This window comes from Harpia harpyja, chromosome 4 (genome assembly GCF_026419915.1).
Source record: "Harpia harpyja isolate bHarHar1 chromosome 4, bHarHar1 primary haplotype, whole genome shotgun sequence".
Taxonomy (NCBI): domain Eukaryota; kingdom Metazoa; phylum Chordata; class Aves; order Accipitriformes; family Accipitridae; genus Harpia; species Harpia harpyja.
This window is the reverse complement of record NC_068943.1, coordinates 46854198-47130753: the sequence shown is the minus strand read 5'-3', so window position 1 is coordinate 47130753 and position 276556 is coordinate 46854198. Positions and strand designations below refer to the sequence as shown.

The window sequence follows — 276556 nt, the reverse complement described above, 5'->3', positions numbered from 1 at the left end:
ATGGAACTCAGGATGTTTACTATTATTTATCCTTTGTATTTTCACGGTGCCAAGAGGCCCTTGTGCAAGGTACCGTACACATACGAGAAGGCACACTTCCCCCCAAACCCATAAAAGTAAAAAAAAAAAGAGACTATAGATATATTATGACCAGATGAGATCTCACCCCCAAAAGTTATATATAACTGTACAGCAATTTAATTCCAGACCTGACTGACAAATTTCATGACCCAGTTTATATTCTCAAGCTGTCCCTCCCCCTTGTGTGGCTCCTTTTGGGTGGTGGGGGAGGCATATCTGGAGGAAAACAAGCGCTTTCCCTTCAGATCTCCCTGGGTAACGTTCACACGGATGCAATTGTTTGCGAGCAGCATCGATGATGCAGAAGTACAAACCGTGACATTTCAGAATATCAAACGGGGAGCAGAGGGGAGTTGTTGAGATCAGGCTCCGCTCTGATCTAACTTACATCTCTCCAGTTTAAAATCTTAATTGAAATGCTACTTGAAAGCCCCCTGCTCTCTTCCAAATGCAAGGATGGGAGATAAACCCGAGCATTCGCCTAGAATGCCAAAGGAAATGGAAAGAAAACCAATGCGCTGTTTTTTCTGAAAATATCATTTTCTGAAAACAAAAACATATGTTTCTGCTCCCCCTGCTTTGCCTGCAGCACTGCCTGTTGCTGGCAGCGGTATGGATGTGTTCCTTCTCTGGAGGGAGACAGGAGGGAGAGGAAAATCACCTACCGACCAAGGTGTGAGCCGCGAGCATCAGCTCCAGACATGTCAGCCGGGCAGCAGCACTGCCATCCGTTCTTTAACTGCTGTCTCCCTCTTGGATTTGGGAATAGGGAGGGGAAGAAGAAAGAGGGGAAGAAGAAAGAGGGGAAGAAGAAAGAGGGGAAGAAGAAAGAGGGGAAGAAGAAAGAGGGGAAGAAGAAAGAGGGGAAGAAGAAAGAGGGGAAGAAGAAAGAGGGGAAGAAGAAAGAGGGGAAGAAGAAAGAGGGGAAGAAGAAAGAGGGGAAGAAGAAAGAGGGGAAGAAGAAAGAGGGGAAGAAGAAAGAGGGGAAGAAGAAAGAGGGGAAGAAGAAAGAGGGGAAGAAGAAAGAGGGGAAGAAGAAAGAGGGGAAGAAGAAAGAGGGGAAGAAGAAAGAGGGGAAGAAGAAAGAGGGGAAGAAGAAAGAGGGGAAGAAGAAAGAGGGGAAGAAGAAAGAGGGGAAGAAGAAAGAGGGGAAGAAGAAAGAGGGGAAGAAGAAAGAGGGGAAGAAGAAAGAGGGGAAGAAGAAAGAGGGGAAGAAGAAAGAGGGGAAGAAGAAAGAGGGGAAGAAGAAAGAGGGGAAGAAGAAAGAGGGGAAGAAGAAAGAGGGGAAGAAGAAAGAGGGGAAGAAGAAAGAGGGGAAGAAGAAAGAGGGGAAGAAGAAAGAGGGGAAGAAGAAAGAGGGGAAGAAGAAAGAGGGGAAGAAGAAAGAGGGGAAGAAGAAAGAGGGGAAGAAGAAAGAGGGGAAGAAGAAAGAGGGGAAGAAGAAAGAGGGGAAGAAGAAAGAGGGGAAGAAGAAAGAGGGGAAGAAGAAAGAGGGGAAGAAGGGAGACTGCCATGTGTGTGAAAAGCTAGGATTTGAACCCCTGCAGCACTGCTTGCCGTGATGGTGCATCATGATATCCCGATCCACAAACACAAAGGATTGGTCCAAGCACCCCAGCTATCCTGTAGTGGGCTCACCGCTCCTGTACACCACGTGGTATTTTGTCCCGCTCCCTCTAGAGCTTCTAAAACAAGTTTAAACAAAAGAAACCAAACGCAGAAAGAGGGTTTCGAGGATCCACCAGCCTCTAGCAAATGTAAACATAGAGCATATATATTTTTAATAAGGAGCGATCCCGTATCGTGCTGCTCAGCCTCACAGCAAACAGAGGCAGCAATTTGCTGAGCCCCTCTGAATGCCACTCACTCCGCTCTCCTCTGATCCATCACACAGCTCATCTCAGGAGAGCAGAGACTGAAGGTAAGTATTGATTTTGGGGAGCATGAAGCTTCCAGGACTCATTTTCCATGTGCATCTGGGAATCACAGTGAAGTCGGGGTGTGCATTCGCCAGGGGTATTTATACCAAGGCGTGGGTGACGGGCAGCCCCAGCTTCACCCCTGAATCGCTCACTCCGCTCGGAGACATGCAGCCGCTCCAGCTGCCCCCGGGATCGGCTCCCTGAGTGCCTGCGTTGTGCCCCAGGCTCTTCCCTCTGCCTACGCCAGCTTTCTCCAAACCCTGCAGCTTAGCCAGGCAGCTATTTTACATGGGAGAGAGGGGGAGAAAACCCAAACCGGCCAGAAACCGATTAGCTGGTAATTACATTTTGCAACATCTGCTACTTGCTACCATTTGTTTTATTATTTCTATTTTAAAAATTGGAATACACTGAATTTTTGCTCTCTGGAACCGCTGAACTGCCTTGAAAAATGTGATGAGCTCCTGCTCGACAGTGGCAGCAGAGCAAGTGCGGTAGGAGACACTGCGGCATGTAGGTACTGTGTCAAAGACCGCTCCGAAGCAACTCCAGCCTGGCAGCTAGTTATTTAGTTATTTTGGGCACAGCAGAAAACCAGTTTGTTCGTTTAGGAACAACGGAGCTTAAAAACAAACAAGGTGTTAGAAGGAGGGAACTAAAAAGCAGGGCTTTCATCTGAAGGATGTGGCGCAGCTTTGATAGGGTTTGGAGAAAAGCTCTTTTTTCAGGGGGATAATAATTATTTTTTTTGGCTTTGAGAAGTCCGGTTGGTTGGATCTTCACAGGCTTTCGGTGCTCCCCTCCCCACCTCCTTGCATTTCTACTTCAAAGCCAAAGGGAAGAAGTCCCAAATAGCATCATTTTGTTGATCAAAACCCTGCGCTAAATGCTGGCCCAGATGAAGAAACCAGATAGGAGCTTTTCATTATCGCCAGATGAAAACAACACCTCACTTAGCCTCAGCAAGCAGAAGATGGCTACAGCGGGCTTCTCCCCTACCCAAGCAGCTATATTTTATAAACAAAGGAGCTGCACGCACATCTCCGGCTGTACGTGTAGTCAGAGAAAACCAGATTATCTTGCTCTGGGCACCGGCATTTAGAAGAAAATGGTTTTCTTTCATCTGTCCAAATAAACCTCTTCCCAACACTCGTGAGTCTGATTGCTGCCAATTTCCACTGCAGAAATGCAGCTGTTTGGAGGGGAAGGCATTAGTAACTAAAAGATACTCATAACATTTCAAGCGAAGCACTTTTTTTCCTGTTTTTCCCCATCCCACCTCAGGCTGTGTGTCTTTCAGCATTTTGTTATCTGTTCTTTGAAAAAAAAAAAAAAAAAAAAAATCCCCTTTTGAGCTCCATCCTTTGGAGTCCCCTGCCCCGATATGAAGGCGTTTCTGCTTAGAGGGATGAGCCCCCTTTGCAGCTGGGGCACTATATATACATGTATATATAGCAGAGAACTTAAAACGTCCCCCCCTCAGGTCTACGCAGAGCCACAATCTTTCAGGGCGCGTACTGGTGCCAGGCTACAACCATTTTCCACTCATCCTTATGTGCCTGAATATTGCCACACATATGTTATGAAAAATTACCCGCTGCTTGGAGAGCTCAGCGATACAATAAGCTCCACATCAACATTAATGAACCCCTGTCTCTCCTGCGAGAGAAAGCTAATGTAATAACAGTGTTATATTCGGCAAACAAATGCTTGAGACAATTTTTTTTTAAGCACCAGACAGTAAACAGGACCTAAAATATCCTCATGAATTACAAGAGTCTAAAATCCTCTACTGAGAAATTAATTTAATAGCAGTAAATACTGGAGCAATTTCCCCCATGTGAAATGCCACCACAACGTTCAGTTAAAAAGGTTCATTTAAACGGCACGTGGGCACTTGCATGGGGATGGAAATATATTTCATCACATAATGGTATTTTGGCTGCACAGGAGAGGAAAAGCCTTTGTCCCTCCTGTGCTGGTGCCGGGGCAAGGGATGTGCCTTCCCCTGTGGAAGGAGCAGTGTCAAGAAAAGGGAGAGAAAGCTGTCAGGGAATTGGAAGGAGGAAAAAACCAAAACCCTAAAAAAAAAAAAAAAATTGGGAACAAACTGCAGGTTTAGGGAATTTCCTAAGATTTATCCTCCCTGGCCGCAAAATGGACATTGCTGCTCAGCCCCAACTTTCGTCCAGCTGCAGAAGAAGGGGAACGCGGCACTAGGGCTGGTAATTCCCATTGATTTTTTGCATAAGGTTTCATACCCTGGAGGGGCCTCGTCTCCAAAAAGTGACATCTGCCGAGATCACCAATCGGTGCCGGCATTCTCTGCCTGTAATGAGATCTGGGAGACGATGGAGGAGCTGGTGTGCCGGCCTTCAGGGAGGAAAGGGTCTTTGAAAAGAATTATGTTAATCAGAGTAGCCTTCTCCCCGCATCTGTTCGGCTGTTATTCTGGGCAAAATTAATAGGTCTAAGGAAAGATCCGATCATAATGACAATCTGGTCTGCGCAGCGGGAGATTTTATAAAGGAGTTGAACTGTGGCTCATCGAAAACACTTAAAGTAATTAGTTACAGGGCTACTTGCTTTCTTCCCTTTTTAATAGTAATAATGGTTATTAATGTTTACAAATTACAGAGGCTCATTGGAAATGAAAAGATGGCTGGAGCAGTTACCCAGGGAAAGCGGGCACTCCAAAATTCAGCATCCACGCTCCCTTGGAAACAGGTTTTCTCTCCCCCAGCTCAAGCAGCCACTGGAAACAGCCTCTTCCAGCAAGGCTGTGGACACATCGAGATCGAGTGCTTGCAGATATGAATTGGTTCCGAGTCTAAAACAGTGGTCTGGCATCCAGGAGCAATGGTGCAGCCACTGCCTTGCAGGTGGACGCCGTGGTCTCACCCACACACAACACCCAGGAAAGGTGAGGAGAGAACTGCTCTGTTGATAAATATGTAGGAGAAGCCCAAATCAACCTGAACTTTAGGAAAGAAGAAAGATAATTAAAATATAAATAGACATGTTTGTTTCAAAGATTTATGGCAAGCACTAGACTCAGCCTGAAGATTAATCAGGGAAGTATAATTATGTCTTTGCACAAAAAAATTATCAAAACCCCTCCCCCAAAAGTGGGGGAAGGAGGCAGCCGACGCTGCCAAACCATGCGTGAGGCCGAAGGTTGGAGGAAAGCCACCCGCTGTGGGGATGCTGCTGTGCGAGGACTGGGTCATGCAGGGGCTTGGCGGGCTTTGATCGGCTCCGCAGGTTTCACAGCACCTTCCCTCCTTTCCCCTGGAAACACTTAATTTCACCCCAAAACCTGCCCACTTTTATTCTTGGATTTTGCTGGCACACTACATGGCATGCAGAGACAATGGGGAGCAGCTGGGGTTGTGTCCCCTTCCCTTGCCCACCAGCCCTGGGTCCCCATCTCGGATGGTGAGGGGGAAAACTCGTCTGGAATCATTTTCACTGGGCACCTGGTGCAGAAAATGAGGGGAGGAGTGGCTGGGGCGCTTGGGAGGCTGCACTGCCAATCGGTGCCTCGCTATCCGGTAATAAAACCCTCACAGCTTCTCCCAAAAGGAAAAGCTGCAGATTCCCCTGCTTGAATCAGTCCAGGAACGGACAAAGACTTTCTTCCCGTTTCTTTTTAATTAACCTCTTTCTGTTCCCAAGAGAAAAAACCCATTTTATCCTTGTACATTTGACACTATTCTAATTTCATCGTTTGCTGAAAATAGCCTGGACGTATCCCAATAAAGGAAATATCGCAGCTGAAGCTGGTGGGACTGCCTGGTGTCAAAGCAGCTCATGGCTCCCCATTACAAGCCCATTTCCCATCACTTAACGACATCGCCAAGCAAACTGTCTGGGCTGAGATGGGACACAGGAGGGCCAAGTTCAGCTTAAGAAAAGCACTTGCATTTGCAGAGTGCTCAATTTTGCCACATTTCTGCGGCATGGGGCTACGGCAATGCATGTTTATGGTACAACGCATATATTTAAAGTCATTTTTTCCCCCCCTGCGCGTCCAGTCTGAAGCCTGTGACAGCAGCTTGGGGAGGATTTGAACCCAAACGCAGATGACACTAGTTGAGGAGCAGGGCTTGGTTTCTTGCCCTTTGTTTATGTACGGTTCGGCAGCACCACAAATAACAACTGCTGAGGAGTGCTTTGCCATAGCTGTTCCGCGTGGAGCCGAGACAGATCTTCACCACGCTTGGCTGCCTGTTGTGAGCCCATCCTTTCCCCTCTGTGTGGGGTTTTGGGGGCAAAGCTTGCTGAGCAGGGACTGCTCTCCATCCCTGCAGCCTCCATCCTGGCCAGGAACTCCTGACCAGCGCTGCAAGCCACTGACACCGTATTCGGGCAGCGTGTTCCAGCCCCACGAGCGATGGGCTGGGTGAGACTGCACAGGGTGATTTCCCCTGCATGCCTCTGCACCGCATCACCTGCTGACCCCTGAGGATGCATGTTTTCCTTACTGAATCCCAGCCTAGTACAGCAGCACAGACACCTGGCTGGGGACCTGAACTGCTGTAACACCAAATAGTAAATAATCAACAGCAGCTAGGCACCTTGGCCATTCATTAAAAAAAGGCAATGCCCTGAAATCAACATGCCATCCAAACAACTGCACTTTTCACCTCCGCACATACACGCCATCCTAAGTCAGCTTTCCTCCCCAAATATCCCCCCACCACCAGTGGGTCCCCTCCAGCCCTGGCTCCTCTTGCATCTCACCTCCTGGCTGCATAATTCCGAGTCAGAAGCATTTCTGCAGCCTTTCGGACCCAGGTTAGAGCAACTTGGTAAGAAAGATGTTAACAAGGGGGTCGGGAGAGGTCAGGTAAGCAGAGCGGCTGGCGCGTTGCCATGGAGTTTGTCGAATTAGACACTGAACATGGGGAAGCGGTTAAATGAGCTGACCCTGGTGAGCCCTGCTGCGCCTGCCTGGAGGGGGGGGACACGCTGGGAAACTAATGTGCCAGGATTTCCTTGCTTCCCTGTCCCCCCCTCACATGTCCAAAGCCATTTCTGAGGATGCAAGGCATTATCCCAGCAAGGAGCCGCTTTCTCCACTCTTCTCCTTTTCTTGTAGCTCCTGAAGACTCTCCAAGGACATTTCAAGGCATAATTATGGTGCTAAATATTATTGCCTGAGCTCGTATGACCAGCTCATCATCCTGGGGGTGCTGCTCAGTGAAGCTTCTCCATAACCCCATTATAACTCAGGACTCTCAGGACAGAGGGGAGGAGGTGGGAGGTGGATGTAGCACCATCAGCCTGACGTTCCTCCCGAGAAAGGGATCAAGCAGCCAGGCCAACACAAGAGATTGATTTGCGGGGAACCGTGCACGCGCATGTGTGTGTGTGTCAAACCATGTGTGACGAGCTCAAAGATTTGTTTGATATCTCTTTCCACGCAAGGTCAAGCTGTACTCTGCAACTGCTGACTCAGGCGGTTGGGGTGCTGCGGAGCTCTCCTCCCCGGCTCTCGAGAGCATGGGATGCTGTCCCAGCACACCTGTTATCACGCCCAGTGACCAAAGACATGAAATTTCCCTCCCTGCCACTTCCAGTTGGGCACCACCACCCCAGCTGCATCCCACCAGCTGGGTGCCTTAGCAGTAACAGCACAGGACATACCCGCTTTGACAGGCACGCCTCTTCACCAAACCTTTCAGTGCTTCCTCCCCCTCCATCATTTATTCATGCAGCAGCGTTTGCTCAGAGTTGGGGAAGTTTTCCGTACGGAGCCCTTCGGAATAAGACATCAGAGAGCTGTTTGCCAACTGGAAACATAAAAGGAGGAAATACTGCGCAAGCTGCAAACATCTTTACAGCCTCAAAGTCATTCCCTGTTAGCGGTTCCCTACACCGAGACTGTCTCACTGCCCCGGGCTGTGCACAGGAGAGTCTCGCCCCACAGGTCTCTTATTTACCGGCAGGTCCAAGGCCCCGAGGGAGCTCTCCATCACAAGGCAGAGCACGTTCTCTGCTCATCGCGTGTGCCACCCGGGAGATGGGTCTCTGCTCTTCGCATTATTTACTCTTTATAGACAAAGCTGTGACCCTGGACTCCTTTTTAAAGCTTATCCATCATGTACTCCTCTCCTCTCCCGCTCATCGTCAAGATGAGAGGAGGACAGCGTGTGGGGAGGGAGGCAGGATTTATTCTGCAGCCTCAGTGCCGGGGACAGAGCCAGCGGTGGGGAATCCCTCCCTGACCTTCCTGGTGGAGGGATGGCTGACCCTGCCTGGAAGCATCACGTCCTGCAGAGCCCATTTGACATTCACCGAGCCAGACTGGCGGGAGAACACCCACCCACACCCGTCTCCGCAAAATTCAGGAGATGAGCAAACAGAAAGCAAGGAATAGTGGAAATTTTTGCATGGGAAGCAAAAAGAACAAGCTGTCATCTTGTACCGAGCTAAGCCAGAAAGCCCTGAGTATGGCACATTGAGTGCTTTATCTAGTGTATCTGGGGAGAGGACAGGTAAAATAACTGAATTCAGGGACGAGGACATGATTCCTATGGCTTCGGAGAGCTGAGACTACCAATATGAGAGGTCAGAGTGCTTTTCATGAATCAGACTAGTGATGCCAGATCCTTTCCTCTCAGCTGGAAAAGGAGGACTGAGAAAGCATTTTTCCCCTTTCTTTAAATGACTCTCCATCTCCAAGACAGCCCATGTCATCCCTGGGCATTTAGCAATCGTGCTGCACCTCAGCAGCCTGATGAGAAACCAGAGGCACCCTCCAGCCTCTGGCACAGCAGGACCTGACTGGCCTGTGGCCCCTGCCTGCCAAAACCCACAAGGGGCTGCTGTCAAAAAGAGGGGGAGCTGTGGTGCTCCCCCTCCTCTCCGGTTGCCTCTGTGGTGCCAGTGACTGTCCGTGATGGAGCATCACTATAGATACACACACACACATACTGGCCGTATGATGGCCAGGCTCGACACCAAAGGCAGAGGAAAGGCAGTTCCCCCTCCGTCCACATCCTACACTGGGACACAAGCACACGGGATGGCAAGTGAAGATGCACGGCCACTGGTCCTGCCGCAGGCAGCCATGCTGCCGGCACATCTGGGCAAAGGCATTGGCATCGCCTTGCTGTAGCCCAGCATTAACTTTCAGACGTGCTAATCTATTGTCACCTTCTCTTCTTTCATCTCCAAGCAAACCTCAGAGCCACTATGTCTTTGCAAAGAAAGGAACAGAAACGTTCCAGGCTACCAAGGCAGATTTCTGCTTTGTTTGGTTTCTTCTTCTCTGTGCGCAAGGATGTTGGAAAACAAAGTTAGATATAAAATCCCCCAAATTATTTGAAGAAGAAAAAGGCCTCAGTGCATGCCAGGCAGGCTTTAGGGAAGCGGGGGGGGGGGGGGGGGGGGGGGGGGGAGAGCCAGCCAAAAAGCTACTGCTGAGCATATTAAAGAATGGTTTTATCAAGTGGAACAGACAAGACATGTATATAATGCATAAGTAGTGTTTGCTGCTTCTCCAAACAACTCATAGATCACCAGGACACAAGCTCCTAGGAAGAGCAAAAAGAAAAGAGAGAGGAATGCATGATAGCATCAGAAGAGATGTGTCTGCTGCCAAGAAACACAAAAAGCCTTATCGAAGCCTGGGATCTGGATGGGCTCGGCATTGCCTGTGGACTTTGGGAACAACCAAAGGGACCCTGCATACCAGACCTGAGAAGCAAAGCCCTGCACTCATCCGAGCTCTCTCCCACCTACCAGCGTGGTTGTCCCCAGTCCCAGCCAGCGCTTTTTAATATGCGGTGCCATAGGCAGCACTGACCCCAGACAGTGAACAGGACCTGATAGTTTGGCATTAATCTGCCAAAAGAGTGACCTTCAACCGCTAAAGACGACATGTTTTTAAAAACTCATAAGCGTAAGGAAGGTTCATTTGCTTTCTCATTTAGCATATTAAAAGGGTATTATTGCTACAAACAAGAAATCTAAATGAGCCCCCAGTTGCAGCTTTGGATAATGCTGTAGACTAAAGGTGCAAGGTAATGATTAACACATGGCATATAAACCATTTATTGTTCGTAAACAAGGTAAGACACGCTTTCTCTTACGATAAGTGATGGAAGGTCCATGATGAAGCTGCATGGAGACAAAGAAGCAGAAAGCATTGGGAACACACACAGGTCTGGTGGGCTGTGGTGGCTCTGAATAGGGTCCCCCTCCTTCCCGCGCTCCAGCTGTTCCAGAGGAGAAGCTGCTGTTTGCAGCCGCGGCAGCTCAGAGTACCCCCCAGACCCACTCCGCATATATTGGCAGCCCTGAAAGGCCATCCTGCTCCTTCTACCTTTACCAGGGTCTTCTTTCTTCCTTGCAGATTTGCAAAACCCTCTTTGCTGGAAAGTCCGAGTTGCGCCATATTCACGTCTCACCTCCTAAATAGGTTTGTCAGCCCTGCTATGGCCATGATAGCTCCTGACTCCCATGCCCCACGTTTTGGAGAGCATGAAAACAGCTCAGGACAAAAACCCTCAAGCCAGCTTAGAGCTGTGGCCCTTTCCCATGCGCTGTTCTTGCGACAGAGAAGGGGAAAAAGGAAATGGAAAAGGTCTCACCTATACGACCTGGCAGGGAAATGAGATTGTTATTATTTGTGGGTTTAGATAGCTGTTTGCAGACCTCCTGGGCTTTCTAAGCACCTCTGATGAGAGGTGACTGGAGACATGAGGTCCCCTCAGAGGTGGCTCTCCCTGACTCGTGCTGCTCTGAAACATGCTGGCGCCACTGTCTCCTCTCCCTGCTTGAATGCAAGGACACTGTGGGAAGCAGAGCCTTGGAAAGCTCCTGCCACGGGGAAATCAGTCACTTTAATTACCCCCTTGCACTGTATTTATCTCCATGAAAGGTCCCTTGCTCCTTTGTCACTGACTGGCAGGGTTAGCAAAAAGAAGCACGAATGATCTATATGTTTGCTTATTTATTTCAACACCACCATCACAGAAAACAGAGCCTCCCCACCCTAAGCTTTTCCTACGGCTCATGAGCTTACAGACTGCTCAGACCCGACAGACAGGGGACATGAGGAGGGAAAGTGGAGCAAAAGGGTGTGCGCTCTGGTTTCCAGGCTGCTACAGGGCTCCTGCCTGGCCGTTAGCTTCAGCGTTCACAGGGCAGGGACAAGAGGCAAGGAGGCTGCTCGTGCATTGGGCACATCACTGCCCAATTTTTGTCGTTCCTTGGAAGGTGTCTGGACATGTGTCCCACGCGTGGTGGCTTGGGAAGGTGAGGGGGACAGCCCAGCTCAGACAGCTGCACATCTTCAGCAGTGGGCACTATGCACTGGGTACCAACGAGGGCTCCATGTGCTGAAACCCATCCATCAGCTGCATTTTTGTTGTATTTTTTGCAGTAAGAACCAGTTGCCACTGGTATGTAGCCCCCAGCGCAATCCACCAACCCATGGCAGATGCAGGAGGGTGTTCTGCTGAACGCCACAAGTCAGGGGCTGTACAATAATGTGTCAGAGGAGCTAATCCAAGTGGACCTTCAGAGATGCTAGTGATGCAGGGAGAAAGGATACCTTCTCCTCCCACTTTGGGGGCACAGGGACCTCGCTGGTGCTTGTGGGGGAGTGAGGCTCCTCCCTTGCTGCGCCACTGGGCAAAGGCAACCGGAGATGTGGTTACAGCTCTTCTCATGGAGAAGAGGCAGCAAGAGCCCTCGGAACAGCCTGGGGAGCTGCTCCGGGAGCCCAGCTGGGAGGGAAGGCGAGGATGGTAGCAGATCTGGCAACCGGCACCAGGGCAAGCACTCTCCCCACTTTGCAGGGCAGAGAGGGAGCAAAAAGGAGCTACGTGCAGAGAAATCAGGCAAGGAGAGGCAGAGAGAGGGCAGGGAGGGCAGTGTGGCTCTTTCCCCATCCCTGGAGTGCCACTGTCTGTAGCAGCCCCGGCAGCTGAGAAGCACTTTCTGCTGTGACAGGGTTTTTTCTGTGATTGACCCCAATTACAGGAGTCAGCCCACACGGGCTGAGCGCGTCACTCGTGTCAGCCGGGCAGCTGCTCGGCGCCTGAAAACTCAGCTACCCAAATACATACAAAATGAAGGGCACTACCACCGGCTGGAGCCAGGGGTAAGGGCAGCCAGCACAGCAGCGGATGCCGACTGTAGTGAACATCCCCGGGAGAGCCCGGTACGTGCAGAGAGCAGTGCGCATCGCCTGTGGGGACCCCGCGCACACCCCAACGCTGCCCCACCTGCCCAGGCTTGCCAGGCGCCAGGAGCTGCCTGCAATGCCTATCTGTTTAAAGCTTTTTCATTACGTCAATGCAGTTTGATCATTTGCATGGTAACATCTCAAAAGCAGAAAATAAGAAAGTAAGTCTTCAGGGGAATAAAGACCCTGCACCCAGCAGCATGGTCAAATCCAGCTGCCCGACGCCCACCGCAACCTGGTTTGCACCGTGCATTGCAAGGGACCTCGGAAATAGCCACCACACACATGCACGCACAGGGAAAAACCAGCCCTGCTTCCCCGTTTTTGGCTGTTGCCAGAAGCGCCCCGGGCCAGGCTGGGTCAGGAGCAAGGTGCCTGCAGAGAACCTGCAGCCTCTCCTGTGCGGTGCACAGCCAGGGCCACATCTGCCTGCTCCTTGCCAGAGCTGCATGGTGCAAGAAGTAGGCAGAGGGATCAATTGCTTTAGTCCTTTCGGGTTTTCAATGCACCCGAGTCATTTAGGAGCACAGGTTACACGAGATCAGTGAACGCGTTCCCCAGAGACCTTGCTTATAAACACAGAAGGGTTGTTTGTGTGCAAACAGTTTCAAGACCACCAAAACGTGCCTCTCCAAACCAACACCTGAAGCAGCCACCAGCCTGGACAATACTTATAAGCAATGCTAAACCAGCTGCTCTGTCTCAAAGTGTAACACTGTAGTATGCCAAACCCAGCAAGTTAATCTGTTTTCCCTAACGGCTAAGTGCAATAACAAGGCAGTCTGTGTAGGGCAAACGGCTCAATAAACATCTAGGGGTAAATAAGCTTTCCCAGCTTCCACCCCGGTGCTTCTCAGCAGTGACCTTGCCTTTGACAGACATAGAGCACATCATAAACCACAGAGACATGGAAAACTGAACAATACCTGCACAACCAACTTCTGCAATGCCATAGGACTTACCTGCACATCTAGCTGGAGCGAGAGCTCCTGGACATGGGGAGACAGGCAAAAACCATCTCAGCTCTACATCCAACATCTTCTCTACCTTATTTCTGCTACAGTCACTCCTGGAGCTTCTAAGCAAGGTCAACAATAGACAGTGCCAGGGGCTGCGTGCACGTGGACTAAAGGCATGCACCAAATAACCAAGAAAATAACATTCCTGCTGCATAAATAGAGAAATAAAGACCAAGAGACTCACCCAGGGTCCCAGAAGAAAGCTCTAGAAGAGCACCGCATTGCACCTAGCTCTGGTGAGTTAGGTTGCTCTCTACTGCCGGGACATAAGTAACTTCACCTGCCTCTGAGTAAGGCAGCCTTATCACTCACCTTGTTAGCTGCACCTCATTACTCACCTGTGAGTACCTACGAGGGCCCTGTTGCCTTCCCCACAATGGTCCGGGAGTTAACATAACTTCAGCATCTGCATCTCCCTCGTCCCGCTCACGTCTCCCAGTTGGTAATACTTCTCTGTCTCACACTGCTCCACCTGCATTTTCTGTAAAACAGAAACTGTGCTCTGCTAAAAGACATACTTTTGTTTTTATTTCATTCTGCTGTTATTAGTACCCGATTTGATTCCATTTGTTCCATTTTACAGCTTGTCTCCTGCAATTGCCTGGCTTGAGAAACAGTTTTATCTGAGCAGGTGAGGCAGATTATAAATAACTTTTGTACTGCACCTTGTATTTTAAGCAAATTTGAGACTTTCCTGATTAGGTGCCTTCCACTGGAGAACCTTGTTCAGTCGGATAATTGCAACCTCCATTCTTTATCCTCCCCTTTTGTTCTCTTCCCCCCTTGGCAAGGCTGCAATCTTGCACGAGAACATCAGCGGACAAAACCCTTGAAAATAACTCTCCAGAAGAAATCTAATTTACTTTTTAATCTGGGTCGGAAATTTGCCAGCAAAATTTCCACCAACAAGCAGAGCCATTTATTGCTACTTATCGTGCCGGCTGGATCCTCACTCCTGATTTGGGTAATGCAGCAGGGACAGTGGAGCGTGCGTGTGTGCAAAGAGATGAAGAGAGAAATCTTTTGATATGTTATTTATTTGATACAATCTTCCCCCGATAAGATCAGTAAGCAGAGGACAAAGTGGCGACCTTATCCATTTCAACTGCTTATATTATGAAATACCAAGCATATATATATAGTTTCATTTCACTGATTTTCTTTGCTGGGTTCTTTTTTATTTATTTATATATAGACACACGCACCCATGCATATGTATATAACATTCCTGCTGGGGAAAGAGCTTATTACAGTGGTTTCCTCATGGATGAGGAGGATTTGATTGCATTTGTGACTCAAGGATCCTCTTTCCAGTGACAGATACGGGAAAACGTTGCTCGCTGAAGCCATTACAGGGTTTGTTTAACGACGTGGCTAATGAGTGTCCACCACAAAGGCTGCGAATATGTTCCACAAATCATCTTTTGGGGTGAAGCGGCGAGAAGGCAAGCATATGCCAGAATATGTAATGCCCCTGGTTTGCAGTTAAATCGTTAGACTGAAGTTTGTGAGACCTGGAGCGATGCTGGCTCTGCTGTCAAATTTCTTTTATCGAATTAGACAAGTAGCATTAATGCCCTGCACTCCTACTCCTGCTCTGTACACCAAAATAATCCTTTCCCCCCCCTTTTTCCTTACAGCCTGGTGTAATCCGACTGCAGGGACTGGGGGGCTTTGCTGGGCGGGCTGTCCTTTCCCAGCCGTCTCTCCGCGTGCTGCCAGCTGCCACCCCCTCTCAGCCTGGGGATTGCCCTGGCTTACGGCTTTTCTTAATTAGGTGGAATCCCTGGCTGAGCCTGGCTCAGCCGCTGAAGTTTCTGCATAAAAGTTTCTGTCTCTCACTTTTCCTTCTCAGAATGATGCCTCCTGTGGGAAGTGTAAATACAGAAAGATGACAACATGTGCATTAGCGCTCGTTAGAATGTCATCATTATATCCTGCAAAGTGTCTGCTGAAGGGATCCCTAAAGGACACTTAGAGATGGAGCAGCTGCTCCGGATTTGTTCCAGCTCACATCTCGAAGAAAATGACATTGAGATAAATACGGCGTCATGAGCATCTTTGGAGCAGAGCAGGTGAAAAAGAGAGGGGGTGATTGCCTTTGGTCGCAGGTCCAAGGCGGGACCTCAGCAAGCTCCCAGCCTGCCTGCCCTCTGCCTTTGTAATGCTCCTTACCCACTGCAACATGCGCAATGGTACCAGTGGGGCCACACAGCAGAACGCTGCGATGGAGAGATGCATGCCTCAGCTGCCCCTCATCCAGCCAGCTCTGATGCTGGTGGCAGTTTCACTGCAGCAGGTGGAGGTTAGTATGGATTCTTTGGGGGAAAAAAACCCCAAACCAACACCCAAACATCTAGAAGATAACATACATGTGACCAAACTCTCAGATGTACTTTAAGCCAGATGATTGTCATCTGGTGTACAGCAGAACAATCGCACATATCACTTCAGTGGAGCAAGCAGATTTTTACAACAAAAACTTTCACACCACCAGATCCCAGGATGGTACCACTTTCTAACCTGCCTTTGTCCGTATGATGCCAGGAGAGAGGGGAATTCAGGAACGGTTACATGTCTGCATGACAATCTCCCCCTCCGCCTGTTTGCATTCAGAGAGAAAGCCTTAAAATCAAAACGCAAACAGTTCGAAGGGCACTCACAGCAGAAAAGAGAGAGGTTAAGGACTGTGACTGACCATGAGAAGACCCAGAGTCTTACATTACCTGGAGACCTTGCATGCTTTCCCTGTATCATTGCCCAGCAAATAAAGAAAAAAAAAGTATTATCTTCAATTTTCCCATCTCCTAAGAGCCCCTATCATGTCAAGTAGCAAAGTCACAAAGCAGAGTTTCTCTATTTGACAGTAACAAAGAGATCATTTTCTGGGGGCAGTGTTACTGTGGCTGGCGGGGGGAGAGGCACCCCCTCTTTCACAGCTGGCTGAGAGCCTTTTCCACTGCCAGACAATACCGAGACACCCGGAGAGCCGGGAGAGATCAAGTCACACAAGAAGCATCCTCACTCAGCTAACCATCAGGAACTGTTCCTTGTTTTCTGCTGGTATTGAAACAATGCTCCAGCTATTCAGAGGGGTTGCATACGGGCCACAGAAATGAGAAACAGAGCGCCAGGGTCCCCACAGCAGCAGATGATCCTACTGTCCTTTTTTTAGAAAAAACTAATGCCGATCCTGAACACGTGGTGCTATTCCAGTTGGTTGAATTATCTCCCAAGCCTCCAGATTTTTTTTGCTATCCGTACGAAGAGGAAACCCAATTCTTTGCTGCTTCTTCAAAATTGCCACACGGAGGTGTTGGACATAGATGAAGCAGCCAATGTGTTTCCTGCCACAGGTGGCTGCATTTCAGGAATAGCTTCATTGGGTTTCTGTAGGAGCTGCACTTTATTTTCGATTTTTAATTGCAAAATATCAACGTGAGGTTGCCATATGACAGGATCTATTAAGATTGCAAAGTGCCCAGGAAAGTCCTTTGGCTGAATGAGAAGCCGGCACGTTGACTTCCACCGTCATTTACTGCTGGAGCCTGGAAACCACATCCTACATCCTGTACGACTGCGTTCGGATTCGGCACTTTCTCACCTGCAAAATCTTTTGCTGGCAGATCCTATTAGCAATATGCCTGCTTTTGGGACATTTGTTTCTCAAAATAGCATTTTGAGATTTTTGGTTTTGAGAAGTTTTGTTTCCTGCTGCTTCACCTTGTGCTGGAAGAGAGGCTCCCCCAAACAGAAAGAAATTGGCTGGGAGCGGAGGACGGCTCTCACAAGTGGCGTTTGCAGAGGCGGAGGGAGGGATGACAAGGGCTGCCAGGAGCCGGTGTGGGGACAGTGCCAAGCAACTGCAGCGACAATGGATTTGCTGTGAAATTGCATCGCTCTGGGAGAAGGCAAAGGGCGAGAGCCAGCTGAAAATTTTTCAGAAAACCAGAAAATTTCCATTTGATCAAAACACAAACACTCAGAAACACATCAGTTCAGATTCTGCTTTGGAGAAGCAAAGGAGTGGGGACCAATGCACGTTGCCGGTGCCGGCACAGGATGCTTGGGGGTTGTGCTCTTGGACCAGGACCCTCGGGTGCTACCACAACACAGATACCTGCAGCAGCTGCAAACGCTTCCTCCACATGTGGCACGCCAGAGCAGTACCAGCCGTCCAGGAGGAAGGGCTCGGGGCTTGCTCCACTGGTATCAGCATTTCATCCATCCCTGAGACAAGCTGGAAGCCGTGAAGACCTCAGTCTTTCTCGATTATAGACTGCACCCTTCAAATCCAGGCTGTGGGTAGCCCCCTTCATTGCTAAAAGAGCTAAGTTCACAGGGAAAATATTTTATATATACATAAGTATGTGTATTATATATTACATATGCTACATATATATCTATTTTTATTTACATGTGTATATATATACACACACCTATAGTAACACCTCATCCAGCAAAGATGGATTTATCATAACTAGCACCAGCATTTCCTTACAAATGAATGACATCTCATTCGGCTGTTCAGGAACCAGAGAAATTCAACATGATTTCACGACCCTCAAAGTGTGAAGGGGTAAAAAGGTCCCCTGCCTTTGGCACAATTTTAGTACGGACAGGCGTTGGGAGTAATGCCCCCACACTGAAACGTGTCTTTGTTCTGAGCTGGAAATCAGACGCTTCAAAATTTGCTGTGGAAAAACTTCCCCTTCCAACAGGCGCCTGCCAGTGATCAAAACATGGAGCTTCCCAGCTGACACCCATCATTTAACAAATTTCAAGTGAAAAGTCTATTTCAGAATGAAATACTGCCACGCCGCAACCCAGCAGCACTGAAACATTTCAATACTGCTGTAACACTTCTTCTTCCTCTCTTGTTTTTTGCTTAATGTGAAACGATCAAAGAAACGGAGGAATGCAGCGAGTGCCAGAGGGGCTCAGACCTGAGGTCCATGTCCATCTACTCCAGCACACTGTCTCCAAGGGTGGCCAGCATCAGCTACTTCAGAGACAGACAGGGAAGCCGTCCATGCGAGAGGCACAGCTGATGCTGCCAGCGGCAGGAGGGCTGTCGTAAGGGTACCGCGAGCCGTACCGTGAGATGAAGGACGCAACTCCAGGCAAAGCTGTCTGACAGCTAAAAGAGCAGAGGAGCTGGCTGGCAGAGCGCTGACAATCAGGCTGGAGAGCAGGAGTCAGGCGAGGGGGCGATGAAACTGTTCGATAGGGCAGGAATACCTGCAAACGCTGCAGTTGAGGTTTACCTCCTGAGGTTTTTTGCGCAGATCGATGGAGGACCAGGTTAGCTCATGCAGGGACAGGGGTGGAGATGATACGAATGCCAAGCCCCATCATTATTAGCAGCAAGACCCACATTTCTAACCCCTTGAGCCATAGGACGTCATAGACATGTCAGATGCATTGCTATTATCGTTATGTCTGTTGTACTGGGGCTGCCTTTGTTCAGGCAACCTGAGGGCTCCCTCCTCTCTGCAGTGTCTCCCCACCATGTCTGCATGGTCCGGCATCTCGCCAAAGCAGTCAGGCAGGACCGCAGGAGGGATATCCAAAAAAGATGTGCCATATCCAAGGAATCACCAGTCAGCTTGACTTAAAGTATGACTTGGTGAAGATGCAAGAACACTCTGTACGGACAGCTATTTTGCTGGAAACTAGCCTCGTTTAGGTTTTCTTTAACGATTAGGAACTAGTTTGAGCTAAAAGCGCAGAAATGAGGGTAGATGAAAGGTGTAATCTGCTGTGGTTTATGCCATCCCTATGCTGGGTTATGAGCACGCCCACTGTTACTTACAGCACAGCTGACAAACAGCGACTTGTTAAGCTGCGGTAACTGGCTGATACATCTGAGACTTAAAAGCATAAACAGAGATTCACACCAGCTTGCCTGAACCAAACGCAATTCCCCATACAGGCGAGGCCTCGTTTTCCGTGGTCTTTGCCTTTATGTAATGCTGACAAACCGGATCTCCCTCCACGGGGGGTAGCTGTGCAGTGACTGGCACCTGCTTGCTCCTACCTTAAATGACTGTGCCAGCAAAAGGAGAATCCACCAAAAATCCTTCCAGCACCCAAACCAGTGCATTGTTCTTTTTTAATGTGCACATTTGAGTCAGTGCCTGTGACCTCACCTCTACAAAGCAGAATTGCCACCTCCCCAAATAGCTGTAATTTCTTTTTAGTTCAATTATTTCTGCACCATACTGTTTGCAACAGCTGAAGCCAACAGTGCTGTTCAGCATATTATGTACTCTGTGTCAATGCAGCATGAAATATTAAGACTACAATAGGTCTGAAGTCACAGAATCATAATCCTTTAATAGCTTGCTTCATTTTTTGCTGCTGGAAGATGGCAGAATATTTCTATTTTTAAACAAATGGCATTCATTCTAATGAAGCCAGGGCTCATCTAGATACAATTGCAGCTGCAGACCTTTTTTTCCACTGTGGCTTCGAAACTCAGAGTTCATTTAGGGGGGAGCTGCTGACAACTTTTGATAGCATTTAACTATGGTGATAAACCTGTGTTTATCTATTTGTTTACAAATGACCAGTTTACTTGCAGGAAAAATATTTTCTTCTGCATTTTTCCAAACCGCTGCATTGACCAGACTGAAGACTGAAAACAGACGCATCTCCAACTCCCAATTCTCAGCATTTCTCTGCAGTGCCTTGGACCGCAGCATGTGTTGAAGCAGGAGAAGATGCTACTTCATCTCCAGGAGAAGCTATGGGAGGCGTGCAGGGCAGCAGCTCCTGCTGCCACATCTGCCCCACAGGCATGCCGGGCTCCTGCTTTCCCTAGCTTCTGGGGGGACCCGTGGTAGCGTTTTGCATCTCACACCAAGAATCGCCCTGGGCCGGAGCTCGTGTAAAAACAGAGGTTGAGAGGAGTGAGAATGGTGTAGTTTCCCAGGGAGAGTCCCACTCCCTGCATCCCCATTAAATCCCTTTTTACGGACAGCCATTTGGTGGCTCAACAGATGCACATTTTTTTCTTTATAAAGAGGAGACTTTTTTTTAATGCTTTCTTGCAAATTTGCATATCCTTCCTCCTCTCCTTCCATGGTTAAGCTCCTGAAATATAATAAATAGTTCACTTCCAAATCTAGATTCATTAAAGGATGCCCAGGAGGGAGAAATAATAAGGTGTCACTTTACGGCCCAAATAAAACACAGAAAGATACAGCCTATAATGTATATTTCAGGCTTTAGGTTGAGATAATTCATACATCACTCCCAGTTACGAAAAAAAGAGGGTGCTGTGTCAGCACATTGGCTGAAAAAATATCTTCTTGTAATATATTATGCCTTTTGGTCATGTAACCCGGTTACCCTATGCTGCCGCAAGTGGGAAACAAGGCAGTCCAGAGCAGCAGTCACCTCTGCTCGGTAAAGAGCTGGGATGTTCCCCTCCTTCCCTCCCTCCCGTGCGGTGCAAAGGAAAAGAGAAAGCAGAGAAACACTATTTTTCTGCCGTGTTTTCTGCCCGAAGGCATAGTTTTTTGCTAAGGCTGCAGAGCTGAGTGGCAGCAGGGCTGCGCGGGACGGGCGAGCGCCCGTGACAGGCTGCAGAGCACTCATTTATCATAAGAGCGATTTCCCTACTAATAAAGTGACCTTGTGTAAATAGCTCAACTTTTCACAGCTATCACATCATTAGGATAGGACACACGTTGATAGATAGAGACCACACAGACTGCTGATCCAGGATGAACTGCCGCAGCCAGGGAGTTATTTTTGACGGGGCTGAAGCACTCCATCATTTCACAACAGAAGGTGCTGGTGAGCAATACGCCTGGGGACACGATCATTTGTGCCCGCTGTCGATGCCGCGGGGGAGCCTGGGCTCCCTTCCTTTGTCCTCTCCACTAGCCGACGCTCTGCCCAAAGCAGTCGACGTCTCCATGTCACTGCCGCCTCAGCAAGTCAAGACCCGTGGCAGAAATCGCATCTGCTGGAGACCTGCTGGGCTGTCCAGGACGCCACACGATGAGGGCCCACGGGGGTCTGGTGGAAGCAAATGAGATCTTTGCATGAGTTTCAAAGGGTCTCCTTGGGCGCTAGCCGCAAAGCCTCCTGCCTTTCTTAAGACTTGCCATAGACATCGCTGTGGCTGAACTTCAAATCAACGAGCCCCAGAGCAGCAGGACACATCGCAGGACCCAAGGGAACAGCACGGTGCTTCCACCTTGCCTCTCCTCCTGGCATGGCTGCAGGACTGGCCACTGCCACTTCTCTATGCAATCTGTCCTCCCGTTGCTCTACAACGCTCAGATCATTCCCACAGTTTTGCAAGTGAGCAAATGAGATGCGTGGGGTGGGAAGGGACAGGGGAGAGGGATGATCTGCAGAGTTACACTGCAAGGAAAACACTGGTGGTGAGATTTTTTGTTGTTATTATTACTCTCCCATGTATACTCCTGGCTAATCCAGTAATCTGTTATTTATGTGTAGCCTAATTAAGGTTGTGAGTAGCTTGATCTTTGTTTACTTAAGTATATAGCAGAAGATTGCCAAGATGAAATAAAATTATCTCCAGGCAGGCAGGCAGGCAGGGCTGGCTGTGCGCGCTCAGAAGGATGGCTGCGGGGCTGGGGAGCTGCCCTCCTGCCTTTTCGGATGGAGATCACGTAGGCTATTGCATCAAACACCCTGTTGCCAATTCAAGCTTATCTAATAAAGATTCAGATAAACCAGACCAAACAAAACCCAGTGAAGTCTGAAACCAGCTAATGGGATGTGATTAGCGCTTGTCAGCCTCCGCTTTTACCTGCTACCTGCAGGACCTCAGCACCCATCCAGCCTTGCTTAGTGGCTGGGGCTGCACACATAACAAAATGCACAAGGGGTGGGGGAGACAACAACATGGTTTTAAATCACATTCCTATAAAATAAACCTACAGCTGGACCAACAGCCCCACTGAAATCACGGCACAGACGTCCGTGACTCCACTTTTTCCGCGGCCGAGCGGTGAGATCAGCCGCCACTCTCCTTTTCACCAGCTTCACTCCCGTGCCAACTCCGGGCGAGCTGCTCCGGGCTTGCGCCAGACATTCTGAGCAACACAGGGGGGCTGGATCCAGCGCCTGCGCCCGGCTCCCACTTTCACCCCTCGGGATTGATCTGTTTGGGCCAGCCCATGAATCATGACTTCCGTGAGTTATTGCAAGGAAGTCGATGGGACTATCCGCGTGAGTAACTGCGCTCCAACAAGAACGAGGGGTTTGCAAGCTGCCTCTCGTGATTTACACCATCACAAAGGAAATAGATGAAGTATCCAGTGGTGTCGATTCCCATTGACTCAGCTACTCTATCTTAGAGGGGACCATGGATAATATCGCCTTTTCTGAGCTTCATGGATGAAATATGCTCATAACATTGCATACGTTATGATTTTTATACTTAACAAACTAGATAGCTTCCTCTCCTCCCATCAAACCTACGGTGCGAGCAGATCCCACAAGCTGAGCTAGCTAACGAGACTATTACATTCGCAATGTGTGCTGCCACCCTACATCTTTCAAACGCTCGCCAAATGGATCTGTTTGGACCCATTTTAAATATAAATATTGCTAGGTTCTGTGTTAAATGTGTATGCAATGCGTTTTATGAAACCTTTAACAAATTCTGTGCAGAAGAATATGTTTTCCCATATGGGCTGCTTAAAGAAAGGCAGATGTGATGCAATCCAAATCCCTCATATGCTTCTCCTCCTTCTCCCTTTCCCTTTGGCAAACTAGCTCAGGCAAAGACAAATATTGTATCAAAGAGTTGTGGAAATAAACACGAATATAGCTCAAGGGCGTAAGTAAGTTTCTGGAATATTTTCTCTGTGCAATGAATAGGTGACTTTGCGGGGGGAGCACGAGTACCCAAAATCTGCCCGAGGAAGCTAATTTTATTGTGTAGACGGTGCTCTGGGAACCACGGAGCGGGAGCCATGTTAAGCAACATTAGTCAGGATACTCTTAATAGGTTGCCGAGAAGGACAATGAAACCCAAGTTGGAAGTTCAAGGGAGAGCACAGAACGCTGAGCTGAGGCAAGCCGGGGTGAGCCAGGAACCGGGGGACAGGGCTTGCTCCAAGGCAGAGGGAAAGAGGCGAGAGCCACGTCTCTGTCTCAGGCGCTAAGGCGGGTGCGAGGGGCCCGTTGGCCACCTCTCAAAGGGACTGAAACGTCTGGAGGCGGCACCGCTCATCCCGGACCCCGCTTGTGTGAAGGATGCGCCAAGGCAATTGTCTGCCTTATCATAAATTCTGCAGATGCAGGAACTCTACAGTCTGTGAAGCGCGCGCTATATGGGAACTACTCATCTTGTGCTGAGAGCGATATAAAAACAGATGGCAAAGATTGCACCCAGAGATAAATCAACGGCGCTTCCGCCACTGCATCTGTGGACGTGCCTGATACAGCAGGGCTGCCCAGCACCCGATTCCCTCGGGGGATGAGCGGACGGGGTCCCTGTGGCTGAACCCGCAGCTGGAAAACACCGAGCCAAAAGCAGGAGGCAAAACACGAGCACCCAAGCAGTATTTCACTACAAGACGTATGTTCTTACAAGAAGAAAATGGAATAAATATATCGTTCTTCTGCCAGGTTCCTCAGTTCATGAAAAAATCCACAAACATTAAACCAGATGTTGTGTTTTATCGCTTGACTCAGATCATTATGACTTTATTTCTGATGGGCCCGGAATAAACGAAACGCAGTTATAAAGGTTATTTAACTATTAAAACAACTATTAATTAAAGTTTGCCATGTCTTGGGGGCTCTGAGGACAAGAAGCAGCTAGGTAAATGTCAGTTATTATTTCATAAGTCATTGTTATTGAAATATGTGGCACATGAGCTGCATTCCCAGAAGGAGCTGGGATCTAGCTGGCCCCCGCTATAAATATTTTGCCTGGTGTTTGCAAGGTGGAAGAAAGGTGGGAAGGTGATCTAGTGTCAGAGCTGATACCGCCAGGGACCGAGGGCTCAGTTAGCAGAGGAAGAGGAGCAGCCGCAGGGTGGGCGTCCAGCAGACCCCAGCTCCCCTGCTGAAGGGCTCTCCAGGAAAGGGGGACACTCGGAGGCTTGCAGACTCCTGGTCCCTGTCCTGCGATGACCACCTACGTGGATGTGACGGGCAGCTGCAATGATCATCGTTGCGTCCGAGCTGCACACCGGTGCAAGTATTTAGCATTTTGGTCTGCCCTTACCTAGCTGCTTGCTCTCACTCTCTAGGCCGGCTCCTACCTCGTCCCAGTGCAGGGACGCTGTGGATCGGGGCTATCTCATGTTTTCTGCCTACGAAGCAACAGCCGTGAGACCGGACATGGGCTGGAGCCCCGGGAGGGTGAAAGAAGGCAATAAATTGTAAAATAGTAACAGCTCTGAGCTCATCCAGGATTTCCAGAAATTGCTCTAATGCCAATAATTAACAGAAATAATGCTGAATAAGCCTCCCATGTGTCAGAGCTCGAGGAGTAAAGGACTTCACTGAGCTGGAACCCAGGAGAAAGAAATATGGAGCTGCTCTTGCATGTTATTCTGCAATTAGGGCTTGCTGCAGCTTTGTCCCCGTCCCCTGCGTGACGGAGTGCACCCATTTTCCCTCCGGTGATACGAATTGAGGGGAACAGCCACCTCCCAAGTAGTCCCTGCTTTATAGATATAAACAAAAATAAAACAGTAACTTGATTCTTTTAAGCATGAGGGGGGGAAAGAAGGGAGAGAGAAATGAATATGAAACAGAGAGCCCAAGCATTAAATCAGGGGATGAAATGCCTGCCAATGTTTTTTTAAAAACAAACCAAGGAAATGAAAGGGCTGCAAGCAACCACCATACCGAGACAATAATCGCTAATCAAGTCAAAGTTTCACTCTAATCAGTTCAGTTGTTAAGGGGAAAAAATAGAGCAATGCTGGGCTTGGAGAATTACCATTCATTACTGTCTCCTGCCTGAGGATTTCATCAGCAGAGCTGAGCCGCTGGGCTTGGAGGAGCCCTGCTCAACCGGGCTGGACCTTCCCAGACCTCCTCCCACCGTGCTGGGCTCGGGACGAGGTCCTGGAAGGAAGCTGTGACCACCAAGGGACATTTCCAACCAGGAGGAGATGACCAGGTGTTGCCACTAAAAACTGAGGGGTCTTGCCTGGCTTTGCCAATGCCTCGGTGAGGGGCCAGACCTTGGCTGCCACATGCTGGGCTGTGCAGAAGAATGAGGGGTGTAGGTGCCATGGCTTTCCCAATCGCTGCCTGACCCAACCTTTGAAAAATCCCATTTAAGGTCTTCTCTGGAGTAAATTCACATTGATTTAATAAGGGATGCGGATGCTTTCACTGCTGAATCCCACAATCTTGGGAATTCAAGTAGCTGTTTTGAGAGATCAGCTGGAAACTTGCAAAGACCAGCTTGCACTTTCTTTGTTTTCAAATGGCCATGACCAGCACAGATGGGCACAGGAAAGGGCTCTGACAAACAGAAAGACTTTTTTTCCTACAACAGAGAGGAGCATAGGCCGAGGGAGAAGACGTGAATACCAGTGGCAAAGATGCAGGCTCCCGGCTCGCTCCGAACACCAGCCAAGCGCTGTGCAGGCAGCGAGGGCATGCTTTTCAAAACCACTTTGGCAGTGTGACTGCCTCTGTGGAAGGCAAGGCAAGCTTTGTCATCAGTTCGAAGGGAAGGAAAGCTAATCCAGCAGAGAGTGCTTTTCAACATCCTAATCCTGTCCTGTCCCATGAGCAACGTCCCAACAATTATCTTCGTGGCACAGACGGTGATGGGGCAGGGAGACTTGCCTGCACCAGAAGGGGAATAATTTTCAGAGCTGTAATTTCAACATACATAGTTTCAACCCTCAGCCCCGTGCTTGGAGCAGCATCTGTGCTGTGCTCAACTGCAAAACTGCTAAGTGCGAGGCTCTCTTCGAAGCAGCACCCTCAGCTCTACTGCCAACTTACTGCATGTCCCTAGAGCAAGTCACCCAGTGTCCCTGGGTCTCTGGGTCCCTCTTTGCAGCCTGGGGTACCAGGGACCAGATACTGCAAAACATGATTACTGCAAGGCAGGGAAAAAGTAAATCGCACAGACCGTGCTGGGAACTGGAGCATTAGGCCTGCTGCAGAGTGGCCAATGGGCTGGGGAAGCACGTTAAATTTCAGCTAGCCCCCGAGCAGGTTTGCCCTGCCTCTAGCTGCCAGCAGGTCCTCGCGTGTGCACACACGGAAGTTCACCCCTTTCCTTTCCCACCCACCCCCAAGATGAAACAGTCCATCTGGGAAGGCGGAGGACAGGTTTTTTAGATGTGGCTTGATTTATAAGAAAGAAAAGAAATTATTATACTCTCAGTGATTTACCTTCCCTATGTTTTACAACCGGAATAAATCGCAATGCTGAATGTTGCTCTGGAGTTATTAGTTATCAGGGGGAGCAGCAGTGCCATGAATCTTGCCAGCTGGTAACTCATTCCCGTGGCACGTTGCAGAGACACTGTGCCGGAGGTTTAATTGGGGGCACGGTGCCTTGTTGGGGGAGGAAGGGGCAATGTCACAGGTTGGGAGCGTCAAGGGAATTGGAGGGTACAGCAGGCAGACTGAGACTTTGTTCACCTGTTGCAATTCTCTAGTTTGCCAGTCTCCTTTCTAGCTTTCTCTCCCCACTTCTCAACACCAGAATTGAGATTCCAGGCTGCAAAGTTTGCAGTCAGGCAAAACGTGATGACCCAGGGCTAGGTTTTGTAACTTACTGAACCAACACCAGAGGAAAGAACGAACCTGGCCTAAAGAGGAGCCTTGTACCAGAAGATGTCCTGGAATTGCCACATTATCCAGCAGCCTCTGGAGTGTTTTTTCACCTACCCTACTGAGCACATTAGCTAGAGGAAGGCAGGCGTTGAGGAAGCCAAAGCCAGTTCCAAGCAGCCCACGCCCCAGTTCAACACCCCCCCAACATTACAGCCACCCTCCAGCCTGCGATGCGCAGTCACAAGCCTCCTGCTTGTTCCAGCATCCTGGCTGCAACAACCGCCACCCGCCAGCTGCTTTAGCAGCACAATGCACCAAGTCTTGAAATGGATATTTATGAAATCAGGGAAACTTCTTCTGGAGTCCCGTAAGCACGAGGTTAGCATTTTAGCCTGATGAACAAAGGTTCATATCCTTCATGCAATTTATCTTAAGCAGAGACTCTCAACACCGGGCAGAAAAAAACCACAAAAGCTTTTGTAACAAAGGTGCTGGGGAGTGCAGCAGACTGAACTGTGAGCCCAGGAAGGTATCTTCTCATCTGTTTTTCTATGAATTCTGCCAAGTACTTTGAAATCAGTAATAACTCGTTGCAGAGAATTTCACAGAGCGATTATATCTTATTCAGAAAAGTATTACTATCCTTTTTTATTTCTCCTGCATCTTTTTTGAGGTGTCTCAGTCAGAACTCAACACACATTTCTGGGTGACAATGAGCTGTTGCATTAAAACATTCTATTTCCAGGGTTAGGTTTTTTCCCTGCCATATGCTTTAGAGAGTGCTATATTTCCTGGCTTTTTGGATTATTGGTACAGGGGTTTCCTTTAACATAGATGTATCTAAGCTTCCTGAGCTGATAGGTTTAACTCAGAACACAGAAATGCATGCAAATAGCTCAGGTAATTGCAATCTCTGTTCATCATTTTGCATTGGGCAAACCAAACGTCATCTCCAAGCCAGGTCCTTCTTCACCAGGCTTTGGTAGACACCCTCAAAATTTCTGTATCTTCTTTAAAGTTGCCTATTCTAAGCAGCCGTGTGTCATCTGCCAATTTTGTTCCTTCACAGCTTATTGCTTTCCTAGATCATTAATGACTGTATGGCGTAGTCCTGGATCTGGTACAAATCCCAGAGGCACGCTACCCTTAATTGTCTCCAGCCACAATTTATCTACTATTCTCTTTGATGCCACAGCCAGCAAAGCAGCAATAAAAGCAGTGTCCCAACAGAGAGCCCTTCCTCCAAGCTCGCAGGGAGCTGCAAAAACAATGCAAAGGCAAAGAGCTGCATTCCCGACAAAACCCTTCAGCGAGACAGATGAGCGGCTGCTTTCAGAGAGCTCAGCAGAAGGAGGCAGGACTTTAAAAGACAAGAAATAACACGAAGAGTCAAAGGCTGCTATGAAGCGATGGTGGTGGCATCGGTACCCCAACTTCAGGGGGGCAGACCAGGCTCAGCAAATGCAGCTGGGGTTTGATGCTGGAGGTGGATGGGCAGTTGAAAGCTGCAGCCTGTGCCCCTGTTAGCGAGGGTGAAGAAAGGGAGGGAGGCGAGGACTGGTGATAGCAGCAGGACAACTGGCACAACAAGGTCAAGGGATCTAGCCTGCGCACAAAACCCCAGGAGGAAAGCTCTGCAGATGGACGAGATGAGCGAGAGACATCAGAGAGCTAACTGAAGAGCCCATAAAAAACAGAGAACTGTGCACAAATATTCCCTGACTTCCCAAGGTTTTGCTTTTTTGCTTGCGGTCTGCAGACCAGAGTAAAAGTTCTCTGATAAAGTGATAATTTCCAGCCTAGAATTGGCTTACCAAGTTCTCCGTCTCAGTGCTGGAGCAGCTGCGCACAGAGCATGGCGTCCTCTGCCAGTTAGCCCCTTGCCATCGCTGCTGGCTCTGCAGACCCTTTCCAAGCCATCATCAGCCCCGAATGGTGTGTTTAATTGTGCTGACCGGTCGCACGACATCGCTCTTCTTTCTTGACTGGTTCTGCAAAAAACGAGATTCAGTTTCCAATGTGGTTAATGCCAGACTACATTTTTATACAGATTTTTAATGGCTTTTCCATAGTGTGGCCTTCAGCACAAGCTGGAGCTCCTGCTTGCAAAGGCAGCAGGAGCAGGGGTCCCTGGGCAGCCGCAGGCTGGGAGACGGCAAGGAAGGAGCCCTCTCATTCCTTGAGCTAAGGGACTTTCAAGGTTTCCCTCATAAATCCTTTCTTAGAAGTTCCCTATAAGCACAACTTTGCCAGATGGGTCTTTAGCCCAGGGGAGACTCTTTTTGTGAAAACAGAATGGAGGTGGGGGTGGGGGTGGGAGAAATTCCTTTCACCTCCATTTTTGGCTTTGGCAAAACCAGCAGCGAGCAATATGGTGCAATGATTATTTATTTTTTTTAAACCTTGTTTTCTGGCAGGAGTAATACCTTGTGTCTCTTGCTCTAGTTTGGATTATTGACCTGCTCTGTGCCTGCTGCCCAGCGCAGGTGACATGACAGCTCTGGAGGAATTGCTGTCTCGGTTAGAAATGCTTTGGCAAAACCCTAGTGTCTCCTTTCCTCATGGGCTGAGTTTTGCCTGCAGAATAAAGCATGTTCAGCACAGGAAGGCCTGCAGAGCTTCTCTAGAACAGCAGAGAGAAAACCAGTCAGAGAGTAAGAAAACAGAGGAGAGATTAGGATATGCTCTGGGATAAAATGAAGGCAACTGGCTTGGGACAGCACCAGAGACAGCCGGTACCCATCCAGCGACCCCATCCTCCACTGTGCCCACTCCACCTGCCTTGGAGAAGAACCAGTTACCAGTCCCTTCTCTGCTGGGGTACATCCCGACCTCCGGGGAGTGAGGCCGTCCTTGGCCACGTTCATCTTCGGCACCAGCATTTCTGCGGCAGCTCAGATGTGGTGTTGTCCCTCCTGGCTCCAAACCTTGCCTGCTGCAGACACCCCTCCATCACTGCAGAGGGCACGTTGCGACAGACGATATGGGTGCGCGGCGCAGCCAGAGGTTACGATGTCAAGACTGCATGTGCTGCAGGTATCTTCACTAGCAATTGAATTGGGAGCTGAAAGTCACCGGAGGAGGGAGTAATTAATGCAAATCCCCAGGGCTGGATCAATGCAGATACCGAGGCTTTTACAGTCACCCCAGAAGGTAAAAGCACTTACTGGCTTGCTTATTTCAAGAGTTCATGCCAGAGAAAAGATCCTGAAATGCTATAAATACCTCCTGAGATGCTGGAGAGGCAAACGATGCTGTCAGCGCGACACGGAAAAGCCTGCAACAGGAATTGAGACCTGCAGAGCCTCTGCTCAGGGACGGGGGACAGGTTTTCTCTGCATTTGTTTTGGTCTAGATTAAAAAAACCAACCAAACAAAACCAACCAAACAAATGTGTTTCTTCAGAACCAAGCGTACTGTCACTTTCTGTTAGATCCAGGCTATAGGCTACTGAGCTAAAATGAATCTCATGAAGAGCTTGTGGTGAATGGCTGGAGCTGTCGCCCAGGCCGGGTACAGAAGGAGGATGCATGTCTGTCCTAAGAAGGTGATGGATACGGACGCAAGACCCAGCTGAGGACCGTTTAAGGGCCATAAAGCAGCCAGCGGTGCAGCTGACCTTGGAACTGGGACGTGCAGGACAGATCAGCGCGTGCGACAGGAGGCAATTTTAGAGCCACAGCAAAGCAGTGAGAAGGAAGAAGTCCTGTAGGCAAGGACATATTTGATTTCTATTATTATTATTATCGCTTACTAAAGGCAAACAATAGGCAAATGCAGCAAAGAGATGAAAGCACAGGGAAGAGGCAGGTTTCCCAAAACAAGGGTTCCTTGCGCGGCAGGGACCAATGCAATGCCCATTTGCTATCTTCGTGCCTCTGGCTTTGCAAAGCTCTGCTATCAGTTCATAGCCTTCCTCCCCTCTTGATGTACCGCACCCGCAGAAACCATTGCACGTGAGGTGCCACTGAACTCGAGTGGTGACTCACACATAACGATTGGGAAAAAAACCCTTTTTTTTTTCCTTTTGAGTGATGATTACTGTCAAGAGAGTGACTCAGAAGTGACAGGCCAGCTTGTGTGCCTATTGTCTTTTGATACCTTCCAGGCTAAGAGTGTCCGGTTCACACATCAGAGAACAGAAAGATTTTCCAAAAACCAACACGCGTTAGTGGAGGTCTGGAAAATCAAGTTGCTTTCTGTACTTTTTTCCACATCGTCACCAGGAGGAAGAGTTATACTGACAGTAGCTGGCCTGTCTTGATCTGACAACGTCCGCTAACCTCAATAATACCAGGGTGGAGAAATAGTTTGAGTTGCACAGCAATGTTAGCTATGGCAGCGAGGCACGATGAGTGGTAAAATCTCTCACCAGCATCATTGATGTGGTTGGAATAGGGGCAAGCTTTCAAGCACAAGATGGTCTTGCGTACCCAAAAGTCTGTCTGTTTTTTCCTGTAATTTCATCCACTAGACAACCTTAGCTTTTCCTACATGTTCCTAAACTTGCCTGTACTTACTTTCCGAGTCCATCGTGGTTACAGCAACATGACTGCTCTTCCCCCAGCAGCAGTGCAGACAGGTCTGCTCTTGGCCATCCTGCAGGTCAGGGTGTCTCCTTGGGACTGAGCTTTGCATCCACACAGATGCTGGAGCGGGTCAAGGCAGGTGCTGGGACGTGCACACCAGTTGCTGGTTAATGGGGCTGCCAAAAGAAGATGGTCCCTGCAGCTCACCTTGAGGATCTCCTCTAGGTGCAGGGAGGGAGATCATGGTGCTCTCCGAGGAGATCAGCACTTCGCCATCTGCTCAGGAGGAGACTGTGCATCCGCCTGAAAGCCTACCATGTTCCTCTTCTCTCAAAGTCAAGTGTGTTTAATTAAGGCAATCCAATTCAGGCTAGGACTGGTCAAGTTCTCCCCAAAGGTGCACAACAGTTACCAATGTTTTCATGAGATTTAAACTCATAACACAATAGCCAAAAACAAAGCAAGCTTCGTACGTGCCGTTACGGCTACCTTTTTTGCATACAATTGAATAAATTACCTTTTGTTATGAAACATTAATCCTCTTTGCTAAATGGAATAATTCCCACCTCGGATGCAGTGCAAAGGCTGGAGCGCCCTCAGAGCAGACCCGGGGGCATCCTCTCGTGCAGCGCAATTACCGAAGGATCAGGGGAGCTCGTGCGGCCTGGGAGGAGAGCATGGACCTCGCGGGAAGGTCAAGATGTTCCCTGGTGCATCCTCACCTAGGGCGGACAGAGTGATTACAGGGGGGCATAGATCAACCTTCAGAGGAAACAGAGACAGGAGAGCGAGAGGGCAAGTCTACGTGGAAAGCCATTTATCGCTGCTGATCACTATTAGTGTTACCAGAGTACCGAGAGCCGCTGGCCTAAGGGCCCCCCAGCGCCATGCACCACAAGAGGAGGTCTCTGCTCTGCAGAGCTCACGGTTCAGGTAGGTGACACATGCAAAGGAAGAGCCATTCCATCGCTGCACGGGGGCTGGAGCGCAGCGACGAGCCTGTGGTGCGGGCAGGGTCCACCGATCCCAGCTAAGCACCTTAGCCTCAGCCACCCTTCTCCGGGAGCGGAGCGTTTCTTCTTCCTGTGTAATTACACATTGGAGTTAATAATTACCCATCTAGAGAGGAGGTTTTCCCGTGTCTCCCTTTCCCTGGCATTTACAGGTTTGCTCTCCCCTAACACAAACCCACACACACCAGGGTCCGGCGCCGGAGCCGAGTGGGATCCATCAGAAGGCAAACTCTGCAAATCTCTGTGCGAAGCGACAGCTCCTGACAAAATGAAAGCAAGTCTCTGTTCAGATCTGCACTTAAAACAATCCAGAGGGCCATTAGTATTCATCCCGCGTGATCCAGATGGAGTAATAGCGGATCTACGAATAAAATTAAAATCAGAGAGCCAATGCTGCCTTGCACTTAGGAAGATGCTGCAGAGTGAAAGCCACATTACAGTTGGTAATGCCCAATGCTTCAGCAGGGGCTGGGCCCTCTACCCAGTTCCTTTGAACAGCCCTTTGTTTTAGGAATGTGCCTCTGCTTGCCGCCTTTCAAGGCAAGCAGCAAGTTTGGCTTGAATCCGAGCCTGCCAGGGCATCACACGGCTTAACAACTCACAGCAAATGGCGAATCTGTGATTTTTAAGGTATAACTGAGTTTTTAGGAGCTGGCTGCGGTGCAGGGATGGGTTGGCTGCTCACGGCACTGTGCCGTGCCATGCAGACAGAGTGGCAGCCTGGCAGACTGTGCCGTGCCAGAGTGGTCTAAGGGGCTCCAGGACAAGGGGGTGAGGAGCACTTTCCGAGGAAGATGCCTTCCTCAACTTGCACCTCTCGGTGAAGCTCCAGGGGCTTCCTCAAGCCTCCCCCTTCGTGCAGCAGCATGCACGAAACCCAGCTGCCCAGCTCTACCAAGCGGAGGAAGGGATGCTCCTCCTGATGCTTGCAGACTGCAGAGAAGGGCAGGGCTACAGCAAGTCCAGCAGCCTGCAGAGAGCGTGCAGGGCGTAAGAGAAATCCTCTTTGAGCAGCAAGTGGGTGAAATCTATAATGTTTTTAACCAGGCTGCAAGTTTCAGACTATAGTTCATTAATTCAAAGAGATAGAATTGATATCCCTCCCCTTCCCATCAATGGAGTCGAAGGGTCTCTCCATGTCTCCTAATGTGGCCATCGTATTCCGATAGCTCCGACTGCCTCTGCAGAACTGGATCATTGCTTCCTCCAGGGACTCCTTGGAGATGCCTGTAACCAAACTGCCTAAACTGCCACACGCAAACCCTATAGGCACCTGAGCGTTACTCCTGTGGCCGTTCCATCTCCCTGCCTGACAGCTCGCAGCCATACCAGCCTGTCTGCTGAGGAAACGGATCGGGGAGGAAAGTGCTGTGCAAGGAGTCTCCGCTTTGATTTTAACGACACGGGGGCTGTGTGATTCAAAACACCGTTTTTTGCCAAGAGTCCCTGAGCACTATTATTCATGGTTGCTTATGAAACCCCTCATTAGCTCAAGAAGCTAATTGTTATTGTTGAAAAAATGAGCAGTGAATCTTCGGGCCTGGCGCTCTGCCACCCCAGGAACCCGGGCTTATTTACTGCAAGGCATGGCGTCCTTTTCTTCTGCAGTCAGAAAAACACTCCCCAACAAACCCACGTTTCTCCCCCCCCCCCCCCACTACCAACCATTTTTCCTTTTTTCTTGCCTAATTTCGATACACAGGAACATGTAGGGTTGCTAGTGGATGCAAACCAGTACTTTGTGACTCATTTCAGATAAACTCTTCTGGACAGTGGCAAAATTACCTCTAAAGTGCCAATGCTGGGGACAAAAACCGTCCTACATCAGAGCTTCTTGCCCATCCACGAGAGCGACTTAGGGTGGATCTCTCTTACCTTCCCCTATCAGCTAAGCCATCAGCCTGAAGAAGGTGGCATCACTCTGGGGTCAGAAGCGGCAGCCAGCATGACCACCGGTTAATAAATAGTACCTCCCATCTGGCTACTGGGAGAAAGGAGGCTTCGGTCAGGAGGAAATTATTTTGCAGGTATTGTTTTGCTAACAATAGCAATTCCTGCTTCTGAGAATGCTATTTTGCTTAACACCACCTTTCTGCAGAGTGGCGACATGATGGAGTAATAGCCCTGGGATCAGTACGAAGGGGTCTGGCTGGTGACAAGAAAAACAGACAGCTGTATCCATCAGAAAAGAAAAAGAAAATACGTGCAAGGAAAACAAGTGCTCTGCATAAGAATCCCTCGACAACATGAGGTTTTAATCTTCAGGATTAAATGGTGTTTTGATTCCTTACTGCACAATAAACATATTTGCAGGGGAAAAGGTGCCTATTTTCTTCTCTGGAAAGAGAAAAGGTAGCTGGGCCTAAGCAATGCATTGCTTATTTGAAATAAAACAAAAGCATGTTTCGAAAAGTTATCTGGCAGAGGAGAAATCAAACACAAATCTCGCAATCCAGTGCAGAGTGCGACTGGCCAGAGCACCCCTCCCCTGGTTATCTGTCCCATATCTGCTTTCTGCTCAGGTGAGGGACAGTGGAGATCGCTCAGCGGCTGCACAAATACCGAAAAATTAACTACTGATAAAAAAGTGGCAAGCCCAGCACAGGCAGCTTGCCCCGCACAGGGGATGGAGGGGCTGATCTTGCCCAAAGGACAGTGCCAGCTCTGCCCCTCCAGGCCCCCCCAGCTGCCGCTGGCAACCCCTGCCTGTCACCAGCCTGAAGCCTAAAATTGTCCAGCGACCCGAGAAATCTAATTATTCGTTAACATTTTTCTGGGTTTGTTTCCGTTTTACAGAGAGGGCCGTTGTGTGCTGGGCACAAAGTGTTTATGCTGATGAATTATTCAAGTTCTGTAAAACTAGACATCATTATTCTCATGTGAGATAAAGGAGCGCTTGCCCATATACATGGATGTAGATATAATACCGGCTTTAAAAAGAATTACAGTTCTTGGTATTCTCCTCCCTAAAAGAAAAACCCAAGACACAATGCTTTTTTCTATTTTCTTTTTTTTAAAGCAAACACCAAGCCCTGCCAAGCACGCTCATAATAAGACGCCACTGTGCCCCGCATAGTCAGCCGATAGTAACTAACCCCTCATCCACCCGCATCGCTCATCAGCAACCCTCCATAACAAACCAGCGTGAGCAACCACAGAGAGAAACGCAACCCTATGGAAGCTACGGAGGAGCTGCCTAAGGCTTTCTGGCTGCTTCTAGCTCTTTCACTGGGCTCTATGCTGATGCTTTATATCCCTCCTCGTTCACGAGCCAGCCCACAAGCAGCAGCAGCTCACCTGCAGGTCTGCAGCAGCCTTAGCAACCTGACAAACGAGCAGTAGGCATCTGCAGCACCACGAGCAGACCCCCTGGGATAACAAAGCAGCAGAGCATGGCTGCAGCCCTCCGCAACCCTACAAAAACAAGCCGATACATGCCGTCGCAGTGGCACCGGCGATGTCGATCCAGCAAACCGCAGCTGACAGCACAGTACCCAGAGCACCACATCAAAGCAAAGCTGCATGGCAGCGGGGACCACGGCACCCACCCAACGCCCCCCCTGCTCGCAGCCTCCCACTCGAACCTCTCAATAAGCCAGGCTGCCTGTCAGAGGGCTAAGCTTCATTACAAAAAAAAAAAAAAGAAAAAACAAAATACTTCTAGAAGAGCACGGTAAATGAGAGCATAAGGGAAAGAGCTTATTTTAAAAAATGGTAAGAAATCCTTCAGCTGCTGTCCTTTTCCCCTCTCCTCAGGGGTGATGGAGGGGGCCTGTGTTCTTATTGATCTGACCTGCGACACCCCTAGCAGAGCTTGTTAAAAAAACAGAAAGAGAAAAACAATGTTTAGCAACACAACATCTTGTTAACTTTGTAAGTCGGGGGAGCCTTCCCGCTTCTCAGCAATCATTCGGGCATCGCCTGCTTAAATAGAGCCAAACAGTATTGCTCTTAATAGGGTTATTAATAACTGTCACATTCCAAGAAGGTGAAATAATGTGCTTGCTTTCTTTCATAGATTAAAATAAACCTGCAGGGATTGTCCGAGTCCTCCTACCCCCACCCTTTGTATCCCAAAGCCAGCGCAGAGGAAGGGCAAAGTGAGCGCACCATCGACCTGACGGTCATTTGGGATGGCCAAGCCCAATTGCCTTCACCAGAACCTGCCTTTCCAGAAGAGACAGGACTCGCTCTCTGACAACAAATACTGTATAACGATGCCTCCATTTTTGCTCTAAAAAAATGTATTTGCTGCTTTGTTGTAGTCATGCTTTTAGACCTAAATATAACTAAAAGCCAGAGAGAGGAGAGTGTGTTTAAGAGACTGTTCAGCTGCAGGCAAAAAAATCTCAGTCCCTATGTGTTAATTTAAAGTTTGAGGTTCTTACACGGATGCTGCTGAGACAGACATAGCTATGAGTAAATATGTCAAAATAATCTATCAAGTGGAAAGCCAGTCCCTGAGCTGTTCGACAGAAGAGGTAAATTACACAAAGATTATTACTAGATTTCCAAAATGTATTCCAAAAAGAGAGACAGGAAAGAAAAGGACAAGGTTTGGGGGTCCTTATTAATGCTTAGACAGCTCCCATCCCTTTCTTGCTTTACAATATGTTCGGAAACAGTCGTTACTAACTGAGGTTCCCAACCTTTCTCACACCTTTTTAGTGCTCCAGATTATATCGGAGCCCTGCCTTGCTTTCCTCTCCTTCCCTGCTGCTGCTACCAGAGGAGTATGGACTGCGGTGTGTCTACATCTTCGAAGCCGAGCGGAGACAAGTACGGACACGGTGCCACGCACGCCATAGGGGATGCAATCCTGTCCTTGCTGAGAAAAAGAGAGAAAAAGCGAGTGACCCTTTCTGTCTGAGCACTGGGATTCTTCCGTGAGCAGAAAGCAGCAGGGAGCTCATTAGACACTGTTTCCCCAGTCTTAATCATTATTGCTGTCACTTAGTCCTGCGGTACAACCAAGAGGCTGCAAAGCATGCAGGAGCCCTATTGCGCTGGGTGCTGCACCCAGCTGAAGGGCTGGGAAGCTACTGAGCGGGCCACAGGGCTGGTCCCCTTCCCCTCCGAGCATCTCTGAACACCCACGAGCGTCTGCCTGCTGGTCTGGCCCCTGGGCTTCAACTGGAAGGATGCTGCAAAGCTCGATCAAGTTGTGCTGGGAAGCCTGGATAAAAGCTACCCCCTCTGCTAGAGGACTCTTAGGCACTTCCTAGTAGAAGTGCTAAATTAATCCATTTAATAAAAGAAAAACCCTGCCTTAAAGAAAAAAAACAAAATAAAAAAATCTATCTGAATAGTATTCCCTTTGAGGCTTACCAGTGCTTCATTTTCCATCACAAAAATAACGTACTGTAAAAGACTGATTAGTCAACCGATAATTGAGTTCTTAAATGTCAAAAACAATATAGTATGAATATTCAGCAGATCATGCCACTGAAACTTACCTGTTCAATCAACAATGACTAACAGTTTCTATCCCCATTGTTCTTTTCCAGAAATTATGTTAATTTGACTTTTCTGAGGTGACGAACAAGGCTCTCTTAAAACATACCATCTTGCAGGTTAATGTGTAATGGGCTGCTTGAAAGAAAACTGTTTGGAAGTCGTGCCTGACTTCCATCCCTTTGCATTAGCTTCATCTCGCAGTTCAGGTAGAGGGCCAATTGAATCAAAGTTGCGTCAAAGCAGACATAGTTAATATTTTGCCTTCTGAGAAGGAGAAAACCCAGCGTGTAGATTGAAAAAAAAGTGATGTTTTCATGCTGCTTGAGGTTTAGTGCAGCCCAAGAGTCAAGGTCATGGCCCATTTCAGACATAATTTAACTTAACAGGGGAAAACACAGGCCACATTTAATCAAGGTATCCATCTCCAGGTTTTAGAGGGATGTGGGGTGTTATCGGAGCAGCCCAAACAATTGGCCGCTCGCTCTCCACGTTGGTACCGTTTCTACTCGCCACAATAGTCTAGATCCTCCTGAATACCCATTCGTGTAGCCAGAGGGGGTTAGCACCCCGGCCAGCATGTGAGCAAGGCTGGAAAGCAGCAGTGGCTGTGCCTGGCCATGGGTCTCCACCCCAATAAAACCTTTGGTCACTTTGGTCGCTCTGGCGCTTTCCCTTTATAAAGTCACAGGCGTAGCTGGGTCTGGCTGTGCATTTTCCCGCAGCGCACCGGGGAGATGAGCAACCCAGGCCTGTGCTTTGGACACCGGCACCCAATACGCAATCTCTCGAGAAAACAAGGCCCTCAGAAGCCTGCAAATAAACCCGAACACCTAGGGCACCGTGCTTAAAACAAAGAGCAAGCCCTGTCTCGAGGCAGCTCTTCGTTAGGGCCTCCCGAGGACGTCTGGTGATGTTCCATGCGCCCTTTGTGCATCGCTTCGTTGGCTCCCCTCGAGCCCTTGCCAGGGCAGGGGGGGTCATTGCTTCCCTGTCTGGCAGCTCTGCCTGGTGAATTCGTTGTTCTCTCAAGATGCCCTTCACAGAGGGAAAAGCGTGAGCCTGGTGCGCTGAACTTCTGTCACAGTTTCCCCACTTCTTGTTTGCAGGCAAGAGTACAGAAACACTTTGGCATTATCCGGAGATAATCGGGTGACCAGATGAACCTCCTCCTTGCCATTTACCTCCGTGGTTTCACTTTATGTTGTTCCACTGTTCCAAATCTGAACATATTTACCTTCATCTTGCCCTCTTCAGGTTTTCTGTGCCATTTAGCTTCAGAGAACTTACGTTGTAGGAAGGAGCCTTTCTGGGAATAGCGGAGGAGCCTTGGGGTCGTGCCATAGGGCACTATTAAATAAAAGCACCTTCTCTGTCGTCGTAATCGTGATGGAACGGCTCGGGAGGAAAACAAGCTGCGAGCACCAAATCTCCCAAGGCTTCTCCAAAGCAAGAGCAGATACATCACAGCCTGGAATGCAATGTCTCAGTGTTTGTTTGGGACCATTTGTTGTGCCGAGCCCCTGCAGGCTGTCACTGCTGCTGGGGATCATTCGCATTGCTCTCGGCGGCCACTGGCAGAAACCCGGCACCCAGACCCTGCTCCGGCACAGCGAACGACCGCACGTTAAAGACTGAAGGATTACGTCTTCCTAAGTGTGTTTTTAATTAACGCACAGATGTGTCATCCTAAAAGGGAGCTCAGAAGCCTGGCTCTCAGTTACCCAAAACCAGATTTATGGGCTCTATGTGAAGTGGTTAGCAAAGATATTTAAAAACAATCAGGCTCTCAGAGAGGCAGATTCAAGCAGCCCAGAGTGCTCTCATTATGCTGGAGAATGGGAAAATAAACCCATTAGGCTCACCAGACAACTAGGTTATTTGTACTATTTTTTTAAATGATTAGTTTCTTTAATAATGCCTTCTGCCTGCAGTGGGAGAAACTCTCTGGCGCGCTTTCACGCCCCGAGTTACTGATGGATGACACTCCCATGTGACCAGCCAAACCCGATTTTAATGTTTCATGATGCTATTGAAATGAATAAAAAGGCAATTATCGTTATCCTCCAGCAAAGCCTCAGATGCTGCTGAGCGCGAAGGGGCACAGGTTCTTTTGTCCAGGACCATCACGCTCGACTCATCCCCAGCACCTGAGCCCAGGCTCAGGCTCCCTTGTAACCTGTGCCACGCAAGCAGAAGGTGAGAAAGCCCTTGAGCCAGGCCAGCTGGGAGGGAGCGGGTGAGCACCCTCTCCTCTCCTCTCCTCTCCTCTCCTCTCCTCTCCTCTCCTCTCCTCTCCTCTCCTCTCCTCTCCTCTCCTCTCCTCTCCTCTCCTCTCCTCTCCTCTCCTCTCCTCTCCTCTCCTCTCCTCTCCTCTCCTCTCCTCTCCTCTCCTCTCCTCTCCTCTCCTCTCCTCTCCTCTCCTCTCCTCTCCTCTCCTCTCCTCTCCTCTCCTCTCCTCTCCTCTCCTCTCCTCTCCTCTCCTCTCCTCAGTGCTCTCCAAGTGCTCTCCCGTCGCCTCCCTTTAGCAAACCAGGACTCAATTTGCAGCATGCAATGCACCACAAAATGATTTTTCCTTTGCAAGGCAGAGTTTTCTTCAAAGATGACGACTTACTATACATGAGGCAACTTCCAAAACTTCAACCTTTTAGGAAAAATAGAAAACTGGAAGTTTTGAGCATTTTTTTCCCCCTCAGTTCTTGCTATCCCTTACCTAAGTCACTCGGGTGTGTTTGAGGCTGAACCTCCCATGCATGATACGTTCGGAAGGCTTAGGAGAGAAGAACATCCCGCAGCTGAAGCACAGGTGGCTGCATCTGGTTTGGGCCCACTCTATCCCTCCCAAACTTCTCCTCGTGGACCCCAACCTTGGTCTTGGTCCGCAAGGCAACTGTCATCACCTAACGGGACACCACGTCGTGCCAGACCTGTTTATTGACTTCTCCATGGTCTGGACTGATTTCAGGAGCTGTGACTGCATACGATATATCAAAGACCTCCTCAGCAGCTTGCTCTGATGGGAGCCAGAAACTAGGGGTGGTATTGGGGGGGAGTCTTCCTTTTTAATGCCATGATTTAAGAAAAAAAAAAAAAAAGCCATCTGTAGAAATAGAATATAAAGGACTCTGTTATAACAGCAGTAATATTCCAACTAAGAGAAGCCAGAAATTCAGGTAAATTTCTTTCACTCTGCAGGTTTGCCACCTTGCACAAAATTCTCCATATTGTCATGGATATCACCCTGTCACTCATGTATTTCCTGCACGTCTCGGGGCGGGGGGGGGGGGGGGGGGGGGGGGCGAAGAAAAAAAGGAAGGACTTTTTTCTTCCGTGCCAGGGTGAGAGAAGGTGACCTCTCCCACATGCACTGAGTTAATCACCATCGTGGCTTTCCTTTGCTGCCTGGACTGGTATCCGTAATTATACTAACATATTTTTCACGAGTACAATGGGAGAGAGTTTCGGAGGAACAGAGCTCCAACGGGGAAAAATTAACCACCTTACTTCTGTCGGGATATAATGGTTGTTTATTCCTCCTGGCGGCACCGTAATTCTCAGCAGAATTGCTGGCAGAACAAGAGTAATATATGGTGCAAGCAATGGACGGCGGGATCTGGCCCACACATACTAGCTATTAAGTTAATTCCTTTTCCATCCTTACCCAGGCTCCAGAATGACAGCCAGATATTTTAGCAGGCATCCAGCCAGCAGGAGAAGCAGGAGTTTGGCTGGTTTGTGCCCCGAATATTCCTGCGCCCTCGCTCCCGTGCCTCTGGGAACACCTGTCAGTCACAGGCACGTCTCATTGCAAACACAGGCGGGACTTTGCTCTTCTAACAGGCACCCAAAGGGATCCCCGCAGTCTGGACATTCACACGACCTAAAAAATAGAAACTAACTGTATCTACAGACAGCTCCATGGCCATTTCCATGGGTCGCCTGTGCAAAAAGGAGCCGGACGTTTTGCGGACCCTGTGAACTCCACCACTTGCACGGGCGCCACCTGCTCCTTGCATTATTTTGGAGTGAAACTGTCTAAAACCAACTGGGTAGCGATCACGTGTCCCTAAGAAGTTCCAAACGCTCATCCCTGAAACATATTTCAATTACCGAGGCAATTGAAATTTTAATTAGTAACACCACGGAAGAGTTTCTGACTCAGTCGGCTGTGTAAAAAACATCCAAACCACCCAAAAATGAGACCCTTCATCGCTCCAACAGGTACCACCTTAAAAACTTCTGTCCTTTCCCAGCTTTTTAAAAAGCCTATTCAAGACACACTGGTGCCTAAGCCTGGCGCAAAGAGCAAGTCCATCACTAATGACTTTGATTTTCCCTTATGCAAAGCTGCTGAGCAAAGGCTGACAAGCTTGAGTGTGGGGGCTAGACCTCCAGGCTTGTGCAGCCCCGGGTGCCGGGGCAAAATACCCCCCAGCCTTAGAAACCTTCCTCTTGGGAGGATTAAAAACGGCCATCCCTGTTTATAACGGGAGGCGAAGGGAGGAGCATCCCATCTCACCGACACCGTGTCTGCAATCACAGCTCTTTTTCGCCTGCTTTGATTTTTCCTGACTTATTTCTTTTGCCCGGATGTGTCATTGATCGCCTCGCCCCGGGTCCCTTTCCTTGCTCCCTACTGACAGGCTGGGGGCCAGGTGCTTGTTTTTGCCTTCCGCGGGTCTGCACACTGCCGCGTTCCTACTACAGGAAGCAGAAAACTAGTTTAACATCTCATTTATTTCGCAGATGAGAAAGTAATTCCCTGCTGAATGATTGTCCTGAACCAACAATTCAGAAAGCAGGAATTTACAGTGCCTGCCAGAGCCAGGAGTGCATTACTGTAGTGCTGTTATATAAAGGAGCTGAAATATGTTTTTTTCCCTCCTGTTAGCCTGAAGAGAAAAGCCATTAAATATGATTAAGGTTAAGAGATTGCTAAAATTACAAACAGCCGCCATTCAATTATTTTCCTCTACAAAATGCAACACAGATTGGAGTTATTTCTCTGAAATGTGTTTTTAGAAAATAACATAACACAACTAATGTGGTTTGATGTAGCAAATCAGGTTTCAGATACTCCTCGTAACGCAAAACTAAAAGGTTCATAATTTAACTTAAAGTTCGTAACTTCAAGTCATCAGGTGCCTCCTGCATAAAAAAAAGTGTGGGGGGGTGGGGTGTAGTGTGTGGAAATCAATCCCACCCCAACTAATATTCTGTGGAGTCGTCTAAAGCCAGAGAGTCAATCAGTTTTATCACCCATTAAAGCAAAAGACAGAAAAATGCAACAACTTGGCATAACAGTCACACAATTTTTATGGAGAGTAAATCTCTCCAAGAGTTTCTATAATTTTTAATGCGACCTAAGGTGGGGGCGAGGGCTGCATCTGGGCTCGGAGCCTTCTGCCAAAGCACAAGCCGTTCATAGAGAGAGCTGGTGGGCTGGCAACGTGGCACGCAGGTTGCGGTCACGGGGAGCATCAGCTGCCCGTTCCTCGCCATGCCCTGTAGTTAATGCAACAGCAGGCTTGTGGCGCCCTGAACAAGCTATGCTAAAATGTATTTTCTGTCAGCATCGTACAAGGAGCTGAAATAATTGGAAAGTCAGAAAAAAATCTGGATGGGGATATATTAACGGCTAGAGACTGGTGGTTATTACGGTTAATAAAATATGAGGAATTGCATTATTCTGCTGAAAGCAACACAAACCTTGCGGGGTCCCCAGAGGCCGGCTCTGGAGCTCTTTCCGTCAGCAAACTCAGAGCGAGCTTGGCACGGAGGCCAGTCGCATACGGCAGGAGGCAAAGCAGGAGGCGGCAGGGCTTGCCGGGCACTCAAGCTGCGCTGGCTGCATTGCCGGCCCCGTCCCGGCAGCAGGAGAACCATCCTGCTGACCTGGCAGCATTCAGGCCTGGGGATTTCATGCATCAGGAGATTCATTACCTTATAGATGCTAATTATTCACCTGCCAGCATTTGGGCGCCTGCAGGATTCACGGATTCCCACCACGGTTCTCATGAGACCCCAAAGAGCGAGCACGACGCCCATAAAACCCATTTATTTCTGCTTGTCACAATTTACACACGAGGTCCCTTTGTAGCAGGTTGCAAAGGGTTAACGCATGAGAAATAGATCATTTGATGAGTAATTGCATGATTAGGACCCAACAGATCGATAATTTCTTATAACCATATACATAATTCATTCTGCTAATGTGCTTATAATCATCTTACACGCACCCACCTGTATCTCGCAACAGCTATTCATTGCTTTATCAACCCTACATAAACCAAAGCATGACAGAGAAAACAAACATAAAGGACGCTTTCGAATCCATGCCAGGGCTTAGCTGAGCAAACACGTTTACTAAGAGAAACCAGAAAACTCATTAAAAATATTGGACCTCAACGTATTGCCCTTATGAGGATGTTAGCAACGAGCAATCGACAGCTTCTCCAGCTAGGCAGCAGCTCAGCATCCCACTTCTTGCGGCAAACCCAAACCCAAACCTTCTCCATCTTCTTGGCAAGCCCTGGGGGTGTTCAGGACAGCTCTTTCCTGTCTAATTCCCCCCACCGCAAAACAAGCCTTCTGGGAATGCCAGCTCCCATCTACATTTGCAGTCCCTGTTTAGACAAGACCCCCATGAGGTCCATGCAAAGCGTGAAAATTAGCTCTGCCCGCTCTGTACGCAGGGTTTTAGCTGTGCGAGGGACTGAGAGCGCATTAAACGCAGGTGCTGTATAAGTCCCATTCATCATGAAGATGAGCACGAGAGATAGGTCCAGCGCTACTGGACCCGGTTCTGCTGCATCTATTGTCCCCCTGCAGTTGTCCCCTTCTCCCTGCAATGCTCCCTACATTAAAACGTCTGAGAGATTAGTAATTTTATCCTGAATCAAGGAATTACTGATGGCCAGTGAGATACATCTCCCGCTAGTAAAGATAATACCATTTCTTGTAAAGCACACAAATCATGCTGCCATAATCGGAGCAGTTGGGCTTCCTATAGCTGCTGCTACGTAAACCAGGGCTGTGTATCTAATCCCCCTGTGTATCTGAGCACCGATAGCATTTCCACAGTGGAAGGCTTTGGGGCAGTGCCTGGGTTTTGCTGCGATACTGGTGTTTGCATGGTGCCAGCTAGATCAGCTGGGACATCCCAGTTACAGACTGGGAATTTCCAGTATTCAAGACCAGCAACTTCTTCCCTCCCTTGCCTGCATCACCCTTGCACCCAGCTCCATTCAGACCAGTCTGAAAACACCCTTTGTCTCCCCTCCCTGTTGCTTGCTACCTAAACAGCTATTCAATGCACATGAAATAGTAGATAACTCTTTATCTGACAGGTAATTAGCTGCAGAAAGAAAAAGCAAATTAAAAACAGAGACCACATTAATAACAATGCACAAGCATATATTTGTCTGGAGATGCACAATGAATTACTTTAATTTACAGAAAAAGCCTGGTTTATCTGCGAATGGGAAAAGATACATCTTCATTTCTGCTCTCGTTTGTGAATTTTATCAGCAGCTGGGGAGCAAGGCGAGGCTTCAGCCGCCCCCAGCCCCTCCTATCCCAGTCCCCAGTTTTGCCAGAAAGCGTCGTATCCACTGGTAGATGTTGACATCGTTTGTCTGTACCCACGCTAATACTTCTGACGATAGTCGGAAAGGAAAAGAGTGGGTGCATCCTGACAACTCTTGCTATTTTGGGGAGGAAAAGACAAAAAGCAGCAGACAATGTATAACCTTTGGCTGGCACTGTGACCCCTGGCCAGGTTGCTGGTGGGAAGGGGATGCTGCAAGAGGAGAGCAGATGGGGGTTGAAGTGCCCACTGCAACTCTGCCTGCCTCGTAACCGTTGTGACAAAACCCAGGGGTAAGAGCCATGCAAAGCAAGTGCTGTTACTCCAAACTAACTGTACAAACTTTCTGGGGCAAGCTGTATTATGAAAAAGGGCAAAAGAAGATTTTTAAAAAAAAAAAAAAAAAAGCATCATTGAGCCCTGGCACAGCAGAATTGCAGACAAAGCCACAGGCTGGACTTTTCCTGGGGCAAGTGACTCCTCCTCACTCAGGTGGCAGAAACAAGGTAGGAGCGTAGGTGAGCATTGCAATTTCCTTCAAGGCTCATTGCTTTTGACTTTAATATTTAATGTTGAATTTCAATTACATGACCAGTAATATTCACTTAATTAAAAGTACCATCCTAGCCTGGTGGACTACAGCTGGAAGGAAGTAGAGTAAAAAGAAGGATTAAGCATCACTTTTATGAGAAAGGAGCCTTGCCTGCCCATGTCCCAGTGCCTTCCTCGGTCCCAGGATGCTGAGACAGTGCTGGGGTCACTTGTCCCAGGCAGGGCGCCCCAAATCTCAGTGGGGGTGATATAACTCAAGGAGGTGGGCATTCAGAGCGCACCGGTATAATCTGGCTGTTGCTCTTCTATCCCTCACGCACAGGAGCTGCTCCTGGCAGTTGTTTTTGCTCACTGCAGTGTTGTCTCAGGCAGTATCATGTTCTTGGGCCAGTGACTTTTTCTTTTTTTATCCTTTCTAAGGGGGAGAAAAAAGCAGCTGGAATAACAGAGCTCCCCTTTGGCCACGGCCTATACCGCAACAGACAGGAATACCACGGCACGCATCGCTTTACGAACCTGCTCCAAGCAAGGAAACCAGAGTGGATGTAAATCTCAAGGATGACAACAAGGACCTGAAGTACAAGTACCAGGCTGCTACCAGTGCCAGCCTGCCTTCACAAGAAGGGCTGTCCTACAGCAACACGAAGGTCTCCATTTCTGAATACTCAAGGCCATTTGAACCCAGACAGTGAAAGTCAGCAGCTAATAAAAACTCAGGGACCTCATTAAGCCAGCGCTAACTGTGGCATGCAGCAAGCTGCCTGCCGTTTGCAGCATCCTGCAAAAAAGGAAAACACAGGATTCCAGAAAAGGAACTACCCACAAAAGAAAGGAGAACCCAAAAGAGGAGCCAAGTTGCCCCATGGCAATAGCGGGGCCCCAGAGGAGGGTCGGGATGCAAAGGCAGAGGGCTGGGCATGGGACCTTCAAAGCCTTTTTGCCCCAGGGTGCGTGGCTGGCACGCAGCACCCCACCCCCTCCAGCTTTTGATTGCTTAAGCGTCTCGTTGCAAAGTGTTTATATCTTTTGCATGAATGTTTAATCAGATACCCTAGCACTCTTCCCAGCAGCTTTCCCCTGGGAAGCAGCCAGAACCAGAGTTGACAGCTCCCGCCTGCTTTAATGGGAAGGATTTTCTGGAAGGGAGAAAACAATTTGCCCCCAATGAGGAGCCATCAGCCGCAGCCGGGACTGCAAAACACAGAGTGGGAGACGGGAGCAGAGGGCAGGGAGGAGGGAAGCACTGCGGATGGAGACCCACTGTACCAGGTCTGCTCCAAGCCTGCACCCCCATGCCTCCGGCCGCCTCTCGTCCCAGGATGGGTACCGCTTCACCGGAGGGAGGGAGGGAGGGATGGACGCCATGAAACAGAGCAACAGATGTCCCCTCAGCGATCAGGAGGGAGGTGTGAATTAACACCCTGCAGGGCAGGGCTGGGGGACAACTATCCCAGGGAAGGCATGTGAGGTCCCGGGGCAGAGGCAAGCAGCAGCGCAGCATCTCTCTGAGTTCTCCTCCTCCCGCTTACCCCGGGGCCTTCCTGGCTTACGGGAAAAACCATTACCGTAGGATTAGGCTTCCATCTGATTCCCATCAAAGGCTCTGGTCACCATGTATTTGCTTAATGCTAGACCTTTCAGGTGCCATCAAATTTAACATGGCTTGACAGATTCGGGATTAAACGCAAAAGCCAGACAAATCCATACTTTCATAGGAGGCCCCAGCGGATGCAACGGGACAGGCAGGATTAGGAAAAGAAAAAGAAAAAAGGGAAGAAGAGAGAGACAGAGATGCACACGAAATCTGGCTGCTTCTGCTCGCACCAGGAGTTTGTTGCCTCAGCCGGAGCAGAGCCCCTGAGCCGGCGGCTCTGCCTGCTCTCCTCTGTGCTCTGTGGGGACAGGGGTCCCCCCTCCCGTCTCCTCCCAGCTGGGATGCTTCTTGCTGTTCTAACTGGCCAGATCCCCACTTTCTCCATCTTATTCTCTCCTTCGGTGCCCTGGGCGAGGTGGATGCTGGCTGTGCCCACAGCGTCTCCCAGCCAGCACGCCGGCTAAGGCAGCGCCTTGCACAGGAACGGTTCTGTCTCCACGTGTACAGCTGGAAACAAAAATAATTAGCAGGCCTCGTCAGCTGCTTAGCCTTGCAGCAGCAGCTGGGGAATGCCAGGGTATAAGGCTTGAGTTTTGACTCCGAGTTTATAAAACACTATCCTGCCTTAGCTGAACAGAAGCTCAAAACAAGCATGTCTGATTGAATTGCGGGTTTAATGTTTAATGGGGGGCCAAACTAGATAATCAGATAGTCCCTTCTGCCTTAAAATTATATGTATAACTGTGGAAAATGGTAACAGGAGATATTCACTCCCTGGTTTTACTTTTGTGGAAACCTCCCAAAGAGAAATGTTCCCCTGCGGTGCCAGCAATCAAGCATCCCGGCCAGGGGTGAAGCAGCAAGAGCTTGCGGGGACATGGGCTGTACCCCAATGCCAGCCGCACCACGCTGCCCTCACCAAAATCCAGGGTGGGATGAATACACACCGGTCTAGGGGTCAGCACTGAGTCTGCAAAGTCTTTCCTCTAAGGCAGGGTAGGTTTATTTCTTTCCATTGCAGTAATGGTTACGGAAGGCAGGCTTGGGCAAGGAGTTCAGTACAACAAGGAGATAAGAATCTTATTTACTAGCCCAGGAGAACCTGAGATGTTTCTAAAATACCATTAGAAAAGAAAAAATGTACTTTATCACTAAATGAAACTTTCTTGAGATTTTATACAAACAAAATTTTGGAATTAACAGTTCTGCTTCTATCTTAGCTTTTTATCTCACACCGTTCATGGGACCATCAAAACAAATGACAGGAGTTTTGTTTGGAAACTGCTGAAGATGGACATCCAGGTCCAAAACTTTTTTTAAATTTTGAAATAAGAGACATAAAGAAACAGAGTATTCATTCTGGCAAACTGAAGGAAACATCAGTACAGCAAATCCTGATTTAGTCATAGAGTCCTAAAAATAAATTGAATCAACATGAGCCTTACACCGTTCTGCCAGCACCGGTGGCCATCGTCCCTGCTCGCCACGGCAGCGCTGTCACCCCGTTCAGGGCTCGGGGGGGCCAGTCGACCTGCTCCGCAAGGCTGGCTCTGAGCACAGCTCCCTTCCTTGCAGTCCTGGGAGGTGCGTTGCCAGCTCTGCCCCGAATTAAAGCACCACGCCGCTCCTCCGGTGGAGCTGGGACTAAGACTGCAGTACATTAGTGAAGCCGTGCCAGTTTTGCCATGTATCTGGATTATTCATGCAAATCCCCAAAATGATTTTGCAGCGTAAGCGAGGGTCCCAGTGCCGCAAGGCAGCCTGCTCTTGGCTACTTGGCAGCTCTTCCCATGCCTGGTGCTTTCTGTATTGTAAGAAACCCCCTTTGGGGGGAAGGAAAAACTCAGCTGTCTTTCATTATTTGCAACCGGCTGCTCACATTTTTGGCTCCAGCGGTGGCGGCTGTTAGTCGGTTTTTCTGCGCCACTTGCTTTGCCCTCCTGTCGTTCAGCGCCTTGCTTGGAAGCAGCAACTCCCCCCGGTTGCTTTGGCAAGTGCTGGAAGCGCCCAGATGCTGTTTCCAGCCTCCGAGAGGTCCGTCCTGCCCTGGTCACCCTAAGCCCCCGAGGCAGCAGGTGAAGCAGCCACCAATTTTCCTTGGGACAGGAGCCCTCCTGACACCTCCATCCCAGTGGCAAGGCCTCTGCAGAGCCGCGCCGCCCGCGCCAGCCCACAGCCTCGCCAGACCTCAACCGTCCCTGAAATAATTTATCTGGAGTTGTAAACAAGCATGTCCATTCTGGGAGCAAATGGGAGTGATGGCCAGCCACTGATAGTAATTTCCAGTAATTAAATGTGAATTAATTGATTTACTGAGTGATGCACTTGCTTTATATATGGTGGTTTTATTAAGTAACTAAGGTTTACTAAGTAATTTCCAAGGCATATTTATTAGCACTGCATAAATCTGAGTAAACACGTTATTTTTAATTGGGGGAATAATTTAAAATTATCTTGTATTCAAGAGAATATCCAGCCAGGGCTGTGGCTTAGGAGACTTTGCCCCTCCCTGCCTGGCACCCTGGGCTGTACCACGTCCCGTTTTAGATATCCCAGGCAGTGGTATCTCATCTCCCCTTGGCTTACCAACTTCTGGACTGTGAACCGTCCCTAACACCAAGTCTCCACTCAGATTTATTTCCCACCAGGACATCCTTTGGTCGGCACAAGGACCATTCCCATGGCTTATCCCGCTCCGCAACAAGCACTGGCACCAACACCTCTGGCAGAGGAGCCATCCTCCTCCATCCCCCATGTCACCCGCACTCCTCCTCACCTCCCCAGCTCACACAGAAAGACTCCAAAGGAATTTTTTTCTGGGTCTCACGATTAAAAAATTGGCTCTGAAATGCTTTATGCATGCATCTGTTATGCTAAAAAAAACATCCTTCCTAACCATGCCCACCTGCTGTCTTTTTCAATTTTAAGTATTTCTAAGTAGCAATCAAATCAGTATAATTTGTTCTTTATCTCAGAAAAACCATTGTGAAAGAAAAATGTGACCATTATGTTACATCAGGGAAAAATACAAGCCCTTTATTTTCAGCCTTCTCTCTGTTCTATCAGATCTCACAGTCGTCATTATGCCCGTCGTATTTAATATTGCTCAAATGAACAGAGCTTTCTTTAATCACCGCAACCTTTCTCCCTTCCCCGAGCTCCCCCCCTTCCCAAGGTTAAGGCTTTTTTTCTTTCTTTTTTAATTCAGATACATAAATACTCATATTATGAATGCGTTAAGGGTTTCCAGGAGACAGCTCCGTGGATTTGTTTCGGGAGCTGGCTGCTATCAGCAGCATTACCATCAGCTGCTATTGTGCAAGGAGTGAGGTGCCGGATCCCAGCAAAAGCAGGATGCGCCAGACAGAACCACCACCCACTGGCTGTTCCAGAGAGATCAAAGTAAAAACCCGGGCAAATATTGACTCTATAATCAATTTCAAGACTAGGATTGACTGCTGAAACGCACCCAGGTTGCCGAGAAAACATTCCATTCTGTAGCTTTCAATAAAGCCCAGAGATTGGAGGTCAATGATAAATTATTATTTATAGACTCGCTGGAAAGGTAAGCAGAAGAGGGAGTCCATTACAGTTTAGATTAATCCCTTCACATGCCAAGAGCTGGCTGCGACGCGCACGTTGCGGCAGGCTTTAGGAAGATGTCTCTCTGATTTAAATAACGGGGCAGCGGAACTTTTCATCCATAAAAGAACCACTAATAGGTGGAGCAGAGTGGTTGATTTTCAGTAATCTGATTTCTTGCATGTTTTTGTACTTGAGGGATAACCGTGTGCTTATTTAGACTCCTTTCAGTTTATTGATTGTTCAAACATCTTCCAGGATGCCCCCAGATGGGCTCTAACCACCCTGAACCCTGTGAACACTGCTCTTGGGCACAGGACCAGCAATGCCATGTTGAAACAGAGCCCTGGCTTGATAAACATCCTTCACGTACTTCGAATTAGACATTAGAGGAGCTTCTCTGTGTCCCCCTGGACCGCTGCCTTGCTCAGCCAGCTAACTTTGTGCTCAGGTTGTATGAGATAGCTCCTGGGAGGGCATCAGGGGGGTGATGCGGGGAAGCAAAGTTTCCACATTGGGGTTTGGTGTCACATAGAGGGGGACCACTGTGCCCCATCCCCGTGCAAAGAGGTAGCAGAGTGCCAACATCCCTCCTCCCAGCCACCACCGCTTGTTCTCACTCTTCCACGCTGCCCAAGGGACTTCTCAGAGGAGGGTGACAGCCAGTGTTGCCTGTCCCCTTCCCCGCCTCCCTGAGCATCGCAGCAGCTGGGGAACCTGCAAACACAGCAGTGGCCTCTTAGTAACGCATTGGACCTATGTTATCTCAACAGACCCTTCCTGAGACACGGCCACAGGGGCTGTGTTGCCATCAGCACAGATGCGATGCTTTTGGCATCCCAGCACAGGAGGTCTTCGAGGAATTGGGTCTCAGAAAAACTTGTCCTCCAGCCTAAGGACCTTGGAGCAGCTTTGGTGAGAGTATATGCTAAAAATAAATACTGCCCTTTCCTTCCTTTTTCCCTTCCCAAATGCCAGCTATAAAAATAAGAGCCATTTGCAGGAAAATCCCCCATCACAAAAGCTCCTCTCTCCCTCTCCCAGGAACAGAACGTTATCGCCGTTTAAGTGAGCTGTGAGCACATCTTCAATAGATTAGAAGAATGGCACACAAGGTTCAGATCATTAAACAGTAATCCAGGGCTGGGGGGTCAAGCATTTCTATTTAACAGCGTGCTCCTGTTGCCAGCTCTTTAGCCCACTGAGAGATCAGTGCAGACTCGGCTTCTGAAGACAGAGATGTTTTGTTAGTGTTTGTCTGGTGGCCCACCTTCTCTCAGTGCTGTGTACTCCAGCCCTGGGATATGCCATGCCCCCAGAAGGAGCTGGGGAAAACCCCACCGTTTTCCTTTGCACGCCTTTAGAAAAATATTTCCTTTGGCTCTGACCATGAAGGAGGGCATTCCAGCTTCCTCCAGATCCTGCTCATTTTGGAGGCAAAACAGATGCAGACAGCAACCACTCGTCCACCCCCAAGCCTCACATCATGGTCAGCCCAGAGAGATGCGCTTTCACCTAAACAAAACTGCAGCGTCTGAACCCAGACCCGCTCTGAGGGAGCATTGCCTGGTCCAGGGGTTTCCAAACCTCAAGTCAGAGCTGGCACTCTGCCCCTGCAACGGCCAGGCTCTGAAAGCGACTGTGATTTTCCCATCTTGACGCTTCAACGTCCTACCTGAAAAACGAGGATAATTATACTTTTATCCCCCAAAATATCTACTCACAGGAAACTTCAGGGCTTAGGCTCCCATCCTCACTAGAAGGAAAAGGGAGGAAAGGGATCCTATACTTCCAGCACACAATCTGGCCCTTAGGCCACTGATATTGCTGTGTTTTCACCAAACCAAACAGCAGAGCCTGTGTGATTCGCGGACCCCAAACAAAGCACCCGAGGCGTTCGCTCATGGGAGGATCTACTGCCACAACCAATAGAAAGGCAAGCAGCTCCTGGGCTTCTCCTGTGCCAGGGCACAGCATCATCCTCCCCACACGATGCTGTTCTCCAAGGATGCCGTAATGAATGACAGCCAGCCAAGAACTTTTTTCCCCTTCCAACCCAGCTGCAGTTCATACAAGCAGCAGTTTCTCCCTGAGCAAATGCTTGGGAGCAACCGTGGACTCAGCAGAGCCTGCCTGCTGTCTGAGGCCGCCAGTAAACCCTGTGTCAGCCATATGGAGGCAAACTGTTGATCCGCCGTGCCTGGGAGCGTGCCATTGGCAGCAGGCCCTGCCCGATGCTACGTAACTCTCCCAGCCAATTCTACAGCTTTGCATGGCAAAATGAAAACCCCCAACTCCAACTCCTTCAGCGACCACTTTGTGCTTGGGCTAAGGATGATGCCGATGCAGGGAATCAGGAGGACTGGTTTAATGCCCGAGGCGCCGGAGACCCTCTGTGGCTTGAAGCAAGCCACTTTGTTCCTCTGCATCTCAGCTCACCTCCTGCACAACGAGCATGATTATGTTCCTAATTGCCTTTTAAAAATGTAAGCTTTTGGACAGGATGGTCCTAGTGATGCAGATGCCCAGAGCAGGGAGGCTCTGACCCAATTTGGGATCCCAGCAAGGTCACCCAGAGAACAATAACCATATTTCAGGTCTCATCCTCTGCGTAGGACAGTCAGATTATGGATTAGGGAGCTCTTCGGGCTTGCCTACACCACCAGCTGTGGGGTGACTCGGCACACAACCCAGGCTGACCGCATGCTCCAGACTGAGGGGCTGCCGAGACCAAGCATCCCCTGGCCAGGACCCACACAGCAATCTGCTTGCTGCTTTGGCTTTCTGTTCCAGCACGTCTTTCCGTCTTTCGCACATGCTCTCGCATCCAGCTCAGCTACACTTAGCAGATTCTAGTTTCCATAAATAAAAATTAAACAAACACTTAACGAGCATCATGCATATTAATACCCTCCAGGTGAAGGTTAGCATGAGCTGTGATTGTGGCAAATCCGCATTTGATTAGATTGACTTGAAAACAGGGGAGATAAACAACCCACAAAAACCTAAAAATTATAGTAATTTATTCTTTTGACCTCTGTGAGTTTCTTGGTTTTATGCAACTTCAGCCTCCTTCGTGCAACAGGATTTTTCCCTACTCAGTGTGCTTCAAAGCAGCAGGTGCTGGCACATTAAAAATGACTCCATTCGCCTCGCCTCTTGAATCGCTCACCACACGTACAGCGTGGCATCTGTATAACAAGTCAGAACTTTTGACTCAGCCATCTCATAAAAAGCTCCTTGTGAAAGTGAGAGACTCGTTAGGAGTCCCTTCGCCAAGCCCGCAGCGGGATGTTGAGGCTGTTGGATAAGCAGGAGGTGTCAGGGATGGGAGGACCTGAAGCCTGATGCTCGAGCTGCCTTCTCTCACAAGTTGCGGCGGTTTATTTTGAACCGTGGTGCTGCTGAGGAGCCAGCGTGACGAGGCTGGTTCAGGAAGCGGCAGGAGGACTGCCCGCAGCCCGAATACCTGCATCCGAGCAAGTGCTCTAAGCTACTTCTTCATGAACAGAGAAACACCCATGCCATATTTTAGAAGCCTGCACCAAGACAAGATGATGTGCATCCCACAGAAGCATCCCTATCTCTTCCCTGACTTTAAACAAGTTCAGACATCGGCGTTGGAAACGCAGACCTCCAAGTCCTACTGACTGGAAACTCTTGGCTCAAGCAGCTTACAACTCAATGAGGCACACGAGATATACTTTTTTGATGGGCTGCAGGATAGACAGGCTGACACAGTGGTTTGGATGGAGGCTTTCTTTCTGTAGAGCTTAGGTAAGTCCTGTCCATCCAGCATTCACGGCGTAACGGCATTTTTTTCCCCCTCTATAGATAGGGGAGAGTCTCTAACAGATCTATACCTTTGGAACAACCCTCCTATAACCCAGCTGGTTCAACTGAGGGGACCTCAGCCCAAGCACACATCTGGGGTAGTGCAGATGTTTTACGAGACCACTCACTGGATGGACAAAGCAGCTCCAAGATCCAAACTGAGTTTTTTCCAGCACAGCAGTCATTAATTCCCCCTTGCTCTAACCCAAGCCCCAAAGGACATTCCAGCCATGTTGGAGAGCCAACAGCTGCTTAATAAACACTAATAAAGGCAACCTGGAAGGATCTAACATGCAGCTGGAAGTTCTCCACGGGGTCCCTGCTCTGCTGCTGAGCAAACGGTGCAATCACTGTAGAAGCGCCGGCAACACTTTCCAATAGATGGGCAATTATTATTCATTCGTTTCCTGTTTGTGGTGACAACGTTAATCACAGTGGTCTCCGGGAGAAGGATGCTAATGAAGATGTGATACGGGCAGCAGTCCGCAGCCATTTCTCAATTCATTAGCATCCTGTCACTCCAAGGGGCAACCGCAGAGACCCACGTTCCCACCTTTCACCAAAACATGACAGGATAATAAAGCAACGCTATTTTCAGTCCTGGGGAAAAACCGAATGCGTTCCTTACACTCAGTTGTTGGTACAACAAATGCCTAAAATGAAAGGCAAAAAGGGTAACAAAACCCCAGCACCCAAATGAGCAACAACGAAGAATCATCTTACAGCTCTGCTCACCCGCAGACAGGGTCCAGCAGCCACATTCCTTGGTGCAAAGCACCTCTATATCCGTGGTGAGGAACAGCTAATTGTATGGAACGACCCTGAAAAATCCGTGTGGGCATCCAACGGCAGGACAGATCCTGGAGGCTGACATCTGGGACAGCTCATGGCAGTGGCCAATGCCCTTGCACTGGCAGAAATGCTTTATTCATCAGTAAAGACAAGGAAAAGAGAACAGGCATCAATGTACAGCGGGAGAAACTTGAATCTGCACAGGGGCATTTCAGTACTTCCCCTGTTAGTTACCCTACATAGTTAGTTACACAGAAAATAATCAGATGCCTTTTTCTAATTGCTGCCCGGTAGGGTGTTTCACATCCCATGAACCTTCTCTAGGACCAGAAGCACACAACGTTTTCACCTTATCCATTAAAAAAAATCCCAACAAACCTAAAGTAACTACAAACACTGATGCTGCTGGTTCAGTGTTCTATAAAAATGTCGAATACCTTAATGCAGGCAACACTGCAGCCATGCAGGTCGCGTGTGTTAACAGCTCTCTGAGGGTCTGGGCCGCTCTCCACCGTCCAGATGAAGGCAAATCTCTCTTAATGTAGGTGCTCTACACCGTGCCTGGTGAACACCACCTCTTCAGTGGGGCAGATTTATTCCAGCAGCTCGACATAATAAACAAGCCCATTTCACTGCTGAAATCAGAGCGGGCAATAATGCCACAGTCTCAGAAAAGATGGAGTATGCCATAACCCGCTTTTAGGTTAGGAAATACAGTCCTCTGAACCATCTGATGGGCTCCCAAGTTAATGTGATAATAGATAAGCCAGGTTTTTGAACATAACTGCAAGCATCCTGCTTTGCAATGTTCAGGTTTCTATACTATTTCTATCACCACCATATCTAAACTCAACTTCCATGTTCTGATCGGGTGCCGTACGTTACTAGCAAATATTCAGATGAGCCATGAAGCTCATGCAAGTATTCACTAAATCTGTGGAGAGAGAGGGAGTTTGCGCCGATCTCCATTCTCTCAACAGCGGTTTCATCATCTGGCCAGGAAATAACAGCAGCGCAGTATGAGCCGTCGCAGGATCCAAAAACTGTGGGTAGCCAACAGCTGGCACAAATGGTTTGTAAAATGTACCCCATCCACCCACAAAACCACCTGTCCAATGGATTTGGGATAGACTATAAAACAAGGAAACATGCATTTGCAGACATTGGGAAGGAGTAACCCGATTTTCAGTTTGGGGCTCGTTTTCACCTGGCTCTGTGACCCTCAGCAGGCAGGGAGAGCAATGAGCCATTTCTCACTTGCTGCGGCAGAGCAAAGGTGCTCACCCTCCTCAAACAGGGTTTTTCAGAGACTCCAAGAGGCTGCTGCAATTGGGGAAGATAACCTAAAGTCCTCTTTGCATGATGGGGGCCCTTGGAAAGCAGACCAAGCCTGCTGGAGTAGTAATGCAGGTCAGTGGGAACCCATATGCCCGCAAACTAGAGCATTCTGGTTAGGAAAATTAAATTACGCTTTTGGAAGGTGGAACGGTAGGCCTGCGTTCAAACAGCGGCAGCTGCTTTTTGCGAGACGCTCACAAGTGGTATGTTTGGCAGACACTGGTGTGACAGAGCAGCCAGGAGGTCCCCGGCCACGACAGCTTCCCGTGTCCAAAAGAAATCCCGTCACGTCTTTCCCTACTAAGAGTTGAAAAGGCTCCAGCAAAACGTGGCCAAGGATAAGGGCCCCCGGCACAGGCACCGGCTCTGCAGCAGAGCTGGACAGGCAAGTGTTGGCAGCGTCCAGAAAGCACCGCACGCCGCTCCCAGAGACCTCGCACTTCTCTTATTAAATTTCACTCCCTCAGATACCACCTCACTTCCCTTTCAGCCTCAGCTGCAGCACAATATAATTTGAGCTGTGAAAATGCAGTCAGCACATCTAGCTGCTGCTGCCTGAACCATCCCCGATTTTGTCAGCTCTCCACAGCTGACAGCGTTTCCTGATGTTAAATAGGTTTCGCAGATGAGTGGGGGCAAGCTACCAGGGTAAGGAATCACCAAAGGGAAAGGAAGACCAAGTGAGATGCAGAGAAGGCACAAAAGCAAGCAGGAGTGCATCCCAAAGCCAGCCTGTTTTGAAGACACGACTGTGCCGAGACCTGCTTGCTTTTTTTCCATGGTTGAGAGCAGAGCCTGCAGTTGGGGTAATGCTGTGCTCAGCCTAGCAAATTGCAGTAGCTTTTCCATCATTACTTTTTCCCCTGTTAAATCTAAGAGGGAAAAATATACCAACTGTATTTGATAAGAGCTACTTCCCCTGGAGAGGGCTGCGGGGAAACGCGCTCTCACAAACGAGCAAACAGAACTCCCCTTCCTTGTTTATCTTCTTTGTATTTTAAGCAAGGGCTGGGGAAAATGGAGTAATATTTGGCTGAATTCCCCATGCCTGTCAAAAACCAACACTTCATAAATATGTAATTGTGCCTATCTATCACCTGCTGGTGTTTTGGATTTCCAGGAGTCAGGGAATCATCGCTAACTTCTTCAGGGAGCTCAGTAATAAGCAGGAGGTAAAGCTTTGCCTTCCTTGATATTACTGCCCCAAGGATCCCAATTGCTCTCAAGAAGCTGGGAGCTCTGGGGACTTGGAATGCGGGAAGAAATTCAGTTTCAGTGAGTAAAATAAAATGGACCTTTTAGTTCAGCTTTCCTCCAGCATTTCAGGTAGCAACTACCTGAACCATAAGTGACCAAAAAGGTTTTTTGGCAGAGTTTGCAGGTGACTAGCTATGTTTTCAGCCTGGCAGCACCGTCAGTGCCATCTCCATGGCACAGGTGGGGAAACCGAGTCATTGCCTTTCTTCCTCATGTCTCTGGATACCTCGCCTGGGTGGTACCCCTGAGCAGACATTGTGGAAGGAAGATGCTCTTACTCCTCTGCATCCTCTAGCACACACAGGGAGCCTCCCGTGCCCATCACCGTGCTCCATCTGTGACCATGTTCCCTGCATCAGGCCACATTGCTCAGAGAGGGATGAAAGGTAGAAGTTCAGCGCCCACTCTCACAAAAGGGACCTCTCCTGCTCTGATGCACATTCCTCTTGAAAACACTCAAAAAAAAAAAAAAGGGAAAAACATCTCATTCCCCCCCATCCTCCTCCTCCTCTCCTCCTGCTAGGCCAACTCATATGAAGGTGCAGGTTCTTTTCCATATACTTTTTTTAAAAAAGACCACGCACTTAGATTTAATTAAAAGTATCTACGTAGGAATGAGATTAATTAATTCTCTTTCTACCCAAGAGCCCTCTCATTGTGTTCACTTAAATGAGGTTTTAAAGTGTTGTCTCTCTGCCGTATCTGGGCTAGTTGTCTCCAGACAACACTTGGACTGTTATTTCAGCTCATGCTACGCCACCCTGGCTCTCTTAAAAGAAAATGAAGCGTGCAGGGCCAGCCCGCTCTCTGCTTTGGAGGATATTAAGAATAAGGCTTAGGATGCATGGGGGCAGCTCCAATCTTCTGGAGAGGATCCGCTCAGCCTACCAATAGCCCATACAGCCTGGGACGCCGACAGCCTCCACTCAACACACCCATCCTTCACATGCTCAACTCGGCATCAGCACAACCAGAGGATGCTGCGCCTATGAAGTTTTGCAAGGTTGGAAGGCAAGGGCAAGCAGGCATGCGGAAGACGAGGACTCAAAATGCAAAGAGAGCTGCAAAAGGCTTCAAAGCCTGGCTGGAAGCACAGCAGGGGACATGCAGGGCAGCGTGGTCCTCTCCCGGCTGCTGCACTGCGAGCGACGATGATCAATGAGAAGCACTCTGAGAAAGCAATGCGGAGGCAGCCTGCACAGCATCACTGCCTCTGCCTGCTACCCACTACCATCAACCCCGACTGCAGCTTCTACATGCGATGCAAATAAGTAAATCAACGGCCTGTGAAAGGCCTGCTTTCCAACCTGCCATTTTTCTGAGCTGCCTGCACATTTCTCCACACAGGTCAAGCGCAAAGATGGTGAAGGGTGACAGCTGACAGAGGAACTCAGCGTTTAACCCTCCAAAATAAAAGAAAGGGAACAAAGCAAACGAACAAGCTCTCCACCTTCAGAGAGGGAGGATGCGGAGAGGTGACCTCAAGCAACACTGCAAGAACAGACCTGGCTATTATGCACGAAGAGCGACCCACGGAGTGCTCCAGCCCATGCTCTTCTTTGCATCTAAATTCACCTGATGCAGAGGAAACGTCTTCCTTCTAATTCAGTGTCAGATGGAGCCAGTGGCACACTGTGCTCCCGAGGGAGCCTGGCTTCCAGCGGAAACCAAAGCAGAAGCAAAGTTATTTGCGTTGATGCCAGAAGCCATAGGGACAGCCCCCAGGAGCACCGGGCTCCTGGGCTTGCTTTGCTATTCCTGGCAGGTCCAGCAGCCTTGGGGCCAGCCTGGTTCAGCTGCCTCCGCCGGGCACCGTGGGCAGGAGCACCCAAACCTGGCAGAGCTGAGAACCCTCTGCAGCAGCCGGGCTGCTCAGAGCCGTCCTCAGCAAAGTCGCCGACGGGCTGCAGAGCCCACGAGAGACCAGAGCAACATGTGGACCCTGTCTCCTCGGGGGTCAGTAATAACAGCAAAAGCTCACATGTTACCAGAAGAATGAAAGAAATACACTGCGAACAGCACAGCAGAGCTCCTTTCAGCTCTCCTGCCTTTAGGCAGCAGCACTGAGCTGCCTGCGTGAGTTACACTATTATTTATACCGAGTCTGAAACGATGTGGAAACTGCAGCACCGCGTTACCCCGTGCCCTGCTTTGGGTGTGTGGGGAACCGCAGGAGAACATGGGTTACAGTGCTGCCTGCACTGGCAGGCAGGGAAAGGGGCTCAAACCCCACCAGGTCCACCCTCTCTTTAGCACAACTTTCTTCCCCCTTCCCCCACCTGATTGCTTCAGTTTTTTCTTTCATGCCGTTTTACAAGCTGCCAGTCTTCCCACTGATACGCCAGCCTCAGCCTCCCACAGCCCAAGATTAATTGTTGGGGGAACAAGAGATTTCTCCTCCCGAACAAGGGGCTTCCCAGCCAGGTCCGACAGTGCACCAATTAGGCTATTTACATTTTGAGTCAAATACGAAACCATCCTGAGGCTCGTAAAGGCAGATGATCAGGGTGATCTTACTTACAAGCAGATCTCTGTCAAAAGTGGGGAGCCAGACACTGTTGGCTGAAGGGAAGGGGCTAGCAACAGCACTGGCTGTTAGCGGGGATGCTCAGTGATACATATTTCAGTAGAGAGATGGAAACAAGACTACTTTTAAGAGACAGAAAACCACAACAAGTCTGTAATAAACTTGACGATAAAGATGCAAGCTGGAGCGTGTAGAACACCCTCTTGGTCCTTGTATCATTTACTGTGACGCCCAAACAAACACCTTCTGCAGGACACGACACTCTTGCTGCTCCAGGGTCTCCAGATCCTCCTTTCCCTTCCCTTGGCACGCAGCTGGGCACAGCAGCAGCACCCAGGCTGTTTGTACACTGGGAGCATGACTGGAATAGGTACCGGTGAAGAAAATGGCAACAGCATCCTGCGCCATCTGATGCATACACATGCAGCATCCCTCTCCCACTCCTCTATCTGCCTTTGCCACCCGGCTCTGCAGCGTGCTTCAGGGAAGATGCTCTGCGCCGGTGGGCAGGCACTGCACGGTACCCCTGCCACCACCCCCCAGGCATGGCCGTGCTGCCAGGCCACCCGTGACCTTGGTGGGGAGCCCCACTTTTTCCTTCCTGGACAATAGGATGGCTCCCCAAGGCATACCCATTTTAAAACAAGGCATTTGCATCCCGCTTTCCAGAGGCGGTTCGTGTTTCACCTGAATTCCCTATGATAAATCCTTATCGGGAGTGCCCATGGCAAGCCTGTGGTGACTTTGTTCGTTCACATTAGCTCTGCACAGATTAGCTCTTCGCAGCGCTTAGCCAGTTTATACAGATTTCTGATAAATGTTTTGACAGATTTTCCTGACTTTGGAGGGGGGGAAGAAGAAAAAGAGTCTTTGCCTGCCCATGCTTCAGATAGCGCTTTAGACATGAAATATTCATTGCCTTTCAACCATGCGGGGTCAACAAACTGGTAAGCACTTCTATATCCCCAAAGAATAGATCATTGTTCCTTCCAAGTCCCCGCTCCAGCAGCAGCTCCGGGGTCCTGCTTCCCTCATGCACCATCCCCAAGCCGCCCACCCCGGAGAAGACAGGAGTCCTCTGAGGGACGCTCTTCCACCTGCTTCTTCCTCTGCACCCCAGGAAGGACTGGAGGGTGTGCAGGGGATCTTTAAAACGGATTTGGGATGCCTAGGTAGCGCTTATCTCCTCCTGATTTCTGTCTCTGCAGCGTATATAGTAAATTCAGTAGATCACCTTTACCTTCGGCACTGTCTCTCCCCTGTAACACTAATCTTTTATTCATCTCAATTCTGAGTGAAGACTTTCTAGATAGTAAAGATGAGAATGAGAGCAGCGGGTATTTCGCCTTTCAGTCAGATATTGGGACTTTTGACGCTGTCTGTGCACCACCCACAGCCTCCCACCCGCACAGGACCCCGATGCTGGACTCGGGCTGGCGGAGGTCGCAGCTGCATTGATAACGATGCAGGTTTCCAAGTTCCAGCTTCACCGATACCCTAATCTCTCCCTAGGAGAAACAGGGCTATGCAGAGAGGAGCACACCAGCCTGGCCTGAGCCACGGATTGCAATCTTCCCGTCCTCCCCAGACACCCTGGCTGGGGATGGAAATTTCCAACGTCCCCTTCATGCAACCGTTTACTCTCTGCCAGATTTATCTGCCTGCTATTAGCCTTCAGAGCTCTGATTTTTTTGCCTGTCATTTGGACAAATGTTGATGGGCAGAAACAAGCAAGGCTTTCTTTTTCCCCTCCCCTTTTCTTTCCCCCCTCCACACGCTCCACCACCAGCAAGAGCATCAAGGGAAAAGGATGAACAACTGACCCATAAGATAAATACAAGGCTTACAGTTTCTGATGAAGATTAAATATTGTAGGAGTCATGACTAGATAAAAGCTAGTGGAAGGAAAAGCCTCAGACCTCAATAGAGCATTAAAAAAAAAAAGCAGCATATATATATATTTGTATATACACACACACACGCACAAGAAGATGTCTTGCAAGTTTTATGGAGAGCTTGATAATCTGAACATGTTTCGCTCCAAGCAGACTCACCTCACAAGTGCATCTCGGACATGCCCCTGAGAAATCTCAGGAAAACAAGCAAGAAGCTGCACACTAACATCATGCCATCCTGCACCAGGAGCTGGCAGCTTCTGCCCCTGTAGCTGCACCCCAGGGATCAACCCCAGCTCCTCTCCGCTCCAGCAGCATTCCCAGAGCCCCATGACTGTGTGGGAGGACAGACGGCAGCCCCCAGGGTCAGGGTCCCCATTTCACTCACCTACGTATAGCCAAAGAGACAACCCTTGGAAGGAGGGGAAAAAAAAAAAAAAAGCGCTATTGTCTCACTCTCTTCCCACGTGCTGGAAGCGACTTGAGCCAGGCAGTAGCTCTGCAGGAGAGAAGCACATTGCCAAGGCTGGATGGAGTGAGCATGTACGGCTGCCCAGCAGTTTTGAGCAAGCTTGACGTACGCAGAGGCAAGAGGAGAGCACTTCTCCTGGTTGACTGGACAAGCATGCACAGAATGTACGAGAAAAAATTGCAAAAAATCTTCTTCATTTAACCGCAGGATAGACTTCTGGTTTAGAAGCCACATTGTCCCACACCTGCTGAGGCCTGTGGTGGGGAATCAGACACTCTAGAGACAACCCCCTGGCTAAAAGAGCTTGAAGGAGGCGGCAAACTGTTCTCCTCAGGCGGAATCATGAGATGGCCTCCACTGCAGAGCTGCCCATGTACAAATAATCATAATTCACACATGGTACAAACAGGCCAAGGTAGACAGCATGAATGCATTGACTACTGTGGTGCTGTGGAGTAATAACATCTCCTCCAGACCTCAAGGACTTTTGATGGGCATGCTCTGCACAATCTGCTTTCAACCTTGCTAGTCCCAACAGGGAAAGCCACTGCCCCAACTGATAACAACGTAAGGATTTTCCATTGAACACGCAAAGGCTCGAACATCCTCAGCAATTCCTGCTCCCTGCTCCTTGTTTCCCTTCGCTTTGCTGTGTAACTGCCTGCTAAAGCACTCCACCAACCCAGCTGTTGAATTTGGTGCTTGCCAGGCTATTGCAGATTTAATTTCCCTCCCACTACTTGCTGGTTTTCCAAATTATACAGGTCCCAGGTTTGCTTTTGTACATATACCCAGGCAAGCAACACACCACCCCCTGCTGCAACACAGCCACATGCAAACACAGTACCCAAAGGACCACAAGTACCTGATAAACAGGGAGGGGGACTCTTCCCCCAGCTTCACAGAACCCCCCTGGCCATAGTACACTCTCTCTCCCCCTCCTCCAAGGAGAAGCCCATCCAGACACCCCCCAAACCCCCTTTGCCTGCAAAGCCTGATCCCAACATGCCTCATGGGCTGCTGGTGCTTGGCTGAGCACTAAGTACCTGCAGGTGTGGGTGGGAAGTGGCCCCAGCTGGGCAGGGGCAAGGGCAGGGAAGCAGGGCACCGCGGCACCGCTCCAGCATCCCCCACACCATCATCGCCTTGGCTAGTGCTGGTGGGGCGATGCTGGAGAGGCTGTTCCCACACCAGGGAAGACTTGGAGTGCTCGCTGCCCCCGGGAACTGCCATTCACATGAAACCCCATTTTCCTGCCCTTGTACCAATCCTGCCGGTTTGCCTTAAGTGTGCGTGCATTTTCCTGGGCAAGAAGGCATGGTTGCTAGAAGAGCACCTGCTCCAACGCTATTCACTTCTGCTTAAAGTACCCTGAATTTTAATACTTATAAGCGTAGGAGTCCATTCCCCTGGAAGGGTGCATCTGAGCACTTGCGGATAAACCTATGAAGTTGCTCAAAACCAGCCTGCTAACCATGGCACAAGCGAAACAGGTCAGGTCCCAGGGCACAGAAGTGCTGCCTTGGATGGTGATGCTGGCAAACCTCTGCCCCTCAGCTGGTCCCACTCCCCAAAGCATCAGATGTACCCTGGGCTCTCCAGCCAAGCAATTGGGCAACCACGAGCCAGAGAGTTAAAGCGGCGGCACAGAGAGAATTGGAGCTGCGCTCTGCAGCAAATTAGACATTTAAAAACTGAGGAGAGTGACTAGTGAAGATTAAATGCATTATAGATTTGCTGGAGGAGAGGCGAGTGAAAGAAAAGGTAGATCATTGACACCCCTCAGGCAACAGGGTGAAGATTTGTTTACGTACCGGTGTGTAATCAAGTAGGAATGAATGCAAGACACGGGGCCTTAATTTTTCATTTGCAATCAAGGCCACGTACACCTTTTCTTAGTCACGGAAAAACACTGCCATTCTCCTCGTTCCTGCTCAACAGCAGCATTACCCGGAGAAGGGAAAATTACCCAGACATAATCGGGCTGATTACGGCCAGGGAGCGGCCGGGAAAGGAAAGCTCCTGGGGCTGCAGGCAAGGGCTGCCTGACCAGCAGGTGCAGGCAGCAGCCTGGCTCCTCAGCAGGTCCAGGTCACCGTCGGAGTGATGCTCCAGGCACCGTGTCCCCTCCCCCCAGCTGGGAGCGAGTGACCTGTGGTGGGTCACACGGGAGCTCTTTTGGGAACATCACCCCCTTTACCCACTGCCCCTGGGTGCTGGGCTGGAGCACGGGGATGGATGAGATCCCTGGGATGCTGCGCCTGGGCTGGAGCTCGCTCCTGTTTTAAAAGGCTGTTTGCCACTGCTGGGGGAAAAAATCATCCCAGGTTGTATGAAGTCCCACGCTTGGCTTCTGGCTTCCCCAGATGCGTTGAAAGGACTTGAGGAAGAAGTGCTGATGCCAGGGTCCAGTCTGGGAAGCGTGGAAGGGCCCACAAAACGTGAACACCTGGGGCATGGCATGAATAAGGGGCACATCTGCAGAAACAGGACGGTGTTGGAGGCAAGCTTTGCCCCAGCCAGGGGGGCACTGGGCAGCACCTCCCGACCTGGCGACAGGCGAAGGGGACCAGGCACAGAAAATGGAAAGCTGACCACGAGTACAGAAATCCAGTGGAGAGGAGATGGAAACAGAGCAGGGAGCAAAGGAGCAGGGGAGGGAAAGCACGCGGAGAGTCACAGGCTGGAGATTACCTTCTCCATCTTATTGAAATTCCTGTGCAGCTGCCATTTTGAGGAGCTGCTGCCAACCTGTCACTGGCGTGCAGACGGGAGCGGGGCTGCGGTGCTGGGAGGCAGCGAGGTGCCGGCCCCGAGGGAGGCTGGAGAGCGGAGTACAGAGGAGAGAGGAGCGCGTGTGATCAAATATTCCCTTTACTCCTGGCAGCCTTCCTATCTCCTGCTTGCTCGTTTCATGCGTGTCTGCTCCGAGTGTGCTCCAGCGGGCGAGGGGACGCCGGCGCTGCTCACCCTGCTTGTTGCGGCAAGGAGGCAGACACAAGGGCTCCCGGGGGAGGGATGGTGCGGCCGTGATGGATGCTTAACCCAGGGTATCCAAGCAGAAGGCTCTATACCCCACATACGAACTGTTAACAACCAGCCGTCAACATCCAGGCTGTACAGGTAGCATTACAGAGAAGGAAAGGCAGCGAGGGAATACCACTTTTGTGCAATTTGCTGGGAAAGGGGAGTGAATCCTACTCACCCCAAAGGATGCTGAGAGCAAGCAGCTGAGGACTGCTTGGGGGAGATGTGAGGGACGACACTGTTACTGTTGGGACACGAAGCAAGTCTTTGTTCAAGCCACTCAGAGGAAAACAGGATTTCCAGAAAGTGATGGGGGTCATAATGGAGCATTGCAAACTGGCAGCAGGTCTTTAAAATAGTCCCTACTCTTCCCCAGCGCTTTGTGTCTCCAGATCTTTTTAAACACTGGGGACTCCTTCCCCCTTTGTACTCCGAGATGGAACACGTTCCTTCCCTCGCAGGGAGCAAAATGGAAGCAGAGAAGAAAGACTCCAGCCCGGTAAAGTGCTGAAGGGCACGAAAGTCTCTGTGACTACAGAGCTATTTCAGCAGGAGCGGGGGCTCGCCGCCTTTCGGGGGCCAGGGCACGGGACAGCCTCAAGCAGCTCTACAAAGCCGTTACCTGGGAGTGAAAGGGGGGGCAGGCAGAAGCAGGTCTCGTTCCCAGCACAGTCCTAGGACAGGAATGAAACCTCATGGGGCTGCTCAACACCCTCACTCTTCTGAAGGGGCTTGGTTCCCTTTTGAGCTGGAGGTCAGAGTTCCCCCCAAACTACACTCAGGCTGCCAGGCGCCGACGGATCCTGTCTGCCTTTGATTTTCTTCCATTGCTGGATGAGGAGCTGCTGAACTGCATCTAACCACGTCCTTTTTCTAGCTATATTCTGCGTTCCTATTCTATCTGTAGTCTTTGCTCCTGTTCCACCTACATTACTCTAGGCCTATTACTTACAGTATTGCCGCTATCCTGCAAAACAGGATAAGAAGCCGGAGTGGGAGAACACAGGCTGCAGGGTAGATAGGCAGAGCCACACAGGTTAAAACCGATATTAATTTAGCTAGGCCATGGCTGACAGGGGAAATGGATGGAGAGCTCTGCAGTCAGCGCCCGCACATCTGTATGAGGCGTTGACAAGTTCTTCAGAGCAGAGCGAGGGAGTCCGTCAGTCTGGCCGCCTCCAGGCACCTGAGTGGGAGTGGGATGGCGTAAAGGAGGGGGGAGGACAAGCCGGGAGGGGCGAGCAAGGAGCAGACCTTACAGGGGATGGGAAGACACCCTCACCGGACAGAGCTCGGGGTCCCTCTGTTCAGCACCCCCCTGGCAGCAGAGGTGCCGTAGGAGCAGGGCTGGCGATGGTCCCCAAGCTCACGGCGTCTCCGAAGGGTTTTTCTCTCTAGGAGAGCCTATACAGCGAGCGATTGCTCTGCTCTTATTTTGCTTCTTGTGGTTTTCCCACGTTCTAGTGGTAAAGCTGTCCTTCCCCCGGTACAAATAGTTAGGCCTGCTGGAGCGCTGGGGCAGCTGTGGTGCTTTCACACCAGCCAAACCTCCGGCTGTCCAGACTTGAAGCAATGGCCCCCTATGCCCACAGCCCTCCCCGATGGGGCTCTTCCCGGTCTCCCCTGCTTCCCACGTCACCGGCACTTGGAAGACTTTGCGGGAGAGCCAGGCACCAGCGGCATGGGTCTCGGGGCAGCCCCCGCGCCTCCTCCGCAGGCTGCACAGCAGCCAAAAACTGGCTGGGATTGCTCCAGAGGCTGGGGAAACTGCACTACTGCTTGGAGGGGCCACTGCCGCAATCGATTAGGCATGAGGCGTGCTTACCCCTGTCCCGCCGAGACAGAGCCAGCCGATCGATGCCAGCCCCACCGCCGCCGGAGCTCGCTGTACCGGCATGGGGGGTTTGGGGAGAGGCTGGGGCTGCTGTCCGCCCCTCTGCCCTCAGCTGCAGAGCTCACTGGCTCTGCCTTTAGTTAGTTACTTAACTAAAGTTTGTTTATTTAACTACAGTTTGTTTATATAACTACAGGCTTTTTATTTATTTGAAGTTTACCAAGGAGCTTCTGCAGTTTGCAAGACAGCAGCAAGGCATGCTGAGCTTTGCCCACCTGCAGAATCACCTTCCCTGTACCTTCCCTACAGGTGTCAGCTAAGAATCCACCACCCTGCTACCTACATATTCACATTTTTCAGGGAAGACCTTTGGCATGCAGCAGGGAATGCCTCTGCGGCTGCCTTTTGAAACAGGACAAGGCTAGTTTAAACTTTTATTGGCCAGTAGACTGAAATTATTTTCTCGGTTGTAGTAATTCAGATGTTGAAGTATTGGCCAGAGCGTTGCTTTTTAGATGGAATTTGGTTTCTTCCCTTCACTGAAACTATACACCCAGCTAAAGTAGCATTCGTTTAAACTCTGCAGAGGGTAATGAGTGAGAGGGAGATAATCTGCTGCAAATGGCTGGCAAATCGGAACCACCAGAACGATGGCCTTGGTTGGTGCAGAGGGCTGAGCCGCTCTGCCCAGGCTTGCAGACTCAAGCAAAGCTTGTTCGAACTCACATACTGTAAACGTCGTGTATATGCCAGCTTCACAGCATACCGCTCGCTGTGAAGTTACGCTGCACGCACTCGCGAGACTTGATGAGCAGCTGGGACGCATTAACGGAAGGGCAGCTCTGGACCTTAGGGAGCCGGGATGCTGCTGGATGGGGACCGGCCCCAACATCACCTCCCACCGCTACTTCCCTCCGACCCAGAGCAAGGACCTGGCACCGGGCAGGGGAGGACAGGGGATGGCGGGGGAGCCCAGTCGATGCCGCCTGGAGCGGGTATTATCCCACGTGGCACGCCACCAGCTGCCGTCAGGAAAATGGGATTGGATCTTCAGAAAAAGCTATTAGCCCGTTGTCAGGACCCTCTGATGAGAACTGACTGGCCAGCGTGGATCGATCGATGCTGCCAGCTGCACGGTCGTGCCTCGCCCCAGCTCCCCGCTTCTTTTTTCAACAGTGTGTGTCAGTCGCTGAGCCCTGCATTCAGGTACTTTTTACCTGATGTAAGGTAAAGTGTCATTTATCACTAATTACTTTACGTGGCAGAAGCGTTCAAAGCCTGGACTTTTAGCAACATCAGCCTGGCAGAAAAGGCAGTAATTATGGAAGTCAGACTCGGTTACTAAGTTAAAATAATTCCTCCCTGTACTTGCTTAAAAAAAATAAAAAAAGAATCGTATTACTTACCTAATAATTGTGCAATTAGGACCAAATGGCTTAGGCAGCTTGTGAAAATGTTAAGTTCAGGGCAAACACTACATTCTTATTTGAAGTAATGACCATTTTCTTCAATTTCATAAAAACCTAGAAGTGCCCTCAGGTCTTTTTAATGAAAAAGGCTCAACAGCTGCAGGGTCACACCCAAGGGGAGTAGTTTCTGCAGTTGGTCACTAGGGATATTAGATTCATTAAGTCTGTTTTTTTTTAATGCTAGTCTTCTCAGCGTTCCAATCAATGTTTTTGCGTCTTGATGTCTGAAAAAATGCAAACCATCTTGTCAAGAAACGGATTCTGAATGTTACATTTATGGCTTCTTTTCATCTATTTGTATTGCCTAAGGAGGGCTAGAAGAGCAAAGAACCAAAGTGTCTAGGTACAAGTAGGAAATGGGAAGGAAACCTTCAAAAACCTGAAAGATGTGGACCACCGATAGGATCAGTTTCGGACTTTGTTATTTTAATGTCTGAGAACGCCTGAGGCCGTAGGAAGCTCGTTAGAAGCCAAGACCTGCTTGGATGCTCAACGGCAAAGCCTGTTTGGCTGGCAAGCTCTACATGGCAGAGGATGAAAGGAGGGAGATTGGGTGTGAGATCCAGGACACGGGGAGAACCGCTGCAGCTTGAGGCCTAGCAAATGAACTCAAGGAGGTTTCTGAGCAGATTTAGTTCTCTGCGTGGCGCGCAACAGCCGGACAAGTGGCTGATGCAATTGCTTGCAGTGTAACTGTACAGTCAGCTGTGGGATGCTGGCAGAAGTCTGCATTGCCTGAGAAGAAGGGTTAAGCCCCGGTCGTCCACGCAGACACCTCCTCACTCCCAGGGATGTAACGCAGTAGAAATAAGAACCTTTTGAAGCTGCAGCTAAGTAAATCTGTGATCTTTGCAAGCAGCACTCCCTGTTTGAGGTTCTTTCCCAAACGGATGGATACTGCGGCACAAAATGGCCAAGGTTAAAAGCAGACGACTGGGGAAATGGCTGCGCCATTTGAGGACGGGGATCCAAAGCCTCAGCAGGGGCCCCGCTCAGCACTCACAGAAGGGAAACAGCCTGAGAGCAAAGCAACCGCGTTGCCCTCGCAGCCCAGAGGCACTGGCAAACCCACAGCTAACGAGGAACGGCCCGATTCGGGGATGGGATGAGTGAGCGACACGTGGCCATAAATAAATCATGAACCTCCGACACGTGGCTGATTTGTTCTCGCAAAAGCTGCGGCTGGCAGCAGTTTCACTGAGCAGCATTCCCAACTGGATTCTTAATAGGCTATTAACGTTCAATCAGACTTTCACCCCTTCTACTCTGGAAAGGAGAAGCGGCCATAACCAAAGGCTCTCTGCCCTCTGCCCAGCTCCTGCCGTGGCCGTGCTCTGCTCTTGCAGGCTTGGCTTTGCCACAGCGTGCTGCAGATTGCCTCTGAGCATACTAAATTATTGAAAATTACTGCAACTGAGCAGCAGCAGCAGCAGGATTGTGTCTAGAGAGGGACCACAGCGTTAACCACGGCTCCAAGGCCTCGGGGAGCAGTGCCGACTCGAGCAGCACAACACGTCCAATTAGGACGTACGAAGAACCTCTCCCCTTTGCAACATGCAGAGAGGGATACTCGAGGCATCTCATGACAAACTGAGTGCAGAATAACTCCGGTTGTGGTTCAGGGAAAGGGGAAAAAGGACTGGGTGGGAAAGCAATTCAACTGCATAGCTAATGCCGTAACTCTGCCGTTGACACCACAAGGGTGTGATGCAATTAGCTCTGGCTCGAAGAGAAAAACATCACGAGCCGGCATCGGGGACCTGTGATTTTAAATTCTCTCATGCACTGAAGTAACTACAAAATCACCATGCTAACTATCAAAGTTACCTATGTTCATATCCGTTTCAGGGAAGAAAAAGAATAGCTGCTTTTTCTGGTTTGCCCTACAGTTTTTTCCTCAGTGTCATAATTTCTCCCAGAAAAACGTTATTTCTCACATAACTATATTAAATGCAGCGAGAGATGCTGGAGAGAGCTCAACACTGGCCTTCGAGCGGCAACAGCAGCCGCCTTCGGCACAGGAGCTCAAATACGTACACCTCCTCGCAGTATAGTAGTTCGTTTACAGACACTCGTTATGGCAGTGTATCTCTCAGTAGTATCTCGTCAGCGGAAAGCAATTGTTTTTCTCCTCCTCCTTTGTCCAAAACATAAAAGATGGATGCTTCTAATTTCAGCGCTGCAGCTGCCTCGTAACCCGATTTCAGGAGATGCGGCTAAGGGCAACGTTGGAGGAGGAACGAACGCCGGGTTCATCAATAGCTACGCTGAGACCGAGCAGTGGCGAAACGGTTTCTGCCTGGCAGTACTTGTCCTTGGGACTTGGTGTTTCAAAGCGAACATACATCACATACTACGATTGGGAAATCCTAAGCATTTTAAAGGGAGATGCCAGAAAATCTGGCAACAGCCAGAACTGAATTGGAGATAGGCATGGGGCGAAGGAGGTCACATATTTCAACACTCACCTACCCTCCCAGGATTTAAATATTTGTCTGCTATTAAAAGCTTGGGTACCAGGCTGCCCCACAGCAGCTCGGGAAGATTGAAATATCAGTTACAGATCAATTTTCACCTTAAGTAAACACCAATGCAGGATAAACAGCACTAGAAGATGCAATCGCAGCACTGCCGACCTCAGGCCGGACTTCCAGCTGCTCACAGCAAGGTTAAGCTTGGAGATTAATTAACCTGAGACGATATCCCTTACGGGAGATTTACAGCTATGGCGCTGGGCATGAGAAGCAGTGCCAGCATTTCGCTGCTCTAAGGAAAGACCCACAACTGGTAGCGGAGCTCGCTGCCGTGTTGGAAGGGCTGCGGGCGGCTGGCGAGCCCACCTGGCAGAGCTGCAGCGGGGACCTCGCTGCACAAGGCAGCCCCTCCACACCCTGTGGCATCCTCCTCGGCAAAGGATGGAAACCCGTTGTCGAAGAGAGGCAAAAAAGCTTTATCTAACGCACCGAAGATGGGGCAAGGCAGGTGCTTTGCAAGTGCAGACCTTCTCGTCATCAGGCACTCTTGCTTGGATCGTCATCGTCCTTGCCTGACTTTCGCAAGGAGCAAGGCTCTTCCCGTACCCTCTGGGTTGGAGCAGAGCATCCGCCATCCCGGGCTGTCTGGAAGAGCGGGCGGGGGAGCTGGGCAGGGGAAGAGGGCAAAGCCCGTGGGCTGGGCGGGCAGCGCCGTGGTGTTACCCGCTGAGCACCGTCTCCTCCTCCCGGCACCGCGCCGGTGGGTGAGCCGAGGGTGAAGGTCGCTACGATTGTGGTCTCCGTAACGGCATGGGATAAAGAGTGCAAAATGAGCTTTAGTTTTGTAACATTAATTTTTTTTTATTAAGAAGACAGATATCTTATAGTACTTCTTTTCCTTTGTAAAAATGGTATACATGAACCAATACAAAATGTGAATGGGAGCAGATGGATATGTATTTTCTTACATTGTAACATCTTCCATGGACACCTTAAAACAGAACTGGCCTAAGGGGAAAAAATAAAAAGGCCGGGTGAATAAAGAACAAGGTTGTTTATCATCAGTTCCGCGTCCTTCATTTGTAATACTCCTTTAAACAAGGTTGTTCTTTCTTCACGCTTCAAAATCCTAATGATCTAAAGCTGTACAAAGTAATACTCAACAATACATTTCAAACAGTGCACTGTATACTGAAGAAAAAATACATAAACCAATATACAACTAAAATTTGTAATCTCCTGTTTTTTATCCTGTTTTTTTTTTTTTTTTCTTTTTTTCCAATGTGTGGGGCCGAAATTTTGCAATCTACCTGAGACGGAAAACACCAATCAAAACACATGAACCTGAGACATGTCAACATTGTAAGTCAAAGTTACATCGGTAACACTGCACTACGGTACACTTCCAAAACAAAGATGGGCTGCTCAAAACCAGGATGCCGATCCCGTGACCGATGACGGGTAAAAAAGCCCCCCCGAACTCCAACATGCTGACTGCTTCTCACCATGATGTGGTTTGGCAATGGTGCTGAAGGCTCAGAAAAGAGCTGCGCTCGACAAAATTTGCTCGGAAAGAAAGGGTATTTCTGCGAGGTTCTGCTCACGAGAAGGGGAAAGACGGAATACTGCTGGAGAATGGACTCGCTCTCTGCTGTCAGGCCATCCCATTCCCAAAGGACTCCCGCATTGTAATGGTTCTGCCAAAAACAACAATAAAGAAAAAAAACCCAACCCACACTAAAACGCTCCCCCCGAAACCCCTAAAAAAACCCCAACCTGACACTAAGATTAATGCTTCCCTTAAATAAATCAGCATACATTTTCCACATAAACACAGTAAAAAAAAGTATCACTCGAAATCCAAGATTACTCACCAAAAAAAAATTCAGCATGTATCATTTTAATACCGGCTTCTGATTGCGGTCTGGTACCTGTCACTTGCGATTCTAATTGACCTAGATTCTCCTTTTCACCTATGGCTTTGTAAGTCAGTTAGCACTGTCATTTTAGCACGAACTCCCACGTTTTACTTAGCGGGTAGAAAAAAAGGCAGTTTTGCTTGTCCGGCTGCTCTCCGGGTCTCCGCTCCAGCACGCGCTGGGGAGGGGGGGGGAGGCGTTTAACCCGCCGCGTCCTGCGGCTGCAAAAGGAGGGGAGAGGACGACCAAAGCTGGGGGCTCACAGCTGCCGACCCCCCGGCAGGGCTTTGCCTTCTCTAGCAAAGCGTGGAGAGGTCGGCCCAGGTGGGGAAGTGGGACGGGAGCGGCGTGCAAGGCAAAGGGCCAGAGCCGAAGTCCCTCCCGAGCCCGGCTGGGAGCAGTCCCCAGGCCCGCAGGGCCCGAAAGGTGGGCTCAGCATCCCTCCCGGGAGGATGACGCCCAGGCCGGCTTCCCCGCCGTCGAAGAGCGCCTTTGCCGAGCTCCAGCGTATTTCCTAGTCGCCACCATCGAAAGCACCTGAAACACAGGCAGCCACAAACGGGTTCTCGCCGTTTGTTCATCCAAGCCTTTACGACGATAGAGGGAATGGGACATGGGCACACTGAACTGCAAGCTACGAAATCTAAAATGTGCTGGTTCTCCTCTGATGAGCTCGAGTTCTGAATGGAAAACGGTGACAAGAGAAAGAAAGAGAAACACCTTCAAAGAAACCCACCTACTCCAAGGGGTCGCAGCAGGCAACTCCGGAAACAGAACAGGGAAGGGGAAACGAAGAGCCACAGAAACCTGAAGGGAACTAACGCACAGAAGCCCCTCTTCTTCCCAGCCTCCCCCCGACCCGAACGAACAGAAATTAAACAAGGCACAGAATCTTCTGCAAATGACTTCACTAAACTAAATCCAAGCTGGACTTGGCCAAAAAAAGGAAACCCAAACAAACTGAGGTGTCGAACAGCAGAGTGTACTTTACGAGGAATATTTTTACACAGCAAATCCCGGACCCTCCCAGCCTCACGACTTGCCACCCAGTTGCTTTTTTTTCTTTAAAAAAAAAGACACAAGCTGGTTGCAACTTCCAATATCACTGTCTCTTTAGCGTTTAAATAGGGCCAGTAGTAACCGTCCACGGTTGGACACCTCACAGAAACCAAGGCTGCTCTAGATGAAGTACTCCTTCTTTTCTTCAGAGTTATTTTGTCCCCCTTCTGCATTGATGATGGCTGTGTCTGCGTCGGCCGCATCATCTGCTCCTTTGGCTTCGTGAGTGAAGTATGTACCTGGAAGGGAAGCGGGAGGTTGCATGACTCGTTGGAGGTCTCTGCAAGGTGCTCAGAGTGTGAGCAACGAAGCCATGAGCGGAAAGGGAAAAAAAAAAACCAAAATGTAAAACACGAAAATACCAGGCTGGGCATGAAAAAAATAATGCCAGCAACAAGCCAGGCTGATGCCGCCCAGTGTGGGAACTCCCTGCTCCGGCTCCTCCAGGAGCAGCTGGTGCTGGAGACCCCCAGGGCTGACCACGCACCGGACACCGATGTCCCTGCTCTGAAAGGTGACGGTGCGTCGCTCCCTGCGGTGTCTTACTTGGAAAAGAAATTAGGTCACAGCCATTTCCCCCTCCCAGAAGCGCACAACTATTGGTAAAACCGCATTTTATATGCTTTACCTAAAGGAGACGAATCTCTCACCCCCACTTTCTCTCCCTGCTAATGCGCTTTAGGTGTTTGGGTTTTTTTTTTTTCCCTTTTGCCTCTTGCCTCAACGTTATTCACTCCATCCTGGCTGCGGTTGTGACCAGCCTCTCATCCTCTGTCAGCTTTTCCACATATACTAAATCAACTCCAGGTAACATTATATCCTTTCGTACAAACATATATACAGGGGAAGGGTCACAATTCTGCGGGTGGGTTTAGATTTGCTCTGGAAGTTGTAACACGTTCCCAAAATAGACCGTCTTACACAAAACCAAGAAAGCGTGGCATGTATGTCTCAGCTCAGGTCAGTCGGGTTTTGCAGAGGGATTTCCAAATTTCAGTTTTAAGCTGTGTGCTGATGTGCTGGCTGCAAGCCTCGGGGCCGAGCCCAGCTGAGCTGGTGTAGCTCCGTGCATTGTTATACACGGTGACTGCCTGTAATACCTGGGACTGTAACAGGAGGTAGTGGGCAATGGAGCTCTTTGCAAAGAGCCGAGCATGCCCCGTGATGTGAAACGCTGCTCCCGAAAGAGACTATACCTCGTTTGTCAGGTATCCTGCTGCCAAGGTGCCTTGGAAGGGATGGTGCCTCTGCCGGCACCAGCACCTGCAAGCCTCAGCAGCGGCACGTTGGGTAAAGTCTGTGTCTGGGGTAAACCGCTGTCCTCCTGTTCTAAGCCCCAGGTGCACAGACATCGGCGGGCTGCTCCAGCCTCCCTCCTTCCCCCAATTCAAAGGGCTTTTGGGAGACATTCTTCCAGAGTAACAAAGGGGCCTCTCGCGTCAGACAGGACAACATCACGAGCAAACAGACACACGTGCTGTGTCCTCTCATTTTCCAGTTTCGGTCTTTGTCTTACCTTTATGTCTGGCAAAATATCGCCCTAAAATGATGAGCAGGCAAAGCATTGCAAACACGACCACGGCCACGACGCCACCAACCACCGCATGGTCTACGCTCCGTATCGCCCCTTCCTCACCTGCACGAGAATCTGTTGAGATCAGAAGAGGAATAAGAATTTGGGACTTAATACAATGCACTCTGAAGGGTCTGGCTGCAGCTGCTCTCAGGATTGGAAAAGCCACCCTTGCGCTCTCAAAAGGAAACGGGGTAAAGCACGGAGCTATCTAGACAGATGAGTTCGGGCACGGGACCTTTGTCCGGAGCCGAACTGATCTGGCCGCTCAACTTGCAAGGTGTTTTCCGCTATAAGCAGCAGCACTACGACTACGCACGTGGAAGACAGCTGGGAGAGGGAGAGGAGAGGAGAGATGGGAGTCGGTGGTGGGTACCTGTTTTGGGCAATTTCCCTAGAATGCTCCCCAAATTTCAAACTCCCCAGGGGATGGGGGCACAGGGAATAGCAGTACGATATGGGAATATGAATCATTAGCTCTGCAGAAATATCATGAACAAGTGCCCTGCTGAAAACATGTCAACTTCAGCCCAAAAACCTCCTTGACCAAAAACCAACCAGCCCAGCACGGTCAATGCGTTTGCAGCCGTCCTCTCCCCCAACCCAACAAGATTATGTCATTAAACACAACCTTTGCTGTTCAATGCAGTCCATGACATCCGGAGACACAACCTCCTAACCCAAACTATAAAAACCTCTTCAAAAGCAGATAGAAAGCAATAATGGTACAGTGCCTCCAATGGCTTTACTTTGTTTATGTAACTCCTCACCGTACAATTAGTTTTCTTTTATAAGCGCCTCTCCCTTAGGACGCCATCACCCAGGAGAGGAATGACTTATTTGGCGGAGGAACAACTCCAAAATGAACCCAGAATGAGCTATGGCCATGTAAAATGAATGTATAGCAGTGTAAACAATTTTAATTTAGGAACGCAGCTACATCAACCCTCACTGCAATCCTAATGGCAACCGGGATTTATAACGTAGTAAAAAACAATTATTCTCCCGTTGATTAATACATTAACATTTTGGAATAGAAGCTAAACCATTGTCTCTTTTTTTTATTGAGTCAAGCGGGACACCTCCATTAAAATGATTTACTGGCCATACCTTACAATTTAAGCACAGCAGCAACAGAAACAGTAAAAATCTTTTAACTTTACATGATTTGTGAAGTCATATGTGAAGGATTTACCATTTAAATCTTTCACTACAAGAAGCACACGGCCTATAAATCTGTCCTGCATGCAGTTGCCCAGACACCTAAGAGAAATGCGTTTTGCCAGGAAGACTGAGAGTGCAAATGCAAGTCAATTTTTAAGAAAGATTTATCTCCGTCTCCCTCCAAAGAACAGAGCAAATCTCTGAAGCCTCCACCTCTAATAATATTTGAAGTTTATCGATCAAGCGTACAGATCCGTGACAGCTAAAGGTAATGGTGCTCTTTTGAGCTGCAACCTGATACAAAGCTTTCGAGCAGCAGCCCGCGATTTACGCTTTCTATCGATATTTCCAATTCTGCTTCAAGATTAAGGACTGAGGGACCTAAGTAAATAACTCGTGACTGAGAGCACCATAAAGCGCCTTTTAATTAAAACAATTTAAGAAAAAACCCTGCCAGTGCTTCTTGGAGTAACTTCCAAAAAGCAGGAGCTCAGGCACAGGCAGTGGGACACCTGGGCTGATTTGGGTCAGGGTGAGGGGCACGTTAAGGGACGCAACAGAGAGCAGCCCATCAGCGCCGCGATCAGAGAGTCCCTTTCATCAGCTTAGCTGATAAGCTAAAAACTGGGGCCAAAAAAGATCCCCCTGCAAACCAAAAGCAATCCCTGCCACATCATCTACATCCCAGTCATTTCACTGCGGTAAGAGCATGCCAGAGGAATCTGAGAGCGCGTTAAAGGGAGGGACTTTCTGCATCGTCTCCAGCAGGAACTGCGCGTACTGTGAACACTTCCCTGTGTTTGCTGCTTTGGCAAGCGGCTGAACATCCCTGCTTGCCGATGGGAAAAATGCCCAGGGAAGCGCAGCAGTGTGCCAAGCAGACCACCTCGCCTGGGCAAAGACTCTGTTGGCTGCCCAGAACAGCAGCTGGGGAAAAAATCAGCAATCCTGGTTGTTCTGGGTAGCTACCGCTCAAACACAGCCTTCCCACTGCCGCTTGTAGCTCGGTTAATCTGGGCCTTTAAGGACTTAGATCTCTGTAAAGCAAGCGAACCCGGCTGATCCGCTGGAGCAGCTGCTTTAGACAAGTTCCACTCCATTTTTTTTTTTTTTTTTTTTTTAAGAAACTTAGCACCCAGTTCCACTCGGCTGCACTAAGGAGGAGACAGCAGCATCCCAGACTAGGAGGATGAATGTCTGTTGACATCTGGAACAGCTGAGGGGAACAAACACACTGAGTTATGGCTCTATAATGTGCTTTGAGCAGGATTTTGCATCAAGAGGCATTTTTTTGTAATCACCATCAATTAAAGTTCTGGAAAGACGAAACCTTGGTGCGCTCCTCCTGGCAGCAGCAGCCGCCGTGCCGTCGCACCGACCTGCAGCTGCAGAGCCAGCAGAGATGGGTTACTGGAAACTGTGCCGAAGCCTCGCGCCCAACACATCTGTCATGGCTTCCCTTCCATTTGCAATCAAGTTGAGAGCAGGGAGACAGTGTTTCCCCGAGAAGGGACTTTTGCATAAAATGTGGCAAACCGTTCTGGCCAGAACAGTTTATTAAGTATGATTTCATCTACTGGGACAAGCAGGGCCATTTTTCTTAATTATTTCTGTTAAAAAAGACCTCTGCGAAGTGCCAGCCCCAAGTTTATTTTATGATGTGCGTGGCTACATAGCTCAGCTTCAAGCTTGCATGCTATGTAAAAATTAAATCACTTCTGAGGATGTCTAGTGGTTGCAAACCATCTAATATCAAGTCTGTGAGGCAGCTGACAGCGCTCTTAACTTGAAAGGTCATATATTGATATTTGTATTAGATCAGCAAGCAAAAGGAACGGCTCTTCTACAAATGCGCGGGACGGGGTTTCCCAGAAGCACTGTGTGCCTTAATCGCAGCAGCACTGCCTGACGACAAAAGAGATTCACGTGCCGACTCTCGCTCCTAACAACTTTTGACCTCAAGGCTACTCTATGGGCCAGAGCGATGCTGCGGCACACGCGCAGCCGGCTGCAGGCTGGGATCGTGGCATGGCTTGCCGTCGACAGGGAGCGAGAGCCTGCCAGCTCTGGGGACCTGCAGTAACATCCTAAACTCGTCTCCGCAGGTGAAACGGGCGGGAGGGCTGTCTTACAATAAATATGCCACATTTAGAGGCATTAAAACACTTTGACTTAGCAAAATCAAATCCGCCTCGTATCTTTTCTGTGTTGCACCCATTTGCTCTCCAAAGAGAACTACTGGCAATTTTTAAGAGAAACTCAAATCTTTGATAGGAATTTTTTAGGCCTCTCATGTATTTTTTCTTCTTTTTAAACAGGAAAGTAAAAGCGAGACACCTTGAGAGGCCAGGGACCACGATCTCCACAGCAAAGTCAGCGATGCCTGCAGCACTGCTAATGCTGCTTTCTCACTCCAACTCTTAAATAAAACTCTCCCGCGATGGAACTTCCCTAGGCAAGCTATTCCAGCACCATCCCCTTTGCTAGATAGTGCTCCCTCAACACCTCCTCTCCACCTCATCTTCGACATCTCATCAAACCCCATATCTCCAAGGTAGTTACCCACTGTCAACCCAGTTCTGCCTTCCAGCACAGAAGGCAAGGCAAAGCCAGCAGCTTTGGAGCTTTTGGACAGAGCCCATCTCCAGCAATTGTGGACACTGCTCCAAGCGAATCAGTTTGTACGCTGCCAGTATGAGAGTGGCTGTTTCATTTTCTGTCACTCCTTACTTCTTTGGCAATTAAAAAAAAGTGTCGGGTCTACGGAGGAAGGAATCATTCCCTAAATTTGTGCCAAGGAGAGACTTGACCTTAAGAACCGGAATCTGCTTTAAAATGCTTTCTCCAATTCACAAGCTATTCCTGCTTCATATCTATGATTAAAAAAGAAATCACAACTTTATTACTGAAGAGGGAACAGACGAGATGGCAGGAACTGACAAAATGCCACATTATTTGCTAATCCTAATATGTTATTCTTCCTCAAGATTTGCTTTTCTCAGCACCAATTCAATTATAGATGCTACAAATCCTTCTGACATTTAATTCCCTCTTGTCAGAGAGTAGTAAATGTATACATGCAGAGCTTTCCCATTAAGATGTTAATATATATTGGAGCATGCTGGCCTTTAAATCGAATAGTCAGAATTTTTCTATTAGGGTTTTGTTCCTGGTTTGCTTGTGGTTTTTTTGCGGGTGGGAGTGGAAGGAGGGAGGGAAGAGCAAGGAAAGGTGCAGACGTCGCTGCATGTTGTTCACAGCATGCACACCTACGTGGCTACTCTGCAGCTACTTTGCACCTCAGCTGAACCTAATTTTGTGGGGTGGTGCTTTGCTTGATACCAAAGCACCTTAAAGGAAAACTGCAGAAAAAATGGTACAATCCCCTTGCAGTAACTGAATATGTACAGAAAAAAACCCCACTTCTTCTTTTAAACCGCTGTGACGCCTCCCCCAAGAGAACAGTACGGTTGTGCCCTGCAGTAGAGGGATGCCACAATTTTATATGATGTAGCACTGAACTCGTCTGCATGAGACGCAGACCTATATACAGCAGCAGAGAGCACCGTAGTCCCATTTCAACTGGTGGCCAATAAAAGACTTTGGTGGCTTTAGATTAGTTTTTGCTTATTATTTTGACCAACTGCTCACCTAAGTGACAAAAAAGAGATTATACCACTTGAACGTGAACCCTGAAGTTTTCCTTTAAACAAAAAGTGCAATTCATGGAACGGTAGGTAGACAGAAAAGAAAGGCATTTTTGACTGGTTCCTACTTGTCACCACACTAACGGAACTTATTCTGAGAGTCAGGAGCAAGATGTAGCAGATGTTCAGTTGGTTATCTTCCACGGAAGTATTGTCAACTAACATCCGCGTTTTAAACCTGCAGGTTCTTAGCTATGGGGTTTTTTGCAGGGGGAGATGCTTTTTAAAAAATAAATGTGTTAATGATCACAAGCTTTCTAACATTTTTGCAGATGTAATTGTTTAAAAATAGCTTTCTGTGGACTGTCTCAAGAGTATGAAAAAAGCTGGCAGATTTTAATAGCAATATCCTAACAATGTGGGTCAGCGCTTACAGCAAGGTTTAGCAGATGGAAGACTTTTCTCCTCCCAACTACTCAATAAAAATGTTCCACTCAAATCTGTTTTAATGAGGCCTTAAAATACACACATATCAATCTATCCATCTATCTCTATGTATATTTTAGCTTCCACTCTTTTTGTAAGTGACAGCATCTCAAAATTAAGAGAAAGACTAGGTTGGACCTGGCCGGCTGTACTAGCTAGTATTTTAAATCTCAACTATACCCACTCTAAAAGCTTCAGAGCTATCAGGGTCAAAGCATTTTCAACTTCAGTGCTCAGCCAGTTTGCAGAATTGGGCCCCGTAAAGCTCAAAAAGCCAGGTTTGGGATGGCCTTTGCGAAGGGAGCCCTCTGCACGCACAAGCATCCTCAAGTGCCCGAAGGCAGTGGCTCCTTCCCGTGACCTCCTGCATCAGAGCCGCCCGGCCCCAGGGCCGAGCTTGGCACCCAGCCTTTCCGTCGCTTCTAGCACTAGTCCTGGGATCATTACTACTTCAAATGGTGTCTCTCACCACCTTCCTGATGTGCTCCAGCACTGTTGCCTATTAAGGCTCTCCATCTCCCAATACCAGAGGCGTGAAGCAAATGCAGCCTTTGGAAATGTAGCTGATCCCATTTTGACTCGGGTAAGTGCGTGTTTTGATCCAACACCTGCTGCCTGGGTGCTCCTGGCTCCTCTCCTTGCTCCTCACCTTCCTTCCTGCTTTACATTTTCTAGGCCAACGCTTTGTAACAGTTTGGGGTACCTCTGAACAGCCCTGAACTTGTTCTATGCACATTTGTGCTGTAAAAGCAGAAAATTGATGGAGATTTTTGTGAAAACATAGCATAGACGTTACTTTTGGCATATTTGGATTTATTGCTGCACTCCCACAAAAATTTATCTTCTATTGCTGGGTGCAAATTAATTTCAAGCTCTTGACGGAGGACAACGCAGGCTGAATTTGCACATATGCGTATGTGAGTTTATACCCACGAACTCCATTGACAGAAGCTATCGTGCTTCCCAGGTTAGTGTAACATCTGCCTCAAGGCAGGGAAAAGAAAACCTCCATCAATTTCTCTGAAGAATTCCTAACTCAGCGACCTTTTCTGGGCACGCTGTAGGTGCTAATGGCCTTAAGTCACGTGTGTGCATCTGAAAAACTGGTAGCCAGCTATCCCTCTTTGCTATGAGGCGGGAAACTGAAAGCTAGCACTAATGTTTCCCCATGGAATTTGTGGTTAATTCTTTTGTGGAAGGAAGTTTTTCAAATGATGGAGCAGCACTAGAAGTTGGGGTTGGCGGGGGGTGCCGGTGGGCAGGGCTGGGGGAAGAACGGGCTGTCGTTATTTCAGAAACACTATAAAACACTTATCCCTGATGTGGGAGGACAGAAATCACTGCCTGTATATGACAGGATGAGCAATAACATTATTCATTACTATAGCGCGGCATTAAGCCTGCTACCCCTACTCTACTTTATTGATGGACTGTTAAAGAGCAGCGTTAACCCGTTTGTCGTATTGTAATTGAATTTGGTCTAATTTAAGCCAGAGAAATGCGAGAAGTTCATCCTTCTTCAATCAATAGGCTCCCCTTCAGTGACCTGTTTCAAGATCGCTTCATAAAAAATAATGCGCTTTGTTTTAATAAATTTCATGGCTGGAACAGGTGCTCAGTGCTTCTTGGCTCTTTCTCCAGACCCCTCTCTGCTAGAAAATGGAGCCCCACTTGCAATCGATAGCAATTGATTCATCAGCATCCCCCCTGAACAAAGGTGCTAATCAGGTTTTGATTAGTTAATCAAATCCCATGTGAAGGCTACACGGGGCCATCTTGATTGTTCCCTATTCTACAAGAGGTGTACCAATGCTCTCGAGCAAAGCGGAAAGCCCGCACTGCACCAGAGGGGACTGGGATACAGCTGTGCTGAATGTGGGTAACCGGATTACTACCATCAGAGCACACAGCAGTGTGTATATACGTCTCTCTCCCTCTCTCTCCGCATGTTTGTGCATATGCACGCTCACAAATTTATAGGAGTTTGCCCTAGTGATTCCCACCACTGCGGGAATTCCATCTGTAAGACTGTGCCGGGCTGGACAAGCACTGCAGCAGAACACGAAACCCCACGCTGCAGGAGCACACGACCAACCCTTTCTGTGCCCTGGGCTCTCTGTACGTGAGGAACCAGAGGAGGCTTGCGAGTGGCACGGACACACACAGCTCAACCAGGAAAAGTGAACACAGCTCTGGAAACTAGCTACCTGGACGGAAGGCAAGGGATGCATTACTTAATTGCACAGTTGGCAGAGCCTCCGTTGAAGCATTTAGCGGGACGGGAGTACCTGAAAGGAACAGCACACTGAGCAAACACTGCGGGAGCACCAACGCGTTCAGCATACCACGATCCGCCCGGGGCACGGGCAAGCACCCCTGCATCCCCACGTGCTCGTGGGTCGCTCCCGAGGGCAACTAGCGCCCAGTCCCGCCGGAGCGGAGGGCAGCGTTCCCGATGGAGAGCTCAGCTCCAGCACTCACCTGGACCACCCATGTGACAGGCCAAATGTGCCGATCCCAGTCCGCAAAGGGGATCTTATTTCAGTTTCCCGGGAGCCTGGGCATGGGTGATGGGATGGAGGGCAGAGTTTTGTTTGTAGGAGAGAATGGCCTGGGGCTCTTTCTCTAGTGACGCCGGCATATTTGACTTGGTATGATTACCCTTTGGGTGTACATAAGTAACCAAGAGAGCAACAAGCAAACATTTGAAATTCTTAGGGGGAAAAAACCCCCAATCAGTAGTCAAAATGGATGCTCCAAAATGGGTGTATGGTAGCACACAAAGGGTGCACGCTCATCTGCTTGCTGTGGGCAGCAGCTGTGCTCGCACTGCATTCTGTAAAGTTTGGGGGCAATTTGGATTTGCGTTCGCGATTCAGAAAAAGGGCCACATTGAGCTATACACTTGGGAGAAGGCACTAGCCATTCAACATGGTCACAGCTTCTTGGTGGTGTGCTGCAGGTGGCTGTGCCGCTGGCACCGCACAGGGACAGAGGCGCTGGAGGGAAAGGCAGGCCTGCTAGCAGACACCCATTTTGAGGAATTCCTTTGTGGAATTGTTTCCCGTTCTTTTCTTTATTCACCAGAAGGTGTATTTTTCTTTAAAAAATACAAACTGAAAAAGCAATAAAGCTTATCAGAGCAAAACAATTATTTCCCATCCACATCGTGATATTCAACAGACACCTAGTGCTTCTTACCTATGAGATCTGGCCCAGGCCTGCAATAATAATTATTAGTATTGCTCAGGAGTTAGAACACATACTGAATTAATCAATCATTTCTAACCTCTTGGCCAAAGCATACCTATAGTGGCTTACAGGAAGAGATGCTGCTGATTGGATGGGGTAAAAGGCAAGCGTTTTATGGAACGAGCCGAGGACTCGGGGGTTTGCTTTTTTGGTGTTAGTGTTTGCTCCACGTTCAAACCCCCAAAGGGAACAGCGCTGGACCACAACCCTCTGGGGCAGGGCTCTTGCCAGGAGGTGGCAGAGGACCGTGGTCCTGCCCCACGGCCAAGTGCCGGGGCCCGTCCCTGCTGCGCTGCCCACTCTGGGCATCTTTACCGTGCGATACAGCTGGCCAGCACTTGGCCTCGGAGCCCGCCTGCAGGAGGGCGGCGGGCAAAATGAGCCTGCGGAGATGCTCCGAGAAGCGGGAGACAAAAAAAATCCAGTGAATTTCTGAAAACGCTTCGAAACACTCTGGCAAAACATGAAGATCAGAGGTTTAGACTATGCTTGTACCGCTGACAGGACCCCTGTTTTGAATATACCAACTGCATCTGCCGAAGATGCTTTTATTTCTTAATCTGGATTAGCGGTAATTTGCAAGGACCAGCTCTAAGGATGTATTTATGTAACTTCCAGTCCAGTGTGGATGAAAATAGGTTCAAACCATTTACTTGGTTTTGCCTTGGCTGATAAAGCAGTTACCTCCTTTTTAGCCCCAATCTGATGCTCGTATTATGAGAAATCACCAAGCAGCCGAGATTTAGCGCCGGCTGTGTTTTTTAAAGACGGTTTTGCACAATACACCAGAGTTGAGCGTTTTACAAACATAAAGTTTCAACTCAACTGGTCTCCAAATTAGCGTTCAAAAAGTTACAGCACAGCAGCTGGGAGGCAACCTGAAATGGGAAGTCTTGCCGCTCTGCACACCTCCAGCCCTGCTTTCAAGAGTGCCACGCAGAAATGGGTGCCCAAATCAAAAAAAAGGGAGGAAAATCCCAACAGAAAACAGCGGACAGCCAAGCTGCAAGACCATGCATTGGAGGAATGGCTACGTCACAGCAACTATACAATGCAACATGGCCAAGATGCAGAAATCAGAGTGGAACCAGTATCTAGTGTAGAAGAGCAGCGGTTTACCTATGTACTAGCCCTTACCTGAGAGATCCCCATAGTCCAGCTCCTCTGCCGAATTGGGCAACTGAGTAAAGCCTTACAAGTAAAAACAAACTCATTTTTCTCTGCGTTTCTCGAGTGACAAAAAACAGCACACTTAAGAACTGAGGATGAATTTCTTGGGGGGAAAAAAATAATGCGTCAATCACTTGCCCCCGTCTGCCGGTTTGGGCAGAGTAACTCGTATGACAATTGCAATGATTTCCTTTATTACAGACAGAAACATTCCTCAGTCTACACTGTTGGCACACAAAACATGGAATCAAAATCATTCATAACAGCATGCAAAGACCCCCAAACTCTGTCTTTTAGTCACCAGGGGGGCAATTTCCCTATTTAGCCCTGTTCGATTTCAGTTCTGTATACACAGAGCAATGTAAAATTTTCTTCCAATTTTCCAAAGTTCAATCTGTTTTTTGGTCATGTTGACAAGCCCGGCAATTTATCAATTAGTGAATATTGTGGATCGCGTTTCAAAACTCTAAGGCATCTGTACGTGCAGACTGCAGGCTGTATCTTCTGCAAAAAAATCGGACAAAAACTATTTTTCTAATTTTCCCAAGTTTGATGCATTTATGGAAAAAGTATCTATCCTCAAAGCTGATAAAGCAGTTAGGCGAGACATGTTCTCGTGGCCACAGAAGGCAGCCAACGCTGTGTGTCAAGCTGTTATTTCCTATTTTGTTTGAGAGTTTGAGAAAACGTTGGGGGGTCCACAGGAGGGCAATGCGTCTAGTTGAGTGAACTTCTCAGCACAGGCTACAAGGCAAACCGGTATCTGGAGGTCACAGAGACTGAGCTATTTAAATGAGGGCTAGTACAGCATTGCTATTCAAGGCTGGTACTTGCGATAACTTACTCTTGCTGCTGGCTGCTAAAGCAAGTGCATTATCGAAGGGGAAAAAAAAAAAAATTCCCATGAAGATACACCGCCATCACCGGTCATTTGGAAACCTGGCATTGTAAGCTCGCAGGCTGGTAAAAATGCTGACTTTCTTTTAAACGGCAAAGATGGTAATGCAGTATAGTCGATGTACAGGCTGTCCCCCATTGGAAAGCAGCGAGCAACACATATGTATATATCTATGATGCCGCTCCTTCAAAATAAAAGTCATTTTCAGTGACTGTTTTTTAAATACATCAAGTCACCTGGAAGCTACAGTCGGAATTATCTTCTGAAGCGGGAAGCCCTTTAGATTAGTGGCAAGACTTTTGTTTGTGCGCTGCTCTTGGATTTCAGGGATTCCCCCTTTTTTCCTATAATACAATATATCAATATAATTACAGTTGACTCACAGAAGCATTGGACATGCAAACCTGGGCTCGGAAGAGAAGCCATTCAACTTTTATCTCTCTGAAATTGCTTCTGTAGAGCCTTCCCTTTCACTTAAGAGGAATTACATTTTCTCAATAATGAAAAAGGGCAATGTTGCATTTTTTATGAAGCAAAAAAAGTCTTTTTCAAAAGAAAATTTAACAATTCGAAAACTCCGTGTCTACCTGCATCTGGTATACTTCGAAATGCCACTGAACAGTATTAAAACCTGTTGTGAGGCATTTTAAATACGTGGTAAATTACTTCTTGATTTTTCTCATTAAACTTTCATATCAGCTATTAAAGCCCCTTCTATTCACTTCTGATCAGAATGAATTCAGTCTGCCGCAACTCCCATTCAATAAATGAAAGCTAACTTTTCACTTGGCTACCATTTCCCTGGCAAATAATAAATCTTGAGAGGGCACATCCAGCAAGCCGATCCACCTCTCCTGCAGCCTGACCCAAGTGGGTTAAACAACGACACCAGCACACCGGTTAGTGAGAGATTTCTATCACCGGAGCGCTGCTTTGTACTGCTTCCGGAGCTACCTCCACTTTTTAAGGAAAAGACAATTTCTCTTTCCTATCAAGCTGTAAATAACCAATTAGGGATTTGGCCTTATGCTGCGTACTCTGCGGTGCTGCACAGAGACAGGTGCAGAGAGCTTTGTGATGTTTTATTCAACTGCCCCAAGGACTGGATCTGTAAAATATATTTAGGAATGTTTCTACTACTAGGTGCATTTTTAAGTAGGGCATTTTCAAAAGAAAAAAAAGGCAGCAGGACAGGCATTGCCGCTTGATAATTTCAATGCAGAAAGTACTGAGGCTTTTTCCTTCTACACCGTCGCATTTGGCGAGATCTGCAAGCCGAGGAGTGCTCTGGCATGGCTCAGCTTTTTGCGTCAGCCAAGTAAAACTCCTTTTCGGAGACTGAGCGCTATCGGAAAAAGCAACAAGAGCTTAACACGGTAGTGTTAAATGTTCTCTTACAAAACCCTGCTAAGGCTGCAATTAAAAATTCATATGGGCCTTCGGGGAAGAATTTCCAGCTTATAAAATAATTTACCTGCTATATTACGGGCAAGGCATTTTCTTGTCATTCTTCATTCACGACTGGGATGTTTTCCTTATTTTAACCTTCACCCCAGACTTCCTGCTTTGCCAGCTTTAGAAGATATTTTTTTCACCCTACCTTTTCATGAGGACAAGCAGGAATTCTGCCTGTGCTGAGGCAGCAGCGCCTTCTTTCTGCCTCAGTGGGGGAGCTGAAAAGCAGCTCTGAGCTTCCCCATCGCCGAGCGCACGTACATACATACAGGGCTGCCCAAAGACAGCTACGCAGCAAGTGTCACTCCTCGCAATGGGCATTGCCCCTGGTCTTGAAAAAGCATTTGGGAGCTCTTTAATGCTCTTTGCTTACAACAGGGTGGGGTCAAAATTTGGGAAGAAGTGGCAAAATTAAGTCATGGCTTTTGCTGTAGCAGAAGACCGTCATGTATAAGGTCATGGCTGCTTATACATGTCCTGCTTGTGCAGGGGGCAAAACACGAGCCAGGCATCTCACCCGAAGTGTTCCCCCAGGGGCAGCGGCCCTACAAAGGCCAAGCTCCCCAGCCGGCCGAGGAGTAGTGGCAGCTGGGAAATGAAAAACTTGGTACGTCGATTTTGAGGGGGAGAGGGGCAGGAAAGAAGAAAAGGAAGGGCATTGCAGAAAAAGTGCTTTCTTTCCAGGTTGAGCAGTGGCAGACTCTCAGAGATGTTACTCTCCTGGCTCCAGGTCTGCCCGTATTTCAGCTGCAAATAGGCAGGGAACTGTGATTTCAGCCCCGCTGGCACCCTGACACCGTGAAGGGCAAAATGAGAGGGAAGGAGGGCTTAAGCTTGGTAAACCCGGCTTAGTGCGGTGCAGCAGAAGCACAAGCCTTCCTGCCGGCCATGACCATGCTGTTATTGGAGTTCTGGCAATGAACAGTGCAGAGAAAGGAGAAAGGGCATCAGAAAATTTACAGTTAAGCTCTCATTTTTCAACAAAAGAGTTAACAATGTTCGTGCTTTAAGTCACTCATGCATCGCTGCCGTCAACTCCATTCCAGAAGGAAACAGGAATGGCAGGGGCTTTGCTACCGCTTTGACATGCACACACATACAGGACTCCTTTCCCTCCCCCAGTCCTCTAGGATACACTCCAAAAAATTAAATGACTCAAAAATCCTTTCCCCGATTGAAGTATTGTGCTGGTTCCACACTAGCCTTACATTTTGTTTTCTTTGCTATCAATCTCTCTTTTTTTTGTTGTTGTTTTTTTGTTTGTTTGGTTTGGTTTGGTTTTTTTTCCTTCCCCCAATTCATTTAAAATTGTTTTTGGAGAAAATCCATTTGGCTGTAGTTCATGCCCATGCATTTCTAGTCATTCACAGACATGCTCACTCCCATCGGACATTGGTAAAAACAAATGGCCAACATACAGAAACACCTGGTATACTCCATACACACTCCAGCAACACAAGCTTGGAAAGAAACCCCAGAGTCTTCACGGGAAAAGCACCCCACAAGGGCAAGTGCAGGGGACTTCAGAACAAACCAGCTGGGTTTTAAGGCAGGAAAGTTTGCGGCAGCTCATTTGACTGTGATGGCTTGTCATTTCAGCTGTCAATCTCCTCACAGCAGCAGTCCTCCCCCACGGAGGGAGGTAGTCCTCGAGTTAAAAACATGCTTTTTGTGGCTTTCCCCAATACAAGTAAAAATGATGAAAGCCATCGGGAATTGCATTAAAGAAAGGGGCTGCGCATCCCCTTCTGCATCACCCACACTGCGCCACAGCTCTGCCTTCAGTGACGGTGCTGAGCCTTCCCAGCTTGCCTTCACATCAGAGATTAACCCAAGTTGGGCATCAGATAAGGCTCACCAAGACATCTAGAAGTGACGTCGGAAGTCATGTCAGCGCCAGGGCTGCCTGATCTTTCCCAAATTTAGGGATCAACATCTCTACCTGTGCATTTCTAGGGCTGTCTGAGAAAAATGGGGAAAAATGGTACTATTTTCTGATACTACAGAGGCCACTATTCTTTTGCCTGAATACATCTACCTTTTCTCGGCAAATTCTAATACTAAAGGCAGAGTATCTTGGCCAAATTGGAGTAGTGCTGAAGACTCTCCCTCTACTCTGCCTCAAAGTGCTGCTAAAGCGGGACACCTTGCCACCACAGCTGCGTGGTGCAAAGCGCTCGCTACGACCAGAATCACGGGGCTAAGAGAGTGGAAGGGGGATGGCGCCTGGCTTCCTTTCAGGCTGAGCCCCGCATCTCTCCTGACTTTCCTGACCGCTCTCAGACCACTTCTAAGAAAGCGAAGCGCCAGGGTGGTACTTTGAAGGAGCAGTCAGACCCTTACCACCTGAGTGAGCGCAACTGAGCAGACCTGCAGGGAATTAAACTGTGCTACCATCTTCAGAGTCAGCTCTTCAAGGCTTTCCCCACGGCTTAACAACAGGATGATTAACATTTTGCCTTCACCTGACTTTCACGAGTGTTACCGTAGTGCAGGATGAGACGTCACTTGGACTTTTATTACCTTGCCATGACTTCCGTTGCAGTAGCTACAAAATTACTGATGTCGAATCTTGGTATTAAACATACGTAGGGAGATCGGCAATGTATAGAAAACAGCAGTATGCCTGAAGGCTTCCAATGGTTATGTCAAGTGGGGAAACACATCCAAGTATGTAAGTTATTTGGGACAAGAACTGCATGTCCCTCCACTTGATACGGGGCAGCACTGCCTAACCGTCACTTTACTCAGTCCTCCCTCCGTCACTGCCCAAGATAGGCCTTGTTGGAAGGAGGCAGGAAAAAGAGGTGGTTGTGCATTACGGATTTCTGTCAACAAAAGAAACAGTTGATTTATCAGCATTAAAAGAAACTAAAATAGCGAACTCAAATATGGATTAGCCTTAATGAAAATTGTCAGAGGTTTTGGTTCTTTAGCTGAAAAGTGAGCTGGTGCCAAAACCCGGTATGCTCAACTTCCAGCCTGAAGTGCCTATTTGGGCTTGCTTTGAAAATGTAGGAAGCTAAGGAAGCTGTCAAGCTGTTAGCTAGGCTGCATTGAGCAGATGAGAAGGGTTAGTTTGCTAGACTGCTATGCTGATAGGAAAGTGTTGCTATTTGTTTTCCAAATCTCCTTCTGCAGTGTAATAACGCCAACTTCACTGCTGACCTCCAGGGCGAGCGCTCCTCTGCGGAGCATCCCCAGAATACCAAACGCTGCCCCACACCGGCGGACCTGCTGGACGTGCTGTCTTATAAACTTAAAATGAAAGAAAAACGCTCAAGATTTCAAGCAGCTCATAAAAAATTAAGTTTGAATGCCTGTTTTCAAAAGCCGGATTTCTTTTTCATGCGTGAAGCGATTACCCCGGTAATCAAGATGAGCGGAGAATCGCTCGCTTCCTCGGCACTGCTTGTACATGTTTCCACGGGCCTTGGGGGATCGGTGCTTGCCTGGCACTGGAACAACCAGCTGTGGAGCTCACAACAGAAATGACAAGACCAGACAGACTTTCCAGCCTTAAAAATGATGTTATATTTATGAGAGCAGTCCACCTGAAATACGGTTTTCCCCTGAAGACTACATTTCCCTTTTTACTTCCCCTTCCCAGGCTTGTCTTGCCACTCAGCAGCGCTGAGAAATAAGATAAACAGGAATGTGATACCAACCGTGAACTGCCGGTTCTGTCGTCGCCGTTGTGTCTACACACGGGAACAGAGGATTGGAGGAAGGGAAGAAACAGGAGGAACAGCATGCAAAAAAAGGGAAAATGGAAAAAATGGAACAGATAATATATGAGCAAGCTTTCAAAGAACATTGCGTGACAAGCAATAATCAAATGAAAGGCAAAAAGCATTTGAAGTGAGTTGCACTGTTTAGAAGACATGCCTCCAGTTCAAAAGCTATGAGCCTGAGGAAAACAGTAAATTTTTCTTTTTCCAGGACCTTGCCAGAACAATTACTGGTGGTTGCAAAGTCAGGGGAACAGGAGACAGGGGAGAACACCGACACCAACGCTTTAGTTGGCAGGGACCAAAACAGAAGCTCGAGACCAGGACAAAGAGCCAACACTTGGAAAAGCGTTTTTACGCATTCAAACATTGCCTTCACCAAAGCACTAGGGGCCAGGGCCCAATTCATTCCCACCTCTTCTCCTCCTTCATTCAATGCAGGGAACCTCCCAGCACGTCAGTAGGCAGCACAGCCTCTGAACCCAGACCATTTCAGAGGCGGCAGGCAAATGCTAAAATTGAGGAGACTGCTAGAAACCTCACACCTAGCACTGAAGGCATGAGTGGCCCTCTGCCTCAGCTACACTGAACCACGCACCTGTAAGATGCACAGTTCTTTCAGCGTAAAAAACCTTGTTCTAGAATTGGCAAATGCAGACAGACATTACCAGTCCCTCCACCGCAACAGTTAACTGGTTAACGCTTACTGGCAATTAAAATACACTGGACATTTTTGGTCATCAGTCTGAAGCTGACTTTACTCCATACGTATCACATACCGCTGGAAATTTCTTGGGGGTTGCTGCCTTGCCGACGGAGAGATGCTTCCTCTCTTCACGGGTGTTTGCAACAGGCAGTTGTAAAGACTGACCCAAATTTGAAGGCTTTTTCTGACAGTGTCCTACGTTACTTCCTCTAAGCCAACAGCTCTGAATTGTATTTATTCACACTACGCAAATTACTGGCTTATTTAGCAATTGAAACACATTTACTTTTCAACTGGTTCTATGTATTTGGTGACGTTGGTTGCTTGCTTTTGCAGGCTGGCTCCTCACCACATAACCGTAACTCTGCAAATCCCTGCCGACCCCCTCGAGCCAACAGCAAAGCCCAGGTTTTGCACAACCCTCCTTGGTTCAATGCAGGCAACGTTTAAATGAATAAAATCGTATGAGTGAGTGTAGAGAAGCGCTCTACTCTGCGTATTTCTGCAAACCAGCCCGGAGCTTGAGTTTTGTGGCAATGACAGACAATTGACATTGGCGTTTCCCCTCATTAACATGCTGTCCAGAGAACCCTAGGACAGGTAGTCCTCCTGCACGTTCAGAGGCAGCAGTGGAAAAAGGAGGACCCGCTCCTTTGCAATTTAGCTGAGGACAGCCCAGGCCTGAATTTCTGAGGCACCAGTGAAGACAAGAATCATACAAGGAATACACAATACTTACAGATACAAGGTCTACATGCTTTAATTATGAAAGCAAAACAAATAAACCCTACACAATTTAACAAACTGCACCGAGATTGGTGTAACAGATTATCAAGCCGTCATTAGCCTGTTGCCACTGCCAACATCGACTGTTCTCATCTTGGCAATCAAATCTAACGCATGCTTAAAGGCGCTCACACTTGTTCTCCTGCTGGGAGCTCTGGTGGAGGCTGCAAGGGAAGCCTTCCAAAGCAAAAAGGAGAACGAGAGCAAGGCTTTTCTTTGTTTTCAGGCAGCGATCCCCAAACGATGCCTCGTTTTAACCAAGCAAATGGTGAAGGGGAAAATGGTGGTGAAGGTGGGGGGAAAGTCGTTGTTTAGAGAGGGTTGTAAGACTGAGTATTAATTCCTGAGATAGCATCTTGGCATCTATAAATAGTTTCAATTTACTGTCTTCCTGAAACAAAAAAAGTTACGTCAGCTTTGACACTAAATAGAGAATCTGCTGAAAGCAAACTTGTATTCACGTGCTGGAAGAGATATTAGTCAAGAAACAGTGCAAACTGGACAGTGCATCTCGCTTCCCCGTCTGGGGACAGAGACCAACAGGTTACAAAAAATAAAGTTCTCAAGCGGTTGTAAGTGCGAACAAATATCCACGTCAAACAACATGTTGGCTGCAGCTGGAATGACAAAGTTATGATTAGCAAATGGTTTGGATGGTTGCAATAGGAAACACAGACCAGTTAAAGTTTAGAATGAGGTTTCTGGAAGTCCTTTTCAATCCCAGAGTCTTCTTTGAGAAGAAGGACTGTACACACACAGTGCTCCAAAGAGGAATAATCTCACATTAAAGTAAAGCAACAAATGCCCCCCGACACAGGCACACTACTACAGTGGTTGCATGGCAAAGGAGAGAAAAATTGTCACTGCTGCTTTGGTACAAAATTAATGAATCCACATAAAACTGCGTACACCAGACTCCACTGCTGTTCTGCCTGACATAGGAAGGAACAGCCCCGGCCCTGCAATGCTGCTGCTAAGACAACCTCTAATTTTAAGACGGACTGGCTAACTTTAAACGTGCTTTCCTGTATTCCAGGTACGTGCCATTGACTTCTACTTTACCTCCAAGAATAGCCACGTTTATACGCCAGACCAGACATATGGCACCCTGGAGATTAGGCTTCTGCCCCACGTCCTAGAAGGAAAATCATCTCTTCTCCTCAAACAGGGACCAACAAGAAAGTCCTTGATATGCTTCTGGCTTAACTAAGGTTGAACGAAGCCAATGAAAGGCTTTGCCATCACCAAAAAGCACCATTCTGGTCCTGAGCCACAGGGATGAAGAGCAGTCATGCCGTCATAGAATGGTTTGGGTTGGAAGGGACCTTAAAGATCACCCAATCCCATAAAGCTGATGCTTATCACTTAAAACGGTAAGTTGGTGCTGAAAAGAGGGCTGTTTTACAAGACGCGGGAAAGCAGAGGAGGTAGAAAGCACATAAACAAAGAGGCTCAACGTGGTACTTTCCATCTTAAGATAAAGGCTTCTCTTCCTGATTCTAATCAGTAAGACAACAAAATGTGCTGTATGGGGAGAAGTAAAGCAATGCAACGGTCTTTCGAAATCTACTTGTACATAAATTCACCAGAAGACTGGTTTATAATTAAAGAAGGTATCCAAGAAAGGAACCATTACCCTCTATAAAGCTGCACATCTCTCTCACTCGTGATTTCTTTTTAGCATCGGTCACAAGAAGAGAGTTTAATGTGGCCAGCTCTCGAATGAAAACACTAAGGCACATCGTCTCGCAATACAGATGGTGCTATCTGCCAGCTAAGAAAACTCGAACAACACCCAAGTTTTAGGCACTCACCACTTCCTTAGGTAGCTACACAAGAGTGCATGTGCACACACACACACATATATACACATATTTATAAAATTACTATGTGAAGGCATCTGGGCAACATTTACTTGAGTTACGAGCTCCATCGCTAAGCCTCCTCATTTTTTCAAATGGATTCTGTCCAACTTCAAACTGTTTGCAGAGTGTGACAGACTGGGCCCTTTAAACCAGTCCGTAATTAGTCCACAGCCTCAAACAGAACAAGCGCGATGGCAGAATATTAAAACCCCAGCAGCAAAATTAAATTCACCAACTTGAATGCTCAAACTGCAGTGCTGCAGCCTTACAGAAACACAATACACTGGAGCTTAGAAACACGCAGCTATTGTAAAGAGAATTACAACAGCACATCATCAAAATAATGGCAAAATACACTTTTTTTTTTTTAAATTTAAAGAGGTATTAATAAGTACAGATATCCATTCAATATATCACTTTTTAAATTGCTTTCTGAACTGAAAACAAAAGCCAATCTGACCACGGACTTGTGGAGCTCTTATTCTTCCTGGTTTTCCAGACTACATCACATCTACTGACCAGGGCGAGCATAAATTCCTTCATGCTGCTGTTTCAACAGCAGCCTTAGGGACCAGCATGCAGTATTAGAAACAGGATTTCAGCTTTGTTTCAGGTCCTTAAGGCTAGTAAAAAGCACTACAAAAATCCCATCATTCCCACTGAACAAACACCTGCTGGACATCAGCAGAGAGCTTACATTCTAGTAACACTGCCAAGAGCGGTCCGAGGGGCAAAGTTGCTCAAAAAACGCGCCAAGCGCAAAAGCACAGCAAGCCTCTCCCTTGCTAAATGCTCCTCGGAAGGACGGATGAAAATGTACTTTGCATTACGATACTCTATGATGATCCTCCGTAAAGCGATTCCAACTTGCGCTGAAAGCTTTTGTGTACAGGCGTGTTGCAATGCACCCCAGAGACAGTTTGATTTGCAGACCAGATGTTTCACAAAAATAATCACAATCTGTATGGAAGTTGCATGTGACAAGGACGAAAATATTCCGAAATGAGCGCTGCGGCTCTGGCTACGCCTTTTCATGTTTTTCCATAAAGATCTGTGAGGATTTGGGTTTTATTGAAATCCCAACCTTGTGAACGTCATACCTGCCCACAGTTTCATGCAGAAGTCAATACCACACTGTGCAGGCAGGGGCGTTTGCTCCCACTGCTCTGCAGAAACCGAAAAGACCTTGGGTTCAGATGGTGGCCTGCCACGCTGGCCGGCATTGTATGAGCCCCGTGCCAGCCCTGACCCCTTCGGTGCTCTACCCCCAGCCAGCTCGTGTCGCCCGAGAGGGGACAGGTCCTCTGCCTGGCTCTCTCTGCCCTTGCTCTCCTGAATGTACATGTTTTCTACCTAGCAAAATGAGGGTTTCTGCTCCGCTTATGCTGCCTTGCCACTGGTAACAGGAGACGTGACAGTACCATGTCTGCTACTGACCGGACACGGTACTAAAAGGCTGAATTTTATTTCATTTTATTTTCTGTAACAGGCCTGTCAGCTAGTCTGTCTTCTCTTATTCCCTTTAATGCGGTCACATCCTGGATGGAAATGTCAGAAGAGTGCCGTATCATCTTTAAATTGACTTGACATTTTACCAGGGACATGCAGAAGCTTCAATGGAAAGCAAAAGTTAAATAATAAATAATTTGGGGGAACAAATCACTGGGCATGGTAGCATGGTAGCATCAAGCACCTGGACACGCTGCAAGCTGGCAGCAAACCAGGAGTGCCCAGTGGCTCCTGCTGACCTGCCCATCTCCCCTTTTGCTGCATGGGCATCTCCGAAGGGCCGCTCGAAAAGTGGGGAGAGAAAGCTATGAAAGAGCCCTGACGGCCGGGTGGGAGCAGGCCACCACCGTCTGATTTGACTGGGAACGAACCCATTTCCTACGTGGGATTAAGCTGCATGTGACCACCACCACCAGCAGCAGTAACCTGCGCAAGCAACCGCACCCAATGAGCTGTGCAGCCTGCGATTCTGCTGGTGCATCTGTACTTGAGTAATCCCCATGCTGCCTCTTCACCTCCCACAAACCTACTGCAAGGTAATTTGAGCAAAGAATGACTGTTATTGCATTCTTCCCGCCCACTGCCTTTTTGGATTACTGTTGGAATAAACCCCATGCAACGTAGGTTTTCACACAACCAGCTGTAATCAGAAAAGAACAAACTTCTACTGAGGATAAAATCATCATTTTCCTCCCTTTGAGGAAGTTTTCTGGTGTGTGAATCCAGGCTTTGAAAACCTGCTACGCTATTTCTTCTCAAAGACTTCACAAGTCCATGCATTATTATTTCTTGGGTAGCTAAGATGACGCAAAACTGTGTTTTTTCATGGAGCACCCGGAGCTGGCACCCAGCCAGCCTTTGCCCAGCTGACACGAAGCCATTCACCCTCGTCCAGCACCGGCATGGCAGCACGTGGCCACTTGGGTGAAAAGAGAGCTCGGCTGCTCCATGGCCCCGGTTGAGATGTGGTATTTGGACTTGGCATCAATGAACAGCTCCTGCTCTGGGGCTCGCTGACTTCCGAACATCGCCAAGTCAAACAGAGCTTGCTTACTCCTGCTCATAAAAATCTCCAGCCTCAAGAAGGAACAGAGGGTGTTTCCACAGCACAGGCTTGGGGCTTTCCAACCGAGTTTGTTGGGGAGGCTTCAGCATCTCTGGGAATTCTGAAGCTAAAAACTGCTGCCTGCAATGTTTCAGCTCCCTCAACAATGCCCCCCCCCCCCCCCCCCCCAATACTCTAACGGACCCATGGGCTTTAAAATAGGGTCTAAAATGGCATTAAAGAGAGGCCGTGGCGGTATCTGCCAGCTTGCCTTTAATACTGCTGCAGGGTGGACAGCGGGGGCTTTGCAGAATCAGTAGCATCCAATGCAAGGCTTGAAATACTGGTAACGTGCACAAGCGTTGCACCCCCAGGTCTCCACCGAAACTGTTGCCAAGACACCTGCGTGATCCATCTGCAGTGAAAGTGTGATAAATGCAAATTTGCATGTACAAATAATACTGTAGATCCCGGGGCGCGGAGGTGTATGTGCTAAGCAAGACCAGAAGGCAGCAAAACGATGCCTGAAAAGGCAGGCTAAAATGCTCCACTCTGCACTGTGCCCAAAGATGAGGGCTTTGCTATTATTAAGAACCTTTATCTCCCAGGAAACAACAGCTGTCCAAAAGCAGCATTTCAAGCAACGACTCTAGGGGTAATTCAAATTATGCAGTTTGCTCTGCTGTATCATATTGTACATCTTAATGAACAAAGCCACAAGGACAATTTGAACTGATAAAAAAGGGCTTGCCAGCGATAACAGCTGAAACGCCAAAGGATGGTCGGAATATCAATGCAGTTGGAGGATACACGAAAAAGATCAAACTGTCATGCAGGAAATCTTTTCAAGCACCTACACTGAAGCAAAGCAACAGTGACAGAGGAAAAGCTTTAAAGGTCGTGCTGTTTTGGAAACTTTACCACTGTTCAGCTTTTCCTTCTGGAAAAAAGCAGCAGGTTAGCTTTTCAGAGAGCTTCCCCCAAACCTCCCTGCTGTAAAACCGCTTTATCGGCTCAGTGTGCCTTTGTAGGTCAAGCTTACGGCAGCAGTGATACAGGGTTGGGACGTGTCAAGCAAGAGGGGCTGAAAAAGGGACTCTTCGCTCCAGGCATGGACTTGGGTGGGTTTGGGGAGGGACTGGGAGCGCATGGAGGAGCACACTGCACCCTGCTAGCGGGGGAAGTAACAACCGTGCTCCCTCATATGCCTGCACATCGCATTCCCTGTCCTCTCCCCATTTGCTGCACCTACTGCTCTGGCTCGTATTTGCTGAGCAGCGTCTATCACCACTCACAGATAAACTCTTTGGGACAGGATCGCATTTATGTGTCACGTCGGAACACATGTAGAGTAGAAATACTGCGCGTAAGCAGGGAAGAAAGATGCCTGTCATTGGAACCTGCACAAAAGGAGTAACTTACCAGGCACGTGGAGTAGCAAATGCAGCCCTCTGAGATTGTTCTGCTGGATAGTCTTAGTAGGGGAAAATGAATCCAGAATAAGTTATCTCCCGTAACTCAGAAGGACTGCTTCCAAGAATATAATTTTCTAGGGGCAGCTGCTAGAGATGACGGCATACCTACAACCTGAGTTTGAACACAGAAACTGTTTCAGTGCAGGTCTCCCCCTCCTCCTTTCTTTTTTTTAAAAATTAAAGCAAGACAATTGTTCATCAGAACTACTCTATGGTTTCAGGGGACATGAACCAGGCCACTCTTATACAAGAAGTAGGGGGAAAAGGGAAAATAAAATAATATGAAGTCCCCCTCATCCTAAGGAATGGTTTTCAACCCGGCTGGCTGGCAGACGACTCACACCTGGCCTGCCAGCGGAGACAAGAAACACCCCATCTGCTACAAAAGCACTTATGTCACACTAGAAGAGTATTTCAGCGTTTTGGTGGTGATGGGAATTAAGGTATCAATTGTCTCTTGAGGCTTTAAAAAGTGTTTCAACACTACTATGCTATGTAATTCTAGAGATTATGTTAATTTGACCCAATTTTTTCCAGCTACCCAGTCTCTTAGCTATTGAAGAGAAAAAGTTTCTGCTGCTTCATACTGCCTGCTTGCTGCCTGGAAAACATACACATGCGCGGCTCTGCACAAAGAAGGGAGGCGAAGCCTCCGCTGTCCTTTGTGGGAAAAGCACACCAAACTTGTGGGCAGAAGATGTGGAGACTCACATCAAGAAGACTCAGCGTTCAGTCAGCGTCAGGGAAGATTATAAAAATTTCTCTTATTGGCACGAACTAATCTTCTTCCAACTTTCCGTAAGTGGTAACTGCTGGAATTGGTGAAAGGCGTCAAGGAGGCAATGGAGACCCACACGGGTTTTGCCAAGAGGATGTCAGCAAGCTTTGCGCTTCAGATCTGCCATCATTGCAAACAAAGCTGAGAGAAAAATGTAGGACAGCCACACACTCCTGATCCCAAGGGACTTCTCCTAGGCTGATAAAAAGAGCAACACACAATTCTGCTTGCACAAGAGATGCCAGTCAATGCATCTTTGTGTGCATCTAATCTTTTCTCAGTGCAGTCGTACCTCCCCCCAGTGCAGCAACCTCACAAAGTGCCGTGCTGATCCTCGGGCCAATGGTTTGCTCCGATGGAAAGTTACCAAGGAGAAACAGCTGGGAAAATGCCACGCCAGAAGGTCCTCCCTTCCCGGAAGACCATCATCACCCCTTTGTCTCCACGTTCAAAGCAAACCCGCAGGAGGACTTCAACAGTGATTTCTTACAGCTAGAGCCATGGCCTCGAGGATCACTGCCCAGCTGTAGCTGTGGGGGTGTTGAGCAGCTCCTGGGTATCACTGACTCATCAGCGAGGCACAAAGCCTGCTGGGGCCACTACCAAACCCAGGCAACACAACAGCAGCAGCTAGACCATAGCTGCACCTGAAACCAGCTCGGACAGGAGGCCTGGTGATAGCCATTTCTGACTTCAAGAACCACCCGCCTCCCTTCCTTATTTTTAGTATGAAAAAGCTAGGAAACTACTGCGGAGGAGAGCCTAGAAGCCCAGAGGCTACTGAAAATTCACTAGTTGCAACACTTGCAGTGGAAGAGCAAACAACAAAACTGCTATTTGTTATGAACAACCACTGCTTTGGAGCCTGAAATGGCAGGTGAGGATAGCGTGCACGCTTTGGAAGCCAGTCCTAGGGCAATCCCGCAAACAACAGGCTGATGATAATCCAGTTCCCGGGAAAAGGACAGTCATTCGTATTGGCAGGCACCGATGTAAACTTAACGGGATCGATCAAGCATCAAGACAGATTCTTCCTTTTAGCCTTCCCAAATTCACTGAAAGCATTAACAAATTACCGTAAACCAAAAGAAAACTGTATGCGTGTCCATTTACACCGAGACACATGGGACCGAGTTTCTCTGCAAACGGCTCTTAAGGAGACTTTGACAAAGCCTGAAACCTACTCTGAAATGAAAGCTGGTTAAGAAATTAAAAACAGAATTGAAACAAAGCGATCAAACTGCAAAATGGGGAAGCGTTCATGGTAGAGTGTCTCAAGCATCCAACCTTGGGTGCCTGGAGTTCGGTTTTATTGATAACCACCTGGAAAGAGGAAGACGGAGAATGGCAACGTCTGGACAACACGATGGTGGATGGCAGACAGCGCACACGCAGCGCGCATTAAGGCACGTTGGGAGAAAGGCTTCGAATGCTTGTCCGTGCCAGCGGAGTCTGAGTTGGTTGCAAAAACCTCAGAAGGAAAGAAGCCACAAAACACCCCGAGCAGGACAGTTAGAGTCAGCTGAGCAACGTCATAAAAGCAAATAAAACGTGAAGGCATTTACACAGGGGATGGTTTACAGCAACAATAAACATTATGCCATTAGCTATTCAATGGTCCGTTCTCACCTTCGGCTTGTCACCTCTACCTCAAAAAAAAAAAAAAAAAAAAAAAGGCAAGCAAAAGCAAAAGCAGCAGTTGAAATAGAAAAGATCAGAAAAATGACAATGCAAATGATTACAAAAAATCAGAAAGGCCTTCCTTATGAGTGGAGAGAGTCCGGTCTAGTGAGGAAGCATGACAAATGCGTGTAAAAGAGAGAGGGGTCTCGTGATCAGCTGGTTGTTTTTATTAATCTTTTCCCGCAAGACAGGGAAAAACTCAAAATGCTAAAAGCCAGCTCCTCAAAAAGGGTCCTACAGATGGTGTTCTACTCAATAAAAAAAGACTGGTGGAATTCACTTTTCTGGGAGAGGGAGGTAGAGGGCTTACCACAGAGAGAGACCAAACACCTAGGCATGAGAAAAAAGCAGCTTGAATCACATGAGGTGAATTAAGTTACTGAAGACCAAATGTCCTGCTTCTGCATACAAATTGCTCAGAAATTGATACTGAGGGGGTTGAGGCCAAACCAACTACCCATATTACGTGAGCTCTAAGGCTGTTTGTAGACTTCGGTGGAAAGTACGCAATATTAGCCACCAGTAACTGAACTGATAGCTTTTTCTGCCATGGCAATTCCCGCGTTTCAGAAACACCTGCAGTAAGGACTGTCCAACTCGTTGAACTGCTGGACCAGGACTCGCGCTGTACGGTGGGCGTATTTGAGAAAAAAAATATATGCAAGTGATTGTTTTTGTTGTTTTTCCCCAGGCTTCATGCTCTGCTTACATACATAAAAGACAATAAACATTCAGGACATTTCCAATGGTTATGAAGGTACCATACCTGTGATGGTGGTAGGGATGGTGGTGGTAGTGGTGGTGGTTGTTGTGGGAGGAGGGATAGTTGTGGGGGGATCTGGATAAAATATAAAAAGGAAAATAATAAAAAAGCAAATTAAGAAAAAACAAGCAGAACACAACAGCGGTCAATCGTGATCAGAGAAAAACAAGGACGCTAAGAAGCAGCACGGCTGTCGGATACCTTTCCTCCTCTAAAACCAGATGGTGACTGCCCAGCTGGCTTTAAGGACAGCGGGCCAGATCCTCAGCAGCTGGACATGGCTTCGAGCTCAACCCATGTCTTGGGAGCTGTGCACAGCCTTACTCTAGCTGGAGAACCTGGCCCCAAAACTCTCCCCCCTTTTTGCCTTCTACAATGCTAAAAAAAAAAAAAATTAAAAAAATAAACAAAACCCAGCATAAATTAGTCAATGAGAGAGAGAGAAATGGAATGGGAGAGGCATAAGAAAAATAAACTGCACGCTTTCCACGACAAAACGAACAGTTTACATGTACAAAGAGAGACATGGTGGTGCTTTGTTGGTGTTCTACATATACATTTGAAAATCCAGGTGGGAGGTTTGTGTGAGGGGCTCTGCTGTGCGTAACAGGCTAAATATCAACAGCACATGAATATATCTCACTTTCTTCCCAGGGCCGTTCACTTCGCTATTCTTCCCCTATGAATACGTGGCAGCAGGATGTTAAAAACTACTTCAAAGATAGTAATAATAGAAGGAAATGAGAATATCATTACTTAATATCAATTTCAAGGTATGAAGAATTTCACCAAGATCTTTTAATAAAAAAAAGGTCAATATTTTTCTGACCATTTCAGCTGAATGCTCTTGTTTTTGCTTCTAGGGCTGTGGTAACGAGAAACATGGATACGGTGATGTTTCTCTTCGTGACTGATAAGCATTTCTCGGACATACACGATCTGTTGAGACTCAAACCGCTGCTGCTCCTCACAGCGTGTATGTTACGTACAGGGGCACATCCTCATCAAAATTATTGGGCAGGAGAAGGTAGATATGAGAAGATGTAAAAGAAAATATATGTATCAATGCCCAGATGATCAAACTGAATGCGCTAAGTAGTCGGGAAGACTTTGAACTAGGGATTCATTCGGCAATAATAGAGCATGAAACATTTCATGGGCTTTTGATTTTAGGTTTCCTCTACAGCATGTCAACTTTTCATCACCAACACATCTGCTACTCTTTTATCTCCAAGCGAGCTCTCTCAGATTCCCTAATTAAGACATCTGAACTTTAATTATATGCTGCACCTTTATTATATTCCATACAACTTCCTGAAAGTTAAGAAACATTACTTCGGAGTTCGCTTCGCTGTGCAGCACTCATTTGCAGTTATATTATAAGCGGTTATTGTCCTTCCCCTACATCCGAAGCATCCCAGTCCCTACACTTACGACAGGGCACTCCTTACTCACTCCTAATACATTTGTTTCCCCAGGAGCAGTGGAGACCGAAACAGCTGAAGCACAGCAGAACCAGGGGAAGAAAGTCCTTGGCCTTTCACCAAACTGCATGGGGACGATGCCATGCAGCAGACTCTTCCTTGATAAAAGAAAAAAAAAATATTGTGTGCTAATTGCACTGGAAGTTTCTAGCAAACGTGTCTGCCTGCTGCCACGGGGAGGAAAAGCATGAACGAATTTTAAAAATGAACATGCCTTCGGAATGTGCCAATTCGCTTAGACATCCTTACACCATGTGCGCAGCAGAGGAAGGTGTGTTAAGCACAGCTCAGCAGCAGTTATTTTGCAAGCCCTGGCTGCTGGAAGCCATTTGCACGTAAAACCATTTAACTGCATGTGTATGCCTTTGGTATGGGGACTACAGAAGCCCTGCCTCTTGAGGAGGTGTGCCAGACCACGGCTCTGCTGTGGCTACCGCTGCTCCCTGACGACACCTCGGGTGTGGAGTGTCCGTAATTCCCCCAGTTCCCAAGTTAACGTGATTTGCGGGAGCTCTGCACCGACAAGCAGTGAGAGCCGGCCCCGTCTGCAGTGAGGCAGAGGACAAGCAGCGAGGCACATCCTCCCACCAACTTTCACACTACGCCTACAGAGACGTGTCTGCAAGGACATGGATTCCAGTGCTGCCTCTAATATTTGCTGTCTTGTAGTGGGGAAAGGTGGCAGGGGTTGGAGACGTAAATGCTTAACATTGACGAGTGAGGCAAGACCAGCACACCCTGGGCAAGCAGTGGAACTTGCCTTCAGCGACAGCTCGAGTTAGGTTCTGTACCCGAAGGCTTCAGGTGACGGCCACAGCCCAACTGCTTCCTCCACACCAACAGCTCTGGACTTCTCCTTTTGAAATTCAGGGTTAAAAGGATTCTTTATGTCGTCCAGAGTGCCAGATCCTAGCAGGATGCTCCCGAACGTGCAGAAACTGGACGTGATGGGATGTAAAACCATTATCTGCCCACGAGCTCCTGACAGACCACGAAAAGTGGCCAAAATGTCTGCTGGATGCCTGAACTAGAGTCCACAGGTTTACATCGCCTGGGAACCCACATCTGCTTTCAAACAATACTGGCTCAGGTCTCCTCCCGTGGATTTAATCCTGAGGGGGAACAGCACTGCGCAAGTCCTGTGTGGTCTAGTTCTCGCCCACATCCAAAACACAGAATAACTAACAAGTGCGAGAGTTACTACAAGCTCTAAATCCCAGGTCACTAACATTGGTGAGGGTTCATCTAGCGCTCACTTGGGCCAAAAGAGGTACCTAAAACTATACGAGGAAGGAAACCACCTCATCTACAACTGCTTTATGGCAGTAGGCTTCCCCAAGTTTTAAGCTCATGGGGAACTGCCTGTGCCCTATTTCAACTTCTTTATTCTCCACAATGTTAGTTGTTTCTTTAAACACAGATGTAAACGAGGTATTTTTTTATACCATGAGCATACCAATTATTCCATCATAAACACATATGTGACTTCATTTTGTAAACTGGAGTCTTTTGGAGCTGTAGGCACTAGAAAACTACCCATACGATGTGGTAGATGAGTTCAATTTCAGCTCAAAGCTGTAGCTTTGCTATTATCTTCAGCCTTGGGGCAAGTTTCTAAGACTGGGCTTAAAATCACTCATGTGCAAGTGGCATTTGGACAGGCGAGATGAGGTTCTCGACTATTTGTCTGGATCAGAGCAAGTACAAGAGAATTGGGACTGCAGAGCTTCAAGCGGCTGATGCATGGAATGAACTTCAAACCAAAGCACGTTACTGTCCCATCCAAGTAACAGGCAATACCCACCACGAGCTCAGCCCAGCCACGCAATAACCACTCTTAACGGATAAAGTTAAAATACGCAGCCCAAGGGAATTGCTCATAATTAAACTGGGGGATCACTCTTGAAGTGCCTACTGAATCTTCATTATATGCAACGCCTCGTGAAAGGAGCACAAGGTTTAAAGCAATGGCAAAATAATGCAGAGGAACGGACGAATTAAAGTAGGTACTTAATAGCGCTTTAAAAAGATGCTGAGGCATGTTTTAGTGTCTGCTCAGCCGCCACAGATAGGCTTAAGGCATCTCATTCCTCCAGTTTATTTACTGGTTTGTAATTATCTGGGGATGCTGGCTGATTCTTCAGTAATTTAACTTGCTAACGAAAGACTGGGAATCCACCCCCCAACCCCCGGGCCCCAGCCCATTGCTGAAGACACTGGAGAAGTTATTACAAAAAGGGAAAGGAATTATCGGAGAAGTCCTAGGAGAACTGTCAGGCCAGAGAACTTCACAGTTCTCCCCGTGTCCCTGCTCTGGCTTTTCCTTGGGCTTCACCTGACAGCACGTGAGTGCCGCGGCAAGCCCACAAGCACAGCTCCGGAGGAAGGAGCTCACCAGACACTGGAATAGGCTCTGCACCCGATGCACGACACCGAGAGTTACAGAAGCAAAAGAAATGTTTTTCCAGCCCCTACCCCAGCCCGGTATAACGTAGACGTGTTGGGAGCTCTCTGTAAATCTTCCGTTAAGCAAAACGTTAAGTTCTGTCAAAGCTTTCAGAGCGTGGTATGTTGCAATTATGTGTAAATGAGTCTAGAAGAACGGTGGTTTTTCTCACGTACCGTATACAAACAGCATGTAATCCGCATGTGATTTCCCCACCGCGTTTGAAGCCTCACAGCGGTATGTACCATTATCTGTTTTGTTTAGGTTACTAATGAGAAGGTTTGAACCAGACACTACAACGTGCTGAGGCATCTCATCATCTACTCTTAACCACCTCATGTCCGTAGGCCTACAGAGGAGGGAGAAAAAGAAACAAGCACATTACTATTTTCCTATGGTAAAGATGGCATCTTCAATAGTTCATCCACAGACAGAAAGCCCAAACCAAGAAAAACTGTAAAGAAATAACACATACTTTTTTGCACTACTCAAGCCCAGATGCTGTCAGGCTTCCTCAATTTAACTTTATTTTAACCCAACAGGAAACTGTATCCAGACCTTAAATTTTCGGAAAACACTAATGCAAGCAGGAAGAAAGGTCATTAGTGGTTAATCATTCGCTTTTTCCGTAAACCTGAAATCTTTGAGGCTATGGACTAAATGTGCATCCACAGGGTACTCTGAGTGCAGATCTGGACAGCGTGTGGTAGAACGAGTACATTTTTGTCAAATGTGAGCCCTTCCACAAAGCTAGGCGATGGACCTGTTTACCTCTGCAGTGGCTGTGCCGCTCACTAAGAGCGTTGCAGCTGCTAGAAGAGAGGAACACCTTTCTCCTCTCCCCCAGTCCCACCTGGCCAACCGGCAGCCTCTCTCCTGCATCCCTTTGCTAACGGAACCAAAAGGAGTATCAGGTTTACATCATTTAGGGAATGAAATAGGATGTTTTGTTAGAGCTAGTAAAGAAAGCGAGTGCTGTGGGGCTTGGGGGGTGGGAGTGTCTTTTTTTTTTTTTTTTTTAATTTTTTTATTATTACTATAGTCTTCAAGCAGCAGTAAGGGGACAGGTCAGGTGCTCCTGAGACAGCCATCCCCAGCAAGAAAATTACAGCTTCTTTCAGGGTGACTCAACAATAAGCTCTTAAAAGGGGAGCTTTAGGTAGTCCAACAGTCTTCAGCCTGCCTAGTTCCAAAGTTTGCAAGTCAGCCTTTGCTGGGAGCTCATGCTGCTGGAGGTATCTCATAGCTCGGGCTTTGCCCAGCGCCCAGATGGTAGACTACTGTCATGAGGTAGAAGCTGCTGAAGTTTCAACATCCCAGCCACACTACTGGGACAGATACAACACTGAGCAAAACCAGTTGGGTACCAGCTGCCTGCTACAAAGCTGACATCTGGTTTTGGACAAGGGCTTGGCGCTCTCCTCCCTGCTTCTGAACTGTCAGCACACGAGCCACGGCATGGGCAGCAGAAGCTCTTGAGAGAGCAGAATTGCAGTTGAATCTCAATAAGGGTGGAAAGGGTTTGGATGCTCCCGGCTACGGTTTTCAAAGGGCTACTTGTGATTTTGGAGTGCCGAGATTTCCCACGCTGCGCGCACTACACAGCAGCCTGTTTCTCATAGACGCGTGTCACCCCACATGTCCTAAAAGCGACTGTTTCAGTATCTTCCGACTTTTGTCATAGTCTTGGGGGGGGGAGGGCTGTGTCTGATCTAACAATGTATTAATACCAGAATAGAAATTTCTATTCTCTGGTCTTTTGTTCTCCTCCGAGCTTCCCTCCCCCAATGGTTATGTTGCCAAATTTTGCAGAGAAATTATTTTGGTTAACTGGAGAAATGTCCCTGTTTGTCTTAAACCTCTGTAAAGGATTTTATGAAATATCTTTGCTTTAAAAACATCGAGCTCAACACAGCCCGTTATTTTCCTGTATCTTTTCTTCCGCTTTGAGACACAGGTGAAGTGACCTACATAAGCAAATTCCTAGCACATTAGTAGCATCACCGTAACTTTAAATGGCATGCTGCCGGGGAGATGTGTCTGTCTTATTTAACATGTGTACATCTTATTCATAGCCTGGAAGAAAAAAAAGTAAAGAAGCCTATTCATTAAATTCCCAGATGATAGCAAATGGGAGGAACAGCAGTTACTCATGAGAGGAGGAATGCAAAGGGGCTTTGACAGACTCTGAGCAGGGAATAGATATTAAAATGGAACTCGGCAGGGGACGTGCCAGTCTCTAATGTACGGGGAAGGAGTCAGCCTCGTGCCGAGCAGAAGAAACTGGGAAGCAGGAATCAACAAAATAATCTAGGAGAGGAGGTATACTACTGTGGAGGATGACAGTACCCCAAGCTCCTCGCTGCTCAGCACTCACACCCTGCCTGCCGCTGCCCACAGCAGCAGAACTGTCAAACTAGATGGCTTCCAGTTCGACTACACCTGCAGGAACTCCTTAGCTCTGGGCATGCTACCAAGGAGACACTGACAGGTTTCAGGGATGTTTGCAGACATCTTATGAACATGACGAAAATAAAAAAGGATAGTAAATACTTGACAGCCATAAATCCAAGTGGAAGAGGAAGTATTAAAAAAAAAAAAAAAAAAAGTCGACAAAACTTAAATCAGAACAACAATGGAAGTGTGAACAAAAATCTACCCTCCCTTGCCAGGATTTTCCTGATGCATAAATTTCTTTGACTACATAAGAAAGCCTCAAGGGCATGGCCAGAAGAGGAGAAAGAATAAAACTTGCATTTCATAAAAACCACAGAGGGCACCAAAAAGGGAGGAAAATCATCTCAGAGTCTATACAAGCAGAAAGACAGACTGCCTTACCTTAGGGATCCATTCCACTTTTACAAGTGCTCCGTTCTTTGGTGCCGGGCTTACTTCTGCATACTGGCACCTCATTGGGATTCAATATGCAGGCCCCTGACCTCGCTCTTGCAGATTAATTGCAACCGCTTGCCACCCCTGCCATTCCCTGGGGGAAGAGGCGTACAGTTGTGGGGCCTTTCCCTTCTGCACCTGAGGGCTGGCTGCATGGTGGCCGCCAAGAGCTCTCCTAGGAGCTCTTTGAGTGGAAATCCCTCAGCCGTTAGTTATATGGGAATAAATGCAAATCAAAATAGACGTCTTAATTGCGCAGCAGATGCTCAAGTGCAGAAAGCATCTCTCTCTTTCACACTGTTACATCATCTTCGCAGCAGAGAATGGCATATCGAGCGTCTGCAATAGCAACAGAGGCCAACCAATGTCCGCGTGCTTCTGCGGCATGACCCCGTCACCGTCGGACAACCTGGTCCAGCCTGGGGAAGCGTCCAACTTACTGTGGTTTTCCAAAAGCTGCGCACGTCAGTTCAAGCGGCTCCCCTTCTCTGGTGAGGCCTTGCACCGGGTAATTCTGAGAAACCCGCACTTGAGGCTTATCTGCAGGACAAAAACATCAGTTCGTAAGCCGTCGTGTCACACCGGATCAGATTTGCGCGCGCCCACAGCAAGAGGCGGTCGCCGCTGCCGCTGCTCTCCTCTCGGCCCCCTCTGTGCCGTCTGCCTGACTGTTTGCCAGGCCTGAGCGCGGTGCGTGCTCCCAGCCGAAGTGGCTGGCAGCAGGAGAAGGTGGAGCTGGCAGCGCTTCGCATGCCGGCCAGAGCGCCATGCTTCCCCGGGAAATACGTTTTGCTGCACGAGAGTTTATCTCTGAACTCGCTCAAGCTCGAAGGAACTTATTTGCCTTCACGCCGAGGTGACACCAGAGATATCTGTGGTGCTCAGAATTGATAGGTTTTACTGTGTATCATATATTACTGTATGACAACGCTTGGTGTCCACGCATATTAATATGTTGGGCTTTACAAGAGAGGCTTGTTAGAAACACCAAAAGAAGTCACAGCCGCTGCTGCTTTTGTTTAAACAAGAGAAGGTTTTATTTTGTCCAAACGAAGCTCTTCTAAATCCTAAAATAAACACAGAGAGTTAAAGCATTTCTAGTTAGGGAGCCAACTCAAAAACACTTTAGCAAGACCCTGCAGGGGAAAAAAAAAAGCCATACCACAAACCTAAAGTCCACAATTAAAAAATTCATTACCCCCTACAACTGAAACACAGATTAAAAACACCATCTAAGCTGTAGCTAAAATGTTATCAGTGCAAGAAATCAATTCAACGCTACAAATGCCATTAAGCCATATGTATTTTTCAGGAATTTACTCAACTGTAAGGAACAAAGGCAGGCAAAAAATCAGTATGCATAAAAGTTGAAACCATTTAAATGTTTCTATTTCCTTTGAGAGTAACTGCTACCAAAAATATTGGCTTGCTGCATTTTATTAACTGTGTTTAACTCATTAACATGCTTCCTATGGAATAATAGAGATTAGAAAAAAAAAACCATGTCAGGATTTAACCAATTTAAACTCTCATAATTTTCAGTAATGGAATAAGCTACACCAGTAAATCCTCTCCTGAGATGACTATACCACAAACATTTTATAAACTAATCCCCATTACAGATGCTCCTCGCAGCTATGAAACTCGGGTGTCTCTGCCGGCTGGAAACCACGGCAGACGTGTGGGGAGTGCGAGGCTTCGGGGGTGTCATGCGTCCAAGGTGCAGAGTCCCAATTTCACTGGAGATGCGGGTGACTTCAGCGTGCCCAAAAACACACCTAATCCTTTGCACGTGCGAAATGAAGATGTGGAAGCGACCAGGGTGAGTTCCGGGAGCGAGCTGAGCTAAAAAAGGTCCTTTGTAGGAGGGTGAAAGAGCCTCCGAGTGAGCCCTCGAGCCAAACCCCGGAGCCAGACCCGTTCCCGGCGTACCCAGGCTCCCCCATCTCCCCCATCGCGGCGAGGCGTGGGTCCAGCCAAGGCAGTCCAGGCCTCGGAGCCCTGGGAGGGACGCAGCACAAGCATGCACAAGAAAAGCATGGGAAGGCAAAAAGCAGCGCTGAAATACTGCACTAAGCTTGGTCTGCGCCACGAGCATTTACACAATGCATAAACGCGGGAAGACGAGCTAACCCAAGTATTATGCAGCAAGTAAATCACAAACAGCATCTCAAATGCTGTGCTCACGCTCACCGCTCTCATTCACAATTCCCACCCCCCTGGCCATCTGCTCACTCTTTATTACTTGCTTTGCGGCAGTACCTATGAGCCCACGCCAGAAACATGGATGCTATTGTACACTGTGCTGTAGAAAGAGCAGAAAACTTTTCAGCCCAATTTACATGGGAACAGGACTGCAGCACCCTGTGATGAGAAAGCTCTGCACAACATCTTCTGCAGCTTGCCTCTCCTGTTGCTCCCATCCTGTTTTCATTAGATAAATTTCAGTATTTCTAATGAGCTGTTTACCAGCTGACAATTACTTATGGAAATCAAGAGGAATACACTGAAGGCTCGCTGTACTGAGAATGAACTGCAGACTAAGTAGGCTCTCCCAAAACTACAGGAGGTAAGCCCTTCCCTTTCAGCTTTCCAGCCCCGTAGTCTTCATGAAACAAATGAAAGCAGCAAAGTGAACCCCTACTACTTGGATCTGGACACCGCAGAGATGTCACCTGCAATAGAAATCTGGGCTTTATTAGCACATGTGCACGCACTCATGAAGACAAGAGCATTCCCAACGGAGTTATCGCAGTAAACGTCCCTCCCAAGCAGGACTCGCCAGCATGCCGGTAATTACAGCGGGCACTTGTGAAAATGCTTCACAAGTCTGAAGGATTCAGAAGGATGGCTGGGCACTCGGGAAAACTGACATTCTAAACAGGCTTATGGTATACAAAAAAAATTTCTCTTATGCTTCAACCAAGAATTGGGGGGAGGGGGTGTGTGTGCATGTGCCTTTTTTTCCAGGACATGTCTGTAGAGAATCTTAAGTTCTACTTCTGCTGCTAAGAGTCCCATCTCAAAGTCAGTGTATTTTCTTCAGATTATGGACTCTGGTAGCAAAGCTTTGCAAAATGCCGAGCACCGTGGGATCCCGAGCTCCGTTCCTACACAGGACTGTGACATTTAGTAGCCTACACTGGTAAAGGCATGATGATTTTCAGTGCCTGGACTTGCAGTTTGGCACCTATTAGCTGCTTTGTTAAAAAGGCCACATTCTAGCCGCGGCATCTGCGGCTGTATAATCTGGGGCAATGACTATCTTGGATGGTGAGCCAGGGCATAAGGCAAGCAGCAGCAGAGTTTTTACTACCAAGTGCATTCCAGCAGCCCGAAATCCTCGACTTGGAACTTCATAATATCATACCACTGGATTACTACATAAAAATAAACGCTTGCCTCTATGCATCTGTCCTGGTTTCAGCTGGGATAGAGTTAACTGTCTTCCTAGTAGCTGGTACAGTGCTATGTTTTGAGTTCAGTATGTGAAGAATGTTGATAACACTGATGTTTTCAGTTGTTGCTCAGTAGTGTTTAGACTAATGTCAAGGATTTTTCAGCTTCTCATGCCCAGCCAGTGAGAAAGCTGGAGGGGCACAAGAAGTTGGCACAGGACACAGCCAGGGCACCTGACCCAAACTGGCCAACGGGGTATTCCATACCATGTGACGTCCCATCCAGTATAGGAACGGGGAAGTGGGGGCAGGGATTCGCCACTCGGGGACTGGCTGGGTGTCGGTCGGCGGGTGGTGAGCAATTGCGCTGTGCATCATTTGTACATTCCAATCCTTTCATTATTGCTGTTGTCATTTTATTAGTGTTATCATTATCATTATTAGTTTCTTCTTTTCTGTTCTATTAAACCGTTCATATCTCAACCCACGGGTTTTGCTTCTTTTCCCGATTTTCTCTCCCATCCCACTGGGTGGGGGGGAGTGAGTGAGCGGCTGCGTGGTGTTTAGTTGCTGGCTGGGGTTAAACCACGACAGCATCTAAGCTGCTACATACTCCACCAGTAGCCAATTAGATCTAACAACCCAAAGCTATTTCCTAGTACACCTCTTTCTAGCGGCTTAAAAAAACCCAGCCTAGTAATTTAATAAGGCACCTTTATTAAGCTAAATTCATTCAAAAGCTAAGAGTGATATACAAGGTTAAATACCAGTAGTCTAAAGGTTACGCTGTAGCAGCAACCAATTTGAAAAACTTATTACAAACCCATTCGGTGTTTGATGAGATTTCTTTTACAACAGGCGCACTGTGTGTCTGCAAGCGGGGGAACCACAGCCTTCCCGGAGGGGACAGCACGTCCCACTCCTCGCCCCGCCGGTCAGTCACGGTGCGCACCAGCCCGACCTTGTGCTGAAAAACGCTCCCCCCCCCAGCCAAACAACTCTACTGTAATTTCTCAAGCAACGGAGATGCTGAAGAGTCCTCCAGCTGAGGCGTCGTGCTGAAGCGGCAGGCGCTCGATGGCTCAGACGGAGCCCAGGTGACAAGGCAGGAGGGCACATCTCCCCCCCGGATTTCACCGGCCATCCCAGGCTGCACCCACTGACGTTGCATAGCTTTAAAGCTCTGTGGTTTGGAAGCTACCAAGACACTCAAGTTATTCTGCATTTGTCCCAATTCTTCCTCTTATGAGCTGCTTGCCCAGTTTTTGTGCCATCAGCAAAAAATTATTAACAGTGACTTTTTAGGAACTTCAAATGCTTTGTGGGAGCACTGAACAGGATCGGGCCAAGCACCCAGGCCAGTGCAGTCACTCTAAAAATACCATCGTTTGCTGATTACTCCCTAATGACTATCCTTTGAGATCTGCCAGTTAGTGATTTCTTAATCCGTTTAAATGTGCGCTTCATCGATAATACTTAGATCTCATTAATCGGCCAAGATAAAACGTTATAGCAAGTCCAGTGCCCTACAAAAGCCTAAGCCTATTATTTCTACCCACTTCCTTTCATCAGGCCAACGTACGATCTCCAAGGCAGGCAAGCTCACCATCTCAAAGCCCGTCGCCAGACGGATTTGGCAAGCGTGACCTCTTCACGTGCCCAGGGTACCATGATGCTCCGGCTGGGTCAGCCTCGGGACCTGCGCCGCACACCCCCTTCCCACCCTGCTGCTCTTCCGCGGGGCTGCACCCAAAACCAAGCCAAGGGCAACCGTCCAGCCCCCCACAAGCGCCTCTTTCCAATGGCTGGCATAAGCTCTGCAGCTCCTAGAGGTGTGCAGCAAGTACTCTGGAGGCGGTAGTGGCACAGGTTTCTCTAGCCACCCACCCTGTGGCTAAATTCTCAGACATCGCAGCCAGCAAGGATGCTAACATGCAGTAGGCATGACTATTATCTGGGAGTATGACCTCGTGCCAAAATAAAAAGCTGGTTTTCTTGGGAAAGGCAAGAAGGCACATGAAAGGTGGTTACATTCTCGCCCTCATGCCTCTCCCCTGAAATACAGTCAGAATACGCATAATGAGGAAATGACATGCAGTAAATGTAACTGCGGTCATATCCAGTAATTTCACTGTGCACAAGAGCTACTAGAAACTGCTATAGAAAACCTGCATTGCACTCGAGGTACATGTTCTTTGGGGCCATGCCAATCATACCAGAGCAGAATCATCACACCACAGCAGCTCCTGGTCCTGCAGCAATCTCTGCGCAAGTGATACGGCTCCTACAATGCAGCAATCTGTCCACTCTAAACACAAAACCGGCACCAAAACAGTCATTAATAACACAGGAAAAACATTTTGGGGAACACTGCTTCTTTTCTGAAGCCCAGGTGACTCCTAACCCTTGCCAGCCACCACCACCACCGGACCAGTGAACCTTTCCCGGCTGATGCGCTCCCAGCTGAGGTTGGAAAACAGCCAAAAGCCACCTTCCCACGTGCTGCTTTGGGGGGAAACTGCACAAAAACACGAACGAGGAAGACAAGCTCTTGAAAGCAGGCTGGGGCTCAGAGAGCTCTGCCGCAGAGGGGGAACGAGCACCGTCTGACAACGCTGCAGTTCTCCTTGGCGGTTCAGCTGCTTACAGAGCGGCCACACAGCAAGAGGGGCTACCCAGGACCTTGGTACATTTTCAGCACAGGATTTCTCTCTCTCTGCTCCAAATACAGCTAAAGATGTACATTAAGCAAATTGCACATGACTATACATGGCCGCTTTCTTCCCGGCAGACAAAGACATACTCCTGCAGTGGCTCTGGGACAGAGGTACGGCAGCACGCCGCTTGGCGTCTTTTGCAATGCCAGACTGTTTGCCAGCAGAGAAAACTACAACATGGATTCTTTCAATGATTCAGCTGAAAATGCTCCTGCCTGCACTGTCACATTAGGTACCGAGTCCAAGTTTTAAAATCCATTTTACGATTACTGTATTAATTCCTGATGTCACCTCTTGGCAAAAATGATGACAGATGGCATCCTCAGGAGAAGGATCCCACAGGCCAAGCAGAGTTCCTGCCCGCTTTAGGTAATTCCAGCTTCAAAATCACCCAGATAATACTGCATACATCTTTCTTCAGAGGGGCACTATTTTATCCAGCTCCTCATCTCTGCATCGTTCCGTGGCCTAAACTAACTATTCAAAAAACCTGACTTCTGGCAGTTTCTGTATCTTACCACACTGGCATGCTAGGGGAAGAGCAGGAGCAGTACGTTCTTCAATATTAAAAGAAGTCAGCAACATTAACATTTATACACAAGAGTAAATACAGCCGTCACCTTTATTCTAAAACCAAGAAGGTTGGCTTATGAGGAAATGAAGTCTGTGTCAGAGACAGCCCAGACCCAGCAATCCCGGGTATCTTCTGCTCACCTTTTGCAAGGACAAAAGTCTGCATTGCTGATTTTCAGCCAAAACACAGAAATCTATTAAATGAATAGATGCCGCGTTTAAAATGATGAATAAGCGGATGAGCGGCAGTTCACAACTTGTCTGGAAGAGCCTTTTGACCCCAAACACGACTTTGCAAACTTCGCCCTCAACTAAAGGGATTTAAACACTTAGCTTGTAGCAGGAAAAGGAAAGCCAAAGCCAGACAGGTATTGTGGGTACAAACACTTCCCTGGTAAATATTTGAGTGCACGTCGCTGCTTAATGCTTGCGAAAGGCAGAGTCCAGGCTGTACTGTGTGCTCCTCACTCCCAACAACATTCCTCTGAGAAAACCTTATTAATGAGCTTGCAAACGAGCACCCAACTGGGAAATGTCACAAACAAGAGTGGCTAATGCCCCAGAAAATCAAATAACTGAACACTTGGCTGATTGTGGTGCTTTTCATATTTACTAAAAGAAAAAAAAAAAGCTTTAAATCAAAGTTTCTGAAGGGGTCAACACCTCATTGAACAAAACAAGTCATTTGTTTGTTTTTAGAACTCTCCAGATGATAAATTACATTGATGTTAATCACCTCACTGCATACTATGCAATTAATAGCTGTATTTGATAGAAATGTAAGGATTACTGGAGATGCAACAGCATACATATATGGCCAATTTTGAACATAACTGGGCGCAAAAAATTCTCCCATTGTAACAGCAGAGGCCATAACAGATTCCATCAGTGCATATTTTAAAAGCACACGTGTAGATATTATAAAAATGAATGTGCAATGAATTATAACTTTGGAAAACCAACAAAAATCAGCCCAGAGAAAATGCCAAATCAAGCCTTCGACACTTTCACTTCCAGTATCACGTAATGAGATAAGGAAAAGTACCACAAAGGCTGAACTTAAATGCCTCCGAGAATATCTGGTTCCATTCAATTCCTTAATGATATTTTAATGCATTTTGTTGCTTCATTTCCTTTCTAAAATTACACTCAATGCGCTGGTCTTCCAGCCCTCATTGACGGATATGAATCACAAAAAGAAAGCAACTCCAGCCAGAATCAGGGGATATTTTCAAGCCAATACCGTGCAACATATTGTGGCCGCCCATTGCACAGGGTTATATGTTCACTGGCGTGGCTATTAATCATGCATGAAAGTGTTATCGTTACTGTGAGTACATGGCACCATTTGTCAAACTCTATTTGCTTTTGAGAAGCATTACCAGGAGGGATTCATACATATTACAGAGTGCTTGTTTGCAGAGATTTCTTTTAATGACATACCCTACATTCACGTGGAAGAATTTATCTCAAAACTTCATGAAGGGTCAGGCTGCGCCACGTTATACATGCGACCAATAGCTTACTCCATGAGTAGAACAAGTTAATACCCGTCACGAACCTGTCTTACTCGCCGTTTTGCTGACTACAGCAAAGCAATCGTTCCTCCCAGTACCCACGCTGTGAACTTGCCAGTTATTTTTAAAGCTTAGCTTAGGGTATAGTAACAAGCGATCGGTACGTATTATGACAGCTTATCAGATAATCCAGTATGTCTATTATTTTGCTGTAGCAGAAGAACCCCCCGCACAAGAGGAGGAGCGAGAGACCCAGTCCTCCCTCTCAATCAGAGACGCGACAGTCTCAGCACCCGAGACGATGCTTGGAAACAACCAGGGAGAGAACAAGGCAGCGGCAAGAAAAATCAGGTGTAGCACAGCGAACAATTGCCTTATTAAATCTCGGCTGAGGCAACAGAGGGTTTGGTGCTGCACGTGTGCGGGGTACGCCGGTGCTGCAAGGTTAACCATTACGACGAACCCCGCACTTTCACCCTGTGAAGAGTCTGAAATTGCTTGGCCTGTCCCCCTCCAAGAGCACTGCCTGCTTGCTTTCTCCTGGCTGAGGAACACTGGAACAACCCCAGCCTGGGGGGAAGGAGGCCAACAGCCATTTAGAAACATCTTCCTGAAGTGACTGAAAAACTTTAACAACCCCAAAGTCTGCAATTTTCTCTGAACTACAACACAGAAGACAATGTTCAAATGAATTGTTTTTTAAAACAGAGTGAAGTGGGTCACTTTGCAGACTTAAATTTCTGCACCTTCCTTCCTTTTTTTCGCAGAGGAGAACACGTCAATAAAATAAATACACATTTTGGGCAACACCTCCAAATAAGCCGAAGTACAAACACTCCAGATTGTCAGTGACACTTAAGGTCCTCACCTACCCAAAAGACATTTGGCATACCCAGCTTTAAGAAAATCACCTTAAAAGGAGAAAAGGTAAACAGTTTGGAGGGAGAACGAAGGAACCCTGGGGGAAGAAACGCCTTCCTCCTCCTCTCTGCCACCCACCACCCTGAACCCGCACCCTGCCTGCGCCCCAGCTCTCCTGTGGGAGCCTTACAAAAATGACCACCGCAGCCCCAAAGCAGCGTGCGAGGAGCGGCGGCGGCATGTTCTTCTTGGAAAACGGCTGGGCTAACCATAGGGAGGGTAACCTTGGAGGACGCCTCTTTTTGTTGCAAGCTCACTCACCTCCAAGGGCACAAACTGCATGTGGCTTGGGGTCTGTTCCCTTTTGCAGGCTGCATTTGGAATAGTTTCCCGTGATGACAGATGTCCCACCCCTCCCTTCCGCACTTAGCAAACTGTGCAGGCTTTTTGTTTTCTACTTCTTTTTTCCTTGAAAAAAAACCCACAAATTTTGAGGTGCATCTTAAGAAAAATTATCTCTTTGTACTCTGAAATTTAGTCAGACAAAAAATACCTCATTATCTGAGAAGGCTCCATTCATCATCCTCCTGTCCTTCTCCAACGCATTTCATGCTCGAGTTGGATACAGTAAGTGCAGAGAAATACAACATCTCCTGAGAAAAAGATTTTCCCGTGTCCTGTTGATGTTCCAAAGAGGTGGATCTGCGGAGCCCTTGCTGGGAACGGGCAGGACTTACGGGGAGAGAATGGACGAGCAGAGACTTGAGCAAGCAACACAGCTAACTGATCTAGAGCGACGCCTCTCTGGCTGCAAGAAAAGCAGTGACCACCCCCCGTGCGAGCACAGGACGAGCAGCGAGTGCTGATCGCCACCACTTTGGAGATTCGGCAGCTGGCATGCCTGCAAGGTAACGTCATAGTCAGTGGAAGTGCCCCAACAGCAGTCTGGAGGAGTCCTTCCCTCTGACTGCAAACCCTGTAATCTAGAAAAGCAACTGAGAGCATATCAATTAGGCCTGACTGTAGGAGTCCACATTTCCCAAGCAGCCAAGCCCACATCCACAGGAGCTTTTATCAAGTTGCCTGTCCACGAAGACAAGAGGATCTTCCTCCTGCTCATGCTCTCCCATCGGCCAAGAGGTCATCAGCTTGAAGCAGGGGAAGCTCAAGGGTAAAAGTTTGCTCTGCAACTGCCTTTTCTACCCCGAGTTCAGGTCCAACAGCAGGTCTTAAATGCAAATGTCTGGACACACTCCAGCACGTGAAGACCCGAAGCCGCTAACTGCCGGGAGCCGCAAGGTTATGATGCGTGACATGTTCTTCTGCCGGTACTCTTCTCTCTAGCCATCTGCTGCTGCCCACTGAAGGAACTGACTGGCCTAACGTGGGTCAAGCCCCCATATATAAACGTAATTACTTTTAACAAGCTCAGAGTTCAATCCAGACCAGAACATAAAACCAAACTGGCCCAAAAGCCCTTTCCTTGTGCATCCCTCTTCCCTTCCGAGGAGGCTCCGCGCTAGCTCCATTCCAACAAAGAGCTCCAGAATAACCCAAGGGGACACCAAGATCAGTGCTAAGGGCAGAAACCTGTGCAACGGATGCCACAGGAGCCTCCAGCGCATTAGCCAAAGGTTGCGTGCGTCCCGCAGGACATCCAGATCGCTGCAGTTCACGTGTGCTTTGCCTTCATTGCAGGGAGAATCCTGTAAAGGCTGCAAACGAAAGTAGTCAGGAAGGGATTTATTTGAGGAAGAAAGGAAAAAATGTTATTTTTTTTGCAGAAACAGGGCCCCCTCCTACCCCATCGAACGATCAGGATGCCAGAGGAATTTCTGAAAGGAAGCCTGAAGGTAATCTCATGCTATTTCAACCAAGGGGAAGAAACCCGGCAAGTTTTCAATACCTCTACATAATAGGGGAGATGCTTTTTTTTTTTCCCCTGTTAAGTATTTGATCAAGCCTCACAAAGGTGCTAATGTATTATTAAAGCTAATGGAGCTCTACAAGAAATGTTAATGGACATGAAGTTTGCATAAATGAATTACACATTAGCACAGTCGCAAGAAATGTAGTATCTGCCCATTTAGGTAGTATCTGATCATTTCTGTTTTCCTCATTACAGGAACATTACTTCCCACTAGTTTCAGAGATATGAGAATTGTAACCAACATGTTCATAATGAAACTACATAATGAAGCAGATGAAATAAATTAATACAAAACTTCCTCTTCTCCTTTTAATGTAATGTTATAGTTGAAGTGAATCTACAAAAACAAGCGCTTTCAATCATCCTAGCACCCTGGTTTCCTGGGGCACCCCAGCCTTGCCGTGAGGACTGTCTGACTTTGCTTTTGGGAGCCATTTGCTCAGTGTGCGTATGCAGCAGCTCCAGCAGCTCTGTCATCTCCACCAGCTGCAAGTCAGGCATGGCTGCATTTGGGACCACAGGTATTTCCAGGTACCTGCTCATAAACCTTGTTCATGTCATACACAGTAGAGCACTTGCTAAACGAAGTGAAAAGCATTATCAACACTGAACATGTTAGGAGCATTATAGAAAATAGGTTGGCCTTAATCAATGGTGTTACTACATAATCCGTGTTACTCTGATTTAGAAAACCAGTTGTTGCTGTATGTTCACAATGCACAATACTGAGTTTCTTTTGCACAGTACCAAGTTTTTGCCAGCAGAGTCGCAACGGTGGCCAGTCGCTTTGATGTGGTAGTAGAGGAGCGCTTTTCAAAGAGGTAAGTAGGTTGCTAAGAGAAAAATGCTCAGATTTAATCTGTTCTGACAATTATAAAGCCCAGCCAGGAACCCTTGATGGCGCAAATTCTATGTAGAGAAAGGTATTTCTTAAGAGAATGAAGGTATGCATTTATCATATCGCCAAAGGGCTAGGAAAAGTCATGGCTTCACCCATGAAGTGGTACCCAACATTTTGATTTCAATTTTTAACTAACAGGACATAAACCCCACCTACACTGTAATTTCATCACATAGTTAATAGGTCCTGAACTCCTCAGTGAGCAATTTCATACGTCAAAGGAATTAAAAGTTCTGCTACTCACACATGACTTCTAGGTAACGCTGTGTCTGCAAGTCTTTGACAGCAGGGTGATCCACCAAGCAGATGACAGGGACCCCATCGTCCTCCCGTCCCACCTTCAGCAACAGTTGACTGGTCACCGTGTACATGTCGGACCACTGCTCCACTTCTGACTTGCCTGCCGGGGAGAGGACAGCAAGAGCAGAGCGTGATCATGGGAGGGAGTGTCTGCTGCACCCAGGTCACCTCCCTCCTTTCCGTGCCCAGGTGACACGTCCCCTTTGGATAACCATCCTCCCTCTGCAGCCACTGAGGTTTAGGGGAGGGGGGTGTAGTCACACACCTCGCCGGGAGGTCACTGCCAATTGAAGTCCACGCTACGCTACCGCAACAATTAACAATCCCCTTCCACCGTCCCCAAATCCCCAAACTCTGAAATCGATGAGCTACAAATCCCCTCCCACTCTTGAATCAACAATTAGCTAGAAAAATGATTAAACAGATTAACTTCATTAAAAGTAGTATTGATAGGCAGAAGCATTTCAGCAGTGCTCCACGTGAAGGAGAGAATAGCAGCGGTGGTTGGAGCAAAGCACAGTTCAGGACTGGCTGCCTGGAGGATGCCGTAACACGCGACATGGAAACAAGGAGGAAGACAAGACAAGATAGGAGAAAAAGGATTTTTCCGGGAACTCAGCGAGTGCTTGCTGACAATGCACCTCCACTTTGTTTTCAAGTGGCTTTTTACTTAAGAATTCACAGTCAAAACATTAAGAGTAACTTTTGTAGCAGAGGTCTTTCAAACCCAAAATATTTCAGTATAATATATTAAAGTGAAACGGAGGACAGCCACAGAAAGTGACACCCCTTGATATTTAGAGGAAAGGCTTTCTGATCAGCAAAGCCACGCTTTCCCGCTATTCACAACCTGCAACCAAGTACTTCAGTTTCCCTACTTCTGTTTTAAAAAAAAATAAATCCAAAGAATCAGCAGGGTGAGCTGGTATTGCAAGAACCTACTGCTCAGCTCAGCAGTCTTCAAAGAGAAAGGAAAGCTGGGATTCAATTGCCAACAGAAGAAAACTCCATCAAGAAGCCAGACAGGTCAAGCACGAAGGGTCAAATACTACAGCACTGCTGCCCAGCGGAATGGGGAAGGAACCCCAGAAAGGGATCACTGGAAGATCTGCACGTTGCATCGACAACCGGCGCTGGGAATCAGTGGGGCACCACTTCGCATGGCAGCAGGTCTGCATTCCACCTTTATCAGCATACCCTCAGCATGCGTCCTGCTTGGATGCTCGTAGGTGTTGGACTTAAAGAGAGGATTTTATCTTGCTCTTGTAGGGGGGTGGGTTTGACGTAATGAGTCTGGACTTCTGCAGAGAGCCCTTCGGTGTCTCAGACTGGGTAAAGCACAAAGGTGTTGTCAACCAGGCTCACATCTACACGCAGACTTAAACGAACAGCACGTCACATGCAATCAGAGTCAGTGACTTGAATGTACAAATACCGGGAGCAACCAGACTTCAGGGAGTCGGAGAAACCCATCTTGTATGAATATTCAACTGAACACAGAGAAAACGCTCTATAAACAAGAGAGCTAGACATGAAGGTGACTTGAAAATCTTTATGGCCCAAAGCGCAGATGATCCTACTCGTACCTAAAACGGGGCAGAAAGCTACATAAACCGCCGCAGAAATAAATTCAACACACAGCTTTGGGGCTCCTCAAGGTCACCTGCAGTTACAAAAAGATTCCAGAACCCTGTACTCGAGCCTGGCAGGTAGGCAGAGGACCAAATGGAGCTCAGCCCTTCTGTGTTAGAGAATAATCTGTCTGCCCACATATGCCTTTGTTCCCGAGCTGGCGTTCAAAGCAGCTTGCTCTACTTTTTTTTCCTTTCCATTTTTTATTCCCCCCGGCCCCCCCCCCCCAAACTGGCAGCAGAGAACAAGTACCCAGCATTACATAAATCATTTCAGCTATCCGAAAAAAGCAAGTGACTGAGAAGATACATCTACCGGTTAGCTCTTTGTTTCCTTTGAACCATCTGATGGTGGTGGCTGGTCTGCTGGCCATGGCAGTGCAGTTCAGCTCAATCTCTTCTCCCTCAACGGCGATTTCTTTCTGGATATCAATTACCAAATTGCGTGGCGGGACTATAACGAAAAAACCAACACAACACACACTTGATGAAAAAAACATTTTTCGATCACTAACACAAGACAAAACCTTCAGGAAAATCCGTAAAATCTACTAGACGAAACTAGCCACCAGCATTTATTTGATCTTCCCATCGATCAAATCCTTTGATAGGCAGTTTCACAGTAATTGGAGTAAGCACTCTCACTCTCCACCTAATAATCATTGTAGTTTTGCAAATTATTACTTATCAAATTTGTAACTTGCTATTCTCTCTCCCAGGCAGGCGCCATTCCAGGGAAGAGCTTTAGTCTTCTGCGCTACTCGGTTGTGTGTGTTGCTATTTAAAAATACAGCTTGACTCCGTGCACGTTTCTTGGCTGCTGCTGACAAGAAGAGGAAACACAAAAGCTGACATTTGGAAGTGTATTACTTACTGTGCCTCTAACCTCGCAAGGCAATTTTTCTTTCCTGCTGTTCAGCTTCGAGCCTCAGCCGCAAGGAGCGGAAGCAGGCCAGCAAACTTCAAGCTCATTTAAGACACTCAAAAAGCTGCCGAGCACAAGCCCAGAGTGGAATGCCTTCACCTCTGGAACAACACTGTGTTGCCCATCACACTGCCATAAACCAAATACAAAACTGCCCCAGAGAGAGGAGAGAGCCAGCTCTGCGCCCGGTGACAGGCACCTGCATCACGGGGCAATTCCTTGAGGATGGTAATTTGCTGTTCTCCCCAGACACATATCTTCCTATCAAACAGAAAGCTAGAAGACTATATATACTCAATGAAAAACAATCCTGTAATACTCAGAAATAGGCTAGCACTTCAGGGGGACAACCCCCACTGCAGCACAACCCAGTGATGTGACCCAGGCTTAAAAATGATGACACTGACACAAGGAATCTCTTCCCCAGGAACGCACCCATGGCTAGTGAGGAAAAAACCCCCCAAAAAATGAACATCAAGTGTTCGTACAGCACAGAGCTGCAGTTTCAGAAAAACCCCAGAACTTCCAAAGGAAACTCAACCTTGCTGTGATCAATATGATGAAGCGACTGCATAGTTCAAATGTGACTAACATGTTTTTGAGCTAATGAAGAACAAATATGTATAAATACCATCCAGATGATCAAATGGACTAATTAGTCACTTGTGGCTTTTCTCTAAAAAGAACAGAACGGGCTACATATTTGAGATTTTCACATGTTCCAATTAAGCATGAATAAATCGACATATCCCGTCACAGAAGACATTAAAGTACACGGGAGAGAGGGGGAGAAGCACACTGCTAAAGCAAATATGAAGCTTTCTCTGAATACAGACTACAAAGAAGGATGCCTTGAAACTTTGCTCCACTCTCCAAAGTGAGTATCATTAGAAGCAGATCAGCAAAACTGCTCTTTGATAGACCTTGAGAGACACCAAAGTCTGAGCGATGACCACGAGATATTTGGCAGGGGATGCATTCCTAGGAGGACCAGCCACATACTGACACAGAGAACCGCTCCTCCGCCCCGGCTCATTTTTAATTCTAATTAGGGCGTCAATAATATGGAAGAGAGGAAAGACGCATTATCCTTGGCGTCACGGTACCCGATCTCTCCGTACTACTGCTAGCTAAGATAAAGAATCTCCTCCTCAGGCTTCTAATAATAAACATCGATCGTCTTTGCCTGCCCTGTGGACTAAGGTTTGGCCAGAGCATGCAATGGAGGTGAAGAGAAAACACCCACCGCTTCAGGGATGTTGGGGAAAGGCAGGCACACGCCGGCCATGCTGCAAATCCTTCTCAAAAAGAACTGAAGTATGAGGCAAGAAAACAGACACTTTCCCCTGAATTCTGAAGCACGATTCATGTTTAAAAATAACAACAACAAAAAACCACAACAAAAAACTGTATTTTGTCTCCCACTCGAAAGACATGCAGTGCTGGCTTATAGGTGAATAAAGGAAGTACTATGATTTCAAACGCCTTCTTAGCATTGTTAGCAGTGAAATGAAATCCAACAAACTGTGTTTGTGTGTGTATGATTAGAGAGAAGAGCTGGAAGAGAGCTATGAATACTGGAAAGTGCACTAAAACTTTGAAGATGTTGATAAACGTAATAGCTATAGTAGAACTGCTTATAAACATTATTTAAACAACGTATAAAACCCTAAGAACCAAATCTCATTAAATAAAAGAAGGAAGATTGAAACTAATCAGCGAGTGAGATCTTACATTAAGTCACCCTCCATGATTCAGGTTCTCCTATTAATAGAGTCTTAAAAGCCGCTGCTAATCTGTAGAAACAGCTCTAATAGCACGAGCTGCTATTATTGGTAACCGCATCGGTCTTGCGGCTGCACGTGCACCGCAGTCTTGCAAAGCCCGAGGGAGTGACAGAAAGGCAAGAGCTCAGCAGGGCTGTGCGTGAGCGTATTTCGGGGGGGGGCGGAGGGGAGGGGGCAGAATTAACTTCAGCTCTGCAAACAGCCGTTCCTAAGCAAATGAGCAAACTTGCGATGTCAAATGAGAGCTCTTACATTCTCTCACATGTGAAACAAATTTTTGCAAAATTAATAGGAAGCTATCACTTTCCATTAGTCGAACTCAAGATTTCTCTGAATATGTAAGTCAGCTGACAAACATGCAAAAACTTACACATCTTCACAATGGCAGGAGGTTCACCAGCGATGCCATTAGTAATATTTGCCCTTAAGGAATATCATAGATGGGCAAAGAGGCTGTCATTCGTCATTAAAATGTAATCTCTCAAATCCCCAAGTTTTGGAAGAAAAGATTCAGCATGTGATCAGAGTAGTCTGATTACGGAAAACACAAAATTCATAAACTGAATGGTTCTACCATGCTACGAAGCATTCACGTTAATTTATTTTCCCTCTGCATATCAGATAATTACTGAAAGATGTTTTCTACAGCTTTTACTTTCTGGCTGACTTTCTCGCTTCACTGAATGAGATGCAACCACTGCCACTTATCTTCCCTTCTTCCTAAGAAACGTGCCTTCTCTCGCCCCAAAGAAAACAGGTGTGAGACGGAGGAGGGCTGGTCTTGCACAGCTCCCGCCGTTCTGCCAAGCCTTGGGCTGGACAGACACTCCTTCCAGGACGTTAGCAGATCCAGACTTGCCCTAAAAGCCTTTCCAAGCGACCCGCCCAAGTAAAAGACAGCCTTGGAAGTGGAGAACACCTCACACTTACACGTCTGCTTATTCTTTGAAGCCAAAAATTGCCTGCGAACAGCAAGGGGAAGACCCGACAATCACATTAAATATGATGTAACCTACAAAGAGAGGCTCAGGGATGCCTTGCAAGACAGGAAGGTGAGGCAAGGGCTCTGGCATGCCACCGGACAACCCACTTGGTATCTGCTGGCAACCCTCGAAAATCTTGTGTCTGCAGGCTCGAGTCCTAAGCTGCTTTGAGCTACTGAAGAGCTGAGCTGGCCTGCAGTGGGAGAGCACTCGGCGTTCAAACCCTTGCCGTGCTTCATCACTGGAGAGCTGTGGCTCTCTCTGGGTGGCTGGAGCTCCCCGAACGCCACACGGAGCCCCATCCTGCTAACCCTGTGCGTCCAGGTATTACAAAGGTCACCACGAGCACCTCTTCGGTCCTTACCGAGCACTGTAATCGTGGTATAGATTTCCTGGGGGGGGTCAGTGTACAGCTGGCAGAAGTACCTTCCTTCATCAGAAATGGAGACATTTGTCAGGGACACTCGGAGCTCGCTGTTGGAGAAGTTCACCAGCTGGAACCTGCTGTCCTTCAGCGCTGTGGAGCAAGCACACCTTAGTGACCGCCGTGAGATGCAGCGTACCCCTCTCACCACACAACAAAGTCAAAGGTCTACAAGAATAGCAGTAGCGTCTAGACAAGCACCCCACGGGTTCCTGACTGCAGCTTCCGTCCCGCTTCTTATCTTTACGTCTGGACCTATAAAATATTTCTGTTCTCAGATCAGTACAAAGAATCAACAGAAGCAAATCCCCGGGCACAGTATCAAATCTTCGGTCACGGTTTTATTATCAGATGGCTTAGGGATGTGTAGGTAAAATGCCTGTTGTGAAAATAAGCAGTAAGCTGACCCGTGTCTGACTGTACGCAGTCAGTGGATGAGGGACAGTGTGACAGATAAAAGAATTGGGAAAAGTATAGTTTAAAAGTTGTTTCCTGACCACAGTAATGGCTGCCTCAATTACTCTAAGAATTTGGAAACCAAGCATTTTCAATCTTACCAGCCAAACACAAGGGCCTTGAATAGCGGCACAAGCGGAGGGAGTGAGCCAGTCCCGGCATGTGCACATTGTTAGATCACACAACGCCTCAGAAGAGAACATGGTTTGCCGTGTGTTTCCACAGCGCTGGGCACAACGTAGCACTGCATCCCGTCCCCGCAGTGACATTAACGCAGGCAATTTAAAGCATTTCACTGCAGCTACCATGCTCCGTGGCATTGTTGCAACAGGAAACAAAGCCAGACTCACTCGCTGGAGATTTTGCTTTCGTTATAGAGAGGCATAGATCATCTTGAAATTTTCAGTCTTCGAAGCAAACAGATTACCTCTGAGAACATTGCACTGTCTCGGCATTGCCCTATTCAATTTGTTTGTGTCAGCTAAATATTTGGCACTCAATTGCAATTCACCCTGAATTACTACAATCAATTCCTATTGCAAAGTAAGACGGTCTGACTTTTAAAGGGGACCATCAAGGTTTCCATTAAGGAGAAAGATTATGATTGCCTGTCTCACGTACCCTCTAAAGAATTGACTAAACTTTAAGCGTCTAGCATTGCATTAGAAGAAGAGATCTCTGCAAATGCTTTCTCCCGAGCGCAAGCGAGGCACAGGAAAAGTTGTTATCAAACAAGAAAAGATGCAACTTACGTCTGAAATCTCTGAAATAAATCGTTTGTCTGTTGGGATTCAGGAGCTGAATCACCGAGTCATCGCTGTTCTTGACGCGGCAGCTGATGGTGGCGACGTCTCCCTCCACCACTGTCACATCTTCTGTAACCAAATTCTGACCATCACCTTAAAGAGAGAGCAAAGATGAAATAGCAAAATGAGAAATTATGTCAGCAAGTTTTGTTCAGGAATGAAAAGCTCCACTGCCACCACACGCCCAGCGCTCTTGCAAAACGTGCCCAGTGGCACAACCCATGGGCCGCTCTGCCAACATGACCTTGGATTTTTAACTGACCAGCCCAGCTGAGGAAGAACTTGTCTTTTCTGCAGGGGGCACCTTGGGCAGGCAGTGGAGGAGTACCAGGCGAAGAACCCCTGACCCTGGGTCCTCCAGCCAGCTGGGGTTATACGGAATCGGGACCCTCAGCCTTTTATCTGTCCCCCGTCTCCCCCAGCCCCATCCAGTAACTAAGCAAACAGACCTTGCACAGCCACAGTTGGGTTTTGCTGGGGCTGGTATTAATTTCACGGAACAGATACGATTACCCGCACGACCAACACTCAAGCCAGCAATGCTGGGGAATACAAATACGGATCTCTCCCCCCCAAACTGTACTGGCCACCACTAAATTGAAGAGGAGTAATTGGAAAGGAGCTCTACGATAGGCACAGGGGAAAAAGGACTACTGTACGGCTAACCGTTTGTAAAACGACTGCTGTATGGCCTCATCAAGGAGCATGCTTTTTACTGCAAAGAAGCCATTTTATCCTAGCACATCCTCTCTGCTGTATTTGGAAGCGTGACCAAAGGCAGAGGACGAGGGAAAGACCTCCCCGGACGCCACATGCCCCTCCATGCTTTAATCTTCGCACCAGCCTCAGGGGTGCGAGTTCCATGCCACGCGCATGGGAATGGCAGAAATTCGCTTCCTCTCTCAACAGATGAATTTTGTTAAATTACCTTGAAAGAACAATTCACTGTAAGAAGCACTTATCCTTTGACTCGAGCAGATAGACTTTAGGGAGCCAGTTTTTACTCGCTCTATGTAATCAGTAGGCACTATTAACGTCCAGAGGCAGGAAAAAAAGAATTCAATGCAATTATACTGTGGGAGCCTTGTAATCATTTACAGGTCATCACCTCGAAAACTCTTCTCCTAATGAATCGAATCATTACATCACATGCACACTGAGAAATCTGCTTCACGTGTTAAAGAATGCAGGGGATGAGAATTTGAAAAAAAGCACTTTGTGTTTCAATTTTTCCAAAACTACCGGGAATCTCGTCAAGATTGGAAAGCGAGCTGGAGGAGCATGGAGCCAAGGCAGGACCAGGGACACCACGCGAGGGAGGGACTCCAGCCAGGGGAATGCTAACTGGAGTCCCTTTCGGTAACGACTTAGGTCTGCTCACAAACTGCACGGGCATTACAGACCAGGAGGCAAAGCAAAGTGGGAGAAATTTTGGAACTTTCATCACCAGTTGGCCAAACGAAGTGAAGGTACGCAGACACCCGGCCAAGGGCTGGGTGGCCAGGGGAAGCCCTCTGCCGATTAGCAGCTGTCTTGGCACAGCTCCCAGTTTAGCCACGAAAAACACAAAAATGCAAGGTTTTGATAAAGTTTGCACCAGCAAATCTGGGGATGTTACTGATACTCTGGTTTTTCTCTCATCCTGCACTCTCTCCCTTTTTCTTTCTTTCTGGCTTGCATTTCTCTTTTGACATGCCTGGGAAATGAAGGTTTGACAAAAAGTTTGCATCATTTGGCAGGAAGGAGATCGATAAATCGTCAGACACCTTTCCACAACGGATGGCACTGAGTTGAAGCCTGGACACATTTTTCTGCCCTCTTGGTATAAATGTTATTTCTCCAGATTGACGAACTTTAAGCAGCAGTGGGAAAAGTTGTTACCAAATGGAGTAACACCCGTACCTTCTGCACTCGGGGCCCGGGCCCCAGACTCCTCACCAGTGTACCGACAGCACAGACCCCAAAGGCTATCAAAGGAATACGCATCAACTGCCCGCATTGCATCTTGCCTCGCTAACGACAAACTGCGGACGCGTCACAGCAGTGCAGAACTGATCCTTAACAGCTGCAGTCAGGCTCCAGCATGAACGACATTCAAATATCTCAAAAGCAGTGCAAGCAGAAATATTAAGCGTTACTAACTGCTTCTGGGGAATAATTTTATCAAACCCATTCAAAACAAGGTTCTTGCACAAGGATCAGCTTGATATGTTCTCATAAACGCAATACTCCCTACAAATCATTAACAAAGCTATTAAGATTCGATTTCCATCTAAGCAATTATTGCTAGCATATTTTTTTACATTTACTTTAAAAGACTCAATCCTATTTTCAATTCATTAAACTGTTCCTTGCATTTACTGAATTTTACATCAGCTTAGAAGCCTATTTGAATTAATAAGAATTACAGTAGAAGTAATTTAGAAATAAATTATTTGAAGTTCAAGCCACTGAAGCTTTTTATGCCAGGACGCTGCTACATTAAGCCTGCTGACTGATGGCTTTAGAAGTCCAGCATCTTGGTCCAGGCTGGCATCAGGATCCCTCCCAAGAAGGCATTTATTCTCCCCGAGGGCCTCGGGTTTACGACAGGCAGGGTGCACGTAAGGACATGCCAAATCCATGGCCTGAAGCAGCCGGCATCTCCAGCCTCACAGACTTGGCGTATTTATTCTGAATCAAAGGGCGTCTAATCCGGCCGTTGTCTGCAAAGCTCCTCTTGCTCTGCTGACCTGAATTTGCTTGCTTAACTGAAAGCACCAGACTGTACAAGTTAATGCTTTTGGGTATCTGTATTCCTATCTGCTCCTGCTTACCAAGACAAGAATGTTATTTCCGTGAACAGCATCAATTACAAACTCTAAATTAAATAAAACTGCAATGTGAAGTGAGAACTCTTTAGACCCATCTTCAAGTCAACATCTCAGGAATTTTCTTGGTAAATATTTACTGGCAGTATATAAGTATTTTGAGGAGCATTAAAGTAGACACTTTTACAGCATTACGGTATGTTGTAACAGAAAAGGGAAGCGTGGCGGGGAAGGGGAAATGAAGTTTATGGACCCAACGTAGAATCATGGAAATTGAGAGAAGCAAAGGGAAGCTACTATTGAAAACCAACTTTACATCACCTGCCAATTAGCAATACTTTGGGGGAGGCAGGGCCTGAGTAGACCCAATGGGAAAAAAACCCCAACAGAATTATACAGGATAGATTCTCATCTATTACCTGTGAATGGACTATAAAAGCCCGCATGTGTGGTCCGCATATTAGACAACAGGTCCCTGTTGGTAGGTCCAATACAAAGTAGAAATGCTCTGCCCAGCATTCAATGTGCGTAACAGACAGACTCCAAGGCCTGACTTGGAGTCTTGCTCACCTTGATCTTGAGTGTAAGACATAGAATCATAGAATCATAGAATCATAGAATCATTTCGGTTGGAAAAGACCTTCAAGATCATCGAGTCCAACCATTAACCATGCCCCCTAAACCATGCCCTGGAGTACCCTGTCCACTCGCTTTTTGAATACCTCCAGGGATGGTGACTCAACCACTTCCCTGGGCAGCCCATTCCAATGTTTGACAACCCTCTCAGTAAAAAAATTTTTCCTGATATCTAACCTAAATCTCCCTTGCCTCAGCTTGAGGCCATTTCCTCTTGTCCTATCTCCAGACACCTGACAGAAGAGACCAACACCCACCTCACTACAACCCCCTTTCAGGTAGTTGTAGAGCAGTTGTAGCACATTGCTACTGAGGGAGGAAAAAAGGAGGGTGAAAGAAGCCAGCCTCCGAGGACGGGCTTCAGGGAGAACTGCCGTACACATGCAACACACGTGTAAAATCTTAATGAGCAAGTACAATAGCTGAAACAGATATCTGCAATGCAAGGGGAAGGAAAAAGTGCTACGCATGTTTCCTTTGCTACCCAAAGCAACTCTCTGGCCTTGTTTCCTGAATCTCTCTGTGCAATGTAAAAAACAACATCGTATTTTACACTTACTGCGAGGGGGAGTACAGTGGAGGGACGCAACGCTTGAAGAACGGCTTTGGCTAGAACCTATACAGTTCATTTTTGCACTTGTCTTTCTGCCTTAGACCACTGCGGTCTTTGCTTTTAAGGCTGCAAAGACAGACATAGATGAGTAAACCGTGTTTCAAACAAGTTCCTCTTAGCTGGGCACAGCCCAGGGACCTTGGCTTACAGGCAGTGGTCACATTTAAAATCAATTCTTTCTCCACTTGTAGCACACCAGGATAGAGTGAAGCGTCAGGGAGAAAAGAGGGAAGGATTAAAAATACGTGCTTGTGAGCACAATTCTTCAATTTCTAACAAAACACGAGCCACAGGTACTCTGTCATGAGCAGCAGCACTGCTAATTCAGTCTACAGGATACTGCCACAAATGCTTTCCAAGAAAGAGTCATTTTCGTGATACCTGAACTATGTAAACCCATAAACTTCAACAAAATTCCTCTTAATAAATTGAGTCAAAGGAAACAAGCCACATGGATACACAAACTATTTGTTTGTGTGCTCAAGGAAAAAATGACACAATGATCAATCCACAGAATGAATGTAATTTGAATGTCAAAACTCATCTATCAATTGCAGCTACCTAAAAGGAATGTGGTGGTTAAATAACCAGCCAAAGTTGAGATAAACATTGAGCAGGTTTTATAAACACCTAGCAATCCACCTACTCCAGAAGCTTTGTCTCCTTGCAGTTACTTCTCTTCACTGAGCAGTTTCTATGCTCTCCCCATCCATCACAGAGAGAGCATCCCCTTAAAATAAACATCACGAACTGTCTCTTCAGGAAGACTACAGGAACCAAAGAGACTTTCTGCCGTGATCGGATACAGGAGCCTTTCAGAGTAGGAAAAAGATGGAAATCAAATCGCCATTTAATTTCTCTGCAGATTTGCTTCAAGGAGGGAGAAGAGAATTGACAATGCAGCGCTGGAAGGAGTTGCTGGAGCTCAGTGCATGTGGTCTCAACGTCTTGAGTGACTGTTTTCAAAAGCTACAGTCATCACACTTGAACTTTTGAGAAGAATGGACAATCCATGCTAATTGTGCTGGCAAGAAAAGGCAATTGCTTTTTACAGAGTTAATTTCACGACATCTTTTCACGGGCGAAAGAACGATAGCAATTTTAGATCGGGCTGCCTCCAACACCTATGTACACGTGCGAGCACACGATGCAGCTCTCATCACACGCGAACGCTGCTGCAGCCGAACAGGTCCCACCCCAGCGATGAAAAGGATCGGGTCTGGATAGTAATGCTTAAAAAACATGCAGTAAAAAACAGTCTGCGTTCCTCGATGTGTATTCGCGGTATATGGAGATAGGGATGTTGTCATCACCTGGCAGAAACAAGCTTATTGTGAAAACCTCAGGGCAAAGGGAAGGCAGGAGAAAAAGCAGCCTGCTGCTACTTACAGCCATGCATAATCCCTAACGGAAACCCTCTGAGGCCACGGAGTCCGGAGCCACACGTGGGCATCTCTGAACATTTCTTCTTTTAATTTGATCCTCACCCTCAGAGGAAAATCTTTTCCACCAAGATTTACAGCTAACATTTTGAAACAGCAACTTTCTCTTCTACTGAGATCTAATTACCAGTTTTGTGACCCCGAGTCAAGCATCTCTGAGACTTCCCTGCATTCAAGTAGCTCTTATTCCCTTTTCAATGTCTTCTCTGTGGCCAGCAACAGACTCAGCATGGCCGGGATGCAACTCCGCTTCCCATGGCAAAAAGCTCTTCAAAAAAAGTAATGGTGGCAAACCAAGTTCTAGAAAAAAAATCTCATTTTCAAGTTTGTTCTGCTATGCAGGCCTGTCATCTTCAATACACTGCTGTTAGGTTTTGCATGTGAAAATCCCTATTTACCGAGTACTGAGAGCAACAGCTACTTTCCAGCAAGGTGTCACACTGCAGGCTCAGAACCAAACTGAGCAGACCTTGCTCAAGTCACATGAAGGGAAAGGGATATCACAGCTCCACTTCTCTCTCTGAAGCAGAGACTACAGCAAGTTGATATGGTAATGCTCACCTTGTACGAGTATTTTTACTTTCAAATGTAATGTATATTATTCTTTCTTTACCACTACAGCTAGGTTTAAAAGAATTGCTTCGAGAAAGGATGCTGCTGCTGATCCCGTTGATACCAGTGTTGGTATCACCCAACGGTGGTAAGGGCATCAGTTCCCATTTGGGGGGGGGGGAAAGGTGGGGTGGGTGCGATTAACATTCACAGAAACTCTTCCCAAAACCTTAGTATCGCAGATCTGGAAAAATACAGGTACTGCCAATCGCTAATGAAGTGCATTGTCCATGAAGGAACTACTCCTTGGTGACGTGCAATGCCTCTACTTTCCAAGCAGAGAACAATCCCGGGCAAAGGTTTACCGTTTCTCAGAAGAGGAAACGGAAAAAGAGATGGAGGCACCAGATTAAAGCTTCCCACTCGGTTATCGTCGGAGCCGAGATCGACGCTGACCTTGCCACATGTCCCCAAAAAGTCGGGGTGCTGGAGGACGCTTTCTCCTCACTTGCCGTCAGACGCATTCGTTCCACACTTGGCTGCCTAAAGGTGGGTTGCTTTTCCCCCAGGCTTCACCATCAAACCCAGGGTGAAGAACTTGTGCTCAGTTTTGGACGACCAGTCAGGCAATCCACATGGATCCCCACTGGTGATTCCGTAAGCGGGACTGGCGACTGCAAGGCTTCTGCTCTTTGCAGCGAATTTCATTGAGTTTCCCTGATGTTGTCTCCAGGGACAAAACCACTCCTGCCACTCAGCATCCTCAGCGCCAGCTATTTCATCTTCTTGTCACACGCTTTACGCAACCTCTGTAATCGCAGGGACCTATTTCCCCTCTTTCTCGGTACATATTTTAGCAAGCGCGCACACACGTGCGAATGCTTTCAGCACCTTTCAGCAGCGATGCACCCAGCGAGGCAGATGACTCCTCTCCCCAGCCCTCACCAAGCTGCAGCTCACACTTCCCTGCTGAATTACTCTCCACGTTTCAGAGAGAACATGCAAGATTGTGCTAAAAAGTACTTATTGTGGGGAGCATGTTTACATTATGAAATATACGCTTCAGAAGAATATACTGCAAATTCAAGCGAGTTGTGCACAGCTATTAAATTTGTAGAGAAAGAAATGCTATAGCCACCTTTACGGCTTTTCTTGCTTAAAGAGTAAGAATAAAAGATGACAATAGCTCCGAATTATTGACACCAGAGGCTGTATTTACTTTAAACATTTGTGAATTTCTGCATGATGAAATGGCATTGGGGAATTCTTTCTACTGGTTTGTAACCAAAACGGTACAGAGATGGAAAACTGATGTGAAATACTGCTACAGCAACACAGCCGGCTAGGTACTGATAGACCAAAGGAAAGCAGCTCCTCTGCTGAATCATGCTCCCCCTGAATTATTAAAAGGCTCGGCATTACTGACTCCAGAGGCTGCCGGGAGCTGGAGCACCCCGCTTCTGACGGACCCCTCCGGAGAAGAAACCCTCCAAATCCAGGCATTTTCCGAAATGCTAACTGAAGAGCGCACTGACGGGGCTCCGCACACATGTGGGACATCACTCAACAAGAACCAACTACTCAGCCCGCATCCCACCTAACAATCGAATTAAAGTATTTCTTTTGAGCTGAAGAATAAAACCCTTTTTGCTACGATGAAAACCTACGCGCTTTTGGCCAAAAGGTTTTTCAGCCTAGAGCATTTCCTGACTTCCCGGTGTCCATCAGCGCCGCTTCGCTCCCTCCCCTCCCATTCCTGCCATTACCAGTAACCACATCAGCGCAGATTTATGATCTGTCGCCTGTGTTGGGATTAGATGTCGTGCTTGTCTTTCTATTACCCAGATATTGACAGGTAAAATTCCATGGCCATACATTGCCTGTCCCTTCAAAGGTTACCATCAGCAGATGCTGAGGATCGATACCGATCTTACCTGTCACTGACCTAGGGGAGGCATGGCAAACGAGGCTCCCAGGAACCAGGCAGGGAAGAATTTGGCACAGCTTGCAGCGTTGGTACCCGGTTTTGCAACAAAGCCTGTTGTGCTGCAAATCTCCATTTTTTATTCCACGTTTCTAACCAAATCTTGTGACAAAAGCAATTTATAACAATTCCCAGAAATTTAGTCTTTCAGAATACGATCGTATTTCAAGTTAACGGGTTTGGACCATTTGAAGGAAGAATCCTAGGAGTCACGCTCACCACGATGGAGCTTCTGTTGTCTAAAAGCACAATTTACATGTTTTGCTGCCATGGCTAAGTTGGAAAGCTGTATGCCTGTTTCAGAACTAATTTCTTAACCCATTGGAGAGTTCTTAAATAAAAGATGTTGCTAGTGCAGCATTATATTTTATCTATCTACTTAGGGATGCTCAAACACTTTAACTTTCCAGAAGAATAGCTTTCAAGACACAGAAGCAGCTGATCTCTTGCTTTTATTCTGGAAGTTGACGGTTCATTGCCAAGACAACAAAAGGTCACTTATTAAAAGACTGTCTTGCTCTCATAAGGTCGGAGGTTTATCAGAGCATCATCCAAAGGACATCTGTGCGAGCACCGCTCCTTGGCTGCTGTACGCAGGAGACACAGATGATCTTTTTGTGGAAGGGTTTGAGAAAGGGAGGCAGGATGAGGGAGTCCTCCTGAGAGACACCTGTGGGCTCTGAAGGGGGCTCTCAGGGAGCCTCACACTAAAAGGGAGAAGCGAGGAAGAGCGTGGAGGAGCGAGCAAAAGGGCAGCAAAGGGCACCGCTGTGCACAGCCCCAGCAAAAACGCAAGGTGGGTACCTCTCACTCGTGTTCCTCCTTACACGCAGCCGTCACTACCAGCCAACATCCACCAAGGACATCATCTAAAATCCAGCGCTTCAGTCTCCCTACCACTGCTCGGAAGCAGCATCAGCAAGGGAGAAGTAGTGTGACAACATAAGATGGTCCCAGCAGACTGCTGCCTCCATTCAGTATGTTTAAATAATACTCTATTAGGATCAACACTCATTTATTATTAATGTCACCCTAATACGGAATTCCTTATCTGCATTTTATCTTCCAGCTACATCACTATCAAGGACACACACAGCCTAGATCTAAGGAAGGCAACCTTGATTAATCCAGAGTTTAAAACACACACGGAATTTCCTCTCTCTGTCACGACTTGTTCCATCAGGAGCTCAGGTCTGATGTACAGCAGGTTGCTGCAGGTAAGAGGAGGGAGCATTGATGAAATATTCAGTTTTCACAGACGATGAGTGCATTCAGCACATTTACATTATCAGAACAACATTATTTAACAGCACCTGCTGCCTTACATTCATTTCTGTCGCTGCCACGGGGGGCTAAAGCCGTGGCAGCCTCTGCTGAAACCCTAAGTGTGGAAGGATAGAATTTATGTGTTTGCAGGTTTGTCACCTGCACCGTCACCTCTATTTTTGTACTGTAGAGGCTGGCAGCAGCCACATGCTTCAGTTTGAGCGTGGCACTGGTCGCGCTCTGAATTGGCAAGTGTATCTTTGGAGGAAACTCGCCCATCTGCTCTCTCTCCACCTCTCCCTGCAGCTGTCAAGCCTCTGCTACCACGGGCATAAACCAGGGATGGCGGCCGGGCAGCGGACGCGGCAAGAGGGACCTTCCCTCGGCACACAGCCACCAGCGGGGAGCACTTGCACGGGTACAGAACACCCCACTCCTCCATCTCCGAGACGCTCCTCGTGATCTCCGAGCGTTTTGTGAAGATGCCGCTGCTGTTGAAGTCTGTTTTGGTACACACTCAATCCTTAGATACTACAGCATCTGCTCCAGGAGCAATGCCCACCCTCCCCCCCCCCCGCAAAACGCCAGCACGGACTAGTCAGAATGATGGGATTTTCCAATAACGAGGAAAACTGTTTCAAGTCAGATGATGGGTTTCATTTTACTCTAATGAGCAGATCTGTCTTATATCCATACCTGTAACCCATCTCTTGCAGGTTTCTTAACATCCTTTTTTTTTTTTTTACTGTCAGCAGCATCTGTCACAATGCGCAGCTTAATAATCTCTTTTAAAGCCAAGAAATCTTTATTTCCATAAAGCACCCAAGATGAATTTTTATCAACATCAGCCCAATCTCTCTCCTAAAGAAAGGATCTCCCTTAACTGCCTGCACGTGTAAGTTAAAGCCGTTCCAAAATCTTTAGTTCCACCACTGCAATAGGCAAGAAGTAAATGACAAAATTAATAACAAATGTGCAAACTGGTAGAAAATGTCCTGCAGCACAATGGGATAATAGATAATAAATTGGAATACAGTGTTTTTCTTGGGATATTCTGGCCAATTCCCACTCTTTGGCTAAGACAGCATGCAGTCAGCTTTAAATGACCACACTTGCTGCAATTATTCACAGAAGTAATCTTGTAAGCCTTCAATAAAACACCCACAGAACTTTTCTCCGAAGTGTTTACCATTACATAAAATGAGAAGGCAAAATATTCACCAGCTCGAAGAACTGAGATTTTGTACATCTCAGCTACCCTTCCGCATACACACCCACCAGACGCTGAAGGCACAAGGATGACTTCTCTTCCGTGGACTAAGCTGAGTTTATATTTTGCCCTTGGAAGTTAATTCCTAGTTTGCAGTCATGGGAGAAAAGCCGATCCCAATTCCCAGTGAAACACCAGCTTTTTGAGTCGCTTTGCTCACACGCGTTACCTGCCCACTCTTCATTTTTTGGACGAGAGCGCAGACATAAATGTCACGATTCTGGATTCCGGTCCCCTGTCCCGTCCGAGGACGTGCAAAGCGCCACTGCTCTCGGCCAGATCCCAGGAGAAACCGTCCGCCCCGCGCAGCTCCAGGGGGGACTGTCCCTTCCACAAACCTTTGCCTGGCTGCATCCAAACCTGGAGGGACAGATGTCCTAGCACGAGCTGTCTGCGCGCTCTGCTTTATGTCTGCGATGGGGAGATGCCCACACTGCAGAGGAAGCAAACCTTTCGGGGGTCAGCGTAATGCTAAAGATTAAGAAGCAAGATGCCTCCTGCTTTGCCAGCCTCTAGAATTCAGGTGTTTAATATTTTCCTGGCCTTTTTCCCCCATGATAAGGCAAAAAATGCTGCTACTGTCTTTTACAGCAAGAGCTGGGTTTCTAATGGAAGCGATTGATTTCAGTTGCTGGGGGCTTCCCCAAAATGACAAATACAAGTAGGCTCAATAAAACAAAACCAAGACCGCCACCACAAGCTGGGAACAGCAGTAGCGCAAAAAGCAAAATATAATCACAAAATGCTCTGTCTTCCCAAATACACAGCCTAATTCTGGAAACCTAAACCACTCTCTGACGTGCCTACCCAAGGATTACCGGGACCTTAATCCGATGGAGCCGACGAAGGACATTACCAGCTGCGCACGATCCAAGGGCTAACCGAAGCAGCAGCCCCCACTGCTGCCTGCCCAGGGCTGGGCTCTACCGCCAGCTCGCTGAGCGGTTCAAGGGCAGAGCAAGGTTTACGCTTCCCGGCTTTATAACGCAGCGTTTTCCTGCCCATTAGGAATCCTCAGGCCCTCGCAGATTTTGCAGTTCTGCTGCAAAGCCCACGTTTATGGGGGAGGGAATGAAGGGCAGGTCCTTGGCCTCAGCAACAGGATGCTTGAGCAGCGCGGTTTTGTTCGCCTGTTCTTGATACCTGTGCATTGCCACGAAAGAGCCGAGGAAGTTTCCACTTCATGTCCTTGCTGAAGTTATTCTGCTGCTGTTCAGCGTTTGGGAAACCCAGCTGGCAGGACCAGCCAGGTCATGTAAATGCCCGCGCCTCACCTGTAGGCACACCGTTTGATGAGGAAGGGGCACTGTCTTTAGGAGTCTTTTCCTTTCCTTTCCTTTTTTTAAGGGTGTGTTGTCCCCCGTTCCCCCCACCTTTTCTTTTTTTTAGAGATCACAGACAAGATCCTTTGTCAAAGAGTGACAGACACCGTCAGTGAGGGTTATGCACTCCTCCCCAAAACACAGGGGGGAAAAAAATCTCGGCAGCAGCATTACGATCAAAGTGAGAACTCCTTCCAATTTATACTTCCAAGAAAGGATAAAATGGTATGTTATAACAAAAGCCTTTAGTCTAGATCCCAGATCAGACACAATGATGAATGCTAGCCTAAAGGGCAACGTATTTGTAAGTTTTAAGTCTCTCGCAACACCAACTGTCCTGATTCATCCCCGTGATAAAGGCAGTTCCGAGAGCTATTTTACCATATGTATTATTTTCCAGAAGAGGAAGAAAAAATGTGGAATTGGCCCTCAATCTGCCACCCATCGGATTTATAAATGTTAGTAAAAGACCAATGCTAATGTCTTTAAACATTAATCTACCCGCTGCAGATTCTGCACGTCTCCCCTTTCGGCCTCCACCTGGTAGTTCTTCCACGCTAGGGGAAATAAAATGCGTTTTTGTGGTGTTTTGTTTTGTTTTGTTTTTTCCCCTTCATCTGTGGGATTTGCTTTGACTAAACCCATGAAAAGAAGAGAAAGGGCAGATGCTCCTGAACACATTACTGCCTGCTGTCAGTGCTTTGCCAGCTGAGTGGAAGGCACAAAGCTCTGATCCAGTGTTTATTTTTAAAGATGCAGCTTGCCTGATACAGACTCATTCTTCATGCCTTAGTTTCAGTGGAGAATCTGTCTGTTTGTTGGCTAACAGGACAAAGGCAAAGTTGGAAGGAAGGGAAAAGAAACGGTACACTCCACGCCAAAATAAAAGCATGATTTTCTAAACTGCGTTAGCCCAATCCCCCTTACTGCCTCTGGAGTTAACAGCAATGAGACCATGCAACCAATACAGAAGTGAGGAGGAAGAAAACATCTTTGGATGCGGTCCTCATCCCAGCTTCCTCAAATCGGCGGGCACAGTTTGCGCCCAAACCTCCCAAAGGCAGTGAACTGAGCACAACACGCCATCTGCGCTGCCCAGCCCTAACGGGGACCCAGGGCAGGGATGGGGACCATGACTTAGCAGCACCCTACCACGCTGGGAGAGAGGGGCAAGGGGAGAAAGGCTCAACCCCTCTGCTCGCCCGGCTTTCCAAAACCAGCCGGAGCCGCAGGAGCCCAACACCTCTGAAGTCCAAGAACAACTCTCTTACCAAGCACTTTGTAAATTTTATCACATATTTCTTAAAGTTGCAGTTGCCTTTTAAAACTAGATTGTCTTTAGTTTTTAATTAAGTCGTCACCTTTGTACAAAAACCCATAGGCCTTGAGGTTTAGATTGTCATTTTAAACAAAAGTAAAACGGTAAACGCCTTTTACATGCAACACCATTAGATATAATTAAGCAACGGGTAAAGCATACATCGTGCTATAAATGTCATTTAGTTTTACTGTTAAACTCATCAACATTTATCAAAACACTGCCTCAAGAAAGAACGAGACAGCTACGGCTAGTGACTTCAATTCGCTGCTGTCTTTGAAGCAGCATGCTCCAAGGCAAAACTGCAGCAAGAAAAACCTTCACATTTCCTATTTTCATCTTTTTGACTGAAATGTTAATTTTTCACTACGTTCCCATGTATGGCAGGATGGGCCATGTGTAACTATTGTGCACGGATGCTAGGGAAGGGACAGTCCTGGAGAAGCCCCACATGCAGGGCCGGGACGAGCAACCTCAGACAAAATCCTGCCGACGACCCCGCTGCCAGCGTTTCTGCCGGCTTAACGCCTGCGTGGCCAGCACTGCTCCATAAACCCATACGAAGAGAGGCAGAAGTGATTTACTGGACTTCGGTGAGCGTCTGCAGGAACCAGCATCTTTTGCTTTTGCTCAGTAGGATCCTGTTCTGTTCTAGCACCTTCTGCTTTCCCGCGCTCTCAAGCTACACCGCTCCGGCTGCCAACAGGGAGCATGACGTAAAACCAAAGCCCACAGCCAAGGGCCTTTATGGTGGTGGCAGGGTTGTCACCGCCACCTCCGCCACTGTCACAGCTCCGTGGCATATCGGGCTTGCCCAGCTTGGACGAGAGAAGCTACGTAATGGACACGCACCGCTCCCCACAGGCTTACTTCGGAGCGTGCTCCTGCTGCAGCAGGTAGGAAGTCTAAGATAAACGACATTTTTGCGTCTGCTTTCTGTTTAAGGGGGTGTTTCAGCTACCACCAAAGGGATGCGAACTGTAAAGAAAGAAAAACACAAGCAACGTGTGTTACCAGAGACCGCTGTGCCTGTTCTATTTTAAAATCTCAACATTTCTTGTCTTCTCCGGAGAAGCATTAAAACGTGCAAACTGAGCCCATTAGAAGCAATTTTCAATTTACTGCTCCTCCTTGATATTCACATGGTAAACACCAGCAGGTATCAGCTCCATCAATAAGGATCGCAGGCACCCAGTTGACTGTAAACTATGTCGAGCTCCCCGACTTTGCAGCTTTAGACAGAAGAAAAGGCAAAAACCAGAGATTTGAAATTGATGTTTCATCATTACCCATCATTAAGAAATTACACTGTTGTACAATTTCAGAAGTAGCAAGGAGTGAGTGCTGAATGTTTCTGCAAGGATTTATTAATTCTCCCTTTCTGCAGCTGTGTAAAGGAGCGGTTGTAAGCAGGTGAGGTCCTCCTCCTCTTTTTTCCCCCTGCCGCCCTGATCTGCCTGGCATTACAGCTCTGCAGCAGAAGCAACTGTCTCTTTGCTCAAACGTCCCCTTCGCACCCGTGTTGGCAAGGCAACAGGCATCGCAGGGCTTCGGGGAACTCACTCCCGCGTCTGTGCCCACAGAGGGGAGAAGGGAAGGACCGCAGCAATCAAGCAATGCTTTAAATACCCAAGTGTCGGCTTGCTTTGCATTTGTACCTTTTTAGAAAGATTTGAAGCTGTTCCCGGCATGGGGCTGCTGCAACGCTTACAAGGAAGAAGCCAGCAGCCAGTGACCGTTCAGAGCAGCTAGGGGAAACTGTTTGCAGCCCTTACTGGAAATCACAAACACTAGTATTATAATCAGGCTTTTGCCAGGACTCGAGCAATTGCTACCCCAGCCATTTTGCTTATGCAGTTGCCCATGCTGCCTATCTTTTGACAGCCATTTCTGATAGGAACACATGCTGTGGATAGCAATGGCCATGAAGCAAAAGTGGTATTAGAAAGGACCTGAGAACAGCGAGAGCCACAAGGTGCTTGCCATCTTTGGGAAAAAAAATGAAAACCGGTGAAAATGTCCAAGGAACTTGTTCTTCCCCCACTTGTTTTGCCCTTCTGGTTCTCAAGCAAGTTTTTCCCACTCCTTACCGCAGTGTTTTCCCATGCTGGTGGGAAGCCCTCGGCCGGCAGTCCTTGCAAGGGATGTCCTTCAGTAGAGCGCAGACAGGGAGGGCAGCAGGAGGACACACTTTCTGTGCTGCTCATTTGCCACATGGTTAAGCTCAAAGAGCAGGCTTCAGAGATGAAAGGAGTTCAGTCAGTATAATTTGTACCCCCTCCCAGCAATCCTCCTCTTGCCCACCCTGCAGCATGAGGACTACTAGCAGATAAAATGCCTGTCTTCCAGCCCACTAAATTGCCTTTAAAAAGGAGAGGGGTACAGATTTACCGTTAGAGCTAGCTAGACGTACAGCCAGAGATCTCGGAAACGGACACCATATCCTAGCACCAATCCTCCAGGTCACCTTGTTTTAAAATTGTGTGCAAATACAGAGAGACCACTCTACTAAAAATCTATCTTCTTAACTGCTTGAAACTGAATTTAAAATGCATGTATGCAGCACTCCTATCTGTTCACTATTCTGAGTTTCTCCTTTGGCCTTATGATAAAAGAATGCAGGAAATTATAACCGACCTTCCCCCCAGCCCGGAAAAGGGAATTAATTACTGCAAGCACAAAGTCAGCGCTATTCCAATAAACCAATGCAATCCATTCAAGCGCTGAAAAGCAAGGAAAACATCCTAGAGGCTTGATACCTTGCTAGCCATTCATATCATGTACCACCGTGGATATTACAGAACAGCTGTGCCCAGGACTATCACAAAGCCAACATTATCTCTACCGTTATTAGAATTAAATAAAGCCTCTCCTTCCCCGCATGCAGCACCAATGTGGCCAGGATTACAAAGCAACCTCAAAAAACCTGCAGCTTCTTGCCGTGCCTGGCTTCACGGTAGGGTTTACTTCTTTTAGCCAGGATTAGATGATCGCAAGGAATAGCAACAAAGTTCCTCGATGTGACAGGACGCAAATACGTGCTCAGCGCCACCTAAAGCCGCCTGGTGCTGCGGATCAGCTCTCGCAAACGCTCTCGAGAAGCCCGGCATGGGCACGAGAGAGGGATGCTCAGTTGGAGGGATTCACTGGTCGCTCACGTGCAAACACCGGCTTTTCAACCCGGGGTCGTGTTGAGGTCCTGCTTTCTCCTCGCTGCTGCTCTTCCCCTTCCTCCCTGCTAAGTCCCACTTTCTCTGGCACAAGCCTGGGTAGCACCAGCAGCCAGAAGAACCTGATAAACTGCTTTTTTGCTGCAGTTTTGCACAAAAGCGCTCGCTCCTGCCAGGACTGCCCAAGAGGGAGCGGCCTCTTTGCCCTGCAGGTTTCATGAATCCCCAGGTCAAACTGTTCAGATCACACAGTACAAAGCTTGCATTGACTATTGCTGTTGAGGTGGGGATCCTGCATGGGGGTCTGGGCTAGAGAGAGCAATCTCTAGCAGCCATTCAAAGGAAGCAAGCAGATAGCAGTACATAAATGGCCTCCCCTCTTTTTATTTGTAAATACAGTAATTGTATTATTTCAAAATCACACCCTCTCGCAGCTTATCTTCATCTTCCGATCATCAAAGCTAAGCACACTCCAATGGTTCTGCTGACATGTCACAAGAGAGGCACGAGACCTTTTACAGATGTTGCCAACAGCAGCTGAAAATCTACTAGACATTTGCTTAGCATTTCTTGAAAGAACAATTTAAATTATACACATTCTTCACAATTCTTTCCTCAAACCCCAACAGTTTGAAGAGATCTGCCTTTTTCTGCCAACTTTTAATGAACTGTAGGACTGGCCCTCTCGTACTTAGCACATCAAGGGTAGAATATTTAAAAACGAGACTCATTTTCAAAGGAAGTACTCTACAATAAATAACTCAGCAGCATGGTTGTGAAAGTCTAAGTTTTCAGCAGTTGACTGTTTTATTCAGGAGCTGTGCTTGCATCCGAGAGCAAGAGCAATTCCCCCCCTTAATCACTTGCATTTAAAAACACTTTTTAAGACCCCGCTAACTTATAGTAACGTCTGTCAAGAACACCCTTCCTTAAAATCCAGAAACCCCAACCCTTCAGGAACACTGCTGCCAACAAACTGTATGATGCACCATATTTTGGAGCTACAAACACTAAGTACAATTCATTGTGGGCATTTTTCTAGCAAGTCACTGAAATTACAGTCTGGCTCAATCTGGCTTTTAAAAGCATTTTATAAAATCTAAAATGGCTTTTGCTGAAATGCCACTTGGGTAGCTTCTGTACAGAAGTTGGTTTTGGTTTGGGGTTTTGGTTTTTTTTTTCCAAACCTGCCAGGGATGCATGTTACTGAAGTATTTTTCAGTAAGGTAGTCTGGCTGTTAGCTGGAAGAGTTACACCGGTTTGCAGGTACCATACATCACCGAATCCTTGCAAGACGCTCACAGGGTTCCGCCTCCAAAGTTACGTTAATAACTCACCCAGACTTGAGCAACACCATCCTCTCTGCAACAAGTGCAAGGTGCCAGTGCAACTCCTCTCAGCAGCTCACTTGAAATGCATTACCGTGGAATAACAATCCCGTGCATGGAATTTAAGCTCGGTTGATGAGACAAAACACTCTGGTTCTGTGGAAAAACACTTTGACACAGACACCATATGCTTAACACTGAAAATGAGCTAGGCCACTTCAACCAGGAAAATTTCGTTTTCCTACTGCGTGTATTTAATTTGGGAGCAGCTCGTCTTCCTGTCACTGTCCTGAATACGGAGATCTAAACAGTGTGCCTGGAAATGGATCAGCGAGCATGTGCTTTTCTCTGGCTGGGGATGAATTATCCTTTACCTGCTACCCAGAGACAGCCACAAGCAGCCTTTGCAGGTTGATGAATGGCTTTTTAGTTTGGGTTGCATTACGAGAACAAAACAAACCATCATGAATCATAAGGTTTTATGGGTATGCTGTTTCGAATAATTTCCTAAAAAAAACGAATTACATTCTGCTCATTAGCAAACCTTGCTGCACAAAGCGAAGGATTTTGAGAGTGCACAGCAAGCCGATTACACAGAGGTTACACGACCAGGATGTTTGTGAGTGCTAGTTTGCAGGATGGGAAACATTGATCCCCCAAAGCCTTGTACCAGACATCTTCAAAGTGAAATTGGGAGTTTGCATTCATTTACCCCGAGTACCACAGTGGCCTGTAGAGCTAGAAGGACGCACAACATTATTATGGAAGCAGTACTGCTGCTGTTATTTCAGACTGAACCGCAATATACGCTGTACCTGTCGTCTTACTCAAAATCCCAGCGGGATGAGTTTTTCATGCTGGCTCAGAAGGTTTTTTGGTTTGTTTTCTAAACAAACATCAGCAAAATGTGCTCTGATAGGCAAGTTACCCACGTAGATGCAAACATGCCCGTCTCGGGGTAGACCCGGCAATAATGAACTGCAGAAGCCAAAGGGATTTTTATTCACGCTTCACTTCTTGTTTGGTACCTACCAAACTCTAAATAAAACATTTAGAAGAAGCAAGCTTTAAAATACCTAAGTACAAACTCAGGGTCATCAGTAGGTATACACAACAGGAGGGTTGTTTATTTACGAAATCTACGTTTTTTAATACACTTTCTCACCTGGAAGCATCCTGCTATTCCACCAGCCACACACTTACATCAACTTTGCATTTCTGCTCGGCATTATCTGTGAATGGGAGTTGGAACCCAGTAATGTCAAGCCCAGCTATTTGCAGAGCTCCCGCATTACTCTAAGCTGCAAGATTTTCCAGCTGGTCCTGACTGATTTGAAACAAGAAGGTTTTGGTGCTTCGGGGGACTGGACTCTACCTCTGAGCAGCATCCAAGGCATGGCTTGCATGTGGGGTAGCCCGGCTGCCTTCACCCTGTGTCTTTGACAGCCGCATCCCAACGCTTTCTGGCAGGGTGGAGAACGGCTAGTTTGGTGCACGCTAATAAGCCGAATGGGACCTTTGCCACGCGGCATGGAGGACAGCCACCAGCCTACGTGACGTGGTGCCCATCGCTGGCGTTCAGCCTCTACTCGTTATCCTGCGTGCTGCTTTCCAAAGACCTGCGGGGGTGGGGGTGTTAGGCAATAAAGAGCTCTGCTGTCTCCTACCACGTCACAGCTAATGAGGATAGTGCTGGACGCAGAGAAAGCAAACCTCCTTCCAAACTACTGTGTGACCATTTTCCTATGATGAGACCTGCTCAACTGAGAAAACGACTCGCCGTACTTTTCTGGTCAGAGAAATGCTCAATCGTGACTCATGCCCATCGCCAAAAAATCATTAACGGCGAAATCCAAAAGAGCTGCAGCTTCTCAGCCATTTTCCCTTGCTACCACCACCCTCCCCCCCGGCGGGAGCTTGGGAGGCACAACCAGAGCTAGAGGGAACATTTCAAATGGTGATCCCAATTAGCAAGCCCACATCTATTCATGTTAAAAGGTTTTGCAGCTTTCATTGAAAGTTTTGCTTTTGTCTTCCCGTCGTCCCTTCCCAAAGTAAGGGCTCATTACTGATGTAGACCAGTTTTGTAATTGGTTGGGAATGCGGTTCTCGGCACAATACCCCGGAGAGGCTGCTTTATGAGGTCTCCTAATACTACTGAAGAATGCCGTGAAAACCCCAAACCCAGATGTCTGGCTCAAAACCAGGAAACTTGGCTGGCCTGCTGAGATTTCCACTGCGCTGACATTGTACTGCTGCAGCACTGCCAAAGCATTGTACTTATGTAAGGGCGGCATACACAAATGAATACTGTAAAATAAAGAGCGTAATCGCTACTGCGTTCTGCCAGCTCTGCTCGCAGGAAACAAGCGGTTTGGCTTTCTGCAATAGTCCTTTACCAGCACTGAACTGCAGCTTTCTGCAGGTGAGGCCGTGCCGTCTTACCACAAAAGGGAGACCATTCTTCTTAAGAAAAGGTATAGATAATGCACACGCTCATGCCTCCTAACGTCACTTTGATGTATCAGACCTCAATGCACCATTTAGCAAAAGACAATGCTCTGAGACTCTGAGCATTGCTCTCCAAATGCATTATTACCGTTTCCAGATTTTTGCACGCAGTCTTTGCTGTTTCATAGCTCCTATAGGAACTAGGAAGACATTCAGCATCTTCACTTAAAACGTTTTGCCCAAGTAGAAACGTGAAGGCGTCTTTTGTCCACAGAGAATGAGCAGTCGGAGCATCTTACAATAGGACAGGGTCAGTAAACAGCCTGCTGATGGGAAACTGGCTGTCAGGGCTAACACCCAGATGGAGCTGAAACTGGGGCAGATTGGGCAGCGTTGCATGCCTCCTCCTTCGCCAGTGTCAGAGTCATCAAAGCTAAAGGGCAGCCTGTCAGCTCTTTGTCCCCGGAGACCAATAGGTATTAAATCCATCATGGGCGAGCACATCGGCTTCGTGGAGATAAGTAACGGCAAACTTCGCAAACCAGAGAAACAGGTCAGAAAACGGTCTGAGAACCACGGCGAGAGAATTACTCGTGGATTGACATCCCCCCCAGTAATGGTCAACAAAACAATACAGTGGAATCATCCACGTTAATTGCTCTCACATGGTTTAGAGCACAGTTTGGATCGAAGCCACATCTTCCAGTTTCTGCTTGAACTGGAAGATAAGGGATGACCAAGGGCAATGAGAGGAGACATCACAGGAAAAGCACCTATTTCTCTGCAACACATTTTCACCCTGTCAGAAACACACTCCTGTCTGACCGTTCAGGACAGCCATAGATCGACTGTATGATACAACCGGCAGAACATACAGCATCGGAGAGTCTTGCTACAGGAATTTAAATACTAAGGGTGTCTACAGTCGCATCGCTTCAGTGCCAAAAGCACTCTAGGAACATAAAATAAACACAGTGAAAGCCTCTTAGCAAGGCTGCCAAGCTGGAAAAGCCAGCCCTCCATTTAATTAACGGAGCCATGCAGTAGCAGGGAGCTTCCTCTGCACGTCTGCAGGATGCATCAGCCCACCTGAAGAAAATGGAACTGCTGTCCACCACAAATAAAAGGATTTTTCTTAGGTCAGCACATCTGCTACTGCTGGTATTTTTGCCACTTGTGCTGCAGTTTCCTGAAATCCCCTGCTCCCAGGAGTCCCGCTGCCCACCAGAGCTGGAAGCAGGGGGCAGAAAAAACAATGTGCAGCTGTGGATTTGGCAAAAAAAACCCCCACTCCATACAGTAGCGCTGCAAGGCTTAGGAAGCTAAGAGGATGTACAGATGCCCACAGCAACAAGTGAAGCAGTTGGTCAGCTAGTATGAATCAACACAACCCACGCAAAATGTGCTGATGCATCACAGACACAGCATGCCACCTGCAACGTGCAGGGCCTCTCCAATCCACCTCTCACTGGCCTCAAAAAGCACCTCCTCAGCGGCACGCGAGGTAAAAAAGCATCTCCTGGGTCAGGGTGCAACGTCAACCTCTCTGAGCCTTCTCTACTGTCCCATGGGGCAGGAGCACTTCAAGCCTGGCAACGAAATGAAAAAAGAATAAAGTAGAATTGCTAGAAAAAAGAAGGTACAGAAAGTCCTTGGGGTGAGGCTCCAGACCACAGAAAATGTACCTTTTTACTCATTTGAAACAAATCTGAATTTTCCTTCTTCATCAGCTAAGATCCCATCGTTGCATCCCTTCCTTCCCCAGAGGGGGGTTTGCAGAAAGGAACGTTTTCTGGAAATAACACCCATGGCGTTTGAAAGATAGTCTTTCTATGAGAAAGAAATTTTGGATTGGGTTGCTAAAAGCATCAGCCTGCTTATCAATCTAAGAGCAGCATCTTTAAAGGTCACAAGTGGAAAAAAAAATCAGAGACTCATTCTAATTCCTCACAAACAGGAGCTCGTTTTTCACAAATCCACCCTGCCGTGCTCAGTAACATGACCTTTCACTTACAAAGAGAACAGCGGATTTCTGTCTCTCATGTGTTAACCTCCCTTCTTTTCCATAAATTAAACAGATATGGCTTGATACCACCATAACATGCTTTTCCAGTAGACCCCTAAAGTTTCCACAAGCTGTTTCGGTTTTGGTATTGCTGAGGGTCTTGAGCCCACGCAATCCTGGCCAAACAGAAAAAAGCAAACCTTCAATGAAAAATGCAGATGCACAAAGTCTATGGGCAAAAAACCTGACCATTAACCGCCCAGAGGTTTAACATGGCATGGGCAAAAAGGAAGGTGCTTTAGAACAGCCATGTGCCTTTCTGTGTATAACCACAGAAGTCCTGGATGCCAATCCAATCGTCATTTCGTGTTTGTTAATACATTACCAGGATGATATGGGCTTCTTGGAACAGGAATTTTTAATGGTTCCTGGTATATATGAAGACAATACAAAGCAAGGAAACTTGACAATGAGAACAAGACCTGTCCTCTCAAAACCTTTCAGTTTTTCAACATCTACCAAAAAAACTCAAATCAAAACTGGAGTCAAGTTGGAAAATATGTGGAAGAGGAGCCGGGTACAATTTGGAGGACAGAGCTATTTGTGGAGTCCTCCAGGGAGATTGTAGCATGCCTTTTTTTCATTCCTAGTCCATTTTAACCAATCCAGGCTGCAAAACCCAAACCAGAAGCAGCCCAAAAAGCTGGAGTCACTTTTGGGGCGGAGGTGCTAACCGGTGTTCCCATCCAAGGAGGCAAAGGAACAGTTATCACCTCCTATGATATAGTACACCCACAAACAGGCTTAACGTGATTTGCTTGGAAAGCCACGTATTTAACATAGTTGTTACATTTTGGCAGCTAAAAAAGTTGGCAATACAAATATAGGTTGATCTTATACTTTTGTACTTACTCATAATGATCTTTATTGGTTGCGTGATCTTTGCCTACTTGTTTGCACTGCTTCATCTCTTTTACAGGAGCAGAACACACGACATTTACCACTGCTGCTTTGCAATTATCTCTTATTTTAGCTGAAGGTATCTGAAATGTCAGCATGGGATTCCACCCCCACCCATTGCTGCCCAACTTCATTTTGGCCAGAAACACTCATGCATCTCCACCCTGCCTTGCAATTTCTCCTGCGTGGCAGATTGGCTTGAAAAGGAGCTCACGCTGTCCTAGAAACCATCCTTCGGTGTGGAGATGATCAAAGGTGTGCTCCCGAAAGATGAGAGAACCTTCACTGTCCCCTGGCAAACTTTTTATTCCAGGTCAGCGCATACCCGGCTGGACACTCAGTGGAGTACCCAAAGTGAAGCTTTGGCTGTTCATCTCGCACGCATGTGAGGGAGACCAAAGAGAAGAGTAACTGTCACACTATCCTGTGTGCTCTGCGGGTCTGGTGTGAACATTATGCACGCTTTTTCCCGCTCCGACATGTACTGTCATCATGCGACTAATACCAGTACGATTTGCCAATTTATAAGGCATTGCAGGAGCAGCACGCAGGGCTGCTGACTTCTGATGACTGCCACAAGCGTGACAACAGGATTTGACTATTAGCCATGAGGTCAATTGGCTTCCCGTGAGCTGAGTCAGATCCTTCCTACCACGTAAACCTCCAGAAGGACTCCTTCAACTTACATTTTTTTAATGTCAACCTCTCACAAAGTTACAGGAACTTGAGACTCGCTAGAGACCGCGTTTCGGCCAGGTCCCTGCTATAAAAACAGAAGTGCTGCAGTAACGAGAATAAAAAGTGCCCAAGTAGTCCAACAGAGACAGGGTTATAATACATGAGTGTGTTTCTCCAGGACTCCTGCTCTATAGCTGACCTCCACTGGGCATCTCCCGCTTGAGGGTCTGCGGTACCTGTGAGTGACAAGGAGAAACAGCAAGGCAGCAGAGACAGACACACCTACAACCACAGCTATCTGTTTGAAGTAATTAAAAGGCAGACAGACAGACAGACGTTCAGTTCCACGGTAAGAAACAAGACAGTGCAAAAGGATCGCTTTGATCCCTTTACAGGTTGATGTAACAGAGCCCTAAGCATCCGTGATTGCTTCTGTCTGCTTCCGTCTCCGGCAAATGTTCAATATAAGAACAACAGGGGAACAGATACAAAACTGGCAGAGAACGCAATCGTGCGAAGCAGCGTAGACCGGCAGGTTGCAGGGCCGATGCTGTCCTGGTCCCTCCCAGTTCTGCCGGCGAGCAGGTTCTGTACAAATATCCCATATTCCTCCTATTGCCAAAAATGGGAAACTAGCAGCAGCCTTCCCTCGATCATCCTCCCAGAGGAGGGCGGTGAGTGGGTTCTGCTGAGCTATCAGGACCAACACTATTCGAGTGTTTACGAGTGATGAGATTAAAGCTCAAGGCAGTGCGTAAGGGGGCTGTGGGAGGAGAATAGCTAGCATTTGCATCAAGTTTTGTGAGCTCTCGAAAGAGACCTGGCAGATGACCACGTTTCTCTCCACCCCCAGTCTTTGGGTGGCGAGTTGAAGATGAGTCAAAGGCTGCGGTCAGAGGCGAGCATCTCGTGTAACGCCCGTACTCAGCTGAGATGGACCAGCAACATCATCTTTCCCGAGTCATCGGGCGACCTCATCTCAAGACCTAATTCTGTTCTGTATGTTCATGAATTATTGATGGCTGCTGCTGTATCAATAATAGGCAGGCAAAGCAGATCAGAAGCAGTCCGCGCTTCGTGAAAAGGAGAAAGCAACACCGGAAAACTCAGTACGAGAAGAGAAAAAGTCTCACTTTACGACTTTCAGTGTAGTTGTGTATTTCCAGCAACTCCCTTCATCCATATCTTTATCACCATTATATCAGCTCTGTGCTTTTAATTCTAACTTTGTCTGGAAAATATTTCTGTGAACAGCCTTTGTTCACCACCCACCACTGCAAGGCTGTTGCCAGCTCCCATAGCGGTATCGCAGACAGCATGTGCCTGATGAAGAGAATGGCATGTACCTGTCAGTCTTTGTAAGAGAAGCTATTTCTGGCTTGGATTTACATGCACAGCCTCCTGCATATGGCTTGAAATCTCCATTTTAGAGAGGAATCTGATGTTACCTGAGTGCTGGCAGGTCAGGCTGTATCAGCATGCTGAGAGCAAGCGGACAGCACCAGGACGTCCATGGCTTGTGTTGGAAAGGGCTAACTGCAACGCTCAGCTCACGGCTCATTTCTTCATAGATTTAATTAACTCAAAAGGCTTTCCTCTTTGTGCTTGCAAAAAAGTATTTCCCATCTTAAACTAGGGATAATAAGGGCAGTAGAGCTAAATCTCCAATCGATTTAGAGACACCGCAATGCTTAAGGAGAGCTGATGAGAAACTAAATAAAAATGCTCTTTTGTGTTCAGACCCGTTACGCTCAGACGTTTCGATTCTCTTTTGTACTTCAGAGCTCCAGCACAACGGTCCGTCCCGGGGAAGCCTTCTGCACCAGACTTTTCGATGTACCTTCCCGAAACATGGCCTTCAATGGCTAAACACCGCACAGAGAAACACAACCGCTCACCCACGCCTGCTCAAAGAAAGTCTAAGGACAAATACCTACTGCAAACCACACTCAGCTTATGCCGAGCCTCAGCCTTCCCCAGTTACTAAAAATAAAGATCGAAAACACTAAAGATTTTGAAAATGGCAAAGGCCAAAAGTGAGCCAAGAAAGACTCCATACGTACATGTATCCCATCTGCATCGCATGCTAATGCAGCGCTGCTTCTATTGAGATCCAGAGCACCTGCCCACCCCGGCTTCAGGCGTGTTACCGTATAATTCACCGTCACATCCCCACACCGCTGCGGTCTGACAGGCTTCTCCTGAGGTGGGACTGCACAATGTGGCCTCAGCGAGCACAAGGCAGCCCTGGAAGTCCCCACACAGACTGAATTCGGCCTTTCTGATGGAGGTGGTGGCGAGCACTAGGACACGATCACTGCCACCTTCCCCAGAACGATTCTCTTCTGAAGATGGAAACAGACTCCTGTCTTGAATTGGCAATGCTTTAATGCAGGCAAAGGAAAAATTTGTTTGCGCATTTAAGCATGTGCAAAGCGTGCAGAAGGAATCAAAGCTGGCAAAAAATTAAAACACTTTAAAGCTACCTCTGTACAGAAGCAGTCAAATTCCTTTCTGACCAAAAAACATGATTTCAGATTAGCTACTCTAAGTGTACGGTAGATGCAAATTTAACAGTTTTATTTTTATCCCGGCTAAATTAGGTTATAAACAGGGAAACGAACATCTCAGCTGCTCCAGGAAGAAAAGTACCAGTTTTGTATCAAGTGAAAATTTCTGAAAATACGTTATTGCAAGAAGCTGTACGGGACTCTGACAGAAACGCAAGCATTCACAACAGTTTTTTTTCCCTGCCTGAATGGTTTTTTCCACGTAGAAAAACACCGTTGGCTTGGTTTATATTTGACCATTTTTTTCTACAGGATATATTCACCGAAGAGAGCTGCTTAACAAGGTGCCCCATTCAGCACCTGCAATGTCCTGGGTTCCCCATCGCACATTGCACTGACATGCCTTCAGGATGCTAACATAGGGGAGAACAGTCAAGAGGCAGATACACACTAACGTACGCAAGAGAAGCTTAGATCTGGAGACCCCGAACCAAAGGACAAGAGCACCTTCATGCCTGGGCAGTGAGAAGATGATCCAGAGCTCAGGCACAAGGGATAAGCTTGAGATGTCTGTTCTTGCCTGCCTGAAGGAGGCTAACAGACATTTGCAGGGACCAAACTGCCATGCTGAAACTGCGACTCAATTCTGGGATTAGACACTATCGGAGCAGAGTGCACAAATGTGCTGCCTTGCTCAGCCCCTGCCAGCCCAGGCAGGAGTCACATCGAAGGCTCAGCTTTCCCAGGCACTATAATGCTTGAGAAACGAGAGCAGATGATGCCATTTTACATTTAGGTATCACTTGAAGCCTTTCTGACACCCAGTTAAAACAGTCTTCAGCCCCCAAAGCAAATGTTAAAAGCATAGATAGCAACAGCAAAGTCAACTTGATCTCCTTCTCTGGTGTCTCATCGCTTTCCATCACAATTGTCCAGTCAAGGCGTCTCGGCTGCAAAGCCCACCCTCACTCTTACTGTAATTTTGGCTACCACACGGTCTGCGATGGCCTGATCGCAAACTCCTCCTGTTCAAACACCCGGTAAGATAAAACCGTAACACTGACCTCAACGCAACCTGGATGCCTCACTGGTATCTCCGCTCACAGTGTGCATAGGCAGGCCAAGCTCCCGAAAGCCACACCGCTCTGCACTGACCACAAGACCTCTCTAAGCAGATTTATGGTGAAACTGCCAACTGCCGGGTGGGGAGGCACCGCTGCGGCAGCTGGGGCCGGGGGAGAACAGCAGCCCCTGCTAGGATACGCGAATGCACGGGGAAGACCTACACAGCTAAAAGCCTTCTTTGCTTGAAGCAAACATGTTATAGATGGCGGAAATAAAAGCCCCTGCCCTTGCTAACCATTGACTTGCAGCTAAGAATCACAACTGGCAAGCCAGAGAGCTGTGAGAAAAGGTGATGTCTGTTGGGAATCTGAAGAGAGCCGATGTGGTCGCTTCCATGGGTTTCCCTTGGAGATACAATGCAGCAGGAGTTACAGAGCTAGCAGGGTTGGTATTCGAAGGCGTCTCCCATCCGCAGGATGCTGCGCAACCCTTTAATGATGGAAAGGGAGAAGATGTGTTTTTTCACGCTACAGCTAAATAGTAGTAAAAATACAACCTTGAAAAAGCCAAGATGCCCATGTTATGAAACAAGGAAAAAATTCTCTCACAGAATAAAGATTCCCATTTTATGGAGCTATCATAACTTTGCGTCCACCCAAGCTTAGTCCCGTGGCTCACGTGTGGCCCTGCAGGGCACGATGTCAACTCCTATTTTAAGAAGGACTCCTACACACGTATGCATCACATTCAAAACCCATTCCCAGCCGCAGTGCTTCTCGGTGCAGGACTCGAGGACACCTGGAGCGAGGCAGCCCCAGGACGGCACAGCTGAGCAACGGTGTGTGATGCACTGCCTTCGAGGTACTGACATCCATGGTCACGGCCCACTGGCAGCACTGAGCAAACATAGCAAGAGACCTCAAAGCAACAGTGACTTGGCGTGAGCACTGCCGCCTCCTCGCCTGGGAGTCGTGCAGTCCCTTCCCTCGGTTTCCTTACAGATACTCATGTTTTCACCAGACTTCATCAACATAATGAACAAAATAGGCTTTTAAAAAAAATCAGCCCTTCCAACGTACAAGGCAAGAGATGACATTAGCAGTGCCAGCGGCATGTCGATTATGGGCTAACACAAGCACTGCAAGTAGAACTTCAGGTTGCTTCAATTTCCACTTGGGCAAGTGCCTTCAAAAAGTTTCCACCCTAGGAAAAGTAATGACTTTTGGTTTTTTTAGCACAGTAATAATTCTCTGCTCCATTTCCACAAGAGCTACTTCTGTTTAGTAATGGCTATAAACTCTGATCCTTACCAGAATTTGCTGGCTTACCCACACCAGCTTCATTTCAGGATGAAAGCCGCAAAGGTGAAAGAGTTTCCCAACTGAAATCGTGAGACCAGCCTCAAAAATAGCATTGTGTTAACTCCAGTAGTCAGTGAAAAACCTTAAAAGGAATTTAGTTTATGTGAACTCTTTGAATCAAATGACTTCACTTTTTATCACCTCAAGTAAGACTGAGTAGCAATAGAAAACTCTTTCAAATGCAGTAAAAAAAAAAAGTCCAGAGTGAGATTCTGGATGATTTTTAGTGCACTTCATTTGAGTCAGATGTTTCAATATCAGAGCTGGAACATCCTTAAAGTAATTGCCAGCTTTTCCTCCCTTTTTAAAAAGGAGGTGGAAATCATGCAGTCATTCAAACGGTACAAGGGGTAATGTTAAATAGAGGACAATTTACTTTCCATACCTTTATAAAACTGTAAAAACAACAGTTGAATCTACAAGTGCTGTGCTCACACACCAGGTTATCGCAGGGGAAATGAGCACAGCCTGGTGACGTTGTCCTGGCTCAAGCGTGTTCCTCTCCTGCCTGTGACAGCACTTTCTGTGCGGCTGGTTTTACTGTTCCACACAGAACTGGCTCCCACCTTCCTGAAAAGGCCAGAGGCCACTGCAGAGGGGCAGGGCTGCCATTCCTCAAAGTACGCACGCAACTGCGCGTAATATAGGTATCTTTTTCTTATTACGACACCAAAAATGGTTGAAACCTAGCTGTATGCATAGAAGGTGCTTTTGAAAGCCAGGGACTCCCCGATTTCTATCCAGAGGAGAGCTTTAAGACATCCTTTTACCAAACTAATCTGCATTTATGGAGCAGCTGGTGTTTCTGGGACAACCCGGTACTGGGCAGCTGTTTGTCACCGCTGCACACCCAGATGATGCCCAGCTTCCCGAGCGGTTAATCCCGGGAACGTCAGCAGCTCACACAGGAATAATTTATTCTTTCTTCTATTCCAGCTGGGACTGCTCTTTCAGCCCTCAACATCACAAAATGTTTACAGGCTGGAAGAGGAATCATCCACCGGTTTTAAACCGGAGAATGGCAACAAAACCAAATAAACCCGACTTTCTGCTGCTGAGGCAAGAGCGGATGCTGATCAGCACCAGGAACACTGCATGGCGAACACGGAGGTCGTTGATGATTCCTTGTTCTTTCCCGCAGGCAGAGAAGAACCCGGCGGGCAGCTGGGCAGGGTATGCGCGCAGAACAAATAATTAGGTTTGAGCATTCCTTCCCCTGTGGAAGCCGAAAAGTGGATTCCGGGGTAAGAAAAGAGGAATAAGGGCATCCCTGGGGCCAGGGAGCCGTCGCCAGCACGGCCACCCCCCCTGCTGGGAGCATCCCCCTGCACCGAGCAGCGCCAGGGAGGCTTTCGTAAGGGATCTGCCGGATAACACCTCCGCTTTCTATAGGAGACTGACCGAGTCTACAGGGATATTACGTGCAAATTGTCTGGTTAGAATAATAAAATAGCAGGTTCCCTTTATAATGTCAGATGGCACAACACGTTCATTTGTGATCCAAGCCTTCGATTTAAAGGAGGAAGAAAGGATCCTCGCCTGCCTGGAGATAAACTTAAGTAAATAATGTTTGCCATCAACTCCAAATGAAGAATGACAGTTAAATTTTATAATCATCTTCACAGCTCCAGGACTTACTTTATATTTTCTCAGGCTCATGACCCAGGGGTTGTCATAGCAACTAGGAAATCCTACCTTATCAGCCTCTTACATTTACATTCCTTACGGCTGCTTCCCTTTATGAATTAAATCCATCACGGTCTTCTATTCTCCAAATAAGAAGTTCTTAGGATTATCTCGCAGAAACAAGGATCAAATGCTTTGATTGAAACACTATGCAAAAGCTAATTCACTGGTGGTTTTCTTTAAGGGAAGATTGACTGTGCTGCAAATAAATGGCTCCCATCCAAGTTTGCAGTTGGCAGCCTCTCTCAAAAAAAAGTTGGGAGAGCAAACGCGGGTTTTGCAGTATGTACATGTTGGTCGAAAACATTTCTACATCTGTATAGCAAGAAGAGTATCTGCTTGGCTGAGAGGTCGGCAGATGAAGAGCTTCCAGGGCACCAATAAGGTCACCCACCGTAAGTGCGTGTTTACGTGCAATTATAATTACGGTATTATAACCTACAGTACGATTACAGCTATGCAAGTCCTCCCTGTTGTGCTCAGGGCTATCATTGGGTGGAGCAGGTGTTGAGCCCAAGCACAGCATCACCGCGAGGCAGGCAGGACCGGACTGGGGGGAAGCTTTGCTGTGCACGCAGATGAGCGGCAAAGCTGCAAAAGGGGGCAAATCCTGCACATGTCCCTGCTCTTCGTGCCTTTAATATGTAAAGCCCCAGCTGCACGGTTACCTAAGCAGACCTTCTGATTCAGTTCGTTATCTCCTGTACCTCGACTGCTTTATGTGGGTTTTCTTAAAAAAAACAGTTTAAGAATTATACAGCTGTTTTCTCAAGCATGAAGAAAATGAATCCCTGAAAGCCAATTAGCTCTCAGACAGCCCAGCTCCGGGGCTCAGCATCCCGTCAGCCAGGGAAACACACCCATATGCGGCCCCTGCTCATCGAGGGCATCCCAGCTCCCGGCCCATTCCAGCGAGCGATCCAACTTCTGTATTTCATTTACAGAAAGGAACACAAATTCAGCACTCCAGAGAAAGAAATCTAAATAAACCACCAAATACATGTACGTCCATCAAGCACGGGGTGAGTTTCGGACATTTACCAGAGCCCATATATTCAAGCGGCACGCATCAAGAAATACAAATGTCGTTGCACGTGCGTGTTGGCTTACAGATGCCAAGACAATCAGCCTGGGTATCTGTTTAGTTGCCCTAAATACACAGCTAAGTATGGCACTTGCGTTCAAAGACAAGATGTCATTAGGAAACAACAGAACCTCTGTTATGCAGGCTTGGGGGAGGGGCGTGAGACCAGTGAATTGCTTAAATTCGATTCCTCTGCATTCGATGGGCCCAGAGTCAGAGCACAGTTAAGTATTCACACAGAGCAGCAGCAACAACGCTCATCTCCATCCTAAACAATACAGAAATAAAATAAACTTTAATTCCCAGAATGTTTTCTGCAGGAGTCTTTTGATTAACAGAACTCTTATAAACTGTAATGAATTTCATAAAGGCAACTCTACAGTTACAGACCTACAGGCATCAAGAGTTTAATTTAGTTAATGTACTTTTTATTCATTATTGGTCCTCCACAAGAAGCTGATCACCAACTTCTAGAGTGCATTGCTTAATTATCCATGCTGCACTTCTTCAAATGAGAACTATTTAAGTTGTCTGTCAATACAGCACGCAGGGCGGCGGCTATGATCGATTGATGCAGTGAGAGCAATGCAGCTGGAATGCCAAAGACCAGCAGCAGCACCACACTGTTGGACTGAAAGACCTGTGGAGTATGCATGAAGCAAAACAATGTGAAACTCATCTCAAAGACTTAAAATCCTTTCTGGTTCCAGTGATAGCATCTTCTCTATTTGCAGATGGTGAGCCGACTCCAGAACTCTTCTTGCACGTGCTGTACATCTTAGTTTCAGTGCAAACAGCTCCTGAACGTCTTGACCGGGCAACTTTAAGCCAGAAGTACGTATGGGTTTTTGCTTTATCTCTTTCCTCCATATTGCTATAGGGAGGACAATGGAAATGTGCATTCCAGTCAACTGCCGGCTCCCTCAGTCCCTCAGGAAACGCGTGCTGAAATCAGAACTGGTCCCTCAAGAGCGCTGCTTACCTACACATACCTAATGAAGTTGAGATTTAGACTAGAACGCATTTGCACCGGTATCGCCTCAAAGTCAGCAACTCAATAAACACAAATTATGGTTCCTTCAACATACGTGAACGCAGATAAAAGCTGTATTTACAAGGAGAAAAAGCCCTAGGAAGCCCTAGGACTGACCTAGGACGCTGTTCTGCAGAGAGATCTCCCCCTCCGGACTGAAACTCTGCCCACTGACATCTTCATCAGCTGCAGGGTTTGACCGTCTTATCTTTCTGTTCTCAGTAATGGAAGCGATGCTGTATTTCAGGGAAAGCTATTACAATCTGATGGGTGGTTGAGGATCTGTGCATTTGGAGCCACGTCTGCAGGGATGGTGCACAACGATCTGCCTTTGGTTTCAGACAAGGGCAGTCTGAGCCCAGAAAATGCAGCGTATGGGACCTGGTGAGACTCTGCCTATCTGCCTTCTGGGCAGAACAAGGGCAGAGCAGGTGTGGGATTTGCCAGCGCTAGCCATTCGTTGGCATACCTTTACCAAGATATTCAAAATCAGCGGATCAATAATTCATTCTATCAGATGATAAAAGGTAATGCACTGTTTGAAGTCAAAGCTTAAACAAACTCCACTCCAGTTACAGCACTGCGAGGTCTTACAAATTTCAAGACGCTCAGTGCAATGGCGAAAGGCGGAAAGACGCAGTCAGAAGGGACGAATACATCCCTGCTCCGAAACCTCCCGATCCCTATTGGAACGGAAACTATTTACAGCTACAACTTAAGCCAGAAGCCCTTTGTAAAGGGACGCTAATTCAATATTAAGTAACATAAGTCAATATTCTTGTTTCCCCTTTCATCCTTTCAGCCAATATAAACTAATACAAATGATAATGACATGTCACCCATGACCTCTTAAAGGCACTCCTTATGTTAGCAGTCTAATATTTATTCTCCCCTTCAAGCAGATGGCTCAAGTTGAGTGAAAGTTTACTCTGGGCAAAGGAATACCAAAACTGCATCAGTGCAATCCTCCTAACATGCCCAGAACAGCAGAAGCACATTTTGACACCCCTTTTTAGGATTATATGCTGGGATTTTCAATACAAGCCAAATGCTTGGCTTTACCAGCCCAACCTGTAACTCAAGCATGCGGAGCAGGAACATGCAAAGCCAATCCCAAGGGGACCGGATCAGCTTTGCCGCCATTTCTGGACCGTCTGCCGAAGGTGTGTCAGAGCTGGAAATACGAAGGGCACTGTAGCAACCAGACACCGGCTTTCTAGACTTGTAAGAGGCAAAGGTAGCCTGCACCTCCTTGGGCTCCCCATCTGCCTTGAGTCATTTAGGAGAGCTTAAAAAGATAAGTATCTAAATAAAAATCTACATTCACAAACACCTCAGTAGCACAATAAGCACCAACTGTGAGATGCATGTGAAAGGGGAAAATCAAGTATCCCCGCCTTCTCCAACATCCACCGAGGATCACAAATTCTTTTGCAAAGCCGGTAGCCACAATAGCGGCTTGTTCTTCGCATAAAAGGCCACAACAGCGCACAAGAAACCCTGCTGATACTTAAAAGGCATGGATCCAAGGTCAGCCAGGCTCAGAGCCAAGGCTCCAGCAATAAACCATCAGATCTGTTCTGAAGTGGGGAAAGTAAAAGACCTTTTAATTGTAGAGCTCTAGAAGTCTTTCATATTAATTTAACGTTCACCTTGAAACGCGAGCTTTCTTCAGACCGTCAGCAGAGCGCGGAGGACAGGGAGAACACCTTCAGAAAGGTGGAACGCTTTTTCCCAACGCTTAACTGCATGATAATCAACATTGTAACAGAAGGGCAACAAAATCAACATCCAAAAGCCAGACGTTAAGACGGCCCACCCAAAGCTCCTACAAGCCTGCCCATGCCTTCAAACCCTGCCCCATCCATTCCCACAAGGAGCGTCAAAACCACACCTGGAGATCCATACGTACTACAAAAATAGTTGCCATGGGAGAGACTTTGCTCGTAAATTGAGTGAGAAAGTTCATTAAATGATAAAAATTCCAACCATGCTACCGGGATGTAAATTGCATTCATACCCAGAGCTGACATCTTAAACAGTTTAATTTAGGTACAGCTCTTAGCAGCGTTGGGTGTCTGCAACGGAAACAGATGCCTTGAATCATTTCAAAGTATGCTCCTGTCAGAAATGTCCTTTCTGACACCAAAATCAATTTCCTTCTCCTTTACTAACTACTTTTCCAAAAATAGAATGGGAAAAGTTGCCTCAATTTTATCTTTTGTAAGCGGTACAAACGTGCTTTTAAGCTTTAAGGAAGAAGATGGTAGCATGTAACACGTGCGACTGCAGTAATTAGTACTATTTTGATAGAGCAACTGGCAATGAGGATGAACCTGATCCATCTTCATTATGGAGATCTATAAAACCTTTGACAAGCCTCATATAAAAGGCAGACAGGCTGCTTCCTCGCATTTACACCGGCATTTCCACACAAGACGGCACGAACCACGGCGGCGCTAACAACGGCAGCGGCAGAAGCGCACCCCACCGAGCCCTACCCTCCTCTTGCGCTTCTCCCTCCCTCCGCACACTTCATGGAGCTCTGCTTGAGCAAACTGAATGTACTGGGCCTGAATTATTTCACGCTGATGGACAAATGAACACCTCAGCGGTTCCAAAGACCTTGCTGTGCATGTTTAAGCAGGCCTTTTCAGTACGTTTGCAAATGCAATTAAAAGAAAAGGCACTGCTATATAGTGATGTGGTTGGTAAAAAAAAAAAAAAAAAATTCTTCGATCTCTAAAATGACACACCAACAAAAACATTTCCTTGTTCTGCAAAAGGACCACTTTTAACATGGAAGCCCTCTCCTGCCCAGACTGCTGTGGAGTCAAGGCATCACAAAAAGCGCTGCTCTTCCTCCTAGCTTGGAGTCAAACTCAAAATGGCACACTGCCTGCCTTTAGATTTCTAACTAGCACCTCAGACTTCATCCACTGAGCCAAGCAGCCTCCTTTCCAGCTTTGCTCTTCAGTAAACCTGAAAACTGTCCCGTTCCCATCTTTCCCACAGGCTCCCTCACCTTTGCTTCCACCGGTGAAAGGCAATGATCCTGACCTCCCGCGTGAAAGTACTTCAACAGCCGTCCGTAAAGAAGTACCACCTGGGAATTTGGCTTTCTTGTTGCTAACCAGACTCTGAAACATCAGAAGAGGGACCTGGTACCTGCAGTTCTTGGGAAAGCCACCTGCATTTTAGGGACAATGAGACCCCCAACCCTTCTCTCACGCCGGAAAATCTGCTCATGAGCCCCACAAAGAGCCAAGAGGAATAAATCACAAGGTATTGGGTCATACCGAAAACATGGAAGGCTCCTGAAAGTGACTTGCCTAATAATGCCAGTGTTGGCATCATTACTATTTCGGCTTCAGCAAGCCCTTCCTGACCCTGAGTCCGCGGACAACTCATCTATCACCGGCTGCCTCCCTCCAGTGCTTTAAAGTGCTCAGTTAGTTTAACTCTTGCCCCTGAACACACAAATATATTTTCAAGACTGCTTACCTACAAACATACCATGCCAGACTTTACAGTCAACAATTAATGTGTACACTAAAACATGCAAACCTGTCAATGTTTCCTAATACTTTTTTTTTTTTAACCTATACAAAGGAAAAACCTGTAATGGTTTGTGTTCTAAAAGGAAAACATGATGCAGAAAAGCAAGCTTGAAACAAGTTAAGCTACAAAAATATAGCCCAAATAAGCTCGTATTCCTGAAAAATGGATTCAGAGGTTCACAACTGAACAATGAATCAGCTGGCCAAGGGCATCTGCATATCAAATTAACATGGTCGGGGAAAAAAGGGGCCTTCAGCAGCCATAAGCAATAGCACTCACCATCATATTTTAAGTTTATTTTTCCTTGTCTGACCAGTTCCCATAGGGCAAAAGGCTAATGATGGCACTTCATCACCAGCAGCAGCGGGTATTTACATCCATCCTGCGGGCGTGACAGCTGTGTCACTGAGTCCCCAACCATCGCCACCACCCGAACCAATCGTCTGGTGCGAAGCCGCAGGATGGAGTGCCCTGCAGTCATTATTCACCAAGCACTTTCATTAACAAACTGCCCTTAATTACAGCAGTAATTGCAAAATTATTTCATAGCAGCAATTATTCTTCTCAGCCCAATCCAGGATACTTAAGTGGGACATTGTCTCTGAAAATGGCATAAAGCCAACTCATCTACAACCAAGAATTGGCTTTAATTGTGTTGCACAGACCCGAAATGGTGCACCCAAAATGGCAGCACCAGAGGAGGAGGGGAGCGCTCCCTGTACGCGCCAGGGGGACAGAGCCCCAACGTGGGACACCACGTCCCACTTCAGTCGACCACCTCGCGACAAGGGCTGACAAGGAAACAGCTCATTAAATGAGCGGAAAGGTCAAGAAGGGTCAAAGGCCCTTCGAAACCCAAATTTAAAGCTTTCCGTGCATAACTCTTGATTTTCAGAGTTTGCGACTTAAAGTACAATCCCGGATCTCCTCGGAACAGCACAAGAGCGAGACAAACGGGTGATTTTCTCCAAAAAGACTACAGCTATGTTAAAAACTCCTCATAGATCATCCTTGTAACAACTTTACAGCCAGTAAGTGAATCTATTTCATTTTGATCATTTCAAATACTCCATTAATGAGAAAAATTGAGGCATATTAGTGATCTAAAATACCGTGCAAGTTCAGTGCCAGGTTGTAAGCAATTCACATCTCTGATGGTGTCGGGGGCGAGAAAAGGGGAAGGTTATGACGCGCCAGCGGGAGAAACTGCGACTCCAGTTCACTGCCTGGCACCCTGCTCCAAGAGCCACAGACTGCCCAGATTTGCTCGATTAATTCCACGCTCTTCCTTCCTTCTGCTGCTTTTTAACGTTCTCTGGAGTAAACATGAGTTTACTCTGCAAGCGTGCAGAGAAACACCTAGCATACAAAATTTCATGCAAAGTTCTCCCACAGTTGCCAGGGTGGAGGGGGGAAATCCAGCAGCAAATAAATCTACCATGAATTTGGCTCTTCTGGGTTTCCTGAGTCTGAGTGCCTACACGTCAACCATATTACAATGCATTTTTACTGTCTGACCCCATTTATGTATGTAAACACTGGAATAACAGAGTCTTTGACACTCTGGGTGTACCTGATCTGCAAAGACATGAGTTGGCTGCAAAACTTCTGCGTTACCGGTTTGGGTTTCCCGGCTGTTGCGCTTCTCAGCCTCTCCTCGCCATGCTGGTAACAAAGCGATCTCGGCAGGCTGGTAATTCCTACAGCAAGGTGTTTCTAAATACTGAGAGCTGGGGGTGTTTTGAATCTGTATAATTTTGGAAATTCTAGGGTAATTTATTTGTCAATTTTATTAGAAGAACGCATCAAAGACTCGCCTTCACTCAGGGCAGTTAATGAACCAAGAGTATTTCCCTGCAGAATTTCATACTCAAACATTGTGGGTGAATGCAAAGGGGAAGCAGGTGACTCCACTTTTATATACAGGCAGCTGAGCCGTACGAGGTGGCATTTTGTCCAATATCACCCAAGCACCTTGGCCAAACAGGACTGAAAACACTGGCACCTGCTTCATGAAATGCTGCAGAAAGCAAAGAGGTGCAGGCACCCGGTTGATAGCACAACTGATGACAGATATCTAGCTAGACACATGTTCTCCAATATCTCAAATATTTCAAATTACAATACGCTTACGACCATGGTGTTACTGCACTTCTCAGTCAAACCAGAGACATTCAATAATCACCCAGAAAAGCACCATCTGTTATGCCTTATTGCTTAATTAAACTAAAATACAGAACTCCTTAATTCTCACAGCTCATAAAGATAAAGGTCATCACACAGCTTTACTGTCAGGTATCCTGTATATAAAATGCGGAGGTTGGAATTTCTTTCACCCAGACATCACTAAAACACCACACCATCCACCCAGCACACAAAAACATAATTCCAGCAGCGTGACACCAGATCAATGGTGTGACTTTTGGACTGACAGCCAGAGCGAACGGACCGCGAAGTCCCAGACATCATTTGTTCCTTTGGCACGAGCGTGCCAGCGGCACAGCTATGGTGGGCACCCCCTTCCTGCTGTCCATACCCCTCCTTGTTCTGGCTCTGAGCATCTGGAGAACACTGGTCCAAAGACCTGGAACACCCAGACCAAAGACCATGCCTATCTGCAATATCCCAACTAAAAGCTTTTGCTCAGGCTACCCCGCTGTTGGTTTTAGTGTCGATTTGCACGCAACCACAACGCCAGTATTTGAAAGTTGCCAAGTGCTTCAGTGTGCTACATCCTACAAGTCCTCTGTAGAGGGACACCCCAATTAGAAATCTGTTATACTGAAAAACTATCCTGACATTCACATTAAAACAACTTAGGTGCACCCAAACAGGAGCGACCATTCAACTATAGTGGTGGGGGCGGGTGGAAACAGAGCCGAGCTGCTCACGATTTCAAGAATGAAACGGGAACCGAAAGGTTTCCCGTAGAGAAGCCACAGAGGAGTCGTCTGCACTTGCTTTCTTTTTCTTCTGCGTTCGCGTGCAGAGAAAAGGGGAACAGAGCCATAAACACAGAACACGACTGAAATAGCATGGCTTAACCCAGCTGTCCTGGTTTCAGCTGGGATAGAGTTAACTGTCTTCCTAGTAGCTGGTATAGTGCTACGTTTTTGAGCTAGGTATGCAAAGAATGTTGATAACACTGATGTTTTCAGTTGTTGCTAAGTAATGTTTCATCTAAAGTCAAGGATTTTTCAGCTTCTCATGCCCAGCCAGCAAGAAGGCTGGAGGGGCACAAGAAGTTGAGACGGGACACAGCCAGGGCAGCTGACCCAAAGTGGCCAATGTGGTATTCCATACCGTGTGATGTCACATCTACTATATAAACTAGGGGGGTGGAAGGGTGGAGGGGGGGATCGCAACTTGGGGACTAAGTAGGCATCGATTGACGGGTGGTGAGCAATTGCACTGTGCATCATTTGTATATTCCAATCCTTTTATTATTACTGTTGTCATTTTATTAGTGTTATCATTATCATTATTAGTTTCTTCTTTTCTGTTCTATTAAACCATTCTTATCTCAACCCACGAGTTTTGCTTCTTTTCCCGATTTTCTCCCCCATCCCACTGGGTGGGGGGGAAGTGAGTGAGCGGCTGCATGGTGCTTAGTTGCTGGATGGGGTTAAACAATGACACCAACCCAAGCTGCACTGCCAGTGCGACCCTCCGGCTGGCTCAGGGGCCGGGGCAGTGCCGGACGCATGCCAGCACCCAGGCACTGCCGACTTCCCCGAGCCCAGCTCGGCGTCCTCAGTGCCGGCTCCAAGTCAGACAGGAAAGGTCCCGCGTGCCCCTTCAGCAATTGTTCCTCTGTGAAAAGGGGTTTCCAGCACTTTCACTCCTCTGAAGCCCCTGCCCAGCCTGTCCACTGTGACAGATGTGAATAATCGACCCCATCCCTCTTTTCCTGTGCACGGGCAGCAGATCGAGCCAGCTCCTGTGCCGCTCGCCTACCAACTGCCCTGGCTGGACCACGCTCAACGCTCCACCTTCCCCACAGTTGCTAGTTCCGGAAACCTTCCAGCACCATTCTTGCTCTCCTTGGAAACGTCTGCTTTGTCTTTCAACCATGAGCCCCAGCAGAAGCTTCACTAATGCCAACCAAAATTCCATTACTAGCTTGTCAGCTTTTGCGCCTTTTCTTTTTGGGCCCTGGGTTACGAGGAAAGGTGAATTAAAACCTGTCTAATGGGTAAGAAGTCTTCAGACTGCCATGGCACCTTTCAGGAGCATGTCTGAGTGCTTCATGCAGCAATGGAGACTGATGAGATGCTTTTCAGAGCTCCTCTGAAAGATGAGGACTAACAGGCGGTATTGTGCGATTATGTTGGGTTTTTTTTCTTGCTTTCTGCTTCCTGTAGGTGGAGGCAAACTCCTTGCTGAAAAGGGGAGGACGTACAGAAAACAGAGCTGAAAAGTACCTGCAGCAGCTGCGAGAGAAGCACCCGCACATCCCTCTGGCACCGATGACTTCTGCACAAGAGCACCCTCACCGGTGTCACCCCAGCCGCACCAAAGCGATTCACCTGCAGCAAGTTCCCAGCACAGGAACTCGCCGCAGCCCCACACACAATGCTTAGCAGACCCCAATGAGGTAGTTACCCCGAAGCCCTTGCTGCAGAAGACCTTAAATGCTTGTTTTGCCTCCCAAGCCCATGGACCCTCACGCCATGTGGGCAGATGCTGTTTACCCATTGTACATACCTCACCCCAATGACCTATTTCGCCTCCCTGAGATTTTCAGGGCCCAATGAATACTGCTGGGTTTGGGTCGGGGTGTCCTGCCCTCGTTCCCATGGTCCCCGGTGTGGACGGGCTTACAGCAGCGGAGACGTCCCATCCACGAGCCCCCGCCTTTGCCCAGGCGAAGCTGCATCAGAGCAGCAGCACTCAGGGACAACGAATGGGCTGAGGCTTACCAGCCAAGGCTTGGGTACACAGGTATTGCCAAATCCCTGGTGCTGAAGGCTTCTCCCTACTTGGAGCTATTACGCTGGCTGCGAGTGCAACTACAGCACTCTAATGAGCTGCCTAACCTTGCCCCTCTTCGCCACCCAGGCTTTAAAATTTAAAGCTCCAGCTAGCTCAACATGAATAGATGAGCAAGAACATCACACCGCTCTCAGTGTAGGTGCAGTGCTTTATATCTTCATTAATATTTCAGTTTCTCCCATCTCCTCCTCCTCCTGCAACTGTCCTCATTTTATTTATATCTGCAGGATACCGCTCTTACTTCTTCCAAGCTCTTGTTCACTTGGAGAAACACTCCCTGCTACGGGACTGCACGCTCTCCAGGAAGCAAGCCCTCCCCCTTTACCTGGGGTAAGCTGCGCTAATTGCTCCCCACCCCATTAAGAGGCATACCACAAACCAGCACAGGACTGGGGCTTGCCTGCTCATTCAGCCTTGGCCACCCAAGCTGGTGCTTCGCTCCGAATTTCAGGGAGGGATCGCTTCCCTCCTGGCGCTGCCTCCATTTTCCTGCCTGGGGAAAACCCCTGCCCCGAAACCAGCGGGATCAATACGGCGCCTGTGCCTCGATAGGTATTGTAATGCTCCTGACAAATCGATGACATTCAAGGTGCAAGAACACGAAGACACCTGTCGGGTGCAGGCCATCCTAGTAAAACCAAGGGAGGATTCAGTCATCTGTGTTAACGTTCAGTATATCGAGGCATATCGGATGGACTGCGCAACAGGTTTCTGAGCCCCGTGGTCAGTCGATGCTTTCCTGACTTGATTATGAAGAAAATTAAATTATACAAATATTTCACTAAATATCCTTTTAAGCCTATTAATATTAATATCAATTCTGCCTCATGTTCCTGGCATTTAAAAATCCATTTTAAAATCTCAAACTAATTTAAGATTTACATCTAGAATGCAAATTAGCAAGCAAGACTCCCCGCTCTCTATTTTGCCTGGCACCTGTCTCTGCCCAGTTAGTCTTAGATGTCACTTGGTGACACTTAAAGATGATGAATATTAAAAGCATGCTCTTGCCTGCAAATGTTTTACAGCTTTCTGGCCACTGAATTTGTTTAAAGCTGCAATTCTACTGAACAAACAGTCCCTAGAAGACCAAAGTATTCTATTCATTTGCACGTCACCACATAACTAGCACACTGATACGGTTTCAAATTAATATTCAGAATTCTGCACTGAAGAAAAGAAATGGCCTTATGCACGTGCGCATGGGTGGGGGATGCGTTTGCTTTTCTGTAAGTATTAGATACAACCTTTAAGGGATACATTAAGAGACGCCTACTACCTGGTTTCCATGCGATAGCCTTTCCTTTTGTTCCTCCTCTGCCAAACTGCCTCAGATTTACACGCATTTATTGTATTTATTCTAAGTGCCACTTTTCCTGCAGCCATCTCACAAGATGGTCACCATGGATGGTAACCATCCTGAAGCACAGGGAAAATGAAAGAATTATCTTTTCTGAACAGCTATCCAACAAATGAAAGATGAACAGTAAACTAGTATCGTTTAAAAACTGGTACATCAAGAACGACAACTGGAAAAGACTTCTCATGCTACCCAGCCTCGCCGTTTGCCTGCCCAGAACTCTTTCACAGTCCCTCTCAGAAGCAAGTTGGTCAATATTCCCTAGCCGGAGTCATTAAAGTATTTCCAGGTAAGGTAATTTTCTTTCTCCTTTTTAAGTCCTTCTAAGTATGCCGTGCCATTCTGCTGCTCTACCGCACACACAGCACCTCCCCGACAACCCACAGAGGATTAATAAGCTACTCCTCCCGCCCTGTGCTTCCCTTTTATTTACAGAACCTTTATTAACAAGCTAGTTTAACACCAATCTCTGCAGCGCCTCACGGACTCCTCCCTCCAGGTGTCATAAATTCTGATTTAATATTATGCCAATCTGTTTGCCCCTCTGTGTAGTAAGATCCAGTCTCTAGCCAATTTGGAGTATTATGGGATAAAAATCCCAAGTTTGACTTGAGTCTAGATATGCAAATGCTTAGAAAGCACTGCAAAACACACACATTTCAAAAATTTCCTGCAACCACACAGACTGGTTAGTCTTTTGGGGTTCAAAAGAAACCCACTTCCAGGGACTGGGGCAGGGGGGATAAAATAAAATTTAAAAGTCTATCCTGCATGCAGCTGAAGCGAGCCACCAGTCCTGCCCACAGCGTCAGGGTGGTTACCCAGAGCAAATTAGAAAACGGACTGTAGAAAGAAAGCGACTGCTCAGCAGCAGCCAATTGTTTCTTTCAAAGAATAAAATAAACCAGCTCACTGGCATTACTCTAAGCTGCCTGCTCTTTCAAAGTAAAACACGGTGGCAAAAAAAAGCTATTATGGGCCGAGCCCCTTTCCCTGACACTTCTCCATCTCACAAGCCCTCTCAGCAACAGTGGAAGAGCATCCCCAGAGGAGCACTTGCCTCTGGAGGAGCACAGACGCCGAAAGGTACGCAAACCTGGCAGGATTATTCAAGTTAATGTGCTTTGGTGGTAAGCCCGTCCAACTGCAATTCCTGCTCAGTTCCCCTCATGATGTATTACGACAGAAGAACTTACAGGCTGCGTTTTCAGAACACAACACCTGTACAGATGAAGGAGGGGACCGCAGGGAGGTCTTTCATCCCTTAGAGAGAATACGTTTTTATTGTGTCTTTGCACAGGAAAGGATGCTGTACCAGGTCAATGACCGAGAGATGCTCAGGAATGATCCAGACAGCACGCTGGCAGCCCACAGCAGATACTGCAGCCCACTTGTTGGAAAGAGAAGGGGAATTACGTGGGTACCGCATCTCCCCGGGCCTGGGGGCACCGGCGTCACAGAACTGACTGAGCTGCTCCTCCGACCTCAGCTCCGTCGCGCCGTATTTCAGACTCAGCCTCTTCCTCTGCTACTTGGGAAACCACACGCAGTTCTAATGCTCAGACTTCCTCCCTTTTATCTCCAATGAGTCATGAGCTCATATCAAAATATTTTCTTTATAGCTGGCAAAATCTGAAGCCAAATTTTCCTTCCCTCTTACAAATGAAAGTATAAGCACTGTAGATTCAGTCAGGGAGCCACAAGTGTCGGTTTTGCATTTCAACTGAGCTGCTGTTTTCTCATCCATCTCGCAAACAAGGATCACACGATGTATTTTGAAGGGCAATACCCAATCAACATCATGCTAAATAAAACTTCATTTCATGCAGAAAAAAGCGCACATCAGCAAACCTCACAGACCTCGCACCGATATTGCCTTGCTGAAAATCAAGGCAGAAGAACACGAACAGTAGTACTGTGGAAGAGGCCTAATCTGTACCCTTAGGTCTGTGGTGACCGCATCCACTAGAACCTTGGTAAACAAGGAAAGGAGCCAGCCTGGAGAGCACAGAGCCAGACCAGGATTCAGGGAAGGGGTTTAGTCCCATCATCACCACTGGCATTGCTTAAGATGTTGGTCTGCAGCTCCACACCAAGTCATTTCAGTTTCTGGATGTCCTTTCTGCTGCTCCTATCTGTATCAGCTAGCCCACAGACAGTTAAGGAAGGCTCATCTCTTTGTGTGACTTGTGCTTTAAACCAAACATCATTATCCTTTTGAACCAGCAGACACGTAGCTAAAAAAGACACTGCTTGAAAAGATACTCAAATAACATTTTGCTATTTGCTTTATATAACAAGACTTCCCAAAGGCCCAACTGTGCCAGCATACGCCGTGCCCCAGAATTGCTTTGCGAGCGTTACCAGAGCCCTTGCCTACTACACTCACTTCGAGGCGGGCACACCGACACGCACGTGGTGCTCTGTCCCAGGCGAGAGGGAACATCCCTGCTCCGAGGGCCTGTCCTCCCTTCCAGGCCATTCTGGGACATCAACCCGGCCGCTACACCTGCCAGGTCCCACAGCTTAATTCACAGCTCATTTACACAGCAGAAAGGCAAGAACAGCCCCAAACAATCTTTCTCTCACAGGTTATTTGCTCCTCCTATCTAAACTACGCAGCAACAAAAAGCTGCTGACAAAGTTTGTCAGCCGAGTTTCATGTTACGGCACCAAAAAGATCAGAAAACAATTCTCTATCGTCTTGTCAAGTTAAACGTTTCAATATCTAACTCAATGTTCCCAATCTAAAAATTTATGAATTCAGTGAGAAGCCCATGTAGTATCTTCACTTTATATCCATCCACTAAGGAAAGAAATTACACCAGCCATTTGTCATGACCATCATTCCAAAGGTAAGTAACAACTGAAATAACTTCAACTTACCTTAAGAACTATGGCTACCATAAAAAATAGCTGTATGTGCAGGTTCTACCATGCTATAGTAGAAGATTACTCTAATTTGATTACTTGGGAACAAAGTTAAGAGGACCTAAAACCCCGTGCCAGTTTATCATACTGGAGAGCCACTGCTACATTTTGATCACGAATGTTACCACTGTAGTAGCTAAAAAACATATCCATTGTGTAAGAGAATTCACAGTCATAGTTTTATTCTACCTAGTAATAAGGAAATGAGATTCGGGTTGGGGCAATTCGAGCCTCAAACCTAATTTGAAATACTACATACATACCTTGTGTTTCAAAAGCAGAGAGCACAGGTAGTTGGTTATTTTAAAAGCAAAAAGCTTAACAGCATATGCAAAGTGCGTTATTTAATGAGAAAATTTCCACCATTTCTTTCAGCCACAGCACCTGAAATGTTTCAGCCAGGTGTTTAGTAGCAGCACGACATTTGCTGTAGATGACAGAGGAACTCGCCCCCCGCACCTCCACAAACCGAATGTACCTTCCCTGGCAGGATGCTCCCGTTGGTCCTAACAGTTCCTGGAAGCCTTTTTTGCTCGCCCAAGGAACTTGCTGGCACCTGGCACATCCTGATCTACAGCAGAATGGCATTGTGCCAGCCGTGATGGCAGCTCAAGTCTGGCCTTGCCTTTGCTTTGCACCATATAAAAGTTACGGCGTTTACACAGGTGCATTTTATTCCAAGACAGACGCATGGCGAGTTCAAGTGGCTACAGAAGGAGATAACAGGACAGCAAGGCTCATTTTTCAGCTGCATATTTAAGCCTAATAATAGAAATGCATGCTTGCCATCTAAGCAGCATTTTAACACTCAAGAGGGCTTAATTTCACAACCAATGGGGGTTATTTAATCCCGAGATGTCACCAATTTCTCCTTATTAGAAATGCAAACCAACTGGTGCTAGATGAAAGGCTGGAGAACAATGAACAATCAAGTCGCAGCAGAGAAATGGGAGGGCTGACGAGTGGAGATACGGGCTATTCACTGGACAGACCGTGCTGGTCAGCTGTGGGAACAATTCATCAGGGTCTCTTTGGAAAGGACCAGCCAGCTGGGAACAAAATCTTTCACAGTGCTCCCTGCAATAGAATGAGATAACCAAAATCTCATAAATCAGCTCAAGATGCTTGAGTTTCCCTTTTCAGTGGTACAAGGGCGGATTCGGGTATCCCACTTTACACATCTCACCTGTTTACCAGTCTATTTCCACATGCAGTTGAAACAGATGTAATCTCTTTATTTGGAGCAGAGTTTGCAGCTACCAAGGGTCAACTAATTTGCCTGTCCAAATGCAAAGACAAGAGTTCAAACTAAATCTTGAGGCTCAACTGCCTTAAAAAATTCCTTCCCCTGTGGCCTCAGGTTTGAATAGCCATCGCAACACCACAAAATAATTAATCCCTGCTCAGACTACCAACCATGGGACTAAAGTAGCTGGGGAACATCTGAGGAGGGCTTCTCAGAGGAGCAGCGAGGACCAGCATGCACGCAGTCTGTCAATACTGCGACGAAGCGCCCGATGCCCGCCGTCACTAGTTACAAAAGTTCCCGAGATCAGTGGCTCCATCCTGTACCACGATGTACAGAAAACACCCTCGCTGAAGTACAAACAAACCGGAAGTCCCAAGTGACACGAGAGACGAGCAGAGAGCGGGGTGCAGCCCAAGAAGGGGAAGCGGTTTGTCCACAGATTCACACCAGGGAAGGACCAAAGACCACCTCAAGAGTCCCGTCCACATCTGGCACCCTTCCCAAACACCCTGCTAATGAATATAGCAAGAAATTATTAACTCACAGGGATGGAAACCCAGAGTAGACCGTAACCTCTCCACTGGGCACTCTGCTGTCTCACCTGTGCTGCAGTGAGCCGTCGGCACGGGGCTGTAAGCCCAGCGGCTTCCCAAGCTGGCACCAGCTTTGCAATGGGACAGCTATGCTGCAGTTATGCTAAGGGCTCGCCTAATAAAAAAATTAGGTTTCTTGTCAGCATCGCTTTGCAAAACTTTGCATCTGAAGCGGAAACCAAGGGCAAAACTCATCAAAAGGATATAGACGCTACACCTGCAATGGGTAGCGTGGGGGGGAAGGAGGAATAGGGGGCTTCGATCACTGCTAAATTTAGTCTGATTTTCATCTGCCTTGAAAGCGTCAGCACTCAGCAAGGAATAAAACAAGGTTAAAGAATGTGAAGTTGAAAGCGATGTCTTCGTGTTTATCTACAAAAGCAGCACAACTTTTAACAGCATCATCCCAAGCAAGCGCGATCCAACTATAAACTGCAAATTTGCATAATAAATCTCCGTGTTCTCCTCGCCGCTCAGAGCCAGTCTCTGTCAGGGTGTCAGCAACCTGCAGCCTCCCTGCTTCTGCCAAATGTTACCAGCACGTCTTTTCCTTGGTGAAATCCTCCTGATACCTATGATGCATCCCTGCCTAACCAAGCAAAGTAACCATCTGATGACGGTTCATTTCGTGACCTCCCGGTATGGTCCAAAGGCATGCCGGCAACAAAACAAACTGCTCCCCAAGTCGTGCGGCTACAGGGAAGTTCAGTCCCTGTCAGTGTCTTGCTGCAGCGCTTTCAGCATGTCAGCACTGCAGACCCAAGTAAACTTGAATGAGGCTTCGGAAAGCTCTGCTCCACAGCTTCTCCCAAGTTTTGACAAGACTATACTACATATGGCTACTGTTTTCTCCGCAGCATGTTTCATACCACCGCCTGATAGAAACCCAAAAATCCCACATAAAATCTGTGGACAGGCTTTAAGTCATGGTTAACCACCAAGTATCATCTCGACAAGAAATCTTGGGGGATTTGGCAAAGCACGCAGAGAACTACTAGGAATCAAAACAGGCTCGTGACTCATCTGTGGCATATAACTAGAGAAAGGCACCATGTAAAAATGAAATGGATCCTAGAGTCTTAATGAGCTTCACTCAAGATAAGAATACCAGCACTTTTCTTCCTGGGAAAAAAAAAAAAAAAAAAAACCAGCTGCAATAAAGTTGCCCAAATGAAGAGGCTTCTAGTGTTATTGATAAGTTTTACAAGTTTGCTAATAAAGACTGCAAATTACCCGCCTGAAACCTGTCATTTACTAATCAAATTTAATACTCATTTTCTTCCTACAGACACAAGATGAATTATCAATTCCTGTATATCAGAAACAGTTCAGAAGCAGTCTCCAATGCTGCAGAAGATCGGATCTCCAGAGCTTCCCATCAGCAGCTCTCACAGCGGGTAGTCACAGCGGCTGAACCTCTGGGCAAGCCTGGAGTCGCGAATCACGGGTCACGGCACCGAGGAGTCCACAACACCGATTTTAATTGCACCTTTTGATCTACAGCAAGAAGGCAATGCAAATACCAAGTGCTGAGAAGAAATACCTCTACTCGTACATTTAAATGGTGCTATGCGTTTGAAAGCTTGGAAGGCTTTGGAGGCTGCTTTATTTCAACCTCCGACGAACATCCTGACGTTGCAATGCCAGGATTAACTATCGCTGTCAGCTCTCCCCAGACTATGTTGTAAGAAAGTCATCAGATTACGAAGTTCAGGAAAGCCCGAACTACAGTCTCCGCACTGGTATTTGTTTTCGATGTATTTGATGAAAAGGGCCATGCTAATGTGACATTTTGCTATCGCAAAGAAAACCCAATACTAAAATTAGAACATAAATCAGGCACAAATGTTCTTCCAGACATGCAATCAACTTTGCTTTCTACTTATCCTCCTTTATGCATCAAGGGGTTATATTGAATTCTGTTACGTATTTGTTAACTGTAAGCACTGCTCCTTTATAACTTCAGCAGAGGTGCTGAAGAAGTTACAGCGCTGCAAAATACACGAGGTTTGCTCCAGATAAAGCGAGGTGATTAGAGCGCTTGGAAATATTCGTTTAAAATCAAGATTGAAAGATAAATCCTTTAGAACCTGGGATATTTATCTCGACGCATTCCAACCGCAAGGCACCATGGGGAAAGAAGAATGAGTTTTAAATGCAGCATCAGCTCATAAAAGCAATAGTGTTTGCACCGAAAATAACATTGCAAGCCAAATGGCTGTTTGGTAAGCAGCAAACAGCTTTAAGCATAGATTGCACATATACAAACTTTTAATTAATACAGCCAACTTGAGCCAAGTTCTATAAAATATTATCCAAACGCGTACAGATACACCCAGACCCGCGCAGCCAACTAGCTCCATGCTCTCTGCTAGCAGCTCCATTTGCTAATTTGGGAGCAACAGGCACCTCCCCAAAAGCTGACTTGTGGTGTTTGAGGAACCAAAAATGGGCGTATCCTCTGAAATTAAGAGCCAGTCCCCTGATCTGCTGAGTGTCTCGACCCCAGAGGGAAAAGCCCATAAATCCAGCTGAAATTTCAAGGCTATCAGGAAAAGATACTGAACCGAATACAACTACAAACTTTGAATCAATATGCCATGAAATATAAATAGGGCACAACAGGCTTTGCAAATTAAACAGTGCGTTTTATAGCATATCAGAACTTAGCGCATTAATAATTAGCATTTTCTTTGTTTCGAAGTCAACAAATTTATATCATCCTTCAACACTGTTTAGCCAAAGCAAATAAAAAACAAGAAAATCACATTACGTTTTCCAATCCATACAGAATGATCTGGATATTCACGTTCAAATTTGCTATCATGGATTAGCTGAATGCAATTACTTGACTTGCTGAATTCTTTTACAATAATTTAAAAAGAAAACGCCAGTCTGTTCTAATAAGAAAAATGAAATCCCATTAGCTACGTCTCCAATGTATATTAACATTTCTTTTGTTTAGAAAGGTTAATATCCCCCAAATAAAGGAGCACAGACTGCCTGTTAAAATAATTACATCATGACATTTCAGAAAGGTTGGCAGATAGACATGGTTTCCAGCAAAGAAACAAGCGAAATAAGTAGGCTTTTAAAAAAAAAAAACTCACCCAGCGTTAAAATATGCAAGGCATCGGTGACTCCGACGGTACCAACAGCTCTTCAGGAGGTTTTCTCCTGCGATACCCCAGGCCCTAAAGGAAACACTTTCAGATCCCAGCACCCACGAACAAAACCAGAGGCTTTTCTAGTCCAGTGGTTTGGAGAGGTTGGGCCTTCAGCAAAATCTTTAAAAGCCCCAAATGCCCAGGTTTCCTGTAAAACTGGACAGGGGCCAAGAGAAGAGGAAGCTGGGCTGTGTGCTCCCGCTTACTGGAGAAGCTAAGCGTGGCTCCCCTCAACACACACGAGCTAAATGCTCAGCAGTTAGAAACCCACAAACATTTAAAATACTGGGATTTAAGGCATTCCAATTTGAGAGGTTGGAGCTCGTAAGCATTGCTAAAGGTGGTACCGACCTCGGCTCCGTGCCCAGGTACGATGGTGCAAGCCCCTTGCAGCTGACACACAGCACCGCAAAGCGGCCAGGCCACCCTGAGAAATACCACCACCCATCATTTCATCTGTAATTGCAAAGATTTCTTGGTAATCTTCCCACTACTTGTTTAACAAATTCCTACCGAGGACAGTAAACAAACGCTCCACCTGCTCAGTTTTCATCTGGGATTCCATATGTTTGCGGTAAACAGTACAGACAGGGAACCCTCCCTGTCCTCCTCCCCTCTCTTTTCAGGACATCTACTGGATTCGCTTTGGGCCACCTCTAAAATCACGTTTGGCTTTAACGCCACTTGTGGATTCTTGCAAAAATCAGTTCTCTTCATTGCATGAAATATTTGCATATTTTAAAGTGTTTGAAAAGCAACAAATGTTACAGTTTCCAAATGATTTTGGAATGTGCACATATAATTAGCCCTGTCTAACAAATCTGCTGCTGACTGCAGTAGTAAACAACTGAATTTAAGCCAAAACCTGTTTCAGAGACATCAAATGTCAAGGTCTGACTCCTGTTCTAACACCCTAGCTGAAGCCTGGCAGGTAATATTTTCCTGGGGCTTATTTGCTTTGACTAAGCTGTGTTACAGGCTAAGATGCCCTGAATTCAGCAGGTTCCTCCACACAGTAAAACGCACCGTTTACTTTGCATAGTCTACTACGGTTATTCCATTTTGGCTTGCAACGGTTCAGAGACAATGCTGGGACCACAAAAACCGCACCGAACATCCTCAAAGAGCCGCCACAAGCTTCAGGGTCCGTTCTCCTCTTTGGGCGCCTGCGCAAGGGCAGGAAGCAAATGATTCCTATATTGCTGCAAGCTAACTTAACACTATCGAGTTTTACTTAAACAAATCTGCTTGTGATTACAGCAGTTTGCCACTGATTTTAAGCCAGAGCTGATTTTGAGACTTCCAGGCGAGGTCCCACTCCTCCTCGGTAGCACCTCAAGCTGCAAGCCGTTTCCGCACAAGGCAATCCCGTCCCACGCAGAACGTGTGAGGACAGCCGGGCCCTCCAACACGCCACGCAGCTCCGCAGCCGGCCCTGCTGCAAAAGGGATGGGAGCCGACGAGCCGCAGCTCCCGAGCCAAGCGCCAGCTTAGGCAAACAGTGTTCATGCAACTCTGAAACTGTGACAACCTCCTGACTGGAGACACCCAAGCAGCTTCAGTGAAGAGAAGATGCGTTCGTCGTTCATAAAAAGCCAGTAACGCTCAACAGCTTCCTCGCTCGTTACCTCGCAAGGAGAGGAGACTCTCCATAGCAAGTCATCCATGACACACAGCAAACCAAACCCTACATCTAATTGAAGCAAGGGGCTCTCGGCGAGTCCAAGTCGAGCAGAAATGCTCTGCTCCCGGGGCTAGATGCCGCGGAAAAGGTGACCCGTCGCCGAGGTGAGAACAGCTTCCCAAGGCAGAGCCAAAGCCACGGCTCAAGCAAGCCTCGTTACAGAAGGTGACGCAGGGGGTGGGAACAGGAACGTAGTCATCAGCCAACTTCCCTTTCGGTTTTGAAACAAGGAGAGAGAAAATTGGATTTTTGCAGAAGTCTGTTCAACATGACTTCCGCACAAGAGCATTATACCAAAATACTGAACTGTAAGGATGTTTGATACTGATGATGAAAATCAATCTTGTCTTATTGCCTCTTCCATGGGATGGGAATAAAGGCTGCCTTCATCCGAAAAAGGTCATGTTTGCATTTCTGGTAAACACAACACTTTGTTTTTCCCTCTCCATCCAATATGCTCAAGTGAGTCACATCTGGCTGACTTGTCAAAAGATAGTGAAAGTTTGAGGAAATGGTGTTCCACAGATGTTACTGACTAAAAATAGCCTTTCCACAAATGATAACAATTTTCCAGCTCACTGGCCAAATATACTGCTCAAAGGCATGTATTGCCAATAGAGGTTCATTGCAGCTGGCAAGTTAAGCAACTTGTTTCTTGTCCTATTAAAACTTCTCTCTCTTACCATCTTTTGTGAGCATAAGGAAATTAAATCATTCCAGAATTTCAAATCCCACCTGAAAGCCTACTCTAGAACTTCATCGGATCTAATGATCCACCTCAATATCCTCCTCAGGAGTGACCCCTTCCCAACCAGACGGGACATTCTCCTGCCACCTGCATTAACAGAGTCGTTCCCCACTGCGTGGAGCAAGGCCACGGTTTGCAGAACCTCTAGCTAAATTATTCATCTCAGTCGATTCTCATCCAGAATTGCAGACCAGCAAAACCCTAGCACTTAATAACCCTAGGTTATTAAGAAACACTTACCTGGGAAAGACCCTTACGCTGACAAAGGTGTTGTTTGAGAAGCACAACCCGGGTTTCTCTCCCGCACATGAAAGTCCAGGGAAAAAGGACCAACGGAAGCCACCCACAAAAGGGAGATCTTGGACCAGGAATTGCAACCCCATGTTCTTCAAGCTCAGCGGGCTGCCAAACTGATGCATTTTTAAGAGGCTAGAAAGGCATCCAGCTGACATTTACACCTAGTACATCTAAGTCTGGAAGCAGAAAACCCCAGCAACCAGGCCAGTGGTTCCCACAAGGGCTCAAAGGTTTTCTTTTCAGCAATGGGTTCGCACGGGCTTGCCCTTCTCGCCAGCAGGCAGTATTTCATCACTGCGTGGGTTAGCGGCCACTATGGGGACCCGGGTTTGCGTTCAGACACCTCTCACAGGTGCTGGCCGCATCCAGCCACGTACCAGAGCGATGCCGCACGCATCCTCGCTGCAGGCTCCTCTGTCCTGTCTTCCCACAAATCCTCCAGTGTGAGGAGGTGGATGTACGTTTTTCCCCTATACCACGCTGGGAGAAAAATGATGTGATGGCTCAGCCTCCTGCAGAACAAGGGAATGAGAGGTACTCTAGAAACCCAGGTAACGCTTACAGGGAATTGAGCAGCAATGAAGACAGAGTACTACGAGTCCAGCTTTGCACTGCTGTTGTTCTTACTCAGCCTGAAATAAACTGTCGATCGCATACAGTACCTCAATGGAAATATTACTACTGTTTCGTCACATATCTGAGACCTATCTTTCATTAAAAAAAAAAACAACCAAAATTTCAACAGTCCTTAATCTTCAACTTCCAAAGGAATAATTTTCAAATCAGCTACCTGTAATAAAAACAGTTGTTCTCCTACAAATTCATCAGCAGAAGAAAACTGCAGATTTTGCATCTTGGGATAGTATCTTTTAAAGCTGTATCTTTAACAGGGACACAGAAAAATAATCACATTATAGTGTCAACCAATAAATAACTGGAGGAGTAAAGCACAGACAAAGCAATTTCTGCGAACTCTGCTAGGACTGCTTCTACAGTTATTGATAACAGAAAAACTGAATGTGAAGAACATCAGACTGGCAAAAACAGGAAAAATATCTTCCGGAAAAAATTCTATAAAATGAATACTGATATCCCATTGCCATCTAAGTTAAAACTCTGCAGAGGATAAAAATACTTCAAGACCTGATGCATTTACTGTTGAAAATTCTTTACATTCCATGACTAAATCATAAACGCTATAGTGGCATTTCAATCTCAGATTCTGCTGATGTTCACAAACTGAACCGTGCTCATGGGGTTCATGCCGTCAGCAGAACCCCTTGACTGAACACCATGTCATTCATAAGATAAAGTGTCCGAGAGGCAACCCACCAGGTCTTAAAAAGGAAAACAGCGATGACCTCAATCCCCTTCGGAAGACTAAAATGCCTTCTCCCTAAAATGCCTTCAAAAAGTGAGAAAAAGGGATTCTGCAGGAATCCATCATCTCTTACTTAAGTAGCCAGCCTCAGTCTCTAGCCTGCTGCACTCTTGCCTTAAATTATTCAACATTTAAATTGATCCCTGTCCTTCATAACAACTGCTTACGGTGAGATGCACAGCGCACACAGATGGGGATTCAGGCGGTGAAGCTCAGGTCTTGCGCCCGGTGGCAGGCTGCTCAGAGGGGGTTACCGCAGTGGACATACTTTGGTCCAGCAGCTCCGCTCTGCCACGCTCGGACCCACTCGCGCTCCTCGCGACGCCGCGCACAACAGCTGGACACCGCTCCTGTACCCTTGGCATGCCATGGCTGCTTTCGGCAGGACAGTGGTTTGGTGGTTTTGCTTCTAACACAAACAGTCCAGAATCAGATGTTGCCATTATTATGCAGCCACACAGACGCAAAAAAAAAAAAAAAAAAAAAAAAAAAAAAGCACCTTTTCTCCGTTTTATTTTCTTCTTGGGAGAGGAGGGGGAAACAAGCTGCAAACAACTGCGGAAATAACTGAATTGCACCACGACCACCAAGACGACTGAAACCTGAACAGAAGGGATTTTCTACTCAATACGACCCTTTCTGTTTTGTTTTCCAATTACTGCTTAAATTCAGAAGCCTGATAAACACATGGAAAGAAGATATTTGTTAAATCTTTTACAAGCGTCAATTTAACTGATGCAAACAAGCAGGTATTTGTCCTCACCACTGCAGAAAGAAAACATAAAAGAATAAAAAAAATCCCACAGCAGTTCTTTCCCTCCAGGGAAGATGGGTATTTGATATTCTAAGTATCTCTACAGCAAAACTGTAGGAAAACCAAAAGGCGGCATTCTCAGCAGTGCTGCGTACACTAAGTGGCAGAGGAAAAACCCCTTTGCCCCCATCTCTTCCGTTCAGCTGATACAGGCATCCAGACAACCTGGTACCGACAGACTGAAAGGCAGGGGCTGGAACAGCAGCAGGAGCTGCAGCAAGTTCCCAACGAAGGTTAATGAGCACGACACTACTGCAATCTTGATAGGACATTCTGCTTCCTACCCCAAAGCCTCACACAGCCAGCCAGCACCAAAGGATGAAGTGCCTTCATGAGGCAAAACCACACTACCTGCCGGATACCAGTGAAAATACACAGTTTGCTGCCCAACACGCATTTCTAATAGGTGGCAAAAATTCACAGGGCTTTCTGGGAGGTTGTTTGCGAGTCAACAGAATTTAAGAGGAAAGGAAGCAACGTTCAGAGCTCTTGATAGCCCTGAAAGCATACAGGGAAGCCACAGCATCCCAACTAGTTCACTGCAGCAGCAGCTGAGCTTGTGGTTCACTCGTCCGCAAGAGCTGGGGAGCTGCAGGAGGCACAGGAACGCTGAGAGCAGAACACACCAGAAATAAACATCTCAAAGAGAAAGTTTTGTAACATCTACGATGCCTGTCACATCCAAACGTTCTGTGCAGAGACAGATGGTCTAGGCTTCTATTAGCAATGAATAATGAGATGTGAAGGGAAAGGTGTGAGATGCTATTTAACCTCGCTTCCCCCCAACATCGTAAGTCTTGAACTGTACAGCATTTGCTATTTTTGTGGTTATAAAACACTAAGAAACACAGCAATAATCACAAGTTAGCTACGCACTGGTTATTTCGCTCTCTTTAAAACCAAACCTGTCCCTTTTTTAGCCTTCTTCAAGACTGGCAAAAGCTGAACTGTCTGCAATAAAACCACACAATAGCCAGCTGCAATTAAAAGGAGGTACCCAGTGAGGAACCCACCATCCTGCGAAACAAAGCCAAGCCATACCAGCCACTTCACCCCACACCTTAAGTTATCTTCATTAACCAAGGGGTACTGGAACAGCCATTCTGACTTTACCCGCAGGGCAAGAGATCAGCTAAACTAGTGAGAAATGCTCACCCATCCCTCCTGCTCGTGCCTTGGTACTAGCACTGGTGGGACCACGCAGCGAATCAGCATTGCGGGCTGGAAACCAACCTGGCGAGGGCTGCCAAAACCAGGTGCCCATCTTCAGCTGGATCGGTGCCTCAGCTTGGCTCACTGCAGTCGTGTGCTCTCTGGAAAGACACAACCTGTACAGAAAGACTAAGCGAACTGAGCTTGCTCACTCCGGAGAGGGCACGGAAAAGATAATGCTCTTCAAACACGTAAGAGGCAACTGCAAAGGAAAAGAGAATACATTGTTCTTCACCTGCGTTACAGACCTGGCAAGCTGCAACAGCTTAAACCACGGCACGGAAGGTTTATGCAAGTATAAAGAAGTTAAACACCAAACTGGATTGCTTAAGGCAGTCACAACTGTTTTAAAAGAAGCTGACGACTGCCTGTCAGGAATGGATTGGGTATACTTGATCCCAGCCCAGGCAGCAAGGGCAGAGACCAGGTAGCTCTCAGAGACCAAAGAGTCAACTCCAGCTCAGTACACTATTCACCCAGTTGTACTTAAAACTGGAGGTTCGGAGCGGATGTTGAGTAGCCAGTGAATTTACCAGCTCAGGCACCTTCTAACTTCAAAACCGCCAATAACTGTCATCCACACAGAAAGCCAGCTGATTTCAACAAACCTCTGAGGAACACCAGAACACAGCTAAGCTCTCTGGACTGTGCCCGAGCTTAAGAGCAGGCATGTTTGCATGTTGTGCTTTCCTTTATTAGCTTATACAAACAGGCTGAGTAATTCAAACTATCGAGCAATATACATTCTCCAACCTTTTTGCATATCACTAGCAAATCAGCAATTAAATGCACTAGAAAGCCTGCTGCTGAGCATTCTTACAACTCGGCTCTGTATCTCTACTCCAGGAGACCGACATTATGCAGAATTACAATGTCAGTGCAAGCTGAGACTCCTCTCAAGCCCATCCGCCATATGCAAGAACAAGCATCAGCACATCTGCTACTTGTTACATCAGAGCAACTAAGCTTTTAGAAATAAATCATCGAAAACTATTTAAAATATTTTGTTCAAATTAATGGGCTATTTTATACAAAAGCACGTTCCCTAGAGTCATGTGCATTTGCAAACTTGCTCGCATAACCAGTTTTAGCAATTTGCAGACAAAAATTTGGCAACACGATACATTTATCCAGGGAATACACATTATGTCTTACTTAGATAAACATACATAATAGCTATTCCCCATCTCTTTTCAGCACCTCCATTACCAGTTGAATTGACTAATAACCACAAAGGTTCGCTGCCTTCACTGAGAGGAAGGTCAGACCTGCCACGTGGCAAATGGTGTTTCATCTTTTAGGTGAACAGAGGCTTTCAGCAGTGTTTCTCGGATCACCAGACACACGTGCAAGGCTGTAAATAATCTAAGTTGCCTTCAAAATCCACTAATAATAATGCTGTCTGCAGCATCCCCTCTGCCCTTTTTCTCTGCATTTTGATGACAGTAATCCGTCGGATCTGTTTTGCTTTGTCTTGTCTTTATTAAGAAGCAGTGGTTTACAGGAGCAACTCGCACTTCGATGGCAATCCTTAGGCTTCCACAGATTGCATTAGACCAATGAAATCAGTAAGAAGCTGTACAGTAAATGCCCCCCAAAGAGGATGCCCTTCGTCCAAGAAACACACTTTTTCTGTTGGACAATTATTCACAGCGAAATTGAAGTGCATACAGAAGGAAGAGTCTACATCTGTTATAACTACGCTAATAATATCAAGATGTTTTGTTTCCTTCCCAAATTAGATTCGATATCAATCTCATGCCATTGAAAGACCAACTGGAAATCTGCACTGAGAAGATCAGCAGGAGAAAGTGGAATTAGCACTGACTCCTGCTCAAGCAACCTGCATCTCAAATTCTGACCGAGTTGAGACGTAACAATATGCATGCCTTCTCCATCCACATACACAAAAACGTGCACATATATATGTATGTACGTACGTATATATACACACACACTTATTTTAACAGCGGAGGGCACCAGCAAGTATAGCAAATCCTTTCTTCAGGGCAAATAAAACCCTCTTGGAGGAGCAAGCTTTTTAAACCCAATTTGCCACAACAAACAAAGGCATGAAATACACTGTTACCCTTACACAGACATTTACATTCCTTAGTGTTAATTTAAAAAGGGAAACAACATTTCTTTCCGGCAGATGAAATAGAGGTCTCAGGATCCTGAAATACGTTAGAAGTAGCAGTGTTCTGCATGAACGATGCTTCCCAAATACTGCAGTCAATATTAATAGGTCTTTAAGTCTCACAGGATTGGAAGCAAAAATTAATCCAGTTTAACAAAGTCTGAGGCCATAGAGTGCTGCCATAAACTCCTCAAAGTTCATCTGAAGGTAATAAATAATTTAACAAGGCACTTCCTACCTGTTCCGTACTGGAGACTACGAGAATGCCAAACAAAACGTTGGGTTTTTTTCTGTGGGATCTTCACTGAGGCGCTGCTGCAAAAATTCCACTTCCAAGCAGTCTGACATTCAATACTGAGATGTTAAGATCTGACTTATCCTTTTCAAAGCAATCTGCTCACTAATGCATCTCTCCCCACCAGCCTTCTCTGTGGCCGATCCCTTTCCTACAAAGTTGCTCATGATTCAAGCAGATAATTTCTGTCTTTAATCTAGACTCCAGCGGAAACTAAATTAACTTCTCAGCACCTCATATGGAAGGCCCTGCGTCAGAGACCTCACATTTGAGGAGTTAAGGTTGTCACATTTACCAATATATTATAAGGAGGCATCCAGGGAAGCATCCAAATGCTCTCAGCCAGGGTGCCCGACAGACGCGTCGGCAAAATGCCACAGGTCTCGCATCCTGCCTCACCTTCCTACACAGACCCTGGCCCCCAAAAGCCACAAAAGTTGGGAATTGGAGTGGCAAAGAAAATAAAACCAAACGCGCTCTTCCGCACAGCAAACAAGCTATCAGCGGGGCTCAGCGGGCAGCCTCCAAGTCGTACGCTGATAAATTCAGAGGTTCAGCCAGAGGATGCATTGGCATCTCTGCTCCACACATGCCATAGGGAAAGAAAACCCCTGGGAGAAACTAGGGCTAGGAGCAGCCAGCGACCCACACCTTCCACAGCTAGGAAAAGAGACGCAGAACCCTGACCAGTATCAGCAGCAGTCCAGCTCGTCATGGAGCCTGGGCGTCTGCAGCCCCAGCTCCCTCCCACTGCTCCGCTTTTAAAAGGGTCTTTCGACCGCACTCAGAAGACCACGTTTTCAAATTCAATAAACCAAATTCAAAGCCGCATGTCACATTTCATGCTTCAACTCGTTACAGCTACTCAAGTACTGAACTCAAGCCAAAAACATACAGGGAGTACATCCACGTAACCGCCACCATACCCCAAATACAGAGGTGCCCGATTCAAAGATTTCTGAAACGGGGAGGGAAATGAGCATCTCCTCAATACCCATCTTCCCTCTGGACATCAGGGGGACCCATGCATGCTTATTAGCCAAAGAGAAACCACCCAAGCTGCAGGATTAGAGGCTCATCTTTTTGCTAAGCTGGTGTTTTGACAATAGCTTTTTTTATGAGACATTTGTCATTAACAAACTTTAGACAAGGTTAATGAAAGTTCTGTCACTTTAATGTCTAGCCCGCTTTAAATTACAGATGTCATCTGCCATGACTAAAGAAAGGGCACTGAGCAATAATACCATAAACTATCATCTCCAGGGACACACAGGTAATTGCATAGCTCATTAAAAAACTGTTTTAATTATTAATTGACCGTGTCAGAGTTGTCCTTTGAAGTCAGTTTTAATTTTTTTCCTTGCAAGCATGATGATTCCAAGCTGACCTACACAACTTTCTCTACCACCTCCAAGAACCAGCAGGGAAGGCTTAGGACCTGCCTCATAGCACGGTGACCGTGTCTCGACAGCAGAAGCATTCCGCACACTCAAACATGCCTAAATCACATGGGGAACAGTATTAAACAAAACGATTTGGGCGATGAAGGGAAAAAACACCTTAAACATTGGCTGGCCACCGAACCTGAGAAAGAAGAAAAATCTGAAAGGCTGACAAGCCACAGACAAAAAAAGTTGCGGGAAGACTGTCACTAGTTCCTACTGCTGCAAAATCATCTGACTTAGTTGCTGTCGAGAGGCCAAAGAAGTCTGTCTCAAGCTGTGGGACTGGATTTCAAGAGGTCCCTCCCAGCCTCAACAATTCTGCGACTTGCATAGTGACAGTGACCAAAAAAATGGGTTGGAAAACTGATATTGAAAATCCACACAGATGGATTAAAACTTTTTGCTTAAAAGAGATTATACTCCTGCTGCTGCCTTGGGAAATCCCCATGACCCAGAGGAACAAGGGAAGGTTTCTTGAAACACAAACACACAAACGCAGCTCCGCTGGACATTTGGCTCGGAGGTCATTCAAAGCTATAAGGAAATTAAGCACAAACCACCACCTGCAGAAACAAACCCATGTTGCACAAAAGCTACCAAATCAGGCATACGTGTAGAAATAGAGTAAGATGTACAGATGAGAGATCCTATTGAGGCAGTGCATCCAGACAAATTCTGGAAGGAGAGGAATCTCAGGTAAATGTGTGTGGGGTTTTTTGTTGTCGTTTCCTGTGTTGTTTTTTGTTACACAGCCAAGTGAAAAAGCCCTAGAGGTAGCATGCCCCAAAAGGAGCTCACAAGTCTCAACAATCACTAGTGGGGCCTCTCCTTCTACAGTACATGAACTGACACAATGTATTTGTGCTACAGAGAAAACCTATGCACAACACAACGTACAGGTATCTTACACAATGAATCATAGCCACACCAGCTACTTACCCATTCGCCTGCATATTATTTAATTTAGCCCACTGTTGAATGCTGAATGAGATTAGGATTGTTGCCTGGCTTTTCATATCTGTCAAAATGAGGACAAAATAACTGAGCACATAGAATAGCAACAAGAATTTGGAAAGCAAAATCATTTATCTTCAATTAAAATAACAACAACTGAGAATAAAAACATATTAGCCCTTCACTGCACTGTAATTCCCTCCCAGAGGTGCATTAGCAGAGAAATCAAGTCCTTTGAAGACAGGAGTTTCACCTGGGTAGGTTTTGGGGGCGATTTATTTTGCAAACTTGGCAAATGAGGAGTAAAATGAACACACATGACCATTCGAAACACCATCCTGGCAATGAAATGCTTTCGGCCTAAGCAATGGTTAACACTTGCCCTTCTCTGAATCACAGCAACTCTAGAGATTTTAGAAACAGGTGCAAGATGATCAAAGTACAAGCATGGTATGGTTGCCTTAATAGCCAAGTGCTAGACTGGGAGGAAAAGAACAAAGTTTCAGCTACTGCGGCTACGTCAAGAGTAAGAAAACATCTCACCAGCACGCGCTAGCTATAATTGCACCCCTCAACTAGAGCTGTAGGAAAGGGAGTTCACAATGCCAATGCTGGCAAGTCCTACTCTCACTCCCCCTGAACCGTATACCGTGGCAGAATATACAGGTTCTTGTTAACATTTGGTTTAGGCACTAATTAATTTTACAAGGAAGCAATATAACACAGCTGCTTCTCCTGCCTTTACCTTTTAAAGCACGCCCTTCACACGTGGAGAACACGACCGGCTTCTTTCTTTTGACGCTTTCTGGCCATAACCAGCAAAACCACCCTCCCTGTTCTGGTTGCATTAAAGCATTTCAGAAATACACCCCTTGAGCGAATACTGAGATTATCCAAGGGTTTAGTCGGGTTTCTAGCTCTCCTGCTTTTGTGTACCTAAGATACTGAATGCCAACATCGCCTTCCAGTCACCAGTTACAGCAGCTTCCCCACTGTTGGCATAATCTTCTTTTAGGAAAAGAACATATTCGAAGACTAAAGAACAAGAGGAGTTTGCTTTAAACGGGCAGATGTTCTTCTTATTTTACGCAAAACCAAGCACCAGAAACATTTGCCTGCAACCCAGACTGTTTGGTGCTGCATTTGCGAGAGCAAACACTGCACGGTCTCAGGTACAATGCAAGCAAAGCCACACAAGACACGTCTTCCCGCTCCGCCACCCTCCAACTACAAAAGCTGTGCTTCCCCAACAGAAATGGCAAATGCTGCGACATCACCCAAAAGGCACCAGCACAGAAGCAAATCCCAACAAAAACACATTCAGACAAAGTTCTCAAGTTTCGTATGAGCGTTACTTAGGTGTGCCATATACATCCACTATTGCATACATATCAACACATGGAAAGTAGCATAAAACCCACTATCTAAAGTAACTTACAGGTATGTCTCCATAAAATACACCAAACAAGCAAGCAGCTTGTCGGGATGTTATGTGAATGGGAGGTTTTAACAAAACAACTTTTTTATCTTAAAACTATATAAATCCACAACCGGCATCCCACTGCCCTACAAGCTCCCTTTTTACCCAGTTCTTGTTCCAAGCTATTTGCCAACGTAATTGAATCCTTCTTCAAGAGTCTTTATATTCCATTCTGGTCTGGGGACAATGCTGCTGAAATACGTTTACCATCCATCTTTCTTAACATGCTTAATCTAAATAGAAGACTCAAATCCAACATTGTGCATTTGATGGATAGCTCACCTTCTTCTAACAGTATGCCTTAAATGCGTCCCAGTATTGCTCTCAGCAACCTTACAGAAAACCTGCATTCACAGTGATTTTAGCCTCTCCTAGCAAGCTAGCTATCATATATACTTATTACAGTATAGTAGGATTAAGAATAGATAAGGTTAAAGGAGCTGCCGCACATAAGACAGGGATATGTGAACACGCTTAACAGACCCACAGTGTCATACAAGACTTGCACAAATTTCAGGCTGCAGAACGACACCTGCTGCTCCCCCAGGTCACCCACTCGGTACTGGCAGTAGTTTTCATTAGAGTGAAGGACCTTCAGCAGATCCCCAGCATCAAGGTATGCTGGCCTGCCTTAAGGAGGGAGCAGGAGAGAGAAAAAAAAAAAGCATTCTCTATTTGCTTCTCAAATCAAGCAAATACAAACGTACCTCTCACACCTGCCTCATAACAAAACACAACATACCCTGCAAAGTCCCAAGCAATTCCTAATGAAACCTTAAGTATGAAGTTAGTAGAGGCAATAACAGTTTTATGTATTTAGATGCAAAAAATTGGATAGCAAAAAGGTAGTGCATTTGAACCAACAAAATCCATTACTAATGCCACACAGTGCTGAGAAGCACACTTTTATATAGCTAATATAAATTTATATTAGGAGAGTAACTTGGATATTCTTGATAAAAAGCACATATTTTCCTGTCTCAAAGGGGTTCAGAGTACCACAGTATCGTAGCATGTATTACTAAGGAAATGCTGTCCTTCATTTCTCAGTTTGTAGTGTTGTACAGAGCCACACGTTCCCAGCTTTCAGGAAAGTGCTGCTTATTTTGCATGCAAAAACGCAAAGAAAACCACCTGCTATTCAGACCACAATGACATCCCCTTCTGGAACGAATAGCTGGCGGTACTCCGCATCCCAGGGATTTACTACACAGTCACGGGTTAGCCCCAACCACGTCCTTGTGCCCAAGGCACCGAGATGACCCCACTACCACGCTGGAGAACAGAATGCATCGGCTGCAGTCGCTGCTGCCCTGATTACCGCATCAGGCACGGCGGGGCTGCCGCCTTTCTTCCGAAGGATGGGCACGAGGCCAAAATGGGCAAAAACTGGAAGGCTAGCTTCTGCCACAAACTTCTCTGCTTCAGTCTTCCACTGAAGTGCTTCTCCAGCTCTCTGTTCATAGGACAGGCCTAGGCACCCCTGCAGAGCCGGGCTGCAATGGCTGCTACCACGGACTCGGACCAAGCATTTCTTGTGTGCTGCTTTCCATCTGCGAACTCCCAAGCTCACAAGACATTCGTGTGATGCCTTTTCCAGCACTTTACCAGGACTGGGCAGCTGTGCCAAGGAAGCGTCCACCCATCATCTTTAACACATTTGGCAGCGGAGCAGCTGTTGAATCTTGGCCTAACACGGGGTGTAGGACATCTGCTAGCATCCCGGAGACTTCAATGAAGTAACCCTTGCTAGGATTTGAGACTTGCTAGAATCTTCCTGGAAAAATTGATTAGGTCAAAATTTAAGCAGCACACCTGTTTTCTAAGACAAATATCCAAACCAAAGGCAGCGCTGCACTGCTTGCTTTGTCTCTGCTCTTACAGAAAAGCCAACCAGGACGATCAGGGGAGCACAGCTAAGTGAAGTCAGACCTGCAGGTAGCCTAAGCCCTAGCAGAGTACAAAGCCGTGCACTTTAGGGCAAAGGCAGGGAAGGCTGAAGCAGCTGCGTGTCCTTCCCATGAAAGGAAAGAAACCCATCTATCCCCATACCTCTGTGCTGCAATTAAAATTGCATTCTGGATTGCCAGCGCACTGCAAGGTCTCGCAAGGAGCCCGTGCCCCTGCGATGTCCAAAGGTACCTCTTTACGAGAGTGAGCAGCAAGGATCATCACGCCGGCAAGCATCAGAAACCGCCAGATAACACTGCCAAGTGGAAGGAGAAATAAAGCAAGAGAGCAAGCTGCAAGAATAAAATGAAAGCATTTTTATTTCTGGGAACTAAGTAGACAGCCCATGTTCCTCTCTCATCCCCCTAAAATGTCTCACATCAATTTTGCAGCTTCTCCCCAGTCAATGAAATAGTTAATTATAGTTTTTATGCTGGTTTAATTCAGAAAGAAGAGTCAACCACTTCATTTAATAATTTAGTTGAAACATGTCCACACGAGAACACACTAATTTCTCATTCAGTTTTCAAATTGAATCAATTTAAAGGCTGCCAATAACACAGCAGCAGAAACGCAAAACCCCCCACAATTGACAGTAAACCAAAGTTAGTCGTTCTTTATAAATTGACTATTGTCTCAAAGCCTGTGAAAGAAATCGATGTACATCGCTGCCTAGAAACTATTAACCTATCTGCGCTAGGCTGTAATAATTGAGCACAATTAGACATACAATTCAGAGAATTCATCAAAATGAACAAAAATAAAGACATTTTCCATTTAATTCCCATTCCTTTTCAGAAGTACATCGCCTTTACCACAGCCTTGCGTTTCACCATTTCATCACTGCATTCACAGTCTTTATCAGCGAAGGGATTACAAAGGACTGCGAGTTAAGCGGTGTGTGCCGAAACACAGCTCCCTGCAAAATGCCGAGCCTCCTCGACGCCCTTCACAAAGATGAGTCAACCACCGGCTTCTGCCACAGACTCCCGATTTTGAAAGGCAGCTTCCCAAGTCAAGACGTCAGGAACCGCATGGACGCACACCAGCAAGCAGCTGACATACCCCTACTTAAAACAAGATTGGCACATAATGATTCATCGCTGTTGTCGGCCATTCCCTGTATGTGTTCCTCAAAAGAGCCTTAGGAGTCCAGTCCGCACACAAATCTGGATCAAGATACGGTTCAAAAAGCCTTTTTCACACGTAGCCACCAGCCTTCCTGCTGCTTTGAAACAAATCAACGCGGCAGCCCAGCATAGCAGCTCAGATGGGATTTCTTGTACCCAGTAAGTCGTAACACATCTAGCTTATTGCTGGCCCCCTCCCACCTGCAGCCTACGACCCATCCATCTTCTGCGGCCACCAGCGTGGCATCCCCATGTCCCCAGCACTCCAGGGGATCGAGTTCCTAGGTCACTTGCCTGGACAGACTTCAGCAGGGATGTTTCATCTCACCAGCAACTACTTCACCTCTGCGCCTCCTGGACTTTGGAAAATATCCAAAATCAGCTCTTTGGATGCCTTGAAAACCAGCCTCATTGTGCACTTAGGAATCATATCCTTTACAAGCAAAAATGCATGTCATTTAATGTGGGAAGTGATCTTTCCACAAAGCCCACTACAATGATTTTAGACCAAGTACTCCGCTGCAAACCTCAGTGCTTTTCTACCCCTTCTTTCTAGAAGGACTTTTACCTGCGACTCCTCTGTTCTAGAAGTCAAATGACACTGAGCAAATGTGGCATCTCCAGTCTCCTTCCATCAGGTGACTCCACTGCCAGTTTAATTTTGCCCTGCCTCGCTGCTCCAGAGCTCCCTGGCTTTTCGTGGAGCCCAGGGATTAGCACGCTGGCAAGAGTGTGGAACTGGAAAGGGAGGCAGAGAAGGTAATTTGAAGATCATTGGTTGAGAGGTGCTCAACCAGCAGTGACATTTCAGTAACCACGCTCAGCCCATCGCCTCCAACAGCCCACTCTACTCTGTTCTATACCTCTGGTGCCTCGGGTTCAGCGACCACTCATCGCAACACCTTACCTGTGCACTGCAGATCTAAACCAACTTCTGAAAATGTTTTCTATTCAGGGGCTGTAACTGTGAATTCCACTAACTTTGGACTGTATCCTTAAAAGGTAGTTACTGCATCATTTTAAAGCACCATCACATTTTTGGACACATGCAGGAAAAGAGTCAAGTTAAACGTAAAAATCATTGCTTCCCAGTTCTTCCCCCCACCCCCATCTTCAACCGGAAAAGCTAAAGAAAAGATTACACATGGGCAGAGCACAGAAGGGAATACACCTCAATGTTTTATGTAACTGCAACCCTGTGTTCTCAGGCTATCTCCCAGAAGGGGGAAATCCAAGGTACACTTGCAGTTGCAAATCCTAATCTTCCTGAACAACACACCAGGTTCAAACAGATACAGGGTAGGAGTGAACCGACTAAAGAGGCAAAAGACAAAGGGTACTTGTGATGCCAGTGCTCCTCTTCCCATAAATCTACTTCCTTTTATATTAAAGGAAGTCATTGATAGCAAATGCATTTTTCAATACAACAGCCAAATATAGAATTGCAGTGAACTCTGTCATAAATTCCCCAGGAGGCAGAGGGCTGGCTGGGGAGGGAGAGGGAACACTGCAGTTACACAACAGCAGCAGAAACGAGGATGCCCTACTTTCAACGGGTATTTTTCTGCTAACTTTTTCATTTCCCTCATCTGTGATGCACCTGCAAAGGATTCTCAAAGTGGACGCAGACCCCTGCAAGAAGTGGAAAAAGTTTTCAAACCGCAGGAACCCTCTCCGGCAGCCACGGGAAGATGCCTCCAAATCCCTTGCAGAAAGCATTACGGCACTATAATTTTACAAAGCTGTCTTGTAAAGTCACTGTAGGCTGTAGTCTAAAACAAACTTAGACAGCACGCGTTGCAAATGGAACAAAGGAAGAGTAGAAAAAACCTAGCAGACTTACTGCTATTTTTCTTTTGAAGTCACATATTTCTTAAGGCTAAACATGAGACAAGATGCTCTGATAACAATACTCTTCCTTATAGCCTCTTTTTTAAGTCTATCTCCAGAGGGAAAACTCTTGTTTGTTAAAACCTAACACATGTGAAAAGCCATAACAAAGCAAATAAAGAAGTGAAGGCTTAAGTTGCAGGCAGGGCTTTATGGTTTATGGATCGCAGAAATCTGTACTTACTCATCTCTTCTAGTATTACCAACTGCAAGAGGAAAATGATGCTTAAGCTCTTCAGAAGCGAGAGGACAGGGAAACTGCTTAAGAGAGAAAGGGAATGCTGAAGCACATACTCTACAAATCAGCCGAGCCCCTCATTTTATTCCCCGCAAAAAACCTAAGGGATAAAACAGCAAGACCGCAAGAAATGCCCTCAGTGGGGTTTCTTCACACCGGCAAATTCGCTCTGCCCTTGCTGCAGGCTGGCCAGCCCCAAATCAGACTCTCGCCTACCTGCTTTCCCCTTCCCCTACGAGCTGCCGTGAGGGGCAAGGTTGCGAGCCAAGGTGCTGCCCACCCGCAACGTCCACACAGAGTGTGGGCAGAACAGGTTGGCAGCTGTCTGCACCACGGAAGCTGCACGCATCCATTAGTATATTGCTACGGCCGCTAGCGCTCATTGAAGTTCAAGCTGCGCAAAGATCTTCTTAATGTTATAAAGGATTGTATTACAAATACATGAAATACGCAGACTATCACACTTCTTCTATGTGGCTTCGCTGCTTTAAGCACCTGCAAATGGAGATAACGTTTGAGCAGCAGCAACCTTCTGCATGTGGTTCGCTATTTTTATCATCTTGGCTTGCGGAGGGCTTGGTGTTTAGGAAACGGTCGAGCTCAGAGGCGGTGCAATACAAGCTCTCACTCCAAGTTCCACTCCCCCAGATCGATCGCAGTGCGCCTCAGCCCTGCCTGCACAGGCTTGGGTAGCCCCCCACAACCCTATGGCAAGCTGTTCACCAAAACCAAACCGCCAAAACACCACGTTTTTCTTCTCTAAAGGGAGATACAGGCCTCTCCTGGCAACAATCAGTCCTGATGCAGCTCGCATCTCAGCTTACAGCAAAGCCTGCTCCAAGTCAAGGGAAAGAGCATCAGCACCTACAGGGGAAATTCCTCTCTTTGGGAAATTTATTGCATAGGTCTGGTCAGCACAAAGAAGCAAAAAGCATTGCAAGTTGCAACATCTACTGATCCCAGGTATGCAAGAACTTGCTATTTCATCTCATTGCCATGACACGTTATTCAACTGCTATCTCCATGACAGATAATCAAACCTCTTCACTACCTATCCTTTATTAATCCTTGCTTAATCCTCTTTGAAATTTTAGCTGCAGCTTTCATTAATGAAAGTCTGATTTCTTAAATGCATAAAAAAGTATCACCTTGAAATCTGCTATTCCAGATTGCCGTGCACTTGCTTTCTACAGGGCAACAGCCCTGCAGCAGAACCACAGAGTTACTGCTTCGTCCTCACCCGTAGACGACACACAGCAGAGAAGAGATTCCAGAAGCTAAAAAGACAAAACATGTGACACTATAAGGAGGCGTGGTGACCATTGAGGTCTCAGTCCTGCTATCCACATCACAAGTTAAAGGAAATGATCCTTTGGCTGTACTGATGCCGCCCTGGATACCTGGCACTGCTGTGAACCCGACGGGGTCAATAACAAAGTTATGGCTTTAACACGGCTTTGTAGTCAAGTTTCCGCAAACCGAGATGAGGAGACAAAATAAGCGTGGTCGCACGTATCCATACACCAGCTATCACATAAACATGCTACAGCCCCATGTCCTTTTTCTCGATTTTGTTTTGTTACACGTACTAAGGCTCGGGGATGTTTTCCTTCTTTTGATAATCATTTCTAATATCGTCTTTCAGCCCACATTCTCCTCCTTTGCCATCCCATTGTGAGGTCATGATACATTCGTGACAAAGTTTCCATGGCAACAGACTGACGACATAAACATAAGATTAGGATTTCTCTGCAAAGCAGGAGGAGCAGAAGATGGGTTGCGAGGGAGCAGGCTGCTACTCAAACAAATCTCTTCAGTAATAGCTGTGGGAATAGAGAACATTACTGGCAAAGTAAATTGCTTTTTGTAAAAATGTTCTCTTTTTTTGAAGTTTGCCCCCATGTGAAAGTCTCTAAGTCAGAACCTTAACATTATTTTAATGTACTATTCTGTATTTAATAATCTTCTGCTTCAGACACCAGTCTGTTACCATGGGAATGACAGCCGCACAAATACAGGATTATGGCTATCAAGCAGAAGGAGAAGAGAAATTATGAATAAGCTAGTTATGTTCAATAATTAGCAACTACAAGAAAAAACTCAAAATCATGAATTTAGATTGATGCATTTATCTCGGTGTTTGAATACAACAATAAGGGTGTTACTGCTCAAAAACGGGATTCTAACACATCGCACCAGTATTTTTCACTAAACAGGTCCTACTTGGAACGGGAGTTTATCTTGCTCCCATTCCCGTTTTTCCCTTCTTCTCCTCAACAGACCTCTCTGCACGCCTGGGTTCTCCTGAGAAAGGCAGGTGCCCAGCACCTGCTGAAGCTCACCAGCCCCATTTCACTGGAACATCGTGGCTGAAAAAGGCAACCCAGGCATTAGCGCTCCCCAGCTCCTGAGCTGAAGAGGGCATTACTGTCAGAAGGAACGTTTCCTGCATGTTTGGACCAGTCTGCCCAGCTTAGACCCTGAGCTGCAGTTCACTGCAGTAAATTAAAGCTTTTAATATTTTCTTTTTTAAAAAATGGAGAAAGCTTTCTGCTTTAATTCGAATTAGTTACAGCGCCACCGAGTAACTGACCTTGAATGGCACCCGCAACAAAATCCCGTGCTACTTAACTAAATTCTTAGACAAAGAGATACTGAAGAGCATCTGGCACCCACTACAAGATGCTTGTATTTTCCCATAACATGCCCAAGCCTTAGTAAAAGGAGGATATTCACCTCTGCATTCAGGTGGCTTTGCACCTTCATTAAAATGCAGCACTCTCTCCAATAACTAGCTAAAGTTAGGGGAGTACGTCAAACACAGGACACGCACTGAGTTTAAATGTTTTCCTTTATCATGGAGACTCTTTAATTAAAGGAGTCGCAAAACAAAGTCATTTACACAGATGCAGCCTGTACAATCAGAAGTGAGACTGCTCCAGAGAGGTTTGGGGACTGCTCCTTTATCCTGTTTATTTCTGGTGGGAGGCTCTCACACCAACGGGCAGGGACTTACGGATCCTCACAACACCAAAAGCTCAAGGGAGCTGATTACTCTCCTCCAGCTTCGCTGGGGAAGGCCAGGTTTTGTGCCTGTGCCACAAAAAGTTGCATTCTTCCAGCATGGAAATGATCCGTCGTTTGCCAGCCTGCATTCTTTATTCACTTGAGATACTTCCCTCTTTGCATATCTGTTGCTATTAAAATTCCCCTTCCAGCATATAATTCCCTCTACTAGCTTTTCTTGCTTATTAGAGAAGACAAAAAGTATTTGGAGAATCTGATCAGAGAGATCTTATTTTCTCCAGGCACTCCTCTGAATTTAATTCTAGATTAAGCATTATTTAAAAAAACCACAACCCTTCCTGCCTCCTACCTCACGCTCTCTTTCAACACGAAACTGGAGAACACTCCCAAGCCAAGGAATCAAGCTGTATTTAAAAATTACTCTTTGAAGAGTAACGCTCCTAAATATGTGATAGAAAATCAGAAACAAAAATCACTAAATGGGAAAGGCTAAATGGGTTTTCACAAGAGGGCTGGGAGAGGAAGTCTTTGAGTCTTCCTTTCCTCACCCAAATGGGAGAATTCCAGAAAACCCCAAAAAGCTGTTGAAGCATTTTTTTCATAGGTTTTTTGTTAAATGGCAACAGGCCATCTGAGGTGATCGGTACTTTGCAGGTGAGAGGAAAGGCTGTGCCTACCCCAACCAGGCCACAGAAACCCCCGGCATCCAGAAGCTGGGTGCCTCCGAGCACCCGAGGCTGTCCCCCACCACCCCATCCTTGCCATCGGCACGCCACAGCTCGCACGGTCCATCGTTTCTAGACTTACTAACGAAGCGTCTCTCGGCTGACAATGGGCTTACGGTTTCCAGTGTCTGCGCTCAGTAGCTGTCCAATGCAGAACATCATCATTCAAATTATGTGTCTGAACATATTCACTTACCTAAAGAAAACAGGGAAAACAGAAAATCAGCACAAACGTAGCAACTTAGATACAAAAACCCGGAGAAAGAAAGGTTTCATTCCGTGCTTTTAGTCTGCAATATTAAAATACAATGAATACAGCTCCCAGCTCCGAGCTGCATCTCAGAAGAACCGAGAAGTGCAAAACCTAACAATCCCTCCCTCCCCCTTACTGCTTCCCAACAGGGACGGGACTCTACCCCGTGCTGCTGGGCATCTCTCTTGGCGTGCCCATCCCATCACCTGGGGCTCAGGCCAGAGCCAGCTACTGCTCACATCCTGCTGCTAGCAAGGAAGCAGCAAGAGGAACTGCAGCTACAGCTTCTCCAAGTTACTTGTTCAGGACAGGTCACCTTTAACAAGAGAAGAGCACAACAAGCAACAACAGTCAAGAAGGTGACAGGTTTTTGTGGCTGGTGTTGACAGCCCTTTCTCTGCTTCTCCAGTTCCACAAATTCGGAAGCAGACAACTAACTAGTTAAAGCCTTGACCGAGCTTCTGCAGCCCAGTTAAGCCCCTGAAGAAGAGGAGAGGTTAATAAATACTGAAACAACCTTTGAGGCCTTTTTATTTATACCTACATACATATTAGCATAGGGATTTGATGAATAATACTTCTCAAATCACTCCTACGATGTTAACACTCTGGAGCATTAACTTCCGTGTGCCTGAAGGAAATGGGTCAATTTTAATTCTTCAAACAATTCTTACCGGCACAATAACTCATTCTTCAAGCTACAGATAGCAAGTTGTGCTTTTGCATTAGGAATCCCAGTACGACTCAAGCTCTGGGATGCAGATCAGCAGGAAGGCAGCAAGGAGAGGCTGCACCCCCCCCCGAAGAGGAGCCACTGGAGGAGGTCTTGCTGCCTTATCAGCCAACAGAAAAATCCACTCAAAACCAAAACTAAAGGAATTACAGTTATGGGTACCCTTGAGTAAGGATACTGTGAAAAAAGCAAAGACATTTAAAGACATGCCTTTGCCAACACATCTTTTCATTACTCACAGCCACCTCTAAAAGCATATTTCCATGACTGGTGACATCGAAACCCTTCTCCCACCGCGGGGACTCTGACAAACAGTAACGAACCCTTTGAAATGCTCCCAGAACAAGACTCGGATATCCTCAGTATTGGAAAACGTCTCAATACCACATCCATTAGAAAAGCTCGTTTGACCTTTTGCCAAGAGGACAATTTTGGCAGGTACCTCGAGGTCAGTGTTTCTCCTTTTGAGCTTTTGTTTTGGGGTTTTTTTTGTATTCTTTCTGCAGTACCAACTGAAAACGCAGCAAAGTGTGTCACACAGAGGAAAAATTCCCATTGCTTAAACATTATGAGCCATGTGCACAAAGAGATTAACAGAAATTAAAGCAGATATAATAAGCTGCCTGGAAAAAAGTTGCCTTAAATATAATACTTCAAAGGCTACATGTGTTTCAGTGGGCAAGAGGAGGAACGCAAGTAGGACGACTGAAAATCATCCGACTGGATAGCAAACCAAGGCTAACCCAGAACTGAAGATGCCATGTTCTTTAAGGGTGAGAAAGGGCACATGTGCGTCCAGCACAAACTGAATCACGTGGAGGACGTTTTCACTCTTCTAGTAATAAGAAGGCTGAACATATACCTATGCACGGAGTTCTGGACACTGAAGGAAAGGGTACAACTTGCTAATGGTTTTGGGAAGATAGCCACTGGGATGCTTCTTCTTCTCACTTTTGTTGTAACAAAAAAATCCTAGAGGTCAGTTCTAACTCTGCCTGCCTGGGAACATCCATAGCCACTGAGCCGGTCCTCTGCCTCTCCCATACGTCACTTCATACCTGGCAGCACCAGGACACTACAAGCGTATTCCCATGGCCTCGCACTTTCTTCCATCTTATATTTTGGATATAGTAGGCATTATAGCCTGTGCCCTCGCTGCTATACAGACAGCAAGTTTATTTTAACTCTGCTAGATCTGCATCCTTCCGTGGTTGCTTCTTTAGTACAGGGAAAACCTAAGTTGAGGAGGTTCGTCAAGTCCCTCATTGGTATGCTTCCAGCACAAAAAGTATTACCGTTTTATCTGCTTCATGGTAGCCCTCTTCAAGATGTACCCCCTAGGCGTTCTTGTTGCCTGGCCTACACTTCAATGGAAAGGACCTAAAGCAAAATCATCCTCACAGCATCAGAGTAAAAGCATACTAAAAGGGAAACAGATCTCATCTCCAGATATCCATAAGCAACCAACCCCCAGCTGTCCTCAGAGCCAGGTAAAACAGGCGCTTCTGCACATCCCGAAGACGTGGTTGAAGAGGTAGCCCGAAGTCATTCTCTTTAGCAAAGCTCCAAGTCGCAGCGGGTTTTTAAGCGGTAGGAAAAGACTGAGCGAGAGCTCTCATGCACCCCCAGCAGAGTCCCCAAGTCTCCAAGCACGAAGCTTCTCCTCACATCCTCTGTTTATCCACGCAAAGGCAAGCACCGGGCGGGAAGGCTGGAAACTCTGCTCGGGCACAGACCTTCTGCCCGCCTTGGTGTGTGCAACAAAACCCCTTCCATGCAACGGCACCCCGAGCTACATCACAGGACCGAAGCCAAGAACTGAAACCCGACATCAGCATGGCACACACAGGCTGTTACAACACATTTTTCAAGCCGTAATTACACATAGTAATTACGTATTTAATTGTTGCACATTAATATCACCTCAGCCTATAATTACAGCTTATTCATGTAAACCTAATCAAGGAAAACCGGCGTATTGGCATAAAAGTTGTAATGAAAAGTATAATGACTTCACTAACAAGACGTGGATAAGAATGCATATCTGTGACAAACACTTTGTGTCAAGACGAATAGAAAACGATTTTCTTTCCTGAAGATTATTTCAGGCCCATTTAACACAATCTGTACCACTCCATTGATGTGCAGTATCTTACACACATCAAGTCATATCTGGATAATGTTCCTGACTTCAAATAAAATTTCATTACTATATTTAGTTATAGAATGGTTGGAAATGGTTGCATTGTTAAACTTCATAAAAATTGGAATTTGTGAAGTATTAGGCAATCCTCAGAACCAATTTTTCTCCTTGCTGTTCGAACACTGCAGTGGTTCTATCCCAGCCTCTTCGCACTGCCGTTTACATTACGGCTTAATTTTCACCCATAAAACAAGCAATTAAGAATAAGTACAACTGCTTTGGAGTTCCTGAGGCCAAAGATAAAAATAAATTGGCTTTTATAAATTCGCTTTTTGCAATGGTAAAACAAAAAGCAGTGCTAATTATCAATAATTTGTCACCTCTAATTTAAGCAGACACACTGATGGGCATGCATCTGGATCCTTCCAAGCCCCAAGTTATAAGGCAGGTACATGTGAAGAAAGGCATCTCCCATGCAGTCAAAGCAAACTGCAGCAGAAGGGCTAGACTTGAAGTGGCTTGACCGCCCTTGGCTCGGAGATACGGGCAACACCCCCTCGATCCTTGGATTCGTGTTACTTTTAACAACTTTGTGCGAAGTTGAAGGCGCTGGAGTTAACGCCCTTAATTTCAATTTTCTATGGAAGAAAACGACACTCTACTAATAGCAACATCAGAATAGCAGAACCCTACTGCACGGCTAGCAGGGACCAGCGGCTGCTTTACCATCAACTGCTTTTACATCACGGTCTCTTTCGCTTAAGGGTGGTAAGAACTGCTCAGGCACTGGAATCTCCAAAGGCAATGTTATGGAAATCATTTAGATCCGTTCAGGCAAGGAAATCCAGAAATAAATATTTTTTGGAGGACTGTAAGTCCCTGCACTTTCTCGGTGCCTTGCACATGCACCCTGGCCCACCTCTGCAAAGCTGGGGACCACTGCTTCTCCACAGCGCTCCCCGCTCCCCCCAGCATGAGCTCAGTATTACATGCCCACCATGGTCACAGACCTCTGCTCATCCTTATGACAGTGGAAAACGGTACAGAAGTGTTCACACACCACCATTTCCTAATTTTCCTTTGCTCCCTCAGCTACAGGTAAACAAACAGCATCAGGGAAAAGGTAAAAGCAGTAAACTAATGCTGGAAGCTAAGCGTAATTTCCTCTGTAGTTATAAACAACACCTCCTATTCGGCAGAACTGCTAGTGATTTAGAGACAATGCCACCCCCAAGCCCCCAAAAAAGCAGTTAGGCCATCCTTGGATTTAAAAGGCTGATCATGTATTATTCCATATGGAAAGCATCCTCAATTTCTCACTTCTTAAATGTTGTTTCCTTTCCAATTACGACCTCTGCACATCTTGTCCCATCTTACCTAGTCATTATCAAGGGTGGCTACTTAGAAAACTGCATTAGCAAGGTAAACGGAGAATTTCCTAGGAACACAGATAAGAGATGGCAGAATGAGTTTACTTTTTTGTATTCAGGTATGTAATTTTTAAATCTATATTGTAAAGGCAACAGCTGTACATAACATCTGGAGAACTTCACTGTCTCAAAGTGCTTCCAGGACTACGAGGAAACGTGCCAGTTTCTCCAATACGATTTCCATGAGTTCAACAGGCTTTATTTGTCTCCTTGACAACATGCAGTATGAGTCAGTTCTCAGGTTCCTTAGTAATTAAGAATTTCATTTTGAGCAAGAGGTCAAGACAAGGGAGGCACAATTACTGCCACCAGAAGGATGAGTTAGCAGCTGCCTACAAACCTTACTCAGGCTGCACTTCCAGAACAGACCAGCTTTCCAACCGCAGCATTTGCTGCGCAACCAGCCCTGCTTTACTTAGCTACAGCGATGAGGAAAGCCACCACTGAATTTCAGACAATCTGTAGGAGTACATCTCTTGCAGTGAATTTCAGTTTAATGTTATCTATTGCTCCACCTGCATTCTGTTTAAATACTGTAGCTCAGTCATCTTCGGAGAACCAAGTCAAACAATTAGCATGCAACATCTCCACAGAATGACATAGCTTGGAAGCATTCTCAGTTATTGAAAAAGCTGTAAGTAATAGCACAGAAAGAAAAAATCCTTTCCAAAGTCTGCATCTTTGGCCAACCCTCTGCCCATTTCCTCATTAATCCCCCAGGGACAGAGAAGTATGAAGCAATACAAAGCATTTCTGCTTTTGCCTATCAAAATAATTAAACCTTGCTACGAATCCAGCTGTGAATATCGAATGAACACCGTCAAACAACAGCATGAAGCAGCATGATGTCAACAGAAAGAAGAGTCCAAAGCCAGCAACGGGCATTACCAGAGAACAGAGGTGACCTGAAGGGACGCTGGCCATGGCAATGCCAGCGTGATTTGCCCCTTTTGCTGTACCAACACACAATTCCCAGAGAAAGGTAAAGCGTCCTGGACTAGGATAGACCCCTGCCCTAAACCCGCTGCAGACAGTTCGCAGGACTGGTCGTGGCGACCCAGAGCTCCCACCCAGCCTCCTGCTCCCAACAGCAATTACACCTCAGTGTTCTGCAGATTAAGCACTTTACACCACCTACACTCATCTCGTGTGTTTGTATTTTGCCCGTTACCTATTATGAAACTGTGCATATAATCTAAGCATTAGTTCATCAAAGGAGATTTAAACATGACATACTAGTAATTAAACTACAGGAGAACCTGGCTAATTCACATCAATGATGAAGAGCCACTGCAGACTAGCAAATTTTACAAGCGAGTGAACAGGCAATAAAAATCTTGCTCATTTATTTTGACAAGTGTCACTTCACATTAAAGGTACGCTTCACCATGAACTCTAGTCTGTGAGCACAACTCTATTCCCAACATGGCACCTCATTAAGTCCTAAACTCAGCAAAACATTTTGCCACATGCTCAATGTTAACCATGAGAGCCTGGAAAACAACGCATTGAGGATGGGACCTCCAGCGCTGAGGGGAGCCTGCAAGTTACCATATACAGAAAACCCACCTTGGTTTCCACCCACGCATCCCGAGTGGGCAACCTACCACTAAGATACTGCTCCTCGGTTTGGAAGAAGGCGTCTCAGAGGTGCACCGCGACCACCAAGCACGCTTACCTCTTGCTGCGCTGGGAGAAGAGGCACGGACACCGGCATCCTTCCCATCCTTCTTCCCGAGCACAGCCAGTGCCAATGCAAGGCCTGGATTGCCCAGCATTTCACTCTGACTCCACCTGGGAAACACATTTTGCACTTCAGATGCTTGCTAATTGCAATGGCTGTGGCAAAGAAAGAGATAATTGATCCAATCTGTTTTGTTTACAGCTTCCTACCAGAAAGAGGACCCTGTTTCTGCAGAGCATAATCCATTTCAAAACATTTAATTTTTCAGATGACACATCCCTGCTGCTCTTTTTTCCTTGTCTGTTTGCCTCATTAGGGTCAAAACCAGACTCAAGACTACTGAAAAATCCTTTGGTGTACTTACTATTTCCTGGGGAACAAGCCTCAAGACCGAAACACAAGAATTTCAAGGAAGCAGTCTGATCCTTCTTGATTTATGAAATATGCCCGCAGTGTTCTGCTTTTCTTAATGTTGTGTTTCTTAGCCCTCAGTTATTTACGCTGAAATGGTTAATCTTGATGAACAACGCCACTTGCTTGTTGGCAGACTGATGTTAGAGCAGCATTTGACTACCTGTTTCAAGACAACGCTGGAGTCGCAGCCAGAAATACGCGGTCTTCAAAGTCACCTTCGACGCTCGGGAAATGCAAGCTCTGCAACCCACAGAAGGTTTGCAACATCACCCCCAACTGGCACTCACTCGGGCCGCGTGGGTTCTCACTTCTCTGACATTTAGAAATAATGGTCAGCGATTCTTTTTTTTTTTTTTATTTATTTATACTCTTGCCTAAAAGTCTTCAGAGCTCTTCCCCTGCCAGTGGAAGTTCCCTTCATTTGGATTCTGGGGACAATTTCCGAGAGCATGTGTAGGAAGTGATAATCTAACTAGTTCAATCATTTCTGACTCAGCTGCAGTCTGGTACGATTCCATGTGTCAGGATGCTCCTACTCAGTCAAAACAAGGAGGGAACCAGCGGCCAAGAAACTCGCCCGTCATGATGACAGCAGATGGGGGGCACAGACAGATTATTAAAGTTGACCTGGAAACGTTTTCAACAACACGGGGCACGTCCCTGTGTTTTTTATTTTGTACTTTAGGAAAGACTTTCCAGTTTCAAGAAACAAGTCTGCTGCCCCAAATTATACCTGAAAGCATACACTCCAAAGCATACTTTCACATCGGGACGTTCACATGCTTGCTGGGGAGAGCAAACGAAGCAGCAGCTGTGCCTCCATCCCTGCAAGCCCTCACACACCAAACCTCCTCTTGAACACTAAGAAGAGAGCTTCAAAAAGCCAATTCAGTTTCCACTGAAAAAAACCACATTCTGTGCTACTGCCTGAACAAATTGTACAGCTTTCCATCAAGCACTTTCACACCAATGTACTCGACAACTTCAGAGATCATTTAAAAAGAAATATGTTACAGGAGCCCTGCCAACCACAAAAAGGTCTTGTGACTCAAAAAGATCAAATCCCATAGAAAAAACCCACACTTAAACATTTTTACACAAACCATTTGAAGTCAAAAGTTCAAAAATTAATATTTTTACATGCCTGCTTATAGGCAGATGCCCCAAGGTTATTCTCTCTCAGCCTCTCTATCTACAGCTCTCTTCTTGTAACACCTCGCCTTCCTTGCAGTACGCATCCAGGCAATTAACTTCACAATTTTGCTACAGGCATTAGCTGCTTTGCAAATAAGCAAAAATGTTTTCAGAAATGGACATAACTAAGCTAGGTAAGGAGAAGACAAGTTCACAAAAATGCTCAAAAGGTAAATAACCTCGCTACACTACCAATTATACCTTCTAATTCCCTGACGAGGCCAGCACACACTCTAGAAAACTACCCGCCCGGGGCAGCGTGTTATCTTCTGTATTAACTTTTCCTCAGCCTGCATTTATGTATGTACAGAACAACACGGTTATATGTACAAAAACATGCATGACCTTATATTCAACTTTGGAAGCACCTCAGATGAGGTGCAGAGACTGCAGAAAATGTCAAGGCCCACAAGCTATGCTAAGGAAACCCGTTTGTTATCCCACTGGCAGCAACGGGGCAGAGAGACATGCCGTCAGTTCAGGCACCACCACCCAGCGCAGAGAACGCCCAAGCAGCCACAGGAAACACTACGGTTGCAAAGAGACCCCGAAGCATATTTCTGGGAGATTTATTCCAACACTGCAGTGACTTTTTAATAAAGTTGGGAAGCATCCACTGCGAGGTGACTTTTCCAGATGGTTTTTACCAAAAGCAATAGTACTACCAAAGTATTTTGACCAATGCGCCACATGCTCAGGGAGACAGCACCAGCTATTTTGGTTATACAAAATGGCTCTGATGAGCTTTTAGAATACATTCCTTTAGGTTTTACACCAGACTATTCATCTACCATAAAATTCACAATGTAAGGTTTAATGCTGCTGTAATTTTTATATTCAGAGTTCGGTAGCTGCTGTACAACCCAATCTGAAATGAAGATTAAGCCCAATGGTTAAAAAAGCAGTCCTCCTAATAAGTTTCCAATGTCAGTATTTCGAGGTGACAGCTTTGCAAAGATTAAGCTTTCCATTACGAGGTACTAGAGCTTTGGCTTACTGCTTTCCACCTACTTGAAGTTGTTCTAATTCGCTCCAGCAGCAAACCAAAGCCTTTGCAGTTATTTTCTCAGGCGTTAAGCTCTGGGGCACCACAAGTCCCTTTGGCTTTCTCCCTCCATGTCGGATATCCAAGCTCTGGAGAATATCCACCCATGGCTGAAAGTGCTAAAGAGCACAACGCCAAGAAGCACTCAGCCCAAAGGGGGAAGCAAGTGGCAGAAGGCTGTTACAAGAAGGGATGAGGCTGAAAATCCTGCACATTTGTCATAAGATGAGGCTGCCTAACAAGTTTAAATTACTTGGTCACACTTCAGAGCTAAATTACTTGGTCATACTTCAGAGCTAAAGCCGATACCCTTTCATATCACAAATCCCTGGCTGCCCCATTTTGCACCTTGTGTTTATGTGGTACATGGCAACACTAAGTCTTGCAAAATATTCCAAATTACTTTCAAAGGGGTGAAACAGAAATAGAGGCAGTCACCAGAGGACATAAGCCTGAGATCTGCCAGAGAAAAATAAAAAAAAGGATTAACCTTCTTCGTTGGCAATTTAAGAATACTAGTAATTGAAAAAACAAAATCTCACTTTCAGCCTTTAACCCAAGAGGAATAAAAATGTGCTTCTTTTAGAGTATTTTGGTCACTCTGTCCACCAAAACCCAACCTTTTAGATCAAAAAAGTCTGCAGCTAGGATCACTAGGTAATTTTTAACATACCTTTCATAAACCTTTAACTTCCTTTAGTACAAATTTGTTGGAAATGCGGAAGGCGTACGTATTTTAGGCAGGGTTTACTGTGCCTGTTACTCTCATATGATTTATCCTGCCAAGCATGAAAAGCAAGCAGCGGAAGGAGGCTGCCAGGTGTTGGTGCTAGCCCCTCCACAGCAGCGACAGCCGGGGCTTAAAAGTTTTGTCTCGCTCCAGGCTTCCCATGAATTGCAAATCTCCAGGTTGCCACAGAAACTCTCCAGGCTGACACACAGCCATCAGGAAGCATCACGGTCATCTTTTCCATCTTGTTTGCTTTGCATCAGAGCACTTTAAACTCCCTGTGGCATTGGTGCTCCGCAGAACGATTCCCTCCACGCAGTTATTCTTGTGCAGTGTCCAAGCTGCAGTGATTAATCATTCCTGCTTCCTTGGCTGACATATCGAGGTGGGGAAACGACATCCTAAATGAGCAGAGCTGATTACCTGGGAAAGCAATTCTTCAAGATAGCACAGCTAACTAATAGCTCCATCTGCTACAAAAACACATTCCTGAGCCCCAGAAGTAGTGTCAGGATACAGCTAACAATTGCATTGCATCTGCCAAATTTGAAATTGTTTGTCACAAGTTGCCACAAATATGTGGGGAGCGCTTCACCATTTCTCTCCGTGTCGCCTTGGAAAGCAGGGAATCTCAATCAGAAGGTCTACAGCCACTTGTGACAGGGAAGCTGAAGGTTAGCTCTGGACTGAACCCCCCCCCCCGATGTTATATATTACAGGTTTTGCCGGAACAATCCTTTTTTTTTTTTCCCCTCTCGCGTGTTCCTGTTTCAAGCAGGTTTAGCACACGTCTGTCCCCACGGATGCACAGGAGGGCTTCGCTCCCAGGGCAAAGGACAGGAGTTCCCTGAGGTGCTGGTCCACGCGGGTGAAATGCCAACACGGCAGAGGTGGTGCGAGATGCACTGTATCGATGAAGCCTTGCCACAAACGAAGCTGCCCCATCACTGTGGGATGCTCCAAGGAGCAGCAGCATCGGCAAACCGTACCACCTGAAATGGAAACGGCCGCCCATTGCCAAAAAACACCGAGTCACGAGCGAGGACCCTCAGTACTGGCTCTGAAGCCTCAGGCCAGGGGCAACGACTATGGTCGGGCAAAATCCAACCTGCCAGGAGCCATTTCTCACAGCAGCTCCCCCAGTTTCCATCCCGACTAGAAGTACTGCTACTGCAGCAGTGAGAGACCTTCTAGTTTTCAAGTCAAACCAAATTTTAACAGGAAAAAAAAAAAACCCAACACCCAAAAAGCCTAGCAATGCTTGTACCCACGTCAGCAGGAGACGGGCACCTCTCGCTTGCCATGAGCCTACCCCCTGCCAGCAAACAGCAGCACCGCTGAGGGCTTGCTGTGACGCCAAACGAAGCCTCTGCCGTAAGCTAGACCTTCACTGGGCATTAAGTACCAGCTTTTTACAATACCCATAAGCTCAGAATTAAAGTGCTTGCTTCTTGTTTTGTAAAAAAAAAAAAAAAAAAAAAAAATCTTATGTTCAGGAACTCCAATTCCATATACTGACAATCAGATAAACAGTCTCCTGGCATAAGTCACAGGGAGGACCAATATGCATATTAGACTTCTGTGGTCATTTAAAAATACGTTTTTACAAATCCTATCCAAGATGCAATCACCTCTTTACAGATTCAGAAAAATCTGCATAGATGTTAAAGCAGCCAATTAGCAAATATACCTTTTAGGAGATCGCTGTCCCACCGAAGCCACTTGAGCTGCTGACAGGCCACAGGGACACTCTACATGCCAATTTTATTTATTTTTTTTAAAGTATGTTGATACTTTATCTTGCAACTCTGTTGCAACTAAGACAATTTCACACACAGCAAATGCTTTCGGCACCACTTTCACTGTCGCTCCAATACAAACGACGCGTTGTTCAGGAATTGGTCAAACATTTCTCAAGATTTTCCCCAGGATCAGAATATTAGGGTTCCACCCCTTCCTACTCCCCTCACCCCCTTTTGAAATCGTAGGTTTAGCTATATTCAAACGATTTAAGAAGCTGAAGCCTTAAGAAGGAGAGTTACTGCGAAACTCCAGTTACCCACGAGTGACCATCACCAAGTTAATGGCAATCTGGCATGAAAATCCAGTTATGGTTTCAACTGGTCAAGATGATTTAGTGACTGCAGGAAGTCAAGTCAGAATTTGCTTTGATCAGCGCCGTTAGCGGCACTGACTTCATACATTACGGTGCGTGGATGCTGTGGACTGAATACCATCGCTTCAGAACAGCAGAAGCATTTCCCATTGGCGCTGCACTGGCAATGGCTCTCCTGTCTCGCCAGCCTTCCCTGCAGATCACTCACAGCCTGACAGAACGACGTTTCTACAAGAATGATTAGAGAAACTAGAGGTGTTTTGCAAAACGTATGCATTGCTACAAATGGATGGATTACAAGGCAGTGCCAAGTAAAACCTAAAGACATCACCATGACAGAAGATATTTCATACGGTACAATCAGAGAATACCAGGTGGAGAAAGTCTCACGGTGCCTGACCAATATAACTCACCTCAAGGCGTATTCTTGAACTTCAAAAAAAGCCACACTGGAGTGCCAAGTCACCTTGACTCTTTATGAAGCCCAAGCTTAAAGGAGCACTACAAGAGAGCTGCACAAATCACCTGATGGTCCTCTCAGGAGATGTCTGCTGTATCTACATTCCTCTACCTTCCTTCCTTATTCAAGGCTCTTGGGAAAAGCCTTGCCACAAATTAAGCCATGACTGGAGGTTTGGTTATCAAGGCAGGCATACACAAAATTTCCCACAGAGACGCAGCTATCCCCGTTTTAGCAATGGGTTTTTTTGTTTGGGTTTCGTTTGTTGGGGGGGGTTTTAACGTTATTAAGAGAAAGCTTCTGGGTGAAAAAAAAACATTAAAGAATGGCATCAAATGTAAAGGCAACAAGCTGGTCTTGGAAACCCAGGTTTAGAGGCTTCATTTGGATAATACACTCAAGTCTATCATGAGACAACCTTGGGTAAAACAGGCAAGTTATATTTACCATTAATGCTCCAGCAAAGCTGTTGATACTGGCACACTGTCTCACCAACTCACATCCCTGCAAACCCATCAAAACATTGAGATATTTTAATACTTCAGACTGCCTTGTTCTCCTTCGCTTTGCCGTTACGTCCTCAGCTCTCTTCGCTGTGCTCAACCAATGCATCAATTTTCCTGATAACCGTGCCACACTTCCGTCATGTGTCAGCAAAAGCAAGGAGCTCTAAATTAGGACTGTTCAAGTGATTTGCTGGCTGTGTTTTATTTATTGCATTTGTAAAATAAGTAAATTACCACGGTATCCAGTTGAAGGACAGAAGTTCAATCACTTAAGAAATTAGCCCATTAAATGGAGAACCACAAGACCACGATCTCAGATTTGCTTAGAAGTGCACTTCCAACCTGATTTAATATCCTCGTTGTTTTTAGCCGCTCGCTTTCAAATAAGAACCGAAGGGTTATACGCTTCTGTAATTAATACAAGAAAACCATGCAGGCAAAAGCATTTTCCTAAAATTACTTAGCTTCTATCTAAACAAATCTGTCGTGTTTCCCTCTGCCTTGGAAGGAGGGAGAAAAATGCCTCAGGAGCAGAGATTTCATAATTTCATTCAAAAGTCACCATTCATGTGTTGTGCTGTTGACAGCTAATTAAGTTCTCCCAAGGTAAAATAAATGTAATGTTTTAAAGTTGCTTCCTTGTTTTCAAAGCCTTGACTGATATTTCACTTAGGTATTATTAATCAAGGAAAAACAATTAAATAGGGTATCTGAATTTGCTTAAGCTAGAATCCCAGCACCTTCTGCATCCTGTAAGTAGGTCACTAATCACGTTTGCGTTTAATTTTGCTCAATTCTATCTCTTGGCACTGACAGCTATCACCCTGGACACAAGTACTTACTCTGCAACTTCGGTGATTAGACAATAAACTCCATTTTGCTTTGTAAGGACAAAAGATGGGGAAAGCTGAGCAAACAAGACAGAAATGTCGAGATACAGCACCCATTCCCTATTTTTACCTTCGGGCTTTTCCACACCACACATCCCCTGCCTCCAGGCCAGCAGCACCTAACCGCCTTTCACATAAAGACACACACACACTTAAAAGATTTTTTGAGCCGTATTTAAAATGGCTTTGAGAAAAAGCCACAGGATTTGTGCTTTTACGGAGGATAATTACAAAACCTTCCTGCAAAGTTATCACACACAAAGGGTATTTCCTAACACGAAGAGGGTGGCTACAAGAAGACAGTCATTTAGAGCTGTTTCCAGCAGACTGCAACATACATTGCAAAGCCAGGACAAAATAAAGCCTGTTCCTACAAGTTCACCTCAATAAACACATCAATTTAAAGCAATTTGGAGAGGTTCATTTATCCCTTCATATTCCTATGACCAACACTATTTCATGCTTAATACATGGGGCAGCTACTAGAACAGCTGATACGTATTACCAGCTAGATCCAAGTAGATTAAACTAAAATAATGATTCAAGCAAATAAACATTTCAAGCCAAAATTACTGGACACCTGAAAGCAGCCTTCAAAGCACCATTTATCAGATATATCTGCTTGGCTGTTTTTAAAAACCTACCCAGTGAGGAGAAAATATATTGAGCCACATCTCAATATAAAAACGCCAAAGCATTATCACAATAGCATGTCCACAACAGTTATTGCAGCAAAGTGCCTTTTCTTCATCTTCTGAAAACCCATGTAGATAATATTTCAACAATAACCACACATCTCTCCCTGTGGTATAGACACATACAAAACGCATTAGGAGCAATGCCAATAGCTGAAATGCTTTTCTCAGTGGCTCTATTCAGGCGAGTGTCTTGCAGGTGCTGCAGCGCTTTCCGAATTCAGCTCCAGCGGGAGCTCCAAATCAATACGGCTCCTCGGCCATCATCCAGCCTAACTAAATCACTCCAAGGGCAAGCCCTACTGAGTTATGTGACCATTTCTTCTCCCGCTTTACCGAGAACGGCATGCCATAAACCAATTCAATTCAAGGTAACCTAGGCTCGTGGGTGAAATGGAGCACACGCGAGCTGCAAAGCGAGATGGGCACACGTTATGGATTACACTCTACGGAAAAAAGTGGGGTGAACAATATCGCACCTCCTGCTCACGAGGGTATGGGTAACAGGAGCCACCTATGCAGCCCACCCTTTCCTCTCTTGCCAAGCGACGTCTTTCAAGTTTGCTGGGTCCAAGGGTAAATCCAAGCAAGGGAAAGATACAGGTCAGCTGCCTTTGCCAGAGCGCTGCACCATGGAAAAGCTTCTGCAAACGAAAATAAGTTTGTTTACTTTCCCAAATCACGGGAACTTCATGTCCTCTTTGTGGCAAGTTATTCAAAGATGGTTTTCTCACAAGGCTGCCAAAGAGAATTTGAGGTTTGTGGGTTGCACAGTAGGAGATTTTTTTGGTTAGCTGGTGGAAGCGATTGGGCTGGAGGTTGTTTCCGAAGTTCTCTGATTTGCTCAGATTTCCCCTGAAGTGACCTACAAAAGCAAAGGGGAGAGGGAAGAACTTGGGCTTATTTTCTCCAGTTTACTGCTGTCAAAGACACCTTAAAAGGTTTCAGAGATATTTTTCCTCTCGTTTTCTTTCTCCGTGTTGTAAATTCAGGTCATGCCTGCATTTGAAGATTATCAAAAGGCAAACTGGAGAAACTGTCTTCTCTAAAAAAGCAACAGAGGCTCCGCTTTGATGTCCTGGGGGCTTCACTGCCAGCATCACCACCAGGAGAGTCCACTGTCCCAGCTCTGCTGAAACAACACAAACCAAAGAACCGCTCTGTGTCTTTAACGGGGAAAAACCACAGGCAGCGGGGATTGCTAGCACCTATTCAAAAATAAAGCTGCCTGTGAGGATCAAAAGAAAAAAAAAAGAAATCTGCCATGGGCTCAGTAGCCTCCTATTTGCATTAAATACACAGCGCTGCATCTGGGAGTGTCACAGGACACCCTGGGTAGAGCAGGTCCAGTTAAGTTTGGCATTCCTTGCATTCCAGCTACAAATCCCAGAGGATAACAGCAGTCTCCCATCCTAATCAAGGTGCACTAGCTGGATTCAAGTGCGGAACAAGGGCAAAAACCACTCACTCCCATGAGAAAGGCACAAAATCACAATGCGGACTGCTCTAAACCAGCCCTCCGTTAACAAACTTGCCGCCTCTCCGACGCGTTGCAGCTGGCCAAGTCCTGGCTGCCAGGAATTCCACAGCACTGCAGCCGGGTCGGCTCAAAGATGTGCAGAGGACACTCCAGCCTGCCTTTCATGTTTTCTCCTGTGTGCTGGGGACAGAGGATGAGGGAATTCTTTCCCCTGAAATTACTCAATTATTTTAATAGGATTACATTTGAGATTGACAATGTTTAGAACAGTCCCCTGAATTTATTAGCCTGCCAGCACTCCAGATAAGTAATTTGAATGCAAAGATCTCTTACGTTTAAGTAACTAACTGGCAAAGAGTCAATTCCCACCCTCCATAGTTTTAGGCACAACACTAAGTTTTGGAAATGAGTTCCTGAACTCAGCAGTAGAATGCCTAACACAGCCTTACAGATCTAGCCTTTCCTATAAATTTCTTCTAATGATGTTTTTGCCTGTTGTTACAGACACACAAACACAAGGGCAGAGGAGCTAAAAACCACAGATTAATCCTCCCTCTTTAAACATCCCACGTTAAAAGTAAACCAAGTCATAAATCAATGGAATGTAGAGTCCAAAATGACACAGACTAATGTAGCTCTTCTTCTGTACAAGATATACTATATGGCAGAAAACGGCAGTACATTTAAACCTAGAACTAGCATTTCAGAGGGACGCAATCATTTTTGCGGAGTCACAAAAGAAATTGCGGAGAAGCCCTGAGGGGCTACGGCCCATTTATTTAAACGTCTCCCGCTAAGTGGCTGCATTCCCACCCGATGGTTCATCCCCAGCAAACTCCATCCTACGCCTCCTTCCCTGGGCACCTGCAGAAGCCACTGACAAGCCCTGAGTCGCATAGCCTGGAAAGAGCAAGAGCAGGGCTGTAGTGGGTGGGCAAACCAGCACCTCCGCCCAACTGGGCTCCCAGCACAGAGGTGGGAAGGGCAGGGCAGCGGCTGCAGAAGTGGCCGGTGTCCAAGTCACCCTGGGAGGTGACATCGTGCTGCACCATCCTGGTGCAAACGCCTGGCTTTCACTGCCTTCCCTGAAACCAGCGCATGCTTGCCTCAAGCATCGGGCACACACGGTGTAGGTTATTTACTTGAGGGGGGAGGGAACTAATAAAGAAGTCATAACTGATATTTACATAAAGCTTGACATACTCAAAGCCCTGTGCAAACATTAATCCTTAAGAGCCCTCAGAGGAAGGTCAGAGTTATCCTCTTTCCACATCAAAGAAATCTCTGACAACTGTGCTGGCGGTGGCAGCTCCAGCTGCCCCCAGCTCACTGTACTCCACTCCACCTCGCCAGCCCTCACTGTACCACCTTACCTTCCTAATTCCCCTTGACCACCCCCGTTCCAAAGACACCCACTATAACTAAGGAAAACAAATCTAGGTTGACTAACAGCCGCAAGACTGACTCCCTGAAAATGCAGCCAAAACCACTGACAAAATAGCGCACCGGCTGAAGCACTCGGTGCTTGGCTCAGGCTCAGGCTGAGCTGGGGAGGAGCTGGTTTCTTTTTCCCAAGGCAGGAAGGAGTCGGAGGAGGGGAATCCATGCATGTGGAAAGAGAATAGCAGATTTCCAGCAGACTCGTTTTGGCTTCCCTTCGGAGCCAGGCAGGAGCAGCCACCACATCCTTGCTGGAGGACCTCTGCCATCAGCTCCAGCCATCAGCATCTCAGGCAACTGCATTTGACAAAGAAGCTGGGGAGAAAGGAGGGGTCACAGTGGTGAGTTTGTCACTTTTGTGACAGCCGTTTACCTTTAGTTTTTCAGGCGAAAACCTTCTGCGAGGCGGGCCAGGTCTGGTCCAACAGCACACGCTCAGGGAAGGTGCAGCACAAGTGGCAATTAAAGCAGCTAAAGGCTCCCCACTGGTGCCCAGCCCCACTCATTCCTATGCAGCTCCCACCTGCGTGATGGATTCCCTGCCAACCTCCAGGCCCACGGTCACATGGGCTTCACACAGTTCTTCCTAAAGATGAGCCAGAACAGCGAGCGCAAGGAGCCGTATGCGCAGCTGCTGCTGCCACCCACCTCCAGGACCAGGGGACAGAGAAATGAGAGGTCACACAAGCTGGCAGACACCAAAAAGTCCACTGGATAGGAAATGAGAGAGCGCCTACAAGGCAAAAACCTACAAGCAGAGTGCTGCCAGAGCTCCCAGAGCAAGTCCAGAACTCTGCAATCCTCTGCCACTGTCAACAATTGTCTATAAGCCCTCTCACCAGCATGCATTTCATCCCTCGGCTGCTGACTGCCTCGCACCGAAAAGAACAGCTCACCGCCAGACCTCTCCACCAGCTCACGGGACAGAGGTCTCTTCACACGAACCTGTGGGTCGGTAATCCACACTGGAATAAACACACTTCAGGTGTCAGACTCCACCATTTCCCAGCTTTTACCTTAGAAGACTACGTCCAAAAATTGCACCGGGCACCGGCAGTCCTTTCTCCTTCCAGTCCCTACTGGCAGCAAGGAAGTGCCTTTCCCAAGCCACCCTCTAGCACGCAAACCTTCCGACGAATGCCAGCAGCATCAAGGCTGCCAATTGCTCCTGAAGCCTTTTCTGAGCTGCTTCTCTTGAAATTCAACTTCCTGGCACCCCGGGTTGCAAGATACAATGAAGATACGGGAAAAGCATGCCACCCCTTCTAAAGGCTGCAACACTTCTGAAAAGGCAATTTAATGCTCGCTTTGTGTTCAAGCTGGGGGAACCAAACAGAGGAAAAGAAACATGTACAGGCATTATCACGCTGGCCAGCAACCAAAAAGGTAATTAAAAACCTCCCCCTGAACAGGTGGTCAACAAAACCCACTATTAATGCCTTTGATTGCCAAGCAAATGTCTTTTAGCACACTAGCTGTCACAGCAAGTCCCTGGGATCTGAAAGCATATTTCTATGCTCTGACATCTGGCCCATAACAAAATTGCTATCGATCCGCCATGAGCTTCCAGTGTGGCCGGAGACACCGGCCAGGGCAAGAGAATCACGGTCCAGGCATGCTGGGGACGGTGACGACGTGCCCACGCCATGCTGCACGCTCACCTTGCCAGTCACGGGGCTACTTCTGCTGCTCAACAGGGCGCTGAGGAGCCCCGGGAGCGAGGGCCGTCAACGCATTCCAGGTTATTTAGGCAGCAGAGGATCGATACAGCCTCCCTAGGTCTGGCGGTGCTGACACGGAGCACGAGCGTAAGGCTCGCATTACTGCTGAACCTGTAAACCGATGCTGGAAGAATTCTTTTCAGCAGGCAACGTGCTATCCTCAAAGAAAAAAACGAAACAAATCAGGTGAACATTGTCCAAACTGCTCGCCAAGATAAAAGAAATGCCAGCCCCGAGCCAGACTTCGTGGTTACAGAGCAGTAAGTGGTGCGATTTATGGTGAAGCCAGTGGCATTACAATACTCGAGCTCTTAAGGAAGGGATCTATTAAAAGATTGCTTTTAGTATGAAATTTAACCGGAGATACATTTTTTCTTGTCAAGGGTGGCAAATTGTCCACGTAATTTTAGGCCTCTGTAGTAAACATCCTGAAAATATATACTCTTTCAGCAAATCGCATTACCTTGAACGATGTTTGCTGAAGTCTTTTGCTTCTCTGGCTAAGGTGGGTGAAAGGAAAACACTCTGTAGCCAGTGCACCTCTGCTCCAGCCCGTAGCAATTTGCTGCACATCTGCTTAAATCCCATTGAGCAATTTTACAGCAGACACCTCTTCAGCAAGGAAGATTTAAACCTAATAGTCAGAAAACTTAAAAATACAAAAACTGTAAGGACAGATAAGCGCATGCAAAGGCTGCCAAGGAACATTACAGGATCCCTGTAAATGGAGGATTTTCAAAACTAAATTAGAAATTATCTAATACGTCTGATCCTAACTCAGAAATAAAGATAATCTCTTTCAGCTCCCTTTCTATTAACTTGGGTGCTTATACCAGGAAGAATTTGATTTCTTCAGATGGATTTTTTTAAAAGGCAGAAGTGTATTTTATCCCAAAAGTGCCACCTTTTAAGCTTGCCCGGTTTTAGAAGTGAGCATATAACTGATATTAACCTTGCAAGTGTTTTGATCGGTTTTTTCTGCCATTTTTCAAGGGGGCAAATTTTCCTATAGCATAGGAGCTTTACACTCCTGGCTAGGAAGAGTGACACTGGCAGTTAAGCTGTACTAAACACCTACAAACACGTGCCTGCCTTGTGCTTCAGAGCATCTTCACCTTTCATGGAATGGTACCAGCGGGCACTTCCTTTAACAGTAGTGACTAATATGCACTGAGTAAAATTTGATACACTGAAATAAATCTCTAAGATACCTTTATTGAAAGGTGCATATATTTTAATAATCCTCCTACAACTTCATGCCAGGGTGTTCACCTAGATAGTAATTTTAGCAGCTTCAGGAATTGTAGATATAATAATCCTGAATCTAGAACTGCAAAGAATAACAGTGGGACTAGAAAACAGAATCAGGTGTAAACTTCTCTACTGCAAAAAATTTAAATAACGCAGTCTGCAGTTAGGTGTAGTTTCTCATTCACTCCAATCCCATTATACAGAGAAATAACTTTCAAAAAGGACATCAAATGCTTTCTTCATGTGAAACTTTATATTTAAACACTAGCTCGACAGTTGCAATTGAAACTTGACATCAATAACGCTTGCCTTTTGCAAGGCCAGCCTCAAACCGTACTGAAGCAAAATTGGAAGCGGTTTGTTACACTTGGGAGTCTGCGGGCTAGTTGTTCAATATTCACCAGACCACGTGGTGCACCACCTCGTGCAGGCAGACAGCCTTGGCTGCAAGGAGCCAGGAGCTGGAGAAGCTCTCCCAGAACTTCCCTGGCTCGCACGGAGCGCGAGGTGGCACCGACAGCAGCACAGGCCTTTGCGTCCCACCAGCCTTTCTATTCCCTGCTGCTATCAAGCACACTGAAGCTATTCAACCTGAAACTCCCAGATGGAACATGCATCTCAATTGTGTGATATGAGATGATTTGTGAATGTGGATGGCACACCTGGGATGTGTATTTTGGGGTGGGTTCCCACCTCCCCCAGTTTACCCACCCGTTTATCATTCATGCAGAAAGTTGTCAAAGAGATAACGCAGCACCAGATGCCCCACTGAAATCAAGGAATCTCCACGTCCTAGGAGGATGCAGGGAAGAACTGAGATCTACAAAGCTAGAAGATGCACGGGAACATGACTGCGCTCTGAGACGGACTCCCAGCCCCGCGTTTCTTCTTCTCCTCACTTGTGCACAAGCAGGGGCAAACCAGGTCGCTGGCCTGGGCAGATGCACACAAACAACAGAGTTAGCATGCTAAGAGTATTCACCCTGCTTCAAAGAAGGTAAGTTTGTCAAAAAATCCCTTCCGGGAACAAAATTTAACACATGCTAATCTCCAGTGTTTCCTCTGAGGGAACTGCCTTAACAAACTGGAGCATCTTCACAAGAGCAGCAAGCAAGAAACGCGTGTCCAACCAGCCTAGCACACATCCAGCGCTGCAGCTGCTAAGCAGCTTTCGGGTTTGTATGTATTTATATGCATATACGCTCATCAGTCTCCTAAAGAAGCAGATAAACTTGTAGGTTGTTCCCGTAACTTAGTAAGGTCACAAAAAAAATACATATAACCTACTGAAGAGCAGCATACCAAATGTAAAGCTTAGGTCACTCACAATAAAAATACCTGAACTCTCTTCCTAAAATGGCTGATCAACAGTCTGAGAAAAAAAGGCAGATGTCAAGAGCACAAGATTACTGTACTCACAGATAATACGCAGCTTCGTAAGAAAACGGACTCCACCTGCATGAGGGCAGATTTCCTGGCAAAGCGAAAGGGCCCCTTATCAAAACCTTAAATAGTAGCCTGAAGCAAATGCGAAGCCCACGCCAAGAACAGGCTTTGTCAACTTCTCCTAAGGTAACCCAGCTTCCCTCAAACGACCTTTACCGGTGTCAGATCACCTGCAACACACCCTAACACTTTTTACTAGAAATTAAGGTAACTGCTTGGAAATCCTGCACCGCCCGTTGATGCAGAACTTTTGACCCCTGCAACAGAGGGGGCAAGAACACTTATAACTGAATGCTCAGTTGAATACTACAGCAACCCAAAGCTATGATCTTTATTGCTTTCTAAGGAAAATACTAAGAGCAACTGGCAAAGCTTGATAATGCTTAAGCCTCTGTATGGTATATTAATGCTTCCAATGAAACTAAGGTTCTGTCAGCCTTCAAATTACAGCTGTGTTGCAGAAAGCACTGCACCGCCAAAAACTGAAAAGCGCAGACCAGTCTATCTAGCTCTAATCCGGTAAGTAAAACAAGTAGAGCAACGCAATGCCACTTCCCTTCAACGTTTATGATTCAGAGAAGAGTTTGCCTTACTTGAGGCTAGAGATAACTGCAGTCGAAAGTATTAAACGTATCCACCACCAATTTACCTACAAACTCCAGGAATGCTAGCACAGAACCATCACTTGCTCCACATGTAAGAGCCTGGCTCAAGATTTCCTTAACACTTGCATCTTCCGTAAGTGAAGTCAACACGCAAAGTGTTAAACAGTCCTCTCGCAGAAGCCTTATGAAAAATACCTGTATAGAAATGCACATATTAAGGCTACAGACCACTGGGTAGCTGCCAAAAATGATGGAATACAGTATAGTTTACTTATTTCTTTTTAATGGCTCCAACATTCCACCTGAAAAATGGGTCCTGGAGCTACATAATTGGGGATAAAAATTAAGCGACAGTTGCCATTTGTCACTACGGGAGCTGATCACACACATTTCTCATACAATCATGCAGCGCACAGCTGATCCTTGAGTTCCCCTGGTAAAAGAGAGCAAAGAGGCACTGCAGAATAACCGCCTTAATTGCAAGTATAATGTAGTATAAAAGTATTTTATTATACGCCAGCACAAATGGGTTTGTTAAACAAAGTATGATGGAGCTTTGCGTTTTGCTTTCCACTCTTAACATCACTTTAACACGTTTCAGTTACAGGCCCTTAGCCTTTTCAGAAGGCACCAGAATAGTTTCTCAAGCTTAATGTCACTTCATGGTTTTACTGTGTCCCTCCTCTCATCCCTCTTTTCTTGTGGTCAACAGGGGAAAATTCCATTTTAAAACAGAACAAGCTTCTCCAGGCACCACTGTTGTTATACCAACATGAGTAACAACCTTAAAGCCTCATCTCACCAAGCTCTGCCAAGCACACAGCAGCAGAAAGGTACCCTGCTTAACGGTTGTCCCCGTACTCAACGTGGGGTGTAGGAAGTTGGTCCTGTACCTTCCTTCCCTGACCTTGTGGCAATGTCAGAAAATACGAAGAGTCTTTTCTTTTTCCTGCCAAATGAATTCCCAGAGACTTTCATAAGGCCAGCCGCATTATCCAAAGGAGTGATTTAAGGCTTTCATTCCCATCACTTGAGCCCACCTCTAAGTAAGACCCGCCACCAAGGAAGGTAGTTTAACACTGTGTAATATGTAAACAAGTTTTCAGGGAGCTGCAGCAAACAGAGGGGAAGAAAACAACCAGGTTTTATTTACAGATTTCCCTACGTTATGAAGGCACATTTTCATTTTGTTCCCATACAAATATGCCAGCAACAGCTCTCCACTGGCAAGTCACGCCTTTATCTTTTCATTCACTTCTGTTTGTGCTCTCAAAGGAAGCAAGGAAGTATGTTAAATACTTACATTTTTTTCCAATCACAAAGCACCCCAAAATAAACACGAGAAGGCTCTGGACCACAAAATATTCTTAAGTACTTGACACCAAGTTCCCTCCAAGAACTACACAGATTGCACATTCACAGAATACGGTAATAATTCGCACATTTTCCAAGCCATATTTCTGAGAGTTTGCAGAGTTTCTTCCAAAATATTGTACAACATATTATACCACCGAAATAATCAACTGCTTGGCTGGACACACAAGACTTGCTCATTTTCTCTTTTCAGTCCAAGTTTCAGGTGATATTTCTACACAATTTCTTCAGCCAAACCAACAATAGAGTAAAATCATTTCCTAAATCCCCTTAAGAGTTTGAACTATTATGCATTTTGCACTGAGCATCAACTCTAGAAAACTTGTTCTAGGAGAATCTATCAGAAGCAACTCTGCTGAAAGTCAGCTTAATTCTTCCAAACTCAACTATAAGAGATCTCCAGCCGCACTGGGTAGCAGGGCAATCATATATATATATATATATATGTATAATTTTTTTTTTTTTTTTTAAAGTGTGCATGTGTGTGTGTGTATATATCTCCCCAGTTTGCTCCTGTTTCAAAGGAGCTCCGTCTTTAATCCAGAATGACCCGGGGTTGCACTCAGGCAGAAGCTGTCACTTGTGTTCAGTAGACGATGGCCAGTTAGTAAGACCAAACAGCGATGTTTATATGGTCTGTAGACTTGCCGGTCAGGCTCAAGCTACAAAGCTCTGAGGCAGAGACAAAAAGTTCAAAGATATTAGAAGAGACCGTTAACAGAGGAGACGGCCCTCAGGAGCTCCTTGGGCGAAGGCCACAGCATCAGCGCGTGTCCAGCAGGCACTGTAGAACCTACAGAGGAGCAACATGCTGCAGATGTACCAACGGATGGGAAAATCAGAAATGGAGCTTCAATCTTCAACTGCGGGGAACCCACTTGTGAGACTGAAAGCCTAGAAACCCCGCTTCGTTAGCTGCGCTGCTCACGTAAGGACTCGTTTCGGCCCTGCACCGGAGCCCAAAGCAGCAACTCCAAGGCCAGAAGACGTTGTAAAGCCATCATGGCAAGCTCTGGTGCCCAGAGCCAGAGCATTTTACTGAAACCAGACCCCGGTTAGAGTGCACCGAGCAGCTGACACAGGTGGCAACTGCTGTCAGACACTTCGCATCAGCAGCATTAGTCTGTGTGCAGTTATGACCAGAGGGCTATTTTGTTTTTATGTACAGAGGTTTACTACCACCTTATAAAAGAAGGATTTCCAGAAGGCAAATGGACCGATGTCTCAAAATAGAGTGTTTACATTAACGCTTGGCAAGCAAAGCCCTGCAAACATAGATGAATAGAGATAAGCTATAAAAACACCACGGACATTTACTTGCTGGAATAGTAGCTTGTAATCCAATTTCAAGTCCTTCTGCCAAGTGTTACACACAGCATCTTTGTGTATGACGATTTCAGTCCTCGTCCCCCACCGCCCCTCAGCAAAGATTAGCCAACAAGAAGAAACAGCAATTCAGAAAGAACACTCCATTTAAAAAGCCATTGAAATGGGAAGTTATGATCTGGGTATATCGGAACCCACTGTCCTTTCATTTGTAGAAACATTAAAAGATCAGGGAAGGACAGTAAGTACTGCCTGAGCAGCAAACAGGGATGCCGGAATGAGGGCGGAAAAACAAACCTTTCCACACCTTTCGGTTGTTAATGGAGAACAAATAGGCTTTCCCTACATTTGAAGGGCTCACTAGAGCCTCGCTGATGGAATTACTGCTTTGTAATTAAACTCCTCTGCTTGTTTCACACAAAATACACAAAGAGCAAAGTTGCATAAAGCAAGATAATTCGAGCTAGCTTACCCAAAACGAAATGGAGAAGGCACCTTGCACGGCAGAGTCACCAGCCAACAGGTAGCACACAGTGCCATGCTAACCCAGAGCGCTGCGTCTGTCAAAGCCAGCTAAACAGATGTGAGCTCTGCCGATAACTAATTTTCACTACAAACACAAGCTGGTAATACTGATACTTTTAAAATCTTGATAGAGCTTTAAGGCAGGAGAGGGAGAGGAAGACAAAACAGATGGTTTCACAAACGGGTATGCCAACCAGCCATACCCGCAGATGAAAATCTCTCGAGGTGTTCAAACTGACTACCCTGCAGCCGGAGGAAAGTCGAACACCGAGCCCTTTCCCACTACGGCTCTGAACACTGGGTGCCATGGACACGTTCAGTTAGCACAATACATACCTGGGAGAGGCGGGTGCAACCTCACACTCTGCTGCAATTAGACCAGGAGGAAGGGTGATCCAGCTCTTAAGTGCTGACTTGATTCTAGAGACTTTCCTACTTTTGAAAACTGTTTTAACAGCCCAAATTACACTAGGTTTTGGTGTTTTTAATGCATGAAGCTGTATTTTTAAAGCTTCCATCTAATTTCATCTGATGTATGGGAAGAATTCTTCTCCCATTTGACTTTAGTTTGACACAACATAAGAAAGATCCGTAATTCAGTTAATCACTCATCATATAAACAAAGAAACCTCTTGAGAACCAGAGAGCAACATGTACATGTATTTGCAATGCATAAGAGGCTATTTTTTTTTAAATGGTAACAATGCAATCTATTCAGTGTGAAGAGTCTGTGAGGCCAATTAAATACTTTGGGTTCCATAATTATAATTGCAGTAATGAATGGAAAGGAGCATTACAGCTTGCACAATGCAGCTCCTATTCAATTCAATGATTCAGCTCTTGTCTGCTTTCAACTAACCTTTTGTGTCTCTTCGTATCAGATCTTGCAGATTACTTTGAGTGTAATAAAAATACCCCCAAATAGCCCAGGTAATGTAATACATTAAGCATCCTTTGATTACGCCTACATGCAGTCTACAGAAGGGATTATGCACTAATGTTCATATTTATTTATTTTAGACATCAATGAAAATTCAGAGGGGCTCAGGCCACCATCTGAATACCCCGGCAAGCCCACGGTGACAGGGGAAAGCCAAAATCTGACCTCCTGGGTTTGAGGTTTTCTCCCCCTTTAAAAAAGCTCTTCATGACCACCCCCCACCTTAGGAAAGCTGTTTCAGTGAAGGACTCCTCTACCTCCTTTACTTCCCAGCAGCCTACCAGCACCTTTCATCCGCTGTAGGTATGCAGAGACCAGCCTTAGGAAATGGAAGAATTACTCCCAAAGAAGTTAACCCAAAACTGCTCCATTTCCACTTAGAAAAGTAAGACGTATCTTTTGTTTGGTTGGTTTTGGTTGGTCAGTTGGGTTTTTTGTCAAATATTCTCTCGGTTCCCCTAATCTTGATGCCTCTGCTTTGCTGCATTCAATATATTTTGAGAATGAAACACCTTACAGGAATCCCTTAACTTTCTCAAGTATTTCCAAATACACCAGAGCTGAGGTAGATTTTTTTTTTTCCCGCCTGAGAATTATCATCTCTGGTAAACCCTCCCCATTGTCTCTCACGGCCAAGATGTAGTATTTGGCATACAAATGTATTTTTATACCCTCTGACACTCCTCCTCCCCCCACCCTAATTCTTCAACGGGTGTCAGAAGGGAATTAGGCATCACAGAAATACCAAGGAAACTAGCTTCATCCCCTCCCTTTTTACATCATTGCTCTATTCTCAGGTTTGGTAGGGAAAGTTTTCCTCTAACATTAGCAATGACGTTGTTGATCTGGAATAGGCCAGCAAGCAGAAGGCTCAGCAAATACAAATGCTGCATCACACTAGGCTCTGTGCAATGCACATGGTGCAAAAGTCATCGACACACACAAACGACTGTCTGGAAAACAGGAGGACAGAAGGGAAACAGAAGCAAAGGCTGTCAGCGTTGGTACCGTCAATACAAAGGAGGTCTGGAAAGCAAGCTGCAACTCTGCCCACATTACCTCAGCTGTGACATTGCACACACTGCCTTCCCAATGTGCAACTGCACCATCCATGTGCACAGTAAATACGCTAAAAGCATTAGAGGTGAACCTCGGGCTTTGGAAATACAGGAATACAGACTGTGCAGGGAGCACAGGAGCTTATTTCTAATGCCACAGTGGTTTAAACTTGGTTGAAAAGCCCGCAGATGACACACACACACACTCCCTGAGCGAGGCTCCTACACGCATCTTGCACTTCTGACAGAATTGCGATTTCTAGAGCCACCCAGTGTACTGCTTGCCCATCTCCAAGATTTAAAGACTGCTGACCAAGGCTGCAGACAACCTCTTCCTTTACACTGAACCAATTAGCAAAGTCAAATATCTCACCCATTAGTCTTTGTTTCAGTGAACACCGTGCTCCCTAAGCAGGCCAGGCAGCTGCGACTACAGGGACTCAATGGCAGAGAAGCACAATGATGCTGGAAGAGATATTTAAGTTTCTGTTTTTACTTTAAAAATATATTCATCCAGCCACAATTCACTGAAAAGGATTGCTTCCTCACTCCCCCCAACGGCCATGAATCTCTTTAGAGAGAACATTACATTACACCCATAATAGGTTTATGCAACATAGCGCCTATTTGCTATGGTAGTCATGTCTCCAAAGCATTCTCTCCTTCCTTTTCTAAGCTTCAGAGAAGCTCGTTTTCCCTGAAAGAGAAGAGGGTTAACGCTGGGCCAGCGCTGCACATGCACTAATTTCCCCACTTGTCTTGAGGAAATGAAAACAAGAGATTTAAGCAAATCCAGTTTTATGAATTCAAAACTTCAGACACTACTCACAAGACAGCAAAGCAACATCCTTCATAGATTCATAGTGAAAGGGAAAAGGTAATCTTAGTGATGGAAGGCCCCAAAAAGGCAGATCCTAATCTGGGCGAGTAGAAAATCTTCCCCTACCTACAATAACCAGGCACTACAGTGATTTATTACAAACCCGAGGAGACAACAAAACCCACCTCCTTCCTTAGGATTAAAACCAAGATGCTTTTGGACTGTCGCTGCTCATCAGAATCTACTCCGAAGATCTGATCACCTTTGCCAACAAAAGCCCTGTGCATCGTGGCAAAATAAACATGCTAGCTGGCCCTCTTACAGGATTTCTGCTTTCTTTTCTTCACCGCTACAGATAAATATTACATGCGCAAGGCAGCACACTCAGCTTCAGCAGCAGCTCGGGCTGGGACATGGAGCTTCATCCCCAGCGCTGCAAGGGCTGCTTTGGACAACTGCAGCCAGCTTGCGTCTCTGCTCATGTAAGACCACGAAGAAACAGCTTTTAGAAAACCTTCTGACATCACTGCCGGCCTCCAGAACCTCAAGAAACTCAACTGGGCATCATATTAACCTGAGCACACCTTCCAGTTACCTACATTTACAATTGGTTTTATTTCTCTTGGGTGTTTTTCAGAAAAAGACTGATTAAAAAAGGCCTTCCCACCCTCGCCTGGTTGAGGATGGCTCATCAAAGGTCAAAAGGAACTCTGTAAGATCATTAATTACTCAGCCTTCACGCTCACCGCCTTCTAACGAATGCAAGTCATAGAATTCATCATCCGGAATTTAACGGGACTTACCAAGAGCCACATGCAGCGGCATATTTGCCCGTAATTAATATGGACCTGTAAGAAACTCCAACGCTGCCACAACCTGGTCTGAGAGCGTGCACGTGGCCACATTAGTTGACATTTCCTGTTGACTGAATTAGAGCATCTTTTAATGAGGCTCACTTCAAAATCATTTTAAATCCATTTGCTCATGTCAACATCAATGTATTCAGCATTATTTACCAATTAGTAAACCGGAAAGTATTCTTTAGATAATCTAAAATCTCAGTAAAATATTCAACATGTCATTCATTTACTACAAACTGCCCTATAAAAACAAATTACTGGAACCAGCTGTCACAAAGCAACAAGTGTCTAAGGACAGAGTGCTTTTTAAACCTAGGGCTTTCCAGAATGCGTCTAAGGCATTAGCGTTAATACCGATGTCACGTCTTCATCTCCTGCCAAACTCGGTCGTTTCAAATGCTGTCCAAGTCCCAAAGGAGTGGGCGAAGCAATTGCAGGCGTTGACACCATCAGGAGGATGCAGATCGCTCTGTCTTGGAGCACAGGAGGATATCCTGACAGTCAGAGGCAAGAGCTGGGAAGGGGTTCACTCTTCTGAAGCATCCAACATCCAGGCTTTTGCCTTCCAGCCCCTCAGAAGCATCCCAGTGCTGAGGACACAGTATCGTGAAGGAGAGGCTCATGACCCGAATTAGGCGTCTTCTCAGGTGTCCAGCTAGGGAATTCTTGCCTGCCTTTCCAGGCTTATTCAAGGCTGACAGATTAAGCGATGGGAAGGTATTTTCCACTAGATCAGGTTGGCAGGGATCTCAAACAGCTCTCTACTTCCAAGCCAAATCCAGCGAAGCGGTGCCAGGGCTGCAGCTCAGGTAGGGCGCGTTGCCAGCCCCACGCCAGCCCAGCCAACGACTGCTCTAGAAGGATTTCTAACCCAGCAAAACCCATCCGGCAGCAGCCTTCAGGCGAGCTTGCCTAACGCCTGTACAGCCTGCAGTCTCGGCAGGGCGAAGATCGCTCCCCTGCCACAGCATCATACACCTCCGCTGCCAGAACCACCCCCAAGTAGTTCAACTGCACCAATTCCCTACCAGTAGCAGGGCCGCAAGCATTAGAAAAAGGAGGATTCTGCATGCCTCTGCAAAGCCTTCTTTTTTTTTTTTTTTTTTTCCCCTCACAAGAGAGAAAAACACCTCGTTTTCCCCTAAGTTTTGCAAGTGAGGGAAGGGTGGTTTGGAGGGTGGTGGCTTTGGTTTTTTTTTTCATCTCTGGAGTGTGGCAGAGCAGTAAATCTTTCATTATGCTCTGAAGAACGTCAGGGTTGGGGCTTCATTTTGGTCTCAGATTAGACTCCTGAAGCAATGAATCTTCCATCGTGGAGGCCATTACCAACACAGTTTTCCTTCATTTTGCACTGCTTTATCCCTGATTGTATTATCAAACTTATCTCCAACCTTCCTTCGGCTGCAAAGGGCTCAGCAGGCCTAGAGGCTTTTCAAATATTCATCGACCAGAGAAGCCAAAAGCTCAAAAAGCAGGAGCTGCTCAGGCAGGGCAAGCTGTCCTACGCAACCCACCATTCCGATACCGCAACACAGTCAAAGAGCTGAGTACTATGTTACTTGTCAGTATTATTTGTCCCTTTGCTAATCAATTTGACACAATTCTCCAATTTAAATTGTGCCATATTTCAATAGTTCTTCCACTTAAGATCCCTAAGTCCCTTAAGACTCCCACACAGGCATTTGATAGGACCACCCTGAAGAGGACGCGGCCTCGGGGCTGTGCTGGAGCCATGATCCTCGTGCAACAACCCCAACGACACTCCGGCCTGAGGGATCATCGCTGTAGGGAAACGCAGGCGGTTTAGTCAACGCAGCAGCCCAAGAGCCCAAGTCCCTTCTGTCCCAATTAGCACTTTGACATCAGGTACAGATTAAGAAGCCGGCAGGAAAGGTGAATGACTCTTACCAGGAACGAATCTTGCGACAAGGGTCATACCTCAAGAACGCTTAAGTATTTGCCTTGGATTCAGGCCGATTATTAAGTCAGCCACAGTGATCTGCCACAGCGAATTAATGCTACAACAGCCCAAGAATTACAGAGTAACCAGAGGAGGAACACGGACACAGGCTTGAAACGCGCTGCAGTAGTTGGGGAGAAAACCGACCTTTCAGATCATATTAAAATCCTCTGATGCAGTAGGATCTCAAATTACTGTATGCAAATTGTGATAATTTAAAGGCATTTATAAAATCCAAGTAAAATAGTCCATGAATATTGAAAAATGCTTAAGTGCCAAGTTAAATGACAATTTTCAAAACACACTAAGGAGATCTGATCGTAACAAACCAGTCCCATGAAATACCATATCTATCATCAACTTTTTAATTACCAATTGATCAACATGTAGACAGTGTAATAGCTTTCAGCTTTTAATTACTGAACTATCAAAATTCCAACCAAAAAAGGAACCTCCAGAGATGAAACTGTAATGCTTGATTATTCATTGCTACATAATGAATGATTTGTTTTTAAACAAGATGTCAAGTTCCTCATGTAATCCATCTGGATGTGCGACTCTGTGAAGCTTACACTGCCCATACTAAGTACTCGGGGTTCCTATTCTCCCTTTCTCCTGACCCCACGAGTGAAGACTTCTTTTTTGGTTTTCCCCCCCTTAAGGCAAAACAGTCCTGAATCAAGGGGCTGAAAGGCAAACAAACTGCCAAACTGCGCTACGAATCCAGACAAGCCACTTCATCTCCCACCAAAGGGACAGGTTTTGCCTGGGAGGGAACAGATACTCCTTCCAACTTGTCTATACTCCCAAGGAAGCAGCTCTAAACTGAGAAATACATCCACCAAGCAGCGGGCAGAGAAGTGCTGCTTTTTGTTTCACACATACAGCGCTGTTAAGAAAAACCAGTGCCGTAAGAACCGGGATGCAACTCCCAGGCTTTCTTCACGTAGCCTAAGCCATAGCAAGATATACACGACTGCACATGTTAGTATTACACAGAAAAGTATGTTGGGGTGGGGAGAGACTTGTTACCTATGCCCTAAATTCAGTATGGAGTGCATTGTAAGCAGCCAGCGGACCGACCGTGTCTCCAACCACTGCCTTGCAGCAACCTCCTGCCCAGGCTTTCCGCCTGCTGGCAGCTGGTGACGCAAAGCCCTGCGAGGTAGGAGGCACCATGGCCACCAGGGATCTGGTCCCTGCTTCTTGCACCAGCAAGCTTCGAGGGGTCCGGGGTTATACGGGACCAGTCACATCCATACTCTCCCTCCACACACAGCAGGACCTGCTTTTCCCTCCCTCGTAACCATTACCACCTTAAACTACCTCAAAACCTCAAATAAAACCCCCCCAAATTTTCATTTTCATTGGTCGAATGCACAAGAACTGAAGATCTTCAGCAATGTGAAGACGTGTCTTAAGGCTGCAGAGAGCCCTCTACAATCCACACCCCCCCAGAGAGGATTTTGCCAAATCCAGGCTCTTTGCATTTGGAGAGACATTTCCCAGAAATACTCATTTGTAAATGCAAGGGATCTAGGTTGGTATGTAAAGCATTCTGGAAGTAATACTATTAAACAACGGTAGTTCAAGCAGAGTGTATTAGTCAATTAAAAAGAAACTACCAGTAAATAATGCGTTTGTTCCTTCAACCCCAGTGGCAATGATTAACATCACTCATCCCGAGCCCCTGGTGTATAACCTTACAGATGTTTTCTATGCATACCATCCCTGAATAGTTATTCCACACAATGGCATCTGTTCCCACAAGAAAAAAAAAGGAACGAGGACCTTTTGTTTCTGCTTTGTTACAGCCTCGGAACCCCAGTTGTTGCCAGACAATACCTGACAATATTTCCCCAATAAATTCACCCACTCCAGCCACACCTAGGGTTTGATTTGTACACAGAAACCACAAGCTCATTTCATGCACTTCCCCGGGAAGCTACTAGTATGCATAGCTTGTACAGATTTTCACATAAGAAATTCAGTAATCAGTCCAGTAGCTGTAAGCACTTATGACAACAATATCTATCAACACTTACCATATTTAAAACTAAATCATGTAAATACAAGTCAGCTCTCCTCTGCATGCTGATAATCCGGACAAACGAAGGCTGAAAAAAGCCACTCCAAGAGGAGACTAAACATACAAAATCACGTACGGTGAGAAACAAATACCAATAGCGCTCCAAAATTGCTGAAGGCAAGGAGAAAGCGGGGCCGCTCACCGTTCACTGACGGCGGAGCTGGGGGAAGCACCCAGGGTTACCCTGCCCCGCTCTACACCCTACGAGCAGTAATTCACGCATAACAGTTTCCCAGAGCTCGGCCTCTCTTCCACGGGATCTGTATATTTTCCAGAAAAACAGAGACAAGTTGCTTCAATACCTACTCTCTCTCTGCCTTTGAATTCCTTATAAATCCTAGGAACCCATTTAAAGTGAAAACATACCAATTTCAGAGGTGCTTTTCTCCCCCCTAAGATGTACCGTTTTATTGTGCTTATTAAACTGACAAAAATTACTCTTTAGCTGATTCACTCAGATGCAACTTCTATGGAGGTTTAGGCAACCGACTTCCTAGATGTTTATAAATCAGCTGAGCCAGGAGAAGTTATGCCGTAAATAATTTGATTTTTTGGCACAACAAAAATACCAAGTTATTAAAACTTCCACATCGTTTTGGATTGCATCTTTAATGGGCGCCAGTTTCTTTGACTGCTACAAAGACATTTTATCTAAAACAAAGAGCAGCTGTGTTTCCAAAGGTTTCCCCAGCGAATTTAGCGATGGTTTGCAGCGCCAGGTTCACTCTCTGGACAGTGAAATCCAGGAGAAGCAAGGAACAATCCACACTGTTTTTCACCAACATCCTCCACATCTGTGCACACCCACCAGCATCCCCATTAATTCCAGTGCAAAATCCTTTCATCCCTATGGGCACAGAAAGCCCGCTCAATCGGCCAGTCCGCTGGGCTCTCCCCAGGAAGAGGCAGATGACCAGGCTCAAAATAGCTTACTAATCCTTATTTATTTACCGCAGGATAATTTAAGCTACTCCCTTCTTTAGGACAGAATTTATACAGCACAAAGGGGAGGGAGAGGACGGGAGAGCGAGGTACCACTCATTTAGCCTGCGACATGGCAAACCCCAGCCCTGCCAGCCCAGTTCCTCCTTGGCAGCCCCCCGTTACCACTCTGAGCAGCCCTGGCCATCGCGGGAAACCAAGGCAGAGTCACGTCAAAGACCATGCAAAGGGGCAGCGACCGGTGCAGTGACGTTTCGTACTGAAAATCTGTGGCATGGCAACACCCAGAAGATTACGCTCCATTTTAAGGCCTGTTATTTGCACGTACCACGGGTTTCTTTGAACTGTTCAGGATCTCCTACCCTCTAGATGTGCAACACTGTCCCACTGACAGCTTCTCACGGCACGAGGCCGTGCGGTCCCTGAGGATTAATTCCAGGAGTTAATAAAAACACTGGACTCAAAGCAGCAACGCACACCCCTCACCCACGGATACCTACTTTCGTTCTCTTCTCCTGCCTTGGCAGCCTTGAACGTAAACCCAAAGAAGGCAGATTTGGGGGGGGGGGGGGGGGGGGGGGGAGGGGAGGGTGCGGCGCACGGGTGGGAAGGAGAGGAAGAAATGGTGGACTGTGAACACAACGGGTAGTCTGCAAGATATTTATTCTTGCAAGGAATTAAAAAAAAAATCATTCTATAGGAAACATCAAAATCATATTTAAGGGGAGCTCTCACTAAAGACAACCTTGCCCATCTCGAAGAGGAATGAGAGGTATAGACCTATCCAACCTCAACAGAAAATTGAAAAAGTACCCAAAAAAAGACAGCTTTATCTAGCATATGACACGCACCTTCCAGAGTTGCATTCCACGTACATCACGTTGTGTTAACGTACATGAAAACTTGAGATCCAATTTACCACAGAGAGCCTGGAGGAGATAGTCAATGTATAATCGTGCATCTGAAATTCTCCCAGAGCGATTTAAAGGCTACATCAGTGGTTTTGCTATAAACCCTCTGTTTACAAGGCTCTATATATTCTTATACAGCAATAAGTGATTTGCCTCCAAGTATTTTCTTTATTTCTTGTCTACAAGTTTCTCCCCCTTCCCCTGAAGATGTCCAAAGGGAACAGTGTTAATCTCCTATCTATCCCACTTTAATCTTTGCTCTTACCAAGAAAAGACGCAACTGCGCTTCACATGCTGAAGAAGCAATATCTGGCAGTTACGGATTCAGGGAGAGTTGATTAAATGTGTATGTTCTGTTAAAGATTATATGGAACGATTAAGAGTGTAAGACCTTTAAATCAAACGAGAAGCTGTCAATGTGGACAGAGCTGAAAAACCTCAGCGTGGGAGTCACTTTCAGTAGTTCTGCCTACTAGGGTAATGACTAACGTCTCTTTCGGAGCCACTTGCAGACCAGAAGCTGAGCAAGGAGGAGGAAAAACAGTCCTTAACTGCAGTAGGGCAGAAAACAGCAGGCACACATCGTGACCCTATAGATAGGCTCTCTTAATGACACAGCACAAGCCTTCATTCTGAGCAGTCGGTAAACTGTTAGGAAATGAAGGCAAGAAGCAAAAAGGTAAGTGACAAAGGAGAAGTTACGCTCAGGTTTCACCCACCCAAAAGAATCTCTCCGCACATCCATGCTCCAATGGCAACTATGGACAAGAAGCCGGAGCAAGTTCAAGGGGTCCCGCCTCAGCCCTACCACAAGCTGCTGTAAGCATCTACAAGGCACAGGGATGGCACGCTGCCTGACAAACCACCTGCTCCAAGCAGGGATCTCCGCCTCCCCCTCATCCACCAGCCGGCACCGAGGACACGCATGCTCCACTACCCGCGTCCAGGAGAAGCAACGCGCAGCTCACAGCAGAGCTAAGGAAATACTGGCTGGCTCAGCAGGGCGCCTTATTACGGCCGAACTACACCCACTGCTCAACTGCAAATCAAAACGCTCGCGCACATCAACTTAATTGGAGGCCCCGTCGGCCGGTATGCGCTAAGGAACTGCGCGTAGTTTCTCCAGACTCTGCACAGCATGGTAAAACACAAGGGTGGCAAAAAAATTAATCCGCCTAGAGAACTGGAGTTGCTGTCAAGCCAGCCGAGATTCTCCCCGGCACCATGAAAGCGCTTCACACGGCAAGCGGTGGCGGGGGGGGGTGGGGGGTTCGCTTTGTTTCCTCCCTGCTGCACCCATCCTGAAAAAGCAGGCTTGCTCCGAACAGTCCTAACGAATCCAAGCCATCCTCCAACAAGCCCCGTCCAACAAAGCTGATGCTCGCTCGATGACAAGCATTCACGGCTTTGATGTTTGTCAACCGGCTTTCCGCCCAATGCCACGAAGCCCAGTCAGGCTGTCATCAGGAAACGATAACGAAAAACAGCATCGCTCAGGATCTCAGCACCAAGCAACGCCACCAAGTTATCCAGAAGCCTTTCCCCAAGTAAGGCAGGAAAAGTGAACTAGGCATGAATGCTTTTAAAGAGCTGCTGACACCTAAAACAATGTGGCACACTTTCTTGTTAAAAAGAGCTCACGCAGCGCCTATCCTCAAGTCAGTTAAAAAGAGCATCTAATTTTATACAGACTGGGGAAAGCAGGGGGGAGGCAACTCTTAAGAGCTTCTCTGCTCCTACTGAAGTCTTCTAACATTATAACCTACGTCCACATTCGCTGCTGCGAATAAAGATATCAAAGAGGCAAGTAATGGAGCACAAACAAACAGCACAAATCATGTTTTCAAGCAAAATAGCTTCGAATGCAAATCCGAAACAAACCAAGCTACAGCAACAGTTCCCTAAACGTGACTATTTCAGGTCTTCCTTGCAACGAAACCGTCAGAATTAGCTGACCGACCTCGTAACCTAACTCCATGAAGCGATACAGGGTTTTTGTGCTTGTCCTGTATGCTTAAGCCACCTGGGTTTGTCCAACCTCAACCTCACCACACCAACGGATTATCTGTGGCATAAAAAAAACCCTTACCTGAAGCAGTACTGTCAAAGACCCGATTAGCACCTTTTAGAGCAGTGCTCCTGAACGCAAGCCATCTTATCCACAGCATCCGGCAAGAAGTTCAGCATCGCGTTCTGCTTTAGGAAAGCAAAGATGACAATACTTGCCGTTCTTCTCCAAACCTCAACCAATTGAGCTAATCCATGCAAAATGCCTGAGCCAACACAACCACGTAACTAAAGGCGTTGCAGCTTCACAAATGTACAGGTAAGTGACTGTTCTGATGCTATGGAGCACCGCAAACATTAAGGACTGGGGTGGATGTCCACGTGCCTCCAGCCAGCGCAGACACAAGCCCGCGTAAAGAGAAGACGTCTTTGCAAGTGAGCCATAAGCTGGAGCCAGCAGCTCTTCCCCTGGGTCTGATCCATCCGTACAATTTCAACGCCTTTCAAGGGCCAAAGGGCAGCTGTTGCCCCAATGTTATCCCCTGCCAAACCAGGGTAGCCGGGTGGGGAACGGCTTTCAAGAAAGCCACCGTGCCTTTTCAAGGTCACAGGTACATCAGCGTCACGGACCGCGTCTCAGAGAAGCCTTGCTGTGATAAAATGCACAAAGGGAGAGCACTCTCTCTGCACTCAGAGTTGGGGACGAACGTTCCCCTTCTCGGATGCAAACTAAGGGCCGGGAGGGTATTGATGTTAGCGTATTAGCCCAGCAGCTAGGCATAGCGCTCAGGCTGTGCAAAGAAAGTTTTCTTTCTAGCCCAATTTTAGCAGAGCCCTACTTTGCTGTCACCCCAGCTCCAAAGCTTAACATCACTAATATTTAAAAGTGTTCTGCGAGGGAAGCTGCCAGGCAGCCTCATTTAAAAACAGAAAAGCGGCAACAAGCAGTTTCTCATGCTTGATCCGATTACTCTGATCTCTCTTTTGATGCTGCAGACTCAGACTCGTATTTCTATTACTGCACGGGGGAAGCAGGGAACGTCACTTTGCTGCTTGATATTTCTTTCTTCTCTGTCACACTTCGGAGAAGGGATATGCACTGCAAAGCGCTGGAATAAAGCGGATGAGGGGTCTGGGATGCAGCCACCTCCCAGGTGGAGATGTCACGCAGGCTGGTGGTACCAAGGACCCCCATCCAGGCACCACTCGCAGTGACGGCACGCTGTTAGACCTCTCTCGCTGGAACTTGTCAAGTCCCGATTTGGTCTCATGCTGTCCGTGAAAAGTTCGTATCTATATATAGCATTACTGCTCCAACAAAAAGGTGCGTTTCCCCATCAAATTTGGAGATCTCTTCGATCTGAGCTCACGAGAGTCATCAGGTTTTGGATTAGCACTTGAGTGCATCTTTGTGAACAGAAGACCACCACAGCCAGAGCCTGCTCCAGAGAAGACCAACTCGAGAGACGTGCTGATGGCTTGGGGAATACAATGACATTTCCATTCTGGAAGCAGACCTTTGAAGAGATTACAAATCAGATTCAAGGGCTCACTAACACTGCTAAAAAAGGACACGACAAGATCAGAGAGGTTCATTTGCAGCCGTAACCTGAACCCAGGGTTTTATATACCCAACGCTTGCCAAGCCCAAGTGCAATTTAAGGAGGCAACGCTGGCCCCGCGGGCGTCCTTGGCTCTGACGGCTACACTCGCATCTCCCCTGCTCCGCAGGTAGAGATCACTGTCCCCCATTGCTTCCATTGCTTAGCCAAGGACTCCAGAAAACATAGCACAAGCACCGCAGTTTTGCCATCCTATTGAAGAATCAGGCCAGTCATGTAACTGCTTAGGGCGAGCTTCACAGCTGGCCTTGGCAGAGAAAGTAAGCTTCTAGCACCGCTACTTCCCACTGCCAAACATACACCTGGGTTTTAAAAAGCACTCGCCATCATGTACTGCCAAGAGCCTATTTTCTCTTCAATAGTTGCGCTTGACTGGCATTGCCACTAAGAAGAGGGGAGGGGGCAAGGCGGACTGCATTCTTCAGGCAGGACCCACAAAACCAGGCAGCACTGCTTTGGAAGGAAAAAACCAAGTCAGACCCATCAAGAGCCTGCCAGAACGCAGCACCGACACACCCGACTGTCGGCAAACGGACAACACCGAGAAGCTGCCAGCATTTCCAGTGACAAAAAATAACCGAAACATCAAGACTAAAGAGATTTTTCAGTTAAGCTACAGACCGCAAAACTTTTGTATTTCTGAGCAAAGAGACGTACTTAAGTATCACTTTGATCCTTTATACCAGCACCTTAATGGGGTCTCAAGTCTTGTAATAGATTCACCTTGAGAATTCAGTAAGGTCAGAATGTTTTTAATACCGAGTTTTTAAACCACAGAAGAACATAATCAATTAAAACCAAGCCGTAGGGTAAGAATAGCACGCTGGCCCAACCCTACATGCAGGCCGATAAAAGTTCCTGGTACAATGAAGTCAAGCATTTTAAATACAACAGGAAAGCCACCGACCGCATACAGTGGGCGAGCATGTGGGAAGAGTTCAGCACCAATTACGAGAACCACCGCTGCTCCTCATGTATTTTTATCACTCGCTATAATGTATTTCGAACGGGTGAATCGGATTGACCTGAAAGACAGGCTTTCAAGAGTCCTGTGCAGCACAGTTTGTGGGGCTCCCTAACACCTAACTCAATGCCATACAAAGACCTGAGGCGAGAACCTGATGCGCAGCAGAGCAGGAACACCCACAAGTTCAACAGGTAACAAGGATGCTAGGAAGGAGAAAAACCATTGTTACAGCAAAAAAGGCCAAGAGAAACCAGGCGGATACTGATCCCACACAGGCAAGGGTCATGAGAGGAGCCAGCCTGCACCCGCGCTAGTTGCAGCTGGGGCTCTTTCTGCGCTTGCCAATTAAAAACCAGACTATCTAAATTCAGCCCATGGCTCACCCACAAACGCCAGCTCGTCTCAGAGCAACGTGGGCCAGCTACCATGCACCGACGTGTGCCCCAACCGACAAGCTCCCTTGTGTTTCAATTACCAAAGTTTTGATTGAAGCCTTGTGGTATTTTCCTTCAAAAAATGCCTGCCACACATGCAAAAACCTACCCTTTTTCACCAGCACAATCCCCTCAAAGCCAAGCGGGCCAAAGTGTCCAAGCCCATGCTGGACGACCTTCAAAGCGTTCTGTGGTGGAGCTCCCCATTAACCACAACAGCAGCTGCTAGCTACAGTGTGCAATTAAATCCCCAGGAAAGCAACTGATTTATGAAACTTAAACAAGTACATACCACTCATAATTACAGCATTCCACCTAGGGTCTCTCCTTCATTGCAGGTTTCCAAACAGAGTCTCTTTATTTAGTGCTGGTGGGTTTGCACCACCAGAGAACAGCACACAGTATTCCCTGGAGAAACAAACGCAGCTTTTTTTTTTTTTTTGTGGTTTTGTTGGGTTTTTTTTCCTTCCACATAGCATCCAATTTCTCAGAAGAGATACAGATTGCGCGTCCAGCTTTACTTGTGCTCTTAAACCACTGCATAAGTATTTACTTACTGGCTGAATTCCAGCTCCAGCAAACGCTGCAGACTTACAGCCTGCGCTACGCTCACAGCCTCTGGAGCCTGCTAAAATCCCAGCTCCCTGAACCACTGAAGGCAACTTAACTTTTTGGATACAGGGAGCCCCTGCATTCGAGACAGAAGCACTGCCAGGTGCTGTCCAAAAGCAGAAGAGGTACGGGTTGTCAAGCCCCTTTTAAAAGTATGTCAATAATCCCCAGAGAAACAGGCATTAAACAGAAACATCCAGAAAAATCTGCCTACATGCAATATCAGGAAGTATTTTTTTTTTGAGCAAACACCTTCTTAGGAGCATTTAAGTGGTCCATTTAAACGTGGGGTGTATCCCGGCTGAGACAAATGTTTTATTCCGGATGGCCTCAGGCAGACACAGGGTTAAAGAGCTGACCCATTTTTAGTCCAGCAATAGGGCACAGACCACATCCCCATGCCATCGCCCCACCAAACGTGTCTTTGGTTCTGGCAGGGCCGGAGGAAGGCACGCCAAGCCACCCGGGGTTACTGAGTCAGAGCTGTGTGGTACAAAGCCTTCTGTATTTACACACCCAGGAAAGACAGCAAAAGACAAACAAAGAAAACAGCAATGCAGCATCGGCAAAGCAGCCGCTGATAAGGCCCGGGGCTCCCCAGAGGAGAGTACCTCTTCTTCAGCCTCCTGTCCACACAGCCAGCTCCGCGAGACAAACAGCAGCAGCGGTGGCAGCCACCCCTGCCGAGGAGCACCCCAACAGCCAGCAAACATCGATGGTGTCCATCCAGCTGAAGGTGCTGACAAGTGCCCCCTCCTCCGTGCAGAGCGTGCGTGGAGCCGAGCTATCTCCTAGTCTTCCCGTCCTCGGGAGCCTCCTTGGCAGTGGTTTCCAAGCCAGATTGTCATGCTTATAAACCTGCGCTCAACTGCCTACATGCAAGACAAATGAGCCCAAGCTGCAGCCCAGATGGATTACTTTATTTACCAGCCCCTTCCTTGCAACGTTCCTCCAGCGTTTGCATTGCATGCAGAACGCAACCGTGTGTTTTTCAGCGCCAGAGCTCAGCCAAGCCTGAGCGAAGCCACCACAGATCAGAAGCCTTGCCTTGCTTGCGTACAAAGGCTCCTTAGAAACTCACTCCGTATTTACAAAGGAGCCCGGCTTAACACAGCCTCGGTGGGAGTGCTCCCTGCCTTCAAGAGGGTCTTTCTCTGGCCTGCCATGTACGGGGCTCGTTTGGCATCAGCAGGTACAGAGATGACAACCAGGACCACCTCGTGTCCAGCCCTTCACGCCTTTGGGCTACAGCCGGCTTGCAGCTCAATGCCGAGGCCGTCTCTGAACGCCTCCCACGGCTTCAGCTGAAAAGTTATTCTTCCTAAACTGCCGTGCAATGTTGCTCTGCACCGTTAGACAGATGCTGCGTTCCACCCCAGTGCTGACTGCCTCTCAGTATTAGCCAAAATCGGTCCTCGACTCTCTCCCTACTTCACAGGGGTGTTATGAAGTTTAATTAACTGTAAAGCATTGAGATGAGATAAAAAGGCGCCACAGAAACACACGAATCCATATCGCGTTACCAGCTTCGTTTAAACCGGGTCCGGGCACTGCCTATCGCCGTTAAAACCACCCCGCTTAAAGCGGGCAGCCAAGCCATCAGGACACCCTCCAGATCACGGGACGCCACCACGGCGGCGATACAGCGCTCGCGCCGTCGTGCCTCGGGTGGCAACCCGTCCGGGGGACACAACGACAGCGCTCTGCCGTCAGCGCCAGGAGTTACTGCCACGACGCTAATTTTCTCGTCCGAGACTACCAAAGCTAACAAATTGACAGCTTTGAAAAGGTGGGGGGAAAGGGGAAACAAAAAACCCCCGAGTTCTTCAGCCTCAAGGAAATGTTGTCTAAGAGGCATTAAAGCAGGAGGTCTAGGCTTTTATCCTGTGATTCACGATGGAGCACCAAAACCGCAAGACGGTTACCTTCCACTAAGAGCATTGCACTCTCAATTCGCGCTGTGCAGTGCTTTTCTCCGTTGGAAAAGCCCAACTGCATAGGTCAGGCACAGGCACAGAGCTTTTGTTTCTCTTCAGCTGCCTCGCTATTCTACATCGCGTCGCTATGCCCATTAGCTGGGCGGTGATTAACAGGCTTACCCTATCGGAGTGTCATAGCAGCCTTTAGCTAAAAACAGCTCTTAAAAAAAGGATTCGAAACGCAAGGTGAGGTATTAAGAGCCAGACAGCAAAACAAAGAATGAAGGCGGCTGTCCTGCAATAGGGCTTTTATTTTTAATTCGGGCGTCTTTCAACGACAGGGTCTCCAGGTCAAAGCGGTGGGCGATTCCCCACGCCTCGAGCTAAGCTGAACGCAAATTCCACATAAAGCACCTTGCGACAGAAGCTCTGCAAAACTAGGAGGAGAACGCATCAACCACATAAACATCTGGGCGTCTGCTGCTAGGCGCAGACAAGTCGTACCAAAGCGACGCGAGCGTTTCCCCGTCTTGCACTGAAAAGAGCCGGCACCGATGGCTCGTTTCCATCGCTCCTGGCTACCCTCAATGGACGCTTCGGGCTGCAGAACGGCTGAATTCGGAGAACAGAGTCACCCTTCGGGACTTCCGACGCCCGACCAGCGCGCCACTCCGGAAGAGGGCAATTTTCGTCGTCGGAGCCAGCCTTCGGGCAGAAGCCCCCGGCCCCGTCGGGAGACCGCCGATCTCAAGCTGAAAACGACACCGGCCCTCTCCCCACCCCCGTCCTATCCCACCGAAAAGGCCGCGGGGGAAGACCGCGGAAAGCATGTACAACACGCCTGTGAATAAAGCTCTTTGTTCGGCGGAGCTGCCTGCTCCTTTATCCCCCCCTCTTCCTATTAGTGAAATTCAACAGATCGCTCAATGGCCCTCTTGTTCTTCCCAAAATGTCCCGGGCAAATAACGCTCGCTCCTCTTGTCGCGCAAGCCAGTAAATGAAGCCTTGTGCCTCTCCAGTGACACACTGTAAATATAAAGTGGCATTAAGGAGGAATATTTTATCAAAGCCATCAGGCACAAGTGCAAGTCCCTCCTGCGGCTACTCGGCTCAGTGCAAGGGGGATGCATCGCCGGCGCGGCGGCGGGCTCTGCCGCCCGGGGCACTTCTGCCGCCGGAGCTCAGAGGGTTGGGGGGGGCCGGCCCCCCCATCCCCGGCCCCCCCCGGGCCGCTCTCGCAGCTCTCCCGGCCGGTCGGAGAGCCCCGGTGGGTCCCGTTTAATTCCCGGCCGTTTCACCCGAAGCCTCCGAACGCGCCCGGGCTGGAAGCAGCGGGGAGTGCGGTTTCGGCAGCGGGGGCGGGAAGCGCCTGGCAAGTTGCACTTGCATTCCAACAGGTTCCCCGCTCCCGCGGGCGGCGGTGCAGCAGCACCCCACCACCACCACCACCACGGCGGAAAACACCGGGGGGGGGAGGGGGGGGGGCGCGCACGGCAATTACTTTTTAATTGGGAAGCCGCCTGATGAGCCCAGGGGCAGCGGGGAGAAGCGGCTTCCATGGTAACCGGCAGCCCGCGCCGCCCCGACACGCGCGGGTGAGCCCGCCGCCGCCGGGGGTCCCTTCCCCGCCGCCCGGCACCGGCCGGCGCTCGCCCCCCGGCCCCGGGGACGCCTGCCGGGACCAGCGTCCAACTCGCGGTGGGGTGGGGTGGGCTGAGGGGGAGGGCAGCCGGGCGAGCCCCAGACCCCGCCCAGAGGGTTCCCCGAGAGCGACCGCGACCACCCCACCGCCGTCGCCGCCGGGGGCCGAGCCGCCCCGCTCCCTCCCCCCGCGCGGGGCCGCCCCCCCACAGGCCCTGGCGGCGCCCCCCCGCGGGCGGGCCGGGGCCGGAGCCGGAGCTGGAGCTCGGCCGCCTCCTACCTCTGGGGATGATGGCGGCGGCGGAGAGGAGCAGCAGGAGGACCGGGAGGAGGCCCGGGGCGCCGCCGCACGCCGCGGGGCCGCTGGGCTCGGCGCGACCCGCCATCTCCGGCACCTGCTTCGCTCTGGCCGCCGCGCCGGCACCTAGCGACCGCGCGCGCCGCTAATGAGATGCGCGCGCGTCAGCGCGGCGGGAGGGGTGGGGGGAGAGGCGGGGCGAGGGACGGGCCCTGCCCCGCCCCGCGCCAGGGGCAAAGTGCCGGGCGCGGCGAGGAGCGGGTGGCGGTGGCGGCGGCAGCGGGGCCCCTCGGGGCGGGGGAGGGAGCGGAGCCCAGGCCCAGCCGCGCTCAGAGCCGGGGACCCGCCGCCTCGAACAAAGGAAAAAATTCGGAAAAAACACACGCGCGCGCGCAAAAAAAAAAAAACAAAACCAACCAAAACCAATCCCCCCCAAAACCCCCACATCTTCTACAGCTCCTCCAACCCTCGGCCAGCTATCGCGACTCCTGCCGACCGGGCGACAGGCGGAGGGGCTCCGCCACCTTTCCCACGCCAGCGCCCCCCCCCCCCCAGCATCCCCCTCCCGGGGCTCGAGTTTCCCCCCCACCCCCCAGCATCCCCCCGCCCCGGGTGCCCCCCGGCATCCCCCCACCTCAGGGTCCCGGTGCCCCCCAGCCGCCCCCGCTGCCCGGCGGCGCCCGCCCGCTCCGCCCGGCCCCCGGGCCGCTGGAGGCGGTGTTGAGCCTTCCCCGGCTGCGGGGGAGCGGCCGGAGCCCGGCCAACCCCCCGCGGAGGAGCGGGGGGGGGGGTGAGCAGGCCGCCCTGGGCTGATCGCCCCCGGGGAAGGGACCCCCGTCCTCCCTCCCACCCGCCGGGCCTGTGCCAGCATGAGCGGGGGATGCGTCAAATACGCGTAAACCTCATTAATTCGGCTGTTCCGAGTGAACCTGGGGCAGGCAAGTCGTGGGGTTAACTCCATCGTCCGGTCCGCTCAAGGCCGGCGTTAGAGTCACATCGTGGGGTCGGGAAGAGCTTCCCACCCGCCGGCTCGCGAAACAAGGCTGGCTTCCCACCGCCCCATCCCGAGAAGACGCTGGAACCGTCTCCCTCAGGCTGGCTTCGGAGTGTTCCCAACCCCTCGCCGTCTCCCCACCTCGCTGAACGAGTGCCGTGCGTGCAGAGTTTTGGGCCGCCGCAATCATGGTGATCCCCATAAGGAAGCTGGATTTATCCCCCAGTTCGTAAGAAAGCACTCGTCTTCGGACGGGACGCCGAATTCCCTTCTCTCCGGAAGGACTCGAGCGCTGCTAAACAACCACCCGGGCCTAAGCCACTTTGCCGCGAAGCTCCATTTGCCTCGGTGCCATCAGGCACCCGGCTATCCCGTTCGTCTCTTTAATTATGCGGTTTAGACCCTTTTGCACAATATCGTGCATTATGACCTGCTGCGGCTCAAACATCAAATTGAAAGGCAACCCGATTAACTAAAAAGGTTTATAATAATTTAAGTATTCATAGGGTGCAGAACAATAAGTAGTAGGAAATACAATTTGCATAATAAATATCAATATCACAACAGCTAAAACAAACCATGACAAATTATCTGCTGCTAAATGACCGGGAGATTATAGAATGCAAATTGCAAATCCTGAACTCTAGGAAATGACTTCCCCAACCTCCTACATCTCGTTCGGCAGACAAATAGAGACTCGAGATGTACGGAAACTGGCTATGTTCCTGCTGGAAACATCTTACTGCGTTCCATTATGCATCAACTTTAATTTCAAGAGGAAAACGACTTCCTCTGTCCTGGAAGCTTAGCCTCAGATTATTTGTCACAGTGTGTTTAGCAGTTATGATATTGAAGCGCGAGCCCCACTGGCAGTGATTGAAAGCTGTATTAAATCCAGTCGCAGTTGGGCAGGGACAGCAGCTAACACAGGAGAGGGGCATGAAAGAGGGAACCGGCGGGAGGGAGGGGGCCGGAGGCAGAAAGGCCTGATGAAGGCTGACCCGACCCACAAATACAGCCGATATAATCGCAGGCACTACACGACAAGGTTGCTCCCCCAGCGACGCGTCCCACTGACAAGCGGCCGCTCATTTCCAAGACTCGCTCTGACCCCGTCTCTCGAGGGAAGCCAGCAGGAGATGCAGGATGCCGGATAAACCACTCCGCGCCCGCTCCGGAGGCGAGGCTGACGGCAGGCTGCAGCCCGTGACAAACCCAAGGGCCGTCAATGCCTACAGACATCCCTCCGGCACTCAGCGACGGGGAGGAGAGAGGAACGCTCGTGGGACCGTGATCCGCTCTCTAGGCGGCTGGCGTCACGGGCCGAAATGCCGCAGCACCCAGTAAGCGAGCCCACCCGAGGACCGTTAGCTGCAGATCGAGAGGAACCCACATGAAAGATCGAGTTTCCTCGTCCGCTTTGGTGGGGTTTATGAGTGGCAGGAATTTCGCCCAGGAGCCCTGCCTGTGCCACTTGCGGAGAGCCTTCAGATGTGTCATTCCAGCTCCCCCCAGCCGCGATTTAGCACATCTCAAAGACCAGATGGTGTTTTCGCATTTTAGAACCGATAATCAATTGTTTGTTAATTCCGCTTTTAAATCAGGAGCAGAAATGAACTTAAAAATGAGAACTCCAATCTGTGGTAGGCTTCCAGAGGCGGAGCCGAGCCCCACGGTTTGAAAACGCGCTCGGAGAGGCGCGAGAGGAATGACGATGTCAGTTTGTACTCTCCCTTCCTATAACACAGCATTTTGAAATGCCTTGGATGGCATCTGGCAGCAGAAGCAGGCTGTAGATAGGCGGATGAGTAGCAGTTGCTGCCAACGCACCAGGCCAGAGATCGAACCGGTCCTGGCGTAAATTGGCGCTAGTCCTGCCGCCGCCGCCGTCGGGAATGGCGTTAGAGGATACGACGTCACCTGACTTGTGGCTAATTTTAAGTAACTGACCTTCATTACCTCCATTGCTGAAGAAGTTACAGCAGCAGCCATTCTCAGGCAGGTTTGCAAAACCAACCATCACTTACTTGTTCTTAGTTTCGCAAAGATGGACAAAGGGAACCAAGAGTACTCGCTAGCCACAATGGCTTTCCACCGAGCGCCCTAGCTCCGCCATTCATTCCCTACATTAACTTAAGAAGGGAAAAAGGACCTAACGAAGCCCACATTTTCCCCTCCCAAAAAGGACGGTAGCACAGAAAGCATTTAACTTTTGCAGGTACTGCGGGACTCCCCATTCTTACGCAGCTCTTGGAGCCTCAGATTAAAAGTGCTATAGAGACTGAGACCAAAAAGATGCCTCCGCGAATGGCAGCGTTTGTTCCTTCGACATATTCTGTCAAGAGAAATAAAACAGTTGTCGATCTTGGGAAAAGCGCCGGCTCTGAAATTTTCAAAGAACTGCATGCAATTTTAGCCACACAATTCACATTAAAGCCAGCATGGGGCTAAATCCCGTGTAACTCTTTGAAAATGGAGGAGTTTGTCAAAAGGAATCCGGAGAAGGAATAATCAAGTTATAGCATTTCAGATTTAATGGCTCGCCTGAAAGACATTTCAGCGCTTCCCAGGTGGGTTGCGTTCCCCTCAGCCGGCTGGGCTCCCCGGACGAGCTTCTCCTCTTACCTGTCCCCAGCCTGGGGAACCCGGTGCCGCCTCTTTAAAGATCAGGTAAAAATGCAAAGCCTAATTTCCAGTCTTTCATGTACTGTGACAAAGTTGTCATTTGCTATGCTCTCCCTCTATAAATTTAGGACTTTAGTTACAGTACAAATAGCTCCCAATATATTTTATTTATCTGCCTTCCACTGCGACGAGCAAATTTGTTCAGAATTTTAAAAGGTGTAAAATGGATGCCGAAGCACCACGCAGAACTACTGCTTGCTGTCACCGCCAAGGAAAGTGGGAACGTTTTGTTGTCTAGCCCCATCGGGGCTGGGAGCTCTCCCCAGTCAGCACCCGTGTCCCACTCGTACCGGAGCCTGAGCACGGGGACCCCGTTCGCAGCATGTATTTCGGGCTGACACGTAATGCGCGGGCAGCCAGGCTGAGGACTGCCCCAGCCCTCGCCCCGTGCAGGGACACGTGAAGCGCGAGGCAGCAAGCCGCCTGCAAAACGTGTGCTTGGCACGCGCCGAGCGCGCTCCCGGGCACCTACGGCCACGCGCTTCCCGTCCACACCGTCCGCCTCGACTCTGACAAACTGGTGACCGAAGCGCAGCAAAAACTCAGAGCCCTGTAAGGGATTGTTCTGCCATGGAGCTGCGCATCTTTCCAACAGGCCAGCGCCCAGCACCTCCCCTCCATCACTGGGCACCCTGGAGAAGGTGAGCGCCTGCTACCACCGTGCAGATGAACGCAGCACCCTTCCCTCCCGAACGCGGAAGCATTTCAGGGGCTGCTTTGAAGTCCCAGCTCCCAAGCACGGAGAAGCAGCTGCCGCATCTCGCTGCAGCATCCCAGGTCCATGGAGGCAGCTTGCCGACAGCCCGGGGAGCCGGCCCTTGCTACGGCAAGGGAACCGCGTCTCCAGTACAGCATGTATGGAAGTGCAGGCTGGACTGGCAGCGTGTGCATCCTGTAGGTTCCCATGCAGCCTCTGGGCATGGCTGGGTATTTTGGATGTGTACTGAAAAGATGGTATGTTCCAAAATGATTCCAAAAAATACTGGTGCCAAATTAATAAACGAAAGCAACATTTATATGAGCGTATAATATGTTGACTTTCATTCCCTTGGGACAAACACTGCAGGCACACACTAAGGCCAGTCACGCCTGCTGAGCACCATAACATAGTCTTTGGAAAGCATGTATGCTGGGCACCCACTGCAAATACGATATTTTCATTTATAATTTACAAAATTCTCTCCAACACCCACTGGATATTTGCATTTGCTTCATCTTTTTCCTGCATGGGGCGGGGGGGGGGGGGGATGGGGGGCGCTGTTTTTAATTTTTCATTTTTGTTTCTAGAGCTAAAAGATTAAATTTAATTATTTTTAAGCCACAAGTGTGACAATAAAACAAAAAAGTCTTTTGATTTTGGAGAAATCCTATTGAGCATCTGAAGGGCTGTCATCAGTGCAGCATCAGTCTTCATTATCTGATTCTTTTTTCAATTGGCAGAGCTTTACAGAGAACACCGCTCTTTCAACAAAATGATAAAGGGGTATCTGAAATAAACAGAGAGAGTCCCCAGCCAGTGAATACCTTAGATTGCTGCGGACTGTGACTTAATGCTAACTCCTACGAACTCCGGCTTTTTATCTTTTAATAAAAAAAAGCCATACAACGGGATTTTTTGCTCGGCTAAAACCTTTGTTAAAAAACACCAAAAAACCCCTAAGGAACAACAGACACTAAAAGTAGAAAAGTTCTCTCTGAGCAAAGTCTCTTGTGCATATTTATTCCAGACCATCAAAAAAAAAAAAGCCATGCCGCTGCCGGTTGCCATATTGCTATCACCGCCCTGTCCCCGCTGCTGTTCTGTGCAAAGAGCGAGCGGGACCGACCCAAAAACATGCCGGGATTTTGCAGCATGCCATCTCCCCCCTTCTGCTGCAGCCCGACACCCCCAGATGCTCTGATCGAGGATGGGCTTTGCTGAGCCGGGTTACAGAGGGCAACTTGTCCCCTGCATGCAGCGAGCGGCTCACGCCTCCGATGTGAAGGAGCTGGCTCCGGCTCCATGGCACCGGCCGGTGCTTGCTGCTGAGCAAGGGGCGAGAGATGCTTCACCGAAACACCCCGGGGCAGTTGCGTTTCTAGATCTAGCTGTAGGCCAGCTGTATTTATCAGCTGGGCAGCCGCCGCGTCAAGCCCCATGCTCCTCCTGCGTCAGAACGCTCAGGAGTGGTTCAGGTCCTCGCATTCGGAGCCCGCTGCGAAGTGGCACACGGTTATACATCAGTGGAATGACAACACCTGCTGGTACGTTCTCCCCCGACACGGGCAGCGGTGTCAGCAAGGCACCTGCGCAGTGGTTTCTCCTTCCCAGAGAAAGCCAAGCACACCACTATCGCTGAAAACACACACCGTGGACAAGGGCCAAAAAAATTCACTCCATGCTTAGTGCAGCACCCGGCAAAGCCAGCAGCCTCAGCAGCCAGTCATACCTCCGTACGACTGCAAGACAAAGGCAAACATTATTTTACCCAAACACTCATTTCTGCCCGTCCATTCAGACACCCTCGCCTAACCAACAGGCTTGTGTGTTGGTAGGAAGCAGCTACGCATGTCAGCTGCTATGACTGTATTATTTAGTGCCCGATAAGATGTATGCACAAAACACTGACCGGTTTCCTATCATCTCCAGTAAGTACAACCAGAAAGGTTAACCTCCCAAGCCTGCTGAAACAAGATGAAATATTTTCAGATGGTTTTCCAGAAACCAGATTATTCCCTAGCGTAAGGATAAAGCACGAAAAATCTACCCAGTCCGGCTCCCCTGCCGGTCTAACATTTTTACTACTGGATAATGAGGAATAAGCTATAATTTAGAATTTTTTTTATTTATTTTTTTTTAAACACAGATCCAATTGAGAAAGGAGAGGGACAAATCATTTTATAGTCTTGCATCATCTTTCCTGCAGATGAGTCTTTAATGCACCCGCGCCATAAAACTGGGGAACTGTGCCCTCTGCATGTTGTTGTGACAAATTTCAAATCAAGAGGGTGCTTGAATTGGATTTATTACAATTGTAAGACAAGAAATTGTAATCTTTATGAGCCAATGACACAGAGCCTTATAATAAGAGAATGAAGTATCATTTTAAACGTAAAGCAAATTAGATTACCGGGGTCAAACCCTTCTACAGAGACATCATGTCTTCAGAGCGCCTCTTGCATTTGACATCCTCTTTTCAGGTTTCGCATTAGCATTTAAGTGTTTTTTAAATGTGTTTAATATTCTTATAGGAGGAAAGTGCCTGGAAAAGTAAAGACATAGAGATCACAAGGAAGGGGAGGAAGCCAGCCGTCAAAATAAGTGCCAGGGGAAACCGCGGGCCTGCCACGAGGAGACAGCTCCGGCGCTAACAGAGCACTGGTGCCCTGTATCTAGCTCGGTCCGCCCGCCACGCTCACGCTCTCCGTCCTGTGACGGAGCCTGGTTTAGGTTCGACCCACGGTCCCAGCATGCTGGCTGGGCATGCCACGGGGCAGGTCTGGGCTCTAGGGTCTGCTGGGAGGCAGCTGGAGAAGCCCCCACTGCTGCCGGCCCAGCCCAGCGCGCTCCAGGCAGGCACCACAGCAAGCAGTTTGGGGTTTTTTGGTCGTTCGTTTGTTTTGTACGAGGTGCTGGGGAAAAAAAAGCCCTTTTTGATCCCATCAAAAGCCGCATCTTCCCCGCAGCAAGAGGCCTCGTGGGTGTTGTCTGCCCCACCTGACCTCCCCCAAACCCAGCACGGACCCCGGTGACCAGGGTCCAGAGCAGCAGCCCATCGCAGCAATGACCATTTAGCCTCAGTTTTTGGAAATGTCCAAAAGATGCAGAGGCACCAATCACACTTCCCCCAAGGCACCTTGCAAGGTTTGCTTGGTGGGGACAGGGAGCAGAGTCCTGCAGAAGCTTCTGCTCCTTGCCTCCACAAAGCAACCCTCGTAAGGCGACTTCTGTCACCAGCAAATCCAGTAAGATCATCCACTACAAATATGCTGCTACCAGCGAAGGAGCATTTTCCCCTCTGGTACCTTGCTCGTACGACTCGTTTGTCGTCCCCTCCAGCATCTCCTTTGCTAGGGACACCTCAAGCTGCAAGAGGCAGCAAGTCCCAAACCTCAAAGTCAGGCTGAGACGATTAAAACGCTGTGGGTAAACACCTGAGCACACAATGCAAAACTTTGGCTGTTCCTCTGATTTAAGAGACTTCATGTCTTAATCATCTGTCAACACCGCATGCAACCAAGCATGGTACAGAGGAAAGGGCTCCCAGAAGGGATACAAACATCGCACATGAAAGGAGAAGTCTTACTTAGCCTAGAGGGAATTTCAAATTAGGTACAACATTACTTCAGCTTTCACTGTCAAGAGCGGTTAGATTTTCATTGACTTCTTTTGTAACAGTAAGGCTCGCCTTTGAAGAATCCACAAACATCTTCACCTTCAACTCACATTTGCTAGCTCCTGCTCATTTTTCGCACTACGATAGCGCTTAAAAGCCACAGTCGGGAGCCAGGACCCCAGCTGCAGCAGATGCTGCGCAACAAACGGGAGCTTACCAATCGCTCGCCCCCAAAAGAGCTTCCCGTCACTAAACAAAACAAGAGGAGACAGGTGACTGCAGATAAGATGCCAAGACAAACACTGCCGGTCACAGGGAGATGTGGCCAGCCCCGGGCCGCCCCGCCGCTGTCAGGGTTTTGACAGCCGGGGACTGGAGCAGTCGGAAACATCCCTGTTGCCAATCCAGAGGCACGCGCCGATTTTACCAGCCCCCTCGAACCAGAACCACGCAACTCCACCAAGCCTTGCCGTGGTTACCTGTCCTCTCCTTTCCACCTGCCCTAACTTTCTCCAAGAAGCACCCCTCTTCTATATCATCAGAAACGGCTGCAAACTGCGGGCATTAGAGCAGGCTTGGAAGGGAGACAGCATTTGCTTATGGACAAACAATATGCCGGAAAAATCCCGACATGCACCTTCGTTGTGGTGAAGTACAAAGAACTCAGAAGAGCGTTCTCAAAAGGACCCCAAACTTATTTTCTTAAGCAAAATGCTTCACCTGGCTGGGGAAGAAACACAGCCCGTCTGGGGCTTCAGGAGGGCAAACTGGGGCAGCTCGATCTTCAAAAGGGTTACAGTCTTTGGAAATGACAAAAGGATGTCTGTGCTTTCCCATCACCCGCTGGGACGCTGCGGATGACAGCCTTTGCAGGTAGCCTCCATCACAAAGCTACTGCCATTCCCTGAGTGCCAGTCGGACGGACGAGATCCAGAAATTCCTGAGCACGGACACCTGCTGCCCTTCATCGCCTGCTTCAGTTCCCAGGAGCACCCATGCACAAGCTCCACGCGTTGAGTCATCATGCCCCCAGCAGATGCAAGTACACACACACGCACATAGACACACAGTGTTTTAAACGTGCATCTCAGCCGAATAATTGCGGGGCTTTTGTAAGCTTGTCTCAACTTGCCGACAGCTACAGAGCAAAACATAATTCGTTAACTCTACGCGAGTATTAGAGAACAAAGCTGGAACTCCCATACAATTATATTTTATCTCAGAGCAAGGTGAAATCATTAGATATTAGTGAAGTGCAGTGGCATAAAAATGATCTGTTAGCAGGGGTTCATTACATTGTATTTTCAGAGCCAGGAAGATCAATGCGTTCATGCATCATGAATTAGTCTCATGCCTTCGTCTTCCCTGCTCTCCGGAAACCCAACATGATCTATCACCAGCCATACATCATTGTTTCAGCATTGCACATTAATGACAAAGCTACGGTTTCCACTTGTCCAGCTGACCAGCTGCATTTTTCTGCACAAGATGGGAAAAATCCAGAGGAGGAAGAAGAGGGTCATTTCTGGGCCAGGCTTTGCAGTAAATTTCAACCCTTCAAACCTCTCCTTTTTCTGTAGATCCATCACTTTTATAATCTGTGCCTTAACTTGCTCTCCTTGCTTATATCCAAAGCTTGGAAGAGCTGAGGGGAATTGGAAGAATAAATCCATTAAGTGATTTTGCTGAGTCCCCTTCTGCCAGTGCAGAGCTCTGCCTCCCTCGGTACATCCCACCGACTGGGACCCCTCTGGGCTCGTGCCTGGAGCAAAGGGGTTCCTGTCACTTGCTTTAACAGCCGAGACCCTTCTGTTCTCTCCCTTACCGAGTCAATAAGAAAATACCATTTGCCAAAACGCCTGTCCGCATGAGCCCACTAGAAGAGCCACCTCTGCTCTTTGATTACTCTCCCTCCCGGTACCCAGGCCAGGAGTTGCTGCCTCCACCTTCCTCCCGCAGCCTACCTCTTCTCACCTCTGAGCAGGGCAAAATGCAGTTTTGTCCCTCCTGACTAACCTAGTTACAAGTTTGGGTCATCCCTTTCCCCTCGCAACCACCGCAACACCACTGCGTATCGCAAGTAATTACAGCGATACAAAGAAAGGAGACGGCAGTTGCTAGCCTTCTCCCACCTACCGTGCCCAGGTGGTTCCCAAGATGGCAGCGGGAGAGCAACCTGTGACTGTCACGTGCCTTTACCAGCCCTGCAGCATCTCTGAGATGCTCTTGTCCCCATTTCACAGACAGGGCACTGAGCTGGGGATCAATGTGTCCAGTCCCCCACAGATATTGAGACAATACAGCAAATGGTGTTGGGGTCTCCATCGCTGAAACTTTCCTTTCTCGTGAGCATCCACCCTTCTCCCCTCGACTCACCCCATTTCTTTCCCGTGCAAAGACTAACCTCCGATGAAGAGCAATTTATTTGAGGCAACATTGTCCACCCCTTTTGAACACCAGCCAGGATGCTCATGTGGAAAAGGAGATATCCTCTCCTGCGCTCCCCAAGGAGAGTGGAAAGGGCCCTTACTGGGGTTTAAGCAACGTGCAGACAACAGACTGACCCTTTAACAGGGCAGCTGCTGAAAGCTCGCAGTTTGGTCTTCTACTAGACTTCTTAAAATTGCAACGATGTGTGTTCCACACGCTCCAAAGGCTTGGAGACAGGAGCAGGGTGCCCGCCTCTCCAACCGTGTGGTCCCGCTCAGCAGGCGGGCAGGAGCTGCCCCTGGCCCCTGCCGGGTCTCCGCCGCGCAGCCAGCGTGGTGCCTCTGGGCACACACGAGGCCAGGGTTTATTCTTTTTTTTTTTTTTTTTTTTTTAAAACATCGATCAGCAGTGTTTGAAGCATGACAATGTGCCAATACTTTCCTTGTTACATGACAGATGACTGCACGGATGCAGGGCTAATGCTGCTCTTGCTCCTTATTATTCAGTAATGCTCACAAACCAGCTGACAGTGGGCTGAGCTCTTTAGGGCAAATTGTTTCTTTCCTGGCCTCGGATGCTTTCAAGGTAACGATCCAGCCGTGGCTGGGGGGTGAGGCCCCTCAGACTACATTTCGGTTTGTAGGAACACAACCTGGTCCCTCAATCGCCCTGCCTACAGAGCAATCCGCTGCTGCCGTGCTCACAGCAACCCGCTAGCAGGACCGGTGGCACTGGATGGGTGCATGCAAGTGCTGCCCATCGATGCACGCATCCCTTTGGATTTCAGCAACGGTGTCACCCCTGGCCCATCGGATAGCCACAGGCCTCCTGAGTGGGTTTGAGTACCCACCCCTCCTCATCCGGAGGGAGCTGCTAACCCTCCCATGCCCTCTCCATCCTCCTCGCCACTCCAGCTCCTCCACGAGCTTGCCCACAGCAGCAGGAGCTGAGCAGAAGCTCCTCTCGTGGCATGGACCAGCCACCGCCGTGCCAGCCGGTGCCCTTGCCGTGGCTATTGACAGCAGCGAGCGGGGAGCCTTTCAGTGCCCCTTTGTTGGTTTTAAACAATGACTGTTGCCAGCGCTATTTTCGCTTCCTCTCCCCCACTCTCCCTCTCTCTCCAGTGCTGGGGCTTTTTTTTTTTTTTTTTTTTTTTAAATCAATGGGCTCAGATAGCGTGTACTCAAAGTGACCTTTCGAATACCAGCCAGAGCCAGGTCATCACAAATTGTGCTCTCCACCCCCGCAGAACATGAAAGCCTTTTCATTTCTGTCTGAAGGGCTGGGGAAGAGCACGGCTGTGTTTTGAGAACATCCACTTTGAGCCTGGTCCTGGCATTAACAATAAGCGGTGGCTTCCTGCCCTGAGCGGCAGCATCGTCCTGATGGGACTGGCAGCATTATCTGCTGCATCCCGATTTTTTGGCCACCCTATTTTTGCCCTTTGAACAGCAGCCATGAGACCCAGCTGAAATACTGACATCTGAAAGCCAGTGTGGCTGCATGTGAAAATCCAAGCGAACCTGAATTTTGAGAGTGGGGCATCTCTGCAAGGGGTAGGCAAGCATCCCACTGAACATGCCTGTCAGGAAAGAGATGGCCTCAGAAGTCTAGAAGCCTTTGCAGGGCCTGTAATCAGGCAGGTATTTTGTGTACTGGGGAAACCAGAAACCTCCCTTTCTTGCCCTCCAGTATATAATTCTCACACGCACCCCTAAATTCCCGCGTCTGCCACGACTGCAACATGACAGAGCATCGCACCATGAATTACACAAGCCCAACGGCACCTGAGACCCTACGCCATCAGTTTCCAGGTTAAAAGCGACAGCCATTCGACAGAAACCATTTTCTTCCAGTGAAACCTAACGGGTTAGGATCAGTGCTCTAGACCACGGAGCAGGAGCTGCTGTGCTGGGAGAGCCGGTAATGCGGTGCAGCACACGACAGTGGTGGACGGAGGGCAGCCAGGAGGGAAGCAGACGTGCAGGGGTCGGGCTCTGCGTGCCCTCTAACAGCCCAGGCAGGACCCTCAGGGATGGTTTTTTCCTTAATAAAAACAAAGATTGGATTATGCACAAAGGCAGACAAACAGAACCTCGCAGCGCAAATAAGAACCGATTTCCTTCGGCAGAAGCACAGCAAGCGCGAGGCGCGTTTCAGAGGACAGGGCAGGGACGAGATTGGCTCCGTGGGGTTTGATGGTGTGTTTGTACAGCTGGCCAACAGGAACAGAGCCGGCAGCCGTGGGGCACTGCCAGCATGAGTGGGAAAGAGAAGGAGCAGAGCAAGACGCTTATGCTCAGCAGGAGCATCTCCTCTCCATGCCCTCACAGGGAAGTGGTAACAAATTGCTTCTATTTCTTTAAAGCTCTTCACTGGCGTACTTTGCCCTTTCAAAATATAAAGAGGGAGTCAGCACAACACTAACAGTGCTTTAAAAGTATCCTCTGTTACGGCATCACAGACAGCCCATATTAAACACATTTCAGCTACAAACATCGTCCTTAACAGAAACGGCCAAACACACGCTTCCTAGGATGCTTTCATTAGGAAGAAACTTTTCAAAGAGCACCCTTTACCACTAGCCTTCCGCTGACTTCTGCTTCCCACGCTGCCCACAGCAGAGGGCCAGGTAACCATCACTGGGTAAGTGTGCAGTGCAGGCTGGACTGGGGCTGGGCGCTTGGCAGCCCCACTTCACACCTCCACCTGCCTTTCCCTGTGGCACACAGGGATTGGGGGCCAGGATTGAAGAGCAGGACATCTGGAAGCCATCAGTGCTGCTGAGGTCGGGCGCCCGCCAGCAGAAACAACTTTTCACAACTTCAAACAGACTCTGGATGCATACCTACTCTCAGCAGGACCTCAGTCCTTCTCTAGGCACTGAACACTACGTCAGGCCAGCTCATTAGCGCTCTAAAATTAATCCACAGACCAGAAATGTAAGCTGCACGATGGAAAATGTATAGTACTGTATTGATGCAGTTTGGGAAAAGCTGTTTGTTCTCCATGGCAAGCATTCTGCTCTTCCAGTGGAAGAAATCCATCTTCCACTCTGCCCAGAGCGATCTTTTTCTTTTTCCCCATTTTACTCAAAAAAGATGCTTAGTCTAGCACTTTTACTCGAAAGTAAGGATATTCTTGCTTTTTCATAGGCAGAGCTTAAATGAGTAGCTTGCTAATTATTTATTTGACTATTCAGGCTCGTAATATCTGCAAACAGGTTTTAATTCTCTCATTATTGGGAATTATTCAAAAGGACACTGTGTCACAACAAAAAAAACCCCAAATCAATGGCTTTGATCATGTTTCCTTTGCAACTGTTTGGTGTTTACAATTTAAGCTGTATTAAATTACAATTGGCTTCAAAGGTCTGGGTCTTATCTGGGCTTATTTGCTTGGAGAATTGAGGAATCACACAGTTAAACTCAAGACTTGTCAGACTTGATACAAGCCGGCTACTGATAAAGAACGCAAACGTTTTAAAGATAGCGAAGGGGGAGAAAAAGGCTTTTCCTTGGCAGGATGTGTAAGTTGGGAGAACATACCCAGAACCAGGCACAGCACCGGTGAAGAAGAGCTGGTGGGCGATGCTTCTCACAGAGATGCTCCAGGAGCTGCTCGTGCAGGACCATCTATCTCTGGGAGCGGAGGGGCAATGCCAGCACCTCAGGAGCTGGGTATGCTCCATCGGGAACATGATTGCTGGATCCCTGCTGCCGCCCTTGACCTGGTGTAAGCGCCTCCCACACCTTGCAGACCCTGCTCCTCGCCTGTGGTCAACAGCAAGCCTCCAGGCTGAGCGGAGACCACCGCCAGCCATCACCTCCCCGCCCGCCCACCACCCCGAGGCATTCGTGGGGGACGTGGCGGAGAGGCGAGACCCATCGGTCCACGAATCAAAAGAAGGGAGGTGCAAGATCCTCAAGGTCAGGCTCTGAAGTAGCATCTCGCAGAAGATGTGGAGCCTGCTCTGGACAGTTTTTGCTGTTCCAAAGCCTCAGGGAACACAGGCTGTAGCACAAGGTACTACAGCGCTCCAGAAATATTTAAAAGAGTGAAAAACAGTCTTCATTTTGGCGGGGACCTGGCTCTCATTGTGACTCAGCCCTCATGCTCTCCTTTTGCTGGGCTGAGATCCTGGCCACCCTGCATATTTTAAATTAATGCATGTGGCTCGCCTGCGTCTCTGGCAGCACCTTGCCTCCAAGAGGGAGTCATTCCAGGCCACCAAGCCAGGATCAACTTCTACCAACTATCAACTTCACCTTTCTTTCACAACGCGCCTCTTCAGCTTTTGTATGCAATTTTGCTTCCACTGCTGCGTGCAATGCTTTTGCAGACAGAAGTGCCTGGGCTTTGCTTTCCTTCAGAGAGCCTTCACAGCGCTGATTTTGACTGAAGGTTGGAGGAAACAAATTCCCTTTTTCTCGAGCATTGTGTTAAAAATACCTCCAGCTCCGCAAGAAGCAGCTGCCTGTGCCTCGCTGGTATCCTTCTCTTTTAGGCCCTCAGCGCTGGTAGTTAAAAGGCACAAAAGCATGAGTGTACATTCAAGGGACAGTGCTGCAAGTGAGCTAAATATAAGTGCCCTAAGAGCAGCATTTGGGAGTTGTTTGCTGCCGGCTTCCTCCTCCCCCCAACAAAGGGTCCCTTTCACGAGCCTCCTAAAAAGTGTCAGTGGGCACTAGGAGCGCATGGGCAAAGGGGACAAAATGAGGACCGCGATGTACAATCACTTTTCGCCTACGTGCCTAAAAAAAAAAGATGCATTTCACTGACCACGTCTGGGAATGCTGTTGCATGGTCTTAAGGAGGCTTAATGTAGGCCGGCCGGCCCCAAAAGCACACAGAGCCAGGAAACAAGAGACACGATTAGCAAACTCGAAAATTGAGGGATTTTAAGCGGTTTTGACTAGGCATTTTATTTCAGCGCAAGATGTATCCAGGAGATCTATTATGCCTGTCAGGCGAGGCTGGGGTTGCAGGGGAAGAGTTAAGTGATGCCCAGTGACACTTGCTGTAATCAGATTTCCACATTGTTTGAGTAGATACAGTTCCTGAGCTCCCCAGCTGTCCTGCCTCATAAGCAAACACATCTCCCAATGCGAGCGGGCCGCAGCTTTAACTTAATTCCCAACGAGGCTACGGAGCCCGGCATTAGCCTGGGCGGACCCAGGAATGCCCCGGGGGCAAGGCTAACTCTGTAATGGAAAACCAGGTCACAGGGGCTGCTCCCCTACCCCAGTGCGTCATCCATCATCGATTCCAGCGGGATGGCGCAAGCAGCTCGGGGCCAAAGCCCAGGGATGCTCTCCCTAACGTAGGCAAGAGCTTGCACTGGCAGGCAGAAGGCGAGTGGTAAGCCCAGCTGTAGTAGCCCCTTTAGACGACACGTCTCGGTGGGATCTGCTTCCCAGTGACTTTCCCGAAGTCAGCAATTCATAAAAAGTCTGAAATCCTAAGTCATACACAGGTTATTGGGTTTTTTTTCCCCTTCCTCTCTCCCAGACAAAGAGCTCACTGGAAAACGGCAATTACTAACCACACATTTGTTACCCAACTTGTTCCTATCTTGGAGCCAGGACCTCCGACTGCAGGTTGAACCCCACCACCGAGACGCTGAGCGGGTGCCTTTGGTTTGTTCAAGCCACTATACCCAGGAGCAATGAGCACTGCTGAGTGCCTGCTGGGATGGTTGGCATTCGCCAAGGGCCCTGGGCGAGAAGTGCTGCACAAGCATGGGAGGGCGGCTCAGAAAATACAGTATTTACAGCTGATGGCAGGATGGGGTCATACGCGAGGATGCACGAATCGCCAGCAATGCGTCCCTGCTGGTGGTGCGATAAAGTACATAAGCCCCTATTTTTCTTAATTATTCCTGATATTTCACCTGTCATGTTGTCAGCTTCCTCTGAGAGCAACGATAAATAGTGCTTCTCATCTCACATCCTTAGGGAAAGCTTGCTATTTATTCCTGTGATGGGCAAGACATCATGACTAATTAGGAAAAATGGTAGCCCGCTTGCACCCCAGCAGGAGAAGTGTGTCATCAGTTTCTGCTCTCAGGGACACGGGCGGTTTTTCTCCGTGGACGGTCAGCAGCTGCTCCCAAGGCATTTGTTTGCTGCAGCTTGGGAGAAGGAAAGGATGGAGAAGGGGTTCCTCCATCCCCCGAGAGCTCTGTGCCGCAAGGCTTAAATAAGGGAGATTGAAATGGTAGAATAACTTGATTTTCCATCAGGTGAGTGGTCGCAAGCGGGCAGATGTACATCGGACAGACTGCCCAAGGAACAAGCTGCATTAAATAGGGGTGTCCCCCTTATCCCCGTCCAGCCCCCCTGCAGAGCCAAGGAAGATCTGTCTCCGCATGCCCGTCGTAAATCCCAGCCCGCAGCACATTCTCAGCGGTGGTAGGATTTACTCCTCCTCTTCCCCACCACCACACGCACTCCGATCATAAGAAGGTAATTGAGATCAGCGCTGGAGAGGACAACTCATGTGGGAACTGCAAATACTTCAGATTAAAAGTAAGCAAAATTAATTTCGAAGTTGCTATGACCACAGAAGAGAACAACACTTGCTGTAAACTCTTAGATCTAGGCTAAGCAGCAAAAGGCAAGACAACCGTCATCCCTTCCCGTCTTCCTCCTACCCCAAAGCAGACGTGGATTAAGCCTCACGCTAATTGCTTGCACGCACTGGGGCAAAAGCCCTCCCGTAGATGCAGAAACAAGGCTCGCAGATGCCAGCGTCAGCATAGCTCGCCGGAGAGAGGAGGGGTAGGGGAAGGGTGCCTGCACTCCTCAAATCCCCCAGGCAGCAGCGGCTGGTTGCAAAGCAGCGAGGTGGTGGTGAAGTCTGTTCCCACTGACGGGTGGTAAGGGCCGGGCAGAGCTAGAAGCCTTTCTGTCGGCAAAACTAATGAGGACAAAACTCCTATTGTCACCGTCACATCAGCGAGCATCGCCTAGGATTTTTGCAATCTCTTGCGCACTGTCATGTCGGGTGAAAGTTATTTGTTTGCAAATTCTACCTCTGGGCACCAGCCCCTTCTAAATAAGCTGTCAGACTTAACCGAGGCAGCTAACAAAACAGAGAGGTGTGGGGGGGGTAACCTCCTCACAAATTGATGCAAAATAAGAAATCTCAGTTGGCGAATCTCATAACTGGAAGCATAAAACCATGTGTACGCACGCACGCAGTGCAGCCCAGGGCTCGTCGCCAGCAGATGGGCAAGCCTGGAGCAGCACTCCAGTCCCGTGCATGAGCCGGGGAGTGCAAGCAGTGCTGGATTAACTGGGAGTGTGCCAGCCCCTGCTATGGGGGCGAAACGGGGCATAGCAAGCCTCCTGCTTCAGCGACTCATTTATCCAGGGTTTATCTCGGCTAACGTGCTGAGGCTGCCAGCTTTGCCTGCTTTCCCACCCATTCTGCTCTGGGCTCCTGGCCACGGAGCACTCTGATGTTACAGAGCTCCACAGGGATGAGCAGCTTCTCCCTGCGGTTCCAGGGCTTGGAGAGAGGGGAGATGGACAGGACAGCACTGGAAATCAGGAAAGGAAGCCGCGTAGCCATCTCATCTCATCATTGGCCCCATCTTTCCAAAAGCAGCTGGGATTGTGCTACTGCTGCTCCTACATACAGGACAGGTAGCTGTTCAGGTCGTGCAGGAACCCCCAGGACCAGCTATTGCATACATTGGTCCTGGGAACACAGATTAAAAAAATATGCTATGACTTGGTTACAATTCCCCATTATGCTCCTTGAGATGAGCAGAGGGAGGATGCACATGGCTGCTGTTTCACTTTTATCTGCTGCAACCTGGGGTGAAGGGCTAAGGAAGCAAGCCCAGCTCCCACCACAGGCTAGAGGGCTGGGAAGGGATGCTGCTAATCAGGGTTTTGGTACTGTCCTTGTCTTTTTACAAACCACGAGCTTCAGACAGCTTTGGGGAGCAGTTCTGTTACGTGGCAGCGATCATAAGCTTTGGTCCGAAAGAGCCATCCCTTACAGTCAGGCTCCGCAAGCGCCCGGGCACCCATCCAGACCGAAAGCAACGCAGGAACCTCATTCATTCCAGCCGTCATTGAATGCCGGCTCGCATCCTCTCCCTTTTTTCTCACGATGATTTTAGACTAAGTGCTGCTTCCCATATGCCACTTATACTCCCCATTCATAAACCTCTGCACCTCAGTCACATCTCTGTAGAGACACCGTTTATAGAAATAGTCAGGCATCAAGCCCTGCCTGCCAAATATTTTCCAGAAACTGGGAAGCCTCCCTCCGAGAGTCATGAGAAAATACAGAAATAACCTCTTCTGGAGGGCAGGCTGGCAGAAGGCAGGAAGATGTCCTCTCCGGCTCTGTCATCTCCAAGCAAGGCAGGCCAACAGCAGCATGGGCCTCAGTAAGGACCAGCTCGCTACCTTCCATTTCTCAGGGTCAAAGGGGCAGTCTGTCACATTCGGCACCAAGCGCCTGACCTGTGCTCAGAGCATCCTGCAAGCAAAGCTCCCAGAGCCTCTCGAAGGCGGCAGCAGAAGGCAAGGAAACAGTTTCTTCCTTAGCAAGGAGGGGAGAAAAATGAAAAAAGGGAAAGATCTGAGCATCCAGCATCCACAGACACTTCTCTGCTCAGCAGAGGCTGATGGAATTCCTGCTTGCAGATACAGTTTCTTACTGTAGCCTGGTAAATTAAATTAAAGCTACTTACTCTGTATTTACAGGCTTACAAATAAATCTCAGAAAGCATTGTACTGAAAGAGGCAGGGGGAGGAGGAGAGGGGAAAAAAGCATTTTCTGGGCCAAATATAAACAAACAAGGCCACAAACCTCCTCATGATTACTTATTAGCCAAGGGAGAAGGGAGCTGAGAGTTGGTACGCTTGGAATAACGCTACACAGAGCGGAGAAGAGCAGCATTTCGTTCTCATTTGCAGGTAACAAGAAAGAAAAAAGAAAAATGTTCTTTTTTATGTAAGGAAAGAGCTCTCCTGAGCCTGCCTCTCCAGCCTGTATTTGCACTGCTACCTTCATTTTAACTGAGTGCTATGGGTCAATGGGAACCCTTTCAAGTTATAACTGCATGATCTGCCCAGCCTATAATGGGAAGCCAGTGGGTTTTTGTTTGGGTTTTTTTTTTGTTTAAGTGGCTGATTGAGTTCTCTTTGTTTTGTTTGGTGTGTGGTGCACAATGAAGCCCGGTGCATTAGTCAGGAAAATCAATAGCCGCTTCGAAGGGGAAATTTAGAGGCGAACCTGGGGACTGAGCTCAGAGGCATGGGAGAGGAGCGGGGAGGGATGGAGGAGAACGCTGCGAGACAAGGGGAGCGGGGCAGGGGGGGCAAGCCTCTGCTGAGCCTTTGCAGGCAAGAGCCTCCCGCCGGGCACCGGCTGCCCTCGGTAAAGCAGAGCATGCCTCGTGCGGCAGCGACAGCACGCCACGTCATGGCGTTGACAGCAGCAAGACCGAGCTGGGAGCACTGAACCACAACCACTACCGCGCATGGCACTGCAGGGGCAGAGCGCGCCACGCCCCCATAGCTAAACCCAAAGCTTTAGGAGTCGTGAGCAAATTTTGCACCTTCAAGGCACGAGTCTGGCATGCGAGCATCCATTTTAAGTCATTGTAAGGTGAATTTAAGGCTTTAGGCTTCTCCTGGGTCAGATCTGAAAGCCCTGCTCCAAATCAAAGGCCAAGGTTTCTACTCATTTACGCCCTTTTCACATATGCAGAAGGCAAAGGACAGAAGCTTTTAAAAGCTCAAGCATCTCGAGACTCACCACACTTGCAGTGGCACTGCAGTATGATTTTTCTTTCCAGACAGAGATGGACACTGATGGTTACCAGACAAGAGGCAGCAAGCCCATGCAACACTTGACTTTGATGCGCACTGCAATGCCAGTCTCTTCTGTAAAGGGGGACAACGACTGAACGCCAACACCACCCTATAGCCAGGAAACTGATGCACATATTCAGGGCATGAAGTAACGAACTTTAAGCCAGACATCTAAACGTATAGCTTGTAAATGATTAGCCCTCGTGGAAGGAAGCTTGGATTTGCTGGTGATGCATTAACCAACAAACATATGGCCTTCCTGACTCCAAACAGCTCCTTACTCTTGCATTGTTGGGTTTCCCAGGAAATCCAAGATGAAAAGCCCCATTTTAAGCCACCCTTCACAGATTTCGCCTGAAGCGCAGGGAGGCAGGTGAGCTTGCGGTCACAGTGCAAGCTGGAAGGATACCTCGGATAACAATACCTTATTTTCCCCTCTTCCAGAGATTCACTTCAGCATCAGAGCTGGATGGGGCTGTCTCAGAGCCTGTCCTGCCTGAAGCCATATGCCAAGCTTGCCAGCCTTCAAGTCCAGCAGAGCTAACCCTGGCCCCTGGGTGTCCGATACAGGAGCAATGTCCACTGTGCCTCCAGCAGCCGCATCACCTGTACCGGCAAGAAGCCCCCTCCATACCTCTGCTGCAAGCTGTGTCCCAAAAACCTCAGCCCCATCTCCCCCCTTGATTTTTTTGTATGAGTACGAACTCAGAGTTAAATCAATTGATTCCCAGCTTTCTGTACCGGGCCGCTTACCATGCCCTGCTTTCCTTTGAGCTTTCCCTGCTCTGAAAAAAAGAAGTCGGACTAATCTATAATGATATTTTGGATGCTGTGTTTGGCAGCCCTGGATTTCTGCTTTTTTCTTGTCCTCCCCGATTGACACAGGCGTCTAAGAATAGTTTACATTTGATACTGGTATCATTAATAACGATGTAGCAGGCGCTGCTTGGTGCTTCGCCGCATGCACAGGGAAATGTCGCCTCTTTAAACCTCCATCTCCTTTGTTGCGGAGCACAGAGGCTCTCCGTGCGGGTTACGCGGGGAGCTCTCGTCTGGCGGGGGATGTTTGTTAATCAGGCTGGTGGCTGCAGCGAGGTAGTGATCCGATTTGGTGATAATTAGGCTCCAGTAGCTATGTCTTCAGGCAACCGTGACGCAGCTGAATCCTCCCTGTTGCTGCCTCTGTTGCCAGCCAGGGGTCTGAACTACAAGCTCAGAAAAGCGGGACATGAGTGGGTGACACCAAGGACGGTGCCGCTGCACCCCTGCGCTCGGAGCGGGTCTGGGAGTGCTGCAAGCAGCAAGCATCCAGGGGGAAGGGAGATGGGGAGCAAAGCGATGCCTCTTGCCCTCTCTAAGGCAGCCGCTCTGCCAGCGCGAGGCTGGCCGCGGGGCCGGTGAGCCTTTCCCCAGAGGAAGACAGAAAGCAGAGGGAGCGGACTGATGGCTCCCCGTCCTGCAGTATTTGGTCCGTCAGTAAGAAAGACTTGGCGCCCACAGCTTCCCTGGATGAGCTCAGCACATTCAGTACCGCTAAAGAGCTTGTTAAGCAATCCCTGGGTTTTATGCTGACTTCTCCTACAGCTCTTCTAGACAGAGGCAGAGCTGGCACCCATCCTAAAAACCCAGCGTCACTCTTGGCTTCTTACTCCATCAAGCACCATTAGCAACTTTGCTTGCCACAGCTCCCTTCCGTGAGTCAGATGCCCCATATGGGAAGGCACATGGGGTGCAGCTGTGCACACAAAGCCCCTCTCGGCTCCCGCAGCCCAGCCCCGGGAAGGCAGGCAAGGGGACACTGCTCCGGCTCCTGCTGTCCACGCCGGCTCCCGGCCGGGCATCGCCTCCCAGCCACGGGCGTGAAGCTTAGCCTTGTTCCTTCGCTCCCTGGTGCGGAGTAAACAACACGCTGCAGTAGCAGCCAGCATTTACTACACGTGCATAAAGGCTGAAGGCTTATTGCTCTCACTAGCGTTTAGATTCAATTCCACCGCAAGAAGGAAAGACGGTGACCCCAAACACTTGCATCCTGGGGCAAGAGGCATAGACCTGTGCCCCATCACATGGGCATTTCCAGCAGCAACATCTCGAGCAGGAGCATGCGGAGAGAAGAAACTAACGTTTCTGCAGCAGACACAGCGACGGGCTTGAAACCTCCCCCGGATTTTCAATGCCATGGCTTTTTCCACCAGCGGTGCAAAGGCCCTGCTGCACAGGGTGGTGTACCAAACAGGCTGATGGAGAGGTTGTAATCCAAGCTTAAGCACAAACAGCTGGTGATAAAACAGCAGATGGGAAGGAGGGAAAAGGGGACAGATTTCTTCCCCCTTCCCTGTTTTGTTGGTTTTTTTTTTTTTTTAATCTATTCCCCTTTCAGAGACAGAACACAGAAGAGAAGGGAAACCCCCCAAACACACACTCAGAAGGAAAGGAAGGTTTTAATTTGCACAGATAGGGAACGGAGCATTTCCAACAAAGTGTTACAGCCTTTGGGGAGAACGTGTACTTAAAATAAAACTCTTCCTACCTCTTTCCCAAATCTCTGAGAAAGGCCAGAGATCCCCAAAACTGTAAATTCTCCCAAGGCAAGGTAAGAATCTGTGCTAGCAAACATGTTTTGCCCTAAGGAGCCCGGCTATTTCAGCCCTCGTGCCTCACCCTTCACAAGTTTTTTAACTTCCAAAAAAGCACAGAAATCCCTTCCTCATCTTCAGATCTGCTGAGCTGCAGTAAATACCAGCACTTTGGTAAGAAAAAAGGCTCAAATTCTGGGAAAAGTGAGACGCCTTCAAATGAAAGCCAGGTACCACTCCTCTCCCCACAGCCCTTCCTGAGATGTCTCCCTTTTCAGTTGCACAAGGAAGGGGGAGAATAAAGTCAGTAATGGTTTTAGTTTGGGGTTTTCTCCCTTTTCTGTAAAGAGAGGCCTCCTGTGCAAATGAACGATCTAATAAAGTATGCAAGACAGGCTTCCCTTTGGAAATGGGAGATTACAGTCGAGGGATCACAGGAACACATGCAGAAAGCAAGGCTGCTGCTTCTTCCCCAATTATTGTGCACTCTCTGCTCTATTTTGTTGACCTCGCACATTTCAATCAGGCTTCAGCAGATTCTGCCTTCACCTGCTATGAATCAAAACCTGGAGGGCTCAGATCTCCCTGCAAAGAAACCCTTTGATAAGCTTGTTACGGATGCTAGACAGCTCTGGTTTGGTGGGGAGCTTTTGTAGAATGCCATTGCAAATTTATGTCGTCACCCAAGAAAGTTGCAGGATTTACTTGGCAGCATGTGGGAAGGCAAGGGAGCTGAGATGCTGCTTAATTTGCTTCAGCAACAAAAGACTACAGAGGCGAGCACTCCCCACCAGCCACGGGGCCGACAGGAAAAGTGGCTTAAATCTGATCTCGAAAAAAAAAAAAAATCACAACATGGAGAAAGTGGGGCACTCTGTGGAGGGTTAAAGCCAGAAACATATGGCATTTCTACCACATTTGGTTTGTCAGGCAGCCAAGGATCTCTTCTGCTGCTGCTTACTCTTACAGGCTTTAAAGAAACACTCATCCATATGCAGGGCATTTAGCAACACAGCAGGGTGCGTGCCTGGAGGAACGCCGGGTCAGCTGCCAGCCGGGCTGACACCCGGAGCCCCCCAACCCACTGCGCTCCCACGAGCATCCCTGAACGGTGCGGTCCTGAAAGCAGCTCCCATCCCAAAGACGGTCGCTGCTGCACCAGAGTGAGGGCTGCGGACCCTCACACGGCATGGCCAGCTTCACTCCTTCACCCCGCACCAGCATGTGCCTCTTCTCTTGGCTGGGTCGCGCTCGTTTTGCCATCATTCGCCCCTCTCTTCCCACTTTTCAGTAAAACACTGAATATTCACTACATGCGCTTTGTCAGTTTGCCTAACAGGCAACCATTATTGGAGGCAAATAGGCATCCCACAGGTTTGGGGGGGGGGCTTTTTTTTTTAGGGCCCTAAAGTTGCTAGCAACTTTTCTCCTATTAAGCCAGCTCTCAACAGCCCACCCTCCTGCTCTGCTGAGTAGCAAAGTGGGGAAAACAGAGTCAGCAGTCTGACACCCTCCCAAAGCTTCTCTGCCTCGTGGAGGATCATTTACCCTGCTTTCTCCATCCGTCAGCAGTTCTTCCTTCCTCTGACTAGAGGCAGGCTCTCCTCAAGACCCTCCCAACTCCCAGCTTTACAGGCTTTGGTGGAAAGCGCAATGGAAATCAAACACAAAACCCACCAGAAGGGTGAAAACTGCCATAACACCGACACCGCAAATGTTTTCCAAGCATCAAACTCTTCTCGGGTATCAAGAGGCCACGGATTTAGGGAACTTCAGTGTTCACATACTGAACTTGGCTGTTCAGCTGAGGGACACCCTCACAAAGCCAGTCCCGCGCACCACAAAAAGCGCTGGTTAATCCCTGGCAAAATGCTTCCTGCTCCGCAACCAACATCATTCCAGCTTTCCATTGCAGGTCTCCCATTCAAGCACATGTTGGGTCCAACCCTGCTTTGGCTTGCAAAAGCAGCAATCGCAGCCCGAGGCCGGGCGGCTGCAGGGCATCTTCTCCCAGCCCAGGGCTCTCAGCTCACCCAGATCAGACCTGCATACAAAATACCCGCCGCTGCACCGCACCGGTTGGGTTGGTGAGCATTGCCTCTCCGACACCAGTCTCTGCTCCCCACTGATGACTCTGGGCTTAGACATTTTAAGCATGATGTGAGTAGGCAGAAAAGGTTACAAATACCCAGCGCGCAGCCTAATTATAGCTGTGGGTTGCAGAGAGTTTAGGCAAGCAGCGTCCCAAGGGCTGGACTGCTCTGCTCGAATGCTTGGACAGACTCTCCCACCTCTGGCATGTCCCGGGTGAAGCTTCCTTATTTTTCACATGGAGGATAAGGTTGTTGCAGCTGGGTTGGTTGGTCTGGTCCATCTGCACAGCTCCACATTCGCATGCTGCTGTCCATCTTTGTGCAAAAGCCTTCCCTATTTTTCAAACTGTTCCCCAATGCCTTTTCTCAAGGTCTCTCTAAACACCGCCCATGCACAACAGCAGTGTACTTAAATGACGTGACACACACCCACCACGCGCCATTTACTGCTTTATCCTCTTGAGGAAGATGGTGCGGTGCTGAGGTGGGTTTCAGCAGGTTTAAGAAACTGCTAGAGCCGTTCTGTCCCATTTTTCTCTCAAAGGCAGCAAAGCAGACGAGCTGTTTTATACGCATGGAACGGCTCCCTGCGCCCACCCCTGGCTGCATGGTGCCGTGCCCAGTGCCCCCCCCCCAGCTCCCCACATAGGGGTTGTTGTCCCGAGCATCCTTACCCCGCATCCCTGCCCTGCATCCCTGCCCAGCTGTGGGGATCTTCTCCGTTCCACTCCCCCCCACGCCGCTCGCTTTCCCTCTGCTTGTCTCTTCTGCAGGATAGAGTTTATTTTTATGATGAAAGACAAAGCTGGATTTTATGTTTTTACACGAATGTAGATGTTGGCTGACAGACTCTATCCACAGTAGTGAGGAAATTCAGACCCTCCGGCGCTGGGTGGAATAACCCAACGCATGCAAACTCCCCATAGTAATTGGAAACATTTGCTGCCGCAGCTCTGCGGAGGCACGGGGCACCGGGAATGTTTTCCTTCTCCCCTAGGTTTGTTTCATGGACCTCCAGAACCGGAGGCTGGAAGAATTTAGCAGAGTTCACGACCTCTACAGACGAGTAAACCCAGCAGTTCAGGCATTTTTGTGTACTGAATCATTTCTTACCTGACAGGACTTGCACCTTTCAACCCCTTGTTCAAAGCACTGCTAAATTCTTTATTTAGCCGAAACACAGATTCCCTGGCCTTGTTTGGAGCAGCTCGCTCTGATAATAAACCCAAGCGTCGGATGCCCGCCTGGATGCTCTGGATAGAGCTAGCACCGAACACCCTGCAGGTAATTTCTGCGGCCTGCCCTCACACCGAATTCAGTCACTGCCTGGCACGGTGACCCGCAGCAGCCATCGCCACACTGCTCCTTTTTAAGGTCCCATCGCACCCACGGCTCCCACCCCTAATTTCCCACAGTCCTAGATGAGATGGCAGGGTAAAAGCAGCGTCAAAGGCCCCAGCAATTAAAGCCAACAGGCAGCACGAGGTTGTTTGCTGAAGCACAAGAGAAGGTGGGCGAGTGTTTTGACCCCGGCAGGCATCCTCGGGTGGGATGCTCTGACCCGCTGCGCTGGGGAGGCTACAGCACCGCGCCTGCTCTCCACAATATTAAGCACCCCCCTCCCCAACCCTAAATATTTAGCTGGGTGGTGGCTGTTTTCCAAGCAGGGTATCTCCTCTCCAGCCACAGCAGTGGCAGAGCATGGGGATGCCACCGCTGTGCCTCCGCGCTTTGGGGAGCGGGTGCAGCACAGTGTGGGGTGGGAGCGGCAGAGCCAGCGATCCCCGCAGCAGTCCCTGCAGCATTCTCCAGCACTGGCGGCCAGAACGCAAACAAAAGCAAAAGGTTGTTCTGCTTCTCAGCCTCCGAGACCATATGGAGCTGAGGCATGATTGCATTATTTCTACTGTACTGCAGCAGAACTAAACCGAAAGCTGTAATAAACTACTCGCAGTATGTCCCTCAGCACAGTGCATGGAGCAGGAGAAAAAAAAGCAGCTCAACAAAAGCGTGCTTAAGGAAGCCACACTGCTGAAGGTGAGCTGTGCTCTGCAAGGCAAGGGCTCTGAATCACACACATTTCCACAAGGCTGGATGATGAAATTTCACTGTGCTTTCTCCTCTGCGCTCCGTCCCCTTTTGGGATAATTAGATTTGTGTCTGCCCAGTTATAGAATATGATGGGTTTTAGTATGGGCTAGCACTGGAAAGCTATAAATAGAGAAGAACACAAAGTGAATTGGTATGGGATCCGTGTAAACAGGGCCCACTGTCGTGCCCAGCTACTGCCAATGGACATCCTACCTCTCCCCCAGCACAGAGGGTGTCAGTGCTGGACGACTTTCAGTTGACGTCTTATGTATTTACGCAGCCTTAGGAAAAAAAGCAGGAGAATCATAGGCTCCCTACAATTTCCTGCTGTATACTACTGTAACATATAGGACACATGTAAAGATGGATAATTTAGCTATTACTTCCCTCTTGCCCCTGCTGAATGGGCTCTATCAGATTACAGATGCAATTAAAATCCAGAGACAGATGCAAAGTCAGAGACAATTATTTCCAACATTAACATAATTTTGCTTCAGCCACAAATGTGCATGCCAAAGTGCCAGAATAAGCCTTAAACTTGCAGATGCCCCTGCATGAAATGGCTTTAAACTCAGCTTTCCCTGTTCTCTCCACTCAAAAAAACCCAGCCTAATAAAGAGAAAAAGCATTGCCAAAGCCAGTCACAGGAAGGGAATCTTCAGTAAACAGGATGCAGGAGCCAGCTGATGGTTCCAAGTCCTCCTCCGAGAAAGCAAGCTGCTTGCAAACAGATTTGCAAGTAGTGAGGGGGATAAAAAAAAAAAAACAAACAAAAAAAAACCCCAAACCAAAAAAACCTGTGAAGTTACTCGTTCAGGAGACATTCAACACAGCCAAAGTACAGATCACTCTACACTCTGCAACACAGTGCAAAAGTCTCATAGTATTTTGTCTGCGGCTGGATGCAGCAGAACCATCAGGACCACGGTGTCCAAGCTAGCTGCTCAGGGATCCTCAGCTCCACCACAGGGCTTGGCTACCGAAACCATCACTCTCAGGATCAGTCACAGTGAAGAGAAGGAAACAGTTGTGCACCCACCCTGCCTTCCAGCATGGGGTGCAGACCTGCAGGCAGGGGCACCCACAAGCCACCGCGCTGTGGTGCAAGTCCAGCATCTAAAGGAGCCAGGTGCTCCAAAGCACCAGCCTAAATTCTGAGCCCGCCTGCATGTAAGTCACTGTTTGGGAAGGAAGAGGACACTGCTGCTGTGGGTCCCCAGGGAGATATCAGCTCAAGCTGAAAGGCAGCTCCTTTTGCTATAGCACCAGGTGTTTCAGCTGATGTATCCTCAGAGACCTCTGTGCAGGTCCCAGCCCTCTGGGAGGGCAGCGACACAAAGGCTATGCGACAAAGTGGGGCTGGAAACAGGAGAAACGAGTCCTGTCCTCTGTGGCCCCGCTGCCAATTAACAACCACGAGCTTTGCCCTCAGGAAACCTGCTCCAGCCCGTCTTGGTGAACACCCTCAGATTTGTGACAGTGCCTTCAAAGTCCTTGTTCAACCTCGGGAATACCCGACCAAAGCAATCGTGCCAGATGCAATCTAGCACCGGCTGGATCGTCCTCCCGTCCCAAGGATGGGAGTTTATTAGGCTGTGGCCCACATCAGAGTTATTGTGCTGTGTTAAATTTATTGGTACTATCTCACCTCATTAAATGCTTAAATAGACCTGACAAGACAGAAAAATGGGACTTTTAAAAAAAATGAAAAGGAAGCTGGTGTTTGCATGCTTGGAGTCACCTCTAACGCAATGGCCTGCACTTCAGGAAAGGACAGGGCACAGCACCAAGCGAAGGGATGTTTCACAGCACAGCTGAGTCGCGCTCACTTCCCAGAAAGCCCCGTCCCTGGAGAAAAAGGCTCTCGAGTCACTCTTCAAAACCCCACTTGCCCCAGAAGCATGCGTCATTCTGGCCAGCCGGAGCAGAAGCTCGGCACGAGGAAGGAGAGAACGGAGGAGGAAGTGGGATCCACACCGGCCATGCTATTACCCTCAGCTTAGCGCAAGCTGAGCTTTTGCTCCCCGCATAGCTAACAGCAATGGCTCCCAGCATCCGCCCTCCTTGCAGCTGCCACCGTACCAAGTGACTACTCGAGACCTTCAGGGAAGGTTATTTAAAGCTTCCATTTGTTCTGTACTCTTAACCTTCACTGCAATTACCTGCCTGTTGCACAGCAGAGCCTCTTCTTCGCCTTGCCCGCCCAAGGATACGTGTGCTCGGAGCACCCGGTGGCAGCGATGGGCCGGGGCCAGCAGCAAGAAGACAGCCAGCGTGACAAGGCTTCGCTTTCCCCGCTCCAAACAGGCATAATACCGCACTTAATTTTGATTTAGTGGGACAGCTACAGCGTAATGGCTGCGGGAGACCATTATCCTGTGACAATGTTCTGTTCCACTGTTATTGCTTCATTAATTAAGTACCAATTGACTATTAATTGTGGGAGATATTTATTATGGGAGAGAATCAGTTACCAAGTAGTTAAAGGTCAGTAAGAGGTTCAGCTCATCAGTTGGTATTTACACACACTCTACACCTACACACGGCGTTCAGAGAAGCATCTTCCCGAAGCACTCTGCCTGCCCACAGAGGTGACAGCCTCTTGCTGCGGTCAGACCTGGCTTTGCGTGTGGGTGCTCTGGCTTTCAGAGCAGAGAGAGGTGGAAGGGGCCAGGTATCGACTAGCCATTATTTGGCCACTGGAGGGTTGTTACAGCTGCGGAGGGAACGATGCCTGCTGACAGAAGTAACGAACCTCTGCCCCCAAGGCAGGATGCAGGGCTGGGATCTGATCCAAAGCACGGAGTTGGGGCAGGAATTCTGGCGCCCTGCAGGCTCCCGGGGCAGATTGCAAACGGCTCCGGGAGTTTCCGACCCCGTGCCGCAGAGCGGGATGGCCAGCATGGGCAGATGAAGTGCTCTGCCCTCATCGCACACTGTTTGCAGCTGGAGGGAGTAAGGAATTCAGAGTTGTGTATCCCCAGACAGTGCTCAGCCCACTGGAGTCTCATAAGGAAAAGACGCGCCTGAAATCTTAGGAGTGAATTGTCACAGAAGTAGCTTTACTTGCCTTCAGAGACCCATCGCTCACTCATGCAGCCTTCTGCAGTGTCCTTCCCCGTGCCAGCAGACAGGCACATGGAAAACGCCGTGCTTAACTTCAGCAAGACGCCTCCGATGAGCGCAGACGTCGTCGTCACAGACCAACTGTCTCTGAATTTAAATGATGCAAATTCCGGCTAATTGATATTGGGTCGCATTTCATACTCCTTAGTTTGCTCGCCGCCTTTAAAACTTACTTCAAAGTGGCTCCAGGCTAATGTGTTTCGAACCTGAAAGGAGCTTCAGTTCGGAACAGGCTGCTTTTCCTGCAGAAGAGCTCAACTCCTACAATGACTGGGAGATTATCTGAAGAGACCTTCGCTCTCATTTAACAAATTAAATGACTAGACTTTCAGGAGTTCTGCATCTGAAGTACTACGCTGTTTTTGAAAAATCTGGCTGTAAATGTCATCACGCTGGGCCCTTTACAAAGATCTGACTGCATTAATGGCTGGGAACTTGCGAAACCTAAATCTAGCATGCTGTTGAAGTGCCAACCCTAAATCCATCCTATTCAGGAGCAGACACCCATCTTTGGATGTGAAATTTACCTCTACCTTCGTTTCTATTGAGAGTGAAAGCATTATAAAAGGAGGAAAATAAGCAAAGGGCTGAGCATCCCTTTCCCCCTCATGCCCCATCCTACAGCACCAAACAAGCTACACCTGACCAGCTTCCATACCCCGCATCCGCCTTTTCCTTCTCAGGGCATCCACGGGCAGGCTCGCACCCCCAGCAGCGCTCATTTTTTCCCAGGATGGCTCCAAGGGTGGTGAACCAAGGCTATTATCCATCATTTATTAACACTATCACGGTCCCTGCGTAAACTCAGTGCCTGGAAACAGAAGATGCCCTTTCCTTTAGT

At 47.7% G+C, this 276556-nt stretch overlaps 1 protein-coding gene and 1 long non-coding RNA gene across 16 annotated transcripts; one reads left to right on the top strand and one right to left on the bottom strand.

The window, feature by feature from the left end:
* Positions 1-73053: 73053 nt before the first annotated feature.
* CADM1 (cell adhesion molecule 1) lies at positions 73054-245715 on the bottom strand. 15 transcript variants are annotated; one of them, XM_052786701.1, is made up of 13 exons: positions 245548-245714; positions 129160-129306; positions 127892-128044; positions 124149-124286; positions 122146-122301; positions 110445-110544; positions 107289-107461; positions 103186-103257; positions 92510-92542; positions 86456-86509; positions 84274-84354; positions 76713-76844; positions 73054-75435 (listed from the first exon to the last, which is right to left on the bottom strand). In XM_052786701.1, exons 1-13 carry the CDS (start codon positions 245651-245653, stop codon positions 75317-75319), a joined length of 1464 nt encoding a protein of 487 aa, XP_052642661.1. In that variant the 5' UTR covers positions 245654-245714; the 3' UTR covers positions 73054-75316. The 15 variants fall into 15 exon arrangements, with proteins under 15 accessions (XP_052642661.1, XP_052642662.1, XP_052642668.1 ...); XM_052786702.1 differs by having other exon boundaries at positions 84301-84354; XM_052786708.1 differs by lacking the exon at positions 245548-245714 and adding an exon at positions 144517-144547.
* Positions 245716-264851: 19136 nt separating this feature from the next.
* Positions 264852-266681, top strand: LOC128141389 (uncharacterized). The gene is made up of 2 exons (XR_008234992.1): positions 264852-264932; positions 266277-266681. It is a non-coding gene; the product is annotated as an uncharacterized LOC128141389 (long non-coding RNA).
* The last annotated feature ends 9875 nt before the right edge of the window (positions 266682-276556 follow it).

What these genes read in the sequence shown, in the direction of transcription:
- CADM1 (XM_052786701.1), bottom strand. Translation starts at nt 245,653, where the DNA reads ATGGCGGGTCGCGCCGAGCCCAGCGGCCCCGCGGCGTGCGGCGGCGCC. An exon ending in AGGAAACAAAGAGCTAACCG is followed by an intron (nt 122,302 to 124,148) that starts GTAGATGTATCT and finishes TCTCCCCGGCAG; the next exon opens with GCAAGTCAGAAGTGGAGCAG. An exon ending in GGACTATGGGGATCTCTCAG is followed by an intron (nt 84,355 to 86,455) that starts GTAAGGGCTAGT and finishes TGTTCCTTTCAG; the next exon opens with GTACTCCCGTCCCGCTAAAT.